Below are 288,358 nucleotides of genomic sequence, written 5' to 3' on the forward strand. Positions count from 1 at the left end.
GGCACTGAGCTGAGTGGAGAAGGGCTGAGAATGAATGCGGAGATGGGGGACAATTAGAGACGGTCTAGCACAGACGGTGAAATGTGGAACCAGAATTGGGAATGACTGTAGCATCCAGCTCTTCCCAGTGAACGTAAAAACGCAGAGCACGTGGTGTGAAGATGTGAGCCCCAACAGGACTTCAGACCCAGCAGACTCAGGCAGTCCAGGAGAACATTTTCAAGTAAAGCAGAAACCATCTATTGTCCTGCCCTTACCATCACCCACCCAGACGCGGAGAGATATGGCTGTAATCCAGAGAGCCCCATCCATCCACCGCCAAATAGCCTAGGAGAACAAATGAATGAAAATCTGGGAATCGGTTCTGTAGCAACATCCTGACACCACGCAGATCCAACTTCAGCACCTACAGCCCCGCAGTACACGGCCTGGAGAACCTGACATAACAAGTATTTCATTTTGCAAACACCTTTTCATCTTCTCTGTGGATGCCTCTTGCTTTCTGACGCTATGCTATAAAAGTCAATGAATTCAGTGCTCTGCATACAGACAAGACAGTACATTCAGCAGAGATGAGAGACTTGACTCAGCAACTGGGGCGGGGGGGCGCGGGGAGGGCACCTGGAAGGTGCGGCGCAGCGTGGGAAGAGGGCAGGAAAGAGACTCGGAAGCAGGAACAATCCCAGAGAGACAGCCCCTGAAGATTCCCAACGTTTCCGACAGAGCAAAAAGAACTCCGGATAAGAATAACCATCTCAGCTTCGCTCAGTTATGATCCCTAGATTTCAGACGGCTCGTTACCACCAAAAGACAAAAAAAAAAAAAAAAAAAAAAAACCCTGACTATTCCATTAGAGTCAGAGCAGTCGGTTTCATTTTGAGTGAAGAAAGGCAACTTCAAGAATGACAGTACATTCTCCATTCAAAGAAACGGAGCCTCGGCGGTGCCTGCAGACATTTTGTCCTCTCCCCGCCTCTGCTTGGGGCTCCGCCTAGCGTCCCCCAGCCTGTACTACACTCTCCATCCCCCTCCTTAGAGAAGACTTCTCTTGTAAAGAGCTGGTTTTATAGAAAATCATGAGACTTGATAGGGAAAAAAAATTGGCCTCTATGACAGACGTTTTTCAAAAGTGTTGAGCAATAAAGACTTCCCATTTATTGGATTTCACACATGATTTTGCTTGAGCCAAACCAAAGACTCATGACTTTTAAAAATAATGAACAGGCGGAGTCCAGAGAGGGCAACTTTCTCACGGCTGGCTGTTTTCAGGAAAGATGTCTCTGTGCGTATAAAAAGCTGACTGAGATGCATATGGAACAGCAGTGCGCATTTTGGAGGGTAGGGCATCATACAGCTGAAGGTTTTTGAGCCCCCATTATGGGCTGAATTGTGTCCCCCTTCCCCCCCATTCAGATGTTAAATCCTAACGCCCAGTACCTCAGAATGTAACCATATTTGGAGTTAAGGTAATTAAGTCGAAACGAGGCCTTTAAGGTGGGCCCTAATCCGGTCTGGCCGCTGTCCTTATAAGCAGAGGAGATTTAGCCCCAGACTGTGCAGGCCCAGACGGGAGACCATGTGAGGACACGGCGGGAGGACCGCCATCTGCGAGCCAAGGGCAGAGGCCTCGGGAGAAACCAACCCCGCAGACACCTTGATCTGGAACTTGCAGCCTCCACCCTGGAGGAAAATAAATTTCTCTGTTGAAGCCGCCCAGTCTGTGGTATGTTGTTATGGCGGCCCTAGCAGACTAGCACAGCCCCTGAGCTTTTTTTTTCCCCCCACAAGCCGGGCAAATGTTAGCACACTGGAGGAAACGCTGGTCACATTGGTGGTTAGAGCGCCTGACGCAACCCCTGCATTTGTACACAACGACTCCTGAGCCCCGGAGCGTGGGCAGCAGCGTCGGGAACCCCCTTCTGCCAGCTCCTCACTCCTGTCAGCAGGAGAGCGAGGCACAGTGAAGCTACCCGGGACTGGGTTCCTGGGCGGGGGCGGGGGGCGTCAGGACCCTCCCTCAGTGGGGGAGCTGGGTGACGGATCTGGCTTGGACCAACGACTAGATGTGTAAGCTTGAAGGTTCCCGCACCTCTGGGCGTCCTGATTTTGTCCTCTGTAAACTGAGGGTGACCGCGTTGCTAGGAAAATGAAAAGTGCTCATTTCCTATGAGGCTTCACAGCATCTGGCCGGTTACTGCTCAGTACACGGCCACCAGGCCCTCCGCGGCGGGGACGTGAACATCACACTCCCCAAGCCTCCCGCGGCGAAAGTGTGCAGAGCCCCGAGCTCGGCCCTGGTCTTCCAGGGGCTGGGGAGAGGAGCTGCTTACGGCGCTGCAGACCTTTACAGACGGCGTCCCGGATAAAAGCTGCCTTTAGAAAATTGCTTCCAATGACCTTTGATTTCAAGAACCCCAGTGAAAGACAGATCTCCTACTGAGGATAGGGGCCTTTGGCTAGAAATTTGAAAACATAATTTTTTAAGGCATAGAAGCGCGAGGCCGCAGCGGAGGGCCAGGGAGAGGGCATCTGCTGCGAGGAGCCAGACTCCTCGGAACCGCAGCGCCGACTCAGCCATTTCCAAGATAAATCAATCCTCCGGCAGGGCCATTTCCTCCCGGGCGGGCCGGGGAGGGGGGGCCGGCCCTGCGGCCGCGGGGGCCATTAGTGACTCTGTGACCCGTTCACAGGGCGCGTCACCCCCCGAGCGCGCACTGCCCGGCGCCGCGCCATCCATCACCGGCCGGCACGGGCCTCGGAGCCCGAGCTGGACCCAGCCGTGTCGCCTGTCGCCTGGCTCTGCTGCAGGCCCGGGGCCTCTGGCTGCATTCCTGCGCTAGGGCTGCAGAGCCGAGACGGGACAGCCCACCTCGTCCTTGCAAGCCTGAGTCCCCTCGAAGCGCGTTAAATGCACACGGTGCGTCCCCGCGCGGCTGTCGCATCCAGGCGCTGACGCCCCCCAGCCCTCCCCGGGCGCCGTCCCCCAGACAGAACCCACGGCGCCCTCTGGCGGACACCAGCTTCCTTAAGCTTCATCCTCTGTGGTCTGGGGCTTTTTTTCAGCTGAAAGAAAAACCATAAATAAAAAAACAGTTGAGGGATTTTCCCATTGGGTGCCTCAGATGTCTCGGTGGGCAAGATTCACACAGACTAAGGAGTAAAAGAACGGAAATGCAATAAAAACGAAAAATGAGTAAGGCCAGACAAATGCGAAGAATACTCTGCAACTGAATGCTCTGAACCGAAAAGCAACAGAATCCTCAGGACGCAGTCCGCACTTAGGGGCGGGGCAAGAGAGCAGCGTTACTCGGAGTCGCTCATACTCGGCAAGCGATGGAGGCGTTACAGTGCAACTTGTTTTCTTAAATATATTCAAATATATAACACTGGCTCACAAAGGCTTCTGTTTGAAAAAGGAATGCATAAGGTAGGGTCAATGAATAAGAGAGTTAAATTAAAGCACCATAAACTTTAGAAGTTTTTATTTAGTTGGTTTTATGGAAACAAATGATAAGTAAAAAGTCTTTATACAAACATCTAAGAAGGCTTATTAACTCTAAATGGCAACCCTAATCCAGCCTTGTGTTTCATTCTCTTAATAAAATATGCAAATATGGAAAACATCTTGGAATTTCACCCCTCTAAGCCAGGGAGACAGGCCCTGTGTTGTGGACCCTCCCTGGTAATTGGATCTGCAAGTGGGTATCTGTGCTGTCAATTGTGCGAGGTGGAATCTCATGTAAGCAAAGCAGCAGTGGGCATGCAGACGTTTCTGAAAGGTGCCGCTGATGCTGGAAGGAGAAAAAGGAGGAGGAGGAGGCAGGAGAAGAAATACGTATAATTGTTTACTTTGCAAACTGAATTGACAGACATATCCCTTTTGGACCAGATCAACCAGGCTGGGATGTGTCCCCCTGCCCCTGGGGTCCTCAACCTGCAGGAAACCAGAAGGGGCAGAGAAGCTAAGAGGAATGAAGGGTCTCCTGGGAGGCCCAAGGCGAGCCTGCCTGGAAGGAAGTCTCTCTGCCAGCACCTGACAACACAGAGACCATCTCCTGCCATTCCTGAGGACAGCCCACGTGGATTGTCCAGGCTTTCTTTCCATCACTAACGGCCTGTCAGTTGGAGGGCTACACTGTCTGCCTGGAGAGGGCCAGCCCACTCGCCCTGCCATTACCATCTGAATGACAGTCCTGGGTCAGGAGTCAAGAGAGGACCCGGGGCACTGGAGGTTGACAGGGATCCAGGGAGCAGAGACTCTCAGGAGTGGTGGAGGGGAGTGAGTTTCTTAAATCTATGTAATTTGGGTGAAAAATGGTATACGTTATGCTTTAGCTTTTGTGTTAAGCCTTTAATTCAAGTCATCAAGTGCTTATAAATGCTTTTTAATTTGAGAGGACATAGAATAATTGAAAGACAAAGAATTAAGAGAAGGGAAGCTGCTCTCCACATATTGGTGAAAGAATAACTTTTCTTATCTAATTGAGGTGAGTTAACCCCAAGGAGAGAAAGCATCTCTCCATTGTTATATAGTAAATATTAAACACCTGTTATGGCTACGCATTCTTAGAGGAAGCACTGAAAATCCTGACGGCTTTGTTTGTATGAAGATATAATGGGACTATACTTTGCATCAGTGGTTCTCAAAGTGTGGTCCCCAAATCACAGCATCAGCATCGCCTGGGAGCATGTTAGAAATGCAGATTCTCAGGTCTCTCCCTACACCCGCTGAATCAAACTCTGCAGGTGGGGCCGGCAGTCTGTGTTTCACCAGGCCCTCCAGGTGATTCTGACATGCTCTGAAGTTTGAGAACCTCTGCCCTACATCATGTCTTCCTCGTGGTGTCAAGTCTTGGTAACTTTGGTTTGAAAGTCAGAGTAAATCCGTGAGTAATGGATTTAAAACAGAGTTTGGAATATGGGAAATAAAGCCTGAAAATATGAAATCATCACTCCTAACCCCTACCCAGTGCAAGACACTGTCACTAATCAGCAGAGAGACTACGAGAAGAGACAGGTAGGATGAAAAGGGAGGGGGTAGGCCTAACGGAACCTGGAGAGAGGTTTCTGGTGATGTGCCGCAGGGCTCTGCTTTTAGCCAGGCCCACTGAACACCTCGATCACTGATAAAACTATCCAAGGTGAAGAACTAGAAAGACTTACAGCTGGATATACAACTATGTACTGGGGCTTTGGGGAGAGAAAAAAAAAAAAAACTAAAGAAGTGCTTACCAGATTTAAAATGCACAGATTTAAGTTGGCAGAAATCCCAAATATTTGATTGATAGATCTAAGAAGATATCCATACAACTGCAACAATGGTTTCAAGCTAACAGTGGGATAACGTAGTCAGGACCAAGCAGCCAACAGCACTGTGCCAGGCCTGCTACATACATCATCTCTTTTCATCTTTACGGTGGCCCTGACAACAACAGTGATAGCTGGCATTAAATGAGTTAATGCCAGGCAAGTGGAAACCCTTTATGTGCTTTACCTCCCTGAATTCCGACAGTAGCCCTGAGAAATACAGTTTTTATCCACACTTTATAGAAGAGGAAACAAAGTCGAATAGGAAACAAAGTCAAGTGACTTGCTAAAGATCATATTTATTAGGTGGCAGAGCCAAGATATATGACAAAACTAAATAGGTAGTAACTTGAAGAATCACAGACTACGGATGAGAGAGGAACTTTTCAAGTCCTCCCTCATTTTAACTTTTTATCTTCTCTAAATCCGTGTAGAATGCTCTTTTCATTAAATACACTTCAAATGCTAAAAAAAAAAAAAACCCGCAAATTAATTAGGATCTATAAAAGTGTAAAAGTCAATAATAGGATGTGACCACCAGAAAACCTGATGAGATGCTAGGCTTCCTTAAGGAAAGTGTCGTCTTTTAAGGGTGGTATGGTAGACTGGAAAATGCTCCCCCAAAAGATATCCTCATCCTTATCACTGGGACCCGTGAGTGTACCTTATATGGAAGTGGAGGGGCAGGGTCTTCTCAGGGGTGATTAAGTTAAGGATTTTGAGATGGGGAGAGGAGCCTGAATTGTCCAGGTGGGCCCCAAGTGCAATCACATGCATTCTTCTATGGGGGGGACACAGGGAGATTTGACTACACACAAAAGAGAAGGTGATGCGAAGACACAGCAGAAGGATTCGAAGATGCTGACCTTGAAGCTTGACCTTGACCAGCAGCCACCAGAAGCTGGAAGAGGCCAGGGACAGCTTCTCCCACAGAGTCTGTGGAGGGAGCCCAGCCCTGCTGACATCTGGAATTCTGGCATCCAGAACTGTGGGAGAATAAATTTCTGTTGTTTTAAGCTGCCATCTTTGTGGTAATTTGTTACAGCAGCCACAGGAAGCTAACGCAGGGAGAGAGAAGAGGCTCCTGTCCCATTCTTCATTTGGCAGTACTGTGTTTGGTTCTGGGCACCACCCTTTGGGAGATACATTTACCGAAAGAGGCCTTAAGAGCTGTTCTGAAGAGGAAAAGTTAAGACCAATAGTTGTAAGTTACGAGGTGGCAAATTTCAGCTGCAAATAAGGAAGCACTCTCTGGGCCAAGAGGAACTAAACAGGCTCATAAAGTAGTGACTCCACCACGGCTGAAGGTATTCTTGCAGAGACTGAGCAGCACTTGTTTGGAATGTGAATACGGTAAAGGGAGCTCAAGCCCCAGAGGCAGCGTGGATTCGATGCTGTGCACAGTCCCTTTGAACTCAGAGATTCTGAGCCTGGATGATTTTACAGCAGTCCTCTGCTCCCACTGGAGCCGAGGCAGACAGGAAGAAAGCAGGTACAAGAAGGCTGTAAAAGTCGGAGCGTGCAGTGATTGAACCCAGGCTCGGATGTGGCTTCGGAGATGCAGAGGAAGGAATGCATTTTTAAAAAGGTTTTGGAGGCTTAAGTGATCAGTGTTTGGCAGCAGCTCGAATTTGGAAAGAGAAGAGTATTTATTAGGTGCTTACTAAGAGCATTGACCCGGGAGCCGTGGGCAAAGTAAGTACAAGATGGACACCCCAGGGAGAGAGCAGAGCACGCCTGAAATAATTAGGGAATCAGGTTCTGCTAGTGACGTGCCTTTGACATGGGGAACAGTGTAGAGAGGAAGGGCTCCGAGGAGGCTAGACGCGTGGAAGTTTTTGGTTTTGTTTTTGAGCAAGTGGGCTTTGGAAGGAGGCCAGATCTAGTTAAGAGAGGAGGAAAGGGCACTGTGAAAAGAGGAGACAGTGGAGGAGGGGTGGAGAGGGGAGCGAGTATTCTGTGCTGGAGCCATATGACAACAGATACTGGTCAGGCCTGTGTGGAAAACAAGAGAACAGGGCTTGGATCCGGTTGGGTAAGCGGCCCAGACTCCCAGGCTGGGCTTGCAGCAAAGGCTGCAGGTCCGACCGTGACAGAGAGGTTGTGAAGGTGCAAAATACCAGTGTTCAGCTGTTGTCATGTTCAATGTGAATGTGGTTGCGAGGCCTCCAGAGAGGATGTCGGTGGCCTAGAAGTGGAGAAGCTCTTCTCAAACAAAACCTCAAAAGTGCAGAGCATAAGGCTGAATGGGTTTGAATACATCAAAATCAACAGGTTCCATTCAGACAAGGACGAGGCTATCATGCAGAGGACAGACTGAGAGAAGATACTTGCCATGTCAAAACTGACTAGGGACCAGTATCTAGAATATGCAAGAACCCTGCAAATCAACAGAAAGGCTAGAAGCCCCCTCTCCTCAATGAACAAAGGATCAGCAGAGGCAATTCACAGAAGAGGAAACCCTCCTGAATAACAGGCATGTGAAGAGATGGTCAAACTCGTTAGGAATTAGTGAAATACAAATTAGAATAACGATGAGATGTCATTTACACCTATCTGATTGGCAACTATTAGGAAGCTGGGTAACGGCAAGCGGTGGCCAGGATGTGGGAATATTGGAATTCCTGGGCCCCATTGGTGATTCGTAGACAGGGCAGTCATTCCGGACAGTAATACTTTGTCAAATGCAATAGACGTTCATTCTGTGACCCAAAAATGCCATCTGGGCATGTATCCCAGAGCAACCCTCCTACATGTCCTCAGGGGCCATGCATGAAGATGCTGGCTGCAGTCCTGTTTGTGGCAGTAGGTGTCCATCTGTGGCGGATGGATGGGCACAAGTGGAGGAGGCATTCTCTGAAATACTCTGCCAGAGTCAGAAGGAACAGACCAAATGCACATGTGGCACTGTAAATAGAGCTTTTAAAATAGAGTGCATCAAGAAAGCAAGAAACAATGAGCACTATGGGACACTTGTATATGTTTCTTACTACATGCATGTTGAACACCACATATATTTGATAGGGCACATGCTAACAAGAACATCCATAGGTCACATTAGAATGATTGCCTATGAGAGCAAGGGGAAAGGAAGTGGGAAAAGTAATAAATGCATGCACGCATGAATGAATGAATGAATAAGATGGGGCTCTGCAGGAACCAATGTTGAAGTATACAGTGAGGAGTGTGTTAACCCAACCCTCTGCCTCTGAGAGCAAAATAAAAAGGACTCTCCAGCATTGTATCAATTACTCATGCAATTCTAGACCCGAATAGTGAACAGATGACTTATGTGCATTAGTAAAAAAAGTGTCACCATGAGGAACCTATTGTGGGCTAGAAAGTTGAAATCATGACACAGAATTTTTTTAAATGTATAGAGCTACTGAACTAGTAGATCAAGAAATGCCATTGCATTTTTCAGCAAAGCATTGGCAAGATCCCTGTGAGAAGAGTGGGGAAGTGCGGACAGATTAAGAAGTACTGGATGTGTTGTTTGAGCTAGTTAAGCAATGAAATCCAGTAAAGCTTGGTTAATCAATTTAATCCAGGCCAGAGCTGTGATTCTTAAAAGTTTTCAGGTTTGTACTCCTCCAGAATCTTATAAAAGTTTTGACCTTCTTCCAAGAAAAACATACACTGGCATATACAAAAATTATATGTTCAATATCAGGGTGGTGCAGTGTGCGTCCTTGGAGCCGTGGATCTCCGGCTGAGATCCTAGTTCAAGGACCAACTTGGTGACCAAGAACATCTACCACTGAGCCTTGAATGAGAATCTCTAGGGGGGATATTTGTGTTTTCTAAAATGTCCCCTGGTTGTCTTGGCATGTATCTTCCGCTAAAGTCATAGATCAAAACTTGCTGATCATCAGAACCACCTAAGGACCCTATGTAAAAAGACAGATTTCCAGGCCTCATCACCAAGGGGTTCTGTTATAATACAGCCTAGGAATCCATGTATTTTTACTTTTCTCCGCATTGATATGGGGGTGTGACCTAAGCTGGGCCAATCACAGCCCTTCATTGGGATGTTTCTGACTACAAGTAGCGTAGAGGATGCAGTCCACGTGTATAATCATCCCCACTGGTGCCCTGGCCAGATCCTTTTACCAGGAGGTGCACCCATCCCCCTAGTTGTTGCAAGTGATGCTCCTAAGGGCTCACACACTGACCCCAGGAGACTTGGCTGGTGGCAGCCACTGTACCAGAGACTCCTAGGGGGATCCATGCCCCGCCCCTCGGAGGGTGATGACTGGAAGACAGACAACCTGAGTTGGAGCCCTGGATCCATCCCTTACCAGCTCTTTGACCGTGGTGGACTACTTAACTTCTCTGCTTGGACATCCTTCTTTATGAACATGAGATAAAAGCAATTAACTCAGAGGGCGGAATCCAGCAAACCAAATGTTTGTTACAGAGCCTGACACAGAGGAGAAACTCAACAAATGGTGGTGTTATTATGTTCTATCTTATTTTTATCATTATAAAATCATTTAAAGTGATAGAAGGAATCAGAGGTGTTTGGGGTACAAGATACAAGCCTCTGGGCAAAGATAAGAGCCTTCTACAAATGTTTAAAGGGATAGTGAATGAGAGGAATTAGTCACGTTTCGAGACTCACCAAAAAGAAAACTACCTAGACCTAAAGGATGGCGTTACAGAGGCAGAGTCTATGCAAACGCAGCCAGAAATGGAATAGCTCCTCTCAAGAGGTGAGGAGCTCCCAGCCTCTGGAAGTGTTTGAGCAGAGACTGAGCAATCTCTGTCTAGACGATGAGTTACAGAAGTGGACTAGCCTTTGATATCTTTTCTAGCTTAAATAACTTAAGATGCGTTAACCAGCTCTAGAATCCTAGGTTGCTTAGAGTTAACGCTAAATGGGCACTGACATTGCCTTTGTGTTTAGTGTTTATTCAAAACAAATTTTTAAGAAACTCAGCAATTTGGCAAGCATACGAAGAGAGATATTCAAATGTGTAACAATATCTCAGCATGATTTATACTAGGTAATGGGGAACTCCCTAAATATCTGTCAATAGGGGATTAGTTAAATAAATCATGGTATGTTCATGTCACAGAGTAATCTATAGCCATTAAATATGATAAATATTCACAAAGTTCATTTAGATCCAAGGGTGCTGTTGACCATGTTTAGCAACTGGGAGGCCAGAAGTGCTGACCAAGCAGAAGAGACCCAGCCACAGCCAGAAGGCTCTGTCAGAGCGTACCAGCAGAGTGTCAGTCCCGGGTAGTGTCAATCCACTGACACGAAGAACTGTGACATTCGTGTGAAATCATGCACAGATTGTATATGCATAAAGAGGAATCTGAAAGGATGGTCACTAAAAAACAACAGCGGTAATTATCCAGGGGTGTGAGACTTGGGGTGATTTTTTTTAACTTTCTTCTTTACATTTCCCGTGTGGCTTGAATTTTTTAAATGAGAATACTTTGCTCTAATAAAAAAAGTCGCATGTTAGTTTATCGAATGAAGGTGAAATCAATTAGCGGACTTTCGGGAAAGGGTTCTTGGGCTTCCGTGTCGATCTGAAGGACCCTCTTGTAGAGGCTCGTCGGGAGCCCTGCTTCCCGCTCCCGATACCCCGCTTTCCTGACTGCTCTTCTCTTCGGTACCTGCTCGTGTGGGGGGCTGCAGCAGAGTATGCCATGGTCCAGGCTGCAGGAAACAGCGCTGGCGTGCTCACCACCTACCCTGGGGAACCCACTTCATTCTCCGTGCCTGAGTTTCCTCGTCTATAAAGCTGAGGTGATTTAGACTGAATGGCCTTTCAGCTCTAAGATTTATGAAATCTGAATAAAACATCCTTAAACCCTTGATAAGAGTCAGGAAGTACAAGCACAGTTCAAAGAACTTTTCTTGCTCCTGAACTGTTTGAGAATAAGTAGCCATAGTCGACCTGAAGCTCAGCCCGCTGACTGTTTTAATGTGTATTTCTTACAAACAAGGACGTTCACCCACATAGCTGCAGTCCAACCATCAAAATCAGGAAATCAGCATGGATGCATTGGTACCTCAGACCCCGTTCAAGGTTCACAATTGTCCCAATAACGGCCTTTCTAGAAAAAGGATTCAGTTCTGAGTCACGAGCTGTATTTAGCTGTCCTGTCTCCTGTGTCCCCTTCAGTCTGGGACAGTTCCTCAGTCTTTCCTCAACTTTCAGGACCCAGACACTTCTGAAGATGACAGCCAGTTATTTTGTAGAATGTCTGTCAAACTGGGTTTGTCTGAGGTTTCCTCCTGATTAGATGCAGGTTATGCATCTTCGGAAGGAAGGTCAGAAATGCGATGCTGTGTTTTTCTCATCGTGTCCTATAAGACAGCACAAAAGTTTGATTTGCCCCCTTACTGACGATGTTCACTTTGATCACCCGATTAGAGTCATGCCAGCCAGTCTTCTCCTCTGTGACATCACTCATTTCTCCTTTGTTATTAATAACTATTTCATAGGGAGGTACTTTTAAACTATATAAATAACATGTTCCTCGTCAATTTATTCTTCCATTTATTTATATCTAGTTATACTCGTGGTTTCATAGTATCATTTTACATTTTGATGCTCATATTGTCTCTGGTTTGGCCATTGGGAGCCCTTCAAGCTTCTTCTGTTGTTTAGAAACCAAGATCTGGGTGTTAAGTCTGCTCATTTCTATTTGAGCGTCACTGCTCCCAGATTGGCTCAGCGCAAAGAGCTTGGGGAGACATGTATACAGACATAGACATAGATGCGGGTGCAGATACAGCTAGAGATGCAGATGTAGATACATACACACATAGACAGCTATCTTTATTTCTATGTCCGCCTGTCTATTGAAAACTGAGTTCAGATACATACCTCCAATTCTGATCCAAGTAGAAGTCTAGTTTCCCCCTCTCCGTGTTTGTGCCCCCCTTCCCTGACAGTGACAAGCTGCTTCCCATTACCCTTAACATATTCACTTATTTGACCAGTCTCCCTGTACGTGGCCCATCTCCTGTCCCCAATGCCACCCCTTGTTGCCCCACTGGGGCTCCGACACCCCACAATGGCCGCCCTCCCTGGGGGTGTTTGCCCCCTCACCTGTTCACGCCCTGACCTCTCCCTGGGCCCACAGGCTGCCTCTCCACCTCGAGGCTTTAACCTGAGTGATTCGTCTGCTCCTAAGCTAACAAAGAGACCTGGAAACGATAAATAGCTCTAAAAACAATATAGTTTTACTTTACCTCCTACTTTTCCTACTTTAAAACCATAGTTCCTCCCACCCCCGTGGCATAAGATGTGAGGAATTTCCCACCTCTGCACACACACGTGAGGATCAGCACAAAACCTACGCAAGGCAGGTCACTTCGCAATTGCCAACTTTGATCCCCCTCGGAAGCCCAGTTTCATGATCCAGCTGCCCCCTTGATGTCCCCATGTGGCTGCTTCATAAGCACCTTAACTAAACATGGCAAAATAGACCTTTAGTACCCCAGTCTGTCCTTCTACAGTCTCCGTCGTCTCAGTGCATGGAAGCCCCATCCACTCAGTCACTCATTCTGAAAATCCAGAAGTTATTCTTGACTCTTCTCTTTCTCCAGTAACCTCTCCACACCCAACATATTGACTCTACCTCCCAAACGTATTCCCAATCCATCTCTTTCTGTCCACCTTCATACTCACCTTGGCCTAGATGACCACTATGCGCCCTTGAACCACCACAGTCACCTCCTCATGAGTCTCCTGGCGCCAGCCTCTCTGCCTGAGTGGCTTCTATTATTGTTCACAGTTACTACACCTCCCCACCCCATCAACTGCGGCCTTTGTATGTGACTTGCTTTGGCTCATGGATGTCAGTAGAAGCTTGACGTGTGAGTGGAGGGCCTGGCTTGGCTTCTGGCTCCTGGTCTCTGCTGTGAGGGCCTGTGTCCCATCAGGGCCGCCTCCTTCAGCCTGGTCCTGGAGTGAGAAGGAGCTGGAGCAGAGCACTGGCCTCTGGAAACGTGAGCAAGAACTAAATGTTGTCATTGTAACCTTGGGCAATCTGGGGGTCGTATCTTACCATGGCAAAGCTTACTCATGAGTTCCCTGAAATCTATTCTGCTCAACAGTCAAAAGTCTTCTTTCAAAAAATTAGTGAAGTCACTGCCAGTGACTTCACCCAGTCCCAGCACGCTCCAGTGGCACCCCAGAGTACTGTGCACGCGATCCCAGCCCCTGAGGCTGGTTTACAAAGGCCGGGTGATCCGCGCCTCCTTCCCCACCAGCCTCCAACCGTCCACTCTCCTCCACACACTCCCTCTCTGCTCCTGGCGCTCCCCAGGCTCCTTCCAGCCAGTCATCCCGGCCCAGGCTCTTCCCTTTGCCTGAAATAAGGCCCCCTTTCTCCAAGAGATGGGCCCCTCCTCATGATTTAGATCTCACGTTAAACGTGAACTAAAGCACCACCTGTCACCACGCTGTCCTCTTTCAAGGATGCGCACAGCATTTGTCACAGATCCCTGATGTTTCCAGTCTCTTTATATCCTACCTGTTATTGTCTACCTCCTCCTACTAGAAGGAAAGCTGCATGCAGGCAGGGACCTGTCTGCCTTGGTAGTCACAGTTCCCCCATGCAAAGAACAGAACCAGACACATATCCAGAGCTGCATAAATATTCAATGAATAGATGAACAGCACGTGGTCAGGTTTTTTAAACCAAGTAATGTCCTTTCCCCGGGTGAGATATAGTGATAGTCTTTGGAGGGAGAGCTCTCAGGACAAAAGATTGGAGACCAGCTGGAATGAAGAATACCAGCCTCTGGAAAGCGTGGGGCTGCCGTGGAAAGACCCTCCGAGGGGCTGTGGAGACCCATTCTGGTCCCAGCTCTGCCAATACGTGGCGCTAAGAAGTTAGTGTGGCTCCCTCTTCTCTGGGCCCTGACTTTCTTCTCCTGAAAGCGTGGGGGTTTTCTGCAGTGGTTGCTGAAGCCGTCTCCATTCTGGGATGCTCAGTGCATTTCACACCCAGGACAGCCAAATCAGGGTTTGGGGAGGGGGTGGCTGAAGGCCATTACGTGCCCGGTTTACTCTTCCCTCGGAAAGAGAACAAAACCACAAGCCCCCGAAGGGAAGTGGAAGCGCTGAGGGGCCGAAGTCGATCTGACACTTCGAATGACACTGAGTCATTCTGGGGTGTGGAGGAGTCTGCGGAGCTGTGTGCAAAGAACCGACTGTGAAGCGAGCCGCCTGGGCTCCAAGTTCTGCTGGGCGCCCCAAGGAAGTTAGCGCACACTTCTGATATTTCAGTTCCTTTATTTATAAAATAGAGCTGATAGCACCAATCTCACGGGAATTTTGTGAAGATTAAATAACATAAAAATAATAGCTGACATTTACTGAGTGCCTAATATGAGCCAGCCAGGGTGCTAAATTATTTACACATATCATCTCATCTAATTCTTACAGTAATCCTATAAGGTTGGAATTATTGTTACCTCTATTTGATAGATGAGGAAACTGAGGCACAAGTGGCTAGGCCACTTGCCCAGGGCCCCACATGTAGTAAGTTGTTGTCTGTGTGACACCTGTCACTTATCTCCCTCAAGAGGAGTTTCACTTAGGGGACGGTGCAAGACGTGCCAGGCGTGAGCACACGCCCCACAAATATTCCTTTCTCACTTCCTGTCCGCTTTTCAGCCGTGCATTAACTTGGTCCCCTGGAGAAATGCTTTTCTGCCTTCCATAAATTAATGCCGGTAGGCAACTGCTTTGGAGAGAGATTTGCCCTAAGCTCTGGGTTGGGTGCGTGTGTGTTGAACTTCTAACAGTTCTGTGTTGCCAGTTGCTTCCATGCCCCCCAGGTGTTACATAAGGAGGGCGTAGGTTCCCTGTGCAAACACAGCTTGGACAAGGCCTGTGGGATGGATAAGAGGTGCTGGCTGGGTGTGAGTCATTCCAATAGGTTTGGCATGGATGAGTCGGAGCAAAGTGAGGCCACGGGTAGAACAATAAAAACAACTTTTGAAAGCACGCAGAAATGCATCTTGCTCTTGAATCTGTGGGCTCTGTCGTACAGAATGTTCCCAGAGCTCAGGAATTATAAGGATCTGATACATAAAAAAAATTCTAGTTGTATGTTTTAAAAAGTAATTTTGGTAGAATCAAGGATAGGAATAACACATAAATAACTGCTGAAATATATTATTGATTATTCTAAAAATTCATTATCTAAAGTTCTTAATTTTTTTTTTATTTGAAAACTCTTAGGAAGAAATAGGGTTCTTCCATGGTTCTTTTGTTTTTCCCTAGACTCTTACACATAATCACGAGGCCTGTGAGGCTAGAATCATGAGGCTAGAAGGAACTGTAGAAACCATCCACTTCAATTGCTTCCTATGATGGTGAGAGACCCGAGCCGGAGCCGTGAAGACTGGGCCCACAGCACTCAGTGAGTGAAAAGGAACCGATCCTCGCAGTCTTTAATCACAGCCTCTCAGGGTGGAAGGACTTTAAAGACCCAATTAGTCCAACCCCCACCTCCCATTCATGTCTCTTTTACAACCTGACCACCTCTGGGCTTGAATCCCTGCGGCCTGGGATGTTCACCAGCCCTCGGGGGGCCTGTCCGTCTTTAAGGAGTTCTGACTGATAAAACAGTCTTCCTGTTGATCAGAATCTGCTCTCATGTGGCCCCTACCTGTATCAACGTCTCTGCCTTTGCCTGCTGCTGGAACCTGGCGAATTCAGAATCTGGAGTTTCTGTGCGTCCTATCCTACCTCTGGACCAGACACAGGGCCAAGAAGAGGCAATGAAAAACATAACCAGCTTAACTCCGAGCCCTACAGCTGCCTGCACATTTCCCTGCTGACACTGATCTCTGAAAATGGCGTCACCACCTGAGCTTGTCCCTAGGGTTCTGCTCTCAGTGACATTTTCCTAAACCTGGGCAGAGGTACAACACGGAAAGAGACTTCTCTCTTCCTCCTGCCAGCTGCTTTCACAGCAGCTCAGTAGCTCACGGCTCCTGACCTGCTCGGTGAGAGAGCCCCCGAGGATCTCCTCCGGCACGGCCACCAGCTCAGAATCCACCAGCCCGTAAATCGCGGCCAGCGACAGGCTGAAAACACTCCCCCAGAGCTTCTGTGCTGCGCTCAGGCTCAAGATCTCCTCGGCAAGGTCTGGACGGTTATGCTTTCAAAGCCGGATCAGAACCCTACTAGGTGCTGAGGACTTGCTGCTCGTTTCTGGGCAGAGCGCTGGGCAGCCAGAGTTTACACAGGGTCAGAGCCAGTTGTCAGGCACATGCAGAGGCAAAGCCAGGCGGAAGGGCACGGAATCCCGGGGAGGAAGAAGGTCACCATTCAGTAGACCATATCTTAAATAACTCAGTAATGGGTGCCATTTATTAATTATTGGGTGCTAGTCTCTATGCTAAGCATCTTAGGTATGTTATCTCATTAAACTGCAATCAATCTGCACTAGACTGAAGAAGGAAGCTATTGTCATTCTATTTCACTGAGGGGAAACTGAAGCACAAGGAGGTGGACTCATTAGTAAAGGTCGTATCATCAGTAAATGGCTGACACAGAATTCAAAGCTAGATTCTCCAGATGGAGACTCTTTGAACCACTACGTCATTTGGCTCCTTCCTGCGCAACCCTCCTGCCTCCTCCCACCCCCGGGCACACCAGGGCTTGGAAGCCCCCAGGTGGTTAGCACCTGGCCATCTCTCATTCTGGGCCTGAGTGTCAGACGCTGCTGCAGGCTGGGACTCAGTTTATGGAGCAAAACGTCAAGTCAAACAGCAGAGCTCACTCCCTCCCTCCCGCAACACTTAACCCTGCCCGGGGAGCAAGTGGCCAGTCACTGATCAGAAAGAACAAGAGACCTGACTGAGGACTCAAGTCATGTCTGGAACCTCTAGGTGCTGGAAGGGCCCCTGGTACAAATGCTTCTAGAGCCTCCTCCAAGCTAGGAGGGCGAGGACTTATGGCGGGGCCCCAGCAGAAATCCCACTGCAGCTTAGAACCCTCTCCTGAACACGGGTGACCAGAGACTGGGGCCCAAAGTGACGCCAGTCCATCGAGGGCAACTGTGCCGGCCCCACTTGCCTGGGCAAGACTCTGCATTTAGAAGTTAGCCAGTGCCCGTGGCAATCCTGTCACCGCCCTGCCTAAAAGCTTCAGCACAGCTCTTCACTGCCAACAGGGCGCAGTCCGAATGCCGCAGCACAGCACAGTGGCCTTTTTACAAGCGGCTTTACTAGCTTTCTTCACTATCTGACTCACACGCTCTCCTTTCTCTCCTTTCACATGAAACCCTTTACTCTCCAAGACCTGCCAAGTACTTCCACGCCCTGAGACTGAGTACATGCGGCTCCCTCTACCCAGAATGCACTTCTCCCCTTTCTACCTCATGAACTCCTACTTACGCTTCAAGACACAGCTCAGATGTCCCCTGTTCTCCAGAACCTTCCCTGATGCCCAAGTGATATTTCCTCTTATGCATCACATAGTCCATTATTCAAACATCTCTTATACTAATGAATGGCCTGGATTCTTTTTATGTGTTTACGTATGTTTTCCTTATTAGACCCCAAACTTCTCGAGGTAGCAGTTGTAGTAACGACAATAACAACAATAACTGGCTGTATTGGGTGTGGCATTTGGCTTGGTAGAACACCCCCATGATTGGTAGTAAAGCACCACTGTATTTATTCAGGAGGTGTCAGAGTCTCCCCATGGCTCGCTCTGCGAATGCGTGAGTTCCGAGTTTCCCGTCTCAGAGCCTGCGGTCCCCAGTGCTTGTGGATGATCCCCATCGGCGTCTGCAGTTTGACGGATCCTGCAGTATTCACTTTTCTCCTGTCCCGTCTTTCTCCTCTTTTCTGCATGCTATCGGTCTGTCTTCAGCAAGTCGGTCATTTTGCTCTCATGGTCTATTTCCTCTCTCTTCCAATGCTCGACTATCATTTCTACACGTCTCGAACTTCTCAGACACAATTATTGCCTAAAATTTTTAAACCTTTGATTAAATAAAATCTAGAAATGCATACAATTATTCCAAAGAATCACTAATAGTTATTATATTTCCATATCAAATTTTAATCATAACCGATTCGGTCACTAATTCTTGAATGTTGGGGCCAGCCCAGCGGCACAGTGGTTAAGTTGGCAGGCTCGGCTTCAGAGGCTAGGGTTTGCCGGTTGGCATCCCGGGTGCGGGCATGGCACCTCTTTGCAAGCAATGCTGTGGTAGGCATCCCACATATAGAGTAGAGGAAGATGGGCACGGATGTTAGCTCAGGGCCAGTCTTCCTCAGCAAAAAGAGGAGGATTGGCAGCAGATGTTAGCTTAGGGCTAATCTTCCTCAAAACCTCCCCCCTCCACATTCTTGAATGTTGTTGGCTCCTGTGGTCACAGCACCTCACACCCAGCCAGTCCTTGGGGAGACGACCTAGAGACACTGGAGCAGATGTGGGTGTTATCGTTGGTGTCCAGCTCTGCAGAGAGATGTAGATATGGCACAGTGTGGTGATGACACTTAGGCTCCTTGGCACGTGCTGCTAGGCGCCACCTAAGAGCTTTCTATGCACAATCACAGCTGAGCCTGGCAGTAACCTCTGAGGAGCTGTCAGGACAGAAAGGCAGAGAGGCTGTCTGAACTCTCTGTCCCCTCCCTTTACCCCAGAGCCCAGCGTGGTGTTTCTTCAACAGTCCATTTCCTATAAATGCCGGAAGAGTTAATGATTGGGTAGAGTACATGCGTGGACCGCAGCCCCACCCATGTCATCAAGACACGTACTCCTTGGGAACTGATGGAAACACAGCTTCCACTGGGATGTCGGATGGTGGTGACGGTGACGATGGTAGGATGATAGGAATAACGGTGTCTAAGAGTCTGGATAATGTGACCCCTCCCAGACTCTGCAGAGAGTGGCCTCTAAAGTGGGTGCCCACGCAAACCTACTGAGATGTGGGAAGATGAAACTATAAATTCTATTTATAAGAATAAGAACTTGAATTCTTGTTTGATATATGAATATTTAACATGCAGATCGACAGTAGAATATGTGTGCACATATGTGCGTATATATCACAAAATACGGAGCGGCAATTCTGGTCTCCGTGGCGGAGGTGAAAGCCGGGGCAGGAGGAAGGCTCCACGCCGCCTGACATGGGCGCAGAGGCCCCAGAGCAGAGCCGGATAAAAGCATCACTCCAGAAGACGGGAAGTCTCGGGAAACTATGCTACACCCTCCAATCGACAGAAACCCGATCCTCTTGTGCGCAGGCATCTCTGACACACAGAACTGATTGCCAATAATGGTCAGCCATTATTGATGAGATTGCTCGCCATTTACTGCGGTGACCATCGCCTTTTCAAATGCCGCATTGGATTCTCACTACCTGGATTTTACAGAAGTGGACACAGGCTCGGAGGGGCTAAAGAAGTGACCTTAGTCCCAGCGAGTCACCGGCAAAGCCGAGATTCTGACTCCAACGCCCTGAGGACGCCTGTACTTGCCCACCTGAAGGGGGTTCCCTCCCAGAATTGCCTGGATTTCCTCCCAGGCTCGGGTTCCTCTGTTCACAGAAGCGACTTTGCAGAGCCGGCTGAGCTTTCGCACTCGTTCTGGCGCCCTTTGTGGTGTACGTCACTCAACATGATCAGGATAAAAGCCAGACATTAAAATTTTTTTCTTTTAAGATTTTATTTTTTTCCTTTTTCTCCCCAAATCCCCCCGGTACATAGTTGTATATTCTTCGTTGTGGGTCCTTCTAGTTGTGGCATGTGGGACGCTGCCTCAGCGTGGTTTGATGAGCAGTGCCATGTCCGCGCCCAGGATTCGAACCAACGAAACACTGGGCCGCCTGCAGCGGAGCGCGCGAACTTAACCACTCGGCCACGGGGCAAGCCCCCAGACATTAAAATTTTTGATCTGAATTCTGAAACTGGGCATGAGGAATAATTCAAGGTTCCCCAGGGCCTCGAAGCCCTCGGGACTAGGCCAGCCACGTGGACCCGAACCGGCAGAGCAAACTTTTATTCTAAGACTAAAATTTAACCAAATATACCCACAAACAGGAATGCACGTGCCTTCCTGGCAAATACCAGTTATTAGTAAACATGTTCACTTTCGTGTTGGAGAAGAAATATGCCCCCATTGAAGGATGACTGTTTCTGTTACATGGAAATAAACGATCAGTGCTAAAAATTCATACCCAGGTGGTGAATTTGAGTTGAGAGCTTAATAATTATTTTCTATTTCCTCTCCTATAGCTGTTAACCATTTTCTTGTCTTCTGAAATTAAACTGTATCCAACGCACATTATCTTTCCATTGGCACTCACAGCGCCAGTAGTTGGAATTGGCAGGAGTGGGGGAGGTACGGCGCTAGGAAAGAAAATGAGTGCAAGGGACAAGGGGAGAGGAAAATGGCAGCTTCTAAAACCCAAAGAGCTGCCTACCACCTCCCAGGCCAGCTGGTCCCTTTGGGAGGCCCCCGGTTCTCAGCCCGTGCGTGGTATTACCGACTGTGACCGGCAGAGGGCAGCTTCTCCTTGTTTAAGGCAGAAAGCCTCCGCGCCTGGAGCTGCTATTTTCCCGGAGAACGCAAGCTTAAAGGAAGCTCGCCTAGGCAGAGGCCCTCCCAGCACGAATTGTAAATAAATCTCCTCTTAGCCCTTGCCTCTGCTGAAAGGGCAAGAAAGAGCTGGTGAAAGAAATGAACCGCTTGTCAAGGGCCATGGCACACACGTACTTACTCCTCATTCAGCTCTCGCCAGTGCCCACTGGGGTTTGGATGCCCGGCTGGGTGTGAGGAGGGCAAAGATGCATGAGACCGTCCCTGCTCTTCATAAGGAGCTCAGTGTTTGGGTGGGGGTAAGAGGACCACGGACGCAGCCAGGGGAGCCCAGGGATCGGTCCCACAGCCCAGGGAGTCTGGGGGCATTCTCACAGCATGGTGTCCATCCCCTCCTTGGTGAGCCATGCTTAGGGCCAGACCTCAGTGGTCTCCTCCTCCCTGCCCCCTGGAGCAGTCTCTCCACCACCCCTTCCCCCGGATTTCTGCTTCTCCCTGACCATCCCGATGGCCTTGCTGCCACCAGCGCCTGTTCTTTTTTCTCTTTTTCTTCTTTTGAGGAAGATTAGCCCTGAGCTAACTACTGCCAATCCTCCTCTTTTTGCTGACAAAGACCGGCCCTGAGCTAACATCCGTGGCCATCTTCCTCTACTTTACATGTGGGACGCCTACCACAGCATGGTGTGCCAAGTGGTGCCATGTCTGCACCTGGGATCTGAACCAGAGAAGCTGAACATGCGAATTTAACTGCTGCACCACCGGGCGGGCCCCCAGCTCCTGTTCTTAATAGAGCCAATGGAGGAGGTTTCTTGCTTCCCACTCCTTCTCTCCTCCTGTCCTGTAGCTTCCTTCCCCACTGGGAGGGCGTTGGCCGTAATTCCATTGGTCTTTCTTGGCCACCTGAAGCAGGTCGGCATGCTGTGCACCGCTGTCACCAGTCCAGACCACAGCCTGGCGCACTTTTGCTGTTGGACTTACATGTATGCACCACAGCCCACCTCGGTCTCCCTCAAACGCCCACCCCATGTGTCTTTAGTGCCCCTGAGGCCCCCGCCTCTGTGGGCTGCCTGAGCTGAGGGTTTCACTTCTTTTCATTTCAGCACTCTTTGCACAGGTCCCAGTCAGGGCGGATGGCCATGTGGTTCTGGGACCCACGTTAACATCTGAAACAGTAACTGGCCCTCAGCTTCCCTGCAAAGCAGAAAGTCGGAACTCACATGCTCTTGAATGGGGACCGTCTGCACTGCAGCTGTGATGCTCGGGCTGCCGAGCAGGGAAGGCTTTCCTTCCTTCGAGAGTCCGCCCGAGCGGCTGCCTTTCTCCTTCACCCTGTTGACACAGCACAGGACCAGAAAGCACACAGGCCTGAAGCCCACATCCACTGCCCACCCAGGAGGCGTGGCCCCAGTCTGCTGTGCCATGCGCCACTCAAGTCTCTCCAACCCCAAGGGCTGTTCTCCCCTCACAGGGCTGGGGGTCTGTGTCCTGAAAGGGTCCTGGGACAACTGGGCCTGTTGTAACCAAAGAAGTTAAAGAACTTCCGTGGATCACCTGGTTATAAAGGATGTACCCAGGCCTTTTTTTTGGTGAGGAAGATTGTTGCTGAGCTAACATCTGTGCCAGTCTTCGTCTATTTTATGTGGGACAGCCCGGGATCTGAACCTGCGAACCCCAGACCGCCAAAGTGGAGCGTGTGAACTTAACCACTACACTACCATGCTGGCCCCTATCCAGGCCTTTTTTGGTTCCAGAACCTGGGTTCATTTCACCATACTATGCCATCTCTGGTGGGTTATTTATTCAATGTTTTAGTTTGATTTGTTTTCTTTAAAAAAAAAAAGAATGGAAGAAAATAGGAAATACCAGGGTTGTTATGAAGGCAGAAATCTAAAAATAGCTTCTGTAAGGAGCAGCAGACTCAAATGTGTTTTCTCTTTATCTTGAAAAAGCAGTAGCTAATGACCAAAACAGGCTTGCTTTATCCAGCCGGGAACAAGGACACTGGTGGCATAGAGAGCAGGATCACAGAGTCACCTGCTGGCCAGGGAACCTGTCCCAGTGCCTCCTTCAGGTCAGAAGGTGGAGGTGGGGGGCGGGGGCCAGGGTTCCTGCAACGTCCTGGGCTCCTCCAGGGGCCTCAGCTTCCTCAGTGGCATCAGAGAGGGACACAGGCAAAGGGTCAACCAGCAAGGATATTTTAAAGTAGTGACCACAAATACTTCAGATGATCACCCCAGAAAGCCAGCCGCTGCCCCCCCTTCAGATCTTGTAACAATAGCAAAAAATTCCATGACACTTTTAGGTGCCATTTCTTTTGGTAAGTGCTTTACTTGTGTCGCTTTATTGACCATCACAACCGCATAAGATTCCTCATTTTACAGCCAAGGGAACAAGGCTTTGAGGGTAAGTAACCTCTCAGGACGTGCAAGGCTATAATTTGCAGAAGCTGGATTGGAACCCAGATTTACCTGTCTTCCCAGCACCTGCTGTAGTCTTGACCGCCCTGCTAGGCTGCTTCCGCTGTGAAACCAGGATGCGATAAAAACCAATGTGAGTTCGGCCGAGTGGGGAGAACGCCCTGCTCTGAAGGGTCATCAAGCCTCAAAGCAGCTCCTGGAGGAAGACGCCAAACCATCTTCTAAGATGCTGTTTGGTCCCCTGGAAGGAGACGGTCCTGGATAGCGTTTACCCTTTCAGCTGTGAAGCCCCCTGCCCTGTGCACACACGTTTGATTGAGCACCGACTACAGGCCAGGAGCAGCAGTAAAGAAAACCAAGCCCTTACTGTGATGAACTTGTTTCTAGGAGGAGAGGCGCAGATAAGAAGTTAGTGGGTAAACGAGGAGATAAATCCATTTAGTGAGAAATGCTGTGAAAACAGGGTGCCGTGAGAGAGCACACTGGCGGGGGTGGGAGGGTTGACCTTGGTCTGGGTGGAGCAGCTCAGCCTTTCTGGGGAAGTGATTTGGGGCTGACTCTGGATGTATTGTTCCAAATAGCACTCAGGAAGGATCAGCTGTTTACAATCTGGGAGCAGGCCCTTCCTGGCCAGGGGACCGGCAAAGACCCCCAGGTGGGAACAGGCTTGAAGCTGGGGAGCAATGTGGTCCGATTCGTGTTTTTAGGAGGCTGCTCTGGCTGCTGTCTGGGGAACGGGCGGCAGAGAGGTAGGAGAGGCACCCGGAGACCGGTGGTCCAGTCAGTGGACATCAGCAGGCCGGGCAGGAGGGGCCGGAGCTCGGCCTCAGAGGGCAGTACGTGGGAGGAGATGCTCTCCACTGCTCAAGCTCCCACAAGCATGGGGCTTCCACTCCAGACTCCAGGGGTCTGTGCTTGAGGGGAAGACTGGTGAGACAGGGAGGGAGGAACACGGTCCCGCACGGCTTAACCCTCACCATCACCCCCCACCTTCCCGATTTCCCTCTGGGACGCCTCTGTCCTCAGAGAGGGCACATTTGCACAGCTTACCTCCTGCTGGGGCAGGCTCTGCCTCTGCGGTTGGGGCCACATGGCGGACTGTGCCGGAGGGACCGGGGTGTGGGTGAGTGAGCCTGCCTAGCTCAGGAGAGATGCGGGTCCAAGGCCATCCTCCAGCCCAGCCTCAGGGTCCAGCTGATGTTCTGGCCCCTCTGCCTGATGCCTGCACCTAGAGGGAAAGACAGACTGTCATTTGGGGGCCCCTAAACCCTCACCAGAATCGACACATTTGGGAAGGACCTTAAGGAGAGCCAGCCAGGACTCGCTGACTGATTCTGGTCGTGGGGGTGAGGGATGAGGAGTTAAGGATGCCCGCCTGCCAGGGTTCTGGCCTAAACAAGCGCTGCTGGGATGAGCATTTCCTGAGACAGGGTAAACTGGTTTGGAGGAAAATTCAACAGTTTGGTTTATTTAAGTTTCAAAGCTGCCGACCTCCACGTGGAGATGTCAAGTAGGCTGTCAGAGAAGACACTCAAGGAGACTCAGCTAAGGACTTGCTGCTGCCCCCGCAGTGCCCAGAGGCTGTGGGGCGACCCCTCCCCTCCCACTCACCACTGTTGCCCTTTCCACCCTCCACCGTCCCTCCCGCGTGTCAGCAAAGGGTTACACGAGGGCGCAGGGCAGCTCCAAACTGCTTTCTCCCTGAAGCTTAATTAAAAAATAATTAATCTCTTAAAAAGCCACTGACTCAGTTATAGAAGAAGAACCTGATTAGGGAGCCGTCGAGCCCGGAGCCCAGCAAAGGCCAGCCCTGTTGAACTGGGCCTCCTCCCATTGCTCCTCTCTGGGCCCGCACCCTTAATGAAGTCGTCATAAAGCCGGATGACGTCAAGCTGAGCGTTTACAGCGAATCAGGCCCTGCACCAAGTATTTCTCCTGTTTTCTCTCATCTTCTCCTCCCAGCGGGCCTGGGAAGTGGGTAGATACTGGTGTGCCCATTTTTCAGAGGACGTAACTGAGGCTGGGAGATTTTAGTGAGTAACTAACCCAACGTCTCACAGATAATAAGGGACAGAGGTGGGATTCAAACACAAGTCTGTTGACCCCAGTGCACTGTGCTGCCAACCCTATACCCCACAGCATGCCCGTCTTCCTGCTCAGATCTGGGCACCCCAGAGCCCCTGGAGCAGCCCCAGAGAGGACAGCCTGGGAAGAATGAGGCCTTTGCCTCTACGTCTGTCCTCCGTCTGTCCTTAGCTGAGGCAACCCCACAACTACCACCAGCACACAGAGAAGTCAGTTTTCCCACGTTCATGTTTCTAACCCGGACAAGGGAATGTGGCCACATTGGCCGCCCAACTCCCAGGCCATGTGGCCCTTGCTCGTTCTCTTGTCTCCGCCATGTCCATGGTTCCAGGAGGTGGGGAGAAGCTGGGAAGGCAGTGAGTGGAAGCCCAGGAGGGAGAGCAGGGCCTTGGGTGCCACTCCAGCCACACCGCCCAGAGCCCAAGGGGAGATGATGTGAAGACATGGGTGAGGACGGGAAACGGGCTCCCACCAGAATCCATAGTCTGGCTCTAGCTGAAGACCTAAGTCAGATCACATACCCTCTCTGAGCCTCAGGCTTCCCCATCTGTAGAATGGGAACACTCATCTTTGTAGTCTAAGTATGAGATCAATGATAGTGACTGTTGAGACAGTGCCAGGCACATCTCAGGCCCTCAAAATATGGGTTGTGGGGAAGAGAGCGAATTCTGGAGCCAGGTACTTGGATTCTGATTTCAGTAAGTTCTTAATACATTTAAATGTGGTTTGCTCACATGTAGAATGACGATAGCAATGGTACCTACCTCTCAGGGCTGCTGTAAGGATTAAATAACATGATGTATGTGAGCAGCTCAGCATGGAGCCTGGCAGTAAACTTGACCTGCGATCATCATAATCACTTTTAAAAATTACTGAGAAGCCTGGAAACAATGACATCTCAATAGCAATAAACACACTAGCACCCATGTTTTGTTTTCTAAAAACTATTCCCTACTAAAATATGCCAGAGCGCCTCAGAGAAATAGCCAATTCCAGGTTGGGGGCAAGAAAAGAACCAGGTGAGCCTAGAATAGTACCCTGTTCCAGAAAGCAAAGAAGTGCTTGACTAAGTGGATATGTCAAAGGTACACAGGAGCCAGCGTGAAGCTCTCACTGACTAGATTTGGGACAACAAGGCCATCAAAAACCGCAATGATGGTAATAGATTATAACAATAACACACTGGATTAAAAAATCCATAAACCCATAATGATGCCCAAACCAAAACAAAGGGATTGAATTCTGCAACCCATCAGTGTAATGATTGATTGACTCAGGCAAGGGTGTCAATGGATGCTACACCCTTGATGAGGCTGTTGAGGAAGAGAATATTCACATAATCTTAAGGTAACACTCCACAAGTTTCTCATTAACTACAAAATGTAAAAGATGCCTTTTCCGTGGAAACACTTGGCTGTCATTACTTGTTAGCGAAGTTAGCATTACCAATAATGGGGTTAGGTGTCTCTCTGTACCCCCTGGGGTGTTTCTCTGAGAGGGAGAGAGAGAGAGAGAGAGAGAGAGAGCAAATGTGGCAAAATGTTAATTGGTGAATCCAGGAGAAGGATATAGTCATTGTACCAGTCTCTCAACTTTTTTGTAGGTTTAAAATTTTTCCAACTAAAAAGCGTGTGTGAGTTTGTAGTGGACGTGAGGAGGAGCATTGGAGTGGGCTGAGATCTGGGGCTGTGTTGGCCTTGACTCTCCCTGACCTTTGTCCCAAGCACAGGGCTCAGCCCCAGGCTGGCGTGAAGGTGGGCGCTCTAAAAGAGGCAAGAAGTTCAAGCATCACATCTTAGTTCTTAGGAGGGTGTGTATCTTTCACAGCATTCCCCGAGTCCGGTTCCCATGGAGAAATAGGAGCAGAAGGAGAGCTCTCAGGGGAAAGGAAGAGGGGTAGGTGATGGGAGAGGCAAGAGGCCCAGCAGACGAGCGCCATGGTGTAGGATGAGCGCCGGCAGTATAGGACGAGCTGGTGCAGAAGATCCAGCCTTTGTTCAGCCTTCTGATTTGATGGCACCTAAGCTGTAGGCCTTCACATACTGAAAGAGGAGTCAACACCCCCCCTTTCCTTCCTCTTCTCAGAGTCTCTCTTCCCCCCACCACAGCATTAAATTGTCTCCAGCCGTCACTCAACTCCACGGCTTTTGCCGAATCCTTTCTCTCCTGAAACTACCTCTTAGGTTTCTCGTGACTACTTTTCCCTCCTTCTTCTAGGCTGCGCCTTCCTGATCTCCTCTGCTCACTGCGCTTATTCAAACTGCTCCCCAAATCGTGACATTTTCCAAGGGTCAGATCTGGGGCACCTTCATCTCACTCCACACACTCTCCTCGGGCGATTCATCTTTACGCAGCCCCCCATGTGCTGTCTACTCCCAAATCTGTGTCTTCGGTCCCCGTCGGTGTCCCAGCGTCCAGCAGTGTGTTCTCAGCTCTCTGTTGCACGCCTCCATTCACACACTGTCCAGTCACCTTAAACTCAACAACCCCCAATTAATGAGGCTTGTTGTCCATTCCCATACTCTAAACCTGCTACTCTGCTCTATGTCTTTCCCAGCTTCATGGTTACTGTATCCAGCTGGTCTTCCCAAGTCTAGGATTCGTCCTGACTCCTCCACCTCACCCATTCGCTAAATCCCATCAGCCACCCAAAACCTGTTGATTTCACCTCCTAAGTACATCTGACAGCCATCCCTCCTTTCCGTGCCCACTGCCTTAGTTGGGCAGACTCTTACCAGTGTCCATGGGGGTTACCGAAACAGTTTGCAATCAGGTCTCCATAGTTTCAGTCCTACTTCCTCCAAAATAGCTCCCATGCTGCCCACACAACGGTCTTAGATTACAAACCTGACCCTGTCACCTCTCTACTTAGCCTCAGCTTCCGGTATTTCCCTCTTTCTGGACACAAGGGACTATTCGCAGAATCCCAATGTGATGTTGTGATTTATAATAAGAAATATATATTTGCTCTTGTCTCCATTCCTGGCAGAGTTCTTAAACCCTTGGAATTTCCTAAGTGATGAGAGTGATAAAGGTGTCTTTTGTTATGTTAATGAGGTGGCTTTTAGAAAGACCCTAGGTCACCTAAGGATGGGGGCTGATCGCCAGAGGAGCCAACCCTGTGATCAGAGGGTGGGAAATTTCAGTCCCACTCCTGGACCTCCGTGGACGGGCAGGGGCTCGAGTTGGAATCAGTTACCGAAGGCCAATGATTTAATCAATCGTGCCTGTGTAATGAAGCCTCCATAAAGACCCAAAGGGCTGGTGTTCAGAGAGCTTCCAGGTTGGTGAGCCAGACGCGTCCACGTGTTGCCATGCCAGGCCCCGGACTCCATGGGAACAGAGCTCCTTTCTTGGGGACCTCACTCTATGTGTCTCGTCATCTGGCTGTTGATTCATATCCTTTAGTATCCTTTGCAATAAACCAGTAATCTAGTGAGTAAAAGGGTTTCCTGAGTTCTGTGAGCCACTTTAGCAAATTATTCGAACCCAAGGAGGCCATGGGAACGTCTGCTTTATAGTCAGTCGGTCAGAAGCCCAGGTAACCATCTGGTCTAGGGATTCGCCTCTGAAGTGCGGGCAGGCCGTTAACCTGTGGAAGCTGATGATATCAGGGGAGATAGTGTCAGGATTGAGTTGAATTGAAGGACCCCCAGTTGGTGTCAGAGACCTGCTTGGTGTGGGGAAAAACCCCCACACATCCTAATCTTACCCAAATGCTCCTCACTCTTTCCCACCTCCCGACTCTGCCTACAGTGCTCACAACCGCAAGGATGACTGACCGTCCTTCCAGATACAGCATGCACATCCTGCCTTGCCCTCATCAGACTCCACTGGAGCCCTCTTTGCTGCGCTCCCATAGCAGTGTGGCTGGGATTCTAGCACATCTAGCACTGGGCTGGATTTGCAGAATTTACCTCTAGGTCTGTCTCCCCCACTGGGCTCACTGGAAGCAGGGACAGCATCTTACTCACTGTGTGTCTGCAGTGCCTATCGTTGTGCATGACTTTGTAAATATTTGATTGTTTCGAGATGCCCATCTTAAAAAATCTGGGAGTCATAAAACACTTAAAACTGAAAGGGAACCCACAGAACACCTAGTCAAACACCCTCATTTTCACCTGAAGAAACTGCGCCCCTGAGAGGTAGGTAGCTGGCCTGAAGTGAAATAGTTACTGTTGCTTCAACAGAGATTATCTTTTCCCTTTAGTCTGTGTAAAATCAGGCGTGTAGATAAATAAAAGAACACGTGCGTGTGGAGGTGAGGGGAACTCCAGGTGTGTGCACACCATACACAGCAGCACCTCGCAGTTGGGGAGATACCTGGAGATAGGGAAATAGTGCAGGCGGTACCCGAGCTTCCTCTCTTTATTGCCATCCTGATGTGCACCAGTCTGACTTCCAGCCCGGCCCTATTCCTCTCTCACCTTCGCTTCTAGCATGTGGCTGGTTAGCGTGTGTGATGGCACGTCTGCTCACATGTGCAACCTTCTGCCCGGCTGGCAGAGGTGGGGAATCTCGAGGGCCGAGGTTCCTTTTGATCATCGTTTCATGCTCCCTCGGCCTCATCAGGATTATTAAGCCATTTGGTATCCCAGGCAAACCGAAAGCAGCTCCCAGACATTTTAACCCAAAAAAGACAGTTCCGAGGGAAGGAAAGAGCAATCCTCACTAGGTGCCACTGTCACAAGCTCAGAAAGCCAGTGAATAGCCTTTCAAGGGACTGCTTTGCAAGAGACTGGGTGACCTCTGTGTACGACTCAGGCTTTTTCAAGTGGAAGGGAAGGACTAAGGATGAGAATACCAGGTATGTAAGACAGATCCTTTTTTCTAGCTACAAAAATAAATTTCTGGAGTCTGAAACCCCAGCTGAGTGTTTCTGCAGGAGAATCCACAAGTCTCTCCATTAGCCCCAATGCAGTTAATCCTGAAATCACTCAGGAGCCATGGGGTCCAGTCAGTGGTTTCCTGAAATGTTCAGGGAATCCCCCCACCCCTTCTCCAGAGGGCCACATCCGGGCCCACTGCCCGACACAGAGCCACCAAAGTGTTGGCAAGCCAGCCTGCTTGCAAAGCCCCAGTTGCAACGACCTCTTTCTGCAGCTTCCTTTGAAAGCTCGCCCTTGAATTCAGCTTCAGAATTCCTGTAAGTCCCCAGACAGAGAACATCAGCTGTTATGATTTTTTAGGACCTCCATTCATAAAACATTGGGCCATTTCCACGTGGGTGCCTTGTCCTTCACACGAAAAGAAACAAAGGAAGCTGCCAAGCATGTGTCTGCATGAGTCATTGGGCTCTACTGTCCACCGAGGGATGTCCTCTCGAGAGGAAAAGGACGTTCTGAGCCTCCAGGGCAAGCAGAGCCTTTGATAAACAGACATGTTTTTCAGGCCAGAGAGTGGCCTGGGAACTATTGGCTGTTTTTACATATGTTGTCTGCAGAGGTGCGGGGCTGCACGGCTGTCCCACACAGCACGACGGCAGGTACAGAGCTCTGCGTTACGCGCCCTGTGCAGGTGGCTCCCAGACGTGGTGTGGCAAATCCCGCTGTTCAGCAGGTCCCCTGCAAGGTTTCTCATGTAGCCCCCAACCCCCCAGCCACATCCTTGGGGCTCTGGGATTTCCCTTGCCCTGGTTCCACCCACTGTTTTGCAGAACCTGGAACACTTTACCTGTGGTGTCTCCAAGGCCATATGACACATGCTCACCACGAGCCCTTGGGCAGCCTGGGGTCTACCTCCCCACACCTGGCTCCCGCTCAGTTGCTGTGGTTTCAGATGCTCCTGGTACTGTCGTCCTGAGGCCACCAGCGAGTGTCCAGGGCACAGGAGCCCTAATAGGACTGCAGAGGACACTGACCTCCATTGGCGTGGGACCCTGCTGATGCATCAAAGCTTCACCACGTCCTGAGCCAGCACTGGAAGGCTCTTTCACCCTCCTCTTTCCTTCTGCCTTGTCCTTATTTAGGCCTCCACCGCCCAGGGCTCTGACTCTGCCCTAAGGCGCATAAAGGTCAGGGGCAGAGTAGAAGGGTGGCCAGGGGACCCTATGGCAGCATCCACTCATCTTCACTGAGATGTTAAGGAGGACTCCATTCTTTTCTCCTTTAAGTGAAGTTATCGCCCGAAGGAACCTAGACCCCCCCTGGCAGGGCATTCCTCCTGAGGGGGCTACGTCTTAGGCTGAATGCTGCTTAATCCTAAATTGTGACCCTGTATTAGTGAATACCAGCCTCAACCACAAGTAACTGAAAACCCCCAAAATAACAGTGGCTTAAACAAGACAGACGTTTGTGCCTCTCTTCCCTCCCCCCAAGGCTGTAGTTGGTGAGCCCCAAGCAGCTATGAGGGACCCAGGCTACTTCCATCGTGCAGCTTTGCAATGTGTGTTTCCATTCTCAGGGTCTCCTTGGGTGCCTGTGCCCCTATTTCCGAAAGCAGGAAAGAGAAAGGGCCCAGAGGCCAGAGCCACTCTTTTTAAGGGCACCTCCTGGAAGCTGTAGCCACAACTTCTGGTAACATTCCATTGGCCAGAGTTGGGTCACATGGCCATACCTAGCTGAAAGGAACACTGGGAAATGTAGTCTTTATTCCAAGTTGACTGTGCCCAGCAAACAATTGGGGTAAGTTCTAAAAGAAGGGATATAGAAGTCTCTGCCACAAAACTCCACTCCTCATATACACAAGTATTAATGCCCCAGGGAAACTTTAAGACCCTAAGTGGATACCCACTTTGGGAATCTTTAATTATCATGGTGGGTCCTTCACAGTCTTATTTTGCTGAGGACCCCACCACCCTGCCCCACCAGGCAGTGTTTCTCCCAGTGCTGTCTGCCCTTCACCTGCCTCAGAACCCCTTGCACTGCTCATTAGAAATGCAGATTCTTGAGCCTAACACCAGGCTCATTAGATTCAAATCTCTGGGGGTGAGCCCTAGGAACCTGCAGTGTATACACACTTTCTAGGTCATCCTATGCACATTAAAATTTCATGTCCACTATTTAGGCCATCTCAGAGAAATTACAAGAAAACTTCGGAGACTGATAAACATAAGAACACTAGAACTAGCACAAGCTAACGAGTGGTGGCGGGGAGGTGGGTAGGAGATTATGGGTTGTGACATCTGGTAGTGTCACTAGCAAATCATCTGACCCTGCCCCAAGGAACTGGTCCAAGATCTTCAAGGGTAGGCTCGCTGTTTTCTGGTCACCAAATAGAAGTCAGTAGTCACTGGAGGGACAACAGCCTTCTCACAGCAGCGAGGGTGGGGAGCAGTCTCAGAGGGGAGGCAGAGGATGAGAGGTGAGGGGACAAATGCTAGGTAAGTGTTGATGACCCCCATGGGAGCCAGAGGGCTGTCAGGACCCTCTGGGAAATAAAGAAGAGAAAGGAGCAATAAAGGAGAAATGAAGGTTCAGGCACCAGGACCTTCACAGGGCTGAGATTTAGGAAACAAAGACTTGATACTCAGGGGAGCAGATTCCCAAGGGAGACAGAGCTACCATTTGCGGGAGCGGGGGAATTTTTAGTGGTCACAATGACGGGGGAAGGTTACTACTGGCATTTAGAGACCAGCGATGCCAGACATCCTCATCCTGAAACATGAGGGACAGTCCCACACATTGAAGAGTGTTCTCAAGTCCCTTGGGATATTGATATTTATAATTATCTAAGCTTAGAAATGAACTCCATTTTATATCATTTACGAAAAAAACACATAGTATTTTTGGAACTATTTAAATATATACTGAAGTTTTCGGGCACGCAACTATCAATTTTTTCAGAACTCTACCATGGGTTGTTCACAATTTCAGAAACACGTATCAACCACGGCCTCCATTCATATGTCTGACTTGTCATTGGAGAAATTCCGTCTGCATTTGTTGTCACATTCCTAGTGATTTCAGGGATACGCGCAAGCGTCAGAGTCCCTTCTTAGGTATCCTAGGGTAGACTCGATTGAGCGCCTACATTTTTTTTAAGTGTAATATTTTGTTAAAAGTTATGTATCCTTTCGTTTTTCTTTAGGGTAATATACGGATTTTTTTTTTAATTCTATGAATTTAATTTCAGGAGAATAAACGAGAGTTACAAAATATTTGTCATAGAAGGTGCTGCTGGGTGTGGCGGGGAGCCCTCTCCCGATGCTGGCCTGGGCGTGTCCTGGCGGAGGGAAGGCTGATCGCAGTCAGTCAGGCTGCTACAGCTCAGCTCGTGGACAAGGACTGGTGCCAACCAGCTGGCTGCTTTCTTTGACTATGTAGGTCCTTGGCACAGACCCAACTCTGGAAACATTCTCCCAATCTGCATAGACAGTGTGATGTCCCTTGTTGTGGGTACAGACTCTCTGAGGAAGGTTCTTGATGATTTGACACAGTCATTTTGTTACCAGGGACATTCCCACGCACTTGCTTTACTCTTGTTTTTCCCCGAAGACATTTTGATATAGACAGAAACCATCAGGCTTGCAACTCTTTTGTTACCAGATGACAAATGGAGGAGACCTCTGCACCTTTGCCTGGGCCTGACCCACATCTCACACAAGCCAACGCCCCACCCTCCCAGACACAGGGTACTTACAGCTCAGGGACTGAAGGGCAGGAAGGTTCATTGTGCCAATTTCTTGGTAATAAAAGTCTGTTTTTACATCTTGTCCTGGGTCTTTCTGCATAGAGTAGCTACTCAAAATGGCCTCATCAAAATGACTCTCTCAGAACTCCCTGTTTCACCCCAACACGAGAGGAAATAGGACTAAGCAATGGAGCACGCCAAGAAGCACCATCTCGGCTGACCCCAGATGAACAGAAGCACCCAGAAAGCTCTGCAAAGGTGAAGCAATGGGCTTTCCTACCCCGCCCGTCTTTGACTCTTTTAGACAGTGGTGAAGGCCAAGGGACCCTGGATAAGACGATACAGCTCAGTGGTCCTCAAGCCGGGCTGCACGTTGGAATCATCTAGATTGCTTTAGAAAAGTGTGGATGCCTGAGTCCTACCCCAAAGATTCTGATTTCATTGGTCTGGGGTGCAGGCTGGGAACTGGTGTCTTTTCTATCTCCCTAGGTGATCGGACTGTGCAGGCTCAGCCAGGAGCCTCCCTATGGCTGTTCCCAACAACTCTTTCCGACAGGCCTTTATTTTGGCATCCTGAATTTCTTCTAGCTCCCGGGAGAAGGCTTTGGTGATTAATTGCCAAGCAAAACCATTCATTACTCCTTAATAAGATGAATTTGTGTCACCAACAATAAGTCATCCTGTCTCCGCCCCTCTTCTGCTCCTGACAAATCTCCATGTGTCATCCCTTTCTTCTCTTCAAACTAATATTCTGTAAGCTCCCCTTTTTTGACTGGCACTCTGATCATCATAGGGGGTTTTTTGGGGGGCAGGGGGCGCTGTTGGGGAGAGAGCTAATAGCCAATGCACCAATTTGACCCAAGCAGATTGTGCAGGACTGGAAGGTTCGAGGCACCTCTGGAGGTCCCTGGTCCAGGTCCCGGCTCTGGGCAGGACAGCCCTCGAGGGCCACAGGCAGAGGGCTGGCACTCGTGTGTGTAAGGTCCAAGGAAGGGACAGCTTCTGCTCTTCTAAGAAGTTACCATCCGTGACTGGGCAGCTCACGTGCCTTTTCTTTAGGGTCACGTACATCCGCTCAGTTATAAATCAAAGTTATCTCTCCCTTGATTTATGTTCAATGTAGATTAAAAACAATTATAACACCTGTTACGGAGTGAATTATGTCCCCCAAAATAGATCCATTCAAGTCCTAACCGGCCGTGCTTCCGAATGTGACCTTATTTGGAAACAGGATCGTTACAAATGTAATTAGTTAAATTAAGACATGGTCATACTGGAGAAATCCGATAGGACCCGTGTCCTCATAAGAAGATGGCCTTGTGAAGACAGACACACTCTGGGAAAATGTCACTGGAAGATGGAGGTTGGAGTTACGCAGCTGCAAGCCCAGGAGCGCCAAGGATGGCTGGCAGCACCAGAGGCCGAGAGACGCAGGGACAGGGGCCCCATAGAGCCTTTGAGGGAGCACGGCCCGGCGGACACTGTGACTTTGGTTTTCTAGTCTCCAGAAGTGTGAGAGATTAAACTTCTGTTGTTTTGAGCCACCCAGCTTCCGGGACTTTGTTACAGCAGCCCTGGAAACTAATACAAACCAAGTTCTAATGCCCACTTTTGTTTGTTTACAAGAGGCAGTAATGTGACCGTTGAAAGTGTGGGCTTTGGTGTCAAGCCGACCTAGGTTCCACTCCCTCCTGTGACTAGCTATGTGACTCGAGTAAATAATCTAACAGCTCTGAGCCTCAGTTTTCTCATCTGTAAAATGGGGGTACTAGCACTCTCCTTCATAGAGCTGTTATGAGACTTGAAACAGATGCTGTCTAAGGAGTACTTACCCAGGGCCTGGCACTCGTAGGCCCTCCCTGCGCACAGGGGCGAGGGATGGCCGAGGCCTTGAGCGAGGAGTCAGGGGCATCTATGCCCACCTGTGCAGATGCACTCCGGCTGCACCCAGGCTCCGTGGGGCAGGCTGTCTGTCTGGATAATGGAAGGCAGAGGCCAGGCCAAGTCCCTGCCTCCCTGGGATGCTGTCAGGGTGAAAGAGGTGATGTGTGGAAGCCCTTGGAACGACCTGCCATGTTAGCATCAAATCACCATCATTCTATTTATCACTGATTTTAGAGTTTCAACAAGACAGTTTTCAGCGAGGTGCAGAGCATTATGTGCTGGGCCTCAGTACACATGCCAGGCATCTGGCTTTCATGCAGCAACAGCAAACCCATTCACTTGGGTCTTACTGCTTAATTATTGCAAATTGGCATGGCTTCGGGTATCTTGAGAGCCCTTGGACATGCACCATACGTTTTGGGCAGGAAGGCTCTCCTGGCGCGGGGCGCTGCCTGTCAATTCTGCAGTTCTGCTCTGCTAAGTGGTGGCTCCTCTCCAAACACTCGGCCCCAAATGCACAGGAAGCAGAAGCCTGGCACTCAGAGGTGCCAGTGCCACACTCGCACGGGACCAGCTTGTCAGCCATGCATTTGTCACCAGTGGCAATTTCCGGCTTGGCAATGGAAAGAGGCAGGGGGGTGGGGAGCAGGCAGCCAGTCTCAGGTTTTATGTACAAGCAGGACTCGCACAAAATATTTAGACCCCAATAGTCCTTAACCCCCCTGGCCTGAGTGAAGAGCTATGTCCCTGCTCATCTTGGTTGGCCTTTAACTGTGGGCATAGAGCACAGAGGAGCTCATGACCAACATCACTCATTCGTTCCTTCCTTCAATCAGTCAACCAACGTTTATTGAGCATCTTACTATGTGCCAGGGCTGTGCTCAGCCCTGGTGATAAGAAATAATCAAGAATGGGGCAGGGGGCCTCTAGGAACTCTATCAGGAAAGCGCAAGACCTGGATCTGGGAGGAAGAGTTGGCCACCAAGGTCAGGTGAGGGGCCAGCTTTTCTGAGCCTCCCTGGGCACAAGGAGGAGCCTTTGCTGCAGCATCCTCAGGAGGCTTGGGAGTGAGCTGTCCCAGTTGCAGAGCCTATTCATGACACTCACTTCAACAAGTGTTTATCCAGCCTCTACGAAGGGCTGGGTGCAGTCCTGGGAGCCTGAGTTTCATTGATGAATTTTAAGATCTCAGTCCTCACAGAATGTATATTAAGACCCCAGGAAATCCAAAATCTGCAAACTCAGTATTTTCTCATTCTTCTTGATCTGAGAATACTCCAGTGAAACTGGGCTTCTGTGAACCCCCACTTCTGATGGCCTGAGTCGGCATTTCACATTCTTGTGCTGATATAGCGACAGTGGGGGCACAGTCTGGAGGAAGTGGGGACAAGGCTTTTATCTTTAGGTGTGATCAGAGGAATGTTCCTCCTCCAGGAACAGAAATGGAAGCAGAAGGCAAATGAAATTTTAGAAGCAAATCAGGAACTAAAGACCAAGAACCTAGCTCCAGGTGTCTCAGCATTGCACTGTGGATGTTTGGGGCCAGCTAATAAATTCTTTGTTGAAGGGTTGTCCCATGCATTGTGGAATATTTAGCAGCATCCCTGGCCTCTACCCACTAGATGCCAGTAGCATCCCCCAACGCCAGCTTTGGCAACCAAATGTATCTCCAGATACTGTCAGATGCCTCCTAGGGGCAAAATCACTCCTGGCTGAGAAACGCAGATCCAGCTGTGTCCTGGGGCAATCTTCCCCCACATCTGCTTGGCCAACTCTTAGGATAGCCACCTCTTGCTGGTTAGCCCGGGCCCCTCTGGGTTTTAGTACTGAAACTCCCACATCCCGTCTGGCCCAGGCAAACTGGGACTGTCGCTCAGTCCACCAACACCTTCCCCTTCTTCCACGCAAGGTCTCCCCTGAGCAATCCATGCGTCCTGCAACCCTTACCGCCCTACCCTGGCACTCCCTAGCCCTCTTCTTCTGCCTCCATAGCACTTACCACCTCTAACACACTATTCAATTTAGTGTATTGTTTATAGTCTGCCCCCCGCCCCCCACCATGGCCCCTGTAAGCTACTTCAGGGCCAGGATCTTTGCTTTTTTCACTAACGTCTCCCACGTGCCCATAACAGTGCCTGGCACATGGTAGACACTTAACAAATATTGTTGCATGATGGATCATGACTCTAAAAACATTCGGAGCATCTATGACCTCTGCAATTTCTCCACTGTTAGCTGTTTTCATTTTCCCAGCATGTTGCCCAGCAGTACGTATAGAAAGAAAATCTTTCACATGAACACGGTCTGGGGGTGTGCCCTTGGACACAGCTGAGACTGTGTCTCTTTCTTGCCGGGGGAGGACGGGTGAGGGGAAAGAGTCCCAGGGAGTGAGCAGCCCAGAGTCTGGGGGAAGGGCAGCAGGTGAGCTCTCTGGCTTGCTATCAGGAAGGGGCCATGGGCTTGAAGCCCACATAAGGGAGGCCGATGGCTACACTGATGCTGCCAGAGCCCATGTTCTCGCATCACTGGCAGGATTCGCACTCCAAGGCCTGGCAGTGTGCTTGGCACATAGCAGGATCTCATGAAACATCCCCTGGATTGAGTATTTACAAGGAAATGCTATATAGTGTTGGATGAAGAGCTTGGGCTTTGGAGTCAGGTGGCCTTGGGTTCAGATCCTGGCACTGCCACCATCTATCTGTCTGACCTTGGGCAAATTCCTTCCCCTTTCTAGGCCCTCACGTCCTCGTCTGTTAGAGGGAGATAAGAATGATACTCACCTTGTGAGCATCACTGCCTCACTGTTGCTGAGTCCCTCAGCCTAGCATGACACAAAATAGGTACTCTGTAAAAGAGTTGATATGGATTTCTTCCCAAGAGAGCAACAAGAGATACTATATTTATTATCTAATGCTACATAGCAAGTCATCCTAAATTTAGTGTCTTAAAATCAGCAGTGATAATTTACTTTCATCTCTCACAGTTTCCGTGGGTGAGAAATTCAGGAGTGGCTGGGCTGCGAGGTTCTGGCTCAGGCTCACTCGTGAGGTTGCAATTGTATCTTGGCCAGGGCTGTGGTCTCATCTGAAGGCTCCACTGGGACCGGAGGCTCCTCTTCCAAGGTGGCTCACTCACATGGTTGGTGAGCTGGTGCTGGCTGTTAGCGAGAGGCCTCAGTTCTTCTCAACATGGGCCTCTCCATAGGGCTGCCTGAGAGTCTACAAGACATGTGCTGGCTTTCCCCAGAGTGAGTGATCCAAGAGAGCAACATGGAAGCCTCAACGCCCCTTATGCCTAGCCTTAGAAGTCACATATCATTAGCTCTACTGTCTTCCGTTCATCACAGAGACCAGCCCTGACTCAGTGTGTGAAGAGAGTACACAAGATGTGAATACCAGGCGGCCAGGATTACTGGGGGCCATCTTGGAGGCTGGCTCCCGCAGATATCATGTGACATTTGATCTTGAAATTGAGAGTTTCTTCATCCAGATCTTGACAACCAGGTTGCATTTCTACCTCCATCTGTAAAAATGAAGTACTTCGCTGACTGTTGTCTTACTGGTTGATTTGAGCGTCTTGTTTCCAGGCTAGTTTGTGAGCTCTTGGGAATAGAGCCTACAGCTTCTTCATACCTCCATCCTCACAATGTCTCAGTCAATGTTAGATAAACAGATTGAAAGATTGAATGTTGGCTGGTGAGGAAAGTACAGTTTCTACTTTGTCCCTGAGTTCTAATGAGCCGACGCCCACACAGATCCAGAACCTCAAGGGTCCAACACACAGTGTGACACAGGGCGGCAGCTTGGAGCTGGGTGGGCATGGCCTCGACCCTGCGGGGATCTGCAGCCTAGCGGGAAGGAGCCATGACAGAGCTGTGCCCAGGCTGGCCCTCAGGCCGCCTCTTGACCCACCCTGCCCTGATCACATCCATTGCCAAGCCTGGGTGCACAAGGACGGTGCAATTACAGATCAAATCCTTCCTTACCCGGGATTAGGACTAAATCCAGACATTAGGACTGTGGGTGATTTTGACCTTTCTTTTTGGGCTTTTCGGAATTTCTCAGATTCACCACAATGAACATGCATTTATTCAGTGGTAAGAGAAAAATAGGGAAAAATATAAACCTGACTCAGGTTGTCATTTTCACCATGGCTGGTCCAAACAGGGCCCCAGGTCCTGCTTTTGAGTAAACACACTGAGGTTCACCGGAGAGTCACTGTCCCTGGTCCTCTTGTAGGTTTTTGAGGGTCTTGATGAGTAATCTGTGAAATGGGGCGTTAACTTTTACTTCCCGTTTTCCACAGTTGTTTGCAAGGACTAGTGAGCCGTCCTGGACAGCTGGTTGAGATCTGGGAAGGGAAGAAAGGCACCCTAAGGCCAGATGGCCAATGACAAAGGGACAGAGAAGGAGCTCCTTATCAGGATAACACTGACCACTCCCCCAGATTGAGCTGTTTCCTATCCTGCCTGAATAATTACACCATTCTCTCTAATAGATTATGCCAGAGGGGACCTGACTTCGAGGCTCACATTTAATTATTATTATCATTACTACTGTAATTAGTAATAGCTAATGGATTCTGGACTTCACGCTCTGCCACTATATAACAGCAGAGCTCCCCACAGCTAGCTGGTAGAGGACAGAAATTCCAATTTTTCCTGAGAGACCGATGTACAATGCATTAGCACCATTGAAATCCTGAGATTCACTAGGCCTGACTTTAACAAGCACTTTTTTCCCTGTTTCTTTTCCCGCTCCCTCTCCAGAAACAGCTTCTCAGCGAAAATTGTCATGACAACCTGGAGCGAGGACACACTGCAGCAAGCCGAGCACGGGGACAGAGGGTCCACGTGTCACGATGAAAGAGCTGTGATGAAGGACCTCGGCCAGTCTGCCTTCACTTTGCAGAGAGCTCAGTGACAGAACATCACAGTGGATTTTGAAGGTCACACTCGGTTTTATAAATGGAAAGCTGGGGTAGGGGTTTCGCCTGCAGCTGCTTCTCAGCCCCTAGTGAGGTCTGGGGGATGAAGAGGCTGGACAGCTTGGAGCCTGCGTGGGGCTGTTATCATTCTGCCAGCTCCCGCCCGCCCTGCCTAGTGGGTTTATAGTTTAATTGTGCTTGACCACCGAGGTAACCTTTGCGCAAAGAGATAGGGGCACTGCTCCTCCTCGATTCTTCCTACCCAAAGCCTTTGGAGAAAGCAGATTGTTTATCACAGAAGAGCTGTCGAGAGCTCTTCAGAAAGACTGGTGGGCTATTTTTGGGTATCCAGTTTCTGCATGGCCTGGAACAGAGAGTGCCTGCGCGGGGCAGCGAGATGGAGCACCAGCCCGACGTCTCCGCTCTGGCTGTGTGGGCAAACCACTTAACCTCCAGATTCTCTGTCACTGTCTGTAAAATGGAGATGCTCCTGCTGGAAGGCAGATGGCCCATCAGGCGCTCTCCCCTGGTCCCACTGGCCAGAAGATCCGTGATCCCAGGAAATTGGCTTGTGCAGTGGAAAGAACAGGGAGGGCCTCTGTTGTCACGACGACTTGGATCTGAATCCCAGCTCTGCCACCTACACCGTGTGTGACCCTGGGCAAGTTACAGAATCTTCCCCAAGATGCAATCTCCTCACATTCCCAGTTTCCAAGGCCATAGACCTGGGGGTCAGTTTCCTCCCCAGACCAAATCCATCAGCAGGTCCCCCAGTTCTTCCCCCAAACCCCTCTCCAGTCTGCCCACTTCCCTGCCACTCCCCCGTTACCACCCGGCCGGGGACCATCGCCCTCACCTGGAGGTCTACACCAGCTGCCCAGCGGCCTCCCGGCTTCCACTGTCACCCTGTCACCCTGCATTCTCCACACAACTGAAGGAGCCTTGAAGGCACACAGCTGACCGCACTGCCTGTCTGCTTTAGATTCTTCTGTGAGCAGGGTTATGCGTCCAACTCAGCAGGCGCTGTTCTAAATGGTTCACCTACATTAACTGGTATAATCCCCACAGCATCCCTACGAGGTAAGATATCTGTTGTCATAGCATCCCCATTTTACAGATGAGGAAACTGGGGGGTTCTTGCCCCAAATCACAGACTCGCGAGGGACAGAGCCTGGATTTGGACCTAGGCAGATTGACTCTGAGTCCCTATACTTAGCCCCACACTGGATTGTTCAGGACCCTACACCATCTCCTCCAGGATCCTCATCAACCTCCGCTCTCACCACGCTCCCCCTTGTCCTTGTGCTCCACTCATCCAGGCCTTCCTAAAACAGGCTGAGCACATGCTGACCTCAGGGCCTTTGTGCATGCTGTCCGCCTACCCAGGCCTTCCTCCTACTTGCTGCCTGGTTGAATCCTCCCCTCTCTGCCTAAACATCACCTCTTCATAGGCGACGCCCTGACCACCTAATCTAGAGGATGGCACAATTGTAAGAAGAGAGGAGTGTGTTTGTTTCCCTGGTTGTCGTCGGTCTCCCCAGTTAGTCTATAAGATCTGTGAGGACGTGCCCAGGTCTGATACCTTCATTGTTCACGCTGGCACAGCACGATGCCACATGGAGGTGTTCGTATATATGGGATGGACAGAAGATGGATGAACATGGATGCAGAGTTAGCAGGAGTTCAGTATACGGCCCAGATGAGCTTGATGACCCATCTCTACCCGAGATGGGGGTGCCTGTCAGTGTGGAGAGGGGAAGTGTGCTGGCAAGAGATGACGGCCCCTGAAATAAAGCAGTGCAGGGGTGGAGCAAAGGGAGCAGACTCAGGAAGCTTGATAAGGGCGTGATTGATTGAAAGTGGGGAGTGAGGAAGACTGATGTGTCCTAGATGATGTCCGGGTTTCAGGCTGGTGCACAGGGATGGAGATGAAGAGAAACACATCCTGCTCCAGAGAGGGTGACGTCTGGTAAAAGAAGAACAGTCAAACCTAAACCTAAAGTACCCAGTACTTTATAGCGAATGTCTTTAAAGGAAAAAAAGGGAGGAGGGCAAAAATACTATTAGGATCCACAAGAGGCTGAGATCGTCTCTCCTTGAGATGACCACAACAGCGTCACACACGAACTGGCCACCTGAGCGGTTCTCTCTCTTCTCGCTAAAGTGGTTTGATTTCTTTACCCACGCTGATTTCATTAATCCCAAAGTAAAATTGGTGATATTTTGCTGAGAGTCACTGGTGAGTTCAGGGGAGGGCTCTCAGGGGTGACGTGGGAACTAAAGAGGCTGTGCTGTACCAGTGGCTGCCTGCCAGCTGGGAGTGGCTCAGGTACGGGAAGAGCAAAGATGGAGGCTGAGAAACACGTGGGCCGTCCTGCCTGGAGCAGTGGCAGCCTGACTTGAACCTCACCACCTCCTCCCCACAAAGGGCGGGAGGACGTTATGGATCAGAGTTTGTCGGCATTTTGCTATGGGGCCAACTAGTGCAGAGGAAGGGATTTCCTAGACTTTCATCTCTGCCCACTGTTAAAACGGACTTGTAATGAACGGGTCCACACCTGCCTAGGGGGCCTCATTGTCGCCCATCTCTGTCAGGTATGGGGACAATCCATTCCATCCTCTGGGCTCAGTGTCAGCCTGTACTGTCCAGTTATAATACTGCCTTTGTGGGACCTGGCATGGCACAGGGGAGACACATCAGCCCAGCCGTCGAGAAAGCAGATTTGTGGCTCTCCCACTACCTCCGTGACCTTGGACTTGTCATTTGCCCTCTCCAGGCAGGAGAATTTTCCTCTTTCAAGTAAGAAGGTTAGATTAGAAAGGCAGTCTTTCAACATTTTCTTTTTTAACAATGGGACCCTTCTTTTAAATTAAAAAGAAAAAATGAACCAATATTTTAAAAAATAAATCTTATGTGGAACTTCAATATCAAGAGCAGACAACAGTAAAACACCTTTGCTGAAATAGGGATGGGCAGGCCCAAGCCCACCTATTCACTTTCCCCCAACCCCCTCATCCTCATAGCTCCAAAGAACTTCCAGGTCCCCAGGAGCCCAATTTGAAAACCCCTGATGGATGTGCTCACTAGGAACATCCTACAGCTCCCTGTGACTTCCCTCGTGCAGCTCTGTCTGTCTGTCTGTCTCTCTCTGTCTGTGTCTCTCTCTCTTTCTCTCGCGGCTCCAGGTTTTCACCTGGACTCCCTGGAGACATGCTTGAACAGCTGACACAGCCGGAGGCCTGAGACAGGGCAAGACTCCACACCCCCAGGAGACATCCAGGGTCCCTAAGGGCGTGGTGGCATTGCCTTCACTTTCCATGCAGTCGTCCCAGGAGGCCACGGAGTTCATTCCATGTTCGGCAGCTGTCACCAAGCATTAACAGCTGTCTAAGAGTTGACACTTTAGAGTCCCAACCAAATGGTGTGATGAGTTGCCTCTGCAGAGATAGTGTGCTCTGTGCTGCTTAAACACAGGAGCTGTCGGCCTACGTGTGGGGCTTGATAAATGAGTGTTTGCTTTGGCAAGTCTTAAGCGAGGCACTGATGCTAAATCATAGATCAAGCATCCGCCTTGAGCAGTCACCCCACAAACGTTCATGAATAAGACCACCTCGGGGGAAGCAGTACCACTCTGTGGTTCGAGACCAGGCTATGCAGTCAGATAGACTTAGGTCAAATCCACCCACCCACTTTCTTGTCTGCAAAACAGGGAAAATAATAATATCGGCACCCCAGGGTTATTGTTTGGAGGAAACAAGACAGTGTATGTACAGCTCAAACTGTGCTCAGCTACCATTATTTTTAACATCACTTGGGTCTGTTCCCAAGCAGCCGCCCTCCTAAGGAAGCCTCACACACACATAGCTACAGAAAACACTGGAACAGCACCCTGGCTGTTTCTTAGACTGGATTTTAGACCTTTCTGTCTGCCTGTTTTGAATGCTAGATCTGAGCATAAAATTATAGCTATAATCTGAGGTTCTAGATGCTGTTATCTGCCTGCCTCGGGATAGGATTTACTTTTGCTTTTGGTAAGCACTTGGGCCAGGGGCAGATCATCCCAATCCAGCCTGGGTGAGCTGATTCAAAGCAGGTGTCCGTCCTCATGAAGGCTGGTCCACTTTGGATTCACCCTTACGCCTGAGAATAATTCCTCAGTTGTGCCAACCAAAGGCTAGGAGTGTTTACTAAGCGCCCTCCTCCTTGGCAGGCCCTGAACACAAATGTTTGTTTTCCCAGCGCTGTGGGACTGCTGAAAGTTCTGCTCAGTTTCTCAGCCTGTCAACTGGCACTTAGAAACAGGCAAATGCTTAGTAGGGTAAGGGACCTGAAGGCTCCCCTCTCTGTAATTCCCTTCTCTCCTTGATTTTGGCTCCTCAAGTCCTGGCTGCCTCGGTAGCTCTCTGATACCTTCAAACAGGGTTTTAAAACATATTTTATCCAGTTTTTCGAGCTGTTCTCAAGGTAGGGGTTGATCTGATACTGGAAGTGAAAATCTCTATTGGATTTTAATGCTTATTTCGATATTTTTTTTGAATTGTTCTGTTTTCCTATGCTTCGTTAATTTAAAAATGTCTTTGGTTTCTTCAGAGATGGTTGGGGAAAGTGGGAATCCATGTTTTTCATGCCAGTCTAGGATCAGTTTCTTTGGGAGGCTGAAAGGTAGAATGTGAGGAAGGTGGATTCAAGGGGTCATGTTGTCATAAACCAAAGGGGCACCGTCTAAGAAGTCACGTCATCTGGAGGTTTCCTCAGCCGCTGAATTCTTGAAGGCATTTTTCCTCAGCAAGTCCACAAGCTAATTTGATTAATGATAACTTCTCTTCCAAATAATACAGTTTAGAAATGAGGTAAGAGAGCCATCTCCTGGTAAGAAACATGAGCCTAGTAGAGATTCTCAAACTGTGTGGAAGGCTATGGGTCCCAGGGAAGTTGAGTTTGGGAAGGTGTTCAGAGTGAGTGGACTCCTGTCACCTCACCTTCAATGAGTGCAGCTCCTATTTGATCCATTGTATACACCGAGTTCCTGAGAAAGGTTTCCACCATGTGGAGTCTGAGAAATTGTTCCACCATCAAACAAGTTTGGAAACCCCTCATTGAGTTCAATGGCTTCATCTTATAGACAAACTGAGTTCCCAGGAGATAAAATGACCTTCCAAGGGCTGTAGAAATAATTCCTGGTAAAGCAAGGACAAAACCCAGCTGTTCTGACTCGTTCAGGCACTTTCTACCACCCCATAGTCTGTCCCTTTGAGATTCAGTTTTCTAAAAATTCTTTGCTGTAGAAGATTGTTTCTTTCAAAGAGTGCCATTCTGTGTCTTTTTGTAGAGTTTTACGGGCTTTTCTCACAAACTTCCCCCAGAGAACATGAATGAATAGGACCGTTGTCATTTTACAGGTGAGAAACCAGGCCAGCCAAGCCACCTGGAGGCACAGTGACACTCTGCTTCCAACAGACGTCAGAGACTGGTGCTGGTTCTAGTTCTCTGGACTCACTGTGTGACACTCACAAGTCACACCATCTCTCTGGTCCCAGTCTTCTCCTCCATAAAATGAAAAAACCAGAAGGCTGAAGATCTTCACACCTTGTCGTGGGAAGCCCTTCAGAGAATCCCCCAATGTGGCCTGAGGCACCCTGACAACACCATGCAATGATTCTTTCTTCTCTTAGGAAGTCAATGTTGTCAACAAACCCAGATTTCTGGTCTGTTCCAAGAGAGGAGCTACATCTCTGCGTCAAGGGAAGAGAATACATAATATCAGCATTATGGCCTGAAGTACGTCTCCTCCTCCAAATTCATATATTGAAGTCCCAACCCCCAATACCTAAGAATGAGACTGTACTTTGAGATGGGGCCTTAAAGAGGTTAATTAAGGGAATGAGATCACTAGGGTGGGTCCAATCCAGTATGACTGGCGCCCTTATAAGAAGAGGACAGCCACCTACAAGCCAAAAAAGGAAGCCTCAGGAGAAACCAAACCTGCTCACACTTTGCTCTTAGACTTCCAGCCTCCAGAGCTGTGAGAAAATAGATGTCTGTTGTTTAAGCCCCCCAGTGTCTTATGGCAGTCCGAGCAGACGAAAACAATCACCAAAGTCCCTGCATAACGACCTCCACTCCCTCTTTAGGAATCATGCATGTTTGCTCTCTTGGCAAGGTCTCTGCCAATGAATTGGACAGAAACTCACCCATTAGAATGAGTAAGACGAATATCATGATGAGACGTTACTAGGGACCTACAATTTCTGCCCTGGGGAAAGGTCACAGCACACTCTCTTTGCTAGAACAGGCATGGCTGTCCTTGCAAGGACTGGGCTGAGATGTGCCAGCAAACCCTGTGTCTGCCCTCATCACTAAGGGATCAGCGCCAGCTCTGGGGTCCAGGACTGCTTGGATCATTGAAGAATCCTACTCTCAGCAGAGGGCTGGAGCCTTACAGGTATGACTGGGTGGTACCTGGCGTTACATTTAGTAGGAAAAAATGGAACGTGAAATCTATAGCTGGCTTCTGTCTTTTGGTGTCCCACAATTCCCATCTCATTGGAATAAAATGAACCCAAGGACCATCTGGTACAGGAAGGTGAAGTTGCTCACATCAGTGAGACCCAAAAGTACGCCTAACTGGGCTGACTGACTCAGGGTTGGATAGATGGATGCTTCATCAGCTGAGGAAGAAACAAAACGATGGCTCCCAATACAGAGATATGTGTAAAAAGTTATAAATAAAGTCCTCTGCTTAGCCAAGAAATTGTTTGTCAATCTAGGATTAATAAGCAATGGCCGTGCAATAGCTGGCGTGACTGGTCCTCTGCTCTTGTCAGCACACAAAGGTCACACATCCTCCTGAGTTCCAAGGCTGTGGCAAGTATCAGCTTTGGAGCCAAGCCTGGGTTCAGATCCTGGCTCTTTCACCAATAACTGTGTAACTCAGTCTCCCTGATCCTCAGCTTCCTGATCTGCAGAATGGAGATAATAACGCCTTTCTTGGGGACTGAAGAGTAAATGAAACAATGGTGTTAAGTGTCGAGTGCTCAGAGTGTAGGCAACCTGTTATTTTCAGTGTTAGAGTCAGCGCCTTCCACTTGTCTCATCGCTGAACCCGCGACGGGGTCTGCACACACAAAGGCACTCACCTGGCACTACTGACTACTTGAAAATTTGATCAGGTTTGTGAAGGCTGAATGGAGCTCGAAAGAGTAGAGTTACTATTTTTGTTTGACTTAGAAGCACCAGAGGGACCGTTTCATACAGGATGTCAAAATGCCTAAGGCTCCCTCCCATGATGAGGTGTGTAAGTTTGATGAGTGTATTGAGAGCCCCTTAACACGCCAAAGCCCCATTGGTAACTCTGCCCTAGAAGCTGAAGTCTGTTGTCAAATAAACCTAAAGAAGGAGTCCTTGGTCAGCGAGCGAGGTTCACTGAGATCATATTCGAGAGCACTCACAACTCCAAATCCCTAATTAAGCAGGAAGAGAGGGCCAGCACAGAAGATATACTCTTCTTCTAGAACAAAACTCCCTCCTCCATTCTAATTAAGAAACAAATCATGTCTGTTTTTATGCGAGTTGGTGGTCTTTACAACATAGCCCAAGGTGAGGGCCGCAGAGTCTAATATCCCATAATTAGTCTCCCACTGTTTGGGGGACTAAAACCAGACAAAACTCAACATGCCTAGACATGAGCCACAAGAGACGGCTGCTTGCACGACATGATCTGAGAGACCCCCCTAAGCTGGCCTACCCTCAAATATCTCTTCCACATTTGCGTTAAGCACAGTTCCCAAGAGACCTGTGTCAGAACGTACATACATCACCAGAGAGGGATGTTGGTCCGTGATCACTAAGTACCACCTTCGGACTGCCAGCCCCCCTTCATTAGAAGAGAGCTATGCCAGGGGAATACAACAAAGACACTGTTTGATAGCAGTAGGAGAGTCAAGGAAAGATGCTAGAAAATGGGGCATTGCCGGGGATCACCAGGTCTCTGGGGGGTGCTGGAGGAAGCCTACTCTCCCTAGTCAGACCGCTGTGGGTTCAAATCCAGCTCCTCCAGTCACCTACTAGCTCCGTGATATACAGAAAATTACTTAACTTCTCTAAGTAACAACATCTGTGAAACACAGATATTTTCTCCTTTGCAGTGTTGTGAGGATTAGAGGAGCTCATGCAGAGGAAGTACTAAAACCGTGCCTGGCACATAACAGACGCTCATAACTCTCACTTTCCCTTCCTCTGTGGGCAGCACTAGAGGCGTTCTCTTTCTCATAGTCTTTCAACCTCTTCAACATGGTAACTTCTCCCAGAGCTCCCCAGTCTTGTCTTTGCTCTTCTTTCAATGACAGTTGAGGCAGCACCTAAGAGTCAGCGTACCTGCAGCAACCCTGGGCTGAAGTTGAGGCTGGATGCCACCTTACCAATAGCCCTATGCCGCACACTGGGACACTAAAGAAGGTAAAGGTGATGACTTTTATGCCTGTCTTCCCCAAGGACTATCTAGAAGGGCAACTAGGAAGGCTATTAATTTCCTAATTGTGTTAGAATCACATCTACTTTTATGCTGAATTGCAAGACTTGAATTCTTAACCTCTAAAAGCAATGGCAAGTTATTAATTTTCTATTTCACCATGCGATGATGTGAAAACTTATAATACCAACAATCTATGAAGCCTTGTTGTTCCCCAGCACCATGCTTGGCACTAGGAAAACAGATTTTAGACTAACCCTTGCCCTCTTGGAGTTTGCAGCCTAGGTGAGAAAACATTATTTATAAGAATGAAAAGTGTATCGAAGAGAAAATTGTCAGGTGGTAAATGGAAAGGGCAGGTGGTGAGCCTGATAGGAGACTGACATGTGCCCTCAAGGACTTAAAACTAGAAGAAATCCGATTGCTGAGGTAAACTATAAATCTACACAGGATGGGTCAGGATGTAGGGAAGGTCTCGTTAAAGAGGGAGAATGGCTCCAAGGCAAGGGGACTTGACTGTAGTCTGATGAAGGCATTCATACGTAAGGAATGAATGTGTCAATCTGGAGCGCAGGTGGGTTCCCAGAGGGAGCCTCAAAAAAATAAGAATCAGAGAGAGAGACATGGTAACCACAAAGGTAGTGGTTCCCCAAAACAAGGTGTCTACATCCCAGGGGATACCAAAATCATCTGTTGGGAAATGGGACAAAAAATAGAACTTGTATTTATATTCTCTTTATCCCTTAAAATTTCTATATATGAGTATGCTTTATAATGTGCAAAATATGTTAGTCCAGTAGACCATGATTTATAAATAATTAAATAGATTAATCGGGTTTTCATGCTCAAAATATTTTTTCTGGTGGTGGATGTGATAAAAATTAATCTGGAGACCACTGTAAAAATCATTGTTATGGGCTGAATTGTGTTCCCCCAAAATTCATATGTTGAAGTCCTAACCCCCAGAACCTCAGAATGTGACTATATCTGGAGACAAGGCCTTTAAAGTAGTAATTAAGTTAAAATGAGGTCATTAGGGTGGCCCCTAATCCAACATGACCAATGTATTTGTAAGAGGAAATTTAGACACAAACAGACAAAAGACCATGTGAAGACACAGGGAGAAGATGGCCGTCTGCAAGCCAAGGAGAGAGGCCTCAGAGGAAACCAACCCTGCTGACATCGCGATCTTGGACTTGTAGCCTCCAGACCTGTGAGAGAATACATTCCTACTGTTGAAGCCCCCCCCCCAGTCTGTGGAACTTTGTTGTGGCCACCCCAGCAAATGATTACAATAATCCTCCTACTGACCCCTGCTGGAAGGACAAGGGAATTCTCTCCCATCTGAATCAAATTCTTCCTTCTGCATGGTCCTGGGGGCTCCCCAACTCCAGCCTCAGTATTCCCAGTGTACCTCACGGTGGAGTCCTTTGTAAGCAGCAAAGACATTATCAGCAAATGCCTCTCCCGCCTGGTCCCAAACTGCCCTACCCAACCTTCTGCTCGCTCCCCTCTTCTCGTATACCTGGCTTTGGAGACCCTTGCTCTAGCCCCTACCAGGACTGAGGCCATCACTGGATCAGTGGATCCAGTGTCACTAAGTGAGTGGTGACTAAGTCAAGAATGGTGTCAAAATCCATTTCTAATTACTCAATTTATAACCTTAGCAAGCATGCGTTCCCAATGTCTGCCAAATGACTTTAAAACTTTTTTGAATAACTTCCCCTCTCCTAGAATAAGTATCCACTAGTAGCCTGAAAAAAACTAAGATTTAAGTGAAATTACTAGTTGCCAGTGTGAATGTCTTTCTTTCACCTGAGCCCTCTTGACTGGAGTTAATTTGTCATGCCACTCTAGCCCGGATCTTATAATTACCTGGTTGTTACACATTCAAAAACTTTCAAGTGGTACAAAATGTCTGCTCAAAATTAGAATTACAGTTTTGAACAATAAACAATTTAAAAGAAATTCTAAGTCTAGCCATTCTATATAAGCCTTTTTCTCTTAGTGTAAATTGGTCGCATGCATCTGTACCGTATTTCTTTAGTAGTTGACACACACTGTATTAAAATATTTGGCAAAAATGAAGCATGAGATATTTTGATTCAGATTGTGAGTCCTGTGCAAAATGTACAAGCTTGGAAAACAAGAAATTCTTCCTGGGTGGTGATATTGATCTCCTGAGGGGCAGCAGACACTGTCGTGAACATCGCTCACTCGCTGGGCCTGTGTGTGGCCTTAGGCTAGAGATTTAAGTTCTTTGGCCTCTGTCACCTCGTCAATAAAACAGGATTAAAACAGTGGCGTAAGCATTGTGTGTGTAGCTAAAGCTCAGGAATAGTAAAAAACTAACTTTTGAAGGAAATTTAAAGTTGCATGACATATAGGCGTAAACATACCATCTACTTCATTAACATCCTGTGACAAAGTGAGGTGCAAAGATATAAAGAAAGATACAATAGCAGCTGATTTTTCATTGAGATGGGAAAAGTGGCTTCTTTTTCCATCACAGAACTATGGGTTGGTCAGAGGAAACAATGGGGACAATTTCAGCAAATAATAACCCAAATGTCTGAATAAAATTTGCAAAAACAATTGATTTTCTTCCAGAGAACTGGAAGTGGCATGGGCAGTTGGGCAATAAAGGAGCAGCAGTAATTTTCTGCTCCATTTTTACAACTGCAACAAAAACATGATGGTGGAAAACAACGCCAAGTGACAGTCTTTATTTCTTTCCTCGGGGATAGAAAAACACATCCGTTTATTAAGTCTTTAAAAACTGTAACCACAGATTGCAGCAACAAGACACTACCAAGAAAAGATTGGTTGGGTTGAGCCAACCGTATGTGGCAAACAAACGAAAAGATGGTTCCGTATGGAAGAGCAGCGGGCCAGTCCCCAGGAAGAGCAAGATGAACAAAGAGCTCTCATTTACATTGGAAACGCTGACATGAAGTGTGTTTTCCTCAGCAGATTGGCAAACTCCCTAGAAAGGGAAGATTAATACAAGTAGGGAATAATCAACTCTCCCTAACAAAATATGCCCATTTTCTGCCTGAGGACAGCTCTGAGTAGCGGATGGCCGTTGACCCTGGATTAGGAGGACTTGAATGAGTTCTGACCCAGTTCCTGTCCCTGCTTCCCACCTCTTCCCACCTTGACTTAACATGCAGCAAGGTCTCATTTGTCCAACACCCCTGGGCAAGAGCTAGTCCACCTGGACTCATTTTACCAAAGCCTGAGCCTTGCCCATCTAAATTTCAAAGGTTTATTATGTCAAATTTAACCATTTTTTGTAGAAATCTTTTAAAAATTAATGTCAGACCTCCCTGCCCTCTCTGTGTACACTGAACTTTACTGAGATGGCACATGAGCGAGTACAGAGCACAGAGCTGGCAGATAATGGGCATTAAGCAGGGTCCCATGCTTGTGGCTTTATTAATTTATCTCTTTTTATAGTTCAAGGTCATCAATGTGAATACTACTGATGGAGGGATGCCTCTGTAGAAGGAGACCAGGTGGGAGATAAAGTTGGAGACACACCAAAGACTATGCTTTTTGAGTATTTCCATCTGTGATTTCTATCCCCATCCCTCTTTCATCGTTGGGCTATTGATGGTCATCTCTTGGTCCTCTTCTCCACACTACTTTGCTCACCCAGGTTCATGCTGTCCCTAAACAACAGACTTGTTCATAAAACTGTCTACTGGGAAGCTCCACGAGGATATTGAATGGGTAACTCAACTCAACACTCCCAGACACAGCATCTGCTCTAATTCCCCAAACCTCTTCCTCTCCGTCTTCTCCATCTCAGCAAAGGAAACTCCATCCTTCCAGCTGCTGAAGCCCCAAAACTTAGAGTCATCCTTGAAAACTTCTTTTCCTCACTCCCCACCTCCAGGCCATTAGCAAGTCCTGTAAGCCCCATCTTCAAAATATATACAGAGGCTGATCTCTTCTCACTTCCTCCACTACCACCTTGGTCCAAACCACCACCTTCTCTCTCCTAGATTAGTGCAAAGCTTCCTACTGGCCTCCTGATTTCTGGCCTTGTCTCTTTGGGCTCAAAACATAAGCCAGAGTAATTCCTTTAGTCATGTTACTCCTCAAAGTCAAACTCCTTTCAGTGGCCTGTAGGGCCCATGCATCCTGGATCCCCATTACCTCCCTGACCTTGTCTCCTTATATTCTTCCTCCTCATTCACTTAGCTTCACCCACCACACTGACCCCTTGCTGTTCTTCATACAAGCCAGACACATTCCTGCCTCAGAGCCTTTGCACTTGCCATTTCTTCTGTCTAGAATGCTATTCACCTAGATATGCACATGATTCTTCTTTCAGCTTCAGATCCCTACTCAAATATTACTTTCTAGCAAGGCCCTTTTCCTTTCTCTCCTTACTCTGCTTTGTTTTAACACTTAATCACTACCCAGCATAAGATATAGTTTGCTTATATATCTTGTTTATTGTTTGTCTCCGCCAACTACAATGTAAGCTCCATGAGAACAGGGTTGTTTTTTTTCTGTTTTGTTCACTACTATATCCCTAACCCCTAAAACAATACCTGGCACATAGCTGGCCATCAATAAATATTTGTTAAATGAAGATTTTTTTTTCCACTGTAGTCATTGAGCCTACTTCTAGAAATATTGGGTAGTGAGTATGAGCATAGATTTTAAAGTGAGACTAATGATGATTCAAGAAGCTGCTCTAACCACATTTTAGCTGTGTGACCTTGGGCAAGGTGTTGAACTTCTCTAAATGTAGTTTTATCATCTTTAAAATAGATATGATGATATAGAAAAAAGTATGTAAAGTACTGAGCACAGAACCTAGCAAACTAATCATTCTATACATATGAGTTGTTGTGAGTATTACCCCCATGGCAACACCTCAGAGCAGATCTCCATCATCTGTTGCCTAATGATCACAAAACTCCCAACTCATCTCCCTGACTCCAGTCTTCCACAAACCCCAGGGTCTTCCATACACTAGGACCAGAGTGATCTTCCAAAACATAAACCTGACTGGCAATAAGGACTTCCAAAAATTCCTTCCGCCAAAAAGGTAATAAGAAAACTGGCAATAAATTATCAAAATCAACTTTGTCAGAACTCTGGAAATTAACCAAAGGCTTGCAGTAATCTGGGAAGCTTTTATTCAACATAAATGACTCGATCTTGGTGGAAACAGTGACCTTTCTGGTGTTTTAACTTGCTCTCTTCCAGTCTCCTCATCTCCAGCTTCATGGTTGCCTTGAAAACCAATCATAGTAAAACCAGCAGCCTGGCAGCCATTAGACAGATGAAAATGTGGTTGGAGCTCCTTTAAAGCCTCATTCCTGGGGAACTGTGATTATTCGACCTCTCTGGAAGTTCCTGGCAGACCCCACTTTCAAGGTCATCTTTATTTGACCTGACTTGGAGCTCACTCCATGAAAAAAGCCTTTTCTCCAGGGGTGTTTATCAAAAAAAATTAGAGGCAATTGTTTGACTTTTTGGCCGGGTGCTTTGTGGCTGCCTAAGGCAGTGGATAATAGTTGGGGCAAACAATTAGTTAACCAAAAAGTTTAAAAGGAAAAGCTGAGGAATGAATCTCCAACGAGGCTTTGAAAAGCTTCAGCATATTCCTGGGAATCTAGAAGGACATATGCCTACACAGGGCTGTGTGTACCTAGGGCTGTGTGTATGCCCTTAGCTTAGGACCTAAGAAGACCCTAAGCTCTCACCACTGGCTGACCTTGAGGCTCTGCATAACTGGGAAGTGAAGGCTAAGGCATAGCTGTCAACTGCCTGGCTTAATATTGAAGTCGTGCGCCATTATGCACACAGAGCTCCTCAGCAAAAACTAGGAGATTTGTCAGTTATAATAATCTAAGGAAATCTCTGTCCATCATTAACTGACCACAGAGCTAACTGAGCCGAGTTCAAACGCTAACCACAACAAAGATTGTAGACTTTACAGAAATAGTTCAGAAAGTTATTAAACAACAATAACAACAACAAACTCTGGAAACAAGGCAGAAACTGATTCCAGAGTTCTCATATTATATTATTGAAAATATCCAATTTTCAACAAAAAATTATGTGATATGCAAAGAAAAAAAGAAAGTATAGGTCACACACAGGGGATAAAAAAACAGTCAACAGAAAATTTCCCTGAGGAAATTCAGACATTGAACTTACTAGATAAAGATTTTAACTCAGTTATTTAAGTATGTTCAAAGATATAAAGAAAACTATGTCTAAAGAACTAAAGGAAAGTATGATAATGATGTTTTACCAAATAGAGACTATCAATAAAGAGATAGAGATCATAAAAAGAATCAAATAGCAATTCTGGAGTTGAAAAGTATTATAACTGAAACGAAAATTTCACTAGATGGATTCAACATCAGATTTGAGCAGGCAGAAGAAAGAATCAGCAAACTTGAAGATAGGTCAATTAAGATTACCCAGTGTGAGGAACAGAAAGAAAAAAAGGAAGAAAAAAATGAACAAAGCATCAGAGACCTGTTGGGTAACATCAAAAGTTCCAATATGTGCTTAATGGGCATCTCAGAATGGGAAGAGAGAAAGAGGCAATTTTGAAGAAATTATGGCAAAAAATACCTTTCCAATTTTGATGAAAAACAGTAATCTACACATTCAAGAAAGTCAATGAACTCTGCATAAGATAAACTCAAAGATATCCACACTTAGATACATCATAATCAAAGTGTCTATAGCCAAAGACAAGGAGAGAACATTTAAAGCATCAAGAGAGAAGTGACTCATCACATACTAGGGATCCTCAGTGAGGTTAACAGCTGATTTCTCATAAAAAATGAGGAAGCCCAGAAGGCAGTAGGACGACATATTCAAAATGCTAGAAAAAAGACCATCAACCAAGAATTCTATACCCAGCAAGAAAGACTATTCTTCAAAAAGTGAAGGCAAAATTAAGACTTTCACAGCTTAAAACAAAACCAAAAATGGGCTGGCTCTGTGGCCGAGTGGTTAAGTTTGCGTGCTCCACTGCAGGCAGCCCAGTGTTTCGTTGGTTCGAATCCTGGGTGCGGACATGGCACTGCTCATCAAACCACGCTGAGGCAGCATCCCACATGCCACAACTAGAAGGACCCACAATGAAGAATATACAACCATGTGCTGGGGGGCTTTGGGGAGAAAAAGGAAAAAATAAAATCTTAAAAAAAAAAAAAGGCTGAGAGAATTTGTTGCTAGAGGACTGGCCTTACAAGAAAAACTAAACAGAGTCCTTCAGACTTAAATAAAAGAACATTCCATATCAATTTGAATCCACATGAAAAAATAAAGAGCATCAGTAAAGGTAACTGCTCAGGTAAATATAAAAGACAGTATAAATGTATTTTTTGTTAGTAACTCCTTTTGTCTCCAATTTGATTTAAAAGACATCTGCCTACAGCAATAATTACAAACCTATGTTGGTGAACACAGAACATGTAAAGGTATAATTTGTATGACAATAACACAACATAAGACGGGGAAGTGAATGGAGCTATTTAGTAGCAAAGTTTTTGTATACTACTGAAGTTAATATATTAATCCAAACTAGACTGTTATAAGTGAAGAGTTCATTGTAACTGCCAGGGCAACCACTAAGAAATTAATTTAAATATATATATAGTAAAAGAAATAACAAGGGAATTTAAATGGGACACTAGAAAATACCTATTTAATAAAAAAGAAGACAGTAATGGAGGAATAGAGAAATGAAAAAGACATAAGATACATATAGAAAACAAATAACAAGATGACAGACATAAATCCTATTTTGTCAGTAATTATGTTAAGTATAAATGAATTAAACACTCCAATTAAAAGGAAGAGATTGGTAGATTAAAAAATGATCCAACAATATGCTATCTACAAGAAGTATACTTTAGATTTAAAGACACGAATAGGTTGAAAGCAAAAAAGGTGGGAAAAAATATATACCATGCAAACAGTAACCAAAAGAAAGCTGGGGTGGCTATACTACTATCAGACAAAATACACTTTAAAACAAAAATTGTTACTAGACACAAAGATGGTAATTTTTTAATGATAAAAGGGTCAATCCATCAAGAAGATATAGCAATCATAAAGATATATGCACCTAATGACAGAGTCCCAACATACATGATAAAAACTGACAGATTAGAGGGAATAGACAGTTCAACATAACAGCTTTTCTTTCAATAATGGATAGAACAACTAGGCAAATGATCAACAAGGAAATAGAAGCCTTAAACAACACTATAAACCAACCAGACCAAGCAGGCGTCTATAGAATGCTCCACTCAACAATAACAGAACTCATTTATTTCTCAAGTGCACATGAAATATTTTCCAGAGTAGACCATATATTAAGGCATAAAACAAGCTGCAATGTATTAAAAGGGATTGAAATCATACAAAGTATGTTCTCCAACTGCAATGTAATGATTAGAAATCAATAACAGAAGGAAGGTTTGGAAATTCACAAATATGCAAAAATTAAACAACATACACCTAAATAATCAGTTGATCAAAGGAGAAATCACAAGGGAAGTTAGAAAACACTTTGAAATTAATGAAAATAAAAACACAACGTAATAAAACTTACAGGGTGAAGCTACTGCAGAGCCTAGGGGGAAATGTGCAGCTGTGAACACCTGTATTAAAACCAAGAAAGATCTCAAATCAATAACCTAACATTTCACCTTAAAAAACTAGGAAAAAAAAAAGCAAAGTAAACCCCCCAAAAAAGCAGAAGGAAAGAAATAATAAGGATTAGAGGTAAAATAATGAAAAGTAGAACAGAAAAACAAGAGAAAGTCAAAGAAACCAAAAGTTTATTCTTTGAAAAGATCAAGAAAATTGTAAAACATTTAACTGGACTGACAACAAAAAAAAAACAGAGAAGACTCAAACTACTAAAATCAGTAATAAAAAAGGGTTATTACTACTGACCTTACAGAAATAAAAAGAATTATAAGAAAATACCATGGACATTTATATGCCAACAAATTAGATAACCTAGATGAAATGAATATGTAAAAACACACGAACTATGATACTGATCAAGAAGAAAGAAAAATCTGAATAGACCTATAACAAATAAAGATATTGAATTAGTAATTTTTAAACTTTCCACACACACACAAAAACCATGACCAGAGGGCTTCACTGATGAATGCTACCAAATATTTAAAGAAGTAACAAAAAAAGAGAAGAGGAGGGAACACTTCCTAACTCATTCTGTCTCAGAGGCTGCCTGCCCCAACACCCTCAGGATAGAGTCCAAATTCCTTAACATGGCGTAAAACACTTTGCATAATCTGACCCCTGCCAATCTCTTCACTTTGATTTTATAGCTTGTACCATCTGCCCCAACCCTCATCCAGTACCTCTCAACTTACTGCATCATTTTGAGTTATAAACACATCCTGTTCTCTCACCTCCTGGTCTTGATACACACTGTCCCTCCTGCCTCATACGGCCTCTCCACTTCCTCTTTTCTTAACTAATGCCAATTCATCTTTCTGACCTCAATTTAAATAGCCCATCCTCAGGAAATTTCCCTGGACCTCTCCTGACTGTGTTAAGTGCCATGTATGAGGGCACGAACAGTACCCTGTGCTTAGGCTCCTGTAGCACTTCCAACTCTAAGGGTAAAAGTGCTCATTTATTTATCTGCCTCTCTGCCAGTCTTGGAAGACAGGAATTGTGATTCCAATGACTTGCATGGTACCTCTTAATAGCAGGGACATAGCAACATCTGCTGAATAAATGACCTCAGGATAAGACAAGGCATTCCTAAATTAGCACTATTTGCAGAGCTAATTTTGATCATTTTATCCCAGCCCCTTATGCAGACGGTATTAATAACAAAGTGAATCTTTCTTGAGACACACACACAAAAAAGTTTCATTTTCAGACCCGCTGACAGAGTAAAATGGGCATGGCCAGTCCATTCCTGTCTTGTACATGAACTGTATTCTGTCTCTTCAAGTCCCCTCATCACCTCTCAGGATGTACCTCACCTCCAGCAGCCTTGCCTGAAGGGCACAGTGTTGTGTTGGTGCAGAAGATGCTGAGAAGCAGGCGACATGGGCACTTGTCCATGGGGAGCTCAAGCATCCAGTGAGGAGAAATGGGGTGGGAAAATAGAAAAGGGCAATGTCACTTCCAGGAAACCTCAAATTGGAGTCAATGACGTGGGGATCCGGGGTGCAGGGGCTGTGCCCAAGGTGACAGAGGAACTCCTTAGAGGATAGAACTTTCACCTAAAGGAGATCATGAAAAGGTGGTGAGAACTTCTCCCTGCAGGAGAAATGGGAAAAGGCTTGGAGGTGAGAACAAATACAATGTGTTGGAGAATCACGAGGAGAGGAGTGGGAGAGGCAGGTTAGGCCCATTTGGGGGGGTTTTAAACATCATGCCAACAAGTTTGATTTTTTTTCTGGTAGTCAATTGGGAACCACCGAACATTTTTGAGCCAAGGAGAAAGTGATGTGCATGCCAAATGGTGGTTTATGAAGATTAACCCGGCACGGGTACATAGAGTGGTTAAACGAGCAGATGGGTGACCACAGTCCAGACACAAGGCAGCATGGTCCTATAAAGAAAGATGCCAGCAGGGGGAGAAAGTGAGGCACAGGAGAGAAGTGCAGGGTGTAGAGGGGGAGCTTACTATGTGCAAGAACTGTGCAGAATGCTGTACGCCAACCAAGTCATCCAACCCTCACTCACACCTGCTAAGGTATTAATCTTATTTCACAGATTTTTAAAAACAAGTCTTAGGTTAAGAAACTAGCTGTAGTCATACAGCCAGGAAATGGCAAGGAAGGCAGGACATGGCCCTAGGGAATCCGACTCTAGCATCTTCACTCCTAACTAGTAGGCAACTCTACATAGGAACCGCCTGTATGTGCCTTTAAAATACTTGCGAGCTGTTTCAAGTATTCATTAGCTAAATAAATGCTCTTTCAGCAAGGGATAATAACTATATTAATTATAATAATAATAAAGGTCATCATGCATTTTGTGCTCCATAGGACGTGTTACATTAGTCACTTATAAATACTGAAGGAGCAGAATTGGTCTCTATCTTTTTACACATCCCACAGTTGTTTAACTTGGTCTTCCAGCCATGCTGACCCTTCCTAGGTGATTATGGAACTGGAAATTCCTGTGGCTGCTTGAAAAGTCACCAGAGAGCAGTTGTCAGAGTCCGTGCGCGTTCACGCATCATTTCAATAGGTTCCATCAGGAGGCAGCGTGACATGTGTATTACCCTCGGTTCTCTTTCACTGACAGGCGACGGGTGGTTTTAAATAGACCTGGTTAATGCCAAACACGTGGGTGGGGCCCAAGTGGCCATCTAAAAGAATGGCTCAACCGCGAGTTGGCAAAGTTTTGCTTGTGTTCAATAACTTTTAGAAACTCAGATATGTTGTATGAACATATCCCTGTAGTCGTAGAGGTTGAAAGACTCTAAAGGTCCCTGCCTTACAACTAAGAAGTAGCATACTAGTAGAATCCACTGCGTTTTGTAACCTGAGGAGACATTCTGACCCGACTTTGGAATAAACAGACTTAAAACAGTATTGCTCAAGAAAAAACAATTCTATTACATCCTAAATTTTAAGAGCTTTCAACTTTGTCTTTTTTTTCCTCTTGTAATTAATAGTGTAGTTTGAGCATGGAAATAAACTGGGGGGAAGAATAGCATCCTTTGTTTGCTAATGTTTTTTCCTTTTACTCACTGTTGTGAAATGTAATTCTTTAATAGATGATCTTTAATGTTCTACGTTAACCTCTCTTAAGGCTCTATTGAGCATGAAAAATGTGTGGACTATTCTTAGTTTTCATTGAGAAGATAAAACATTAATATATTAAATTTGTATTTTAATCAAGTTTTTCTACATGAGCCCTTAAATTTTAGTGTTGTTGTTGACAAATACAAGTTTCACATTTTCCAACCAATGCTGCCCTTTCCCTTTGAGATGTCATCGATGCTGGGTGTAGTCTAGCTTCTCAGAAGCATTCTCCATTTGGTTTCCCAGGTGGTAGAGTCTGTGTCCAATGCAGTCACATCGTGTGCTCCCAACTAACTTTGAGCAGTTGGGTGTCCTTCACAACTCAGGGGAGTACGGCGTGCTGCTTTTGAATCAGATGCCCCCCTCTAGAATGAACTCCTTAGGACACATCAAGGATTGCAAATTTATGTCCTGCCTCAGCAACATGTCATGGAAAGTTTTGAGCTCTGAAACAGCATGTCCTTTGATCTTCAAAGCTAGACAGCTCTTGGGTCTAAGAAGGAAATAGCTTATTTGGGTTGAAAAAGACAATTAGATTTTAGGATGGCTAAACACAAGGTTACCAAAAAATTAAAGCCAAACAAGTTTTAGCCTAATAAGAAACCTACTTGTTTATAAATCATTAATACCACCTAAAAACCAGGCATCCTCCTGCTGGAAACTACAACACTGAGGTGCATAATGGGTGAGATGAGAAGAAGCCTTATTAGGGATTACGATAAAACAGGTTAGGAAGACATATTTTGGAATAGGATTATGAACCATGAGACAGTAACAACATAGTCCAAAGTTATCTTACTTGCATACATACACGTGTGTGCATGCACACTCACATACAGTCCATGAACCTATCAGAGTTTGCAAAGGTTACTTGCCTCCTAAGCCAACAGGCTTTCACTAATAACCATGGTCTGGAAGGATTCTGACAGATTACGTTTGACCATAGAGATTTAAAATATTATTATTATTAGGCTAATTAAACTACTAACTGTGTGACCTTAGGCAAGGTGCTCAACCTTTCTGACCCTCAGTTTCTTAATCTATGAGGTAGATTAAGTAACTCCTTTTATGCATTGTTGTTGATGAGGATTAGCAATAACATAGGTGAAGCGTCTAATACAGACCTGGAACACAGTGAGTGCCCAATACACAGTACTAATTGCTATGACTTTTGTTCTTATTTATAATCAGGGCATGAAGATAAGGAATTTGAGAGAAATGAATGTCAATGATCTTTTTAAAAGGAATGTCCCAGGACTAAAGTAGTTTTCCTTTAAAATTTTGCCCACAGTATCCCATCTTTTCACGTTTTTAAGACTGCAGCTGTGTGTGTGTGTGCATAAATAGCTATTTCAAGATCTTTTAAAATGTGTTAAAATTGCATGTTTAAAGAAAGGATAGGACTTCTGGTTTCCAGTTCCACATGTAAGGAACTTGGAAGTCGCCACTCCATCCTAACAAGTAAAATGCTGAACAGACTGAAAAACCAACAACTCCTCTTGGATCCAATAAGAGAGGGGAGGACACAAGGCAAACCACTGCCCCCAAGACTGGAGAGACAGCAAGTGAACACAGGGAGCTGTGGCTGACCAGAGCAGAGACTCCAGTGGAAACCTCCATGGGAAGCAGCACAAGGATAGGAAAGCCTGAATTGTGATTGAGGTAGAGGCTCAGTGTAGACAGGTCTGAGAGTAAAAAACTTCATGGGGACCCAGTCATGGGGGACCCCTACAATACTGTGAGATTTACCTCCAGGAGCTCAACCAGATTTCCACAGTAAATATCAGAGAAAAATCCCCTCATGCTTCCAGCAGGGGGAGGGGAAAAGGAACCATTTTGAGTAGGCCAGAGCACTCTGTTCCTAACAAGGCCTGCCCCCAGGGGAAACTAGTTAACCAGAACCCAACCTGCTGGGGTGTTATCAGAGCGTAAGTGAACTAGGGAAGGGAAATACCCAACTCCAGTTCACTCTAGCCATCTTGCTCCACCTAAAAGAGGAGAAAAATACTGAGAAACATGTGAAGCTCACAGTCCAGAGGCATAGCCTCACTAAAATACTGAGACCTAATCATAGGACTATAGAATGCTTCCCCTCCCCTCATGTCTCACCACCACATTACTAAAGGCCTATTCACAGCAGTTCCTTTTACCTGGTACATCATGTCTAGCTATCAAGAAAAATTACAAGGTTACCAAAATGGAAAAATCACAATTGAAGAGATAGAGCAAGCATCAGAACCAGACATGGCAGAGATCTTGAAATTATCAGACCAGGAATTTACAAAGACTATTATTAATATGCTAAGGGTTCTAATGGATAAAGTAGAAAGTATGCAAGAACAGATGGACAATGTAAGCAGAGAGATGGAAATCCTAAGAAAGAACCAAAAAGAAATGCTAGAGATAAAAAAACACTGTAACAGAAATGAAGAATGCCTTTGATGGACTTATGAGAAGGCTGGACATAATTGAGGAAAGACTCTCTGAGCTAGAGGATATTGCAATAGAATCCTTTAAAAAACTGAAAAGCAAAGAAAACAAAGGCTGAAAAACAATAGAACAGGATATCCAAGGACTTGGGGACAATTACAAAATGTGGAACATATGGGAATACCAGAAAGAGAAAGGGGCAGAAGAAATATTTGGAACAATAATGACTGATAATTTCCCTCAAATTAATGTCAGACACCAAACCACAGATCCAAGAAGCTCAGGAAACACAAAGCAGGATAAATATCAAAAAATCTACACCTTGGATCCTCAAAAAATTAGGGATAGATCTACCATATGATCCAGCTATCCCACTGCTGGGTATTTACCCAAAGAACTTGAAAACACAAAGGCATAAAGATACTTGCACCCCTATGTTCATTGCAGCATTGTACACAATAGCCAAGACTTGGAAGCAACCTAGGTGCCCAAGAAGGGACGAATGGATAAAGAAGATGTGGTATTTATACGTAATGGACTACTACTCAGCCATAAGAAATGATGAAATCTGGCCATTTGTGACAACATGGATGGACCTTGAGGGTATTATGCTGAGTGAAATAAGTGAGAGGGAGAAAGTCAAATACCATATGATCTCACTCATAAATAGAAGATGAAAACAACAACAAACAAACACACAGCAATGGAGAATGGTTACCACAGGGGAAGCGAGGAGGAGGGAGGGCAAAAGGAATGATTAAGCTCACATGTGAGGGGATGGACTATAATTAGTTTTCGGGTGGTGAACATGATGTATTCTGTGTAGATGTAATCTACACAGAATTCAAAATATATTATGATGTACATCCAAAAATAAACAAATAAATGAAAAAAATAATAAAAATTAAAAATAAAATCTTTCGATATTTTTGAAAAAAATAAACAAACGAAAAAATCTACACCTTGGTATATCATTATCCAATTACAGAAAATCAAAAATAAAGAAAAAAATTGTGAAAGAATCCAGAGAGAACAATAACCTTATCTATAGAGCAAGAAAGATTCTAATTACATCCACCTTCTCCTCAGAAACTATGCAAGCAAGATGAGAGTGGAGTGAATATTTAAAGTGTTGAGAGAAAATACCCACCAACCTAGAATTCTGTACTTTGTGAAATTAACCTACAAAAGTGAAGGAAAAATAAAGATTTTCTCAGACAAACAAACATTCAAGGAATTTGTTGCCAGTAGACCTGCCTTGCAGGAAATGTTAAAAGAAGTTTTTTAGAGAGAATGAAAATAATATGGGTCAGAAAGCTGAATCTACAAAGAGAAAGGAAGAGCGTAAAAGAAGGAATAAGAGAAGGTAAAACAAAAACTTTTATTTTTCTTATTTTTAATTGATCTAACAGTAACACTTTGTTCCAAATAATAATATTGAGAAATGCACAGATCCAGCTGGCAGAAAATCAGTTAGGACATAGTTAATTCAACAACACCATCAACAACTGGACGTAATTGACACCTATAAACTACTTCATCTTAAAACAGTAGAATATATATTTTTCTCAAGCTCACATGGAACATTTACTAATATAAACCACGTTCTGTACCATAAAACACACCTTAACAAATTTAAAAGAACATAAATCATACAATGTCTGCTCTCAGAACATGATGGGATTAAACTAGAAATCAATAACAGAGAAATAACTGAAAAATCCAAAAACAAATAGGAATTAAAAGACACACTTCTAAATAACATATGGATCAAAGAAGGAATCTCAAAAGAAATTTTAAAATACTTTGAACTAAATGAGAATGAAAACACAACTTATCAAAATTTGTAGGATGCTGCAAAAGCAGTGCTTAGAGGGAAATTTATAGCATTGGATGCATATATTAGAAAAGAAGAAAGATTTAAAATCAATAATCTAAGTTTTCTGCTTAGGAAAGTAGAAAAAGAAGAGCAAATTAAATCCAAAGAAAGTTGAAGAAAAGAAATAATAACAATTAAAGCAGAAATCAATGAAACAGAAAACAAGAAATCAATAAAGAAAATCAACTAAACCAAAAGCTAGCTCTTTGAAAAGATTAATAAAATTGATAAGCCTTTAGCCAGACTAAGAAAAAGAGAGAGAGGACACAAATTACTAATAACTGAAATGAAAGAGGGGACATCACTACAGATCCCATGGAAATGAAAGGATAATAAAAAAATACTATGAACTACTCTCTGTCCACAATTTGATAACTTAGGTGAAATACACCAATGCCTTGAAAAACACAATCTGCCAAGACACACAAGAAGAAACACACAATCTGAATCGGCCTCTATCTATTAAAGAAATTGAATCAATAATTAATAACTTTCTAAAACAGGAATCTCTAGGCCTATATGGGTTCACTGGTGATTCTACAAACATTTAAGAAATTATATTAATTCTCTATGGTCTCTTTCCACAGATGGAATACTTCCTAAGTCATTCTATGAGACCAGCATTACCCTAATACCAAAACCAGACAAAGACATAACAAAAAACTACAGACAATTATCTTTCATGAACATAGTTGCAAAAATCCTCAGAAAAATATTAGCAAATTGAATCCAAACAGGTATAAAATGAGTTATATACCACAACCAAGTGGGATCTAACCCAGGTGTGCAAGGCTGGTTCGACATTCAAAAATCAATTAGTTCATGACATCAATAGACTAAAAAGGAAAAATCACATGATCATAACAATAGATGCAGAAAAAACATTTGACAAAATCCAACACCCATTTATGACAAAACTCTCAGTAAATTAGGATTAGAGGAGAACTTTCTCAACTTGATAAAGACTATCTACAAAAAACCTACAGCTAACATCATAGTTAATGGTGAGAATCTCGAAGCTCTCCCTCTAAGATCAGATACAAGACAAGGATGTCCACTCCCACCACTTCTTTACAACATACTGGAAGTCCTTGCTAATGCAATAAGGCAAGAAAAGAACAAAAATGGTATGCGGACTAGGGAGAAAGATAAAACTGTCTTTGTTTGCAGATGACATGATCATCTATGTAGAAAATCTTAAAGAATCAACAAAAGAACTCCTGGAACGAATAAGCAATTATACTAAGATTTCAGGATACAAGGTTAATATACAAATGGTGCTGGAATAACTGGACATCCACATGCAAAAAACTGAATCTAGGCACAGACTTAGGCCCTTCACAAAAATTAACTCAAAATGGATCATAGACCTAAATGTAAAACATAAACTATAGAACTCCTAGAAGATAACATAGGAGAAAGCTTATATGACCTTAAGTATAGTGATACGTTTTTAGATACAACACTAAAGACAGAATCTGTGAAGAAATAATTGATAATCTGGACATCATTAAAATTAAAAACTTCTGCTCTGCAAAAGACAATATCAAGAGATTGAGAAGACAAGCCCAGACTTGGAGAAAATATTTACAAAAGACACATCTGATAAAGAACCGTTATCCAAAATATACAAAGAACTCTTAAAACTCGATAATAAAAAAACAAAAAACCTCACTAAAAAAATGGTCAAAAGACCTTAGCAGACACCTCACCAAAGAAGATATACAGATGACAAATAAGCATATGAAAAAATGCTCCACACCATACGTCACCAGGGAAGTGCAAATTGAAACAATGATGAGATACCACTACATACCTATTAGAATGGCCAAAATCCAGAATACTGACAACATCAAATGCTGATGAGTGTCTGGAGCAACAGGAACTCCTATCTATTGCCAGTGGGAATGCAAAATGGTACGGCCACTTAGGAAGACAATTTGGTGATTTCTTACAAAACTAAACATATTCTCACCATACAATCCAGCAATTGTGCTCGTTAGTATTTACTCAAAGGAGTTGAAAACTTCTGTCCACACAAAATCCTGCACATGGATGTTTATAGCAGCTTTAGTCATGGCTGCCAAAACTTGGAAGCAACCAAGATGTCCCTTAGTAGGTGAAGGAATAGATAAACTGTGGTACGTCCAGACAATGGAATATTATGCAGTGCTAAAAAGAAATGCACTAGCAAGTCATGAAAAGACATGGGGGAACCTTAAATGCATATTACTAAGTGAAAGAAGGCAATCTGAAAGGCTGCAAACTGTATGATTCCAAATGTATAACATTCTGGAAAAGGCAAAACTATGGAGAAAATAAAAGGATCAGTGGTTGCCAGTGGTTGTAGGGAAAGGAGGGGAAGGATGAATGGGCAAAGCACAGAGAATTTTTAGGGCATTGAAAATGTTCCACACGATAATATATGTTCTTATATGATGGATATATGTTATTATACATTTGCCGAAACCCATAGAATGTACAACACCAAGAGTAAATCGTAAGGTAAACTATGGACTAGAGGTAATTAAGATGTGTCAGTGCAGGTTCATCCTTGGTAAAAAAATGTACCATTCTGGTGCGTGATGTCGATAATGGGGGAGCCTGTGCGTGTGTGGGGACCAGGAGTATATGGGAAATCTCTGGATTTCCTCTCAATTCTATTGTAAACCTAAAACTGCCCCGAAAAGTTGTCTTTAAAACAAAAATTAATTTTTAAAAAAGGAAAATTTATGTTTAGATAAGACTTTATAATAGAAGCCACTGTGTGGAATTATTTCTGAAAGAACTGTTAATATGATATGCCACCTATTTCCAAAAAGACATAGACAGTGAAAACGAATAGTCAAAAATACGTAAGAATTCCTTTTAAAAGTTTTGTTTTATTTTGTTTTTAAAGACCAACTACAAAGCAGTAAAGACTGGGAGAGAGTTTGGTCCAAAACCCTAGACCAATATAAGGCTTTATGACTGAGCATAAGACTTCGCTAAGAACTAAGGCAAAATGAGAAACACACATAAGCTGCACAGCTTTCATTTTTTAACAAAAGGAAGCCCATCAATGCATAGGGATAGAAACTTTGAAAGGAACCAGTCATATACAGGTCTTTATATAATAGTGATTTGATATGATTGTTTCTTACATGGACCGTCTTTAAAAGTCAAGGGCACAATGGATTTGTAGTTCTTTGATGGGATTTCTGTGTGGCGCTATTACAATGTAGCCTGGATATACCAACTTTCTGGTGATCAAGTTGACATGCCATGTTAGACATCTATAAATAAGGATGACCAAATCAGAAGAATGTAAAGTGAGTACAGATGCCTTAGTAGTGTCTATTGAGTGCCAACGATCACCCACTGCATGTGCTCACTGGCGCCAGTCACAGCTCCCTCCTTGGTGTCTGGCTTTGGCAACTTCCTTGATGCCCCTTCCTGTGAACTTCTGTTACCATCTTTCTTGACACTTTCTAATACAGCTTCTTGGATGGCGAGTCACACTGGCCTTCTATTCCTGTATTACTTGGTACTAATGTGGTCCAAAGTGGAAAGAAGTTTCCAACATTATCCACCTGTTGCTTGGGCTCAGCCTGCAGGAGTAGAGTGTAATTAGAGAGTTTAGTACTCTCTCTCATAATCCTTTAAACCTGTGCCCTCTTTTGATAAACACGCATGTCTCACTCCACTTGTGAGGGGTGGATGAGAGAGGAGCACAGCCCTTCGCTTACCCCCATCCACCAGAGCTTCACATTCTATAGTCTTTATTAAGAAAGGGATAGGTCATTTTTCATTTTTGCAAAAATAAAACTATATTATAAATTTGAATATTCTTTCTCAGACCACTCCTCCCTCAGACTCCAATCTGGGGAAGGGATATGCACCCTCACCTCCAAAACCACTTAGGAGGAAGGGGAGGTTAGCAGGCCCTTAGGCTCTTTCTTAAAACTCATGTTCACTCGCTTGTTTATGCAATCAGCGTGGGCTGTAGAAAAAGTAAGATAACAACAGGTGAATTGCCTGACATGCAGGTATTCTGAACAGTTGATTAAAAGAAAGGCCAAAGCTTTGCTGGCAGTGATGCAGGAAGCAAATCTGCGAATTTCCTATGAAAATTTAAAAGCCAATTACATACACTTGCCTGGATGGAAGGTCATCTCATCTCCACCGAGAACAGATTAGAAGAGAACTGGAAAGCAGGCCCCAGACTTGTCTCAGAAAATAGCTTCTTGGACATGTCCAAATGCTGAAGTGCACAGTTGAAACCCCAGGCTTTAACCTTCCAGAGAAGAGAAAAGGCCTAGAAAAGTTTTAACATGCTTCTGTAAAAGGTTTTGTTTTGAATGGCCACATCCTGTCACACACCACGCTGAGTTGGTCATCAAACACATTCCAGAGAGTTAACCTGTTTACTAGAGTTTATTCACCAGGACAGTCCATCTGGATGGTGAAGATAATTGCCAGAATGAATAGCATTTGGCAAAATGGACGTTGGACGTGAATATTGAGCTGCTCTTTGATTACAACTGGACAGCAGACTCAGGTGCTTCCTGAGGACGTTCCTGGCACATCAGAGGAGGACCATGCCATCAAAACTCATTTACCCTGGCAGAACTTACGCTCCTCTGACAATGACATCACATTTTAAAGATGTTATCAAATCAGAAGGTTGAAAGGAGAGGGCTATAACATTGTGCTATGCCGTTTGGAGTGGAGATTTGCCCTCTCAGGAACCCGTTTTCACCATTTTGTGCCTTGAGGTGATTCTTTTATAAATTCTCAAAAGGAGCACTACACACCCTTATATAGGTTATTCCTGAGGGAGCTTCTATTTATGGAATCAAAGATAGGAGGTCGACCACGTTATGTGCCATGCCAAAACCATTTAGCCTAAATCTGGTCATGAAGAAACAGGTCCCTACTCAGGGCCACTCTACAAGACAACAGATCTAGGCTGCTGTAGACTAACGAGATGTGATAACTAAACTTAATCAGTGCTCTCTGATTGGATTCTAGAGGGAAATTTCGCTGTAAAGGACACTATCTGAGAGGACTTTGATATTTTATTGTCTTAATGGTAAATTTCTTGGGTGTGACAGTGATATGGTGGTTGTGCAGAAGAAGGTCCCTGTTTTTAGGAGACACCTGCCAAAGGATTTAGGGGTAAGAGCCGTGATGTTTGCAGCTTACTTTCAGAACGTTCCGAGAAAAAAGTATATGTGTACAGACGTATCTGTGTGTGCACATGCACATGCATAGAAGATTAGTAGACACCAAATGTCTTAAGGATGTTTTGGTCAGGACCAAATGTCCTGCAAGGGCATAGAGAGAGACACACAGACACACACACAAAAACCAAATGTTGCAAAACATAAACCACTGGTGAATCTAGGTAAACGAGTTCACTGTATTTTTCCAACTTTTCTGTGGGTTTGAAAGTTTTCATAACACAACAGGTGGAGTGGGGACGTAAGTTCTCTCCACAAGAAGCTGGTCACATCAGTTTCCTGCAGGTAACGGGGCGGCTGTGGGGCAGCAGAAGGAGGGAAATTTTTCACTATGGCATATACCTTTCTGTACCTTTGAAATTTTGAACCAAATAAACGTAGTATTGTCTATACCAAAAATAAATAAAATTTATATTTAAAAACTTAAAGGGGGCCGGCCCCGTGGCCTACTGGTTGAAGTTCAGCATGCTTCCCTTTGGTGCCCAGGTTTGGTTGCCAGATGCGGACCTACACCACTTGTCAGTGGCCATGCTGCAGCAGCAACCCACATACACAATAGAGGAAGACTGGTATAGATGTTAGCTCAGGGTGAATCTTCCTCAGCAAAAAAAAATACTTCATAAAAAGATAGGTAGTTGATCAATAAGTTTCAAAAATTACAGTGTTGCAAAAAAGCCTTAAATTATTCTTAAATTTTCTCAAATAAGTGAAACTGAGTGTAGCAATAGTTAATTCTAGAATAATTAGGCCTTAGAATATCTGCTTTTTTGTAATATATTAAATCGCGAGGCTCGGGCCCGTGGTTCATGGAGAAGATTATTAACACCATTGACAAGAGCGTGAACATTTCCCCAGTCACTTCTGGAGAAACTGCAGATGTGTGAGGGAAGTGCACGCGGACGTAAAGCACTAAGAAGAAGCCGTGAGAAAATCCTGGAGAAACTGAAGGTTGTTACTCCCAGCAGGGGTGGGGGTCGTCGGGCGGGGCCGGCAGCATGGTGCTGCAGGCTGAGACAGGAGCAGGAGAAGAGCTGGAAGTTCTGGAAGTTCAGCTCCTGCCATTCTCCCACACTGCCTTGGGACTACCAGAGCTCGTCCATCGTCACAGAAATAGTCAGCAACGGGCCAGGTCTTGAGAGTACCAGCTCCCCAACCCTGCTGAGCAGAGAGGATGATGAAAGCAAGGCTGATCTAGGCCCCAGGCCTGGAGCCTTGCAATCTGGGGACCCCAGCACCTCCCAAGGCTGTGTCTCTCTGGGGCTTTACAGATACAGCTCTGAGCAGGGGCATCAATGATGTGGTAGCTGTGAACAGGGAAAATCAAAGGAGAGGCTGCATGGTTCTGTGGTTCCTGGGACTCCTGCTCTGGGGCTCATTCCCTCCTCTCTCCGTAAACTCACCAGGAGGGACACACACAAGGGCCTGAATTTTGGCTTCCCTGCTAACACACATTAGCAGAGGGGGAAGCTGACACTCTCAGGGAAATATGAGCCCCTAGGCCAAACCACACCTCTGAGGAAGACAACCGCTCTAAAAGAAAGACAGCCAAACAGCACACACCCCGATGCAGAACTGGTGGAACAAATGGACCAAGAGTTAGGTTGACATAACAAGCTCAGAGAGATATGGGAGTATAAAAGCAGTGTGAACCAGGAAAAAGAAGTTATCAAATAGGAAACAAGTAGCAGTTTTTAGTGCCCGATATACTCAAAGGGGGCAGGGGCGGTTCCAAGACCCAACAAGATTCCCGGTGCAGCAGGGGACTGCCGCCCCTTTTTCTACCTCCCCAGTGTGAGTGAAAGAGGTGATGGGAGCAATGTTAACTCCACCTTTCCTTGTTGTTTTAAGGACGTCCTTTGCAAACCTCAACACTCTGAGCGTAATGAGTTCTCTACCACACGTCTCACAATCAATAGCCACACGCCCGTGAGCTGCAGCTCTGAAGTGGACTACACTGCGCATGGAGGTTATTTCTGCAACACGGCTCCGACTGTGTTATTCCCCTGCCTAAAAACTTTTAGCGGCTTTCTGTCATCAACAGAAGGAATTCAGAATGACATCTAAGGCTCTTTAGATCCTGGTCCCAAACTGCCATCCCAACTTTGTCCCAGCTTCATCACCTGCCGTTCTTCTCTAAGCCCCTTATAATCAATCCAGCGACACAAAAACTGAGTCCCAGATGGCAGAGAGGCTCCTTCTCAAGCACTGATTCCACAGCCCTGTCATAGCTGCCTGGACCCCTCTGGCGAGGCAGCCTGGGGAGAGACTGCTGTGGTTCATTGGCTTGTCGGCGGTGGGCTCAGGCGGTGGGGAATGGCTTGACGTCCTGTGACTTAATGAGCCTCCACTACACGATCCCCATGTGTACCACGGTTTTTCACAACTTCGTATCTTTGAAAATGCTGTTGCAATTATCTTGAAGGTTCTTTCCCACTCTGTGCCCCAATTAAACTCCTACTCATCCTTCAAGACTCGAGCCCCTTGGCCAGTAGAGCTGGTGTCTTCCTTTCTTTGTGACCACAGCTGGGATTACAGACACATGTCACATGGTCCTGGTGGTAGTTGTTCACGGATCCATCTCTCCAGCTGTTAGCCCCTGGAGGGCAGGGACCACATTTCACTCTTCTTTGCATTTGTGCAATGCCTGTCATATAGACTCCATTTAATAAATGCTTGATTAATTAATTAAATATGAATGGCTAACTAGCTAATTAATCACAATGTACCATTATGCATTACTGGAGGATGAGTCCAGGACAGTTCTTTGGAATTCCTGCCTTGAGGGAGGGTAAAATGGGTTGATTCTGGCTTAGCCTAGAGGCTAGTCGGCATGATTTAATTATAGACCCTTGTGATGGCTCCCTCCAAACAGCTGCCTGTTCTCGAGACTGAGGCTTTCCCCTGAAGCGTCCTCCAGCTTCCTGCTCAGCGCAGAGACTGGCTGCTTAGTCCTGCTGGCCAGGGTCAAGCAGTGAATGTGTCAGAGATTAAAGGTTTGCTTTCCAAACCTCCTACACCCAAAGGATGACCTTGTTCTGTGGAGGGAGACTTCATGTTCTTTTACAGGCACAAAAACCTTGGGCCGTTTGCTCAGCCAGGATGAATGATTTTCAGTGTAACGCTAAGTGTACTCTAGGGTCGGGGCTTCATCCAGCGAGAGCCTAGGAGTCCTGGGCACCTTGGTATCTCATCTTTCACTGCACCCCTCCCCCTGCACGTAGTCCCTGTGCTGCCTCATCTTCGGTCGAGGTGTTTCCTCCATCTGGAATTCTCCGTCCCTCTCCCACCCACCCCGCAGTCTACTGATGAATACCCACTCTTCTTGTAAAACTCAGGTCAGGCACCATCTTCCTGAGGAAGCCTCTTTGGATCTCCCATCCCCCACCGCTCCCAGGCCCCAGGAAGCACTGACCCCTCCCTCTCTCATGCCCTTCTATCTGGCACCTGTCACTCCACAGTGTTATTTGTGGGACTGAGTCTGCAGAGGTCCCCGCTGTGAGGCCAGGACAACTAGGAACAAAGAGCCAGGTCCTCCCATCATCACAGGAGACAGCCCCAGACCAAAGCCTGAGACCCCATCCCCAGATGCAGCACGGGTGTGCATGTGGCGCGGCAGGGTTGTGAAGGCGGGTCGTGTGGTCCTGCTGGGTGTGGACTGTCAAAGGCCTACACAAGAGCCAGAGAGTGTGCAGTAGGGCTAGCAGCCAGGATGCAGAGCTCTCCAGGCCATGCAGCCGCTGGCTGTGGCTTTCAGGCCTCGCTAAGGAATTTGTCGGCTCTCAATGGCAACAAGCAGCTTTGAAGCACTTCTTTCTTCCCTCTTCTGATAGAGAGAGAAAACTAACTTAGAGCACAAGAATATTGCAAAATAAATTAAGGTCTTCCTTGCAGGGAACGCAAACATCCTTGGCAGGGTGCAGAGGCCACCTGTGGTTAAGCAAGAGCAATGATAGCTCAACTCAGCGATAAGGAGCCCAGGCACGCCTCAGCGAGCCAGCACGCAGCACAGAAACACCAGCTCAGAAGAGTTTTCGAGCTAAGATCCTGAGTCAGTTCACGAGGAAGATTAAGAATTAGAGAAAATGGTACCGACTTTTCATAGGCATTTCTTCCATGGTTGTTCTTCAGGAGTTAATATTAAGTTCAGCTTTTTCAGGGAAGAGAACTCTTTTCAAAATTACAGACAGAAAAGCATCTGGAATTCCCTTCCCCTCCCTTAAGTCTGGTTTTGATTTTCGCCTTCCTGTTCAGGCTGGGTGGCCAGGCATGCTAAGCACGATGCAATAGCAGCACTCCTAACATTACAGAAACAAGTTCTGAAAAGCTGGCTTAGCTTTTAAAGATTAACTTAGCAAAACAGTAAATACATAGCACTTCTTATGTGCTAGGCCCCGTTCTAAATGCTTCATATGAATTTATTCATTTAATCTTCCCAAGAACCCTGTAAGGTAGCAACTCTTAGGATGTCCATTGTACAGATAAGGAACCTGAGGCTGAGAAAGGGTCACTGACTTGCGCTGGGTCTCACAGCCAGAGAGAGTAAAAGCTGGGATTTGCAGCCAGCCAGCAGCTGGGCGCCAGGATGCACACTTTTAACCACTGTGCTATCCCACGCTCAGCATAAAGGCCACAGACAGCCATGTGCTGCATAACAACATTTTGGTCAACAACAGACAGCATATACCATGGTGGTCCCGCAAGATTACTACCATATCGCCTAGGTGTGTAGTAGGCTATACAATCCAGGTTTGTGTAAGTGCACCCTATGATATTCGCACAGTGAAGAAGTGGCCTAACAACACATTTCTCAGAACATATCCCCACCATTAGACAATGCACGCCTGTAGTGAGGTGTGCAGGACATAAAGGATGGTCACCCCTATCGTAGTGGGGCTATAGAAAGGCTAACTGGATTTGGGGGGTGACTGTTCATGAGTGAGGAAGAATAAGAAACTGGAGCATCCAGCGGGGGCTCTAGTCAGAGAGGCTATTGCCTGGGTGGGCAACGACTGAGAGCAGTCAGGGGGCCAGTATGGATGGGTCCAAGAGAATGTCAAAGGTCAAAACTAGAGAGTTCCATAAGATAAGTGAAAGCCAAGATGAATCCTAAAGTTGAGGATATGGACAAGAGCAGAAGCCAATGAGGGGCCAAGAGACCAACGTGGATGAGGAACAAGGAGATAAGGCTCCATGTGGAGAGGCAGTGGGGTGGCTCAGCCTGAGCCTCCTGGTATGTGGCTGATGCATCCATCTGAAAGCCACCAGGTCAGGCTGGCCATGAGGAGGAGGCCTGGGTTAGGGAATGTCATGGTAAAATGACCACAGACATTTGAGTCTGGCCACCAGCAGTGAAAACATTATCGTAGAAAGATGAACCAGGATGGACCCATCAGGGTCATGTGGTCAGGAAACGTGTTGGCTGGACCTCTGAGTCCTGCTGGACTAGGAGGCCACGATTCCAAGCTTCTCCCCCAAGGACACCAAGGAAAATCTCCCTTCTGCAGCCACAGTCTCGCTTGCTCTGGCCTTACTTGCTGAGGGTGCTGATGACTTAGGGCAAACCTGCCACCACAGCACATCCTATAAGTTCTGGGCACTAAGCAAATCCTAAGCAATAAAACAAGAGCACAGAAATCATTAGCAACGTACCAGTGATCTCATAATGTCACTGTGGAGACTTCCCAAGTAAATAATTTCCTTTCCAACCACCAAGTATTATAATGATACAACCAAGAAAGGTTTCTATTTATTCCTGGCCAGTCTCTCTCAGATTTACGTTCCAATCATGAGATGGGACCTCTCACTGCATTTCAATGCATTACTTAATCAAATGGTATGCTGGTTGACCCCAGTGTGTCTTAAAAGTTGGGATTATTTATGGATATGGTTTCTGTGTAGGGTCATCGTGGGGCCTAATCTGCATATGTCTCTTAGGAGAGCTGGGAAGTTATTTGCATAAGAACCCCTGGCTTCCTGGGAGGGCCTACAAAGAGGACTTTTGAGCAGCTGAAGGGCAGATTTGCCACATTTAGGGCCCAGCTACCCAAGGGGACGCTCTAGCCAAATCCCAAAGGAGAGCACTTTGGAAAAGCAAGCCCTTACCACCACCTCAAGTCACAAGTGAGCCAGTCAACATTTGCTCTGCTTGAGAGGGCACCTCAGTTGGTACAGTCTACCATGGCACTGTGAATAGTCTGCCTCCTCAGCTCCTCTGAGATCCTTCCTAGAGAAGGGGGTGTCCTTGTGAGCCAGAGTGCAGCTGCCATGAACTTCCACTGCATTCAGTCAAAAACATTTCTTAAGTACATCCTGGGCAGGTGAGGTGAGAGAACAAGACCAAAAGCTGTTATGGTCCAGAAAGGAAAAGACAAATGTCATCAAAACCAGAGGGGGTTATCTTTTCTTTTACTGCTTGATGTCTTCCAGGTAGCTTGAGCCTTCTGTCACTATGTAATGTCCCTCTTAGTAATTTCCTTTCCTCTGAAGTCTACTTTATCAGATGTGAATATAGCCATGCCTCCTTTTATTATAACTAACATTCGCATGGCATATCTTTTTCTATCTTTTTAATTTCAACCTACCCTGGTAGTTGTATTTAAAGTGAGTTTCTTGTAAACAACATACGTTGGATCATTTTTTCTATCCACTCAGTCAATGTCTGTCTTTTATTTAGTGTATTTAGACCATTTACATTTAAGCTAATTGTTGATGTGTTAGGACTTAAATCTGCCACTTTTTTGTTTTCTGTTTGTTTCCTCTAATTCCTCCATTTCTCTTTGTTTACCTTCCTCTGGGTTACCTGAGCATTGCTTAAGATTCCATCTTGATATATTGATAATGTTTTTGAGTATGCTGTTTTGTATAGTGTTCTTAGTGGTTGCTATAGGTATTACAATATATACATAACTTATCACAGTCTACTGGTCGCAACATTTACCACTTTCAATGAGGTGTAGAAATCTTATTCCATTTCAGTCCCTTTACCTGTTGCATTTTTAAAATATGTTTTTCTTAAGTATCTCCTCCATCTATACTGAACACTAGATCAGATGGTGTTATAATTTTTGCTTCAACCATCAAATATGTTTTAAGAAACTAATGAGAAGTGGGATACTTTACCCCTATTTTACCCATTCTGATGTTATTTTTCCCTTTTTGAAGTTCCAAGCCTTCTTTTATTATCATTTCCTTTATGTATAGTTTTCTCTAGCCATTCTAAAAGCATAGGCTTTCTAGCAACAAAACCTCTTAGTTTTTCTTAGTCTGAGAATGTCTCACCCTTGAAAGATATTTTCACTGGATATAGAATGTGTGGTTGACAGTTCTGTTCTTTCAATACTTGAAAAGTGTTGTGCCACTTCCCGATGGCCTCCATGGTTTCAGACGAGAAATCTGCTGTCATTCAAATTGGTGTTCCCCTGCTAGTAACACATTGTTTCTCCCTGGCTGCTTTCAAGAATTTGTTTTTTTGTCTTTAGTTTTTAGCAGTTTAATTAAGATATGTCTTGATGTGAGTTTCACACCATTTGTGTTTATCCCATTTGGATTTCACTCTGACACGTGAATCTATAGATTTATGGCTCAAACCCACTGATACCTTCCCAGCAAAAGAGGGGCACCAACTCCCACTGTCCCATTGCCTCCAAGGGTGTGTGTGAGCTCCATTTCCCCCCAGTGCCCCACTGACACCTGGCAGAGGGGAAGTGGAGGGCTGACTCACGCTGCTTTGTTGCTGCAGGGTTGGGGCAGAAGCTCAGCCCCTTGCTGGGCCCTGCTGAAACCAGGGAAGGACATCAGTGAGCCAATTATCCCTTCCTCCCACCTCATTCTGTCTGTTTGATACAGGTGAGTGTGAGGCTCAACCAGCTACTGGACTCCACTAACCCTGGCAGGGAAATTGGAGCACTGCCTGCTTCCACTGAGCAAAGGACGGAAGATCAACTACCCATTCGGTCCACAGACAGCAACCCACAGGGGAATTAGGGCACTTCCTTCTTCCACCAAGTTGGAGACGGAAGATTAGATCTCCTTAGCCCTATGGGTAGGGGAATTGGAGTGCTACCATCTGCTTCCTTGGGGCAGCGGGGTTGTGGTAGAAGATCAACTCCCTGTTTGGCCCTGCTGAAACTCCAGGGGCAAGGAGTGTAGTTTTTCCACTGGTGTTTGGCTGGAGTGGGGTGAGTATGGCCTAAAAGGTTTTCTGTTGTTAGGTCACCCCTTTCTCAGTTTTCTGGCTGTGGGGAACAGGCTTTTCTTTGAGGAAGATTAGCCCTGAGCTAACATCCACTGCCAATCCTCCACTTTTTGCTGAGGAAGATTGGCCCTGAGCTAATACCTGTGCCCCTCTTTCTCTATTTTATATGTGGGATGCCTGCCACAGCACAGCTTGACAAGCAACGTGTAGGTCTGTGCCCAGGATCCGAACCATTGAACCCTGGGCCACCAAAGCGGAGTGCGTGAACTTAACCAGTATGCCACTGGGCTGGCCCCTAAACAGGGTTTTCTTGAAAATTTTTTTGGTCTGTGGCTGTTGGCAATTCCAGGTTGGAGGTTTATGTAGAGCCCCGTTTGGAATAAACAGGAGGCAACAAAGAGACCTGGAGGAGCTCCACTGTACTGTTCCTGAAGTCCTGAGGAGCCTGGGAAGTCTGCCTTCTCCTTTCTGCCTTTTGGAATCTTCTTATGCTTGTATGGTGTATAACGTCTAAGGTCTTTAAGTTGTAAGAGGGAGGGAGGAGCTGGGAGGAATGGGGCTACTTCATCTTGGCTGGAACCGGAAGTCTGACTATATCTGGCAGGTCTTGGAGAGGTCAGATATGTTCCAAGAGACCTATAGTTCCCTTTGGGGTTACAGGCAATCTCAAAGTTCCCTCATGACTCATCCCTCAAGCGGGGGAGAAAAGCTGCAGAGAGAAATTGCCAGTGAGCTTGCCAAAAGGTTGTTATGACATGGAAGGAAAAGTTTTTATTGCTTTAAACATAATCCCTTTCCCACAAATTAAAACTAAGCAATGATCCAGGAACCCAGCACATTGAGCCGGTTTCAAAACATAAACTACAAACTTCACAGAGCACAGCTTACACAGCTCACTTTCCCAGGTTGGAGGGATACATTTGGTTATTATTATTTACCACTCAGTAGGCTACCCAAGGTACTTAAAAAAATTACCATGAGCACCATAAGTAAGCTAACATTTCTAGAACTTAAATTCTACCATTTCTTAGCTGTGGCTTTTTAAGACATTGTCATCAAAGGCCCTTTATAAAGCATAACGTGCACAAGGCACTATGGTTGCACTCAAGCATGCTGGAGCAGCATGCGTGGTTAATTTAAATGGGCTTTCTGGGGAATGTGGTATGAAGAAACCAAATCAATAAGATGCCCATTGAAAAGGAAGACTTTGATATACTGCAAGGAACAGTGACTTTTGTCCCCAATTTCTGACATCTCTTTTAACATGAAGTTTTTAAACATCTGTTTCTGAAGCAGAACAGGAAATCTCTAAGCAGCCATAATTCTTTGGTTGTGTCACATGGCAACTACAGGCTGTCTGCATTTTTTTTTTTAATCCTACCAGGAAATCTTTCTTTTTCCTTTTAAACTAGTTCAAAGCAGAGCATTTTAATGGGCATTATATGTAGGGAGAGTTTGAGAGGCCACTTTTACAAACGGTGTCATGAGATGAGTCATGGCTGAGGATGTGTGATTCTGCTTTCAGCAGGGTCATGAATGGGGCTGCTTTATGAACAAGCCATGGGGCGAGGGGGACCACCTGATTCTGCGTCAGTCTCACGGAAAAGGCAAATTGCAAATGTATTTGTCAGGTACTTCTCTTCTGAGCACCTCTTTGAAGCCCAGAATAACTGTTCTGGCCCTTTGTTTGACTGAATGGCTTTTGGAACTGTGTTTCCAATCTTTGTGACAGAGGCTTACATCGCTTCAGTGGCCATGGATCAGACATAGAGGGTGTGGGGGTATGTGTGTGTGCGTGTGCCTACGCAGTAGGGGGAGGTCAAGGTAGTTTTTTTTCCTTGATGAAATACATGAGGTGCCATATGGTGGAGCAACCTGAGAATACCAGGTGTGCCTGCATCAGAATCTAATGTGCTGTTACCATGGAGACCAGAGCTCCCTCAGCAATGCAGGGCCTCTATTTCCCCACTCTGAGGCACTTACTTGTCTAACAGGAGCAGGTGCTTTGACATACAAAAGAAGTAAACCTTGAAGGCAAGCCTTTAGTAATTTCTAATTTCTTTTTCCTTGGTTCTTCCCGGAGAGTTTTCTCCCTCTCTACTCTGGCTCTTACTTGAGCTAAGGCCTTGGTAAACTAATAATAATAATAATAATAATAATAATGACTTTTATTAGGATGATACTTTGTGTTATCCATACCTTATCTACCCTCTGGAGTGTTTTATCTACGTTTTTCAGATAAGAAAACCAAGGCTTCAAGAAAATAGGATATTTTCCCAAAGTCATAAATCTCACAAACAACTGTCCAAGTTGGAACCTGAACCTAAATCCAACTTCTGCTTGTGCCTTAACTTCCTGCAAAAGGTAATGAATTCATTACATCTGCAGTATGTCTTTTCAAAGGATCATCAAACTTTTCTGTCCCATCTGGGCTTTTCTGAATAAACCCACAATGTAATCCAAGATGGGAATGGACGAAGAACTGAGAGGCCAAAGAAAAAGGATGCGAAGTTCCTGAAGGTTTTAGAACAGCCAAGCAGTGACTTATTAACAAGACATGCCACAACCACATTGAGAATGAATGGCTAAGATTTATTAAGCATCTGTATGTGTCACTCACTCTTTCATCCTGTATGGAGACCCACCTTAGGCCAAGCATTGTTCTCAGCTCCGTGGATGCAGTGGTGAACAAAACAAAGCAGACAAAAAGCCCCGCTTGCAGGCACTTCCTGGACTCCCCAATTTGTGTCTGTGTCAGGCACTTGGCCCTGGGAACTCAGAAAGGGGTAAAACATGGTCCTTACCCTGGAGTTTACAATTAAGGAGCCAAGACAGATACACAAATAACCTAACTGTAAAGGACGTGGTAAGTGCTCGACTCAAGAGAGGTACAAAGTGCTGTGAAGGCTGGGTTACTGGGTGGGCACGGGCTTCCAAGGCTTTCTCACTAGCTTTCCATGACTAGAGACCTCAAGAGATCCCAGATCCACTGACCTGCCTGGAGGTCCTCTGGGACCCTTAGGACAAACTTCTGGGAAGCTGGAACCCCTCAGCTGACACATACTAGCACAATTTTGTCATGCAGTGACTATTGTATCAGGTCTCCCTAACTTGTGTATCAGGCAATTGATAAGTATAGGATTTTACATCTGTTCCTACCTCATTTCACTTCTTTACATTTCACTTTGATCATTCCAGCTCTGCCTTAGACCTACTGAGCTCTTTTTAAATGTTTCAATAATCTTAATCTAATCTGTCCTTCCCAGCTTTGGGTCATCTAGAAATCTGATAATTCATCTTCACCTCCTGTTAAAACACCTGGAGAAGAGGATCAAGTACAAGGCCCAATAGCATGGTATTAATGGAGTAGTCCAGCACAGATCCACTAATTAATACCCTTTGAGGTAGTCATTCGACCAGCCAGGGATCCACGTAACTATCATTCAGTTACATTTCTCTACCTTGTCCATAAAGACATCATTGGAGATGTTGCCAGATGCCTTGGCAAAGATCCTTATTCCACTTTCAAAGACACACACACACACACACACCCCTCTATCTTGATAGAGGGTTGGGGAGACTATAATTGCTTTGAGATTCAAAACGTAAGATGAGAATACCCAACTATCTGGCTGGAGCCTTACTAGCAAGTTCAGGCCCATTGTTTACACTTGGGTTTTGTTGCAATGGTGCCAAACTGTCAGTCAAACACAAATGTAATGTTACCAGACAATCGTCCTACTTTGTTTTATTAATTTTTTAGTATACAGGCATGGTATCAGAGCAACACACAAACACAGTTCAGTGTTAGCATTAAATAAAACTTAGAACAAAGTAAATCTAATACATTTTAATGACGTGCACAGCCATGATTGTGCTGTATGGTAATGAAATTAAGAATGATAAGACATTCACAACAATTGAAATAACTTTCTTACATAACAAAAAACCCCTGGGGTGAGAAATGGGTAAAGAGAGGTTCCAAAAAAAAGGAAGAAAGCATGTGGGGGAGGGAATTAGGACCATCTAATAAGATCAGGCTCAGGGGTGGGTTTTGCCCTTCCTTAAACCAAGCAGTTTCAAGGACTATAGTATTTCTAATCCCTGCTGGTGGCTGAATTTACAAGCTAGGAATTGGGCAGGGAGAATCTAAGAATATTTAATCAGCCTTTCTAAGAGAAAAGAAATTGAAGAATTCTAAAAATAAAAAGTCAACTAAAATCAACTAAAGCTGATTCTAGGAGTATTACTAAGGTACTAAGGTGACAAGCAGCACCTCCCTCTATTACGACAAGCAACAAGAGAACGCAGGCTTTCCTATGCAAGCGTTCTTTCCCAGGGAGGCAAAGAACTACATGATTCCATTCAAATGATCTAGGAAGCTTACTAAAAATTCAGACACCTACAACACTCCAAAGCGTCCAATTAGCAAATCAGGATCTCAAGGGATGGGGTTTAGGCATGTGTATTTCTAAAAGCTCCCTACGTGGTCCTGATAATCACCCTAACTGATTATCTAGAACCCTTATGGATCTAAGTTTTGTACCTCAGGGTAATTAGAAATTGTAGCCACAGAGAAAGGAAAGATTGGGGAAAACAAGCTGAAGAATACGCAAAGTACTGCAATGTCAGTACATACAACAAAATTGAACCAGATTGCTTTCCTAACACCGCCACTCAGGGCAAAGGCACCCTGACTGAGACGGCGGGTGGGGATATTTCCTTGATGCAATATGGAGCAGGCTGAGTGGATGTTAAAGCGTGAGGTTTTAGAAAACCTAAGGGAACTGGGCAGGTTATTTGTAGGGAGATGTTTTAGGAGGCGAGGAAGTGAAAAAACAGAAAGAGGCCTTTTCAAAATTTAGTCGGACTAACCTTACCTCTAGTCTCCAGAGGCCAAAGCAGTTTTCAACCAACTCCTTTTAGGTGTGTCCTTTCCTCCCCTTTCCTCCCCTTTCCACTGCCATAGGGTAAAGGTGGAAACTGTGTCCAGGGAGGGGTGCCCCTTCTACCCTATAGCACTACTCATATGTGCCACTTAACCTCAAGAAATTCCCTACTTTTGTGGCCTACATTGTCTGAGACACTGACAAATGCAATCAAATATTTAAATTATTTTGGTCACAGATGTAAGAGATTTTAGAATGAGAAGCATGATTGTTAACCTAGATTTGTGCAGTCATTCATCAATAGGTTCTTGTCTGTGAGCTTTGCCTCCGAGAAAAGAGATTACACTGTACATTAAAGGCTTAGTGGGGCACTTGAGCAATCATCCCACTCACTTTCCTTTCAAATCTTATTTGTAATCCTCTCACGCAGTAAGCACTTGTGTCTCCCCCATAACCACCCCCTCCCCGAAGTAGTGGCAGCTCCTATTTTGCCTCCTCCTGTTGTCTCCCAACTACAGTCCTCTACATGGGAGCTCTTCCAGTAACTTCTATCCATTTATCACTTTGACATTGGTCATTGACTTCAGAATTTGAAGTCTGTGAAGTGGGGTGCTGGGAACGTCAGTAGCTGAATAAAGATTATCCACATTTCCCGCAGGCAGTGCTGGGTTTTATTTTTTATCAGTTAAGCACCAGGAGAACATTAGAAGCCCATGGAGTATCTAGTGAACAGCTCTCACTCAGTTGAACGTCTCCAGTATGAACTCATCCACAGACTGCTCCCCCACACAAAGGCTCAAAGGAAACATACTGCATACTACATACAGATTTTATTTTAAATCAAATAAGCACAGGGTACAGACTATTTATAAAATAGAGATGCAATTTGCCTTGGCAGGAACTGTGACTTACTGTAGCACTAAACAAATCCTGGTGCTCTGTTGATGCTACATAATAAATTTAAATAAGTTGCCCCTAATACGAATGTGGCTGAGAAAAAAAATTGATAGAAAATTGAGCCAGTTTTCATTCCAAGACTGACCATTCAGGTTCTGTTTTATTCCTCTGTCTCCCAGGAGGGGTATGATTTCAGAAACAAGAGAACCATTTTCCCTTACAATTAGCAAAGCAGCAATTCTTCTCCAACATTTTCCAAGTTGATGTTGTGAAGAGAGCACTGTAGTAAAGTCTTGCTGTGCAATCTTGGGCAAATCACCTCACTAGGCCTCAGTCCCTCTACTAGAAAAATAAAAGCATGAGATGAGATCTCTAAATGTCCATCCAACCCTAAAGCTTTCCACTTCTAAAACTTGCAATTGAGAAAAAATGAAAATTAAAAACAGAAAGCCAAACTGAAGAGCCCAGCCAGCCAGAGTGACGAGCGATGGTGAGGTGCACAGCTCTATGGGTTGCCTGTGGTGGAGTGTATTCTTGTTCCCAATTACTCAACCCCCTGCCTGGAAGAGGATTATACAGTCACGTGCTGCACAACAACATTTGGGTCAACAACAAACCCCATACACGACGGTGGTCCCATAAGATTAGTACCACACAGCCTAGGTGTGTAGCAAGCTGTATCATCTAGGTTTGTGTAAGTGCACTCTAAGATGTTCACACAATGATGAAATTCCCTAACAATGCATTCCTCAGAACATATCCCCATCGTTAAGCGACATATGACTGTACATCTCTATCCACGGCCATGTGACGCCTTGTGGAGAGAATAATATTTCCCAGTTCCACTGACAAAGGGTTTGGTCATACAACTTGTTTTGGCCAGTGGAACACAACAGAAATGATGTATGGGACATCTGAAAAGAAGTTTTAAGGGCCTGAGTGTTTCAGAGCCTTCTTGCTCTTTTCCTTATGTCCTGAAAACAGGGGTAACTGCAGGTACCATGGATCTCAAAATGAGACAATGCAGGGAGCTGAATCACAGCCAAAACAGAGCTGCAGATGATGTGTGAACAAGAAATATACCTTTGTTATTGCAAGCCACAGAAATTTTGGAGTTATTTCATTACCTCAGTCTTACCTAGAGAAAGCTGACTGATCCACCACCCTCCACTGGGCATATGTGATAAATACTCAAAGAATGACAAGGATGGCTTGGCTAATGTGTGACCTAAGAATGAAAGCTCCTGACAGCAGTAACCTTGTAATTCAAACAGTATGATAGACATCAGAAATATACAACTATTCACATCTGTAGCACAAGCTGCCTCCCATAGGAATTTGGGGCTGGCATGACACCACTATTATAGTCATGCCCTCAAAACACCATACATCTCATTGGAGTCCAATGTGGTGAGAGGGACCCTGAACTTACCATCCAGAGGCCCAAGGCAGCTCCCACTTGCTGAATTCCTTTAGGTTTGCAGGAAACCTAGATTCTATCACTGGAGCCAAATCATGTGACCTTGGAAATCTCATGGTTCTCAATTCAGAGAGGTCATCACCATAGGCCAGACTGTGCTTATATGTTTTTTGTAATTGTTCACCTAATGAAAACACAGTATTTAAACATTTCTCAAAGGACAAATAGATTTTGTAGCTCAGTATGAGAAACACTGGATTCAATGATCTGTAAGGTTCCTTTCAGCTCTGAAATAAATCAGTCTTAAAGCATTACCTAATCTGGACATAATTTTCCTCACCATTTCACAGGTGCATATCACATCTATTAGTGGCACACATGAACTTGATGTAGCAAATTAGTGCAGAAAAACAGATGCATCTTCCAAGTGAATTGATAGAATGACTTAGGTATGATGAACATGGTTATAAGGCAAACCTGTCCCTAGTTATCAGTCTTTGTTCAGTGAGTAATGCAGATGTTACTTTAAGAGAAAAAAAAAAAATCAGAGAACTAATCAGATTTACAATCTGTGAACATAGTCAAAATAAAGGGCTCAAATTTTTTTTTTCATTCTTATATGGCCTGAGGGCAATAGCCAAAAGAAATTACTATTAAGTGTGAGTAATGCAAAATAGATTGTGCGAATTTCCATCTGAAATGTGTGAATTTAATATACAACTGCAAATTAAGAAGTGCCTTTTGATTCATAAAGTAGGCCTGGTTCATAAGTGGAAAACATTCTATCCTATAGACAACTCCAAGATGGACTAACAGACTGCATGCGGACCTGGAAAAATGGAGGGCTTTCATAGCACCAAGAAGATATTGTGACTGCAGCACTGTGTCATCATCCACGGCACATAAACATTAAACCACTGAGAGGAAAGCTGCTGTGCCTCTTGAGAAAGCAGGCAAAGCAGTTTATCAACAACTCAATGACCAGTAATCACAATAACGTACCTTTAAGCTACACAAAAATGCAAGGAAGTGAAGTTTTCTGTTTATTTAGACCATGGTCACAGACAAGACATCCAATTTTGCTCTGGGCTTTCTCTTAGAATCTGACTTCAAATCTGAGCTTTGCCATCATCACACAGTGAATACGTTTCTTCATGTCAGTGTTCTTCAGAACAGCCTTGCTTACAGGGTCACGATGAAGAAAAGTGACCTTCTTGTATGGTTACAGATTCTCACTGCCCACTGAGGATATGAACACCTACAATACTCAAAGCCTTGTGGAGGAGGCAATGATGAGAGACTGCTCCCTGTGCTCATAGAGATCACCATCTAGTGAAGAAAAGAACTCGCTCTAATAAAAGGCAACTGTAACTCTAACACAAGTCACCAGGAAGGTGGTGACTGTTTCCTCTGCATGGGTTAGTTTTCCCTCTCTTGCCACCTAGTATACTCTTCTTCATGCTTCAGAACATAGCTGACATCACCTCCTCTGTGAAGCCTTCCTTGTCCTTTTCCTCCTTCACACTTCTCAGTCACATACTCACTGTTATTAATGCACATACCGTCATGCACCACATAATATTTCAGTCAACGACAGACTGCGTACACGATGAGGTCCCATAAGATTAGTGCCACATAGCCTAGGTGTGTAGCAGGCTATGCCATCTAGGTTTCTGGGAGTACACTCTATGACGTTCACACAACGATGAAATCGCCTAACGATGCATTTCTCATAACATATCCCCGTCGTTAGGTGACGTATGACTGTAGCATTCTATGGGGGTTTGTTTCAGGGCTTTCTCGACCAGGACGAGTTCCTTAAGGCACGGGCTGTGCTTAGAATCTGTGGGGCATTCAATAACTTAAACTGACTTTATAAAGGTCTAAATAAATTTACATAAATAATAACATATTTGTCTAAGATTCAAATTCAAATAGATGGAAAAATAAGTCCTGGCTAGATCCTCCAGCCCCCTTTCCTGCATAATTCCCCATGGATTACACAGAAACTTCCTTACACAGAAAACCTTGGAAAGCTCCCCTTTCTGGAACCTGAGACCCTCTGACGTGATGTAATGCTTTTTCTTTCTTGCAAAAAGCAAATGAGTAACAACCTGCAACTCTAGTCTGTGATTCTTAAGCAAGGAACACAAAAACTTGCGCGATCCTCTTGAGAAGATATGTATTTATCTGCAATAAGACAGAGTGGAGTTGGTAAATTCCTTATTTAAAGAGCTGCTTTTTTGGGAAATTATGCTTGTTTTTTTATTTCTACTGTAAATAGGGAAAAATTTGATCCTTAGTGTGCTAAAAGAGACCTCTAACCGGGTGCTACCACCAAACTCCACTTTTTGGTTCAGGGAAGATACTAAAAGAAGTGAGGACAGAACTCCCTTTCCTCCTGCCTCTCCTACCTTTGCTGAAAAACAGCCAAACACCTCTCACAAGCACTTGGCAAAACACGTCCGTGTCCAAGTGTCTGACATGACCACGAGGTAAGCCAGCCCAGTTTGGGGGTTCAGAACCTTTGGGGAGACTGAAGAATCTCACTGTTAGCAAAAGGCTGAAGGCACTGTGGTATTGCCTAGAGGAGCTCAGACTGGATCTGTCAGGGAATGAAACGGCAGTGAAATCCTGTGATCTATTTCTGGCGTCCTAAGATTTCTGTTACACTGCAGTGAAAGCATCAGAGCAAAGTCTAGCTCAGAGAAGAGAGTGGTCTCTAATTCTGGCAGATCCCAAACAGCCATTCACCCCTGGAGACGAAAGTGGCTCACTGCAAATTAAACTGACCCTATTTGCTATGACTGGTGAGGGTTAGGAGTACTATTCATCACCACAACTACTTGTTTCAGAGGGACTGACAAAGAGCCACGCTAGTTATCCAGAGCTGCTCTATTTGCAGAAGAAAAAAAACCCCACAAAATAAAGATAGTAACCAGTGATGTGCCGGTAAACTGGCTCTCCAAGGGAGTTGTGTGAAGGAGGGAGCCTTGACTTGTAGAGAGTGTAAGTACTCTCACCATGGCCAATTTCAGCAGCTGAAAGACTTGCAAGCTTCCTTAATATTCAACAATTGGCTCTGGGAAAGCCTGTTACGTGCCAGCTCTAGCACACCTTGCAGCTAACATATACTGAGGTTTTATCACAATGCTAGAAACTGATAAGCACTTTAAATTCAGTATCTCATTTCATCTTCTCAACAGTCCAATAAGGAATGTACTATTATTATCATATCCATTTTAAGATGAGGTAACAGAGGCTCAGAGAGAATAAGTAAATTTCCCAAAGTCACACAGCTTGGAAGTGGCAGAGCTGGGGCTGGAATCTAGGTTTCTGACTCCAGAGTTGAAGTTCTCATAATTCCATAATGCCTCTCATGATCCAACAGACAGAACCCTCGTTTAAATAGCTAACAGATCTCTAGCCACAGAGCAAGAAAGATTCTTTGACCAGAGTACGCACCATCCAAGTAAGACCAAACATCTATGGTTCATGCCACTCTTCTTCACCCAGTCATAGAATACATGGGGATTTCTTCCCTTGGAAAGCTCAAGGTCCTCCTTCCCTGATTCTTCCTTCCAGTCTGACTCTCATACCTTACCACTTTCCTGTTAGTAACTAAAAGTCTCTCTTCTACTCTTGGTCCTCCCTTTGACAATTCCACTCACATCTAGTTGAACACGAACAAGGAGTCAGCAAGCAACAGCACTGCCTCTGGTAGCTGACAGCCATCTGAATGTCCTGCACCAGAACCTGGGGAGCTGCAACAAGCTGGTGCCTCCCAGGGGAAGTCCCTGACATAAGCTGGAGGGACTGCTGTGGACACTGGCACAGAGACCACTGATAACTGAAGTGGAAGAAATGCACAGTGACACACTCATACTATACCTACAAGTCAGGAATTACTTTAAGACTGAGGAGCATGAAAACTCACAACAGGAATTAAACTTATCCTAAGTCATTTAAGGACTGTCATGTCCAGATGGAGCAGAACCAGGAAAACACTCAGCGGGACTGGCTGAGAACTGGAATTCCTGGGCACATGAGGGTCAGGCAGGCCGAGGGAAGACTCCCTAACCTAGAGCATTTATTTCCATTGTTCCGTGATTTTGTTGCCAAAAACAAAACAGTGAATCTCTCATTAAAAACTCTACAGTGTACAACTTAAACTTGAAACAATTTTCCTATTTGTTTAAAAATCTTCCAAATGAAGAGGTTCAGTGGGTTTTGAAACTACTCATATAAAATGCAAACTTCCAATTAATTTGCAAGAACTGACTGATATCAGGGAAGATGCAAATTTAACAGCCAAAGTTAAATGGAAACTTCTGCATAATTAGTGGGCATGATTAAAAAATGAAGCTCATGACATGTACTTGCAGCCAGTGATTCATTTCTTCCACTTGGATCACACACCATTGTGAAGTAACTTTTTCACCTCCAACAGTCATTAAAATTAAGCACTAAAATAAACTAAATCGCTGTACCTGGTTAGTCCAAGCTTTAAAAAAAACGAAGCATATTTAATCTCATGGCCCTCAATACAAATATTATTCAGTTTTTTTAGGGCATTTTGTACCAATAAAATTATTTTTCAGTGTTTTCATATTTATAGTCTTTAAATTTTCTAATTTTGTATTTTTATAAATTACATACAAATACTACTGTAAATTACAAATATTCTGTAAAGCATCAACATAGTAACAGTATAAAACTCACAAACATTTTATTGATGGAGAGGCATCATCACAGAACTTTTCAGATCACTGACCCAGGTTACAGTGACAATGGGGATCACTGATCAATGATCCCAGGATCATTGTCACAGTGACAATGACCAGAACAATCTTGCCCTGTGAGTCAAATGAAATAAGGTCCAGAGCCACGACCGACTTTTAGGCCAAAGGCTTTTGGGAAGCAGAAGTAAGAGCAGGCATTTACTCAATTTCTATAAATATTGCTTTTTAAAAACTACCTTAATATTTTGTAAGCATATTTCCTTTGTAAAGTAAAATAATTACCATACGGAAAAATACAAAGTAAAACTTAAAAGTCTCCCCTCACGCACGAAGTTTTTCATTTTGGTTTAAACAAAGAAAAATTTAGGTGTTAATTCTTAAAAGGAATTTATCTATTAATTTATTTATCTATATTTCCTAAAATATTAAGAGTTCATTAATAGCACAAACTAACAAAATATGTAAGAAACTGTATGGTTTAAAAAGTACAGAGAAGATGGTTTCATTGTTTAAAAATCCCACACTAAAAAATTCAGGGGAAAAAACGATAGTTTCCATTAAAAATAGGAACTTAAGAGTCTATTTCTTGTGATTAGCACCTATGTATTTCACACAATTCCCTAATGAGAACCCAAGAAAATGCTGCTGTCTTTCTTTTAACGTGAACATTTCTGAATGCAGGTTCTAGCTGCCTTAAGCAAACCCCATTCTTTTGTTGCTATGTTTCTGCAAATCTTTTCCAGAGTTGCTGTGGTGTATGACACTCTGTCCAATTAGCTGTCAGCTTATTTCCTTTTACCTTCACTGCAATGACCTTAATTTTTCTAAGAAGATTTCATACAATCAAGCTGTTCAATTAAAACTACACAAAGAGCTGTTCTCAAAGACCTACTTGCTAGGCAACAGAAACCTGTTGACTAAGTCTCAAGTGAAAGACATTTCTGAAGAGAGATGAGAACAATAAATCACTAATTCATCCAGAATACAGTAATGTCTTGTGAGAATTATAAGTAGAGGTAAAAACAAAAAAGATAGCCTATAAAAATTTAAACATATTTATGAGTGTGTACATGTATATTTGAATATGTACAAATATGTATACATATTCAGCGCACTAAACAGACAATTCAGTTTGACATGTTTGATCAACCCACGTCTGTCACCTGTGCTATGACAGCATAGAATGTCAGGGCACTGTGTTTTCAAAAGAGCACACTGTGATTACAAGCTCTCTGCAGAGACTTGCTTTGAAGAGAGACAAAGCAAGTTCTTACAGTAAAGGCAGAGTAACATTACATTAAATTCAGAACTAGCTTAGATTGTGAAATATGGGCTCTAAATTGTAAAATGAACTGAAACATTTCATGCACATTTATCTTTGGAGAAAAAAGTTTTGATTGGGGAAAAGGCTTTCAAAGGATGATAGAATTCATGAGAAGGGTTCCTAAGGCTTCTTGGAAACCAAATTGTTCTTAAAAAATAACTTAGATGAGTTAAGTGCAAATGAATCAGAAACATATGGATTAAATTTCCCTTAAAATACACAAGGGTTTAAAAATTAGAGGAAATCTGCTTGGTAAAGTATGTTTGAGAAATGTTACAAAATATATTTCAAAATGTTTGAAAAATAGCTTGAGGTATTTTACGAATCCCAAATGAAGTTGATTCACCCATCTCTAATTACACAATAATTACTAACACTATAGTTTAGGATTTATGTTATGGAATACAGTAGTCATATCATGATTAGTTATGTCTTTAAATAAGTTATTTAAGATGTGCTAAGTGAAACCATTTTGAACATTCAGGACTAAACTTAGCTCTGGGGTAGTGCTTCAAACACGGACACTGAACCCTGGGCCAAGTACACTGGGGCTGCTCTCCTAGTAACTGACGGAGACCATGCATACAGCTAATGACTCTGGAGCTGCCATCCGGGGGGCAGACCGCTGTCAGGAAGCTTACTAACAAAAATGACTGACAGCGCTCTAGGTCACTGAAGTTGGTGGTCTAAATGTAATTCATAAAAACTCTTGGAATGATAGGCTCATTTCATAAAGCCTTCCATGAAAAACAAGTAGGTATATATTTACACTCTGATAATAATAAATGGCAGCAATATTCCCAAATTCATTTTAATCTCATAACACAAGAGCCACTATTTTTTCCTGTCATTATAAATGTAAATACTGTAACAGAATATATCACAGCAGTCTGCCTAAAAGTCTGGTTAAAAAAAGCATACAGGAAAGAGAAGGTAAAAGACAGATTAATAACCTCAGAAAAATGGGTGAATGTAACATATTTATTTCAAGAATTGAGTTTGCATTTAACATTGTTGAAAGTAATCTTGGAATATGGCAAAGGAATAGGTTCTACAACTAAACTGACCTAGGTTCCATTCTTTCTTCCATTTCTTAGTAGCCAAATAACTAGAGCAAGTCTTTCTATAAAGCTCAGTTTCCTCTCCTGCAAAAAGAGAATAGCAGTAAATACATTTTAGAACTAGCGTATGAATTCAATAAAACAATAAAAGTATCTAGCACATAGTAAACACTATAAATGTTAGTTCCAATCCTATGGTGTCAATTTATCCTCCATTTCATATTCTTAACATCAACTTGGGTGACTACTCTGTATTGGTATCATGCTTCAGAGGCTTAAAGATCCTTAATAAATGTTTGGTCATCTGGCTTGTCTGCTTTGCACGTTATCTGCAGCCTTCTTCAAGATCAGATATAGATAGAAGTCTTATTTCCCAGTTCAGAATGTGATCTTGAACACGTATGTTAAAATCCCCCTGGGTTCATCCTTCACCTGTAAGATGAGGGGACTGGACCACACCATTTGCTCCCAGTTTCAGGTCTCAAGGCCCTCGGTCACTGCTGAGCCTCTCCAAATTTACAGGGAGGGTCCCAAGAAGACCTTAGAACAATTAAAATTAGAGAAGAGTTGGCCATAAAACTTTTCTGTTCAGAAAGAAGACAGAAAGTAGCCACTGAACATGTGCTCCTCCCCCTCGATCCCTTTTCCCACTGTTCGGGGTAGAAGGAGCAATGGCTGTAAGGACTGGAGGAACCCCAGGTGAATCCCCAGGGGTGTCCGGGACAGATGCAGCTGCCTGTGGCAACATCCAGTCAGGGAGCGAGGAAGGCACATTGGCACCAGCCTCAGGGATCTGAGCCTCAGTGGATGGAATCAGTCAGTGAGACTTGAGCCCACCCTGCCTTTCCGTGTTTCCATTTGAAAGGCAGCAGCTGGCGCTAGCCAGGCAACGCCTTTATCTTCCCGCATAGTTTCCAGCTAAATTCCTGGCTTCTCTGGGCAAACATCCCGACACTCAAGTATGTTCTGCCGTATGAGCCCATCGCCATGTCACATCACTAGGCAGCACTGGGCATATGCACTGGAGAAAGTAGAAAGGATTGAAGGGAGAGAGGGAGGCTCTAGCCGTAAATATTTCCTATTTTTGTCCCACTTACCTCTTTTCCTTTATATCCTTTAATAGATCAAATCCTCATTAATGGTCACAGCAAGAAAAAAGAGTGGAGCCATGGAATTAAACTGTTGCTAGGGGCCTTCTAGCTATAAGTATTATACAACTACACGACAACACAATCAAGCATAAACATCTTCTTCACACTTGTCTACCTGGAACACTTCTGGGAACCAAAGATAGTGCTAAAAAGGCCACAGATGGCCTAGAGAAATGACATAAAGCACTAAAGATCACAGAGGAGACTGCCCCACCACTTCCTTATCCCCAAACGGCTGTACTCCTAATTCACTCATAATTCTAACAAGCCTAACAACTGTTTCGCTAGGTTCACTGAAGACTAGAGGTGGGAAATCGGAAGAGGAATAAAGGTTGACAGCCTGATAACAGACAAGTAAAAAAGGCTATAAAGGCAAAATCAAAACTCACATAGGGACAGGCAGAAAACCACTGCTACCCCACCACTAGCTGCATATCATAAGGATAACTCTGAATCACAAAGAAAGGGTTAAGTTCAAATTCTCTATTTTACAAAGCCAGACAACAAGTATGATACATGCTAGCAAGGTTTCAATAAAAAACAATTTAAAAACAGATAAGCATATGAAAAGATGCTCAACATCATGTCTTTAGAGAACTGGAAATTAGAACAGCAATGAGATACCACTACACATCTATTAGAATGGCAAAATCAGAACAGTGACAACACCAAATGCTGGTGAGGATGTGGAGCAGCAGGAACTCATTCATTCCTGGTGGGAATGCAAAATGGTACAGCCACTTCAGAAGACAATTTGGCAATTTCTTACAAAATTAAACACACTCTCACCATACCTTCCAGCAATCGCACTCCTAGGTATTTACTCAAGTGACGTGAAAACTTACATCCACACAAAAACCTGTACATGAATGTTCATAGCAGTTTTATTCATAATTACCAAAACTTGGAAGGAACCAAGATGTCCTTCAATAGGTGAATCGATAAACAAACTGGCACATCTACGTAATGGAATATTATCCCATGATAAAAAGAAATGAACCACTAAGCCACAAAAAAGACATGGAGGAACCTTAAATGCATACTGCTAAGTGAAAAAGTCAGTCTAAAAAGGCTACATACTGTATGATTTTAACAATGTGACATTCTGGAAAAGGCAAACTACAGAGACAATAAAAAGATTGGTTGTTGGCAGAGGAAAGATGAACAGGCAGGACAGAGGATGTTCAGGGCAGGAAAACTATTCTGTATGATTCTGTAATGGTGGATACATGACATTATGCTTTTGTCAAAACCCACTGAACTGTACAATACAGAGTGAACCTTAATGTAAACTATGAACTTTAGCAATAATAATGTATCAACATGGATTAAATTATAACAAAAATACCACACTAAAGCAAGATATAAAAGGGGAAACTACGGGGAGGAGGTAGGAAGTATATGAGAACTCTCTTTGCTGTTTAATTTTTCTGTAAACCTAAGACTGCTCAAAAAAATAAAGTCTATGAATTAAAAAAATAGCTTTGGAGGATTCATAAAATAAGACACAGTCATCTGGAAAATTCACCATATGGAACATCCATTTTGCAAGGGTGACACACAAATAAGACAAGTATATTTATTAAACCAGTTGGAATTAATTGAAAAGCCACTCATCTTACTTGCATCAACCTTGAACTTATTAGTACAATGCATGGCAAACACAAAATGTCAGGTTTACCACGTGATTTTATAAGAACTAAAACTCTGGGAAAAGTCATTCCTTCCTGGTGAGGGGTTTGTTATTCCCACTGGTGGCAATAAGTGGACCAGTGACTACAGATCAAATATGAACCACAAAGAAAACACTGACAAGCAACACTATAAATTTATTACCAAACTACAACCTATGTACAAACACAACTAAGCTCATGAGACTGGCAAAGTAGCAGCACAAAATGTAGGCAAAAGCACATTTAATAAATACAATTTAGAAACGTCTTTTTCTTTAAATTAGGTTCAAAATACTGGGAGACAGACAATGAAACAAAAAACTTAACGACACCCTTACAAACCATGGTAAGCTGTAGTGATCTCGCTGGACATGTCCACACAATGCTAACTGAAGGAGACGCCCTGCTGCTCTGCCATATGAGCAGACAGGTGTCCGTTTCTGTATGCTGTCAGTAAGTACTCAGGTTCTTAGAGAACGGACACAGGAACTGCTAGGGTCCAAGGCTTTTCATGTTGTCACATTAATTTGTCTTTATGAAGCTATGAGAAAATAGGAGGACGTGTGTTGTGTTTCAAACTCCTCCTTGAAATGAAATACATCCAAATAATGAAGATAGCCATAACAAAGAGAGAAAAAGAATTCAGACATTTCACAGAGGCTTAATTTGGAATATATGGCTTTGCCAGAGGAAGAAAGACAAATGTTTTAAATTAAAATTTCAGGATTAAAAAAAGTTAACTAGAGTAAGGCAAGAGGGGAGAGAAGGAACTGCTTAAACAAACAAACCTGCATAGATGATGAACCGAATTTAAACATGGTTTCAATTCATTCCTACCTAAAACTAAACCTGGTTAACTGAGGTAGACTCTGGAAATAACATGTGCAAAGATTCAGGTTTTCCAAGGGCAAGATTTAGTCATTTCAGAGACAGTAAAACAAAAGTACATTATATAGTTTTGAACATAAAATCAAATGGAAGCCCTTTTATAGGAGGAAAACCTCTATATTAATTCCCTATTTGCTGTGTGAAATTTCCAAAGAGGGGCCGGCCCCGTGGCTGAGTCATTAAGTCTGCGCGCTCCGCTGCGGCGGCCCAGGCTTTCACTGGTTCAGATCCTGGGCGCGGACATGGCACCACCCACATGCCACAACTAGAAGGACCTACAACTAAAATATACAACTATGTACTGTGGGGATTTGGGGACAGAAAGCAGGAAAAAGAAAAAAAAGAAGATTGGCAACAGTTGTTAGCTCAGGTGCCAATCATTAAAAAAAAAAATAATTTCCAAATGTTCAAAAACCTGTACACTCCTGGTGACCAAGCAGTATCCAGGTTATTTATATACATATACAAAATAAGGTCAATCAAGAAATGAGAAAGGTAAAATAAAAAGAATAAATTTTATGACATTACAGTCTTGTGTCACATAATGATGTTGCGGTCAACAAGGGACCACATATACAACGGTGGTCCCATAAGATTAGTACCATATCGCCTAGGTGTGTAGTAGGCTATACCATCTAGGTTTGTGTAAGTACATACTATGATGTTCGCACAAGGACGAAACTGTCTAACACTGTATTTCTCAGAACTTATCCCTGTCTTAGGTGATATATGACTCTACCTTAATATTTTTCCTAGTCACCAGGAAATGTAGAAATACCATTAAAGCCAAAGGCTGTCCAGAGTTAAAAAATATAACAAAAATTCAAAGAATTATTGTTAATTTCTGAATGTGTAAAAACATATTATCTTAGGGATTTTATTTCTAAAATACTCATACAGTTTCCATATTAAGAAACAATACTAAAAGTAAATGTCCTTAAAAAATTAAATAAATAAATATGAAAAGCTTAACTTAGTATAAATAAGTAAACATAGTGTTATAACAGCATTTTTAGTTTTTTCCACAAAAATAATTGGTGGAGTCGAGAATAAAACATTTGGGGTTTAAATATTTTTATCCCCTTAACATGCCCTCCAACTGTAATTCCTACTCTTTTCTATTGTGACAGATTCTTAGAGTCACGTAAATATTACGTGCATCACAAATTAATTGGTATGTAAAAAATATTATACAATCAAAACAGTTAAGGAACAGTAGGTACAAAAAAAGGTTAAAAAAATAATTACTATTGTTTCCTCATACAAGTTAAGGTGGCCCTTTCTTGGAAAAGGCCAACAAATACCCTTAACATTTTATGCCTGTCATATAGGATATGTCCTAAGATGATTTATCATTAATAAGAAGCGTGGGAATCTACCATTATGCAAAAAAGACAATAATCCAGACAATACTGAAGGAGCCAAAGCCCACACCACATGAAACACCTGCCTAAGTCCTTCACTTCTCTCAGGCTGGGGTGGGGGAAAGTGAAATATATCTATGTCAACTAGTTACTGTTTTGTGATTCTCATCATGGATTTGACAGTGTCTATTTCCAAGGAAGGAATTCAACCATCTCAAGCCGTTCAAAACCTAGAGTATCAATAATTTTATGTTCAATAGAGTCAGGCTACAGGGAGCAAAGTGAAAGCGTGACAATTATATTGTAAATTTGGGCTGTATACACATTTTTTTCTGGTGTTTGTTAATAGCAGATTCACCAGATACTTGCTCACTTTTTAGTAATTAGTGATTTCAGCCTATTTTTTGACAGTCAAATATCACATCATAAAAATGGCCATTTCAGGAGCTCAAAGGAAGTCCCTAGTTACACAGCTGGACCACAACATGTTTCCTCTTCCAAGCTGTCTTGGTAGTTTTGGAGGCAGAGTTCCGAGTCCAAACGATGTTTTGGTCATTCTGGAATACCTATGCTGCTACTGACTAGAAGATACAGACTGTGACGCCATCGTCTATTTTCTACTTGGATTACTAGAAGGTTTCAGTCTACGCTAGAGGGCCATTTGTCTGGTACATTTCATCAATATTAATTTCCTTTAAAAAATAAAGGAACTATGAGAGTAAAATGTTTACAATAAACATGTAGCTGGGAAACAGAAATGGTTCATGAAAATAGTTAGACCTATAACAGTTATATTGTTCAAACAAACGGGTATTGGTTCTAATTTTAAAACAGATTTAAAGAGAGAAAAACTTTTATGTATCATCTTTCCAAAGCACACACAGATTACTGTCCCTCTCTGTTTATGATATGAACTCGTTTCATCAGTTGGAGTTAGACGCTGTACACTGTAATTACACAAAGTGCCCAGTCGGAACTGCACTGCCTAGTCCGACTCTGTAAGCCACAGAGCTCCCACGGGAGGGTGGTGCACACAGTAGGCAACCAACGCAAGTCTGCTGAATGAAGGAACCCTCTGATCAAATATCTGCAAGACAGAATGGTACAAAACTTAGTCCTAACATCACTGTGTTGCAGAACCCAAAACACTCATGTTTTCAGATGAATTAAAGGAACCAAATCTTTCTAATTTGATAACACAACATCAAAAAATAAAACAAAGCAAACTACAACAATTCTTTCATTCTGCGTAAGGCAACACACTGTCTCGCAATAAAAACAATGTACATACAACGGACAGTAACAGTTGGACAGAACACCAGAGGGACCTCCTCAAGAGCCTTTAAGGAGTTTAAGATATACAAAGCATTATCTACTGACAGAGCAAAATGAGAAACAACAGAAACAAAATAGCACACTTAACATCGTAAAGATAAGCTTCTAGGAAGCCTGAGTAACTCCAAATACTGCTTAACTGATCATTTTTAAAAATCATAAATACCATGTTATCCATGAAGAATTCAGGAAAAAAAACCCCAAAAGGCATGCCAAAACAAATAACACAAAACCTGGAAAAATGGTCTAACTAATCAACTAAAATACACAAACAAGTTTTAGCAATAAAACACTAATGTTTTAATGATTGCTCCTAAGACTTCAGGAAAAAAACAGGTTACTGGATGGCAATAGTTTGCAAGATTATCTTAGTGGGATTATTTATTTCTTTATTTAAAAAGTTCATGAATAAAAGGAAACTTCAATTTCTAAGATGAATTAATTCAACTGAAATAAAATCACGATGCCTTCTGATTTTAACTCTTATAATCTATGCCTCAGAGGAAAGGGGGGTAATTTACAGCATTAGATAAATAATGAAGTTTAAAGGCAGACTTAAGTTATCTGAAAACTACATAGTTCTTAGTGAAAAAAAATCTCTTAAGCAAGATACTAAGAGTTTTTAAGTATCTAAAAAGTTGTATTATTTTTAGTTTTAAACCAGTAGGATTGGAAATTCAGGATATCATCAATACAAATTTTAAAAAGCTTGACCATTAAAGCACAGGTTGCCCAATTAAAATACGATACATGTAATTTTTAAAAACTAACACCAAACTACAACCATGCATCGCTTAACAATGGGGATACACTCTGAGAAATGTGTCATTAGGCAATTTTGTCGTTGTGCGAACATGATAGAGCGCACTTACACAAACCTAGATGTGTGTAGTCTACTTCACATCTAGGCTGTATGGTACCAATCTTAAGGGACCAACGTTTTATACGCAGTCTGTCGTCGACTGAAACGTCGCTACGTGGCGCATGCCTGTACTCTACTTGCAATTAGACATGTGCCATCTACCTTTTCTGGCCTCTTTCTATTGTGTAATTCTTGCTAAACTGAATGAGCATGTCAGGTTTCTATCCTAATCTTACTGTGTGTACAAGTTCTCAACCTAGGCAAGGAACAATTTTAACATTTTCAAATAAACATCGTCCACTATGTAGGATGTTATTTTCTTAAACAAGCTGTCTGGAAAACTACAAAGATTTTGTTTTGTATGTTTTGCATTAGCCACAAGAGAGTGGACTTGTTTAGAATACCAAAGTATTTATTTAGAATACAAAAGGCAAATTCAGCAAAACTCAAACAATGTTGGAGCTGAGAAAAATAAAGGGTTTATGTGTTTGAACATATTGAAAGAAAAGTGAAAACAAACTTAGAAGTCTAGAATGAAGAAGTGCATCTTCTGCGGTCATAATACACTTCCCACTCTTCTGATATGAAATATAAAAAGTACCGGCAAAAAATAATAAAGAACAGAGAAACAACCTGGCAAAATGATTCAAAAACCACAAAACATGAGGATATTCCCCCATAAAGCTTAATAAGTGATTAAATAGCTAAAAGAAGAAATGGTGGGGAAGAGAGGGTAAAACTCCAGACTACATAGATAGACTCTAATAGTCATAGGTGAATTCTAAAGGTTTAACTAGCAAATTCATTATTTAATCCAAAACTGTCATTCTTAACAACAAATAATGAATTTGACACAAACCCAGTTTTGGTGTTGAAAGTCAGCATGTACAGGTCCCTCATGTTCAGAGCAAAGAATAGAAAAAAACAAAAAACAACAAATGGGAGAGAAATAGAGGTCCTTCTAAATCTTCTGTAAACAAGTTCCTACCACAGCATGCTGATCTCTTTCTGCAGCCCCCCTGACGCCCTGGTCTGGGCGTGCAATACCAATGCATGAGCACGTGGAATACCAGCACAAAGCCAGGGGACGGAGACTATCAGGCTCTCTACGTAAGCTTTTCTTATTTCTCAACTACATTTATATTCTTTGTGGTTTTAGGGGTTTTTTTTTTCCTTTACGTGAAAATCTCTCCAACGAAAAGTTCCAAACCTATTTTTTTTTTAATTGCAGGAATTCTTCACATTTTATAAACAAAAATACCAGAAATGAAAGACCTGTCAGAAATTCAAGCAGATCCAAATTCAACCATCCATTTTTCATACTTCTCCAAGTCTGCGGCAGAGACAGACTTAGCAATTTTCTTAAGAGCCAATTCGAAGTCTCCTCTGGTCACAGGCATCTGAAGCTCCTCTTTAGAAAGCGCACGGATCTCTTCTGGACTTAAGCCATTGATTCGCCGTCTCATTGCCATTAAAGAGGCATCCCTAAAAATACACCAAAATCAGTGAATACTCACTGTGGCAAATATTTTAAACACTTTCAATTGTAACCAAGTTAAAAGAAAACATTCAAAAGATCATTTTATATAATTTTATGATGCTGCTCAGAATTTTCTACTTCAGAGATATCCTGAAAGTTCAGAAAAGGTTAAAACAGCAAGCAAAGGACTTAAACATAAAATGTATTGTTAATGAATCCTAAAAGTCTAGGTTGTGCTCAGATAGTACTGAATTTTCGGTGTAATTTTCAGTACATTCAGATAAATTGAATTTTCTTCCCCAGTGTTGCTTTCAAAGACAGCCAAGAAGCTTAGGAAAATGAAGTAGAATTTTGAAATACTGAATTGCACACTTGAAAATGCGTATATGGCTAATGTTAAGATAATTCAAATCTTATCCTGGTTTGTCTACAATCTAATTAGAGGAAGTAAAGCCAGGAAGCTGTCTCTCTGGAACATGAATATATCTACATATAGGATGTGGAATTCCCTACATGGAGTATTTGTGGGCAACTAAAGAGATAAAATCTGACTTCTCCAGATCCTATTTTCAGTCCCATTCTGATCACTTGCAAATAATTAAGAAGGTTTGGAAGAAATGGACAATTACTGCTCACAAAAAAGCTTATAGGAAGCCAAGCCAACCAAAACTTCAAATTTTTATATACTTTACTATAGTGATAGTGGAAACTTCTGTGAGCTTATTGAGTGCCACCCAACTTAGATGCACACAGAAAAAATACTAGCAGAAAAAGTGAAAAATACAGATGTTATAATTTTAAAGAAAGCCTACTGATGTCAATTTAAGTACACTTAGGGAAGTAACTAGAAGAGGGGCTGGCCCCGTGGCCGAGTGGTTAAGTTCACGCGCTCCGCTGCAGGCGCCCCAGTGTTTCATTGGTTCGAATCCTGGGCGAGGACATGGCACTGCTCATCAAACCACGCTGAGGCAGCATCCCACATGCCACAACTAGAAGGGCCCACAACGAAGAATACACAACTATGTACTGGTGCGCTTTGGGGAGAAAAAGGAAAAAAAAAAAAGAACTAGAAGAAAAAAATCCTCTTCATTGAGTGATGTGAAATGTCTAAAAATTATGATGTCACTAAATTGAAAGAGAAATTTTAATATATATCTTTCACAGCTCAAATTGATCAAGTTTGTTCATCTGCATGTGGGAAAATGCCAACCAAAACTAAATGATGATATTTTATGTTGATGCAGCTAGGCTCCAATTTAGGGCTAAATTAAACTTCAGTTGTCAAAGTCACTAGTACCAAGTTAGATACAATAATTTCTTAAAAATCAAAGGACAGAAAAGGTGACTGTATTCTTACGTAATTATTCAATCAAACAAGGACCAATGAAGTTATGCAAAAAAAAGACAAAGGGGAAATCATTTCAAGGCAACAGGCAGCTGCTTTCATGTCAAGGGCTAATAACTACACTGACTTTAAGACCAGTCCTCCTGCCAAACCTATAACTAACGTGTAAGGTCACAGATCATTAAAAAAATACCTGCAAACATTAGTTATATCAGCACCAGAATAGCCCTCAATCTTCTCTGCTATATCTTCCAGTTGAATATCAGGGTCCACTTCAACCTCACGAAGATTGATCTTCAGAAGCTCAGTTCTTCCTTTTGCTATTAGAAGAGTTTTTTGTTACTGTTAGATGTTTTATTTTACAAGTCATTTTGATGAGAAATCACATATTAACATTCAGGAAAAGAAAGAGAGACTAACGCAAAGAAGAATCAATAACTGTGAGTCCACGAGTTTCATCAATTCATTGCATGACTCATGGAATCATTTAACTTCCTAAGTGCCCTGGCTGCAATAACCAAAAACTGAAACAAAACTCAGAGTTTTCCTTATAGATTGGGAAGATACTTGCTGTGAGAACAAAGGGTCTGAGATCCTTTATGAAAAATAAAAACATTAGCATGCAAGCACCAGAAATGCTTTTAGTAGAAAAATATTTAGCCTAGTTTTATAAAACTAGATTGCATGAAGTGTAACTCTGATGAATTACTATGCTCACCTTTTGGTACGATATAGGAAAAGATTTCCATAACTCTAATCAGTAGTTTAAAAAAAACTCAGTTTTCTTTTTCTGCAAATCAACAATTGGCACAAAACATTTATTAATGTATTTTTTTACTTCGAGAGCCAGCCTACAGACATTTGCTGTTCCAGTATGATTGAAATGTGTATTGAGTAAGCGCAAGCAAACTACAGCATGTTTTAAAAAAACAATCGCACTTGCTGTTTTACTATCAGTTTTAGTGGTACATCTCCTTAACACAGCATACCAAGATAATGCAAAATTAGCATGGATCTGGTTCTCTACTATCCTGACATACAAAATGAAACATAATTTTCCCCAACTTTTATTTCGAAAAAATTTAAAACTACAGGTCAAAAACAAAGAATCAATGAACACCTATTTACCTTTCATGTGGATTCACCAATAGTCAACATTCTGCCATTATCACTCCTTTCGCATCTCCTCTCCTCCCCCCCAACACTTTTTTGAATTGAGAGCTAGCTGTCGGCACCAAAACACTTCACCTTAAATTCTTCAGCATGTATCTCCTAAGAACAAACGTATCCATACAATTATCAAACTTATCAGGAAATTTAACATTGGTACATGAGTATCATCTAATACACAATCCAGACTAAAATGTCCCCATTTGTCCCAGGTCTTCATAACTTTCTTAAAAACTATCACATGATACATTTAGTTATCAGATCTCTTTAGTCTAATCTAAAATAGGCCCCCAGTATTTGTTTGTTTGTTTTGTCTTTCATGACATTGACAGTTCTCCCCCAAATGATCTTACAGAGTCAAGTCATTCCAATAAAGATCCCAATAGGTCTGTTGCAGAACCCAACAAGTAGATACTAAAATGTTTATGAAAATGGAAAGAACCAAGAAGAATCAAGACACTCGGGAAGAACAGGAGCAGGCTAGGAGGAACTGCTCTATCAGATTCCAAGACTTATTACAAAGCAATAGGATTCAAATCAGTGTAATACTCCTGCAGAGATAGACAAACAGATCCGTGATACAGAAAAGGAGCCTAGAAGCAGATCAAAGCATATACTATGGACATCTGACTTATGACACAGTGGGGGAAAGGAGTGTCTTTTCAATAAATGATGCCAGAACAACTGACTATCTACGGGGGGAAAAATGAAATTGGGTCCTACCTCATGCCATACAGTTGTCATGCTGGGGTGGTGGCTCACATAGAAGAACTAGAAGGACTTACAATTAGGGTATACAACCATGCACTGGGGCTTTGGGGAGAAGGAAAAACAAAAAAGAGCAAGATTGGCAACAGATGTTAGCACAGGGCGAATCTTTCCCTGTCAAAAAAAAAAATAGACTACAAAGGAAAAGACTGATAAACTGATCACACTAAAATTACAAACTCCTAGTCATCAAAAGAGACAGTAAATACAGTGAAAACACTAAGTTACAGAGTTTGAAAAGCTGTATTCAACATATATAAGTAACAAAGGACTTATATCCAGAGTATTTAAAGAACTCCTATAAATCATTAAGGAAAAGTCAGACCACTTAATAGAAAACTGGGCAAAAGACTTGAACAGATATATCACAAAACCCAAATGCCCAATAAATAAAGGAGAAGATGTTCAAATTCTTCAATAATAAAAAAACACAAATTAAACCACAATGAGATAGCACTTCACACAAGAGACTGGTATAAATTAAAAAGTCTGGCAATATCAGGTGCTGGGAAAATGTGAAACAAGAAGAACTCTCATACACTGCTGGTAGGAATGTAAATTGGAACAATCACTTTGGAAGACAGATTGGATTTATTTATTGATGTTCCAGCTATACAACAGGACCTGGCAATTCACTCCAGGATGGAAAGCTCCCTCCCAGCCTAAAGAAGCTTAGGGATTTCCACCATTATACATGTGTGAGAATGTTCATAGCAGCATTGTTCATAATAGCCTAAAACTGGAAACAATCAAAATATCCATCAAATAATATGAAAGACAATTATGGTATAATCACATAAGGCATGTTATGGGCTGAATTGTGTTCACTGCTAACTTCTTATGTTTAAGTCCCAACCTCCAATATTTCAGAATGTGACTGTATTTGGAGATAGGGCCTTTAAAGATGGTAATTATGGTAAAATGAGGTCATATGAGTGGGCTCTAATCCAGTATGACTAGCATCTTTAGAAGAACAGGAGATTAGGACATAGACACACACGGGGGAAGACCACATAAAGACACTGGAAGAAAACGGCCATCTACAAGTCAAGGAAAAAGGCCCCAGAATGAAACCAATCCTGCTAACACCTTGATCTTGGACTTCCAGCCTCCAGAACTGTGAGAAAATAAATTTCTGTTGTGTAAGCCCCCCAGCCTGTGGTACTTTGTTATGGCAGCCCTTGTAAACTAATACAACAGAATACCACACAGCAACAAAAAGGAACTGCATCTACATGTCACAATATGGGTGAGTCTTAAAAATGTATTGAGCAAAAAGCAGCAAGATATAAATGAACACAATCAGTGTGATTTCATTTATGTAAAGTTTAAAAGGAGGTAAAACCGTTTGGGGATACATTAGTAGGTAATAAAATTATAAGGAAAAACAATAAATTATTTCCATAAAAGGAATAACAGTGATTACCACTAGGGGGCAGGAAGGGAGCTATGCTAGGGAAGGAACATACTGGAGAGCTTCTGAGGTCTGATAATGCTCCATTTCTTGTCCTAGAAGGTGGTTATATTGTTGTTTGCTTTGCCAATTATTGGATCAATTGAACATTTTAATACATGTTTCTGTATCTGAGTTACATTTCTCTCTCTCTCTCTCTCTCACACACACACACACGCACACACACACGCACACACACACTCCTGAAGTAAGACAAAGCAAAGCAACACAAAGAGCAGCCACAATGGAAAGAGAAGGAAGCAGGCTTTATCTGGCATTGTCAGAAAAAAAGAAAAGGTGTGACTACGAAACCTTTACCTCCAGAAGTCCTTAATCTCAGGAGCTCCCTGTCCTTGACCATCCCCAGCCAATAGGCCCACAGTTCACAGGGGTACACCACAGGTGGTATATGGCCAAAGAAGTGCTCTCAGGTGCTCAGCCAAAGGGGTGTGGAAAGAAAGAGGGAAGGGGAGGAAGATCCTAGGTTTGCTGTTACAGAAGGTGGCTATGCTCCTGATGCCCCAGTAAGAACTCTGAATTTAACATAAGAGCATCCTTTCATAGTGCTCCACACGCAGCAGGTGAACGTTAGTGAAGGAGTATCTCTTTGCTCTTTTAGCCCCAATGTTAGAATACCACTGTATTTGTAAATCAAATGTTTTACTGTGGCCTGCCCTAAGAACTTAAACACCAAGCTTAACATAAGGTACTCTCCCACAGAAACAAAGTTCCAGACAGCCAACTTAAATGAACTTTGGAGCACAGACCTGTTCATTCATGAGGGCCTGGTGATACTGAAGCTGAGTAGAAAGCATCTTCCTTTTCCCTAGTAACCATGATTTGGTGAAAATTAACTTTTAATACTGGTTGTATCAGTGATTTCTTAGAAGAGACTATGTAGGATTTATCAGCTCTATAAAACTAAATTTACAATATTTAATAAGCTTATGAAAGGATTTAACGAGGGGTTAATGTGTTAATAATAGTATAAAGATCTGTGAATGCTACATAACCAAGTTAAGACACATTCTAAATTTAAATAAACATTGTTAGAAGGATCATACACTTCTTGTAATACCAATTCTTCCTGAGCATACTGGGCAGTCAAGGGCAGTGGACAGAGCATGTGCTCTGGGGTCAGACTGTCCAGGCTCACATCCCTGTTATGCCACACTGGGTAGCATACCTAACCTCTCAGTGCCTCAGTTTCCTCGTAAGTGAAGTAAAGATAAGAAGAGAATCTACCTCATAAAGCTGGTGTGAGGGTTAAATGAGTTAATACATGTAAAGTCTGGTCCACGGTCAGCACTCAATACATGTCCATTGTTCTATCACCACCACCATCAGTCAATCAACAAAGAGGATTAGAGGCAAAGAAAACCTAGATCCCTTCTACTACCGAACATCTGGGAGATAGATAAGACAGATGAAACACTCAGGAAAGTAAGTCCACACAAGGGAGACAGGCCAGAGCAAAGAAGACTTCATAGAATCGGTATGCTTTAATGTCAACTTTGAAAAATCACTAACATTGAAACAGGAGGAAAGAGATGGAACAATCTGGGAAATGGGAACACCATAAATAATGACATGGAAGTAGGAAAAAGCAAGTGTATATCAGAGTGAAAAAAAAAAGGTTAAGTGGAAAAGTACAACAGAGCACCAAGAGATGCAAATAGGCACAAATAGGATAGATAAGGTGTGAACTTGCAATTTAAAAAAAGGACTCTGACGATGATGTGATAGGAAATTAAAGTCTAAGAGATTTATGATGCCTTGGTGGTTTAGGGAGTTTAGTCTAAAAGCAAAATACAATTAAGTGAAGGGGCTGGAGAAAGGAGTTCACTAGGCTGAGCAGGTCGTTGCTGCCATAATTTAGATGCATAAAGAAGAGACTTAGTGTAAGGCTAAGCTGCGCCTGTGCCTGTCATTGCCTGTTGTTGAACATGGCAGACTGCATTTACAAGATGGCTGCAAGAGTCTCTCTCATCCCACACGTGCTTCGACAATGTGGCTGTGCCACTCTCCCACCCAGAGCTGGTCTAATTCCCCTCCTCTTGAAAATGGGTGGGCTTGTAAATGCTTCAACCCAGAGTACAGCAGAAGTGACACTACATGACCTCCAAGGCTAGCTTATAAACAGCAATGCACCTTCCATCTTTTCCAGTGGAGCCCTGAGCTACCGTGTAAAAAATGTGACTACCCTGAGACCACCATGCCTGAAGAAGCCCAGGCCACATGGAATGGCCACAGGTAACACAGAGGTACTCAAGAAAGACAACCCAAGCTGAGGCCCCAGGCCTCAACCCCCAGGTATGTGAGCAGACACTCCAGACGATCTCAGGCTCCAGATGCAGAGTCACCCCCAGTCTCTGATTCCCAGTTGAGACCCCAGGCATCACAGAACAGACACAAGCCATCCCTGTGGTACCCTATCTGAATTGCTGATCCACAGAATCTGTGAGCAAAAGAAGATTGTTTGGAGTGGCTTGTTAAACAGCAAGAGTAACTGATACACTGACTTTCTTTGCCATCAAGTTCTAATTGCCTCTCAGTCTTAAGGAAATTTGCATATTTCTTTATGTAAATTACACAATTTATAATATGCCTTTTTGGGTGGCTTTTCCTGTTTTATCTATTTTCATTCTTGCCTTTTCCAACTACAAGTTTCTTTTCATGTTGATTTTGTTCATAAAATGTCCTTCAATTTTTTACTTTAATATAATCCATAATTTTCCATTAATTTTACTCTGGATTTCCAAATCATTCTTTCATGTGTCTCCCATCTTTCCAAATTGTCTTCATTGTTCTGCCTCTTCCAGACCCTTCTATCCTACAGATGCGCGAGCCATGACAGCTATTCATTTTCAAGCAACCAGGCCTTTGTTCTGTCTTTCTCTATGGAAATTCAGTGAAAATGCAACTTCCTCCAGGAAGTCTGCCCTAAGCACGTCAGTCAGAATTTATTATTCCTTATTCTCCATTCCAAATGTAGTCTGGAGAACTCCAGTATCACACGTTCTGTAGTTTTCACTGCAGTTAGGTTAGTGTATGCCCACCTTCTAACCACACAGTGAGTTCTTTAAGGCCAAGGATTGTATGTTATTTACCTTTATATTCCCACAGTACCTAATAAATATCTTTCAGATAGCAAAGAGTCAAAAACCACCTGTTGAATTCATTAATACAGATGAAAGAAAAAGTTAGAAAAAGTGGCATTCTAATTATGATTATTTGTTTGGGAGCCCTCTAAGAGAAAGCAATTTCTCAAGTTCTATGGTCATAAGGTACACACCTTCAGACTAGTAATGAGCAAAGGGACCATCCAAAAACGATTACCTAAAACGGACACAACCTTTTCATAAAGGAAAACAAGTTTAGAAGAAAGTCCTTTAGTCAGCCAAATCTATTTTCTTCTCCAATACTTCAAAGAAAGCTAAATTCCCACCTTTGTACCACAAAGCATGCCTTTCCCTCAACACCTAGGCTTTCCAGCAATTTATAAAATTGCTGTCATTAACTCTTTTTCCAATTGCATTTTTTTCTCCCTATTATAGTGAATTAAAGTTCAAAGTAAAAAAGTTTAAATGACATCAGTTTAAGTAGTAAAACTTTTCTTCCCCCATCAGTATTAATTTTTTATTTATAATCATGGTATATGGTAGTAAAATTAAAATATTTCATATAAATATAGTAGATATCACACACATTTTTTGTTTAGAAAGCAAGGAAAAAGAGAAAAAGGGGAAAAAGAGGAAGGGAAAAAGCTTATTAAATCAGAAGTGATAACAAACCATTCACATCTCAAATCTTCAAGTAGCTAACACAGCAGTGAGCCAGGTACGAAGGAGCTGCTTCTGGAGGTGTAATATTCCAGGACAGCTTATACGTTCTAAATTGAATCACTTCCACTATTGCTTTCAATAAGCTTACTATTTTGTAAGCTCAATCAGTAAATTAAGCACTGTTTTAAGAAAAAGAAAACTGTTCTTTTTAAGTAATGAGATTATTAGAATTAATAAAATACACAGTAGTAGCCAGGAAAGACAATACAAAATGGAATCTGAGAGAAATCTACCAATTAATTATAGTATACAGCCTTGAGATCTAGTCACAAAAGTGAGTAATGAATATGCTACAAAAATTAAGCTTCAAAACTCACAGACGAGGCTTCCACTTCCGGTCATTATGAAAAAATTCGTACCAGACTTGTCCTTCTATGGTAAACAACTTTAAAACAAAACGTAAGAGGCAACTGTCTTCAGGCATTAGCCAAGAGACAGCAAAGACTGTAAGGTGGCTTTTTCTTATGTTCTGCCAATAATCTGTGTGCCTGTCAGAACAAAACTGCACACTCTTTAAAGGAAAACAACATAATCCAGACTCCCTACAATGTAGAACATACAATAAAAATTACTGGACTTGTGAAGAAACAGAAAAATATGACCCATAATCAAGCAACTTAAAAAGTAGCCAATAGAAACAAATGTTCCAGATGTTAGAATTAGCTGACAAAAACTATAAAGCAGTATATTAATTACCTATTTCTGAATAGCAAATTACACTAAAACTTAGTGGTTTAAAACAACCATTTATTATTCTCACAGTTTCTGTGCATCAGGAATTTTGGGAGCAGCTTAGTTAGAAAGTTCTAGCTTAGGGTCTGTGACAGTTAATTTTATGTATCAACCTGGCTGGGCCACAGTGCCCAGATATTTGGTCAAACATTATTCTAGATGTTTCTGTGAGGGTGTTTTGAGATGAGATTAATATTTAAATCAGCAGACTCTGAGTAAAGCAGATTACTCTCTGTAATATGGGTGGGCCTCATCTAATCAGTTGAGGACCTGAACAGAGCAAAACACAGCCCTCCCCAGAGCAAGAGGGAATTCTGCCAGCAGAAAGCCTTTGAACTTGAATTGCCTACCCCGTGGATTTTGGCCTTACCAGTCTCCGTAATCGCATGAGCAAATTCATTAAAATATATATACACACATTCTATTGGTTTCATTTCTCTGGAGAATGCTGACTAATACAGGGTCTCTCATAAGGATGCAGTCAATCTATGGGCCAGGACTACAATCACACAAAGGCAGCTAACTCATGACAGGCAAGCTGGTGCCAGCTGTTGGTGGGAGACTTCAGTTCCTTCCCATGTGAGTTTCTCTACAGGCTGTTTGCCCTTATAGCGTGGTAACTGGATTCCCCAAAAGCAAGTTATCTGAGAGAAGGAGAGCCAGGCAGAAACCATCCTTTTTATGATCTAGCCTCAGAAGTCATATAGCATCATTTCTGCCATATTCTATTCCCCAGAAGCAAATCACTAAGTCCAATCCATTTTCAAGGGGAGGGGAATTAAGCTCCTATTTTTGAAGGGGAAAAGTCTCAAAGAATTAAAGGAAAAAATATACAAAATGAATGTACAGATGAGGAATCCCAGCAAAGCAATGCAAATTATAAAAAATAACCAAATGGAAATGCTAGATTTACAAAATATACCTGAAATAAAAAATTCATTGAACAGGATTAAAAAGAAATTGGCGATGGCAGAAGGAAGTGTCAGTGAACATGAAGATATGTGAATAGAAATTATACAACCTGAAGAATAGAAAGAAAAAAGATTGAAAAAATTTAACAGATCGCCAGTGATCTGTGCAACAATATCAAAGAGTCCAACATATATGCAGGATAAATAAAAAGAAAACCCCACAGAGGTATATCATAGTCAAACTGCTGAAAAACAAAGATAAACAGAATAACTTTAAAACAACCAGAGAGGACAACTACTCAAGAAAATGTCAACCTGTTTTCTAGAGTTAAACATATACTACCACATGGCCTACTTATTTCACTCATAGGCATTTATCCAAGAGAAATAAAAGCACACGACCACACAAAGAACTGCACATGAATGCTGATAGCAGCTTTATTCACAATAGTCTCAAACTGGAAATAATCCAAACATCCATCAAGAAGAGAACAGATAACTAATCTGTGGTATGGTTATATAATGGAATTAATGAATCTCAAAATAATTATGCTGCATAAAAGAAGCCAGTCACAAAATAATACATACTATAGATACTTTTTTATATGAAATTCAAAATAATCTATAGTGACAAAAATCAGATCAGTGGTTGCCTGAGTTGGGCAGTGTTGGGGGGAGAGAAGCATAGGGGCATAAGAAATTTCATGATTAAAGATATGTCCTGTATCTTATTTGTGGGGTGGTTTCATAGCTGTATACAACTGTCAAACCAATCAAATTTTAAATGGATAAAGTTTATTATATATAAATTATTATGCAATAAAGTCAATTTTAAAAAACAATAGCCAGAGGGAAAAAGATACATTATACACAAGATACATTACATACAATGACATGAAGGACAGCTGATGTCACATCAAAACACAATGGAGGCGAGACGATGATAGAATGATATCTCTACAAGTACTGAAAGAAAAAACAAACAGAAAAACCCTCTTCCAACCCAGAATTATTTATCAATGAAAAATATCCTTCAGAAATAAGGGTGAAACAGATACATTTTAGATAACAAAACCTGAATTTGATGTTAGCAGACCTTAACTAGAAGAAATGCAAAAGGAAGCTCTTAAGATAAACTGGAGATGAACCAGAAGTTAAACTTGGACCTTAAAAAAGGAAAACAGTGGGGGCCACCCCAGGGTCAAGTGATTAAGTATGCGTGCTCTGCTTCAGTGGCCCAGGGTTCACCAGTTCAGATCTTGGGCATGGACCTACACACCACTCATCCAGCCATGCTGTGGTGGCATCCCACACAGAAGAACTAGAAGGACTTACAAGTAGGATATACAACTACATGCTGGGGCTTTGGGGAAGGGAACAAAAAAAAAGGAAGATTGCCAGAGATGTCAGCTCAGAGCCAATCTTCCTCACCAAAAACAAGTACTTTAGTCAACTACCAAAAAAAAGGAAAGTAGAGCAGCAGATGGTAAATATGTGGGTAAACAGAAAAGACTACTTTTTTGCGCTCCTCTTAATTTCTTTAAGTTTAAATTGACAATTTAAACTCCATTATATTGTGGGATTTATAATGTATGAAGATGTAAAAGACATAACAAAACAGCACAAAGGCTGGGAGAGGCAAATAGCTCTTACATTTTACATGAAATGGTACAATATCTCTAAGTTGACTGTAATAAGTTACAGATGCGTATTGTAATCCCTAGAGTAACTGCTAAGAAAAGACAATTAGGTATAGCTAAAAATCCAATAAGGGATTTAAAATGGATAATAAAAAATAGTCAATTATCAAAAGAAGTTAGGAAGGAGGTACAGAGAAACAATCTTAAAAAAGGGACAAATAGCAAGATGGCAGACCTAAATAGAGCCATATTAATAATTACATTATACTTAAATGGATGAAATACTCCAATTAAAACACAGAGATAAACTGGACAAATAGCAAGACCCAATTACATGCTACCTACAAGAACTGCACTGCAAACATAAAGACAGAGAGGGTAAAAATCAAAGGAAGAAAGCAGATCCATCATGCAAACAGTAAGCAAAAGAAAGATGGGGAGGCTATATTAATGTCAAATTAAATATCAAATCAAAGGGTATAACCAGAGGTAGAGAGACATTTCATAATGGTAGAATGACCAAGAAGACAATTGTTTATGTACACCTAATGAGAGAACTTCAAAATACATGAAGCAAAAATTGACAGAATTAAAGCAAAAATGACACAAATTCACAATCACAGTTGAAGAGTTTAACAACCCACTCTCAGTAATTGATAGAAAAACCAGAGTAAGAAATCAGTAGAGAATCTAGAAGATTTTAACAATACTATCACATCAACTTGATCTGACACTTATAGAATATTATAATCAACAGGTACAGAATGAAACATTCACCAAGATAGATTATATGCTGAATCATAAAATAAATCTCAACAAAATTCAAAAACTGACATCTTATATAGTAGTTCTTGACTATAATGGAATTAAACTAAAAACCAACAGCAACAAGATACCTAGAAAATCCTCAAATATTTGGATACTAAGTCACACATGTCTAAATAACCCAAGGATCAAGGAAAGAAAGAAAAAGGAAAACTAGAGACTATTTCTAAATGAATAGTAAATACAATATAGCAAAATTTGTGAGATGAAGCCAAAGAAGTACTTAAAGAGAAATTTACAGCTTTAAATGTTTATATTAAAATAAAAAGAAAGGTTTAAAATCAATAGTCTAAGTTTCTAACTTCAGGAAAAGAAGAGAAAATAAAACAACATATAAGGGAAAAATAATAAAAATAAGAGAAAAAATCAATGAAATAGGAAACAGAAAATTAACAAAGCAAAAAGTTAGTTATTTGAAAAGATTAATAAAATTGATAAATCTCCAGCAAGAATGATCAAGAACAATACAGATAAAACACAAATTACCAATTTTAGGAATGAAAATTGAGCCTTTACTATAGATCCTACACACAATAAAAGGAAAATAAGGTGTATGGATTTGTATTATGTTGACTTCAGCAAAGCTGGAATTTCACCTCCCAGAATTCTTTCACTACATGGTTCTGGGTTAGTATGGACCACATGAGTCATTACGGGCGAGATTTGAAAGGCAGAAATGAATTAACTCAGAAAGCTGGTTCAGGGCATGAGGTGTATTTGCAGCCCATGCATACTGTCACTTGTCTGCTGGCTCACTTTGTTAGTGAGGGGCAACACCTGAACTCCAACTCTTTCCAGATCCTGCCAGATTTCCTCTTTGAGCTTTTTTGACTCCTGAGCCAGGTGTATATTTGGTACTTATATTTGTTGGTCACAAACAGTGCTAGCTTCTTCTATAGGACACCCCAACCATCAAAATTGGAAGTCTCAGGGGAAATGAGAGCCCAACATGGGTTCCAGCACATCCCCACAGGTTACAGTTTGTCCTTGTTTCCACCACTTCATCTTTTCTATCTGACTGCTCTCCCTGCTGAGTTCAGGCTCCAGAAGCAGACATGAAATCAACAGCTTCACACAAACCATTTAGTGAGCTTCCACATTTCTATTAGGTCAAATCCCAATAAATTAGACAACTTAAAGGAAATGGATAAATTCTTTGAAAAACACAAGCTATTAAAGCTTACTCAAGAAAAAATAGATAACCTGAGTAGACAGCACTATATCTATTTTTTTTAATAATTAAAAAAAAATTACAACAAAGGTGCCAAAGTAATTTAATGGAAAAACAGAAAACTCCTTTTAACAAGTGGTGCTAAAACAATTCAACATACGTATGAAAAAAATCAAACTCAACCCCTAACTGATACATGTACATAAAATTAATTCAAGATGGATCACAGATCTAACTATAGTTTCTAAAAGAAAATATAGGAGAAAACCTTTGCCCTCTTAGGGTAAGCAAAGATTTCTTAACACATAAAAAACACTATGCATAAAAGGAAAATGACAAGAGGACTTCATCAAAATTTAAATGCCTGCTTATCAAAAGACAACATAAGGAAAGCTGAAAGGCAAACCACAAACTGGAAGAAAAGATTCACAATGCATGTATCTGATAAAGAACATCACAGCATTAGTAAAACAGCAAATAAGCCAATTAAAAACTGAGAAAAAGACTTGGAAAGACACTGCATAAAAGATATACCGATGACCAATGGGCACATGAAAAGGTGCTCCATCATTAGTCATCAGAGAAATGGAAATTAAAACCACAATGAGACAGCATTTCTCACTCACTAGAATGACTAAAATTCAAATACTGACAATACCAAATGTTGGCTAGGATGTGGAAGTATTGGAATTCTCAATCCTTGATGGTAGGAGTAAAAATGGTACAACCACTTAGGAAAACAGTTTGAGCTTATAAAGTTAAACATACACCTACCCTATGACCCACCTATTCTAGTCTTATCTATACTACCCAAAAGAATTGAAAACATTCATCCATAAAAAGATTTATACAAGAATATTTATATGGTTTCATTCATAATAGCCAAAAACTAAAAATAACTCAAAATGTCCCATCAAAAAGAGAATAAACAAATTTTGGTACAATCATATCACAAATAAACTACTGATACATGTAGCCACATGGATGAATCTCAAAAACATTACACTGAGTGAAAGAAGCCAGACACACAAGAGTACATACCTCGTGATTCCATTTATATGAAGTTTAACAATAGGTAAAACTTATCAATGGTGATAAAAATCAGAAAAGTGAATGCCTAGAAGGGGCTTGAATTAACTGGTAGGGAGCACAGAGAAACTTTCTGAGGTGACAGAAATGTCCTACATCTTGATTAGGGTATTGATTAAACAGGAGTATTCATTTGTCAAAACTCACCAAATTATACACTTAAGATCTAACATTTCACTGTATGTAAATTTTATCTCAATACAATAAGAAAAAATTCATTTATGAAAATTTCAACATTCATCAATAGGATGAAATTATATTTTTCAAAGCAGCATATTTTGAAAAAGATCCTAAGAGAACTTTACCTGTAATCACTTAAGGTCTACTGAAGACTCTTCAAGTTTAAAACTAAAAACTTAGATGTCCTACCAGGTCTATTAACACGAATACAGCTCTGAACGTAAGAATTACTCTGAAATGTAAGGAACTTCAACAGAGTCCTGTGACCTGCTGTCTACTACAAACTGCTGGTGTGATGCTACAAACTTCTTTAAGCAGAATACTAATGGAATAAAGACCTAGAGAAATAGAAAAAGGTAACAGAAAGTAAAAGGAAGAGCAAAATACAGCAAAAGGAAGGTATCATACCTGTTGGGAGTGGTATATATATCCTTTTTTCTAATCTCCTTCGCAAAGCTTCATCAATGTCCCATGGGAAATTAGTAGCAGCCAACACCATAACCATTTTGGAAGGATCGTCATTCTCTAAAGCTCCTCCAACTCCTGTACACAGTAAGGGGGAAAAAGATTGTTTTTCTTACAATCTTTTATTCTTTCACTCGACCAACATTTCTAACCATCAGCTGCAGGCTTGGTGGCAGGCTTAGTGACAAAAATAATGCAGTCCTGCCGACCTCTATATGGTGGCAAAACCAGACACATCAACAGGTAACTATAAAACAAAGAGGTAGAAGTCACATAATCTATCGCAGGATTCTAATCCAGTAAGAAAAACCAATTTTTTCTGTAAGAAAATGAATGTATATTTCCTCTGAATAGAAAAAGCAGGAGAGATTACGCTGTTTTATTCCTTTCTTACTTTTTTAAATCATGAAGTTCCTCAAAAATGTTATTTTAGTTGTTAGTCTAATTTACTTGATTTTCTCAAGAAGATAGAACAGAAGAGGATTCACATTTACTTAACATGCGTGCAACCATAAATTTGAAAGACAGGTTACACTGTAAATCCAGGCTGCCATTTAGTTCATTCATTAAGAATTTCCAAAGTATGAATCTACATAAAATTCAAAAAGGCAATACAACAGTTTTGAGACAGTAATAAAATATCAATTACCATCCATCTGAATGAGTAGTTCAGACTTGACTCTGCGACTGGCCTCATGTTCATCAGAGGTTCCTCTTCGACTGCAGATAGAATCTATCTCATCAATGAAGATTGTGGTGGGGGCATAAAATCTAGCCTTTGTGAAAAGATTTTAAAGAAATCATTCAATTCTCTCATAAAATAACCTGAATTTTTAAAACTGCCATTTCTTCCTTCTTAAACAACATTCTCACTGCTTTAATCCCACCAATTGGCTACTGACAGAGGTTAAATCAATCATTCATATCAGAAAAAAAGAAATTTCTAAAAGTAACAGGTAAGTTGTATGTTGAGTGAAGTTGAGTGACAGATACACAGGGATTCATAGTACTATTATTTCTACTTTTGTGTTTGAAAATTTCTGTAATATAATTTTTTTTTCGTGAGGAAGATTCACCCTGAGCTAACATCTGTTGCCAATGCTCCTCTTCTTTTGCTTGAGGAAAATTAGCCCTGAGCTCACATCTGTGCCAGTCTTCCTCTACTTTGTACGTGGGATGCTGTCACAGCCTGGCTGATGAGTGGAGGAGGTCTGCACCCGGGATCCAAACCTATGAACCTGGGACACCAAAGTGGAGCATAGGGAACTTTAACCACTAAGCCACAAGGCCAGCTCCTCAAAAGTTTTTTTTAAGATAAATTATCAACCTCTAGCCTCAAATATGCATTCTTATGTAACTACTGCAAATCCTTTATGAAAAAGAAACAGATTTTAATGACAGGTTAATTCCTAACTAGTTTTTAAAATATACTTCTGTTCAATCAGTTCATTAAAGATCCAGAAATATCGGTCAAACCACACACATTTCCAAAGTCTCTTCCACACTCACTGGACAGGATGCCAAAGGGCCTTCTTTTACCTCAGAGAGGAGGATACATTGAAGACACATCGACTAGTCCACAAAACTCACCACCCCAAATCTTGTTAGTGTGTTAAGAACTATCAAACGAAACTACACTTGCCCTTTTTAAAAAAAATCCTTGGGTGAATGGATCTAGATTATAGGGACATCAGTCGTCTACACAAACAGTACCTTGAAATCTGAATATATCATCACTCACCATTTCAAACAACAGACGGACTAACTTCTCAGATTCACCTCTATATTTAGACGTCAGTGTAGAAGAGGAAACGTTGAAGAACGTTGTGCCACATTCCGTGGCGACAGCTTTAGCTAGCATAGTCTTACCAGTGCCTGGGGGTCCAACCATCAGCACACCCTGAAATTTCAAAAGGTGTATTAAATGATTTATCAGATCAAAATGCCTTCTTAATGTACATGAAAATTTTCCCATCAAAAGACAAACTCAACTGTCGCAGTAAAATCTTGGTGCATTTAGCACAAGTATCACTTTACAGACAGAAAAAAAATGAAGAGTGATTCCATAAAATGTCTCAAACCAGAGGTACTCAGAGATGGGCTAACAAACGGTCTACAGAACAAGGAATCTTCTGATATATTTAGAAAGAATCTAGCCAATTTTCCTGAACCTGGCAGAAGATAACTATGTGGAGTCTTGAACACCACTTAAGAATGACTGCTGTTAAAACACAATGAAAACAAGACAACACCTTCTACCACATGTAGAATTATACATTCCTTGCCCTTCTAAGGGACAAAACTAATCTTCCAAAACACACTTACAATATATAGCTTTTAATCAAAAATAAAGATTCATTCAGTAGCTATTAGTAACTAATACTAGTTATTCTGGGGATTTAAACTTTGAAAACTGTGTGCATCAAAGTTTCATAAAGTCTAAATTCAGAAACTGTCCAAATCCTTTTCTAGCTATAGAGTTTTGGTACCCAGAACAACTAGGGATCACTAGGATTTGAAACATTAGTTTTATAAAAAATTCGTGCTTTGCAAAGAGCCTTTAGCTGTGCATGAGACTGATACTTTGAAAATTGTAAAAACAACTAATGGGATAGGAACAACTGTAGCAAAGTTCATATTTCTCTTTCTGATGTCCCCTTTCAATGCCCTCTCAGTTCCTGTATTGTCATTAAATGGCCCTCCAGTAGGAGTTAATTTCCACCGTTAGCACCTGTACATAGGTACAGCTCATAGATACAATATTTATAAATTTCACCTCCTCATGACATTACTCCTTCTATCATCTCCTCTATTTTCCATCTCCTTCTCTATTGGCTCTTTCTCCTTAGTAGAGAAACATACTTAAATCTGTCCCATTTAAAAAAAATCCTTCACTTGACCCTACAAATCCTTTAGCTACTATCCACCTCTCCTTCCCTTCTCAGCCAAGCTTCCTGAATAAATGGTTTATGTTTACTATTTTTTCTCCACAAGCTACAGTCTGACTTCTGCCTCCACTACCTCACTAAAAGTACCTAATTCACTAAGTCAGTGGTCAATCTTCAATTCATATCTTCTTTCCTTCTCTCTGACCTTTGACACTGTTGATACCTGGTGTTCATTTTCTTCTTCTTGAAGCCCTTTCTCCCCAGGTTGGTTCTGTGGCACTGCTCTTTCCTGATGCCTCTCCTGCTCAAGACAGTGTCTTTCAGGTCTCCTCTTTCCCCTGCCCTTTACATTCCCAAAGCAATTCTGAGTCTTTTGTTCTTTTCCCTTTATAAAACTCCTTGAACAATTTCTATATGTATATTATCAACCACCACTTACATCTTACAATTTTAATTTAAACTCAAATTCTATTTAAGCGCTAGACCTCTATTTCCAATTACTTACTGAGTATTTACCTAAATATATTTTGTTTCTATTTAAACCTTCTCCTCTTCTCAATATCCAATATCAGCTCATTGTACTGGCCTTTTCCCCCAGTTCCTGGGAGGTAGACTCTAAATCCTCAGAATTTCCAAAGTGACAGGATTACCTTTGTTGTTCATGTTGGGCCCTGAATGAGGTGACTCACGATGGGCCCCTATATACTTGATGCTAATGAGATGACTTAGGACAGAGGCTGGCCTCACCAGAAAAGCCAACCACAAGATTAGAGGACTGGGGCTTTAAGCCAGTGCTATCAACTGGACCTCTGGGGAGAGAAGGGGGACTAGAGACTGAGACACATGGGCAATGATTCAATCAATCATGACTTTGTAATGAAACCCCAATAACAACTCTGGACACCGAAGCTTGAGTGAAGCTCCCTGTTGGCAGTACTCTACGTATCGTCACACATCCACGCACAAGGAGGGTACAGCATCCTCATTTCACAGGCAGAAGACAACAGGAGCTCCACCTTCACTATCCTCCCAGATCTCGCCCTGTGCATTTCTTCTTTTGCCTAGTGCTGATTTGATTCCTTTTGCTATAACAAAACTGTAATTGCAAGCATAATGCTTTCCTAAATCCTGTGAGTTATTCTGGGGAATTATTGAACCTGAGCAGGTAGGGAGAATCCCTGAATTTTATAGCCCACTGGTCAGAAGTGAAGGCGACCTGGAGACCCCCAAGTTTGCAGCTAGCATCTGAAATTAGGGCAGTCTTGTGGAAAACTGCCCTCAACTTGTGAAATCTGGCTCAATTTGGGGTAGCTGGTGTCAGAAGTAACTGTATACTCCTTCAGTTCAAACCTGGAATCTAGGAGTCATACAACTGGTCCCTCTCCCTCATCCCTATAAATTATCAGCCATAATGTTATCACTTGTACCTTTTAAACACCTCTCAGAAACACACCCATTTTTCATTAGCCAAATAACAAATGCCTTTGTTCAAGTCTTCATCATCCAGCTAGACTACTGCAACAGATTCCTCATCTACATCCATCTATGCCCATCTCCAACCCATCCTCCATACTGCTGCAATCCATCTTTCTATATTTGCAAATCACTCTCCTGCTAAAAACTTTACAGAGCTCATCATGATGGATAGGTTACACTTATCACTCCAGGTGTTTCACAAGTCCTTTAAATATCTATTTTAAGACCTTAGTCTCTCTTTTAAATATTGCTGTAAAAGTTATAATAAAGGGAAAACGTATGGTAATACGTTCCCCAAAATACCTAAATCTATAACAAACAGTCTATAAAAGTTTTTAAGTTGTGAGAGGCAATCAAAATGCCACAGGTGTTCCAAGCTACTTATGTAAATACACAATTTCTCCTCCTCTCTACTTTTGGGCACCTCGAAAGAGGAGGTTACTGAGAAGACAAAGAGACCTTCCTAGCTAATTCAGAAGTGCAAAGTAAGATCACGCTTTTATTCCCCTCTACCAGCCAGAATAAAGGAAGACTCTGCCTATGGCTAAGACCAAAAGGAGTTCCAGGCAGCAGTCGCTGGAAGGATTTTTAATACGCCAAAATGGAAACACTGGACCTGGGAGGAACTAGTCCCAGGCAGGCTTTAAACTCAAAGCAGAGGGTAAGCTAGAAAGAAGCAAACATTCTGATTATGTCTGCGAATTATACCAAGCCTTGATGAAGTGATCAAAATAATTAATTCGTGAGAAATATGCCAACTTTTAGAAAGATATTTATTTGATAAAACACTTATTCTGTAAGACTATGCATTATTACTATTTAGTTTGCTTGTTAACTTTTTACTTACAGAAACAAACATCTAGGAAGTTCTTAAAACTAATCTCTAGCTCAGTGCCCCTGAGGGAAATGACTTTAAATAAAGACTATAGTTCCAAAACTCCAAGCGCCTCTCCTGCTGTGCAGAGGCAGCCCACCTCAATCACAAATTCAAATCCAGATATCTGGAGGGCACCCAAACCTCCCTAACTTTTACAAACTGTGTCAATAAATACGTTAAGAAACTACAATGCTGTCTTTGATTATAACGCAAGCAGCATTTTTATCCCTATATTATTTTAATAAATTCTCACCTTCCATGGCCTTCTAATCCCTTTGAAGAAGTCAGGCATCCACATCGGAAGAACAACAGCTTCCCTCAGCAACTTCTTAGCTTCTTCCAGATCCGCTATGTCATCCCTTTGCGAGAACAGCAAGTTTCATGTTTATTCAGGGACAACTTTCAGTTATGGTTAATACTGATTCTTTTAAATTTTTTTACTTATGAAATTATTATTATATTAAGAACATTATTCTAATTCTTACAGCATAAAATGATCAGTGAAAACATACTGCAGTTATTAATTAGGACATGTTATTCAATTAACAACCTTTGTCAGTTATGTCAACATCAAATTAACATGTAAAATGTCTTGGTTATATTCTGAAAGATCTGTCCTATCAATTCTACACACTCACGTTATGGATGAAGTCACAGTCAGGAGGTTAATGGATAACAAGAGAAGACTCACATCAAGCCAACCTATAGCTTACTTTCTCCACCGTTTTAATTAAAGAACTTAAAAGACTCTAACCAATGAATGCTAGGATTCCTGGACACGATGTCTCTCTCGAGGGCCTCCACCAAGTCCTTATCATATCCAGCACCATCAAATTTTGGAATTTCACCATCACTTGCACCATCTTGCATATGTTTCCTTCCCTGGGGACAGGTGTAAAAAAAATACTGGTCAATAATTAAATTAACATCGTTAGGCTTTCAAAATATTGTAATGTAATCATTTTTAAAATGACTTTTTATTATTTTCTTATTACCCAATGCCATCCTCCCCTATTTAATTCATCAATAATAGATGAACTAGCCAACTTTATTATACACTTCTTCAAATTTACATTCTTGGGGACAGTTGTAGGTGAGACTAATACTTGCTAGAAACCTCTGAATTTGTGGATGCAGGGGATCTCCACCACCGCCAGAGAATATTTAGAATATTAATGCAGAGGAAGAAAGAAAATTAATTTACTGAGAGCCTACTATACGGCAAGAAATCTCACCTACATTATCTAATTCAATACTCACAACCACCCCACAAGGTAGGCATGATTATCCTTATTTTTAATAAGGACTCAGAAAGGTTACGTAACTTAAGTTCACAATTATTAAATATCTGAGTAGAGATGTTAACTCAGGTCTTCCTGACTCCCCAAACCCGTGCCCCTTCCACAACATCAGACTACCTCACGCCTGGCCGAGTCAGCTTAAAGCTTAAGAGAGGGCTGCGTACGGCAGAACTATCACATCCTCCAAAGCATCCAGGAAAGAGCCTGCGGGTGAGGAAAGAGTTGGGACTCTGAACTGCATCTCACAAAGTCTTTTCCCTGTTACTCTAAGTACAGCATTCAGGGTTTCTTCCTAGTAAGGTCCTTGGACCACATCATAAAGTCACCGTAATGACAATGGTAAAGGAGCTTTTTAAATTGTAGTATTAATACCATCAAAGCAATATACTTTACCCCAAATTCCTTACTTAAAAATATGGTGGCTTTAAAAAAGAATTATATACTATGGTTTCTATGGGGTTCTCCCAAGACTTAGGGAGCTGTGAGGAGTTTTAAATGAAATGTGCTCAGGCGCCAGAGTTGGTTCAGCCACTGGAACTGCTTCAGCAGACAGAGCCAAGTGCCCCCCAGAACGTCAGCCCCACAGCTACTGCTGAAGACAAAAATGAAGGGGGAAACGCTCAAAACATGAGTCCATTTCCTAAGCTTAAATCTGAAGAGAGAGAAGAGGATGAACCCCTCCTACCACACTTCAGCTGAGATAAACTACAGGCTTGACTGTAAGTGCTGAGAGGGGACTAAATAGGTCCCTTTGGGCAAATGAATAATTTACTGTTTCTAGGTAGCATGATGACAATATTAAGCTAAATTTTCAGAAAGATTCTTGTACTTCAGATGACAGATACCAATATTGACACTATTAAAAGGAGTAAATTTCATGGGGCCAGGCTGGTAGCATAGCAGTTAAGTTCACACATTCTGCTTCAGCAGCCCAGGGTTTGCTGGTTCAGATCCCAGGTGCAGACCTGCACATCACTCAACAAGCCATGATGAGGCGGCATCCCACATACAAAATGGAGGAGGACTGGCACAAATGTTAGCACAATGACAATCTCCCTCGAGCAAAAAGAGGAAGATTGGCAACAGGTGTTAGCTCAGGGCCAATCTTCCTCACCAAAAAAAAAAAAAAAAAAGGAGTAAATGTCTGACATACTTACACAACAACAACATAACAACATCAACAAATTTAAAATAAACTCAGCCTAGAATAACATTTTATAATAAGATAGGCCAAGGCTACAAAGTCACATTCAAACAAATCATTGGAACACTCTATAATCATTTTAAAACTCTTCTAGAAATAAATCAACTAAAGAATGCAACAGAAATGATATATCTGGGACTTAAAAAGCCTCGATATGGCATTGCAATTTGAGACTTACCAAAATTTAGTATTAAGAAATATCAGCAGACAGCCATTTTAATATGAATGTCCAAGAGGTCGGGAGGACTTGATAAGCCCTACCAAGGGACAGGAAAAGCTGTACACTTACCTGAAAGTAACAGGAATCATAGGATTTTAAGGACAATAAAGATGTGAGCATCTATGTCTAACACATTTTATTGTGCATTAGGTCTTAGATTAGTGATTGAGAATACACTATCTGCCTTCATGGAGCATCTAGTCTAGTGGGGGAAACAAGTAACAAGTAAACAAACCAAAAACACATTATTACATACTGTGAAGTGCTATGAAAAAGCTGAGTGGTCACTGTGGCTAAAAGGTATTGAGCAAAAGGAATAAATTGGAGAGACGGGCAGAGGCCAGCTCACCCCAGCTCCTATAGGCCATGGGAAGGAGTCTGGATTTTATTCTGAGTGTAGGGATAAATTTTTGAAATGTGTTAAACAGGGGAATGACAGGATCTCACATTTGTAAACGACCCTTCTGGCTGTTGTGTGGAAAAAGGATGAAGCAGAGGGAGCAGCAGAAGCAGAGAAAGAAAAGCCTATGGAGTGGAGCACTCCAGGCCAAGCCTCTGAAGCCACAGAAGAGCAAACGTGGGCACAAGCCAGTCAAATGACGTGCCCTAGAATCCAGTTCCTCTACAGTAGGGATGAGACTCGAATACAAATTAAGTCCTCCAAAGAAGATTCTAGGAACTTTTTCAAATCAAAATGGTGAGGTTATTAAAAAATAGGTGTAGGAAAAGTAAAAATAAATAATTTGGTTACATTGGGAAATAAACAAAATGGGGGACTATTACCTTTCAAAATATGTACTCAAAGAAATTGGAATAAGATATCAAATATAAGTAACTGGTTTCAGGTAACCAGCTAGACTAACTGCAATACCCAAAAGAAACTTCGTTTTTAGGCAATAAAGCTAACTTTACCCAAGACATTATTACCTGTACGGTTTATAATAATACTAGCTGCAGTGCCACTGAAATGATCTTACAATTCTCTGATTAGATTTTCATATTAATTGACTAAGGTCAACATTGGCAAAAATTTGACATTTATCGTGAAATTTGAAACACTTTTTTTCTTGTTAAAGCAAAACATTTTAGCTTCTTTTTACTAATATCCAAATTACCCCTATCAAGAAAGTCTGTTAATGATCTTTCACTAGTATTGGCTAATCATTCTATTTGAGGGAAATGGAGCTAAAATTAGTGACTTATTCAAAGTAATACAGCCAGTCATGACACAGGCTGACCTAAAATGCAGATGGTTTTTGCACTTTACTGTGTGCTTTCTCACGGCGGCAGCTCAAGTGAGACACAGTCAGTTACTAGCTCTCAGTCTTACATCTTAAGAGAAATGCTGACAAGTGAATTACCCAAAGAAGGATGACCAGGGTGATAACAGGTTCAAAAAACAAGTCATACGGAGGAGGATTGAGGGCCCTAGAGACATTTAAGCTGAAGAAGAAAATGCTAAAATAGCAATACAACCAACTGACCTATTTACCTCTATTTACATTACTCCAAAGGAATGAACCAGGACCACGATGAAGTGACAAAGAGGTAAATTTCAGATCAACAAAAGAAATAATTTTCTAACAATGAGTTCTATCCAACAAAGGAGTCATCTCTCTTGTTAGGTAGTGAGCGTCTCACATCAGAATTACTGGCTAATTAGTAATAAAAACCACCGATCCACAGTCACAGGGACGTCTAAGCTGAATGATAGCTGACCTTTGGTTCTTTCTGTAAAGACAGTGTCTCTCACTTGCCCACTTACTCATTTGTTTCCTGAATTCAACAGCCCAAGGCAAGCGCAAAATTTCTTGGAAACCTCATTTTCTCTTTTTTAAGAAAGTGATTTATATTCTGTACCATATCTGTGTTAGTTCCCCACTTTCATGTTACCTTTATAGCTAACACTCACCTACTGCTTACTGTGTGCCAGGCACTGTTCTAAGCACTTGACAGAACCATCTTAAAGGTCCTATGAGGCAGGTACTCTGATTATTTTCATCTCATAGATGACACCTGAAGCTCAGAGAGGTTAAGTAAATTGTCCAAGGACACACAGCTATATCCTTGGCTGTCTGGCTCCAGAATCAGTGCTTCCAACTACTTTGTACACTACGGCACACTGCTGCACACTTGGGGCTACTCTTACCCCGGTGTGGGAAGCAAACACAGGAAAAGTTAGACAAGATCTCTCAACTGCATCTCATTCTAAGTCTTTACTATTTTACAAAGGAAAATAGGTTGATCAATGCAAAACAGAGCTTACTAATTTCAGTGCTATGCCCTGTACTGGGATGTTAATACAAAATACATTTAAGTTGAAATAATGAACCCACAGCTTCTGCATACTTATCAATAAATATGTTCTTTCAACACATTTCTATCTACGAATATTTACTATGTGCCAGGCACTATTCTACCTCCTGGGGAACAGCAATGAGCCAAACAGACAAAATCCCTGCCTTCATGAGGCACACGTTCACATTAGGGGACACAGCTCATAAATAAGTAAAACACACAGTAAAACACTTAGGGACAGAACAGTAACTACTTTACTGTAATCTAATGTAATAAGGTAAAAAGCAAAATAAAAGCAAAAAACACCACTATAAATTAGCTGCCATCAGATGAAGAATCTGTAGAGTGATTGAATATCCAAAGGATAGAGAAGATATTTCTTAAAAACAAGTCATTGATAACACAAGTGGCCAATAAACAGACAAAAGCATTTTCAACCTTGTAAGTTATCAGGTAAATATACAATACACGTTAAATATACTGATAAAATCACAACGAGCTATGATTACACCCACGAGAGACAGACAATATCAAGTGCTGGTGAGGATGGGAACAACCAGAACTTTTATACTCTGAGGTGGGAGTGGAAATTGGTATAATCACTTTGGAAAACTATCTGGTGTTATCTACTAAAGCTTAACACACGCATATCCTACGACCCCCCAATTCCACCCCTAGGTATAAGCTCACTAGAAATGACTGCGCATATATACCAAAGGATAAGTAGAAAACTACCCAAAACAGCACTACTAATAATAGTTCCAAACAAAAAGCAATCCAAATATCCATTAACAGTAAAACAGATTTAACTGCGGTATAGTACTGCGTATGAATGAAAACAAACAAACTTTAGATATATGCAACAGCATGGAGAAATCTCACAAACATATGCTGAGTAAAAAAAGCCAGACAAAAAATAATACTTATTGTACATAAAGTTTCAAAATAGGCATCAGTCATTTACGGTATTAGAGATCAGAACAGTGGTCACCTTTGGGGGGGAAGTGGCGGAACAGTGGTCATTTGGGGGAAGGACATGGCAGGGATCAGGAGGGACTGTGAACATGCCTTCCGAGGCGCTAAATGTTCTGCTCTTGACCTCTGAGTGATAGCTGCGTGGATTATATGGTAGTTACTGGGGTTACATGCAGTGGTATGCTGAAGCTGACTCTTAATGGTTTGCAAGAGCCCATCATTAAATTTTCAGGACATTTGCAAGCCAGCTGTAACACACACCCATTAATAAAAATTAAATTACACAAATTTAAATTATATTAAAAACAAAGGTAAAAAAATACTCAAAACTGCTCACCTTTTCATTATTTACCTATTATCCATGCACTTGGAGTTTATAAGCTCACTGTATCTGTTTAGTGGAAACACTACATAATGGTAGGCTACTACCCACACCTCCTCTCCACTCTGAGTTCGGTTCAGCTTGAAATTGGTCTTAGTGGAAGTATTTATACCATAGAAATTAGCAAATACTACAAATCGGGGCTTGACTTGTTATTTTGTTAATTGTCTAGACTTAAGAAAATAATGGGGAAAATGTTAATAATGCAGATGAAACTTAAAAGTGTGTCATTTCTGTAGCTGCTACATTGTAAATAGCACAAAAATTAAGGAAATATTTTTCGAGTATTTGAAAAGTATTATCTGATTCATCAAAGTTGCTCGAGTGATGGATGAATGAGTGAAGTTCCAGTGTTTTTGTCTCACTTTCATCTTACTAATTAATGGAAACAAAATATCAACCAACATTCACACCAGAACTACATTCCCACTCATCTGTCCACTGCAACCATAGGTTGGCTACAGATACACGAGCTGAGCAAAATACAGCAAAGGTGGTTCTGTGAGAGACCACTGGCTCAATGAAATTTACAATAAAGAGCATTGTATATTTTATTATTTGTAAATTATGTGCTACACATTCTTATAGACAGACACACACACTTTTTTTCAGAAAATTAATTATTAAACACGTACCAGTACACTGCTGGTTAGATGATCATCATTCATCAGTTAGTACCCTTCTAATTTGTGCACACTTCTTCAACAATAATTTTTTTAAGTCACTGTTCATTTGTGCAATCACCAATCAACAGCTCTCAAAAGAATACTCCAACCCAGTTTACAACATTTCTGTACATCAGACATCCCTCGACTTACTCAGTTATGAGAAGGAGTGTATTCAAAAATGGCCATCTGTTATAGGTAATTCAAGGCTGAAGTCAAGTTTAATAACTTTAAGTTAATTTTATGAATATAATTTATCATACTTTAATCTGAATTCTATTTAAAAGTATATACAGCTTTAATCATGAGATCATAATGGAAACACTGCTCATTTCACTAAGAGTTAATTAACCATAAAGTTAGTCTTAAAAATATTTGAAAATCAGAGTTTTATGAATTAAATTTATTTTTTGTTATAATACAAAACATTTCTTCTGCTAACTAATATTTTTAGACTATCTCTTTTAAATAAAAAATGGATTTGTTATTTCTATGCACATTTCTATACTGATTCAAGACAATAAAATAATAATACATCTAATTTTCTCAGGTACATTCAAATAAGACTGAAAAATACAGCTGTAACAGTTAATTTATTCATCTGACTCCCTCTCTTCAATAAGAAAAGATCAATTTGAGGCCAGGAGTTATACTTTATTAAAGTTTGTATTCCTAGTACCTAGACATACGACTGACACAAATACTCACTTAAATGTGCTTCAAGTAAATGGGGTAACAAACTGGCCTTATGATGATTCTGTGACCATCAGGGGAGAAAAAACTGTAAGGCCTGAACAACACATCACCATAGAAAGTGATTCTTACTTACTGAAAAACAGTGTTTTTAAGCTTGGATCTAACTTGAAGCCTGTCAACAGTTTAAACAAAGTTAAAGAAAAGATTTAATCACTCTCAGAAAATGAACTGGTACTCTCATAAGAAACAGGTATTCGTGATACATTAAAATAAGACAGTAAGCATTTTCAAATAAGAGGCTGCACAGTCTAATGATTAAAAGCTCAGGAACTAGAGTTCAAATCCTAGTTCCACCATCTACTTGCAGTTATGACTTTGGTGCCTCAGTTTCTTCTTACGTGGAACAGGAGACATAAAGATGAGTTCACAGGAATTTATAGGAATTAAATAAGCCAAAATAAGTAAAAAGCTTCAAAAAGGGCCTGGTACGGCAGTACAGAATTTCCATCCAATACTATGTTTATTCACTGACCAACCTCCCAGATAAAGTCAATGGACACAGTGAACCCTAATCGAGGGAAATTTTCTCATTAAAGAAAAAAGAAAACCATGTTCTACTCTGAAATTTACAGATAAATCAAAGATTTTTTTTTTATTTTTAGCAGCAGTGAATCACATCCATCATCTTATTCTATGAATGTATACATCTATTTCCTTATAGGTCTTTTCCCCACAATTATGTTTTCATTTATTGTTCATTTCAATTGAGAATATTCATTAAAATATTTTTTAAAGTTTTAAAACTTTATTTTAAATATTTCTACAAAAGACCCATTTTACTAAAGATCGTGTGTGTGTATTTTTTTAATATACCTCTGAGGTTACTGGCATTGTAGAATGGCCTTCGAAATGCAAAGACTGCTTAGGGTTTTGAATCAGACTTTTTCTAATCTCTTCCATGTCAAAATCAGGGTACTCTGAAAAGCCAACACAAATTATAATATGCACCAAAAGTCACAGGCTTCACGTGAGTGAGTTACAAAGAGACGGTCTTGCCTTGTCATCTCTCCCTTTGGCTCTGTAATCCTTGTCCCTACTTGTGGAGGGTTTTTCACTCTTTGATATAGGATGCGCTCGGCCGACAGGTCCCCGGGCTCCTACTCCTGGCATTTCTTTCCTCAGAGGTCTTACTTCTCGATTGGGGCGCCTTATCTGAGGCGGAGCTCTGAGAAGAAAAAATTAAAATTAAAATTAATCAAAGGCAAAAGTATTTCAATACTATCTTAGTCAATAAAACTATTAAATCAAGAAACCCAAAATATCAATTTTTCTCCCTTTTGCCAATTCACATCCATAACTATTAGGTCAGTTTTTAAAAGCTCTTTTCTATAAAATATACTGGTTGATACAATTATTAAATACACATAAATGACATATATAGCAGCAATTATTTTGTAAACAATAACTAATAATCACCAATAGAGGGCAATACAGACTATTCCCATCCAATAATCTTAACAGTGCAACGGAAAGTCAATTACTTTATTCATTACTATCCCAAACCAAGAACAAGTAACTTTAAAGAAAAAAAGCATTAAAAGCTGAAAGGACAAAAATTCAAAATATATCTTTTTGCACAGTTTACTAATTTATTTTTTACAACCAAAGTTATTTTCTCTGCTTCTGTACTGGAAAATCCAACATTTCATTCAACAAATTACAAACAGCAGGGCTTAACAATGAAATCTCCTTATAAACAAAAGTAATTTCTGGGTAAAAATATCATCCATGCTTTGAGGGTGTCAAAAATCACAGGATCATTCCAATTATATAGGCTTCTAAATGGAAATCAAGAATTCTGATAACTATATATGGTGACAGATTTTAACTAAACTTACTGTGATCATTTTGCAATATATACAATATTGAATCATTGTCATACATCTGAAACTAATATAATGTTGTACATCAATTATACCTCAATAAAAAAATAATTTTTATAAATATATAAATGTAACCATGCACACAAAGTGGTATATTTTGTTTCATGTAATAAGAAACATGTCTTCTTCAAAGAGTGTAGCTGTGAGGTTTCTCAGCACAGTATTTGTCTCTCTTTGGGTGCTGGGGGGACTCTAGCACTGTGTGAATCTCTCAGTTCTTCTTTGAACTCTCTCTGCCTCTGTTTTCCTACCTTTTCTCTCTCTACAGCTCTGCCTGTATTTTAGCTCTTCAGATCCCATATGTGTATTCCTTTTTCACCCATATGCCATATCTATTATTATCCTTCTTCCAACTTCATGCTTTTAGTTCATCTAACTCATCATGGAGTTTCTCTCCCTGGTATCAGAAAAAGTGACACAAGTATATAACTCAAGAACCCAGGAAAATAGGAAAACAGATGAAAGGCCAGGAATGTTGTAAACTCAAGTCAAAAAAGGTAAAAAATTGTTAACATATTGTGGGTCTAATATAGCACCTTCAGATTGTTGGAATTAGACCACCACATGACATTGCTAAGGATTTAAGAGACGCTGGTGAAAAGTATCTATCTATTAGGTTACCATACATTGATATCTGAATCCTTGGAGTTCAATGCAGTGAAACAATTTTTTACTGAACACCCATTAGGAGGTATATAGCCTTTACTGTGCCAGGCCCTAGCAGGAGACAAAGAGGAATAAGCAATCTTGTGAAAGAAATCCATAGGAAAGGAACTAGAAAATCGTGTATAGTAAAATGGTTATAAGGTATTTTATAATTTAAAATTTATAAGGTACTATTCAAATTTAAAGGTACTGTTACATTATTAGTTTGAGTACATTATTAGTCTTTTAAGCATTCTGATAAAATAAAAATGTGATGAGACTAGTAAAAAATAAAAAACTAAAAAGGTTACATTGCTCTATTCCCAGTATTTCATCACAATCACTATTTTTTGATTGAATGTTTGTTTTGGTTGACGAAGGGGTGGAAAGGAGTAGAGCAGAACTCTACACTTATTTATACACATTTGTGTATGTATAAATGTCTTTCCTGAATCAGATTCATGCATACGGCCAAAGACAATAAAATGAGAGCAACAATCTCTTCCACACAGAACACACGTCCAGTTTGCCCTTCTGTTAGCAGCTGCGTCTGCTATTTAAATAGCCTGGCATTGTCTGTGGTCTTGCTTTTTCAACGCACAGCCAGCCTGAAGCTTTTGCTCACAAGCAGCAAACCCATCCCTTACAGCTGCATGCCAGGCTGCTCGTCAGCTGCTGGGCTTACCCCAATAGGCCTCGTTGCTTAGGGGTGAATTATAGTGAATCTTGAAACATTTCTTCTGCCTTCTTGGCTTGTGCTTCCCCACCTCAGCTTGCTATTTAACAGGTGCTTAGGAGTCCTGCTGTAGTTCATTTTGCACTCACATCCAGCTCGGCAAAGCGGTTATGAGAAGAATTATTTCAAAGCTTGTACATAGGCTGCATTCCAAGTGTTTGTTGCTGCTGACCTTGTCCTGCCGCTCAATATTCTGATGAGCTCATAAACAGTCTCAATGAAACTGCTCAAGAAGCCAGATGTGCCATTTGTGGCAAGTCCCATGTCTCACAGAAAGCCTGCCTGTGCTTTGCAGGTCTTCAGTCCCACCTCACTGCAGTTTGATATCACATTTGTAACAAACTCTGTCAACTTCCCGAAGGACACCCTTGAGGCTGTTCTGCACTTCTTCCTCCATTAGCGTATCACTGCACAACGTCATACTTCAATTTACGGACTCAGTGACAGCTTCCAGGCCACATGAAAATTAAGTCTCAAGGCTTCTTTTACTAGTCTCTTTTTAAAAAGAGACTTTAGGAGGGTTATACAGCATCATCAATCTCTGCCCTAATGGTCAAATAGAGACTGACACTGTACTAGCTTATAGTATTTCAAATACAGAGAATAACTGGTGGATCTGCAGATAAAATACTAGAATGTCTACACCATGTTCAGTTCTATTTGAGGACATTTTCCTAAAGGAGTGAAAAAATATGCCTTATTCTATCATATGCAATAAACGATTTCCTCCAAAATCCAATACATCCTCTTTCTAAGCTATATTAAATATCACTATGATACGTAAATGTTCTTATCAGCACTGCTTGTAATAGCAAATACATGGAAACAACTCACATGTCCAGTATCAGAACAGATACATTATTATATATTCACATAATGGGATATTACATTCACATGAACATGAATTACGGCTACACGCGGTAACAATACACGAATCTCAAGACCATAGTGTTGAGTAAAAAAGTAAGTTCAATGAATACACACAGTATAATTCCAAGCAAAGTGGAATTACTTTTTGGGAATACAAATGTATGTACCAAAAGTATAAAGAAAGGCAAGGGTATGATAAACCCCAAATTCAGGATAGTGTCTAACTCTGAAAGCGGAGGAAAGGAAATAGGATGCAGAGGAGCTCATAGGGGGACTTCAGAGGTAACAGTAAAGTGCTTTATCTTAAACTCCATGGTAAGTACATAGATGCTATTGTATTGTGATTCCCTATACCTTATACAAATTTTAATTATTCATATTATCTACTCAGTAGTTAACAAAACTTTAATTATGATTATACTTCAACAACACTAATTAAAATATCTGAGCACCTAAAAAGTGGGTTGCTACAAAGTTTTTGGCATGTTCCAGAAACACATGTTCTATTGATGCGGGCTCAGAGTATCCACCTTCAGTTGAATATACAGGATTACTGCCTGGCAAATCTCCATAAGAGATCGGACAACAGAAATGGGACTATCTGTCCCAGAGCACCACTCTTCCATGATTCCAGAAATCAAAGGGAAAGAGACCTCTTCTGAAGATGCCTTCATTCCACATCATATTAAGAAAGAAGGTCTAAGATACTTTCACAATTTTCTCTAGTTGCTATCTAGGCGCATTCTTAAGATTCCCATCTACTAAGTTCTTTCCATTTCTTCTAGCTTTCTGTTTAGCAGTTATTCTGAATTCTTTGGTTATATCTATTTGTTTATACATTGTTAGAATTTGGTATAAGAAAAAGTAATTTGGAACAGGTCCTATACATGCCCAAGAAGATAAGCCAGATTACCTACAGTTAACTTCTGGAAAAGAAAAAAAAATTTTTACTTTGCTAACTCCAGAATTAAACAAACAGGAAAATATCTCTCTCCAGAGCTAATAAAAAGACAAGAAAGTTAAGTTCCAAGTAGTTCATACTGATATTTTTACTATAAGGATTTGGAATCAATACATGAGGCTTCTGAGTCCAAGGGAAATTATTTGGTAAGAAATTAGGAGGCAAAAAACAAGGCTTAAACAGAAATTAGAAGACCTATGATTTGAAATTAAACATTCATGTTTAAGAATTTTAATGTCCACTCTCATCAAATTTATGACTGCTATTTTTTCAAATCAGTAAATTACTGATTGTTTACCTAATAAGTACAGGAACTATGCTGGATGTTATATTGACACAAAAGTGTTAGAAACATAATTCCTACCTTCACAGACAAATAGCATGGTGATTTGAAGTCAGCATTAGATTTAGAATCCTAAAACCTGAGTGCCTTTTTACTCCCAAATCCACCAATTACTGATTAAATGAGTATGTCACTTGACATCTACAAGCCTCATGCTCTTCCTCTATAAATGGAGATGATAATACTTCACAGAAGTTTTTAAATCTATTTTTCATTGAGATATAACATATATACAGTAAAATGTACATATATTAAGTATACTACTCAATAAATTTTGGTACCGTATAACCACCAGTAAATCAAGACAGAAAATTTCCCAATATCCCAGAAAGTTTTTTCATGGCTCCTTTTAGTCAGTATCAGCCCCTAAAGGTAACCACTATTCTGAGCTTACTATCATAGATTAGGTTTGCCTATTCTAATAGTTTCATATAAATGGAATCCTACAGCACATACTCTGTGTCTGGTTTCTTTCTTTCAACATTACTTGTGAAATTCATCCATGTTCCTGCATATAGCATTAGTTTATTTTTCTTCATTGCTGTGTAGTATCCTATTGCATAAATATAATACAATTTATCTATTCTACTGTTGATGGACACGAGTTGTTTTCCATCTGAAGTTGTTATTGCAGCTTCTATGTATATGGGGATCATGTTCTTGGTAAACATAAGCATTCCTTTCTTTCAGGTATGTACCCAGGAGTAGAACTGCTGGATCACAGGGTATATGTAAGATTGGCTTTAGTAAATATAGCCCAACAGTTTTCCAAAGTGGTGATGCCATTTTACACTCCCATGAACAACATATGAGAGTGCCAGTTGCTCCATCCTAGCTATCTTGGTGGAGGTGTAATGGTATCTCATCGTGGTTTTACCTTGCCTTTCCTGAATGACAACGGACGTTGAATACCTTTTCAACAATATGCTTATTGGCCACGTGAGTATCTTCTTTTATAAAGTATCTATTCCAGTCTTTAGCCCATTTTTTTTCAATCAGGCTGTTTGACTTTTTCCTATTCGTTTATTGACTGTCATTCTTTATATATTCTGGATATAATCCTTCTTATAAGTCCTATCTTCTCCTAGTATATGGCTTACCTTTTTACTCTCTTAATGGTGAGTCTCTTGAAGAAGAGAAGTTCATAATTTTAGAATTCTGAGTCATCAATCTTTTATCTTTAATGCTTTAGTGTCCAGTTTAATAAATCTTTGCCACCCGAAGGTCATGATGATATCCCCCCATGTTTTCTTCTGTCAGCTTTATTTTATTACCTTTTACATTTTAGGTAGTTATCTATTTCAAATTAGTTCTTCTACATGGTATAAAGCAGGGGGGTCAAGGTTTTTCCCCCACATGGATATTCAGTTAATCCAGAAGCATTTATTGATAAGATGTACCTTTCCCTATTGAATTGCAGTAGTGCCTTCTTCATAAATCAAGTGACTTCATAGAATTTAACCTTTAATGAGAAGTTCCAGTTCTAAAAAGAAGTTTAAAATTTTAGTTGTTTGCTATCAGAAGACTATAAACAAATATTTTATTATGATATATTCCAGAGTCTGTTCAAAATTATTAATTTTTTCAATATCTGAACTCCTAATGAATCCAAGATGCTACGCCACACAACACAAAAGACGTCATTAGATTAAGTCTTCCTTCGTTGTCTAACAAGCAAATCAGCGACATTCAGAATACATTAAGGACGACAAGCCATGCTGACATGAGTTGTCTCCTATACTCAAGGGTGCTTTTTGTGCAGAAAATATACTCTTCAAAGGCTTATTCTGATTTTTTAAATATTCAACTTATTAAAGTAAAAAAGGCAAAAACTCAGTTATTCCTTGAATTTTTTAGATTCAGCTTACCAATCTTCTTCTATGTACAAGTAGCAGATTTTAGAAGTCACTTTTAGGAGGCTTTTGAATAATGTTTGGTCCCATTTACAAATCTGGTTAATTAAATGCCACCAAAATGTTTTACCTACATTTATAAATTTAATATATTTTATTTCTTTCTTAGTTCTCCAATTGTCTTACTTAATAAAGCATAATGACTTACATATAAATACTTTTATAAACCTAGTAAATTAAATTTATAAATATGGCAAGCCTAAATTTCTCTTAAATGTTCCCCAAGAGGAGTTAACATAAATTTTTATGTAAAAATTCACAGATCTAAATTATTCCATAATACATTTTAAATTGGACTTGCACGCTATCACCCTTATTAGACATATTTTCTTAAATTACAAGTACATAAAAATAATAAAATAAATATGCAAATATGCACATATCCCTTAACAAAAAAATATTATTACTATAGCTTTGATTCTCTTAGACATGTCTATTCTTAATTCTAAGTCTTCCTGCAGTTAAAAGATGGTTACCCACTATAGAAAGCAATTATCATCCAAGTTAACCAAGGTGACATTTAACCAGAAATTTCAGCTGACATGAGATCTAGAGCTACATTACTTCTCACACCAAATATTATACAATCCAATTTGATATCATGGGGGTTGTCTTCTTAGCATTTTGATGTTACCCACAACCAGATATTTCAGCGAGGATAGTGACTGAATTCTTGTCAGTGATTCTGATGGGATACGCTAAGCCTAATTTAAAGTCGCTAAGCCAGTGGTTCTCTCGCTTCAAAGGTGTGGGGAAAGCCGACTAGAACACTACTGATTTAGTCTAATGGTAGAATTCCACCACTCCCCGGCAGGGTAATTACTTGATTGTACCTTGTTCTTCTGTGGCTCTAAAGATAGGCGCTTGTCTTTTCCATTTAACTCTAAAGACCCTTGAACTTGAAAAACTTAAATAAAACATTTAATTTATTTTCTACCTAACCCTAAAGACCTTAAAACTAGATGGACAATGGCATTCTTTCAGACTAGAAGGACTACACAACTTTTACAGATATTAAAATGATACCAGTTTAACTTCAGGTATCTCACAGTCCTTTGTCTAGCTTATAGCCAAGCTCTGAGATGATTCTACTGATTTTCAAAACACGAGGATATGAAAAATATGACATAGTCCCTGTATTCAAGAAGCTTATAATTTAGCTAAAAATATACACATATTTTAAGAATTATACCGGGCATCCCTTTCTGTTCACACATAAATCCTACAACTAAAGCCTTACTGAAGAAGAGTTCCCAACTAAACTATCAAGAAGAGTCCTCAAAAGTAACAAACCGTGTGATAAGACCCCCAAGAACTTATGACAAAAGAAATACAACAGTAATAAATATATGGTAACAACAACAAAAATAAGCTGAAAACCTTCCCACTATAAAACATGTAGGAACTCTGGATAAAATAAAACAAATATCCTTTTACATGATCCTACCAGAGGGTAAGAGAAATACCTAATGACCAAAAAATAAATAAAAGAAGAGAGCTGATGACATGGCAGTCAAGTAGGGTTTCCAGGCCGGAGACACCTAAGGGCTTGAGACCACACAGCGAGACCTGAGACAAGGTCTTAAGTTTGCACAAGTCAGAGAAGTTGAACGGAGACTACCACATGGAGCCAGGACTCTCAAAGGGCTACACCTTCAGTGAAAGGGGTAGAATTAAAACACACACACACACACACAGTTCCAGGCCTATGTTCTGTATCTGGGGAGCGAGGCAAAAGTCTCCCCGAGAAATAGAAACCAAGGGTCTGCTCTCATGTGATCTGGGATTCAGCAAAGAAATTTACCTAAAAGTGGTCCTAGGCAGGTGATATCCTTAAGGCACTCGGCTGAAGCAAACAAAGACCCTCTCAGGAGTGACATCCCTCTAAACAAGCCACACATTAGAATGACTAAAACCTTGAAGAGACATTCTCAAATTTACCACAAACAAGAGTCACCAGAAATAACAAAAAAAGATAACACTCCCAATAACTTCTGATAATAGAACTATCAGATATAGACTATAAAATGAATCTTTAAAATGGTTAAAAGCATTAAAAAAAATCTGAAACAAAAGAAACACAAGTCTTAAGTAGTAAATCCACACTTAGATAATTCATAGCAAAACTGTTTAACACCAAAGACAAAAAATAAAATCATAAAAACAATGAGAGAGAAAAGAGAGGTTATCTACAAATAAACAACAATTAGACTGATAACGTAAGCCAGAAGGCAAAATAATACTATTACTAATGTCACCTTCAAAGCAGAGAATAAATAACTACCAATCTAGTATTCTATATTAAACTATCAATTAAGAGTGACAGGAAAATAAAGATATTTTGAGAAAAAAACCAAGAGACCTTTGTTAAGAACTACTAAAGAATATACCTCAGCAAAGAAGAAACTGAAACTAGAAAGAGTGAAATGCAAGGAATGGTGAACAAAACAGTTGGTAAACACATGGAAAAATCTAAAAAAGCATTTTATTCACTCATTCACTCGATAAGTTTTATTGAATGCCTACACTGTGCAGGCGCTATTCTTGGTGCTGGGGGTGCCGCAGGGAAAGAATCAAAGGCTCTGACTTACAGAGCTCACAACATAGGGGACGACAAACAATAAACACACAATACAAGCAGTAAGTACTAGGAAAAAGAATAAAGCAGAGTAAGGAGACAGAGTGATGACAAGAGAAGGGGGTAAACATTTTAAATAAGGTGGTCAAGGAAAGACTCTCTAGGGGACATCTGAACAAAGACTTCAGTGAGGTGAGGGCACCGGCTATCTGCGTACCGAGTGGGGCAGTGGTGAGGGGGAGGGGAGTGAGTGATGAAGACTGCAAATGTCTCTTGAGCACTTCCTATATCCAGGCTGCTCTTTAGACTTTACTTATATTCAATCATTTAATTCTCAAAATAACCCCATGAGGTAGTGTAATATCGATCACCAATTTATAGAGGAGGAGAATGAAGGAGAGGTTGAATGACTTGTCCTCACACACGCTAAGTGGCAGAGCTAGGATAAGAACCCTCAGTGTTTGGTTAATTACCAATCTCTGGGCAAGGGAAACAGCCTTCCTAGAATCTGAGCACCTGGAGAGCAGGAACCTTCCTCCTCCTCTATGCACCCATAGTGCCTAGTACATAATGGGCTGGATATGTTGAGCTGAACTGAACACAGAAAGAACACAGGCACAGGACTAGGGAACAACAACGAGATAAAAGAGAAGAGGCCACAGCCAGAAAAAAGAAAAGCAGAATAGTCTAACATCACAACAGCTACACGATGAAGAGAGTTCCAAAGAAGAACGATGGTAAACAGTATCGAAAGTTACAAAAGTGAAATAAGTCTTGAGGATAGGTGCTGCATTATCAAATTAGGAAATTATCTTCAAGAATTCCGTCCCGATACCGCAATGAACAGAGATCCAGGATTTCTAGTTATTAAGGAAAAAGGGCAGTGAAGGCAACAGATGTACAGTATACCTTACAGTAGTTTGTAAAAGGAACAAAGAGGGGAAATGACAGTGTCTAAAGTGCAGCAAGGCAAAGATTTTTTTCAATAAAAATTTAAAAGTAACATGTTATGATTTCATTCTGACTTACCACTATCTTGTTCCCATTCCTTAGTTTATCTCTAATGAATTAAAATTTCTATCTTTCAGTTGTCTTTTCTGTAATATAAAAAAAAATTATAGGGGCTGGCCCCGTGGCCGAGTGGTTAAGTTCGCACGCTCCGCTGCAGGCGGCCCAGTGTTTCGTTGGTTCAAATCCTGGGCACGGACATGGCACTGCTCATCAAACCACGCTGAGGCAGCATCCCACATGCCACAACTAGGAGGACCCACAACAAAGAATATACAACTATGTACTTGGGGGCTTTGGGGAGAAAAAGGAAAAAAAATAAAATCTTTAAAAAAAATTATAGAAATACCAAGTTTTTAGGCAATTACTGTAATAAATACCTAGGTTCCAAAATAAAGATTTCAAATGAGTGACTACTGAGTTCTATAAAATAAGACAAATGCTCCCTAGAGAAAACTTACATAAAAGGAATAAAATAAAACAGTCAAATGGAATGACCTCCCACTTTGGGGATACTTCAGATCAGAATTTAGACCCTGGAAAACATCTGCTCCCTCTGTCCTCAGTCTCAGATGATCTTGCTTGCTGTTCCCTCACTGAAATAATCAGACGAGAACGTTGACAAGCGCTCACCTCCATATCTAGCCACTTCTCTACATCCATATCCTTATAACTAACTGCCTTCACTCCTGTTACCGTGAATCAGCTATCCATGCACCCACTCCGCTTGTACATGAGATTCCATCTCCTCTTAGCTACTCAAGGTCATTGCTCCAGTAGTCATCCACATTCTTCCATGCATCGATTTTCCCCTTTCTACCGTAGCATTCTCATCAGCATACAAACATCTTGTCATTCCTCTCCTCTCTAAAACAACAACAAATCTTGACTCCATGTCTTCCCCAACCATCACTCAATTTTTCTGCTCCCCTTTTCAGCAAGACTCGTTGAAAAAACTATATATACTCATTGTTTTTAATTCCTCTCTTCCCATTCTCTGAACCCACTCCATTATTCTCTACAATTCCACCCAAACTGATCATGATGGTCACCAATGAGCTCCATATTGCTGAATCCAATCCAATTCTCAATCTTTATTTTATTTGACCTACACATAGCATTTGATAAAGATGCTTAGAATCTTTAAACTTTAATTTCTTCTAAAAATAGGGATGATAATAACAGTAGCTATTCCAGACTGTGTTGTAAAGATTAAGAAAAAAACTACATAAGAAGTTTGTTAGCACACTGCCTGGTTCACAGTTAAGAACTCAACACCAGTTACTGCTACCTACATTCTAGCCACAGTCGAAAGTCCATCCCATACCCCAGAAATGGAATGTGGGAAGAGAGGGTAACTCCAGAATGTTGAGAAAATGAGTGTAATCTCAATTTACCAATCATTAGACAAATAACCTACTCCACCATAAAAAGAATGACCTTAAAATTTCTTTCTCAAAATTCCGTACTTGCTGATGATTCCTAAATAACTGCCATTAATCCCAATCTCTTTTAAACTCTGGTTCTCATACGCAATTCCTATTCAACAGCTTGGTCTAGATATTTAATTAGCTGCTCCAATTTTTCTTTCATTCTCTGTATCTCATTAATCACCAAATCCAGTCCATTCTACCTCAGTAAAGGCTCTCACACCCATTTCACAAGACCACATGCTTAACAGGGGAAGGAATGTGTCTGTTTCTGTATCCCACCACATCCCAGCATAGTACCAGCACCTAGCACAGTACTTGGCATATAATAGATGTCAGCATCCTAGCTCAAGTTTTCCAGAATGTCTGGATTATTTTCTCTTGCTTCTTGAGGCCAAGGTCTGTGGGACTTTTTTCACCTTTAAACTTTCCACAGGGCCAAAGACCATGTTTAGTATACGATGAATATTCATAAAACACATTTTGGAGAGATCAATGATAGAGTGTTTTTCTTCCTAAGACTTCAAAACAATTTTACAAAACAATCTCATCACGATATACATTTTATAAAGGGAAAAAATGAGGCACAGAGAAGTGAACTTAACTTGGAGGATGACTCAATCAGCAGTGGAACTGATACAAAAAGTTGCTCTCCTATCCCCTAACCCTAGGAAAATAGCCGAGCTGGAGCCCGGGTGAAACCCCTGTAAGGATGAGATGGAAGTTTACTCTCTACTTGATGTGGCCTTAACTGATCTTTTTCCACTGCAAATTGGGATCTTAAATGCTAGCAGTTACTTAATCTATTTGGGCACCCAAAGAAACATAAAGCAACAACTTTGATACCAAGTCAGTAAGAATTTCCTCTTTGCTGAAATTCTACAAAACAGCACAAATTTGATTAAAAAATCAACCTTATTATCTGTATGTACACAGAAACACATTATGCCTTTTCCCTCGGTTCCAGATGAAATAATGTTAGAGGTTCTACTGGAGTTCTAATTTACCTACAGAGAATAAGCCAACTTTTGGGCTTGTGAATCCTATTCTTACTGCCATCTCTCTCAAAAGACGTAACTTAAAAAGAACACTCTTTTTTTTTTTTAAGTTGAAGAAAGAATAGTTTACTGAATATATGCTATGTCAAACACGCTCCAACACAGAAAATCTTAGTTTCGTGGCTTCAGGTCTCACTGGGAGAGGTCATTTTAAAATGGTCTCCTTAAAAACAATGTACTTAAAACCCGCATATGGAAAATATTATAAAATAATTTAATTGACACCAGATATCATTTAACTTAGGACACTAAGAATGACTTGGAGGCTTCGTTTCTTTGGAGTTTTAATTCTGATATTGACTACCTCCCACTGTAATCCTACTTTTGTAGCTCAACTTCTTCATGTTTAGGATAATGAATCTAACTCATTTTAAAAGATTGTTTTGATTTATCCAAGCAGCTGCTGGTGATTTAAAACAGGATCATGATTAAACTCAGCAGATGCATGACATATAAGGTATAACTTCAAACGATGTGGCAAACCACTGCTGGAAACCACAGCGTACAGATTACCTTGGTGTGCGGCAACAGGGATAGAGGATAAGTTTTGTGTTAAAAGTCTGTGAAGTGAAAAGGACAGAGCCATAAACAAGGCCACCAAATTAGTGGCTAATGTCTGCCATGCATCCCAGAAACATTTTGTACAAAGCAAGGTAAAGTAAATTATATTTTCCTATTGAATTACACCGTAATTTCAGTGTAGTGTTCCCAGAAATAAATTTTTTTAATTACATTTAACATATCAATATTTATTTCATTAAGCATTTTCAGTTTCTTTATTCTCCTACTACCTCTAAAAAGAAGTAAACCAAATGGATAAGAGATCTATATATCATGTGTTAGGATATATAGATGTATATCAAAACATACCCACAGATACCACTGAGAATCATAGGTGGGAAAGTAACACAGCAGAGTGGGTATAAATAAGACTCCTGAAGCTGAGGAGATTTGGGTTCAAATCCTGGCTCTGCCACTTTCTTGTTCAGATGACTTTGGGAAAATAACAAATTCTGTAAGCTTCAATTTCCTGAGCTGTAAACGGGGTTCCTAATAATAAGTTAGCAATAGTAATATGGGTACACAATAACACTAGCTACTTCCTGGGATCACTGGAGGTTTAAAATAAGATAATCAATGCTAGTGAAACCTACAGTAAGTGACCAATAATTAGTTATCATCCTTTTCCTGAAAATGATCATCAACTTCATGAGACTTGGACATTTAAAAAACCACATCCTCTCTGCCAGAATTATTCAAAATGTTTCAGAAAACTACAGATTTCTGGCCATTATTTTTAAATTCTGTTATTCTCTTACCATTTTTCTGAAAGAACACTGTAGTACGTTCAGAATTCACATGCATTTTAATTATTTATTACAAATCAGTTACTCTGAGACATTAAATTCTCTTAATTAACTCCATGAGGTAGAAATCTCCATTTCACAGATAGTGAAACTAATGTTTAGAGAGGCTTAATAACTTGCTCAAGGTCATAAAGCAAGTAGGTGTCAGAAGCAGAATTCAAACTCAGATCTCATGGACTCAAATCAAGTGTCTTCCCGTTAAACCAAGAGTATCTAAGGACTATATTCACTATTCACTATCTCTAGCTGAAAATTTTATGATGTTTGTTTTCCACGACCTGTGAAAAAACCAAAATTGTAAAAGCAGAAAAATATTGTACAACTCTAACCTCCCATAACTTTCAACCCTAAACTTATAATCTTAATATTTCCTTATTTTATCAGCCTATGCACACATTCTGTGCTACAAACCTGTGTAACATTTATTTCATTAACATCTGCCTTACATATATGTCACTACGATGCTATCACTTGATGAAGGAACTGTGGCTTTGCTTATTTAAAGATTTTATTCATAAAGGTTAAAACTCCTAATCCCATGCTATCACCTAAGATAGTAAACAGAATTCCTTCACTAGCAGAACCATGTGGAGTTGTTGGAGGTTTTTCTAGTGTTGTGATGACATATGTGGGAATGGGAATCTTTTTTTTCCTCAGGCAATATACAGTCTTATATTTTCTTTTATTAAGGCTTTCTCATCTACAGAGGAAAAAAATACACAGAATAGCTATATACAAGGTAAACTTTAATTTAGTATGAAGAAAGGAGGTTTGGAGAAATATATTCTAGTCCACTCACCTTTTGCTTTCATTAAATATAAGGATTAAGGGCTGGCCTGGTGGCAAGTGGTTAAGTTCACATGCTCTGCTTCAGTGGCCCAAGGCTAGCCGGTTCAGATCTTGGGCTTGGACCTACATACCGCTCATCAAGCCATGCTGTGGTGGCATCCCACATAAAACAAGAAGATTGGCACAGGTGTTACCCCAGGGACAATCTTCCTCAAGCAAAAAGAGGAAGATTGGCAACAGATGTTAGTTCAGGGCCAATCTTCCTCACCAAAAAAAATAAATAAGGAGTAAAACACAAGTATAAAAACAAATAAGATTTGTGTAATGGGCAGTTAAGGGAGGACAAAGAGAAGGAAATAACTGGGCTGGTGTCTCTCTGATGAGATGTTTTCAGGTAAGAGTTCATCAATGGGAAAATTCCAGCCACACTTTTTATTCAGCTTGAGCCACTGTTAGAGTTATTATGTGTGGCTACTGCTTTTTGAAATACATCATGGTGCTTTATCAATTTAGAACAAGTATTTCCTATATTGAAAGTGATTCCCAGGACCAGATGGCTTTACTAGTGAATTCTACCAAACATTTAAAGAACTAATGTCAATCCTTCTCAAACTCTTCTAAAAAACTGAATGAATCCTTCCAAACTCATTTCATGAGGCCAGCATTACCCTGATACCAAAGCCAGATAAGAACATCACAAGCAAAGAAAACTATAGACCAATATCCTAATGTATACACAGGCAAAAGTGCTCAACAAAATATTAGCAAACCAAATTCAACAACACATTAAAAGGATTACACAGCATGACCAAGTGGGATTTATCCCTGGGATGTCAGCATGGTTCAACATACATGAATCAATAAACATGATACACTACCTTAACAGAATGAAAGATAAAAATCATATGATCACCTCAATAGATGCAGAAAAAGTATTTGACAAAATACGACATCACTTCATGATAAAAACCCTCAACAACCTGGGTATAGAAGGAACATATCTCAACATAATAAAGGCCATACATGACAGGCCCACAGCTCACATCACACGCAACAGTGGGAAACTGAAAGCCTCTCCTCTAAGACCAGGAACAAGACAGGGATGCCTGCTCTCACCACTTTTATTCAACACTGTACCAGAGGTTCTAGCGAGAGCAATCAGGCAAGACAAAGAAATCAAAGGCATCCAAATCTGAAAAGAAGCAGCAAAACTGTCATTAGTTGCAGATGATATGATCTAATATACAGAAAATCCTAAAGACTCAACCAAAAAACTGTTGGAACTAATCAACAAATTCAGTAAAGTTGCAGGATATAAAATCAACATACAGAAATTAGTTATGTCTCTAGACATTAAAAACAAAGCATCTGAAAAAGAAGTAAAGAAAATTATCCCATTCACAATAGCATCAAAAACAATAAAATACTTGGGAATAAATTTAACCAAGGAAGTGAAAGATCTGTATGATGAAAACTACATTTAGTTTTTAATGAAAGAAATTGAAGAAAACACAAACAAATGGAACAACCTCCCATGTTCATGGATGAGAAGACTAATTTTGTTAATTTTGTTAAAATGTCCATACTACCCAAAGCCATCTACAGATTCGACACAATCTCTATCAAAATGCTAATAGGATTTTTCACAGAAATTCAAAAAAATCCTAAAATTTGTATGGAACCACAAAAGACCCCAAATAGCCAAAGTAATCATGAGAAAGAAGAATAAAGCCAGAGGCATCACATTTCCAGATTTCAAATTACACTACAAAGCTATAGTAATTAAAACAGTATGGTACTGGCATAAAAACAGACACACAGACCAATGGAACAAAATAGAAAGCCCAGAAATAAACCCCTGCGTTTATGATCAAATATTTGACAAGGCAGCCAAGAATACTCAATAGGGAACGGATAGCCTCTTCAACAAATGGTGTTGAGAAAACTGAATAACCACAATCAGAAAAACTGAATTGGACTACCACTCACAAAAATGAACTTGAAATGGATTAAAGAGACTTAATCATAAGAACCAATACCATAAAACTCCTAGAAGAAAACATAGGAAAGAAGGTCCTTGACATGGGTCCTGGCAATGATTTTTTGCATATGATACCAAAAAGCACAAGCAACAAATGCAAAAACCAACAAATGAGACTACATCAAACTAAAAAGCTTCTGCACAGCAAAAGAAACAATCAAAAAAATGAAAAGGCAAGCTACTAAATGGGGGGAAATATTTGCAAACCATATATCAGATATGAAGTTAATATCGAAAATATATAAAGAACTCATATGACTCAACAACAACAACAAAGCAATCTGATTTAAAAATGGGCAAAGGAGGGGCCGGCCCAGTGGCATAGCAATTAAGGTCGCATGCTTCGGTGGCCCAGGGTTTGCCAGCTCAGATCCCAGGCGCAGACCTACACAGTGTTTATCAAGCCACGCTGTGGCAGGCATCCCACTTATAAAGTAGAGGAAGATGGGCACAGATGTTAGCTCAGGGCCAATCTTCCTCAGCAAAAAGAGGAGGATTGATGGCAGATTTTAGCTCAGAGCTAATCTTCCTCAAAAACAAAAAAAAGAAATGGGCAAAGGAACAAAATAGAAATTTTTCCAAAGAAGATATCCAAATGGCCAACAGATAGATGAAAAGATGCTCAACATTACTAACCACCAGGGAAAGACAAATCAAAACCACAATGAAATATCACCTCACACCTGTTAAAATGGCTATCATCAGGAAGACAAGAGATAAGTGTTGGCAAGGATGTGGAAAAAAGAGAACCCTTATGTACTGTTGGTGGAAATGTAAACTGGTTCAGCCACTATGGAAAACAGTATGGAGGTTCCTTAAAAAGTCATAAATAGAACTACCAGATGATCCAGCAATTCCACTCCTGGGTATATATCCAAAGGAAATGAAAACAGGACACTGAAAAGATATATGCACTCCCATATTCACTGCAGCATTATTCACAATAGCCAAGATACTAAAATAACCTGAGAGTTCATCAAAAGATAAATGAATCAAGATGATGTGGTACATATATAAAATGGAATATTATTCAGCCATGAGAAAGAAGGAAAGCCTGCCATTTGCAACAACATGGATGGACTCTGAGGGCATTAGGCCAAGTGAGATAAGTCAGACAAAGACAAATACTGTATTATATCACTTACATGTGGAATCTAAAAAAGCCAAACTCATAAAAACAGATTAGAATGGTGGTTACCAGGGGTTGGGGGATGCAGGAATTGGGGAGATGATGCTTAAGGTACAAACTTGCAATTAGAAAAGAAAGAAGTCCTGGAAATGCACAGCATAATGATTTTACACAATACCGTATTATAAACTTCAAAGTGCTAAGAGACGAGATATTAGTTGTTCCTATCACAAAAAAGGAAATGATAACTATGTGACGTGATAGAAGTGTCAGCTAATGCTATGGTGGTAATCATATTGCAATATATAAATATATCAAATCAACACGTTGTACACACATCTTACACAATGTGATATGTTCATTACATCTAAATAAAAATAGTTATTGTCAGCTTTTAGCTTTAAACTAGAAGTAGGGGCCGGCCCAGTGGCACAGTGGTTAAGTGCGCACGTTCCGCTTTGGTGGCCTGGGGTTCGCCGGTTAAGATCCTGGGTGTGGACATGGCACCGCTTGGCGAGCCATGCTGTGGCAGGCATCCCACATATAAAGTAGAGGAAGATGGGCATGGATGTGAGCTCAGGGCCAGTCTTCCTCAGCAAAAAGAGGAGGATTGGCAGCAGATGTTAGCTCAGGGCTAATCTTCCTCAATAAATAAATAATAAAATTAACAAAAAAATAAAAATAAACAAACGAAGTATATTTCTGAATTAATGACTTTCAGAAAAAAACAAAGTATTTTATTTTATATACATTCACAAAATGTTCAAGTTCTGATAGATTAAAATGCCACTATTTCGTTTTTTCAATATTTACTTTAGAACTTCCATGGTTACAATCCTATGACTTGAAACATTGCCTTTTGAGGGGTTAAGGTTACCTTAATCCAAAACACATGGAGGAAAGCACTATATTGTTGTAGACCTTAGAAAAGAATCATTGTCTAGTGTTTTTATAATATGAATCACAAAATTATCTGTTCAGCGGAAAAAACCCTGAAGGAATAAATTAACCACTTTTCACAGTTCTCCAAATGCTTTTAGGAAATTTTAAGAGATCAACAAGTAAAAGACACGATCACAGCTACTGACCAAGGGGAAAATTATTTTTTATGATGCAACGCTCTGGCCACAATACCACTTCACAATCAAATGGACTGAAAGCCAGAAAGACCTACACTCAGACCCTGGTCTAGCCTATCTTATAGGTCAGGGTCTCTCAGGTCTCAGTGTCCTCACCTACAGAATTAATGGAGCTATTCATTCAATGGGGACTGAATGCTTACTATATGCCAAACCCTGTGTTACCAAGGGAAGTTCATTATTACTCGTTTCTTTTGTTTTGTTTTGTTTTGTTTTGTTTTAAAGATTTTTTATTTTTTTCCTTTTTCTCCCCAAAGCCGCCAAGTACATAGTCATATATTCTTCGTTGTGGGTCCTTCTAGTTGTGGCATGTGGGATGCTGCCTCAGCGTGGTTTGATGAGCAGTGCCATGTACGCGCCCAGGACTTGAACCAACAAAACACTGGGCCGCCTGCAGCGGAGCGCGTGAACTTAACCACTCGGCCACGGGGCCAGCCCCATTATTACTCGTTTTGAGTAAATAAAATCATGGTTCTTTCCCTTACAAAGCTCCTAATCTTGTGAAGAGACAAAGAAATGCAATATGATAACTGCTATGAACAAACCGTTAATGCCTGGGCAAATTGAAAAAGACTACAGAGAGGAAATACAGTGGGGCTAAGACTTGAAGAATGAATACGAGCTGCTTAGATGGGGATTATGGATAGTCCTTGAAGAAGGAACAGACTGCAAAGACAAGATGACAGGAAAGAACAAGAAGAGGGAGGTTTAATGTAGATAATGCATAGGAGATAAACTTAGATCCTTACCTGCCACTCTAGGGAATCTGATCTTTAACCTTTAAAGAATGGTAAGGTTCCTTCTACACTAGGACTCTGGAAACTGGCCGTAGGCTCAACCAGATGAATCCAATTTGTCCACCATTGCATCTAAAGTTGTTAGAGTCTTTTAAAGCAAAAAAGCCATCCAAGTTTTGATGCTGATGTTATAAATCTAAAAGAACTCACTTAACTGATAAATTTTATGACTACAAGATTTCTACTGTTATGATTACAGTAGTAAAACATTCTAAAAGCAAGATATATGACAAGTGATTTACTTCTGTTCCTTATCAAATAAATCTACACGCCCGCCCCCCAACCAAAATACTTTTTAATACTTTGTTCAAATAAAGCTTCACCCTCTTCACTCTGAATATCAATTAATTACAGAAGTACCTAAAGAGAACATAAAGTCCCACCCACCTGTGTTCTGCAGGTACAGGGGGCGGCCAAACAGCGGGATCTCTAAACGGTTCATCTTGAGAAGACACAGGGAAATCTGGGGGCTTGTCAATTTTAAAACTCTCCAAAGTGCTGACAATACTTTTAACTTGTTCATATTCTTCCAATAATTCCTGCCGAACCTTAAAAAAATAACCTTTATGCTAGAAACTGTTTAAAGTTTATATAAACTGCAAATAATAAATTGCCATAGAGTGCAAGTTTTCTTTATGTCACTTAAAGTATGCAAAATGAGTCATTAAAACACAGCCAGAAAACAAAGAACTACTTAAACTAAGATAGGAAGGTGGGAATCGGTTTGAAAAAAGACATAATTACATACCTTTTTGTAGGAAAAGTAGTTATTTATCTTTCATAATGGAACTCTATTTCCACCAAAGAATGTGATAACCATTAATACCATTTAAAAAAAGCAACTAAGTCAGCAAAAAGTTAATCATTCCCAGAAATCTATAATGTTATGCTAAACACTTTTAATATATTTATAAATACCTTCCAAACAATTATCAGCTAAAATTTTCACCAGCATTTTCTACCCCCAATATCACTATGTAATGCCGCCGTGAGTATCTGAAAGCCTGAAGTGGTACAATACTTCAGTTCATTCTACATGAGTTCATTCCACATATTCATACCATGGCAATGGGTATGAATTACCCACCTCCTATTTTTATTTAAATTCTCCTCCACCTAAAATCTGAATTCTTTTGCACTTGTTTAAATTCTTTCAAGTTCTGGGTAAAATTTATTTTGAGCTCAAAGGCAAGATTCTTCCTATATTTACAAAACTTCGCTGAGCACCTACTAGGTGGAAATTCTTGTTTACCCAAACTAGTTTTCAAAGGCAAACAGATAATAGATTGAAAACTACATTTACAAATTCATTTTAACAATTCTGATTTTTTTAACCAGAAAGCAGAGTTTACTGTAAAGCAGAGCATAAGAAACTCTCCCTTAACTTTATCTTGATTAATATATAGAAAGGAACATATAGGAGTTGTAGAACCAAAGAAAAATCTAGGTAAAATTCAACTGTTAATATATGCAATTATATGCTCTACTTGGAGAAACGAAACTTCAGAACCTAATGAAAAGAAATATAGTAGAAATATCTCAATAGAAATGGTCACTAAGACAATTAAGAACATGTCAAAAACATTTCCATGCTACATTAATAAACAACTCTTGCCTCTGGCTAGTACGCAGAATACAAGAATACAACTAAAAATTTCAACTTCAGTTACAGCAAGTATATTCTTCTCACTCAACATAATTTGGTAACACTTAAGTCGGAAAATAAGCCAAATTTACCCTGAAAACTTAGTCAAACATCAATTTCTGACTAACGAAGAAATTAGAAGAAACACTTGAAAGGCATTACTACATAAAATGGAAACTTCAAAGAAATGCCTGACTTTGTACTTTTAATTTTAAAAGGATTTTAAGTTTTAAGAATAAGTGGGGAAATACAATTCAACTTTTTATTAACTGTCCTATTATATAATCAAGTTGTATAGTCAAGAGACATAACAAATACATTAGTGTTTTTTATTAGATTACTGACTTCTTTGTATGTAAGGAGTCTTTCAAAAGAAGAGGAAACTTTCTGAAAAAGAAAAAGGTCAAAATACACGTTAAAATTCTGAAATGGGTCAAAATACATGTAAAAATGAAAGGAGAAAGGGTGAATAGAAATACCTGATTTCAAAAATTTGTAATCACACACAATCAGACAACTGATCATGAAAATTAAAAAAAAACATTAAAAGTAGATTCAACTAGGGGCTGGCCCCGTGGTCGAGTGGTTAAGTTCGCGCGCTCCGCTGCAGGCGGCCCAGTGTTTCGTTGGTTCGAATCCTGGGCGCGGACATGGCACTGCTCATCAGACCACGCTGAGGCAGTGTCCCACATGCCACAACTAGAAGGACCCACAACGAAATATACAACTATGTACCAGGGGGCTTTGGGGAGAAAAAGGAGAAAAATAAAATCTTTAAAAAAAAAAAAGTAGATTCAATTAGAATTAAATATCTTTGAAATATGTCTGATGAAATACATTATCAAAAATATATAAAATATTAACTGGGCAAGACAAAAAATTATTCAGAGGACATTTTAAATATATTTCAGTAATCAGAAAATTAAGAAGTATTTACAAAATCTCAAACTAACTTTCCAACTCTAATCTTTCAAGCGTAATAGACTACCGCCCTCACTCACTGAACACGTCGATGTGGCCTCACCTGCTGCCATTTGCCTTTGACAGCCGGGTCTCTGACTGACTGGCAGTGCCTCTGAATCTGCTGTATCACTCCCTGATAATACACCATTGATGAGTCATAATTTCCAAGAAGTGCATATTCTCTTCCTTTCTTTGCATTGTCACAAATCTCAGCCAAATTCATCTTCTTTCAGAGACCTAAACATAAAACATAAGGACTTGTTATTAAGTTTTCAGCACCGACTTTAAAACATTTTTTATTATTCTTTAAAATATCTGCTTAAAACTACTTTGGAAGTCAAAGTGGTTCTCTCAGTCTTTGAGGTTATCCGAACGCATCTTATAATACTGAACAAAGTTTCTAATTTTGGAAGTGCAAAAGAGATCACAAAAGAACACCCAAGGGGATAAAGGAGAGAAATCACGCAGCTCTGAACTACTGATTTATGTTACAGGTACCTAAATTGGACACTAGTTTTCCAGCCTCATTTATAATTACACAAGCTGCAATAACAGTAATGACGAACTTGCTTTATTTTATTCAATTTATTCTTGACAATCCTGAAATAAATATATGAATAACATATTTTCCACTGATGTCAATTAAAACTGCAGAAATTACTTCTCATTAAAATTTTTTGGCCCCAAGAACAAAAAGAATCTTACTTAAGGAATAGATTTTAAAGGAACAGCCTATAGTTGTCTGTCCATCATTTATATACATTTAATTGTCCCATATAACTTAAATCTAAGCAAATACCTCTGAATTAAACTACCGGAGCCCTTTTGGCTCCTCAACTCGTAATCTTCTACGCTCCTGTTCTTCTCTCTGACTTTTTGTCTGTGCAAATAACTATCATTCATCTTTTCCCTTCTAGAGGTGATAGGAAGGTATCACGAGAACCCCTGGTTTCCACCAAGGCCCTCCAGCCCAGTAATTCTGGCTTTTCTTCCAGGCTTCCCAAAAGTCTCCCAGAATCATCCAAGGCTTCTATGCAAAGACACTTGCCACCCAAGACTACAAAGAGTAGGAAGTCCAGAGATACAGAAGAATGACATCCTAGGAAAGAGTCCAAATTGCCCTACTCATTTCCTGGAACAATAAGCCAATGAATACACTTAGTAGAGAAAATCAAAACATTTCTCCATGCCTTCCTGAGGGAATTAAATTATGGTGTGGGTAGCTTGGCTATTTCTCTCTGCCTCTTATCTATTCTTGAGGGGCAAAAAACTCTTACTCAAAATTAACCACATCTAGTTCTAGGCATTTCAACTGACTCCAGCACATCCTTGAGAGCTGTTTGCTTTTTGTATTTTGGCATATTATTTGCCCCTTCCCCCAGCATAGGTTCCCTGAAGGCAGCATCTATGTTGCTTAAGAATCACACTGCAGCAAATAGTATACTACTTTCACAAAGTAAGATATTTCAGCATAGAGTAGATCTACCCACAGACTACAGGAAGACCACTGAAAGCCTCTTCTTCAAATTAGAACACGAACACAAAGCAGTAAGGTCTTATTACAATGAATAAGCTGCAATTAACAAATCCAGCAGAAACAAAACTGTTCCATATATTATTTTCTTTTAAAATTACTGTGAGACAAAACCCTTAATTCTGCTAATAAGTGCAGGTACACAACTATGCAGAATAAAAATATCTTGATGTAGGGGCTGGCCCCGTGGCCAAGTGGTTAAGTTTGCGCGCTCCGCTGCAGGCGGCCCAGTGTTTTGTTGGTTCGAATCCTGGGCGCGGACATGACACTGCTCATCAAACCACGCTGAGGCGGCATCCCACATACCACAACTAGAAGGACCCACAACGAAGAATATACAACTATGTACCGGGGGGGGCTTTGGGGAGAAAAAGGAAAAAATAAAATCTTTAAAAAAAAAAAAAAAAAATCTTGATGTAAAGCAGGGGTCAGCAAACTTTTTCTGCAAAGGGCCAGACAGTAAATATTTTAGGCTTTGAAGGCCAACAGGCAAAACTGAGGATTTTATGTAAGTACTTATATAACAAGAAAAAAATTTCCACAATTTTTATTGATGAAATTCAAAATATTATAATAATAATAGCTGAGAACAACTTTTTGTAAAAACAGGTCTACTAAAGGGAATGGAACTCTATGAGGGGATAGTATTTCACTTAGTCTTCTCTATCATCCAAACCAATTGCAAACGTTCATATGTTAATGCTGCTTTTTAATAAGATTTTATGTATTTCATGTCTGAAAATGTAATTGTACCCAGACAGGTACTGTAACATATTGCTATCAAATCTCAAGCAAATGATTTCAATTCAGCATATCCATTGTTTGGAGGGCACTTAAGGAATTTATTCTCCTCTTGACATTTGTCTCTGAGCATGTCCTTACACTGCAGATTAATCACTTCCAACTGAAGGCTGGGTGGAAGCGCCTCAACTGCAGAGTTAAATGGAGTTTGTAATATGGAAATTTCCTTTGTACTTGCATCAAAGTCTGAAAAACGCTGCTGAAACTGTAGTTTGAGCTCAGAAAATAAATCTATTGTAAATCTGGGTAGGAATGGAGATCTCGCTTCTTTGCTTTAACTTTTGACAACATGGAAAGCTACACAAAACAGTTCCATATAACTTGTGACTCAAACATTAGTTGGCATCAAAATAACTTTTAGTTTTGCATATAAGCACTGTTTTGTTTTGTAATTTTATGTTGAAGTCATTAAGAAACATTAGCAAGTCTGCGGCAAAAACTGACTGCCAAAGCCATGCAGTGTTCAATAAAACTACCTGAGAGCAGTTCCTCTCATTCAGAAAAATTTCAAATCAGCGCTAAGCTCAAAAGATTGCAATATAACTTTACCACTACAAAGCCACTGAACTGTGGTGTGGTAGAGCAAGTCAGGCTACTCAGCTTCTATTTCTGACAAAAATTCATGGAACTGACGTGGAATGACAATGTCCACAACAGCAACATTCTTGAGTCCTGAGGCACTCCTGGTTCCATATCACATGATAGATTCAAATTCCTCTGCAAAATACCTCCTGAATAACCTGAATATACCAAAATACCTGAATGAATAACCATAGACATTAACCACCCACATTTTCACAGCTTTGTAAATTTGTTCACCTAAGCCTTTTTCTGTTCTAAACACATTTTTACCACCATCAGTTGTAACACATCTTAGCAGATTCTACTTTAGGTTGTAAAGAATTAGTGTTTTCTCAACTTTTTGTAAATATTCTGGTCTGTAATTATTCCACGAACACTTTTCATTAAAACTAATTCTCCAGTAACTTCAAACTCAGCATTGACTTCTCAATTAACAACAAGTGAGTTGCACTGGTAACATTTCTCAATTCATCAAGAGCCCAGCAAAACCACTCAAAATCATTTGCCTTGTTTTTGGATTATTCCATTGATTATTGATGTTCTCAATTCTCCCATCAACTGTTCTTGCCAAAAAGCTAATAGTCTTAACAAGACTATAAGATTATTTTCTCCAGACACATTTCTTTGGCTGCTACAATCAAACAAGATTTAGTAAAGTTACCATCAGTAAATGACTCCTTTGTTTAGCTAACAAATGAGACACTCATAAACGTATTCTGAGTGCAACCTGATTTTCGTTTTTTAATTTTGTGAAGAAATTTTGCTGTGGTAAGACACTCCTTAAGTTTTCTAATTTTTCTGACCATTGTTTTCTTGTGTATAGAGACTACTGTGAGGAACGATTAGTCTGGCAATGTCAGTATATACTGTATTTCTTTAGCACAGCTATGGTGCCATTGCATAATAATCACAATGCTTTGTCACCTAACTCAATAATCCACATTCCACTGTGCCTTAAAAGTATAACATGTCAAGTCCATTTTTCTTATCTGTTCTTGTTTTGACATGATGGGTATGTGCTGATAATAAATAACTAAAGCAAAATCTCTCAGTACAGTGATATGCATGGTGCTTGAAGCACTGTGATTAGAGCCCACCAAGCAGCAGTGCGAAGCACTGAGAACAACACAAGTGTCTGTCACAACCACTCGACTCTGCCACTCTAGCAAAAGACAGCCACAGACAATATGTAAACAAATGAGTGTGGCTGTGTTCCAATAAGACTTTACTTATCCACACTGACATCTGAATTTCATTTAATTTCCACATTTCACAAAACAGTATTCTTCTGACTTTTTTAACCACTAAAAAAATGCAAAACCATTCTCTGTTCGTGGGCCATTCAAAAACAAGTGGCAGGCTGGATTTGGCCCCCAGATTGTAGTTTGCTGACTCCTGCTTTCAGCTTCCAGCTTGAGAATCTAGAAAAATAAAAGCAAACTAAACCCAAAAGAAGAAGAAGGAAGAATACAGTAAAGTTAAATGTGGAAATCATAAAATAGAAACAGAAAAACAAAAGAAAATTTCAATGTAGCCAAAAGATGGTTCTTCGGAAAGATCATTACAATGGATAAACCTGTATTAACATTGACCAGGAGAGGGAGAGAGAAAACACAAATTTCTAAAATCAGAACTGAAGGAGGGGATGGCTATCGCTACAAACTTTAGAAATACTAAAAGGCAAAAGAGGGCTTAATGAAATGGACAAATTCTGTGAAGGTCAAACACACCAAAGCTTACTCAAGAAGAAATAGAGTAATTAATCTGAATAGTCCTATATCAATCAACGAAATTCAATTTGTAATTTAAAATCTTCCCCACATACACAAAAAAACCCTCCAGATCCAAATGACTTCAACTGAATTCTCCCAAGCATTTAAGGGAAAAATAAAACTAATTCTAAACAAATTCTCTAAGAAAAAAGAAAAGTCGGAAAAACTTCCAACTCATATTTTAAGGCCAGCATTACTCTGATACCAAAACCAGACATTTAAAAAAAAGAAATTTACATACCAATATCCCTCAGGAATGCAAAGCCAAAAATCTTTAAATTTTAGCTAATCAAATCCAGGAATATATAAAAAAGATAATGCATTATGACCAAGTGGGGTTAATACGAAAACTTCAACGTAGTTTATACTAAAAAACCAATCAATATGATTTCAAGAAACTAGAAATGAAACATATGATCATCTCAATAGATGCAGAAAAAGCATATGACAAAATTCAACACCATTCACAATAAAAAACTCTTAGCAAACTAAGAAGAGAATTTCCTCAACCTAGTAAAGAGCATCTACGAAACACCTACAGCTGACATCAGATTTACTGTGAAAGACTGAATGCTCTCTCCCAAGATCAAGAAAGAACGAGGCCAGTATACTTGCTCTCACCCCTTCTATTCAATATTAGAACTACAGGTCTTAACTAGTGCAATAAGCCAAGAAAAAAATTAAAAGCACACAGACTGGAAAAGAAGAAGTAAAATTGCTTTTATTCACATACAACATGATTCTTAATGGAAAAAAATCCTAGGAAATCTACTATAGTTACTAAAACTAATAAGTGAGTTTTGTAGGGTCGTAGCATACAAAGCCAATATACAAAAATCAATTGTATTTTTACATACTAACAATAAATAATTGAAAATTAAAATCATTCAAAAATATTAAATACTCAGATAAACTTAACAAAATATGCGCAAGATCTGAACACTAAAAACTACGAAAAACTGCTAAGAAAAATTAAAGATGACCTAAATTAATTGATACAATATATGTGTGTGTGTGCAGCATGTTTATGAATTCAAACACTCAATATGGGTAAGATGTCAACTCTCTTGAAAGTGATCCAGAGTTAATCTGATCCCAATCAAAATCTCAGCATCTTTTCTTGTAAAAATTGACAAGTTGATTCTAACACTTATAGTGAAACACAAAGGACACAGAATGGCCACAACAGTTTCAAAAAAAGAGTAAAGTAGGACAAGTAGGACAACACACAATGGGCCAGTTGACACCTGCAGATGGTATAGGCTGCATTACAGGAGAGGAACCCTAAGTTTAGGAAACCCAAGTCTATTATACTGAACAGTATGCATGCCTACTCTTTGTTCCAAAGGAAGATACTCTCTCTTTCTTCTAGGGCTCTATGCAAGCCTAACCTGTGCTCTGGAGGAAGACACTATTATCTCCCTTCCAAGGCTGTTCAACTTGGTATCTCCTTTCATCCTGGAGAGCCGTGTGCCTCTTCTATGTTGAATCCTTTTTTGTCTATCATGCCTTTCTCTTTCTTGGTTTACTCCTTTACCTTTATGAAGCACATTTTCCCTAGATGGGAGGTAAAATTTTTGAGACTGAATATGTCCAAAAATGCCTTTATTTATCCCTCAAACTTCAGTGATAGTTTGGCTGGCTATTGAATCCTAGTTTGGAAATAATTTTCCTTCAGAATTCTGAAGGCATTGCTCTATTACCTTCTAGGTTTCAATATTAAGAAGACTGAAGTCATTCAAATTCCTGATCCTTTATATGTCATCTTTTTTTTCCCCTTGCTGCAAGCTTGTAGGATCTTCTCTTTTTTTTAAAAGATTGGCACCTGAGCTAACAACTCTTGCCAATTTTCTTTTCTTTTTTTTTTTGCTTTTTATCCCCAAATCCCCACAGAACATAGTAGTATATTTTAGTTGTGGGTCCTTCTAGTCGTGGCATGTGGGATGCCACCTCAGCATGGCCTGATGAGCAGTGCCATATCTGCGACCAGGATCCTAACCACTGAAACCCTGGGCCGCCGAAGCGGAGCGCGTGAACTCAACCACTGGGCCACAGGGCCGGCCCTGGATCTTCTCATTGACAAAAGCTTTCTAAAACTGTTGATGATGTGCTTTGAAATGGGTCTATTTGGGACTCTTTCAATCTAGACATTAATGTCTTTCAATTTTAGGAAAATTTCTGAATTGTTTCATTGATGATTTCTTTCCATTTTTTCTGTTCTCTTTGGAACACCTTTCATTCAGATATTGGACTTCCTAGATTGGTCCTCTAATTTTCTTATCTCTTCTCTCCTATTTTCCATCTCTTTGTCCTTTAGCTCTACTTTCTTTGAGATTTTCTCAACTTTATATTCTAATCCTTCCCTACAGTATTTTTTTCTTTTGTAGTCTATTACTGAATTTATAACTCTATATAGAGTACACAAGTTTTAAGTGTACAGCTCAACGAATTTTAACATTGGGTACACCCAGGTAACACCCACATCAAGATACAGAACATTTCCACACCCTAGAAGGATCCTTCATGTCCCCTCATAGTTACTACTTCTCCTCAAGGGCAATTATTATTCAGACTTCTATTACTATCAATGAGTTTTATCCACTTTTTTTAAATAATCTTTACTGAGGTGTAATTCTTATACAATGAAATTCACTAATTTTAAGTGTACAATTTGATTTCTGTTGAAAAACATATACAACTGCATATTCACCACAATCAACGGATAGAATATCCCCATCACCCCAGAAAATTCCTTCTTGCCACTTTGCAGTCAATCCCTATTCCCACTGCGCATTATTCTGTTCATTAACCACCATGGTTTTGTCTTTTCTAGAATGTGACATAAACAGAATCATACAGTATGCATTCTGGTGTTTGATTTCTTTCATTTAGAATAATGCTTTTGAGATTCCACCATTTTGTTGCATGTATCAGCAATTCAATGATTTTTATTACTGAATAGTATCTCAGTAGCATACTAAAATTTGTTTGATAATTCACCAGTTCTCCACAAGGCACTTCACAGAAACAAACACAAAGGTACAGGATATATCCTTGATCCAGACCTTACAGTATTTCCACTGAGGTTACACCCAAAATTTCAAGATACAAAAAATACATCCACCATGACAGTGAAATGATACAACATATAGCAGAATTAATGCTATTATCTAAAGCACTTGAAAATCTATTTATTACTGTAAAAAAATAAGTATATTTAAAAACATAGGGACATTTACAAAATGAATAGGCAGATATAAAAAAGAATCAAACAGAATTTCTAGCATTAAAAAATATAGTCACTGGGGGCTGGCCCAGTGGCCGAGTGGTTAAGTTCGCGCACTCTGCTGCAGGCGGCCCAGCGTTTCGTCGGTTCGAATCCTGGGCGTGGACATGGCACTGTTCATCAAACCACACTGAGGCAGCATCCCACATGCCACAACTAGAAGGGGCCACAACTAAAAATACACAACTATGTACCAGGGGACTTTGGGAAGAAAAAAGGAAAAAATAAAATCTTAAAAAAAAAAAAAAAAAATATATATATATATATATATATATATAGTCACTGAAATTAAGAATGCAATGGACTGAGGAAATAGCATTGTAGACATAGACGTAAGGAGAATCAACAAACCAGAAGACAGAGCTACAGAAATTGCCCAGAAGGCAGCATATAAAGATAGAATAAGTAAACCAAGAGAAGAAATACAAAATGGAGAGATGGTCCACCCTAAGTCTATTATGAATTCCAGAAGGAAAAAAGGAGAGGCAATATCCAAGCATACAATGGCTAAGAAATTTCCAAAATCTATAGAAGACAATAACTCTGTTTCAAACTAAATAAAAATAAGTTCACACCTAGAAACAACATAGTAAAACTGAAGAACACTAAAAGCAATAGAGAGAAATGATACATTGTCTGCAAAGGAAAGATAATATACTGACAGCTAACTTTTCAAAAGGAGCACTGGAAGCCTGGAGACAGTGGAATATCATCTTCCAAGTGCTAAGGGGGGTTGAGTGGGGAGGGAGATTGCCAACCCAGAATTATATCCCAAACTAAATCATTCACGTGTGAAGGCAATATAAAAACTTCAGAAAGAAAAACGTGGGTATGAATCCAGGCACCACAAATTTCTAGTTGTGACCTCAGGCAGATCATGTAATTTCTCTACGTCTCAGTTCTACGTCTATAAAACAGAGAAAATAATATTTATCATCATAAGCTTATTCCAAAAATTAAATGCGATGTTAGCATCACTCCTAGTATATAATAACAATTGAATCAATGTAAGCTATTATTTTTACTCCACACTCAACATTAATATAGAGGTTTGGAGCAGCTAATTTCTCCTCAATAATCACAAGAAATCAACTGATCCAGTTTTCATTATAAATTCCTAGAAGCTATACCATGATTGTAATTACTTTTAACTACAATCTTGAAATATACAGGTTTTTAAAAAATCCCTTTAATACAAATTAAAAGTTTCTAGGACTTTTAAAAGGTCAGGTTACATCTACAGAAAGCAAGATAGATTTTAGCAATGACTAATACTTGACAATACTTCCCTTGAGTTTATTACATATTCAAAAATGAATTCAGCATCTTCTTGCAATACTTATTACTAAACTAATCCAGTAAGGTCATCTTATACAAAATGATCCAAGTAATATCTTCAAGGAGAGTTCTTAGCTCAGAATTAAAGAAGAGATCAGTTCAAGTTCCTGCTCAGACCAAGAAGGAGGAATACTGGTTCATTTGGTCCTAGATAATTATGACTTGTCTCTTCCATGACTCAGATCTAACTAAACATAACAAATAAAGCCTGGTTCCAACCTCTTTCTCCAGCTACATTTCCAACCACACTCTTCTCTCCTTTAAATTCACCATTCTCCCACACACACATGCACCACAAACACACATGCACGCATACAAACAGCCTTCTCTCCCAACATACTTGGATTTTTATCTCACACCGAGACTAAGATATATATTTGGGAAAACTAGAAACTAGCTTATATCCTGAACCCAAAACTGCTTAGGACGTAACCAAGAATTCTTTTTTAAAAATAATTTTAAAATCATAATATTTATAATTCTTCTGTCTCTACAGCAATGGTTTTTAAATAGGGAAGAAAACATTTTCTCAAACTAATTTTTTATGTGAGTGACATGTATCTACTTTAGTTATAATACATATGGGGCTTAAAAAAATTTCTGCTTTAAACTGTTTTCATTCTCTCACTTCCATATTTCTCTCATATTCCCCCTTTTCCTTCTAGGAGTTGTAAACTCCTGAAAGCAGACGTTCATTTTAGAAACACTGAAGCTCAGGGTAAATCTTCCTTGAGCAAAAAGAGGAAGATTGGCTATAACAATGTGAATAAAGTAATACTAGTTAGTGATAGCATAACAACAAATTAAGTTTGATTTTCAGCATTTTCTAACACACTGATTTCTACCAACATCCAGGCTCTATATATTTAAAAAAATTCTTTATCCAAATCACCAAAGTCCAGTTTATTTCATGCAATGACTGCTATAAACACATGCCATCAGGGGCCAGCGCCATGGCATAGTGGTTAAGCATGCACGCTCCACTTCAGCTGATTGGGGTTTGTGGGTTCAGATCCTGGGTGCAGACCTCTACACCGCCTGTCAACCATGCTGTGGCCGCGTCCACACACAAAAAAGAAGAAGATTGACACAGATGATAGCTCAGGAACAATCTTCTTCAAGCAAAAAAAGAGGAAGATTGGCAACAGATGTTAGCTCAGGGCCAATCTTTCTCACCAAAAAAACGAAGAAAACACACACATAACCACAACTTCTCAAATTATTGCATCTTCAAGTATGTTTTAATAGCAAGAAATTAACCTACTATGTGAGTACCAGTCACCAAAATAGTTAACTCTGAAAGTCACAATACCTCCCATCTCTTTATGTTGGGTTATATTCTCAAGGACTGCAGCTTGCCATCAACAATGAAGAATATATGACTTAATCACAAACCCAGGGATAAGAGAATACCTGTAGCAATGAAGCCTTTTCACTTGTTTCCCCACCTGAGCTCACATCTCAAATACTTGAAAAAGAGAAAAATAACTGTCCATGCAACATAAAAGAATCTAGATAGATAATTCTAAGGTTTACATGTTTCTCAGAAGTAACCATCACAATAATTCCTGCCCACGTACTAGATTCCACAGGTATCTGTTTTTTAAGATTTTGGTTTTTTTCCTTTTTCTCCCCAAAGTCCCCCAGTACAAAGTCGTGTATCTTTAGTTGTGGGTCCTTCTAGTTGTGGCATGTGGGATGCTGCCTCAGCATGGCCTGATGAGCAGTGCCATGTCTGCGCCCAGGATTCGAACTGGCGAAACCCTGGGCCTCCGAAGCAGAGCATGAGAACTTAACCACTCGGCCACAGGGCCGGCCCCTCCACGGCATCTTTAAAACACTACAAAAGACAGAAAATGTTTATCATCTGCCACTCTGTCTCAAGATGGCAACTTAAACTACAAATTTTATCCTAAGTGCATAAATACCCTTTTAGCACAAAAATAATAGTAACAATATTTACCAAATGCTTACTCCACATCAGGCAATGTAATAAAAATGGCTTTCTAGTCATTAGCTTATTTAATCCTCACCATCCTACTAAACAAAAATGGTTAACTCCATTTAATAGAAGAAAAGACTGAGGCTTCAGAGACTTTAAACTTGCCCAGAGGCTGGATTTCCACCCAGATGTGTCTAAATCAGAGCCTGCACTCTTGGCTTCTTATACTCTGCTGCCTCAAACTCCTTTAAAATCCATCTACCCCTTCAAAGTTATACAACTAATCCAAAAATAAAAACAAAATGCTAATTAGTAGAGATGAAACAAAAAATGTATTTTCTTCCAGTTGCCTATGTAACTAAATACCATCATTCCTTAATTTCATGGTGTTTTGAGGATATAACATAAAATCTTTCAAAACCCTGTCTTCTTCGTATTACCTGAACAAGTAGTCTTTAAACAAGTAATTTTACCATATTCACTCACTCATACATTCATCATCCAATCTACACCATTTAGTAAACATCTATCCCATCTAGCAAATACCTATGTATACGTAAGGCCATGTGGAGTTACCAACATAGTCCTTTTTTTTTTGTTTTTGCCAAGGAAGATTCACTCTGAGCTAACATCTGTACCAATCTTCCTCTACTTTGTATGTGGGTCGCTACTACAGCATGGCCACCAGCAAGTGGTATAAGTCCACACCCTGGAACCAAAGCTGGGCCATGACGTGGAGCACACTGAACTTAACCACTAGGCCCCAGAGTCAGCCCCCAACATAATTCTTGACTTCAAAGAATATATAATAAAGCAGAGGAAATAAGAAGAGTATAAAAATATCTACATTCACACCAGGAAGTATGTGTTAAATACCACTTTCATCCATATTCTCCCATAAGTAGATGAGAAAAATAAAACGGAACCTACTGATTCCCTCTTATTCATTTCCTCCTTCTACCTCCTAATTGCCAAGAAAACTGAAAAGAAAGGAAAATCATCAGAAAGGAAAGGATACTGAAGGATAAAGACACTCACGGAGACAGAGGCATAAAAGACAATAAAAGGGCCCAGCCTGGTGACACAGCAGTTAAGTTCGTGCACTCCGCTTCGGCAGCCCAGGGTTCGCTAGTTTTGGCGTCCCACATATAAAGTAAAGGAAGAGGGGCATGGATGTTAGCTCAGGGCCAATGTTTCTTAGCAAAAAGAAGAGGACCGGTGGTAGATGTTACCTCAGGGCTAATCTTCCTCACAAAAGAAAAAAAGAATAAAGAAAGAGGACATCGAAATACAACAAATGAAGTTATATTACTTGTCCCTCAAACATGTGAAAGTTAGAAAGGTTAGAAATAAAATAGATTATGTTCTTTGGAGACTATCTCCTTAAGAACCACAAGAGTGAGTACACCACAATTAAATATCTACTGAGCATTGACTAGACAGCAAGCTCCTCTGAGAGAGGGGCCAGATCTTATTCGTGTGTTGTCAGGTCTGATGCAACATTTGACAAAGAGGCACACAATGTTTCTTGAACTGAAATGCCAGGCACATGTGCTTGATAAAGATCCATGTAATTTTCATTCTAAAGAGTTTAAGAATAGCTTGGGAAGTAAATGCAATTAGTGGTCAGTACCTAAGCACAAAACACAAAACAATACAGACATGCTTATAAACTATAAAAGTGTCTATAAAAAAAACTTCACATCAAAAGAATATTAGAAAGAACAAAAATTTGAAATTAAGCTCACTTTGTAATAGGTTGCTTAATAGGAGTTTTTGATCAACAATTACGAATAGACAGTTACTAATTTAGAATTACAAAGTTAGGAAGAGACTTAAAAGGTCGCTCATGTCATCTCCATACCTTCACAGAGGACCACAATCAAGCCTTCCCTAGCAAAGGGAACATATTCAAAGACATCTAGTGGAGATTAAACAACCGGCTTTGGAAAACGACTCCATTTGTTAACTCCTCTCACAATCTATGCCTTAAACTCACCTAGCAAATGCCTGTATGTACCAGACTTTCACTGGGCATTCTAAGGTACACTTTCACTAGGTCTACCATACATAAGTATAGTTATCTAGGAGAGAAAATGTTTAAAATAATGCTGAGTACATTAAAATATACACATATTTTCACTTATAAACAGATGCTTAAATATTAGTGAAATCATAATATAAATTAGTCTAGAAATGAGATATAGTCAGAGAATAGAAGAATTCTACAGCTACTGGGATCTCAAATCATGTAGTGGAACTTTCTGTGTCTTTGAAGATGAAACCGAGGCAAAGATGTTGTTACTATTAATAGTCCATATAATAACATTTTATAGCATTTGACACCTCATTTAAAAGAATAATTGATGAATCCTTTTACAGATCAAATCATCATTTTGTAATGTAACTACTACCTAATCTACCTGCTTAATATGGTCAGGTAAAGTCACAGAACATGGTCTTCTGTCAAACAGACTGACAATCCTGTCACATTGTCGGTAAGGATGGAGAAGGGGAAGAGAAAGGCCTTCAGTTATTGAGCACTTAGGATTTACCTCCATCAAACTGTCTAATCTTCCCAACAATCCTATAAAATAGATAGCATTAACATCTTTTTGAGTAAGGGTACAGGTTTGTAAACTTGCCCATCATCACATAGAAAATAAGTTGTAGTTCTAGAATTGGACCGCAGATTTATCTGACCCCTTCCACTATATCACATTCAGCAAACGATCTTTGGAGAGATGTTCTCTATAAAAGAATACCACTGTACATGTTGAAAAAATAAAGTATTGATCCAAAATATCTGTAAGGGCCTTTCTAGTTTTACTGTGATATTTACACAAAAGAGACAATAATTATCAGTTAAATGAATAAATTTAAAGTTGTTGAGGAATGGTGTAATCATAAGGTCTTGGCCTGGATCCCCGTCTCTTCAGTAACACCCTAGGCTTTTAGTTTCCTCAATATTTTAAGCTCGTCCTTAGTAAATCAATCGAAATTTAAGGGGGAAAAAAATCTCACAACCTCTTGTTTTACCGTCATTGAAAATTACTGAATTCTAATCTTGGCTCAGTGAAACAATTCTTTCTTGTTCTAGCTCAGTTTCCTTTCTACCACTCTCCTTTCCCAACCCCAATCTCTTCTCTCATGAGTTGACTTTTATTCCTATCTACCTCTTAGAGGCCATAAGCGTTGAACTCTCTCACCTTTTACCACCCAACTTATAAGTGTCTATTCTCACTTCCTTTCTTCCTTTTTCAGTGTTCTCTCTTCACCTATCAACACTAGCACACTGCCTAGGCACACAGCTAGCACTTAGGTGATGCTTATAAAATGTAACAAATTAATTCTAGACTACTTCTTTCACCCTGCTCATCCCATCCTTTCCTACATTTTCAAGGACCTCTGTAAATTCTCTCCTCTCTCTCCATCTCCTACATCTTCAAACAGTTCCTCTTTATTGGCTCTCTCCCTAATAGCTTGTTATCAATCTTAAAAAAAAAAACTAAAAAAAACAAACCTACAAACCTCTTTTCGTTACTGCCTCATCTCTTTATTTTCTTCATAATCAAGCTTCTTTAAATAGAAGTGACTGGAAATTTTATATTAAGGAAGTAGTATCAATTTTTTTCAGTAGCATAATATTACAGTTATATTTTTTAAAAGGATCCTTAACTTTTAAAGATAGATATTGAAGTACAGATATAAAAGATATGATATCTGAGTTTAGATTTAAAACAATCCAGTTGAGGGGCACAAGTTAGAGATGAAACAAAATTGGTCACGTGTTCATTCTTCAAACTAGGTGATGGCTACATGGGGGCTCATTATTCTGTTTTCTTTGGTACATGTATTATTATGGAAAAATGTACACTTTTTTTCAAGTAGCCTATGGTCAGATTCCTCTTCTTCATTTGTGCAGGGTTTAGAAATGATTCACAGCCACCAAATCCACTGGACACTTTTCAACCTTTACCTTACTTGCCCTCTCTGAGGCACCTGACACTCTGGACCACTCCTGTTTCTTACTTTCCCCTCCTTTGTCACTTGTCATGCATGCTCTCTCGGGGTCCTCTCCTTCCTCTCTGCCTCCTAACCTCTGGGTCTCATCTGTGGGCTTTTCTCCCACTTTCTCTCAAACACACCACCCAAACATACACACTCCATAAATGCTGCTTCCCAAGAGTTCCATATTCAAAATTCTTCCTGTTTCATTTCTACACATTCCTCCTATGTGAGCTGGTCCATCCTCTCCTATAACTGCAGCTACTTACCTACAAGCAAACCTCTACCTCCAGTCCTGAACTTTCTCCTGAACTCCAGAAGCCAACGCATCCTTACCTGAATATCCCACAGGAACCATGAACAAATACTCAAAACTGAGCTGATCTATCTCTATCTTTCGCTCCAACAAAAACCTGCTCCTGCTCACCTCAGTCAATGGTTTCACTATCCTGTCAGTGATCCTAGCCAGAAAACTAGGAATCATTTGTCTCAGGGTTCCAAATCTTTCCAGCCCCCAACATTCAAACTCTTATTAAGTCATATCAATTTTACCTCTCAAATATTTTTACAATGCATCTCTTTCTACAACTCCGACTGCTTAGTTCAGACTGTCTCCATTTCTCTACTGGACTTTTTTTTTTTCTAAAACTGGTTTCTCTTAAAACCACTCTAATCTCTCCTCTCCTAGGTCCATTCTCCACACTGGAGCTGGAGTTATCTTTACAAAATACAAACCCAATAACGCCAATACTCCATTTGAAATTCTTCGATGGTAGCCCCATGTTGAAGAAAAATTCTAAACTCTTTATCGTGGTACCAAGTACTTTAAGATCTGGCCTCTCCCACTACACTGCATTTCTGCACTACACTGCAAGTATTCTGGGATTCAGTCATCAGAACGACCTAGGGTTTTCCAAACACAAAACACCTACATCCATCATTTGCTTCTGTTCTGCCAGTTGCCTAGAATGACCTTCCTCATCTTCTCGCCAGTGAAAGCTTACTCAACTTTCTTAGCACAAGTCAAACGTCACATCATACCCGAGACTTCCCCTGATCTCCTTAGACAGTCAGGATCTTTTCACCAAAGGGTACAGTGAATGGCATCAGTGCTTGAGATCATGACTTAGATGAACTGGACCCATCTGGGTTGAAATCCCAGGTTCACGCCTTATCAGCTATGACTCTCTGGCAAGGTCTCGAAGCCTGTTTCCTCCTCTCTAAATAACAGTAGCTGCTTCACAGGATTGTGAGGATCAAACAAGGGGCTGCATGATAAATACGCTGCACAGTGCCTCAAACACGGTAAGGATTCAATAAATGTCACTGTTGTTTATTCCCACTCTGGGCCCCTATAGTAACTTGCACCTCTCTCAATCACACTAGTGCAATGATAGGACTGTTTGTGCATGTCGGACAGACTATATTCTTTCTTCTCTTTATTCCCAACACCTGGCATAATGCCTGGCACATAATAGGTGCTTAACAAATCTTGAATGAATAAACACTTCAAATCCCTGTACTATACAAGGCCTCAAATTTTTTTTTTCTAATGGTCTTACTAAACTACTTCCCATCTCCTGTACAAAATGGCCACATTAGGCAAAATTTACAGAGGCCAGCTTGATTTTGAGGAAAAAGGAGTTCTACAGGGCTTTATGTTGTTTTTTTGTTTAAAAACACACACACACACAAAATAAGCCCACAATACTGTCAACAACTTTCCAATACACCACATAAAATACCAAATTTCAAGAATGGTTATCTGCCTATTGGAAACATTTTATAGGGTAGTCAGGCAGGTTTTCTAAATCTGTGTCAGCTTCCTTATCACCAGGGCCTGAGCCAACTATAGGGACTATGATTGTTTTTTTTTTTAATGCTCTTATTCCAGAGCATTAAAAAAAAAAAACAATTAGAACATAGCGCTTTTTCACTCCGAAAACACGCTCCTGATAAATTCTTTAAAACACTGGAATAATCAAAGAAAATAATTATTACTACCCACTGCTAAAAAAAAAAACAAAAAAGAAAAAAAAGGACAACTCTGTGCTTTAAAAATTACTAGTAATCTAAAGTTGAACTAATCTTCAAAATAGAATCAAAGGATGTACTGGCAATGTTCAAGCTAGTAGGTCGAGGTGGGAGGTACTCATTTTGCAATTCTGATCCTCATTAAATAAAATGCAACACGCAAAACGGTAAGAATACCAAATACTATATAATAGCATGGTATCTTTGTTTTACTTCTACACTTAACCTTTCAACATTAATACCCCTTGAATTAATTAATTATTAATGGGTTTAATATGCAAAACCTCTGAGCTACTTCAGAATAAACATTAAATACCTAGAAATAAATGTATCCGGGAACGGAGAAAAGCCTGTTAAAACAGTTTCTCGGGTCTCCCATCACATGTGTGACATACATACGGTTCTGCACCGAGCGGCAGCAACCTGGGAGGGTGAGAGGCGCCGAAGGCCCGAGGCCCTGCAGCCTGGGCGGCTGCTCATCCCTGAGACTAGGCGGGCGGCGGCCCAGCCGGGGTGGGGCTGAGCGCTGTAGCCCGGGCCGGCCAAATGGCAGGGCGGGAAGCACACGTCTCACCTCCACTTCCCCTTCCCAGCGCACAGAGCCCAATTCCGCGACCACCCAAGAGGCCCCTCACCACAAAGAGAGATTTTCTCTCTCCTGGTCGGCTCAAAGTTTATCGGTCTTTCCCAGCTGTCGGGGCCGCCGGGCTTTGTAGTTCGCCCGTCCAGGCCACCCCGCCAAGGCCGCGAGGCCGAGGAGCCGCTGAACTACAATCCCCATAATGCCCCGCGAGGCTCGCGCGTCCGCTGCTCTCCCCCTCCCGCACGGCGGCCCGCGCCGGAGAACCCGCGCCGCGCCCTGTCCTGCTGTCTCCCGCGGCAGGAGACGGGGTGGGACTGTCAACCGTGGAGGGGGTTGGCCGGCACCCCACCACCTGCTGTCCTGCTCGCGCCCGTCTACCTAGGAGTCTTTACCTAGGTGCTGCAGGTCGGCCGACCGCAGGTGATGCGGGCCAGGTCGGGTGGGGGGTGGGGCACAGGCCGCCGCCGCCGCCCCGGAGTCCGTTAGTTCGCGACGTGCGTGAAGAGGCGGTGGCGGCGGCGGCGGCGGCGTACGGTTGCCATGGCAGCCGTGGGCCGCGCGGTAGGGGGGAGGGCGGGTGCTCCAGTCAGCTGGCGGGAGGAGCCTGGGAATCCCGCCCCGGTGCGGGCTAAGTGGGGCGCGAGGGTGGGTCTGGGAGAGGAGGCAGCCGGTGACATTGAGGAGGGCCGTGACTAATTGAGCGCTGGTTCTGCCTGCCGCGGCGGCGCCTCGTCCCCGTGGCAGGACGCGTGTCAGTCCTCGCGGAGCGCGCTGCTGCCCGCGCTGTTCTCGGAGGATGCTGGTGGCGTCAGAGGAAGGAACAGCAGGGCGTCTCCGCGCCCGGCTCGGTGAAGGGCGTCTGGTCCAGCCCTCCTCCGCGCCCATCCGGGCTTTCTCCTGGGCTCTGCCGCATGGCGCGTTTGGACCCTAAACCACCTCTCTGGAGGCTTCTCATCAGTAAAGTCGAATTTGCAGTCTTTCACCCCTTCTTTCTGCCATTTTCTGAGAAATGGGACAGAAAGGAATCATTTAGCAACACGTAACGCATATGGCCTTTAGGATTTTGAGAACTTGTAAGTGGCATTGATTTAAATTGCATTTTGACCTGTAATCTTCCTTAGGAAATCGTGTGTGGCTCTCTCTGACCCGCCTCAGAGATGCAGTATGGTGTAAACTGGGGTTGAGAGCACGGGCTTCTCACCCGTTGCTCAGGTCACGTCCTGCTGCTACGCTCGTAGCTGATAACCGGGGACAGCTTGCCCGCTCTGATGCTCAGCGTTTTAATCTGCAAAATGAAGATAGTATCTATCTCAACGTGCTTGTGAAAAATAAAAGTATTGATACTGATGAAGCGTTATAAAACAAAGCCTCGCATTTAACAGTAACTTTTAAATAGTGGTTATTTAATCCACTGGGATAAGAGAAGAGAGGAGCCTGGAGTTGAGGGTGGGGTTTGAGGGAAAGGGGTATTTTCTGTCGTGATCTTGCTGAGGGTTTGGTTTACAGAGGTATGTGCTTTTGTCAAAACTCGTGAAATGGTACACTTAAGATTTGTACACTTCACCATGTAAATTTACCTCAAAAAGAACAAAAATATAAGTTATTATTAGAGCTATAGACGCTAATACAGACCATGGAGATGTTCTAGGTCCGGTACCCAGATTTTGCAGATGAGGAAAATGAGGCCTAGAGATTTAAGTAAATCGGGAGTGGGAGGGGTCTGACCCTGTCGTTCTCTAGTAATAAATATCTCTTGAGAAATTATGATTGAAAATAGCAAGCTACTGTGTATGTCATCCAGTTCTCAGTTGGGGTCACCTTGTCCACAGAGATTTTTGTTGAAATTGACTCAAGTCCCCTTTGCACCTCCTGTGGAAAGGCCAGTGTCCTCTCCAAGATTGCACATTCCGTGAGGGCTTACCATCTCAGGGTCACTTTTGGCTCTGAGCTCTTGCTTTCTCTGAACACTTAGATTTCCTCACATCTCACCTCCTGCAACTCTTTTCTCTCTACTCCTACTGACAACTAATGTGGAAATCAAGCCCTTTTCGCTGGTTGTTTGTAAAGCAGACTCTTCTGAAGGTTTGGAGCAGCTGAGGGATTTTAAATGAAGGATGCAAATAAACTAAAATTAGAATTTCCTGTTCTTAAAAATCCTTCAGTATCCCCACAGTATTGGGATTCTCTGACCCCCATCCTCTTTCAGCATAGACTGCAACTTCCCTCTATCCACCATCTCTCTGATCCCCTCCCTCTCCTCCTCTTTTCTCTCTGAATAGTACTTTGAGTTATCTCTGTCTCCTAATCAATACCTTCAGGGCTCCCTTCCCTTCCTAAGCTGTTTCTCTAAGTATTTTCCTACACAAAGAAAGTAAGTTCCCCAGGAGGAACTGTAGTGCCTGTTATTAAAATAATAGTTCTTCGCCCCAGTATATATCTGCATATTCTGTTTGATTCAGCCTACAGTATAGTTATTCAATAAATATTATACAGCTTACACACATGACCTGTCCAGGCTACCTACATAGTGGGTTCAATTACGAAAACTATTTAGTGTAAATGAGGAAGCAGTTGATAGTAGCTGGAATCTGATGTCTGAGAAAGAAAAGAAACCAAAGTCTCCATGATCAGAGTTTATATTGCACGGAAGAAATGACAACATTCAAGCAATAAAATCCAGAACGAAATCTGAGTATTAAGCAATAATGACATCCTTATAGAAGCAACACCTAGATCTGTCACCTCTAGCAATTTGGTCACAACTCTGCATGTATAATGAGCATATAAATAGATTCTCTTTTACTCCTGGAGAAGATGACACTGATATGCTATCAGCTGAACACATGTTTTTGTAGTAGGGAATGAGCGGTTCACCTGATCCATCTATCCCTCATCTGGTTTCCTTGTTACCAGTCGCTTGCATTTGCCGAGCAGCTGGGTTGTAGTGCAGCCTCCAGCCATGAGGAAGTCTCCAAAAGCAAGACCTAATGCATAACCCTCCTTGTTTTTTGAAGTCAGGATCCCATAGCATCCGCTGAGCAGGACAAGCTACTTGAGGAGAATGGATGACAGCAGTGAAAGGAAACAGCTGCTCTGCAGTAAGCTGAAGGAGGGCAGTCATGCGAAGGAAGACTGAGCCACTGAAGCACAGCCTTGAAAACCTAGCATGGCTGTGGACAGCTGGGACACCATGAGGACCGACAATAAACTTTGGTTTATTGTTTTCACTACATACTTTGGACCAGTTCAAGTGATAGTTAAACACACTATGTAAATTCAAAAGATGGAGCTGAAAGTAATAACAGATTAATCTACACCAATGCACAATATGGTTAAGAGCCACTGTCCTGTTAAAGAGACCTAGTGCGTCTGGTTCAAATCCAGAAGTTTTTCCTCGGTTCTCAGTCTTCTTGGCCTCTGTAGCATTGGACTTTGCAGGCCACCCTCCCTAGTGGTCCGTGCCCTTGGTTCTCTTCAAAGCACACGTCATTGTGTTATTCACCAGCTCCTCTACCTACTCCTTAAATGTGGGAGTAGTTCCCAACATTCAGTCAACACACCCTCTCCATTTCGAAGCTTTCGTCTCTCAGTGATGGCGATGCTCAGATTCCCCAGGCTAGTTCTGATCCCCAGGTTCCAGTACTTCCCCAAGCATGCCGTGTGCTCCCTTCCCTTGCTCTATCGCTCCTAATGTTCTCTTCACCTGGAATGCTATCCCCCTGCTGTAAATTCTACCTATTCTACAAAAACTAACTCAGGCCTTTACGTGAAGCCTTTCTGGGTCATTCCTGCTCGCAGTATATCACCCTGCTCTGTGCTCACAATATTTCCTGCATATATCACCTACTTGACGACTAACCATACTGCCTAGTGGCCACTTGTGTATTGTTTACTCATTGGCTTTTGTTTTTTCTTCTCATTAGATTTCAGACTCCTATGATGTACATTTCTGGATACTCCCCAAAATATCTCTGTAATACCTTTTATATAATAATGATACAAGAAATATTTTTGATTGTCCTTGGTAAAACCTCCTCTCTGGTAGCTCTCCCCTTCAAGTACTATACAGGACATTTGCAGCCTCTTATTATAAATATCCCTGAAACCTATGGAAAAGTGTCGGTCCCAATATGTATTCAGTGGCTGGGTATATTGGGAGGCAATTCTTTTAAGCCATTCTTGATATGGAGGGAGTTCAGGAGGTGAGTGATACTGAATTCCAGTGCTCAAAGTCACCACTACCCTTGAAGATGTCCTAGAACAGAGTTTAGTAGGTCGTGAAATCAATTTGATGGGTTCCATCCAGCTGTTTAATGTTTAAAATGTGTTAGGGTAAGGTAGAGTAGGGTAAGGTGAAACAGAATAGAGGCAATAGAAATCTAAATGCAGAGCGCATGCTCATAGTCTGGGGAAGTGTATGGCAGTTATTGCGCTTTCAGCTTCAGCGTACCCTCCATCTACTGCTTTGTGTGCATGGAGCTGGAACAAGCAAACACGTTTCCCCTTTGTCATCTGGCTCCCGGATGCACTAGAGGAAGAGCACAGGCTAAAAGAGGGGAAGCCACTTGCTCACGAGGTTGCTTCCTGTTGGCTTGCTGTGCCTGTCAGCATCACCCCAGCAGTGGCCTTTTTGCCTGGTACCAGCATTTCCTGTCTCCAGCTTCTTACTGCACTTCCAGAATCAGCCTCCTCAAGCCTCTTCTCCTTCGACCCCAGACTTAGCAGCATCAGCCAGGCAGCCCCCTCTTCCGAATCTGGGTCCTGCTCCATGGCACCTCTCCTCTAAGCTGCTGGGTTCTGACAAGCCCGGCCTCTCCTCACTTTGATCTCCAGCCCCCGAGGTGGTAGCTGCTTCTGGCATTATTACTCATGTGTTATTCTATGTTCCTTTCTTAATTTTTTCAGTCCTCCAACATCTGTAAATCAGTTCCCTGTGCTAAATTCTTTCTGTTGAAATACTCTGGTTTCTTTTTTCCTGACTGGGGGACCCTGACAAATATGGATTGTGAAGTAAAATGTATTTCCTGCTGTGACTGTCAGTCCAAAAGGTTTAAGAAACACGACCTTAGAGGAGTGGCAGAGTTCTTAGGTAAGCAGATGTGCTAAGTGCCACAGGGCCAGTCCTGACATGGAGAGGTGCTCCGGATTTCATTTGAAGAGCAAAGAGCCAGTTCCAATACACTGGCTGTTACTGTTGGACCCCAGGCCTGGCCTGGCCTGTCAGGATCCCTGCTGATGAACCTACAGTTGTAGGTTCAGATGAGCCAGAGCGTGGCTGGAACCCCGAGCTCCATCTGGAATCTGACCTCTCTCAGACATGTAGAAACTCAGCTTTTTAACTTGCCACCCTTCTACCTCTTATTAGCAAGCGGGGGAAGCAAAAAGTTAGTGGGAACAAGGAAGTCGTGCCAGAGACCTCATAGAGTGGAACTTGGTGAGGAAGAGAAGGATTAGAGAAACAGATTTTCAGGGTGGCAGTTTTGTCTCTCTGATGCTGCCTTTTCTCACAGGTAATATGAGGAGATAATAGACAAGAGAAGGAAATGAGGAACCTTATACCTGTGTTTCTGCCTTATCCAGCCAAAATGAGGCTTTTGCTGTATTTTATTCATGAACTTACTATGCTTCTGCTTCAGTGCTCCCATTAGAAGTGAGACTGAGACAGTCCTTAAAGACCAGAACTATTAAGCCAGCCGCCCTTAATCACATATTCCTAATGAAAAGAACTGCTCTACATTTTAGGAATTCAAAATATTTCTTATGTATACTAAAATAAACACAAAACCTCTTGGCAGTAGCCCATGGGGATTCTTCTTGCTTATGATTTTGGATTTCTTTATGCTAATTTAGAAATATGAACAGAGAACCCAGGACTCAAGGCTGTTAAGTGGATTTGTAACACTCTGGAGTGTTGTGGGTACGTAACTCTGTGAATGAATATATAGTCCTCTTTGAGAGCCGCAGTCATATAATAGTATTTTCACTGAGCACTGCAGTAGGTCACCGTGTATACAATGCTAATATGCAAGTCTCGCACCTAACGGTTTCAGGACCTTACATTTAGTAGAGGAATACATAACCAAATGTGAATTACTCGGGCAAATGTTGGCAAGAGTTACTTCATTTGTGACATGCAGGAATGTTTTCCAGTGAACTGAGAAGCATGTCACCTTCTGATTTAGCCACTGAAGCATGTCACAACATAGGTGGCATGTCACAGAGGAAAGGCAGCTTGTGCTCAGGTTTTCTATTCATAGAAGGCAGTGTTGTCCCCAGCAACCCCAATCACAAAATATATTAAGTCTGAGTGGAAAAAGGATCAGGACAGCTGGGATCCCATTTCCCCTTCTAAGATACAAGCCACTCCAGGGGGCCCCTCCCATTCTTGGAATCTGTTTTTTCTCCATTTTTCTATGTCCTGTTCTACTTCGGCTGTAAATTCCATTTCCTTTCTTGCCTCTTGTTTTTCTGCTACATTTTAGGTCTTCTTTGTGACTTACGTTCATAAATGAAAAAAATCGTAGATGTTGACTCCATGAATCATTCCTAAATGGTTAACCATTCAAGCAAACTGTTCATCATCCTATTCTCCTCTACACTCTCTCCTTATGTTCGCCAGGCTACCTCGCTGGTTTCTCAAATCTTACCTCAAATTTCACATCTCCAAAACCCCCAGACAGCTGTAAGAAAGAATTCCAACAGCCCTTGTTCAACCTCATCTCTGGCCCTTTTCTCCGCCTCACCGCTTACCTGGTCCTACTATCTGAAAGCGAAGTTAGGAGGAAATAAAGTAAGGACAGCAATTATTTATGTTTTGTAATGTTCCTCCCTCCCTGATCTGTGCCAGGATTTATGCCTTCATGACAGATAAACAATTCAGGATTTTTTTTTAACATTTAAAACATATATGAAAATTCTAGAGAGTTGTATAACAAAAAAAAAAAGCAAAACAATCAGAAAAACACCTGGTACCCACCACATCGTGATTTTAATGTTATTTTTCAGATGCATGTTTTTTACTGTTACTATGTATCTCTATATCGTAAGCATCATATAACATTGCTTTATATGTTTTCAGACTCTATATAAATGTTTTTATACTGTGCTTTCCTGAGATGGCCTTTTTTCTATTCAACATTGTGTCTCTGAGGTTTATCCATGTTTATAAACGTAGTTACTTCATTTTAATTGCTGTAACTGCATAGCACAGTTTATTCATTTCTCATTGATGGATGTTTAGTTTCTTTCCAATTTTCCTGTCTTAGTGCATCTGGGCTGCTATAACAAAAATACCATAGACTGGGAGGCTTATAAACAGCAGTAACTTATTCCTCACACTTCTGGAGCCTGGGAAGTTCAAAATCAAGGTGCCAGCAGCTTCGGTGTCTGGTGAGGGCCTAGTTCATAGACAACCACCTTCCCACTGTCCTCACATGGCAGACGGGGAGAGGGAGCTCTCTGGGGTCTCTTTTATAAGGGTAATAATCCCATTCATGAGGGCTCCACCCTCGTGACTTAATCACCTCCCGAAGGCCTCACCTCCAAATACCCTTACATTGGGGATTAGGATTTCAACATATGAATTTGAGAGGAACACAGATATTCAGTCTGTAGCATTCTACCCTTGGCCCCTGAAAATTCATGTCCTTCTCACATGTTATCAGCTCAAAAGTCTAGAGTTCAAAATCTCATCTAGGGGCCGGCCCCGTGGCCAAGTGGTTAAGTTCCGCAGCCCAGGGTTTCGCCAGTTTGGATGCTGGACGCAGACATGGCACAGCTCATCAGGCCACGCTGAGGTGGCGTCCCACACAGCACAGCCAGAAGGACCACAACTACAATATACAACTATGTACTGGGGGGCTTTGGGGAGGAGAAGAAGGAAAAAAAAGGAGATTGGCAACACATGTTAGCTCAGGTGCCAATCTTTAAAAAAATATATAAACTCATCTAAATCAGACATGGATGAGACTCAAGGTAAGATTCATCCTGGGGCAGATTCCTCTCTAGCTGTGAGCCTGTGAAACCAAACATGCCATGTACTTCCAAAATACAAACGGTGGGAAGGCACAGAACACACAGTCCCACTCTGAAAGGGAGAAATACAAAATAAGAAAGGAGTGACAGGTCCCTTGCAAGTCCAAAACCCACTGAGGCAAACTGCTTCAGTCCTTAAGCCTGGAGAATCATCCTCTTTGGCTTGATGCTCTGCCTCCAGGCCCATGGGGGCAGGGGTCCCACCTTCCAGACACACTGGGGTGGTGGTCCTGCCCTTCCAGCTTTGCTGGGCATAAGTTGGGCCCCCACAACTCCAGACAGCCCTGCTCCCATGGTTTTGGGTGGTCTCATCCCCATGGCTCCCACTGGACATTGCCCCATGCCCTCTGGCTGGGCACCACTCCTTGGTTCCATGGGACATTGGTCCTGTCCTTTGAAATCTAGGTGGAGGCAGCCATGCCTCCTGGGATCGTACACTCTGCAGGCAGTGCAGATGTCACCAAACTTTGCTGCCTACGCCTTCTCGAGGGGAAACTACTGCAGCCCGTGCTGCATTCAGGGGGGCCGGCCAGGGCCTCACCTGGGGCAGCTGAGGAGCACGGTGCAGGAGTGTGGGTTGCAGACAGGTAATGTGGCCAGTTCCTCTGCTATTCCCAAATAAACTCAATTTCGGGTAATTTGAGCTTTCCTCAGTTTACCTCTTTATTTAGGTTGACACTTGCAAGTTCTAACTTCTATAAAACACTAGAACATGAACACAGTTCAGTTCTTTGCTGCTTTATAAAAAGGATGGCCGTTCCTCCATTGTCCAATAAAATGTTCCTCATTTCCATCTAAGACCTCATCAGAATTGCCTTTACCATCCCTATTTCTACCAACATTCTGTTCAGGATTAGTTAAGAAAGTTGAGGCTTTCTCTACAGCTCTCCCCTTTCTGAGCTCCCACCAAAATCGCCCTTAATGGTCTGTTCAGGGCAATGTTGCCTTTTTCACTGGACACTAATGCACCTCAAAGCTCTTCCAGCTTCTACCCGTTACCTAGTTCCAAAGCCACTTCCACATTTTTAAGTGTTTGTTACAGCAGCTCCCCACTCCTAGCACTTCACTAATATTGAGGATTGTACAATGAATACCGTTGGATACTGTTCATATATGTGACAAGTTTTGTAGGGTTTATGCCAAGAAGTAAAAAATGGATAGTGAAGCATGTTCATCTTCAATTTTCCTAGATTTTACCAATTATTTCCTAAACTGGTTGTATCCATTTACACACAATAGCAGTGTAAGAGAATTCCTGCTTCACCATATCTTGGAGTTATCCAACACTTTTATTTTTGCTGAGGTGCTGAGTGTGAAAGTCTGAAGGTGTATTTGGGTTTGAGATGGTATCACTGTATGAGTGCTGTCAAGTCAGGAATATGAAGCTAAAGCCAAGGAAGCAGAGGAAGTAAAATATAAATTAGGCAGTGTAATAGTTGTCTATCGCTGCATGACAAATTTGCAGTCTTACAGGCTCATGACAACACACGTTTATTATCTCACTTTCTGTGGGTCTGGAATCCAGGCACAGTTTAGCTGGGTCCTCTGCCTCAGGGTGTCTACTGAGCTGTAATGAAGGTGTTGATCAGGGCTGGGGTCTCATCTGAAAGCATGACTGGCGAAGGACCCTCTTCCAAGCACACATGGTTGTTGGCAGGATTCAGCTCTTTGCAGATAGTTGGACTGAGAGCCTTCATTCCTTGCTGGCTGTATGCCAGAGGTTGCCTTCAGTTCTTTGCTATCTGAGCCTCTTCATAGGGCAGCTCATAACATGCCAACTTGTGTCATCAAAGCCAGCAAAGGTGAGACTAGTTGGCAAGATGGAAGTCAGAATCTTCAGTAATCTATTCAGGAAATGCCGTCCTTTGCATATTCTATTGGTTAGAAGTAAGTCATAGATCCCACCCATACTCAAGGGGAAGGAATTACCCATAAGTGTGAATACTAGGAGGTGGGGATCATTATGGGCCATCTTAGAGTCTATCTGCCATAGGCAGGTATAATAGTTAAGGATATTTGTTACTTGCCATTACAGACCCAAATAGTAGTGGGCTAAACAAGACTAGAGATTCATTTCTCTCATTTAGAAGACTGGATAGGCAGTGTAGGGCTGGTATGGCAGCCCCACAATCATCAGGGACCCATGCTCCTTCTATTCATTAATCTGCCATTCACAACATGTGGCTCCTACCTCACTGAACAAGATAGCTTCTCCAGCACCTGCAACCACACTGCATCCCAACCACAAAAATCCCTTCTACATACTGTGGCCAGAATAATTGTGCTAAAATGCAAATCTAATCCTGTCACTCCTCCGGGTAAAAACCCTTCAATCGCACTCCCAGCCTACACCAGAGTATCTCAACCATTTTTTACTATTAAGCTCTGTACTCAGTACAGACATACATATATATGTGTAGACACATACACACTCAAACATATATCTATAATTGAAACGTAAGTTTCATGAAACAAAACTATATATCATACATCCTGATATTCCCTATTCCACTTCATTTACATTGGATTCATGAACTACTAATAAATATGGGGAAACACTGGCCTATAGGATACAGTCCAGAGTATATGGTGACCTGGTTGTGCTTGATTGGCTTGCTCTCTATACTCCAGCCCTCTCACGCTCCCAGACCTCAGTGCCTATGCTCTTCCCCCTCCTGCCTATGACCACCTTCCCCGCTGTCCCTCTCACCTTCCTGCTCTTCTCTGCTCTTCATGAGTCAGCTCAGGCATTCCCTCTGGAATCCCTGCCCCTTTCCCCCTTGCTTGTGCCCCATAGAACTCTCTGCCCCCCACCATCATAGCACTTACACTGATTCTACTTATCTGTTCACATCTCTGCTCCCCCGCTGGACAGTCAGCTCCTTGAGAATGAGGACCATGTCTTTACATTGCGTATCCCCAGCCCTTGCATCATGCCCAGCATAAAGTGAAAACAATAAATATTCCTTATGTGAATAAATAAATGAATGAATGTCATAGAGAAAAAGTTCCTGACAATGTTTATTGAAAATCTATTGTATGCAGAACATTGTGCTGGAGGGAATTATGAAAAAAATAGTGGAAGTTGACAGTGACAAATTTAAAAAATAGGTATAAAATGATGTGCTTTTATAGATAAGGAGTGTCTTGATATCTACGACTAAGTACTGTCAGATGTCTCACTGACAGTAGAGTGAATGATGAAAATGGGATTGAAAGAACTCATTCCTTTCATTGCTTCTCTTGATTCCCTATTTTCATCTCTTATGAAAGACCCTCAGACACCCCTCAGACGTTCCCTCCTAACCCAGGTCTGCTCTCCATCAGTGAGACCCAATGTCGAGCAAAGGAACAGAACTGTTCGTGTGATTTTGGACCAAGGACCCCACGTGACTAATTCGGGGCCCTCCAGAATAGGCCCAGAGAGCCAAAATGAGGTAACGTGATGTGCTGCAGATTTTAAGGGTGGCTAAGGACACATACAGCAGCTGCTTCGGATGGCATTATGAGCCAGAAAATTCAGAAATGCAGCAGGAAGGGAAGTGTGAATCCAAAATGGATTCAGGGTCTCACTCAGACCCTCCTTCGACCTTGGGAAGCCCAGTCTGCTCAGGTCAACTCTGCAATCCTGGCTGGTAAATTACTGAATAAACCAGGCCAAGACCATATGCACACTCTATCGGAAAGAACGAAATATTGGAAGGTAACAACTTACACTTTGCAGTTGATTTAAAATCCCAAGTGCGGGAAAACAGCATTGTAAATCACCTGACCTCTCTCAATCACCGCTTTCTCCCGCTAGTAAGTAAGAATAGCAGCAGCTTGTATTTGTACTGAGTTTTAGAGCCTAGAAGAAGCTTTATGTCACTCGATCCCGGAGCAGCCCTGTGAGGGAGGTCCAAGCACTTTCGCAATTTTATAGATGAGGAAACTGAGAGGTTAAACAGCTGCTCATGGGTTCCACAGTGCATGAGTACCTAGAGCTGTATGGGACTCTAGTTTACAATAGTACCAATCTGTTACAAGGAAATAGCAATCGGAAACCTGGATTCTAACACCAATCCTGCTGGCTACTTAGCTGTGTGATCTTGGACATGTCATTCAGCCTTTCTGAGCTTCATGTCCTCACCTGTGAAAAATGTACATAATAATCCCTTCCATGTCTACCTCACAGGGTGCTTAAGAGGACAAAACTGGTGGTATGTGAGAAAATGCTTTATAACTGGGATGGTAATACAGTCACGTGTCGCTTGACAGGGATACATTCTGAGAAATGCATGGTTAGGTGACTTTGTCATTGCGTGAACATCATAGAGTGACTTACACAAACCTTGATGTGATAGCCCGCTACTCACCTAGGCGATATGGTACTAATCTTATGGGACCACCATCTATATGTGGTCGATCGTTGACTGAAACATTATTATGCTGTGCGTGACTCTACACAGACGTCAGCTCATAGCATTCTTTTCTAACAAAATGATAACAGTAATATTTGTTATCATCTTTTTACTTTGACAATAGCTTCCATTGCAGCCATTCAATAATTGCAGCATATTATTGCCTACATAACACCCCTGTTGCTACTGTCTCTAAATGGGCACCAGCAGCTGGCCAGTGAGGGAAGAGGAAGCTCTCTTCTCAGAGTGACTTTAGAGCAGTGGTTCTCAATGTTGTAACATATTAGCATAACCGGGGGAACTGTAAATATACAGGTGTCTAGGCCCCACTGTGAGCAATTAAAATGTTAACCTGCAGGGGGAGGAACTGGACGTCAGTATTCTTTAATTTGATTCTAATTTGCAGCAAAGGTTGGGAGCCATTGCTGTAGAGAATACAAATGCATCCATTTGTTCCAGAGATGGAAGTACGGAAGCAGAGTATGTCTGAGGTCACTTGGGAAAGAGATCCAGGGGTGGGACCTTGGACCGCAAAGATACCAACAAAGATACCGCGAAGATGCTAGTGTCCCACCGCGACAGAGATGGCTGCCGTCCTTTCTGCAGCCGCGTGGGAGGAAAGCACTGGCAATGCGTATGTGGCTGAAAGACGGTGAGCTCAGCGGAGCAGCCTGAGCGTGTTGAACACCCTGTCCTCGTCCCTGTTTCTTCACTAAGATCCGCTTCTCAAAACACATTCTCCAGGGGCCTGCCGGTGGCACTCAGGTAAGTTCGCACTCTCTGCTTGGCAACCCAGGGTTCACCGGTTTGGATCCCGGGTAGGGACCTACCAACCGCCTATCAACCCATGCTGTGGCAGGCGTCCCCCATATAAAGTAGAGGAAGATGGGCACGGATGTTAGCTCAGGGCCAGTCTTCCTCAAAAAAAAAAAAAAAAAACCGCAACCAAGGCGCTCACAACTAGAATATACAACTATGTACTGGTGGGCTTTGGGGAGAAGAAGGAAAAAAAGATTGGCAACAGTTGTTAGCTCAGGCATCAATCTTTAAAAAAATAAGAAGAAACTAATTAATTTAAAAAGAATTTTTAAAAGCATTCTACAGTAACTTTCCTATGTCACAGGGATTTGAAAACTGAATACCTTTATTTTAAAAAAAACTCAGAAGATAAGCACATAATCTACAACTGGCCAATCCTATAATTTTTCCCACTAATAATAAGGAAATAATCATGCACTATTTAATATTAGCTTCTTCCATTTGATCCCGCCGAACTTAGAAATTAACATGTTCTATGTGTTTCCTTTTATGGTTAAGCAAATTAGCATAAATTTACTTTATAAATATGATCTATTTCATATCTATTAAAAGTAGTTTATAGAACAAAGATAGGTTTAGCTGTTTCTCTTAAATTCCTTTAAAAAGCCATTATTGGAAGAAGAGGTCCAGCTAAAATCCAGAGTCTAGCTATAATTAGAACTTGGTGTCTTCATAGGAGACGAAGTAACACTTCCTCAGCTATGCACCTCCGAACTCCCTTCTCATCCCAGAAATGAAGAAACAGAATAAAGGATTTGATTTTTCAGGATCCCCCCCTTAGATCTGGACACTGCTAGAAAAGGACATTCCCTCAAACTTGTCCCACTGGAAATTATCTTCAAGTGAGTCACGTCGTCTCATTTGATCACCTCTCTCACCAAGACTGGAAACAATCTGTTTGGAGTAAACCCCCGTTATAAGACCCGGAGATTTAAATAATGAAGAGGTTTATCTCTCATCTGAGAAGAGAGTATGGTCCACCGATAGCCTGGAGACAAATACTCAGGCCTCTGGAACCCGCAAAGGCAGTAATTCGGCAGTGTTTCGTGGCGATGCCCCGAGTGTGTGCAAGATGGAGCCAAGCTGCTCTCAGGGGCTTAGGAACAAAAGTGGCTTCCTGGACACCCAACAGAAGAAATTCGGTAACCTAAAAATATTTAAAGAGCTTAGGACCCCCTTGGGAGAATGTCCAACTATTGAAATGGAAAAGATTAAGCATCTGCTAAACCCAAAAAGGAGATTTTTAATAAAAAGGCAGCAAAGTGCACAAACTTTGGTAGGGCATCTTAAAAAAAGGTAGTAATTAAGGTCACAGCTATCATATACAGAGTAATCAAACTGAAGACTTTATATTTTCTTTACAATGACATAAGAAAAAGTGTCTAAAAATAGACTCTACAGATAATGAACACTTCTATCTCCAGAGTTCATTAGAACACACCACCTTCATTATACAGAAGCTATGTTCCAGCTCACCACCTCTCAGGCGTAAATCTTGACGTGTCTTCAAGATCTTTTCCTCTGGCCTCTAATTGTAATTCTGCCGCTTATTCCTCAAGACAGTCCACGTTTCATATGCTCCTTATATGAATGAGATGCAGTGTGCACTGTGGTTAAGCCCTGGGGCCCCAGGCCCAGCTGCCTGGCCCAAGCTCTCTGACCCTGGCAATGACTTCACCTCTTTGTGCCTTGGTTTCCCTGGCTGTATAAGGGCGATAACAATAGCACCAGCCTCATTGGGATGTCGGGAGAATTAAAGCAGTTATTCCACAGAAAACACTTGGAAAAGTGCCCGACACACAGTAAGAAAGAACTCAACAAATATTTGCTATTATTATCACCGCATTTGCATTTCCCTTAGTGCCTATAAAAATATTTAATGAACTTTCAACATAAAAAACAAGACATATGGTCTAACAAAGGATTGTTTTCAGATTTGTGGATTTATTTATATGGAAAGTCTCAACAAGCCATTGAGTTACACATTTAGGGTATCATTTCTTATTACATACAATCCTAAATCCAGGAAGTATTCCACAATGTGGCCCCTGATCTCGACCAGTCTATGCTGTATTTGAGAGAGAGTGTACACTTATGAAACATTAATTAAAAATCTAAAGCAGTTCATGATTGTGTATAAAGTGAGCAGTTCAGAGGGGCTGGCCCAGTGGTGCAGCAGTTAAGCTCGCACATTCCCCTTCTCGGCGGCCCGGGGTTCACTGGTTCAGATCCCGGGTGTGGACATGGCATCGCTCAGCAAAAGCCATGCTGTGGTAGGTGTCCCACGAATAAAGTAGAGGAAGATGGGCATGGATGTTAGCTCAGGGCCAGTCTTCCTCAGCAAAAAGAGGAGGATTGGCAGTAGTTAGCTCAGGGCTAATCTTCCTCGAAAAAAAAGAAAATAAGCAGTTCAGACGACAAGAGCTACAAAAATTTGGAAGAGAAGGAATTCTGAGGGAATCAAGTCTTCATTGTGCACATAAAGTCGATGGAGAATTGCATGTGGGCCATGAAGCACAGGTAAGGAAAATGGGAGGATGTTCTAGCAGGAGGGGAGGCCTGACGGTAAGGCAAGCAAATAGAACCGTTCTCCTGGAACAGGTGATTTGTGTTTGAAATTAGGTGAGATAGATTGTCAAAGCTACTCCAGGTATAGACTACATGGTGGAGGGCTTCAAATACCAGACTGAAGAGTTTGATTTTGCCCGGAGAGTCCTCGAAGTTTTGTTAGTTGAGAAGTGGCATAAACTCAGATCTATGCAAGATAGGTTCATGTGCGGAGAGAACAGAAGCAAGAAAACAGAGAAGTTGGATGACTTTTAATAATAGTCTAGGTATGAGGTGATGAGGTCCTGGACCAAGGTGAGGACATTAGGAACAAGAAGGGACAGCCATAAAAGGCATGACTAAGATTTGTCCCCTTCCCTCCAATCTCATAGCCAGAATATTCCCTAGGCTAGACCCTTGTCATCTGAGCACACCAGGCCAACTTCAGGAGGACCAGATGCGTTCCTGAGGTTTCCGAGGATGTCTGGGCTCTGCTGCTTCCTCTCCCCTCTTCTTAGTGATGGAAGACAGAGGCCCCAGAGGCTTCCAGGAAACTCTTCCGGTGTCCCAGTGGACGGTCTCATCCTGATTCCCATTTTCTCCCTCTTGCCTTTCTGTCGCGTGTGTTTCCAATACATTCCAGACAGTAAGATAAAATCATATTTGTGTCTTACTCCCTCTGAAAGTCACGTGGTACTTCCCAATTGTGCAGAGTTTTTAAAACTATTTTTTATTTATATTGGTGAATAACAATTAATAAGCCATTAGTAAATTGATCATGTAAATGGTTAGAATAGTATACACTTTAAATGGATGCAGTTTATTATAGCTAAATTATTCTTAGTAAAGTTGATTAAAAAAACAGGTTTGATGATTGAAGATACAGAGAGGTGACAATGATAGCTTGAAGCTCAAGTGAAAAAGCTTAACTGATCAGTTGTTTTAGTCCCAAGGCATTAGCATCATAGTTTAGAAGGCTGTGTCGTTTGTTATGTGTATGATAATAGGCCTCATATTGTATCATGGGATCACTTCTTATGCAAGATTACAAACTGGATAAGCAGAACAACTATGTCGATGAGTATCAGGACGTGAAACTGCAGGCATCTGCTTTTACTTAACACCTCCTTGGAGCAGCCGTGCTTGGATAGTAGTTGAAAGTGATGATTAGTGTAGATAACCTCTAAAACGCCTTTCAACTCAGCAAGTCAGGTATAGATTAGTGATTTCGGTGCTGAATTTAATGATGGAGACAGTGGCGTGTGGAGCAGCGCTGCTCACAGAGTGGTCTCTGGAGGGGCTGCGTGGCATCACCTGGGGGCCTGTGCTAGCAACGGATTAGAAAGCAGGTGCTTGAGCCCCACCTAACGCCTTCCAAATCAGTGGGGGTGGGGTCCAGGAATCCAGCAATCATATTTTAATCAGGAATGGGGAAGCTTTGTGTGTGTGAAAGCTGTGGTCCACACAGCGGGTGGGAAGCAGAAACACAACAAAGAGCCATGTAGCTAAAAATAAAATAAATTTAGTTGTTTTGTAGTTACATAAAAATATATAGACATATGTTATACTTTTTTTTTTCGGTGAGGAACATTGTCCCTGAGCTAACACCTGTTGCCATCTTCCTGTATTTTGTATGTGGGACACTGCCACAGCATGGCTTGACAAGTGGAGTATGTCTGTGCCCACAATCCAAACCTGTGGACCCAGGCCACTGAAGTGGAGTGTGCTGAACTTAACCACTACACCACCAGGCCGGCCCTAGATATATGTTTTATAATTATATATCTCTATAGAGATAGAATATTCCTCTAATTATTTTTAAATTTTAGAACTTATTATTTCCAATCAAAATCCAACAACACTTATATACCTTAAGTACTGTCTTATGGCCATTTCCAGAAGGGGAAGAAATAAGGGAAAGAGAGTGGGAAGACCTAATTTCATGTATATATTGGTCCAAGCACTGAAAAACAAATATGTTACCCTTTTACTAATATTGTGATCACTTGGGGGAGCACGAGTACCCTTTAGCTTAAACATAGTTTAAACAGACTTTATTGTAAATTGACACTCTTACCAACATTTTTTTTTTAAAGATTGGCACCAGAGCTAACATCTGTTGCCAATCTTTTTTTTTTTCTTCTTCTTCTCCCCAAAGCCCCCAGTACATAGTTGTATATTTTAGTCGTAGATCCTTCTGGTTGTGCTATGTGGGACGCCGCCTCAGCGTGGCCTGGCGAGCAGTGCCATGTCAGCGCCCAGGTGAAAACCTGGGCCACCGAACTGGATCGAGTGAACTTAACCATTCGGCCATAGGGCGGCCCCTTACCTACATTTTTAAAAGCATACATCTTCCTGAAATGCTTTGCTCCCAGGATCTAATCACAGTGCAGGCTCTCCCCTCCCGCCCAGCGCAGGAGTCGTGCAGCCTCTGCTTTGGTGTCTGTGGTTGTCCTGCCCTCTACCTTAGAAGCAGCCATTTTCAACCAAAACCTCCAGCTGCCTCTCAAAGTTCACATCCTATTAAGGAGAGGTCCACCGCCTTCCCCAAGGGTGCCTGGCTGTGACACCGTTCAGTGCCTTTGCACATGCCCTTGCTTCTACCTGAAATTCCCTCCCTCCACTTGTCTACCAGGAAAAACCCCACCCATTCATCGAGCCTCAGCTCAAATGCTCTGTCTTCTGGAAGCTCTTCCAGAATCCCCCAGGCAGATTTAGGGGCTTCTTCTCCTGGACCCCTCACACACACATACGACACACACACACCCCTTTGTACACAAATCAATTATAGCCATTGTATTTTCTCTCATTGCATACGTTTATACTCAAATTCATCTCTCCATTGGACTATGTCCTTTGAGGGCAGGAATGATGTCTTACCTTTGCATTCTCAGTGGCTGGTTTATTGCCCGGTTTGTATTGTTTAAGGAATAGATCGAATGAATGAATGAGTGAATGATATGTAAACAAAGTTCTACAGGAGCATAGAAACAGGAGCTTTAGCCACTGACTGACCACACTGAAGGGGTAACATTTGACCTGGGTATTGAAGGACAAATGTGATTTTACTTGGAAGAAAAAAGAATCATAAACAGAAGAGTAGCAAGAACAAAATCATAAGGGTTGGAATATATACGTCCTTCTCAGAGAGTAACTATGTAATATTTTGGGTTCAGTGGAAGACAGATGTGAAAGAGGAAGTTGGGGCCAAGGCTAGAGCCAGAATAATGTGTTAGGGAGTTTAGGGTTTATTCTGGATATAATGAATGACCATGAAGGAATTTTGAATAGAGGAGAGATGTGATCAGATGTGTGACTTGACTGGAGATTGGTGAGGAGGAAATTGCTGTCGTCCGGGCAATTATAGTAATTCCCGATAGAGCGCAGTGACAGTGGAACAAAGAAAACAAAGGACATTTGAGAAGCATTTTAGAAGTAGGATCAAGAAGACTTGGCAACCAGCTGAATGTGGAAAGTGGGGAACCAGTGCAGGTGAAGATTGACCTGAGCTTTCTGAACTGGTGACTGAGCGACGCTCAGACAGCACCACCCCCGGCGTGTCTTGTCTTCACAAGCAGATTGCCAGCTCGGAGAGAGCAGGATCTCCATGGATTCCCTACATCTGCAGCTCTGAACGCACGACCAGACATTCAGAGGGACTTCATAAACACTTGTTGAGAGAATTAATATTTCTGATACACATTCAATATACAAAAAAGGAAAATATTATAATAATTATAGTGTCTCTTCTTTAGAGACTCTGAGCTTTTCTTAGATTCTCAGCATGATTTTCATCTACAAATGGGTTCACCACTACTTCAACCAAATCATTCAACTGTGCACCCACTAAACTGACACTTGTCATGCAGAAATGGAATCGCCTTTAAGACTGTCTGCTGGGGGACGACAGGCCAGTGGTTGGTATTTCTACCTTTGTGGAGAGAGGGCTATGATAGTTTCAGTACTCTAAAAATGAATCCAAAACAATAAAACAGGCTGAATGTTTTCTCCAGTAGAAGAAAAGAAAGCAAGCCTACCACAGGTAAATTGAAATCTTCAGGTAGACCCATTCCGCATGACTGAGACATTCCCGAGATGACGGCTTTAGTTAGACTGGGGCCACAGAGCTTTACATTTCTTCATTCACCTGACAGGACTAATGAGATTTTATGCCGGGCAAGCTGTTTATCCCTTGGGTGACATTGGCGAGAACAACTATATCTTGATCAATCAAGAGTTTTCTGCACTGCCGCTTTTCTCCCCACAAAAGACTCCCCAGCCTAGATCACAACATCTGCGACATGGAAGCACCTCATTTCTTCACGTAAACACTCCACCCGTCTCCTTCTATCATTTAGATCTAATCATTCTTTCCTAAAATCACATTACTCCATAAAAGGGGCAGGCAGAAGAAATGGATATAAGGAAAAGATAAGAAAACAAAGTTTCAGAAGGGTCCTACAAAGAGATGCAGGGCTGACAGCTCCACATCTAGAATATTATGTGTCCAATAGACCATTAGGAATAGAGCTACACACCAGCTGTTGCCTGCAGTACCAGAACTGCTGCACAGACAGAGGAGGCTCTGCTCATATCAGCAGTGACTGAGAATAAGAGCATGGTGGGGGCCGGCCCGGTGGCACAGCAGTTAAGTGCGCACATTCTGCTTTGGTGGCCCGGGATTCGCTGGTTGGGATCCCAGGTACAGACATGGCACCACTTGGCAAGCAATGCTGTGGCAGCCATCCCACATATAAAAAGTAGAGGAAGATGGGCACAGATGTTAGCTCAGGGCCAGTCTTCCTCAGCAAAAAGAGGAGGATTGGCAGCAGTTAGCTCAGGGCTAATCTTCCTTAAAAAAAAAAAAAGCATAGTGACCACCACTTCTGTCTGGGACAAGGATTTGGCCCCTCCTTGGAGCTTTCATAATAGCCTGCAATCTCCTTTTTTAGCACTTAATTAACACTCACATACACACAAATATATAAACTCAAGTATTTGACAATTGTCATCATAAACTCGTATGATGACATATCCATTCTACCTTTGTAACTAGGAAACTGTTGCCAGTTCTCAGACCAAAGGGATATTGGACAAACGGCTCAGCAAAAGTCAGTGCACAGGCTCTAGTTCTGGGTAAGATGGAGTAAGCACACTCCACTCTGTTTCTCGCACTGAATACAGCTATAACACCTGGACAGAACAGCTATTTGAGGACTCTTTGAAAAGTAAAGAGTAGCAGGTTGATTGAGGAAGAAAACACGAATTCAAAGTACCATCAAACTGGCTGTGGGTTTACCATTTTTCCCCTTGGTAGTCCCTGGTCAGGACTCAAGGCAGCCTGAAACCCAGAAGTGGGCCTCAGTGTGGACAGAGAGAGCTCCAGCAGAACCTTCTAGTTCAGGCTCAAGGTGTGAGAAAGGAGCCTTCTGGCAGTGACAGCAGCAGTGGAAGGCCCACAGCATGGGAAATGTTGAGGAAGGGCAGCCTGCATCTTCAACCAAAGGAGAGGTGGTCCCAAAAGCACACTTTTCCTCTCTCTGTGCTCCCACCACTTGGCCGTGGACATGGGCAGAGTCACAGGAATTGCACAGAAGAGCAGGGTAAAGGAAACCACAACTTTCTGGATGGATGAACAAAAAGGAGAACCCCCAGGAGACTGGAAAATACCAGGGAGATCAGGGGGAGAGGGAGGTTGGGAAAAAAACCCATAAAGTTATTTGCTAACTTTGGGGCTCACTCCCAAGATAGGCATGCTTGGATTTGACCACAAACAGCAAACAGAGACTTTGAGAACTGAACTAACAGATGCCTTGCCATCTGGGCCCCAGCCTTACCATGAGATGGCGGGCAGTCAGGAGAAATCTGCAGAGCACTGCAAAGACTTTGCAAATGGAAGTGACATTGGAACCATAACCCCCAGAAATCTGGACAGAACTTGCCGCCTAAGCCCAATTGTGTCAATTGTCTGCTTTAAAAAAAAAAAAAATCAACAGTCTCTACAGGATTTAAATAAGACCCAGTATTTCATAACATACTACTCAAAATGTCTGTGATATTATCCCAAAATACTCAACATATGAACCGGGAAAATCTCAACTCACATGGGAAAATACAATCAATGGATGTCGATGCCGAGATAATACAGATACAAAAGTTATCTGACAAAGATTTTAAAGCAACTATTATAAAAATGCTCCAAGAAGTAAAAATAGACATTGTAGAAAGCCTCAGTAAAAAAATAGGAGATATAAAAGATGAACCAAATAGTTATTCTAGAACTGAAAATACAATGATAAAAATTAAGTACCCACTGAATGAGTTCAAAAACAGAATGCAGATAACAGAGGAAAAGGCCAAACAACTTGAAGATACAGCAATAGAAAGTATCCAATCTTAACCAGGGTGAATAAAAATGGAAAAATAAATGAACAGTATTTTAGGGTCCTGTGGGACAATTCCAAAAAGTCTAACATTTGTGTCATCAGAGTCCCAGCAGGACAGAAGAAAGGGTATGGTGTAGAAAGATATTTGAAAAACGAAAGACTGAAAACTTCCTAAATTTAGCAAAAGGCATAAACCTATAGATTCAAGAAGTTCAGCAAACCCTAAACAGGATAAACCCAAGAAATCCATGCCCAGACACATCATAATCAAACTACTGAAAACTAGAAACAAACAAACAGAGAATCATGAAAACAATGAGAGAGAAACAACGCATTATGTACGGGGCAACAACAATTAAATGATGGTGGAATTTTCATCTGAAACCTTTGGAGGCGAGCAGCCAGTTGAACAACAACGTGAACGTGCTGAAAGAAAAAAATTCATCTCAGAATTCTACATCCTAAGAAAATATCCTTCGGAAATGAAGGTGAAATAAAAACATTCTCAGATGAATGAAAAGAGAACTTTTTGGCAGCAGACATGCTCTAGAAGAATTACTAAAGAAAGATCTTCAGACAAAATTATTTTGTGTGAAAGAAGCCAGACTCAAAAGGTTATGTGCAGTAATGACTTCATTTCTATGATGCTCTCAGAAGATAAAACCATGGGGATGGAGAACAGATCAGTGGTTTCTAGGGGTCAGGGGTGGGATGAGGGTGTGAGTAAAATGGGATCGCATGAGAGAATTTTGGAGTGATGAAGCTGTCTGTATCCTGATTGTGATGGTGGTTACAGAAATCTCTATACATGTAGTAAAACGCATAGAACTCTACAGACACATACACCAAGTCAATATTGCCACATATTAATTTAAAAAAATAAGTCAACAAAGAGAGATGTTGCTCCCTAAGAACCTTCTAGTCCTTGAATGATACTTGAATCTTCTCCACCTCCCTTAGACACCTGCTTGTGAGGGCAATCAATGAGGCCATGGCCATGGTCAATGCAAGGCTATTTCTGCTGCCTTTGAGTGCAGCTCATAGCTGAATTTACCCACCCCGCCTGCCCCGCTACAAGTTCAAACAAAGAATATCACATGCTTGAACTGAACGAGGACTAAGAAGCCAGGAGTCGTCTTGTGTGATAGCCCTCTGGTTCTACACGGCTATAAGGCTGACCCCCTCACCCCTCCCTCTAAGCAAGAAAAAATCCACTGGACTCATAGATCTGTATGTCACCTCATCACTGGAGCACCAGCTTCTGAGTTTTCTCCTAGCTGCTGCACCCACAAAAGTGCAGCAAACACCTGGCATGCCCTGGAGCCACTGCCTACTCTACCACTCTACCACTTTGCTGACATGTAGAGTATTTCTGTTATAGCAGATACCCTTTTGGTCAAAGTGATAATTCTCCTTTTGTGTCAGGCGGCTGGTATTATTAGTTTTGCCTTTCGCAGACCCATAGGTCCGAGGAAAAGGGAATCCGCCTGTCTGCAGGGGAAGGAATAAGAAAAAAGAAAGACCTTTAGCACCATTCCAATACTACAGTTCTACATTGTTTAAAAGTTGTGTTTATGTGACTCTTGACCCCTTAAGGCAGGAATTGTGCCTTACTCAGTTTTGTGTCTCCAGAGACTTGCACAGAGGCAGACACATAGAGGTACTCACATAAATGTAGGTTGTAAACTAGTGAATGGATGCATATGTGACTGAATAAATGAACCGTATAGGCAGAGTCCTGCAAATACATCAGATGGCCGTTCTCCCCTCCGTCCAACCATGTCTCTTGCCACTGGAGACAATGGGCGGTGGCGATCCAGTAGAGAAAGGAGGGTGCCGACAGAGGGACTCAGTCTGGCAATGGGAAGGCAGGAGAATTAGCCACAGAAGGTGACTCATCATCCTGCCTCATGGATCGGCATGAGTAGTCCATCTCTATGTTGAGCAGAAGGAAGGAAACAAGCAACAGGAAACAGCACAGTGAAATGCACTAAGGTCAATGTGCAAACCAAAACATCCTCTAAAGCATTTTCTGTTCTCCGGATGCTCCTTCAAAGAGTGGTCTGTCTACAAATATGTTTAAGAAACACTCTATACGTTGTCTCCTTCTTAAAGATGTACGATGCATATTTGCTTGACTAACACCTCTGAAAAGTCCCATAGTAAAGAAATATGTTTAAACTTCTTAAAAGATTTAATTGAGGTATAATTAACATATGCACAGACCTTAAGTGTTCAGTTCGATGAGTTTTGAGAGTTGAATACTCAATGTACCACCACCCAAAACAAAATATGGACTATTTCCATCAATCCAGAAAATTTCCCCATTCCAGTCAATCCCCTATCCCTGCCCAGCAACAACCAGTGTCTGACTTCTCATCACCATAATCTGGTTTTGCTACTTCTTAGACTTCACACAGATCCGTTCATGCCACATGGATTTTTAGGGGTGGGGGCTTCTTTTGCTCAACGTGAGATTTTTGAGTTTCATCAATGCTGTTGTATAGCTCAGCAGTTCATTCTTTTTGTTTTTAATTGCTGAGCTGTATTCCATTGTGCGTGCAGGCAAATCTCATGATTTGTGTATCCATTCTCCTTTTGGTGCACATTTGGATTGTTTGCACGTTTTGACTGTTATGAATGAGGCAGGTATGAACATTCTTGCGCAGGTCCTTTTGTGGACATATGTTTTCATTTTTCTTGGGTAAATACTTAAGGGAGGAATTGCTGGGCCACAGGGTAGATACGTTTAACTTTATAAAAACTGCTAAACAGTTCTCCAAAGTGGTTGCACCTGTTTAACTTTTTAAACTTAGTATTTCCTGTATTCATTTGACCGCAGAACCCCAGACATCTGTACAATGAGCAGGTAGGACTAGGTGACTTTCAGACCCCTCCCAGCTTTACCCAATATGAAAATGGCCAAGGTATTCAGAAGTGGAGTTGTTTGGTCTTCTTGTAGGCAAAAGCAAATGAGGTGAAAGGCAAGATGACCAGAAAGAGTTAAAAGGTTTGGCTGTGGGGCCAGCCCCGTGGCCGAATGGTTAAGCTCGTGCGCTCTGCTTCAGGGGCCCGGGGTTTTGCCAGTTCAAATCCTGGGCGCAGACATGGCACCACTCATCAGGCCATGCTGAGGCAGCATCCCACACACCACAACTAGAAGGACCCACAACTAAAAATACACAACTATGTGCCGGCGGGCTTTGGGAGAAAAAGGAAAACTAAAATCTTAAAAAAAAAAAAAAAAGAAAGAAAGAAAGAAGACAGCGCTGAGTCCAATGAGTGGGGAAGAGGTGCTGGCAGGCAGTTGTTTGGACAGAGGCATGAAAAAGTGGTTTTTAAGCTAGAGGGAATCAGAGATACAAAGTTAGAAATAATTAATTCTAAAATCAGGAGCTTTTTAAAAAAACAGGTCCAAGAAATTAAGGATTTCTCAATATGCTGTTAATTTTTAAACCTACGGGCTCTGGGACAAGTATTTTCCTGCACTTTTTAGAAAATTATTTTGCTGGCACCAGCTGGGAAAAGATACTCCCCTCATTCTAGGATCCAACACAATAAAACTTCTGTCTCAGATTCTGTATCACAAAGAAGAAAATCAGGCTCAGCCTCAGCCGCCAAAATCACTAGTGTTGCCCAAGGACAAGGGCCTCTCCTGCTTCTTCAGTTTCGAAGGTTGACTGTCTCACTGCTCCCACGGAAGCCCTGAGGAGGGCTTATTTCCTCTGCAGGTTCTTAAAGTGAGAGGACAAGTGTCCACACTGCAAACAGTTGGAGACCCCTAGACAAATCTCCAGTCAGAAAGCAGACGGTCAGTGGCAGGATGCCCATACACCCAACTTGCCGGGAACAATCCAGGTTTACACCTGTTGCTCCCTGTTTGGACAGTAAATTAGTCATCCTAATCAAAACACTCAGAAAGACTCTTTACCCCTTTAATTCCAACCTCCACAGCCCACATGTCACCTCCTCTTTGTTCCAGTCACTTTTTCATTGAACCCACCTTTTGAAATGACTGAAGTCTTATGAGTGCTCTCCACAAGCGCTACCATCTTCATGTGAATTTTATTCACCTCTAAAATCATGACCTTCCTTCACCCGTTTCTCTGAAGGACCAGCACAGATCAGGGAAGCAATGCCCTTCTCTACTTCGAAACCAGTGTTCCTCTGCTTCGACAGCATTCACTCTCGTCTTCAACCGCTGAACCAGATGATGTCTTGAGATTCCTTCCAGATCTAATATGTATCATTCAATGCTCCCCGTTCACTTATTCACTCCCCTTAAAATACACACATACCTCCCAAACTGACATTGATCCTACACATGTTCCCTTCCCTTCTAATTCAACCTCCTAAAGTAACCAGTTTACAAGTCAATTCACTCCTGGATAATTTCCAAGACATATTTTATCTCTGTATGCCGCAGAGGCAGTGTGCTTAATAAGGTCCCTAAAGATGTCGTCATTTCAAATCTGATGAGCATTCCTTCCCTCCTCCTCATTGTCCCTTATCCAAGGATGTGTATATGTGTGTGAGCGTGTGTGTGCCCACGTGCAGTTTGTTGGTGCTTAACCTTGCTATGCCAAGCAACTCTGAAAATGAAGTATGCTTATTATGTGTTCTACTCTACATAGCATAGTCTACAGAGTATATTGTTCTGCTCTAGCTGCCACAACAAAATACCACCGACTGGGGGGCTTAAACAACAGAAATTTGCTTTCTCACAGTTCTGGAGGCTAGAAATCCAAGATCAAGGTGCCAGCAGGGTCGGGATCTGGTGAGAGCTCTCTTCCTGGCTTGCAGATGGCCGCCTTCTCCCTATGTCCTCCCATGGCCTTCCCTCTGTGTGTGGGAGGAGGAGGGAGCGCAAGAGCTCTGGTGTCTCTTCCCCTTTTGATAAGGACACTTGTCCTATTGGCTCAGGGCCACACCCTTACGACCTCATTTAACCTTACTTGCCTCCTTAAAGGCCCCATCTCCAAGTACAGTCACATTGGGGTTTAGGACGTCAACATAGGAATTGAAGGAGACACAGTGTGGTCCATGACAGTAGGATGCAAAGCATACGTGAGACGTTAGATAATTACAGAGTGACAAGGGCAACAGTAAAGGTCACAGCTAAAGGGGGAATGCTAGCTATTCTCTGTAGAAACAAGGAACAGAGAGCAAATGCAGAGGTTGCTTTATTTAGATTTTAAATAAGCTCTTCTTTCAGCTAACGTGTGTATCTTGTTTACTCACCCTTCGTGGCCACTGATAAATACAACTATTTTAACTTGACAAGCACAGTTACATTTCACAAAAAAGGCAGGCGCAGTCGATATTTTCATACAGTAGCACCTGTGAGAGAGGGGGAAAGTGTGACTTCACATGAAATGCAAAAGGCAGGAAATTTATTAATGGCTCTTTCATCTTTCTGGCATTAGTTGGAGATCTTTGCTTAAGAACGAATCATTTTGAGAGGCTTGACGCCTTTACAATTTAAAGAATTCTCTTTAAGGAAAATCATGAATACAAAATTCTCAGGGCTGGCCCAGTGGTATAGTGATCCAGTTCACATGCTCCACCTTGGAGGCCCAGGGTTCACAGGTTCGGATCCCGGGTGCAGACCTACACACCACTCATCAAGCCATGCAGTGGCAGTGTCCCACATACAAAATGAGGGAAGACTGGCACAGATGTTAGCTTAGAGACAATCTTCCTCTTTTTGCTTGAGGAAGATTGGCAACAGATGTTAGCTCAGGGACAATCTTCCTCACAAAAAAAAAAGAAAAAAATTCTCTGAGAAGGGGCCTGTATAGTGATGGGTTCTGAAGCTTGAGTTTTATCAACTTTGTGGTATATCTACCTCTATCCACCACGAGTTTCGTTTGACCCAATGATTTTTCCTCTTTTAGTCTATTTTTTCTTCTTTTTACTATGAACATTTCTAATAAAGCAAAAATTAGACAGATTAAGACAATGATCTTCTATGCATCTGCCACCCAGCTTCCACAATGATCAGTCCTTGGAGAGTCCTAATTTATCTATAGCCCATCTGCTCTCCTGCATATATACTGCGTTATTTTCAAGCAAATCTCTGATATCATTTTATCTCTAAAACATTTTAGTATGCATCTCTAAAAGATAAAGGCTTTCAAAAACATAACCATGACATCAACACACCTAAAAAGAATAATTCCCTAATCAATTCAGTGTTCAAATTTCTCTGTCTCAAATATTTTTTTACAGTTTGTTTGAATTAGGAACCAAATAAGGTATATATTGCAACGGATTGATATATTGTTTAAGTCTCTTTTAATCTACAGGTTTGCCCTCCAAAGTTTTTATTTTCCTTGCAATTCATTTGTTGGAGAAACCGGGTCATTTTGTCCTACTGGGTTTCCCACAGTCTGGGTCTTGCTAGTTGCATTCCTGTGGTGTCATTTAACATGTTCCCCTATCTCCTTTCTTTCCTGTAGGTTGCTAGTTATATCCAGAAGCTTGATTAGATTCAGGTTTGATTTTTTTGACAAGAATTCTTTCTAGGTGTGTACTCCTATCAGAAGGCACAAGATAAACCGTTTCTTTTTGTCAGCTCAGCAGCCATTGCTGGTCATTGCCGAGACCTTTTGTCCCCAGTGTTTGCGTGGTTTTTATTTAAATGTGAGCGCCTCTAGGCAGGTGTGGTGCACACGGCAGGGGGCTGGCTTATGTTCCCCTGGCTCACCTCACACTCATACGTTTACCTGGCTGGCTCTCAAAGGCACCGACCTATTGGGAGGATTATAAACAAGGTGCGATCCTCACCTAAAGGAGTCTGTAGCTGGTTGTTGTAAACAGATGAAAATAACAATAAAAGAGATGTCATAAAGTGGTTCGAATGACTGTGCAGTGTTCCCTCTGGGAGTCTAGAGGAGAAGGCAGCAATCGGCTGGGACAGTGAGGGAAGGACTGGAACCCAAACACTGACTTTCTCCAATTGAAACAGAATATCATATTGACAACTGCTCTGTAGTCCCAGCTACAAGCTGGTGTCCACCCAGGGCTTCCTGTTGCAAATCGTCCTGTCCGTTCTTCCCCACTGTGTGTGTTGGGCCACAGGTTTCACAGCCAGGTTTCTGGCTCCCTCTTGGTTACATGCCACCTTGTGTTATGATGACCACAAGTTACAACAGGTTTTCCAGCCGTGAAGAAGGGGGAAGTGATCAACCATCATCCCCTGCGGGAAGTGTAGAAGAAGAATATTTGTTGCGTGTCCACCGTGCGCCAGGCCCAGAGCTGGGCACATTCATGTGTGTGATCTCATTCACACTCTCACAGCACTGAGAGGCCAGCGTTTGTGGCAAACACTTCTAGATATCCACATTCGCCTTCTTTCTTTCTGACAGAATCCCAGTTTTGTTCACCGTGGCAAAGCGCCTGCTACACTTGCCGACTCAGACTCCCTCATAGCCAAGAGTGACCAAGTTCTGGCTGGAAGCTGGCTAGCCATCTCTGGGAAAGATTTGGGGGCTTTCCTTTCTTCCTTTCCTTCCTTCGTCTTTGTGCCTGGAACGCAGAGTCCAGTGGGAAGTAGAGCAGCCATCTTGCGACCACGAGGAGACCGCTGTGAAGGCAAAAGCCTCCTCCTGAGGATCATGCAGCAGGAAGAGAGAAGCAACGTTCCTGATGTGACCAACCCTCCCCCAAATGTCTACCTCTGGAATTCTCGAGAAGTGTGAAAACGGAAAGCTTTGCTTGGTTACACCACCATAGTGGGCCATCTGTTACATACAGCCCAAACGGTATGTGTCTGATTGTTGTTGGTATCGTGGTAATTATACTTATGTATTAAGATACTGAAGTCCAGGTAGGTTAAGAAACTCAGCGAAGTTCACACGGCCGGTATTCAACTCTTCTACCCACCCCCTGCCACCTGATTACAAAATAAAGGAAACTTTTGCAATTCTATGAGAACTCCCATGGACAAGCCAGAGGCTCTTTCTCAGCATTTGAAAGCCAGGTAGGACGGCATTTTTCCCTTCTCCTGGCGTCTGCCATTCAGCTCTCTAGTACTGGGCTGTTGTGTTCTCCCAGTCAGAGCTTAGGCTGCTGGCAATGAAGACATTGTCCCTTCCTTTCCAGGCCAGTCTTCCTGAAAATAGACCAGTGCAGTTGCTGGAAATCCCTTCTCCCCTCAAATCCTCCTCTACCTGTTCTTTCTACGGTGCCCAAATTCCACCATTGGGGCATATGCAGAACATCCATGTTAAAACAGAGCTATCTTGGGCCAGCCCAGTGGCGCAGCGGTTAAGTTCACACGTTCCACTTCGGAGGCCCAGGGTTTGTTGGTTTGGATCCTGGATGTGGACCTACGTACCACTTGTCAAGCCATGTTGTGGCAGGCATCCCACTTATAAAGTAGAGGAAGATGGGCATGGAGGTTAGCTCAGGGCCAGTCTTCCTCGGCAAAAAGAGGATTGGCAGCAGATGTTTGCTCAGGGCTAATCTTCCTCAAAAAAAACACAAAAAAACAGAGCTGTCTTGCCCAATGGTTCCCTGCAGGGTTGTTCCACAAAACCCTAGTCTCGAAGGAAGTTATTGTGTATTACTGGATTTAACTAAGACTAAGATGCACAATCTTTCCCTTTCTAATGTCTCTGAAATCCAGATGTTTGTTACAACTGGTGGATCTTATAATCATCATTGACCATTTTTCTCTTTCTTTAGCATCTCTGAAATCATAATGCAACTTATAGGCACTGGCATTTTAGTTTTATTAGAATATGGTGCTTGAAAATAAAAAGGTTCCATGGTCAAATAAGTTTGGAGAACTTATTAGTAATGGAATAAACTAAATCAAACAAAAGTTTTTAACACAGCCCTTCTCAGAGCCGTTAGCATGCTAAAGTGCATCTCAAGAGATATGCTAAAATCATTTGGCCGTGGAATTCTCTGTTTTTGTAGAGCAACTTATAGTACTGGTGTTATATGGAACATACATTTTAAAACACTGCTTTAGGCCATTGTATTTTGGATTAATCGATCAGATTTGCCAACCAACTGTCTTCTGCAACAGAATTCTGAGAAAGTTGGTCAGAAATGTAAACTGTGAAACTGGCAAATCAGAAGTATGGCCCTCTAGGGGGAGGGTCAAAAACCTTGTAGAGGCACCATTCACCTGACTAAGTCACTGGAAAACAGAGCAGACACCGGCAGCGGGAACCTTGGAAAGTGGAGGGTAAAATGATACCAAATTCCATCCTTTGGCTATTTTTACTGGCAGTCAAGCCCACTTGCCTTCCTCCAGTCCAAGAGACAAGAGTATGGCTACAGTCACGCCTCCTTGGTGCCTGGGGACTGTCTGATTCCCAGAACCTCAGGACAACATCAAGAGTCTTAGAGATACCAATAATCCTGATGTGGTCCCTGTCATGCCGAAAAGGAGAGACTTAAAACTTTAGATAATTCTTAGTACTTTTTAAATTCCCCAGGTAATTCCAATATGCAGACAAAATTGAGTGCCATACTTTTAAGGAACTGACTTAATTAAGAGTGTTTAAAGTCTGACAGCTGGTGAGAGGTGTATTTAGCTGTTGTGATAATCTAAGCCCTAGGCGATAAAGCCATAAGGGTGGTGGAAATAGAGAACAGGAGATGGAGGCAAGAACTATTTTAGAGAAAGGATCCCAGGGAAGGGCTTAAAATAACTCAGATTTCGAGAAGGTTGAAAGAATTTTGTACCACTGAAAAACACAGGACAGTGGCGGGACGGGTGGGGGCATCCTGGGTTTTGGAGAGAAGATAATTGTTTGAGTTTACACGTTGAGCCGTAGTTTTTAGAACGATGTCCAAGTGGAAATGCCCAGAAGGCAGTTGGAGATGACGACTGGGTCTTATCTTTGGAGCAGAGTTACAAACTTTGAAGTAATCTGTACCCAGGCAATGTTTGAAGCCTTAGGAGTTTAAAGATGGTCTTTCCCGCAATGCAATACCATTCAGGATACCATACATTTATAACTGCGGGAGTCAGCCAGGAAGACTTGAAGTTCAAGTTCTACTTGTGCCGCCCACCAGCTGTGTGGCATTGCCCAGCATCCCCTACCTTCTGAGCCTCAGGTTCCTTAACTAGAAAACAGGAATAATCACCTCAACCTCTCTGAGCTATTGTGAATATTAAGTGAACAGATCACTGTAAAGCGCCTGGCCTCATGCCTGGTGCAAAGCATGGCCTCGAGCCTTGTTGGGTATCTCTTATTTCCCTTGCCCCACGCAACTGCCAAGCAGGCCATCATACAAGTCCACTTCTCTTCATTGTCAAGAGTGAGTCTAGCAACAGTAAACAATCAGTTTGCACTCACCTCAATGGTATGTGAAGATCAAATCTTGGCAGACCAATTTAATTTTCTTCCATGATAGATAGGCTATGTAGATAAGGAACAGGCAAGAGATGTAATCTCTCTATGCTGGAGTATGACCTTAGATTCCGTCGCCAATGACTTTTCATCAACAAGATAGAAAGAACTAAGAGAGACTCTTTTCTTTCTTAGGCTCAGGCACCAAGAGCTGAATAATATCACCCGAAAGGTGGCTTATCGATGACTCAGCCTCAACCTGGAAACATCCTGCGTGCTCTCACTCATGTCAGAGCTGGAGCCCGTGCCGAACAGCTCTATCTTTACCCCGGTGACGTAACCGAGAACTTCCTAATTAAGATCACAGATGACACAAGTTGTGAGGCATTAGTAAGAAGGTAGGCATAGAAGTGAAAATAGCATTAACCGAGTAAAGAAACTGTTCATAAGGAAGTTCAACAGGAACAAGTGAGACATTTTTTAAAACAACCTATATAGACAAATAGAAGGATCTATGCTGACTAGTTCCCTGAATCGTCAACCAGTTTCACCCAGAATTGTAACCAGGTAAGCATGGCCAAGGTGCCTGGGTGTCCCTGATGGATTTAACACATTACAGAGAAAAAGACAAGAAGACAGATGAAAAGGGAAGGAGAGGCAGCATGAGAAGGGGAAGATGGAGAAATGATAGACAAGTATGATGTTGGAATTGTGAAATATGTTCAAGGTGGAAGGTTCTAGTTAATTGGAATTCAAGTTCACTTATACAGTCAATAAATACTTTATTGAGCATGTAGTGTGTGCCTGGCACTGTATCCAGTACTAAGGATGTAGCATTGAACTAGACATTCAGAATCCCGCCTTCATAGGTTCTTCTTCCTCTGACTTCCACATGTTGAGGGGCCTATGGACCTTAGACATCTCCCTTTCTATCTGTATCAGTCCTTTGGTGATGTCGTCCACTGCCTAGGCTTCCATACCGTCCATCTGCTGATGACTCCCAAATTCAGACTTCCGTCCCACACTCGGGGGCCAGTTGTCTTCTTGTCCTCTCAAAGAACCACAAACTTGGTCCATGCGAAGTGGAATCTTGAATCTTCCCTCTCCTTCCCCAAACCTGTTCCTTCCCCAGTTCTTCCTACCTCCATACACAGCACCAAACACAGCCAAGACAGAGGAGTTGTCCTTGGTTCCTGAGTCCCATGTCCTGTTGGTTCTAATTCTTTAGAATGAGGATTACACCCCACAGCCGAAAACAGCAAGTCCTAATTATCTCACATTCTAAAGATTACTGCAAACAACTAGGACCAGAGCAGACACCTCCATCTTTCCTGCCCCGCGCCACTCCTAGCCAAATATGACCTTGGCTGAACCAGCCCTACCCACGATCAAAAAGAAGACTGGGGAAAGAAAGACAGTCTTTGGGGTATGTTGCCTTGGGAGCAAGGATGGCAGTGTCAGGAGGAGAGGTTACTGCCCCCTCCCTGTGGGGAAAGGGAGGAGATGCATTCCAAAGGGATGGGAAGCTCTAAGACAGAGGTTAGTAAACTTCCTCTGTGACGGGCCAGATGATAAATATGGTAGGATTTGCTGGTCATACAGACTCTACCACAACTACTCAACATGACCATTGTGGCGTGAAAGCAGCCACAGAAGTAACGAATGAGACATACATGAATGAGCAAGGCTATGTTCCAAATAAAACCATTTACAGACACTTAAATTTGAACTTCATATGATTTTTTTTGTGTCATGAAACAGTATTCTTCTTTTGATTTTTTTTCAACCACTTCAAAGGTTAAAAAAAAAAAATCCTTAGGTCACAGGCTGTACAAAAACAGGCAACAAGGCCAGATTTGGCCCTAGCCCATAGTTTGCCAGCCCTTAATCCAGAGAGTCACTTGCAGACAGTGTGGGGGACCTGCCAGAAAGGCACAGTGACACCTCGCTCCCCAGGGGACACCGGAGGAGCTACAGAACTTCAGGCCCACCCTGGTGTGAAGCAACATGTGAGAGGAGCATGGCAGGGTGTTTGTCTTCTGCAGGCTGGGCCCACATGGGAGCGAGAGGCCAGCACTTGCTTCTCAGCTGGGGTTTCTGAAGGCAGGGCCCTTGGTGAAGCACCCCTGCCCCAGGAGGAATAGGATGATTTGTACTTCTAACTCTCTCTCAAAAAGACTATATTTTGGGGGCCGCCCTGGTGGCATAGTGGTTAAGTTCACATGCTCCACTTTGGTGGCCTGGGGTTCACAGGTTCAAATCCCAGGCACAGACCTATACACTACTTGTCAAGCCATGCTGTGGTGGCGTCCCACATACAAAACAGAGGAAGATCACCACAGATGTTAGCTCAGGGACCATCTTCATCAAGAAAAAGAGGAGGAGTGGCAACAGATGTTAGCTCAGGGCCAATCTTCCTCACCAAAAGAAAAAAATACTATACTTTGATAAAGCTGGGTCTTGTAAACTCTGGCCTCCTCTGCAGTAAACTTAAACTGTAGCAACAGAGTCACAGGTGATTTGTTGGAGTGGGGAGCTTTTGCGTGGGTTTGGGGAGGGAGTCACTTTAAAATTTTCACTATTGTTGGTATAATTTTAAAAAATGGGTTATTTGGATGAAAGAAGATTAAGCACTGATACCAGTTAACGGGGAGGCTGCAGAATGTCTATCCTGGGATCTTTAAAACTATCATCACCAACCATCTGTCTTAGAGGTTTTAAGGAGAGCCGGGCCTGCCTCAAGAGGCTTAGTCAGATAACCACTGAGTGCTTCCCGCATCTCCACGATTCCAGGTACGAAAGGAGACCGTGCCCAGAGGGAAGGGTAGATCCTCTTACCTTTTCTCCAGCAACAGAAACAGTAACGATTAACTCCCCAAATCCCTGTGTAACGCTGAATACTCAGCAAAAGAAGTTTCCTTTGAAATTGCATCTACCTGCATGAGAGGTCCACAAAGCTGGCGTTTTAATGCTGAAATAACTCAAGTTATTGCAGCTGCTGTTACTGCAAAAGATTTTTGAAGAGAGAAAAAAAGCTTCTCAATATGACAAGGAATTTGTCGGAAGGGACTCGGTACAAACAAGGTGCTGGCTTTTTTCCCTATAAATTGGGTGGGTATAGTTGAGAAACTGCCCCTGTCTTCTTGGCCAGCAGTCCCTGAGGAGACACAGACAGACTTTTTCAGGTCACAGGGTTCGCTGCATCAGTTGGCAGCAGAATCTCTCTGCTGAGCATCTGTAAGTCAGACCATGTTCTCTCCACCTTCCGGGTTTTCCCTGGAGCTAGAGATTCTGGAAATCCAAATGTAATTGGCAAATTGTGTTGATGTCATGGAGAGCAAAATTCAGTACAGCTTGCTCTTTCTGGGCTGATTTCAAACTACTGCATTAACAGGAGCCAACACTGAGTTTTTACCCCTCCCACACCCCCAATTAGACTGTATAACTAATTTTTTTAAATAACACGGAGATAGACACTATGTAAGATTTTCTGTTTTCCAAAATTCTTGTTCTGGTCATCACCTTTTCATGACCAATTTCACTCCTGCAGGACACAGCAGAAGGCTTGCAGTTTTGTGACACTTTTAATGCTATGTCATTGTCAATCAAGCTGTCCAGATAAATCACTTAGCAGAGAGGCAGGCGGTAGGGATGCTCGGTCACCAGCCAGCTGAGAGAAGTCTTCATTCACTCGCTCTCTTCTGTCCTGGACAGAATTGTGTGGTTTACATCTGCCAGAAATAGATAGGCAAGTATCTGCTCATAGCTGGGTTTCCCTCTCTCTATTGTAGTATCCATAATTATGAAAAGGCGCATACGGAAAAAGAGCAGCATCACTTTTTATAATCCCCACACTCATTTAACACCCACTACGTACCTGCCTCCAAGCACACACTCTCCCCTCCCCCAGCAACTGCTCAAGTAGGCACTTTTCATCCCTTCTCGGAGCTATGTAAACTACACTGTAGGAAGTGAAGTAACTCGTCTGGGCTCATACTTCTGGTATGAAGTGGAGCCTGGCTTCCAGCCCAGCTCTACTCGCCTCCAGCGCCTCGCTCTTTTCGATATTCAGGAACGCCTCCTAAGCAACGTCCTCGGGGCTGACCAAGCATTTTCCATGACTGTCCCTCCAGCACATTCATTTGCCTCTTTATATATGAACCTCTTCCCACCTCTTTCAAAACTGTTACTTTTCCTTCAACCGCACAACGATGACTTCAAAGAAAACTTTCAAACATGGGGCATCACTCTCTTTCACAACTGTTTTTAGTTTTTATATTTCCTTCCAGTCTTCATCTATGTGGCCTTGACTAGTATACCACTTTAAATGCTAAAAATTTTATATCCTTTTTGCACTTAACATTATATCATGAACATGTTTCTACATAATCATTATAATTATTAATTTAACAACTGCATAATATTCTGTCAAGTTGATATACCCCAATTTCTTGAGCCATTTCTCACATGTTGAATTGTTTACAATGTTCCCCTAATATAAGTAACGTTGCAATGCACTTTTTTTCACATATATACCCTTTTTCCTTTCACTGGGATTTTTCTTTAGGCTAAATTCCCAAAAGTATATTTACAGGATCAAAGGGTGTGAATATTTTATATTTGGCTATCTTTCTTACATCCTGAACACATACATCTGAGTTTCAACATCTTTCTCCTCATCTTCTGAGCATAATCTGGGGGAGGAAGAGTCAATTCACAGCTTCGTTTCCCGCACGCTCGACTGGGCACTGGGTGAGAGTGGGGCTTGCTCACACTCCGAGCCGCTGCCAATTTCTGAATGTGAGCTAGATGTCTTCAAAAAGCCTTGTGTTACCCACTCAAATACCAGGCCAGAAAGATAAAAACTAATTACTCAGAGCTGGCAAGGGTGTGAGGAAATAGACACACTAATAACTTTCATTGAGTATAAACTGGTAGAATGTCTCTGGAAAGCAATTTGACAATATATAGGAAAAGCTCTAAAAATGTATATATGCTTTAATCCAACCACTATACTTTAATAATTTTTCCTAGAGGGGGAAAGTCAAAGATAGGTACAAATATTTAGCTACAAGCGTATCCCTCTTTTTTCATTTTGATGAAGTGCCTTTGTTTATTTATTTACTTATTTATTTTTGGTGAGGAAGATTGGCCCTGAAATAACATCTGTGCCAATCTTCCTTTATTTTGTATGTGGGACTCTGCCACAGCGTGGCTTCATAATTGGTATTTGGGTCCACGCCAGGATCCAAACCTGCGAACCCCAGGCTGCCCATGCAGAACATGCAAACTTAACCACTACGCCGCTGGGCCGGCCCTGCTACAAGCATATTCTTTATAGCATCTCTTATAATAACAAAAATGGAAGCAAAATTATGTCTAACAAAAAGAATTGGCTTAAAAAATTATGACACATCTATATAATGGAGTACTATGTAGCCATTTTAAATTGTAATTGTAGATGACATAATATGTTAATGACATAAACATAGGCTCATAATATATTTAATGAAGAAACAAGTCACAAAATAGCACTTAGTATATTATCTCTTTGTGTAAAATATATAAAGAGATAGAAATAGTGGAATTAGGGTGTTTAATGGTTTTGTCTTTTTATTTTTTTACACCACAGATGTTACTGCTTTTGTAAAAAGAAATAAACAATCAAGGTTTACTTTTTTCTTATTTATAAATAAGTGTGCACAAAATGTGCACAAAAATGTTTTCCACACTCTACCCAGCTGGGACCGGGACAAGAAGAAGCCTCTGCATCATCCTGTAGATTCTATGGGAGCTTCACCATCCATACATCCAAATAACAAGGGTATAGCTAAGGGGTGACAAACATATAACAATGAATATAAGGAAAATATCCTTCTATATTTAATTCAAAACACTGGTGCCCCCAAACCAGCAAAGGAAGTAAGGATGCCTCACCTCCTATAATCAGGGCCCTGGACATCTATCTCTGCAGAAGCAATGAGGGCCTCTTCTTGAGAGAGTCAGGGTAGCAGGGAATAAATACTCTCTTCCCTCCCTGTATTAGTTATCTATTGCTGCAGAGCAAATTACCTCCAGACTCAGAAGCTTAAAACAACAAACATGTATGATCCCTCACGGTTTCTGTGGGTCAGGAATCTGGGAGTGACTTTGCCGGGTGGTTCTGACTCAGTTCCTTCATGAGATTGTAGCCAAACAAGGGCTGCAGTCACCTGAAGGCGTGACTGGGGCTGGGGGAACCACACCCAAGCACACTCACATGGCTGCCAGGGGCCTCAGTTCCTCACTGGCTATTAGCTAGCCGCCTCAGTTCTTTGCCTCATGGGCCTCTCCGTAGACTGTCTGTCTGTGTGCCCTGGTGGTGTGACAGCTGGCCTCCTGAACTAGTGACCCAAGAGAGGGTGAGAGAGAAAGTATCTGACACGGAAGCTGCAGTGTCTTTTAAAACCTAATCTTGGAAATGAGCTCCAGTCACTTCTGCTGTATCCTACTGGTCACACAGACCAACTCTGATACAGCGTGGGAGAGGACTATGTAGGGGTGTGAACAGCAGGCAGTAGGGACATGAGGGGCCATCTTGGAGGCTGCCTACCACACTCCGCAAAGTGTTGCATCACTGAAACCCCCTCAGCAAGAGAATTGGGGACTCAGGAACTTAAAGCCATCTGAAAGAAGTAAAGTTGGAGGAACACGGTTGCAAATGAATCTACAAAAGCCCTAATAGGTAATTATTTTACTTTCACTAACATAAAACAACAGACAATACGGTAAATAGAGAGATTATCAGTGACACCTCAAATTAGAAGAAACGAGTACTATACAATTAATTTCCACTTCGTTATGCTTTGCCCACTAGAAACTTTTTCAGATTTCCTTGCCAGCAGTTTTAAAGAGATTCTTATATTTTGCTTGGTTTGATGCAGATACTGTACACCCAGAAAGCTTTTTCTCTGTGCCTGCTCCTACGTGCAATGCGAGTGTCTCTCTCATTGATTTGCTTTGAGTCTTGCTCTGACTATAATCCTAAAGGCACAAGTTTGGCCAAGCAGTTTTCTACCCAGTTTCATGGAGGTGAGGGAATTACAGTCCCTCAAGGCCTGACTTCAGGGTTATAAAGCCTCAATCTCACCCTCACCTACTTTATTCTAAGGCATGTCAGAGCGCAGCAGGCCTCACACTTCCCTTAGCTCCGGGGCTGCCGGCCCCTGCAGGGCAGGCCGTGTCCTTTGCCCTGCTCCCCACACCTGTCCCCAGCCCACGCTACATTCACCTCTGCAGCCATGGCTTCCTCGTCACCTCCTTTTCTCTTCTGAGCTTCCCAACCCATTGTTTAAATTATTGCCAACAAGAATGACTGACAGCCTCCACATACTCTCCCGTAAATTCTGCACAGTAATCAGAGGCGTCAGTGAAGAGTGGAATTGTAGGAAGAAGAATTATGACCCTTTATAGTCTTCTAGTGACTTAAGATTGCTTTATACCCTCGGGGCTTACAGCAGAGTATTTACGAGACTTTTTAATAAATGAATGAATGAATGAAGAGTTGGAGAGAGATAAATTTAACCTCACTAGCCCTGTTTGGCAAAATTAAAAGTTTATAACTCAGGGCCGGCCCCGTAGCTGAGTGGTTAATTCACGTGCTCCGCTGCAGGCGGCCCAGTGTCTCGCCGGTTCCAATCCTGGGCAAGGACATGGCACTGCTCATCAAACCATGCTGAGGCAGCGTCCCACATGCCACAACTAGAAGGACTCACAACAAAGAATATACAACTATGTACAGGGGGGCTTTGGGGAGAAAAAGGAAAAAAATAAAATCTTTAAAAAATGTGTATAACACTATGATGCTCCCCTCTACCCCGTCCCATCAAAAATAAAAATTTTGGCCTGCAGAAATCGTGCAGTCTAGACACTGACGGCCGAGGCCAGCAGTGCCATCGTCTTGTTTGTATTGTTGGTGTCATGGATGTTCTCCTGCCTCCTGAGGTCAGAAGACAAAGTAATGCATGTCATCTCTAAGAGGGCCACGTTATCACGACATATGTATTTGCATTAGGATGCTTGAGCCGAGTACCAAGACATAGAGAAGAATATTATGGGTAAGATACAGAATGTGTTTAGAAGCAGGAGGATTGTATTGTGGGGAAAGTTTACCTGCTTCTAGATTTGACATTGATCGGGGTAAGTCCGAGGGCCCCAATGGTGGGCTCCCCTATCCTGGTAAATATGGTCGTATCTTGCAACAGGAGAGCATGGTGTGTGAACACTGCATTGGTCAGGACTCTCCTAGTGGCTGAGTGACAAAAGCTGAACTCAAGCTAGCTTAGAAGGAGAAGCAGGGACTCGGAGGCAAGGACGTGAATGCCATCAGGATTCTTTCTCCTCACTATTGTCTCTGCTTTCCTTTCTGTGTGTGGATTTCATTCTCTCCTCCTACAGAGCGCTTTCTGCACACAACAGTGGCCATGGGAGCCCACCTCACTGGGCTCACAGTCAAATGACTCTGTGGCCAGAGAAGAAACGGGTCTTCTGCTCGGTCCATCCAGGAAAGTCCTGGGTTAGGATCCTGTTGGGTGCCAGGTCCGTCACCACACCAGTCACTCTAGCTAAGAGGCCAGATCTGTTTACTGAGATTCTCTAAGCTTCCCTTTCCTCGCCTGTAAAACAGGGATAATATTAATACCAACCATAAATTGTTGTTGTGAAGATTAAAATAATTTAATGAGATGATGCATAGAAGCACTAAATTCCATATCTAGCACATAGCAAATGTTCACAAAGTCTGTTGTCTATTTTGGCAATTGTTAATGCTTTGTGATCTGCTCAGCTTGGGGACCAAACCACAGTGTCTGGTCTTCTGTTTGTACCCAAATGGTGCAGCCTTCTGCTCCTGTCAACACTCCCCTATTCCTACAGCCAGACTGGAGTTATGTTGAATAATGTACATAAAATACTGTAAAGTCATGCAAGCAAGAAGGTGTGGGAGGGTCAACAAAGGTCAAAACCAAAATCATACAATTTAGGACTTAAAAGAACTCTTATTTCAGATAATAAAGCCCCACCATCACCTTGCTAGATAGAGGCAGAAAATATAAAGCAGTGCCTAAGATCCTATTGTCGTGAATAGACAGCATACTGGATTTGCAGGCTGACAAGCTGGTCTCAACTATTGTTGATTTGTTTTCAGGCCTCTGTTTCTTCCATCTGTAAAGTGGGGATAATGATATTTCGCTTCCACTCCCACGCTGGGGTGTGGTGAGACTTAATGAGGCACTGCTGGTAAAATGCTTTGTGCTCAGCTAATGAAAGGCTCTGTGCAGGCACTGAACGTTATTACACGGACCTCCATGGTCATGTGTGATTGGAGTAAGAAGTTGGTTGGCACTACTTCATAGAAGCGCCCAGAAACGCAGATACACTAAATGGTCTTCTTAACAACTAAGATTAAATCAGAACAGAAAGGTTGGCCCGGTTACTGCCTCATGTTTTAGCAAGACCTCATGTCCCATCGTGTTGACATCACTTTCCTCTGAGTATAGGTGTGGGTACTAATTACCTACTCATACTGCATGTTATTTTAACTCTTCTGTTTACTCCTCAAATCAAGCATTACCTCATTCCACTGAGGTGTCGTTCTTTCTTCACCACAGTTTGGAGTTACGGTTAGACAGTGTGAATTTTGGGTGGATTACCATTGCATTAACAATATATGGGGTATATGTAAATTATATCAATAAAACTGCGGGGAAACCCCAATATATGAATGGGAAACCTCAATATGTAGAGCAGCAAATGGAAAACAGTCTTTTAATAATAAACTGAGATGACAATTAAATCATTAAAAAGGCATGAACCCAGTTGTATGCTAGGGCCAGCTGATACTGGTTTATGAGAACTGATTGCTAAATTTTTAGGAATTTTTTGAGCCAGTTGTTAAATACAGTTAGTTTGAAAACTAAATTATATAAGCTTATGATTTAAAAAAATTATATTCCAAGCAAAGCTAACACATTCTCAAAACATCACTTCACAATAATTTTACAATTATATATCCTCTGGAGGTTAGTTATGTCCAGTGTTTATGTCTATTGGATCTGTATGGTGTGAAGATTATATAACAATGTCTCACCCTGCATTTCTTCCCATCTGCCTGTTCAGTGACATCCTTTGGGTAGCTGGAAATCAGCCACAGTAAGAGTATTTACACCACGGAAACTGGACTGCTACAAACTAGGGCTCTTCCCTTCCCCCAAGAGCCAGCTGTCATTTACCAGCACACCACTGTCTAGACCCACACGACAAAGAGAACAGGAACGGGGACAACAGCAGACAAGAAATGTCACCTATATTCTGGAAACTAAAAAAACAGATGAATGAGAAGTAATTAATTTAGCAGAAAAGATAAAGCCAAAACCCAGCCCACAGGGAGGGAAGCCTGTAAGCAGCAAATCAGCTACACCACAGAACCTCAGAAAGAAACAGAAATTGGTTCCCTCTGTGCAGAACATGGGTGCAGGTGTGCTGAAAACAAATACGTTGAAAATTGTGCGAGGAGTGATGAGACGCCCCACATTGCTTCCCACACCTGTGCAGCCAGCCCACTGCTCTGCCCAGCCCTGGGAGGAAAGGTTGAAGCTGAGATCATTTGAACTGTGGGCACAACTGAGATATATCCACATGTGACACACTGCAGAAACAGGGCATTAAATGACCATCTGCATTTTGAATTATAAGATCCCACTGTCCTCTTCCCCCTCTTGGCTCCCAGAATGCTGGTAGTGAGGCTTATACCCCACGGGCAGAAGATCAGATGATTCATCTCTAGGAAAGCTGACCAGTCCAAGAGAAAAGACTTACAGAGAATGACCTAGCCGGATCCCCCAGTGAAACATCCAGGTCACAGCAGAATCACTGACAGGAAGCCCACTGATCAACAAGCTTTGCCCATGCACACATCATGTTATTGCCAGTGGTAAATCACCAGACATTGGAAGGGAGCCTCTAACACAAAGAAAAATTATTTCCAAAGTCAATTTCTATATCCAGACAAGCTATCAAGTACAAGAGTAGAATAAAGACATTTACAAAGTCTCCAAACATTTACCTGCCATGAGCCCTTTCTCGGGAAGCTACTGGAGGATGTGCTCCAACAAAACAAAGAATTAACCAAGAAAGAAGATAGGAGCTCCAAGACACAGGAGATCCAACACAGGAGAGAAAAAAAGAGAATTCCCAGGATGATGCTGAAGGGAAGCTCTGAGATGATAACTGCAGTGCACCAAGGAGGAACCTGAGCGTGGAGCAGGAAGACAGCTCCCCGAGGATGTCCCCACAACGCAACTAAGAGATTACCAATGTGATAATCATGTTGAGGACAGTTTGGGGATGAATTACTCACAAATACCAAAAAACTACACAATTAAATAGACAAGGCAGTTAGTAACTCTGGGGGGGGGGGGAGATGTACAAGAGCAGAAATATAATTATAGTCCATTGTGAAACAATATGTACATAGACAGAATGATGTAAATACTGATCGGTGATTTAATCAGAAACTGTGATGTCCCATAATTCATAATATTCTAAAATGTACATATTCTCCACATTTTAACATTTTGAAAATCAGACTGTATCCTGTAGTCAATATGACAAGAAAGTACTGGATCATAGTTTAATTGGGGGCACTTTTGTTCTTTTGTAGTAATTCACAAATAATGGTACATCTTAGAACGGATGGCATCTAAGATAGGAAGAAACATGGGAACTCCGTGGGGAAGTGAGGGAGAAGTATGAATACCTGTGTCCAGGAGGGAGGAGGAAAAAGCTAAACCCTCATCTTCCACAGTAACGAGTCAGCAGATGATTTGAAAAATTAACAAAGTAAGGATACAGCTTTATAAACATATTATTTAGAATGATTGCTGTAAATACCAGGAGTACAGCTAAAATCACAGACCGCGATTGGCTTGTGGGAGCAGTAAGCATGGGTATGGGAGAAGTTTACTGGGTTGTGATTTTTTCATAAGCCTTGTAAACATGTGAATTCTTAAACTACATATATGTATTAGAAGTAAAAGCAGTATATATAGAAATGAAATAAATAAAACGAAGTGCTCCATTTCAAGCCTCCCCAGAACAGAAGTTGTCGACTGTGAAAATAGAAAGGAGTCTTTATGATCTCCTCTTTCAGGGCAAAGCGGCCAACATTGACCTCCATCCTGGGCTGGGGATGAAGCGTGGCTACCGGGCGACATGCATATTGCTTCACATGCCACCTCTTGCCTCCCATCTTAGGAAACTCAGCTGCTTGATTTTTCACTCTCAGGAGATGAGACAGCCGGTCTTGGGGGAAAGTGGAAACCGCAGCACACACGACACATTTTTCAAATGCTTGTGTTACCCAGAGCCCTCGAGAACGAGAAAGGAAGCTGGCGGCTTGGCAGGTGTGGAGGCCCCTTCCCGCAGACATCTGTCAGCGGCTGTGGAAGCCCAGCCCCCTCCTCTTTGCAGAGGAAGAGCCCTGGATTCCTGGCAAGAGCAGGCATCCGTTCCACCGGTATGTTCCAGCTGCTCGTCATCCTGGAAGGAGGGTGGAAAAGCAAGAGAAAGATTCCTCCTGGTAGAGCCAGAGCCGCTTGCTCCTCAGATGTCAGACCTACGCAGGAGTTTCTGCAGGCAGAGGCACCCCGCTGCACCCGGGGCATGCGGGCACTGCCTGCCTCTGCGTGGGGGAGGGCACCATCTGCGATTCGGCCAGGGTCTGGGTGAGCCCGCTGACGGGAGTCGTGATTTGGAATAAGCACTTAGGGGTCGCGCGGTGGTCAGAGAGGCGATCAGGCCCACCAGTTCTTATCCCCTCCCGATCAGGACCGAGGCTCAGCTGCTGTGACATGCTACAGCCCACCACGTGTTCATGTGGAAACACTTCTACACGGTTGGTAAACAGCCACAGCCCCGGCCCCGCCCCTGGGTCTCCCCACCTCCCCGCCACCCTGCAACCAAAGGGGCTACCGATGGCCCAGCAGGGGGCCTCCCCGAGCCGGCTTCGGAGGTCAGGCTCTGATTGGTCAGGCCGGCTCGTTAAATATTTTAAATATCACTGCCTGCCACCAGATCTGTCAGTGAGAGGCCAGAAAGCCGACTTCCTGCAGAAGCCCCTCCACCTTCCTCTCCCGCCTCCTTTCCTCGCTAACCCAGCGTTTGCCAGTTTGAAATGCCAGGGAGCGTCTTTGCTAGTAAAACGTCTTTTTCTGTGTGCAAGAAGGGAAGCTGTGTTCTCATTCCCTGGGGGCCCCTGGTGCTCCAGACTGCAAGGAAATTTTCCTCTGTGACTTGTCCTCTGCTTCCCAGACTTGTTTATCCTGATGAAATTAGGTTAAAATGGCCAGGAAGAGCGTCCTAAAACGGGAAAACAAAGTTGCGAGAGGCGGACGGACGAGCAGCCCGGGGTGAGGGGGTGGGGTGTGCCGGCTGAGAGGAACAGCAAGGGCCCAGGGCCTGTGGCAGCCCGCGGGCTGGAGGCCTCCGGAGGCCCGCACCCTTTCATCCTGCCTGCCACAGGCCCTGTCTCCCTCTGCCTTCCCACCTCTGTCAGCGCCACTCCGGGGTTCCAGCCCCTGCAGGAGGGGGACCCCAGGCCCTGGCCACGGGGCAGGAAGTGTACTGGTCTCTCACCCGGTGGTGGAGGCAGGCCCAGCTCTCGCCAGTGGAGGCAAAGGAGAGGGCGAGCTCGCCGGGCTCAGTGAGGGCCCCAGCCAAGGGCACCCCACAAAAGGCCTCTGGCCCTCCGGGATGTGCGTGATGATCTGGGGACAGTTCAGTCTGTCTCCTCGCTCTCTATAAAAAACATTCTCAATCTCTCAAAAGTATAAGGCTTGGGGCAATTTAGCAAATGGCCTTTTTTGGTTTTGTTTTTGTTTAGCTTATTTGTTTGTTTTTCTGTGAACTCAAAGGCAGGCTGCAGAACAGACAGAGTCCACCCAGTAAAGGCTCAGAAGACCAGAGGAGGTCCTCAATCCCTGGGCCGTCTCTTCCTGAAATGAGGAAAACAGTTGCTGACTGACTGCCTGCAGGGTTGTGGTCAGTAGCAAATTTAACGCAACAGTTTATAAAATGCCTTAAAAAGTGGAAAGTAGCTGTGCAAATGTAAGGGATACTGGTTTTCTCCTTTTTTCTAGCAAACTCGCTACCGTGTGTAAGGAAGGCTCAGGCAGTGAGGTCAGGGCATCGCAGCTTAGCAGAGCTCGCCTGTGCCCACTCAGCCTTCGTTCCCTCCCCATCCACACCCCACTCCAGGCCCTCCCCTCCCCAGATACCCAGGGTCTCCCTGGACAGGGGGGCCTCTGTGAGCCCCTCTCCCACAGTGTGTGGGCTTCGGGGCGTGGAGGGCGCCCATGGTCCTGCTGCAGCCCGGCTGGAGGTTCTGTGCCTGCGGGGGGGGGATGACCAGAAGGCCGGAGGTGGAACCCGTGTAAAGAAAGGGGCCATCAGTTTAACGGTCATGGTTGAAGTCTTCAAATGCACGCTGTTGTAGAAAAAAGTTTAAGGTATTCTCTACAGCTTTAAGAGGTAGAACCAAGTGGGCGCTGTGATAGGAATTAAGAGGTCAAGATTTCCTTTTTTTTAGAACCATCTTCACCATTTTTAAGTGTACACTTCAGTAGTGTTAAGTATATGCACATTGTTGAAAAACAGATCTCTAGAACTTTTTCATCTTGCAAAACTGAAAGTCTACACTCATTAAACACTAATCCCCCCCCCACCCCAGCCCTTGGCAACCATCTTTCTACTTTCTGTCTCTGTGATTTTGACTATGTTAGATACTTCAGGTGAGTGGAATCATACAACATTTGTCCTTTTGTGACTGACATTTCACTCAGCGTAACATCCTTGAGCTTCATCCATATTGTAGCATGTGACAGGATTTCCTTCTTTTTTAAGGCTGCATAATATTTCATTGAATGTATACACCATATTTATCTATTCATCTGTGGATTGACATTTGAGATGCTTCCACTGTTGATCATAGTGAATAATGCAGTGAACATGGATGTGCAACTATCTCTTCAAGATCCTGATTTGAATTCTTTTGGATATATACCCAGAAGAGGGATTGCTGTATCATATGGTAATTTTATTTTTAAACTTTTGAGGGAATCTATATTGTCTTCCATAATGGCTGCACCATTTTACATTGGGTTGCACCTACCAACAGTGCACCAGCACTCCAACTTCTCCCCATCCTCGCCAACACTTGCTATTTTCTGTTCTTTTGATAGTGACCACCCTCCTGGGTGTGAGGTGATAGCTCTTTGCGGTTTTGATTTGAATTGCTATAAAGATGTTGAACATCTTTTCACATGCTTACTGGCCATTTGTATATCTTCTTTGGAGAATTGTCTATTTGTGTTCTTTGCCCATTTTTTAATCGAGTTATTTGTTTTTGTTGTTGATTTGTAGAAGTTCCTTATACATTCGGGATATATGATTTGCAAGACTTTGTCCTATTCCATAGGTTGGCTTTTCAGTCTGCTCATTGTTTCCTTTAACGCACAGAAGACTTTGTTTGATATAGTCCCATTTGTCTATTTTTGTTTTTGTTACCTAGGAGGGCAGATTTTCAAAGACTTTTTTAAGTGATACATGCACAGGGTAAAAAATTTCAAAAAAAAGAAGGGAGACATACATAATACACATTTAAATACACGTATATGTCCACATATACACATTCAATTCTCCCTTCCACCCCGACACCCAGTCTCACAGTTTCCTTCCTCAGAGGCAACCACAGTTACCAGTATCTTTCCAGATAAAACCTAAACATATATTTATGTGTATCCTTCTTTTTGACCATACAAGATGATACGTATTATTGAGCCACTCCCTCTTTCTCACAAATCAACATGAATTAGAGATGGCCGGGGCAGAACTGCTGTAAAGGTTTTTCCCTGTACATCAGTGCATGAGAATGGCTCCATTTTTCACCAGCTGCCCGATAGTCCACAGAACAGACATTCCAGAATTTGTTTTAGTCAGTCCCCCGATGAAACACGGAAACCATGCGGCCCTTTGCTGCAGTGACTATCTTTGCACACGTGTCTCTGAGCTCATGGGGACTCTATCTGTAGGATATAATTGTTAAAAATCGATAGATATAGCCACACAGCAGGTAGATTTTACCCCAAAGTAAAAAATTTTAGTCACCAAAACTGCCCAAAGTGGTGTGGACTACTTTAGGAGGTCCTGGGTGTCTGAAGGAAATTAAGACCAGGTTACAAACTTGTCAAGAATGCCATTGGATATATTCAAGCATTGTAAACCCATTGATCACAAAAGTCCCTTCCAATGCTGATACTCTACTTTCTAATAGTAGGCATAGCCCAAGAGACTCGACATATTTTTGTTGAATGCTGTTCACTGATAAAGCAAGATTCCCACTGGGAGGTGCATGAAGGTTATGTTAATGCCACGCATCCCAAAAGAGGCCCTTGGGTGAAGGAGTACTCTAAATTAGAGACTCTCCCATGGTGTACCTGTACCATGTGGCCCTGGGCAGTTGGTTAGAAAGGACATTTGGAGGAGCCCCTTCTTGTCCTCTCCATCCTCATCACTCACATTGTGCACATCTGGAGCTTCACACACGGGAAAGCGCTCTTCGGCAGATGTGGCCAAACAGGGAGTGCTGTTTCATTGAGAACTGTTAGGTCAGGGTCCTCAACCGCAGGGCCACAACACGGTGTGCTGTAATCCAAAGCGAGGAGTGTGCTTATTGCTCTTGCTAATTAAAGAACTGAGGCTTCCCAGGGATGGAAAGTTCCCTACCTTATGCCAGCTCATTTAATTTCCAGCAGTTGATTTCTTGAAAGATCTTTCCTATAAATACTGAACTGAAATCTGTCCCCCTTTCAAGTCTGTTTATTGGTTTTAGTTCTTCCTTTTAGAGCCACCAAATTGACTATTCTTCTATGTACCAGAGCTTCAGATATCTGAGGACAGCCATTCAATGCCCCCTCAGTCTTCTCTTTTTTGGGTTCGATCTCCTCGATTCTGTTTCAACCATTTCTTATGTGTCATGTTTTCCAGATGTTGACCATCTTAGCTGCCCTTTTTCACACCTTCCCAAGCAAAGGCCTCTGAAAGTGTGCTGCCCAGAACTGGACCTGATCCTGACCAGGGAAGGGTAAGATGGAATTGTTTTCGTGCTCCTTTCTTTTAACAGTGGAGATCTCTTGCTTTGGCCTATCGAACATGCCTTTCCACTGTTTTGGGTGAAAGCACCCTGATTTCCCATTAGGGAATTACTCTTCCCTTATTCTGAGAAGTCTTGAGGGCCCTTCAGTCATGTTTCTCCCTGCCCCCTCCTACTGGGATGGTAGCACACAGAAACCAATTTAGGCCGTTCCGACTCTGGTCTTAGGCCTTTGAGCTTTGGGGAGAATGATATAACAAAAAACAGTGGAGCAGAGACGTTCTGATGGGGTGGGGGACACACAAAGTCTGTCCATTCAATCCTGCTAATGTCCCCTTCCTCTTATTCTTGAGGGTTGGCCCTTCAGCATCCAACAACTATTCCATAGCTTTCTAGCAAAGTTCTTTTCCAAAAGTTTGTCAGAGTCTGTCTCAATTGCTTGCAACTAAAGAACTCTGACACAATCAGATTACCTTGTCCTGGCTCTGTCCCTACAGGGGCTCACTGTGTGCCAGACTCCTAAATCTATTTCACAGGTTATGATCTTCTTCACAACACTTCTGACACCAAATGAGTGGGAGTTTTTCCCCACACCAACAAATTCTCCAAATCTCTGGACACCGACTAGGTGTTCCACAATTTAACTCAGTTCTGACACCAACCCTCCAGAGTTAGCACAGATCCCACAGGTTAGGGCTCAATCCTACAAAACTGCTCCCACTTCAGATGCCACACACGAGTCCCAGAGCCTCCTGTACTTCTGACCAGCCGGCTATCATAGGTTCAATAATTTGCTATAACAACTCACAGAACTCAGGCGAACACGTTACTCACTACTACTAGTTTATTGTGAAGGATATTATAAAAGATACGAATGAACAAATGGAAGAGATACATGGGACAAGGTATTAGGGGAGGGGGAGGGGGGAGCTTCCATGCCCTCCATGGGCAGTCACCCTCCCAGGACCTCAGTGTGTTCACCAACCCAGGAGCTCTCCAAACCCCAGGGTTTAGGGGGTTTTAGGGAGGTTTCATTACATAAGTATGAGTGATTAAATCACCGGCCTTTGGTGATTAGCTCAATCTCTGGTCCCTCTCCCCTCCCTGGAGGTCGGGGGTCGGGCTGAAAGTTCCAACCCTCTAATCACATAGGCTTCCTCTGGCAATGAGCTCCCATCCTGAAGCTCTCAAGGGACCCCCCCACCACCACCACAAGGGTCACTTCATTAGCATAAACTCAAGTATGGTTGAAAGGGGCTTATTATAAATAACAAAGATGCTCCTGTCATCCCTGTCACTCAGGAAATTCCAAGGGTTTTAGAAGATCTGGTACCAGGAACGAGGGATGAAGACAAAATACATATTTCTTATTATATCACAGGATCACACAGGTGCTGCCATTAAATCACATGTCCCCCAGTTCTGTACTTGGAAAGTTGATTTGGGACAAAAACACAGCCTTTGAGACCTTGAGTCTGTTGTTTGTTTCCTTCTATGGGTTAGAAGGTAACTGGTTGCCTGATGACTTGGCAATCTCACCATCAAGGTCCATTCAAGTCACTGGCAAAAATGTTAAGCAGCTAATTATAGCTCATGCGTATCAGCTCTGTGCCATCCTTCAAGGCAAGAAAATCAGTGTTCACAGAGTTTTCCTAATTGGCCAATAAGCGACGGACCTGAGCTTCACACCCATGTCTGTCAGCTCCAAAACCAGGGAGAAATAATGGATTCTCTGACGATTCACAGCCCCGAGTCACTTGGAGCAGAAGTTGTAGCTTCAACTGTTGCTGAAGACCTCGACAAAGGGGGGCGAAGAAGCCTATGGAGCTAGCACCAGGCTGCAAAAGGCCAAGTCTCAGATGCTGTGCGGGCTGACTAATAGAGCAGTACAGCTACAGACTGGAGTCACTGAGGGTTGAGGCGGAGGGTTAAGGCATCAGATTTCCAGTGAGACAAAGGCCTGGGTGGGGAAAGCTCCTCCCACCCAGGTTTTGTTCAGCATCCTGAGCACGGGTATCAACACACTGACACACCCCACGTGCACATGTCGGCATCTCACCGTGGCGCCCTCTTTCCGATTCAGAGGTCACAGGAAAGACACCCGTGCTTTCTCACGGTGCCCCCTCACCCCATCTCGCTGCCTTGCTCCAATAGGAATGGCTCTTAGGGTCGGAAATTAACGACATCAAAGGTCTGACGTGCCCAGAGAAAAGACAAACACTGTGGGGAAATGTAAGTTATATAACATAAATTTAGATGTCGCTTTTACTGAAGTTTTTTTTCTCACCCAGATTTGGTAGTTTAAGATCCTAATTTTATAACCACGGTTGCTGGGAGAACCTCGACTGATTCCGATCACTTTAAACAGCCTTTTATAGTCACAGCCTCCAGAGTATATTTCCTCTTCTTTTTCAACATATCACATTTCTTGGCAGAAATATCTAGCAGAAAGCACCAAAATTTTTATAATGAGGATAAAATCAAAATTTCACACATCAGATTTCTCTTGTAGATTATTTCTTCCTGTTGAATCTTTCCCTATTCTAGCTTTATTTTAGTGACTAAGAATTGAAAATTTGATTTCAGCGTCGTTCATTCATCTTATAGGATTTTGTGGCCAAAGGGCATTTGCTGTCTGCCTTGACTTTAAAGTGTCTGCATTCAAAGACTTGGCCGGTGCCGCCCCTCAGGAGCTGGGGTGCCTTCAGACAGACATCACCTCCCACTTGAATTCCGAGGGCGAACTCCAGAATGGCCTTCCCACTCTCCCTGTCTCAGCTTAACTTGGCTTCTCTCTACGATTTTCCATTTTAAAATGTGTGCTGTGCTCTTGATTCCAATGTAAAGGTTGTTTGTGAGTGCCTTTAGGAGTAAAGATCAAGTTCAAAACCGAAATACCACAAGACGCCCAGCGGGAGCCACGTGGAGAATCTTTCACTTACCTACCAAACCAGGCCAGGAGGCCCAAGAGGCCTTTGCCACTTCCAGCTGAGTCACCACCGGCCCCACACCTTCTGCTTTTTCCCCTGAAAATGCTTTCCCGTCTCTGCTCAGTGACTAACTCCATCACCAATGTGACCCAGTTTGTTTGGCAAGATGTGATTTTTTTTAACTCACGCTGCTTTCACTGGTCACGACTCTCACAGGCATTTAGCGGCTCCCTCTCGGCGTCCGTCTGGCCCTGCTGCCGTGCTGGATTGATGGCTCTCTCCCCAGCTGTTCCTTTCCAGCCTGCTCTCCTCTCCCTGGCAAATCCATATTCCATTTGCTTTTCTGCAGCATTTTGATATCTCCAGAGTCTCCTTAAAATAGACAGATAAACACTAATCTCCAAGGAAGTTGCAAAGCAGAGCCCACAGATTTGTACCAGCTCGGTAATCTGCTCTAGAGGGCAGCTGGCTGGAAAGCATAACAATGGGCGTCACCATGGATGGGCTGCTTATCATTTTCAGAGCATTCTGACTCACGCGGTCTCATTAATGTACGCGATCCCCCACAGCACAGGTACAAGTGGTCCTTCCATTTTATAGGTGGGAAACCAAGGCCAAGGGATGAAGAAGAGGTCTGTACAGTATGTAGCAGAGAGGGCCAGGATTTGAACCTGCCCTTTTTAAGACTGCTGTATAATTTACATTCAGTAAAAAACACACAGATCTTCAGTGTCGTTTGATGAATTTGACAAATGTATACACTTGTGTAACTACCACCAGGAAAGGATATGGAACATTTCCATCACCCAGAAAGTCCCCTCGTGCCCTTTTCCAGTAAACTCCTAACCACTGTCTGACTTCTACACCATAGATTAGTTTGCCTTGAACCTGTCTTCTGACTCCAAACTCCATATTCCACGTCCCGTTCTTCTTCCAATACACCATTACACCTTTGAAATTAACTCAATAGGCACCTTGGGTCCCACCTGGCTGGAATCTATAGACATAGGACTTTAGGAAGCCAGGCCATTGTCTTTCAGCTGAAAAAGTAGGTCAACTGGTGGAGTGGACCTGGAGGCTCACGACTTGGGGAATGTATGGAGAGCAATTCCAAAACCACACAAAGGCCCTGTCTCTAGGTACACTGTGAAGTTGAACGCACTGCTTGCAGGCCTCAGCACTTCCAGGTACTGACGGTTCCTGAAGGAAAACTGTTACAAGGTTTAAAAGAGAGGGGTCAGAATTCAGCTTTGAGATAAAAAAACACCAAACTGCAGTCCCGACCTCTGGGACCTCCCCACCCACCCTGAACTGCCGCCGCAGCATCTGGGGCCACCAGTTCCAGGCAACACCCTGAATTTTCACACCAGACTCCTGTGGACTTTTCATGCCATCAGGCATGTGTAATCTGTAAACGGGGAGTTTTGCGACTGGAGGCCTCCATTTTAGGGAAAGAAAAAAAAGAAAGGAAAGAAAGAATGAAAGCCCATTCTGTTACTTCCAAGGATAGGCGGTAAATGGCACTAACGCTGAGTCCCTTTAGGTGGCATTCCTATCAGGCTTTCCTTAATGAAGGGATACATAATACAGTTAACCTTGTCTGCTTATCTGCCCACAGTTTTACGCTAAACTCTTTGTTCGCTCCGGTAGGTCAACTGGTTCCTCGGATCTTGTTTATACGAAGTGGCAGTGGCGCGCTGGTAAATGTTTAACAGCTGACTCTCCGGGAGGAAAAAAGCCCTGTTTTGTAGCATTTGCCGATCTCCACCTGTCCCTGACAGCGGGTTGGGAGACAGCCCGTGTGCCCCGGCTCAGCACACTTGCACGTTCAATAATACCTTTAAGAGAGCACACCATTTCCCCACAGGCAGCACGGAGAAGCGTGGCGCGGGCGGCACCCCAGTGATCTCCAGGGCACGCGATTTGTGGGCGGCCCTGTCTGTGCCCTCCGCCGGCTCCTCCAGGCTCTCCCAGGGCGGTTTTCTCTCTCCAAAAGATAGGTTGTACAGGTGACAGTTTCCAAGGGCCTCCTCCCCTGAGCTGGAATTTCCAAACAAACCTTCAAAGTCATTTTGAAGCGCAGAATAAACATAAACTAGCCCGAGATGAATTTCCACAAATCTCCAAGCCCGGGAATCTGGATCCCCAGCCTCCACCCTTCTTACCTGGCCTCATTTAACGGCTGGTCTTTTAAGAGTTTTTAGAACATCCCTAAACACCCAGCTTTCTTGCTCTGTTTTGTTTTTCTCTTTAGAAGACTAATTGCAGAAACGCACACGCACGGAGGCACTTCCTGCTCCCGGATGAGCCTCTGGGGCCGCGCGGAGAGAAAGGGACGGCAGGAAGCGCCGCGGCCTCGGCGGGAGCCGGGCGCAAGGTCCCCGGTTGACGCGTACTGGGAGGCCGCCGCTCTGCCATCATGGTCCTCGGCTGTAAAGCCAGGCTAGCAGGAGACAAGAGTCCTGGCGATTTGCAGACTCCTAAGACGATTTGTGTGGTGGGAAGATGGTCTTCCTTTTCTATCAACGTGCTGGAGGTCAGCCGGCGCATGTCCTGCTCCGCGAGGCCCTCTGACCGCGGTGATGGGCGCTCTCATGGTGCGTCTCTGCACCTTCTTCCCCCGAAATTCACCTGCCCCTGCACGACCTTTCCCAATCGCTTCTCCATGTCCTGTCCCAACTTGTCCTTGCTCTTTGCATTCCGCTCTGGGTTTTATTTTCTGCTCTGCACGTTTCTTTCGCAGGAGCGTCGGCATTTCATTTTTAAGCCTTCTGATGACTTTAGGTCTTTCAAATAATGATCTAAGCTTCCTGCTTCTCCTGTTCAGCGGGGTCTCTTTCATGCCATACGTTCGTTCGATTCCTTTGTTGACTGTCGTGGAGGGATTTGAAGATATCCAAGAAGAGCTCCCTGCCCTCAGTAATTTTGTAATCTGGGAGAGGAGCTAAGAGTAATACCTAGGCTGACAGCTTTCTGTATGTCAAGCAGTTTCCTTCCATTACCTTAGGGCTCATAATAATCCTTGAAATAGACACTAATTTTATTCTCATTTTACATATGTGATAACTGAGGCTCAGAGAGGTTAAGTAACTTGCCAAGGTCACACAGCTGGTAAATGAGGAAGGTAAACATGAGTTGGGTTTTTAACCCAAATGATTCTAAAACCTGAGCCCATACCACTGTGTGACATGGTAGGCATCCAAATAACAATAACATAAGGGGGAAAGTGCTGACAGCAGACACGAAGCAGAATTTAAGAGCTGGCGATTTCAGAAGATAGAGATGGAACCAAAGGTGCTTCATGAGAACCTTTTCTCTGGGAAGTAGTGAGCTCCCCGGCCCCTAGGTGCTCAGTGGGACTCTGGGCTAGTGCCTGCGCCTGGAGGCAACCTCTCTAAGTCCTTCAAGCCTTGGTGTGATGACTGTAGCAAGTGGCCTATGAAGTGAGCCTGGAAGGAAGGCTCCGAGTTGGCGTGACTGAGGGAAGAGGTGTTAAGGGTGGAAGAACACAGGGACCAAGTCTCCAGAGCTGGGACACCCAGGGGACGCCCTTCATTTTGGCGGGGGTCCTCATATGCCACAAAACTCACCCATGACTCGGGTCAGGAATATAAACACAGCTGCTGTTGGACAGTTAAAGAAGCAAGAAATGTCATCATTTCAGTCAGTGGTTCTCCAACTGTCCTCCTGAACTGACGCCATGAGCCGCCCTCGGGGATCCTACAGGTCAAATGAAAGAATTGTGTTTATTACCAATTTTCAGGGGTGGTGGAATCGTACAAGTCTCAAAGACACCTCAACCTCGATACAGACAGTCGAAATTTGTCTCTTAAATTTTCCTTAAAGCCTTGGCAACTGCTACCACTTATCTGCCAGTGAACACTGATACAATAGAACAAATAAATGGGCATAGCTAACAAAAACTAGCAGAAAAACACAGAAATAACCAATTAGGCTTGGTCTGACAGGCTGAGTTTTTTTTTCATGGACAGTTGGTGGTAATTTTAGATTGCATACATATGTTACAGAGTCATACTTTCCACCCATAAAATTTTTCTTAAAGCATTTAATAAAAATAAATACATCAATATTTCATGGTGTTCTAGAAAGAGCACCATGGCTTCAGGTGTGCCCTTTGCCTTCCTGGGATGCAGTGTACCTGAGTGAGGATTATATAATTATTTTACTACAACGTGGATAAAAGGGTAGAAATTCGAAATGGTGGGATTGTACCGTTGTTAGGCTGGCGGACGACATTTTGAAGTGCTGTTGGAAAATGGTTCAATTCCAAGGCACAAAATACAAAGAGGGTCCCAAGCCTTCTCTCCCATCAGTCCTGCTTCCCCTACGGTAGGGGTCCCGCACCCAGTGGGGATGGATCAGAATCACCCCAAGAACTTTTTCAGAATGCACCCTTACTGCCACCTCCCCTGAGGACAGTGCCCAAGTGTGTCCAAGCCTATGGAGAATCTGAGAGGCCCGTGGGAGGAGGGCAAGCACAATTTGAAAAGGCCTGACAGGTGACTTCCACCCCTTCACCTGCTTAAGAACCTCTGCCGAGATCCCAGTGACCAAGACCTTTAATGGTGTTTCACCAATGGTTTAAATGTTCCCATTTAAAGATTCCCTTTGGCCAGCGGCGAGCTGGGGCTCATATCTCCTCCCCAAGCCCACCCTTCTCCCCAGCCCTGCAATAGAACCCACACTAGGACACAATGTCCCAAGCCGGGAAGAGGCCCGCTGTGCCTGATGCTCCTGCAAAGCCAGTGTGGGCCGCAGCATCTGGGCCCACTGGAGCCCCGTCTGCACCAGAGGCCTTGTGCTGCTTAGCAACTGATGCTTGAGCGGATGCCACCCCAGCCTCAGGCTGCCAGCACTGCCAAAGTCTCCTTCTTGGAGTACCCATCCGCTCCCGGCTGAGCCCATCTCCTCCGAGGTTTCAGCAATCCTCTAGATGCTGATGACATTAGCAGAGGCCTCTGGAACTGCCTCCTGGACCTTCTACCTGAACATCCGTCAGGCACTTCAAACTCAACATCTTCAAGACTGGCCTCATCATCCCCTGTCCTAACCCAGTTCCTCTCCTATAATTTCAAACTCAGTGGGTAGTACCACCATCTACCCAAGCTAGAAAACTGGGAGCCATCCTTAAATCCTCATTCTCTCTCCCTCAACCCTTCACCCATAACCCTGCAAGCATCAAATCCTGCTTATTTTATTTAGCTGGCTTTCCTACGATCACAGTCCTAGCTCGAGCCCTCATCACGCCATCTGGATTTAATGCAACAGGTCTCTCAGCCTTTTCCCCCACAAATGCCATCTTCCATACTGCTGTCAGAGGGGTCTATTTACAAAGCAGCTCATGTATCTAATGACACAGTCATTGCTGGAAGCCAGTAAAGCCCTACCTCCCCACCTTCATCGGCTGCCTCACCTCGCCTGATATTTTAAGCCCCATCTAGACAGAACTGTTCATCCCTTGCCTCCCTGTTGCCTGTACCTGATCATGCTTCCTCCTCCTTTGCCTGGAAGGCTGCCGCTCAGCAGGTGTCACCAGTCATCTCTGACCCACCGCTCCCCTGCCAGGGCTCGATGCCCTTCCCAAAATTCCCACCATCCCCGCTGCTTACTCCTAGATTACCCTACTGGTTTACAGCATCTGCTTATGTGTTTGTCTCCTCCAATGACTGTGAGCTCCTTGAGGGCAGGGACTGTGTTTTCTACTGTCTTAGAATTGGCAGCCCCTAGAGTAGTCCTTGGCCAGTCATTGAGCAGAGTCACCTAGAGGGTAAAAATCTAAAGCAAGCTTCAGCATAGGCGTGTCGGCGAGTCTAGCCTTCCGTGAGGAAATGCCTAAGTCATGGCCACTCCAAAACCTGTACATGGTGTCTCCTCTGATGGGCATCTCTTTACTATTACAGCATCTCCCGTAGTCTCTAAAAGAGGAGCCTGGCGGAGGGGAGGACTCACATTCAGCCTGGATTATCCTCCTCAGTTTCCCCACGTGAATGTAGCTGAGACGTCAGCCAGGACCCAACAGCCCACCCCAAGCTCTCTTTCTCAGGACTGGAAGTCACCTCGGGTTCTCCGTCACCTCCCTAGACACACACACACAGGTCAAGTGTCTCCTCCCGGCCACAGCCCTGCTCCCACACAACCCCCCAGGTTCCCCCAGGGCCTGAGGAGCCCAGCGCTGGCTTGCCCCAATTCAGCAGCAGCCTGGTGGCATCTTACCATCCCCACGCTGACTGCTGGCTTGACACCCTACCAGACGTCTGGTTGCTGCAACCTCCTGTGGCCATAGAGAAGGAACTGGCCCTTTGAGAACCAGACGATACTATTAGGCCTGTAAAGGGCCACCAAAGCCTCTTAGCACAGAGTCCAGAGAAGAGAAACACAGCTCTGGCATGGCAAAGCTGCTCGGCACCCCCTTCTGATATTTCCTGGGTATTTACCAAGTGCATGGCCCTCACCAGCCATCTTAGAAAGGCAGTTTAATGTCCTGAGTAAGAACATGGGCTCCACAGCCAAGCTTGGGTTCAAATCCCAGGTCTGCCACTTAGTAGTGTGTGACCTTGGGCAAGTTACTGTCTGTACCTTTCTGTGCCTCAGCTTCTCATCTGTAAGATGGGGATGATAGCAGTAGTCCGTCCCTCACTGGACTGGAGTTAATGAAAGACCGGTGCCTGGGATGTTGTGAGGACTGCACAAGTACCAGCTATCGTTATTTACATCTATTATCTCATCAACTCCTCATAAACATCTCATTTTACAAAAGAGAAAACTGAGGCTTGAGATACGAACTAGACACAGGGCCAAGCATCTCCAGCAACCACATCCTCAACCACACAGGCCACACGTGGCCCAAATCCCATGAGCCATGAAGCTAGGCCTCCGTTCCCGAGGGTTAAACTGGGCAAGACGTTCTGCATCCCTGTATAGATAGTGCTTATATTTTTAGTAGGAAACATGCTCTTAGCTAATTCAAAAGTAGGAAACGTCTCATCCTAAAAAAACAGTTCTTTTTTTATAAAAACAAAAGCAAACAAACACCCTTGCCAATTAACACCTGGCCAAGTCGCTCCATTAACAGGAAGAAGATACGGCGGCAGAGCAAGGGTTCAGGGTTCTGAGTTTTGACTCAGTGTTTCTAACAGGCCCCTCCACTGTGCCCTGGGAATATCAGAGAACTGTGCACACACACAGATGTGGCTGCAGATGGGGCACGGGGCCTTCAGCTGCCAAAGGTCGACTGGCAGGAAGCCCGTTGGTACCCTGGCGGTTTCCTGGGCCATGTGACATAACTGCCAGGTTGTACTTCTGCAATTACAGCCCCCAGGGGCCAGCCACGTGGAGCAGACACCGGTTGCTATAATTTAGAAAGGCTGAAGCGGTCGTGCGTCTAGTACAAGGGACAACTTGGGAAGGCAGAGTTTATTGTCGTTCAGCTTTTATGGTGACAAACAGCCTGATAAAGAGGAATGTTGCAGTTGGATGATTCACGAGGTGCAGGAGGCTTTGCGTGTGGCTTTGAAAGATTATAGATACCCTGGGCTGTCAAGCAGAGCCAGTCAGTTACAAACTACGAGTCACCTTTCAGCTGTTGTCCCTTTACACGCCTTGTTTGGAACAGAGGGAGCCAACAGCTTTCAGTCACCACCGGTGGAGCCCCAAGCCCACATGGAGCATGGGGACACCCTCAGCCCAGGCTGCTGTGTGGTGTCAGGTTAACAAGACAGTCAGTTAGGGTTCGACCTAAAACGTTCCTCTCCCTTCCCACCTGCTTGGGTGCGGATCTGAAGGCTCGGTTCTGAGGCTCCGTGTCTGGGGAGAGGTGCGTCATTAATACTCCCTAGCGCCCAGTTTCGCACGGATCCAGAGTCACAGAGAGAAGTGGCTGTGCGGGCCGTTCCTTTAGAATGTGGTGGACATATTTGTGTTTGGAGAGGCTTAATGGCCCACTCCAGAATCCAGCATTAGAAGTTGTTTGCTTTCAGGGAGAGAGCATTACACCAGAAAGATATGTTTGTGGAAAATGACTCTGTGGCAGCAATCCACAGCACGTCAGTGCACTGCAGCAGAACAGCACACCTGGCAACTGGCTTCCTTCAGATTTCAGTCTTTGGTGTGAGATAAACACACACACCCCAACGGTAAAGCATATATGCGCTGCAGCTTAAAATCTCAATGCTCAGTAATGCAAAAGACACCCAAATCATCTGTCTCAGAGTAGGGCCTACTTCTTTCACCATGAATTCCCTTACCTTTTAAAATCTACCACAGTATATTCTTACTTTACCCGGGTTCTTTGTAATTAAACTCTACATTCATCTTAATTGAAAGAAAAATTCTTTTTCAAACTGAGAAAACAGCTTCCCGCCAAGTTTACCCAAACCTGAGAAAAATACAATCAGACTGTTTTTGTTTTCATTTCTTTTCCTTAAACGCATCGGCCAGAACTGTCCCTGTTCCTTAAGCCAGGCCGTTGAGCAATATCTGGTCAGATCACCTTTACAACACTTTTCTCCTCATTGAATTTCTCCCATACAAACACAGTATTACATATTTCCTCATCAATGCGTTTGTGCCAGTAAAGCGGCTGAGGCAGGGCTGTTTGGGGCCCTTGCCCAGCACTCACCCCCGCTCCCTTTTCTTCCCGAGTAGGCTGTGTGAGCGAACAGCAAATCAGTTAGCCTGAATCGCTTCCCACTGGAGGGAGAAAGGCAAAGACTCCCGCCCTCATTCTACTCTTACTCACAGGCCCTGCTAGTCATGGGATGTAAGTATATTAGAAAAGATGGGACAATTAAATAAACTCTGGTACCAAAAGTAACCCAGAGAAATCAGAATTCCTAAGACTAGCCCACGATCTTGTTGTGTTAAAGAAAGTGTGGCCAAAAGCACGACCATCCACCCGGTCACATGAGCCAGAATCCCAGAAGTCACCCATGTCCTCGCCTCTCAGCTTTATCCCTACATCCAGGCAGTCACCTCGTCCTGTTGAGTGTCCCTCTCGCCAGCTCCGGAATCCACCCATGGTCTCCACACCACTGCTCGCCTGGACTGGTGGTCTCCGTGCCTGCAGTCCTGCCTGTCCCCCGTCCCTCCAGCAATGGGGGCTCCAAATGTAATTTCAGCCCTCTCTCTCTCCTAGGGGGCTCCCCATCGCCTACACAATAGAGTCCCAACTCCTCCACTTGGCATGCAACGACCTGCAGGACTGCACTTCGGCCACCCCTCTTCTGGGCTCTCAGCACCACGTGCCCATCCTGCGACCGAACACGTCCCACTGTAGTGTGATTAGATGTGTATGTGTCGGCCTCGCCCCCTTGGCTGTGAGACCCTCCAGGCCAGGTGCTGTCTCTTTCAGATCTGATCTCCAGCACCTGACACGGGAAATGCTTACTCCCTAAATGAATGTATAATATAAAAAATCTTCCTTTTTTTCCTGAGGAAGATTTGCCGTGAGCTAACACCTGTTGCCAATCTACCTCTTTTTTTTTGACTGAGGAAGACTAGCCCTGAGCTAACATCTGTGGCCATCTTCCTCTGTTGTGTATGTGGGTGACCTCCACAGCATGGCTGATGACAACATGGCTGACAAGTGATGTAGGTCTGTGCCCGGGATCCAAACCCACAATCCCAGGCTGCCGAAGTGGAGGGGGGTGAACTTAACCACTAGGCCATGGGGCCAGCCTGCTAAAACATAATTTTTATGCCCTGCCTTATTCCAGATGGGACTTGAGATAGAAAATGAGTAAAGTTTATAAGGATAGTGTCTATCCCACTGACTGAGATGAGTACATGAGTTTATGAGCGTATGCAAATAAGCTGTTAGCCCTGTGACCATCTTCAGTACTCGTCTCTGTAAATATTAATAATCACTGCCATTTGACAATATGTACCAAGCACTTTATATTAAATCCTCAAAGTGTCTAAGGCAGAGTTTTCTCTTTTTACAGGTGGGGAAACTGAGTCAAGGAAAGGTTAGTCAATGTGTCCAGAGTCACATAACCAGTCAATGAAGAGAAAAGATTCAGTCCTGGAGACCTTCTATCTCCAAGTCCTACACTCCTCCCGCTGTGTCATGCCGCCTCTCTGTGTAGAGCTTGGCTTCTGACGCTATGAGCACTGCCAAAATTCTCAAACAGTTTGCTATGTCATAGTCAGCAAAGGCTGAGGGTGACACTGCAGCGTGGCCTTAAAGGAAGAGGCTGGAACTTATGACTAAGGAAGTGTTGCCTGAACTCTCACCACACCCGAACTTTATCCCCAACCCGCACCTCCAGGCTCATACTCAGGAGAGTGGAGCAAGCCTTAGGAGCTGCCTAGAAGACACCTCGACCTGAAGTAGTGGGAGCCACCAGGGAACTCAACTATTTGCATCCATTGCCTAAAGGGTCCTTTGGAAACGACTGTAAGATCTGCAAGCCCCAGGGAGGGAGGGTTACTCCAACCCCCTTCACAAGCCCTCTGTGGGAGGATACCAGGTCTCCTTCTAGGAATGGACTCAGGCTCAGAGACTGTCAAGACTGAGGTGGCACACTGGCTTCCCGTCTCTGGGGATGAGGAGGTGGAGGGAAGGAGATGGGGAGAGACCACTTGGGGCAAGACACAGTGACCTAGATGGCAGGTGAACCAAGTGGGAGTGGGACTGACTCCTGGACAGGAACAGCCTCAGGCAGACTTGTTACTGCAAAATTCGGCTCCCCCTGTACAGCTAGTATGTTCCCTCACTGCCGGGAAAGACAGAGAGAAGACCCCAGCCAGGAATCAGGCAGATTTTACCAGCAGGGCAGACCCTCAGCCAAGACACAGCAGCATGTTGTAGGGAGTGACTGAGGCCAGCAGACAGGGGAAGGGAGAGGGAGAATGGAACTGTTATTCGCTGAGGGCCTACTCTGTGCCACATCCTCAGGGTCAGGCCTGGACCAGGAACCAAGAGGAAAAATACAGTTCACAGCAGATGCTGCTCTTGCCTCACTCAAAACTACTCCACCCTCCTTCTAGCAAGATTTCCTTTGCACTAAAGGCTGGAATGCTAAAGACCTCATTTTCCAATTCCCTTGCCCTGGGGTTTCCACTAGTAACCTTCCAGGTTGATTAATAATAATGGTAACTTACCCCAGGCAGATGCTCTGGTGCATGATGCAGCGTGAGCATTGTTAGGGCCACCACACTGCTCCTTTAGAAGCACAGGGTGGAGGTGCTTTGGACCTTCTCCAGCAGGGGTGACAAAGGCACTAACATCTAGTCAGTCTCTAACCTCGTGGATGCTGAGCAGCATCAGCATCAGCACAGCTTCCCGCGTGGGCAGCGTTCCGGCCCGCCGCAGAGGCAGTGTGGTTTCTGGGTCAGCCGTGGCAGCAGCAGGTGCAGCGCTACCCGGCCAGGCCAGTTTTGCAGGGTGGCTCTGGGACTTGGGCACGGATCCCCCACCTGGAGCCTCCTTCTTCAGCCTTTGCCACCATTCTGTAATTCAGTGGTTCCCAAAGGGTGGTCTCTGGACCAGCAGTATCAGCAGCACCTGAGAACTTGATAGAAATGCAAATTCTTGGGCCCTACATAGACCCACTGAATCAGAAGCTCTGGGGGGTGGGGCCCAGCACTCTGGGCTCTGAGGAGCCTTTCTGCTGATGTTGATGCGTGCCCAAGTTTAAGAACCTCTGCTAGAAGCCAACAGCCTATAATGAATCCATTTCTGCTAAAACTAACTAGAGTCGAGGCTGTTGTCTGCAACTTAACCCTGACGGAATCACAGTCCCTGCCCTCAGGGTGTCCATGCGGGGGACAAGCAACTATGACAAAACAGCACGATGTTCTGGAGAAGAACAAAATAGGGGCCCTTAACCCATCAAGAATGCTGACCTCCCAACTATTTCTATCGTATGTCCTTCTCAAAAATTTTGAATGCGTACCCTCAATGGTTACACTTATTTCTAAATATTATATCTACTCTATTAATATATTGTAAAACACATACAAATAGAACCTTAACCTAAGACACTTTTTAAATGAACATAAATAGAAGTTCTAGTGTTTTCTTCCTGCACCCCCATGGGTGGCACTTTAGTGATCACTGGTCTAGAATGTCAGGAAAACCTTCCAGCAGAAGTTAATAGCAGAATCAAAGAAATTAAAATGATGGTGCAGGATGTTTTGGTGGAACTGCAAGTAGGTAAAGGTTACTAGAAAGAAGGAGGGGGTAATAGGTGATGACGATAACAATGACAGTGATGACAACAATAATAATTATTATTAAGCAGCTAATATGGTCATTTAGCTCTGAAAGCAACCCTGTGAAATAGAATTATTACCCCCACTTTTCAGGTTGGGAAATTGAGGTTCAAATGTCTTCTGTCTAGTAAGTTTGGATTTGAAACCAAAATCTGAGTCTTTCCGCTGCCAGTTTCTGGCTTGGGCTACTGTATGGCTGGCAGAGCCACTGGCTGGCCAGAGAACGCCAGAGGAAGAGCCAGTGTGGAGGGAAGTGGTAAGTTTTGTTTTGATGTTTGAGAGGCCATGAGATATCCAATACACAAGTGAACATATGAATCTGCAGAATCAAAGTCTGGCCGCAGACAAACATTTGAAAAACTTCAACTTCATACAGTAGTTGAGACCCTTGTTTTGGTTTGATCACCTTGATGGAAAGAAGCAAGGAGAGAGGGAAAGTGGAAGAGACAAAGAGAGGAAGGGTAACAAATGGAGCAAGCTTCTTGATGAGCCAGGAGGGGACAGGACGGAGAGCACTGACAGGCTGTGAGCTTGGGACAGGAGGAAGGACAGAAATCAGACAGACCTGGGCTTGACTTCTAGCTCCAACTCCTACCAGCCACACAACCACGGGAAACAGAATGACCCTCGCTGCCTCCGGTCCCTCATCTGTAAAGTGAGAACAATGACAGTATCTCCATCTGACAGATTCTGCAGATTAAATGAGAAATGGTATCTGTGATTGGCCCATAGAAAGAACTCAGTATTTGTTAGCTATGATTATCCGATCATCCTTATAACCTGTTTTGTTCTCCAAGCCAGGAAGGAAGCAGGTAAGGACTAGTGCAAATGTAGATAACCTTACAGCTGGGGGAGAGAAACCACTTAACGGAGTTCTCAGCTGAGGACCTGGACGTGTGGACCAAGCAGGGGGCAAAGTCAAGAACTGACAGTGAGAGGCGTAGAGCAAGGTAGGGGCTTGAGCAGAGGGGCACACGTCTGTAAGAGCCACAGTGGAGATAAAGAGAGGAAATTCACTAAGTCCACCCAAAAGGATCTCTGAGTGGCAACGAAGGCACTGATGATAATGCCATTTACAAAGGACCTTCAGCAGAACAAAGTTGGAGGGCTAACACTTCCTAATTTCAAGATTTACTATAAAGCTACAGCAATCAAGACATTGTGGTATTAACATAAAGACAGACAGAAATATCAATAGAACAGAATTAAAAAGTCCAAAAATAAACCCATACATATAGGGACAACCGATATCTGACAAAGATACAAAGGCAATTCACTGGAGAAAGACTAGTCTTTTCAACAAATAGTGCTGAACAATTGAACATCCATATGCAAAAGAGAAAAAGATGATCTGTGATTCACACCTCATACCAGATATAAAAATTAACTCAAAATGGGCCATAAAGGGGCCGGCCCGGTGGCACAGCAGCTAAGTTCGCACGTTCCACTTCAGCCGCCCGGGGTTCACCGGTTCGGATCCCGGGTGCGGACATGGCACTGCTTGGCATGCCATGCTGTGGTAGGCGTCCCACATATAAAGTAGAGGAAGATGGGCACAGATGTTAGCTCAGGGCCAGTCTTCCTCAGCAAAAAAGAAGAGGATTGGCGGCAGTTAGCTCAGGGCTAATCTTCCTCAAAAAAAAAAAAAAAAAGGGCCATAAACTTAAATGTAAAACTTAAAACTATAACACTTTTTGAAGAAAACATAGGAGAAAATCTTGGAGAGAAGACTAGGCAAAGATTTCTTAGCTATGACACTAAAAGCACAATACATAAAAAAAATTTTGATTAATTGGATTTCATAAAAACAAAAATTCTGCTCTTTGAAAGACACTATTAAGAGAATGAAAACATAAGCCACAGACTGGAGAAAATATTTGTAAAGTATGTATCTGACAAAAGGCCCGTATCCAGAATACATAGTGAACTCTCAAAACTCAATAATAAGAAAACAAACAACTCAATTAAAAATAGGCAAAAGATTTGAGCAGATGTCATTTAAAAAAAACATATATGGATGGCAATGATGCTCAACATCTTTAAGGACATGCAAATTAATATCACAATGATATACTACTGCATACCTATTAGAATGACTGAAATCAAAAAGACCAACTCTATCAGGTATTGGCAAAGGCAGAGAGGAACTGGAACTCTCATGCACGCTGGCGATAATGCAAAATGGTACAGCCATTTGAGAAATGTTTGGCAATTTTTAAAAAGTTAAACACACCTCCCACATGATCCAACCATTCCACTTCTATGTATTTTCCCAAAGGAAAAGAAAGCATATGTCCATACAAAGACTCGAGCAGGAATGTTTACAGCAGCTCTATACAGAATCTCAAAAAATTCTAAGCAAAAGTATTGATTAAACTAGGTGAAAAAAAGGAGATAAAACCATCATGGTCAAAGATAATAAGATGGTATAGCCAAGAATCAATTAAAATCAAGATCATGTTCTTGAAACCCCCATTCTAGGAAACTATTAAGAAATTAAATCCCTTTTGGAAAACAATAGGGACCTTTATTATCAGCAGAAAACCTTTTATAATTATTTTCGTATTTTAAAAATAAAATAACATGGATAAGACAGCAAATAAAGACAATGTGGTACTTACATCTTATATTCCCATTAGTAAATGAAAACTTATTTTTTGTTAGAAAGAAACTGTAAACAAGACTTAATGAGCCCTTTCACAAATAAATGGATAAACTGAGTACCGCCCTGCTGTGAAATACTACGCAGCCATAAAAAAGAATGCCCTCTTGATACACACAGCACCCTGGATGAATGTCCAAATAATTACGCAAAGTGAAAGAAGTTAGACCAAAAAAAGAGTACATACTATATGCTTCCATTTATATAAAACTCTAGAAACGGCAAATTAATCTATAATGACAGAAAGCAGATTCAGTGGTGGCCTGGAAAATGGGGGAAGGAGAAGGAGGGACAGAGAGAGATTACAAAGGAGCTCAAGGAAACTTTTGAAGATGACATATGTTCATTATCTTGATTGTGGTTTCATGAGCCTAGACGTCAAAATTTATCAGATTGTACATTTAAAGTATGTATAGTTTACTGTATGTTAATTATCCCTCAATTATGCTGTTAAAAAGAAAAAACAAAAGTATACTCAATTTACATGGTGATTTTAAAAAACAGGTGTCCAATAACCTTTATGATTGATTGATTAAAATCACAGTGCAGCTATGATTAAACCACATATTGGTCTGCTGGGGCCCCATAACAGACTGGGTGGCTTGACCAACAGACATTTATGGTCTCACAGTTCTGGAGGCTGGGGGTCCAAGATCAAAGTGTCAAGAGGGTTCGCTTCTCCTGAGGCCCCCCTCCTTGCTTTGGACATGGCCGCCTTCTCCCTGTGCCCTCACATGGTCTTTCCTCTGTCCACATGCATGTCTGCATCTTAATCTCGTCTTCTGAGGAGAACACAAACCACATGGGATTAGGGCTGACCCTAAAGATTTCATTTTAACTTAATCCCTGTTTAAAGACCCTGTCTCCAGATACAGTCACATTCTGAGGGACTGAGGGTTAGGACTTCCACATACGAACGGGGGGGAGGGCACAATTCAGCCCATAACAAACCACATTTTCCATTTATATTACCACACACAGCACAGTTAATTTAGACATAGCCTAATTTCTTTTAGGATATTCTAGTTACGTGAATTGTATGCTTCATAGAAGAGACTTTTTTTGAATTAGCAATTCTACTAAACTACTAAAAGCTATACCTGAGCCCCTAAGAAACCCACACACAGACAAGAGATAAACTGGCAGAAGGAAATGTGATCTTTTGGGAGGTGGGGCGAGGGACGGACAGGTTAAAGACATAAAAAAAGGCCTGCAAGTTATTCCTGGCGACAACATGCAAAGGAGTTTTTTCTTTATCCTCAGGTCCTGTCTGCCCATCAGCCTGCTTGGGTGGACCCAAATGAGGTTTTTGTGTAGTCTGGTCTGAGGCCTGTTAGTTCCCGCTGACTGGGGAGACATTCCAACACCAGTCCCCCCAGAATCATGACTTTATGACTTAAATACATGGCCAAGTTTCCAGGCACAGCTCCTTCCACGCTGTGGGACCAAACTAGCACCCGCTGTGTTTGTGAGCCCCCTTTTCTGTCCATGCCAAGGGCAGGAAATTCAAGCGAGAGTGAGGCAGGTGAGGAAGTCAGGTATGGTGTGAAGCAGGATGCGAGTGGACAACCACCTGCTGAGCGAGGCCCCAGCATGGGCCTTTGAAAACGCCGAGGCCCTGGTTCACACAGTGAATTGTGAACGTTTTTGTTCAGATAATCAAATAAAGCTCAATTAGGAATTTACACAGATTCTAAATTCCAAAGCATTCTTACTGTGCCTGTGATGAAAACTTCCCTTTGGGGGCAAGACCCTTGGACTTGAATGTGGAGCTGGGGAGACTGGGAAAGGAGCAAATGTGTCAACCTGGGCTTGAGCGGAGCTGCTTGTAAACTGATGATGGGGCGAGAGATAAGCATCACTGTTTCGGCTGTTAGATATGCACCCTGACCCTGTCCTACACTCAAGAGAATCACAGTCATTTTCCAAAGCTTTCTTTTTCCTAAGGAAGATTCACCTGAGCTAACATCTGTTGCCAGTCTTCTTCTTTTTGTACGTGAGCCCCCACCATAGCACGGCCACTGACAGACGAGCGCTGTAGGTGCACGCCAGGGAACCTAACCTGGGCCGCCGAAGTGGAGCATGCCGAACTTAACCGCTGGGCCACCGGGGCTGGCCCCCAAAGGTTTCTTTAAAAGAAAGGGTAAATTACATGCGTTATTTCAGTGTTTGACAATCTTCCCATATTTTACTAAAACACTGATGTGGAAGCAGGAGGATCCGAGGACCCACCAGCGTGGCCACATTGGGAAAGTCATGTTGCCCTCTCCGGGCCTCTCTTTCTTCACAAGGAACTGCTGCTGGTTCTTTGATTTCTAGCTAAACTCTCACTGAGTAAGTTAAGAGGCAGAAAGACCAATGTGGTATTTCAGCCAGACCTGAGCTCAAGAGGGCAACGAGAAAATTGTGATTATTAAGGATTATTCTTTTATTAATAATTATTACGGTGACCATTTATTAAATATCTATTATGTGCCAAGTCCTGTTCTATATATATATTATACATGTATATATGTGTATATATACATGTGTTATATATATATATTATGTATAGCATACATAATTTAATTCTCACCATGTTAAGATGTAGATAATAATATTCAGTGTTTTACATCAAGCAAATGAGGTTCAGGGAAACTCTTTCCCCAGGGACACCCAAATCTTAAGCAGCAAAGCTGAATTCAGATCCAGATTTATCTGAGTTCAAAACCCATACTCTCCCCACCATCTCTCACTTTTCTGAAAGAAGGCCTGAAAATATATTTGGGGCTGTATTTGCATGCTGTTATTCGGTGAATTATCTTTACATGCCCGTTTAGATTGTAAGCTCCTTAATATGAAAAGATGGAGTCTTTTTCTGGCTTTTGCTTAGCAGAATGCACAAATTTATATGTTAAAAATGTTACTTGAAGGTCTGTATCTGACTCAAGAGCATTGGACCAACGTCAGGCTCCCAGTTCTGACAATGTACTATTGTTATAGAAGATTTTATTGTTGGGAGAAGTTGAGTGAAGGGCACATGGTTCTCTCCGTACTATTTTTACAACTTTTTATGAGTCTTAAAGTAATTCAAATCAAAGCATTTTTTTTAATGTTACTTGATAATGATAACGAGGGGCACTGTGGTGGCAGAGAACAAACAGAACTAGGCAAGTCGGTCCCAGGTGCTAAAGCTGCTCTTCAGTCACTAGCTGTGTGGCTTCATACAAGTCATTCGTCCAAGCGAGGCCTAGCCGAGTCAGACAGTGGAGTTAGGGGAGGCTGGGTGAGAGACATATCAAAATCCTCTGTTGTATTTACTTCTCTGGAAGTCTGAAATTATTGCAAAGTAAAAGGTTTTTTGAAGCACACACTATGTTAAAATGTCATGTCATCTTACATCCTCAGTTGAACTGTCACAGCTAACTTTGACTGTTTATTCAGTAACAACGCGAATTTACAAAAGTAAATTGCACCAGAGCTCAATAAGAATGGTCCATCCTGAGTTGACGCCTGGGCCAGCTGCCTAGCTGATTCTCCTTGCTCATTTTTCTACATCAGCCAGTAGATCCGGCTAGAATTCCAAGGCCTTGGACTTTGCTGGACTACGAAAAGGAAGAGGAAAGGGAAGCGAATAGCCACCAGGATGGAACCTGCTTTCCTGTGCTCTTCTAAGCTGCTTTCAGCTCCAGCTCTGCAGAGTTCAAAGCTCTGAGGAAGCCACTCTTATTGCGTCCAAAAGATTATAGAATGATACAGTAGTCTAGGTTGGAACTATACCATCTGTTTATGCCCTGAGAATTTTAAAAACCATCCCCATGTTTACCAATCTGAGCTCACATGTCACATATGTGGGGAAATAACTAAGTAGCTGCCAGGCAGAAGCAAGACTCTTCTTGTTCAGAAGCTCCGCACAGAATCAGGTTAATTCCTGAAAGCCTTTGTTAAGCGCACTGTTTGTCATCCCCGTTGCCCAGGAGGGGGTGACGCTCGCAGCCCTCAGATTGATTTCTGTCACTTAGGAGTCTTTTAAAATCAAGCATATGCTCCTCCTCTTAGCTGGTGTATATTCTCTCAGGCATAGTTTCTCCCAACAAATTCGTTTTTTTCTATGTTGAAATCACATCGGGAGAGAGAACATCTGCAAATATTGTAAGAATCTCAGCTTCATATCCATCACCCCACTGCACTTTGAACTCAGGCAAATTCAAAGGGGACCTTGTACAGAGGAAACATCCATGGCTTGGGGCAAACATTTCATCACTCTAGCCTCTAAGTCTTCAAACAAACTCCTGGCATGCTCCTGAAGGAGGCTGGCAGACTCTCTGTTGATGCCTCCGAGCCACGACACTTCAGATCCTTTTGCTTTTGTCTATTACTTGTCCTGTCTCTTGCTGATTATTGTTGACTGTAGAGGCAAGCCAGCTTCTATACACGACACAATCACCCTTTGTCAACTAGAATCTTTCCTAACGTTGAATAACTCGGTCCGTAAACAAGGGCAACATTCATTCATTTTCACTGTTTTCCATTTTTTTTTAATTATCTCTTGTTGGTAATTGAATATATCAGTGAATCCTTTCATGGACATGATGGGGTTAAAAACGTTTGCAAAACACCTGAGGCTTAGTATGAGCAGAGCAAGCACCCTGCAGACCATGGTACCTGAGGCCAAGAACCCTGATGGGTCACTGGTGGTGAGCTGAGCTTTCTCTGGAGAGCACAACTTTGATGACGACCATAGAAGTTCTCAGGGAGAGGGCATCTGTACTTCCCAGAAAGAGCTAGAAGGAGATTCTAAAGTGGATGCTTGCTATACTGTTTCCAGAATCATTCGACCAGGCAGGAGGTTGACACAATTACCTGGAGGGTATGGGTAGAAAGAACTCTACTTATCTACATAATAAAAAATAAAAAAATCAAAGATTGGTCCAGAAATTTTTAAAAGTGAGTTACATTGGTTAAGCACTTACTATGTGTCGAGCACAAGCATTATCACACTGAATTTTTAGAACAACTCTTTGGTATAGATATTATCATTCCCTTATTACAAATAAGGAAACCAAGACACAGATAGGTAAAGTAACTTGTCCAAAGTTAAGCTAATTAAGAGCAAAGCTGGGATTCAAACCCAGGTCTCTGACTGCAGAACTCTTAACCACCCAGCTAAACTTTTTGGGTAACGCCCTCAATCTAAGGTTAACTCTGACTGGGGAGAAACGAGTGTTCTTCCACGCTCAAAGGTTTTACCTTTTTCCTTACAACACTCTCACCCAAGAGGGCTGCCACCGTGAGCCCCGTGTCTAACTCAGAACACTCCCACTGTGGGTCACCTCCCTATGAGAGCCCAAAGCCCCTCTGTCTCCTGACCTGCCGCCTTAAGAATCAACACAACTGGAAGCTGAAGTGGCCGTCTGCTGACAGGTCTCATGCAGCAGCTCTTGACCAGGGGTGATTTTGGACAATGTCTGAAGATATTTTTGATTGTCACAATCTGGGGGAGGGATCGAGTCCTGGGTAGCAGAGGGATGCTACCAAATATCCTACAATGCATAGGACAGCTCCCCCACTCCCCACCCCCAGTCCAGTCTCCAGCGCTGGAGAAGTTGAGAAACCCTGAGCTAAAGGAGTCAGTGATGCTCTTGAGTCCCTGTCTGCAGCCTGGCCTGGGATGCTGAATCGCTGCTCCTGCTGTCAGGAGACTGTATCCGATGGGTATCTATCTCCTCTGGCCGGGAGAGGCTGCCGCCTGCACCTGGGCTCTTTCCATCCAGCTAATTAGTACATTTACGCATCGTCTGAACTGACAGCCTCCTTTCCTCCACAAACAGAATGTTGGCAAGCCTTGCCAAATTCAAAATACTGTCCTGACAAGCTAAGCAAGTGACTCAGCAAGGTGGCTCTTTCTGCTGGGCAGCATAAAGACGGGTGGCATGTTCTAGGGGCAATCAATGGGGTGGCACGGGGAGAGCGAAGCATGGCGTCGATAAGATTCAAGGGTACTGGCAGGTGAAGGCAGGAAAGAACATTACCATCAGAGGGGAAGAGGGAAGCTTTAAAGCTGGTCAAGGAATCCTGTTGGCTCCACTCCGTAATTATTTTAGCAGGCAATGAGATCATGCTCCACAAGAAGGGATGTAAAGAAAGCGGAGCCATAACCGGATATGGCTGCAAATAAAGTCGGCTCTGCTCTGGAAACTATAACAAGGCATGTTGCATTCACTTCACGAAAAGCTTAAGGTCAGAGTTCTGCCACGAAGGAACCAGCCTGGGGAGTCAGACAGACTGGGTTTTGAGTGCCAGCTTTGCAACCTCTCCCCACGTGACTGTAGGCAGGAAACAATCTCTCTGCCTCGGTTTCTCAGCTGCAGAGCAGGACTAAGTGTAACAGCCACTTCACAGGGTCGTCCTGAGGAATAAAGAGTGTGACGTGCTGGTAGTGCTGGGCACAAAACACAGGCGGGACAAATGCCGCTTCCCTGCCACGCCCCCCCACCCCCACCCATACACAGGAGGCTGCTTTTCGCTGGGAGCCTGGCGGGAGAGGGGAATGTGCAAGGGGCTGAGTCAGAGGCCAGCAGAGGCCCTTTATCAAGTGGGGTTTACCCTGACAAGTCATTCCATACAAGCTGCCCAGATGAGCAAGCTTGCCTCAAACGCCCATCTTTGATTCCAGGACCTAGAAAATGACTGCTTTTGATGTACTTATTATGCACCCGGGGTCACTAGGCACAGAGTTATCATGAAGCTAATGAAAATGAGACTCCAGCCCTCTCACTTCACAGCCCTCGTTGGAGGCTCACGCAGGAGCCCCAGCAACACATTCGTGGCTATTTGCTTTCGTAAACTTGGCAGCGGTAAGATACCATGACCGTAATTGTTTAAGATCACTGCCTCTTTCTACTCTGACTTCTCTTTGGCCACATTTCCCCTCCTTTCAGGTGACTTTGGAGTGGGCATGGGCATTTTTGGGACCTGGCTAAGAGGAATCTGTGTTACAGATACCTACTTTAGGTAAAGATATTTATAAATTTATAAACTATACAGTTAAGTTACTGTTGGCTGTTCTGGAGCAAGGAAGGTTTCCAGGAATATTCCTAGGGCCACTGTGTTAACTCACCCAGCACGGAGATGTGTAGGCTCAGATCCAGAGGTCACATTACAACACGAGTGTGTCCTGCAGCGTCAGCCCCAGAGATACTGTGGGCTGGGGGAGGAGAGACAAGATGTGGAACAGACAAAGCCAGAACAGACTAGTCAGAAGCTGGTCCGGGGAAAATTTTTCTAATCATTAAATTTGTACAATGGTAGGCACACTTAAAATTGACAGCTGGTCAAGATTAAAGTTCTCTCCTTTCAAGAATATGAGCCCCTCCAAGAACACGCCCTCCAAAATGCAGGATAAAAAGGATTTTAGAGGTGTGTTAAATAATAAGTATTTTTTCTGAATTTTGTGATACTTTAATATCAAATTTTGTATATATAAATTTTACATTCTCTTCAAAAGATCTGGATCCATCCTTTAGGTCACAGACTGTCATCGTTTTGAAGAGGCAGAGCAGGGGAAAGAACAGAGACAAGCAAACTCCCTCACTAGGGAAATTTCCTGAAATACATATATTTCAGTGATACAGTGAACGTAGAACACTGGAAATTCTTTACATATTTATTGTTTCCGAAAACAGTTCAATGAAATAGGATATAAGGCTGCAGACCATCACGGGTGGTTTTTCCTGTAAGGCTGAGGCCATTTTGCACAGTGTTTTTGGAAAGTATTCTTCGTATAATGCGAAACAAAACACACCTAGGTTTTAAAAAAAAAATGCTGTCAGTTTCTGGTAAAGCTTTTTATCTGTAGTTTTTCCACCCCTTCCCTCCATCAAAGATTCTAAACTCTTTATTCACTCGCACTATTGTCCCTTCTACACTAAAGTCAAAGTCAGCTTGATAATTGCAGTTTTTGAAAGCACAAAGTAACGCTACGCAAGTTCGAGAAAGGGAAAGAACTTTTTTCTAAACCCAAACGACTGAACAAGGAAACCTTCAGGTAGGCAGAGTCCTCGCAGTTTCTGTTCCCACCGCAGGAAGCCTTAAAGGAGCCACATTCTGGATGGTGGTGTTCACTTTAATGAAAACTCCGGAAGCGCCCCCAAGCCCACCATGCCTTTCCCTCCCCTCACCCCTACCGGACTCCATCGACCCAGAAGCAGGAATTTCATAAGGGAAAGAAAACGTGGCTTTCCGCTAACTTCAGAAATCCGTCCTCCATTTCCCAGGCGCGAGGGCGCAGCGCCAAACGCGCCCGCCCGCCCCTCCCTCCGCTCCGAGTCCAGGATGCTGCAGCCCGCCGCTCCTGCAGGCCTGGAAACCGGGGCTCCGCGGGGCAACTTTGTCAAGTCCTAGGGGAGAGCAAAACTAGGGAGCACTTGTTGGCTCCTGTCCTTTCCTTACAAAGCACTGAGCAAGACAGAGACATCCCGCCCACCCTGTATACCTTCTATTGCAGTCCTGGCTGTTTTATAAAAATAAGAGTTCGTCTCTTTAAAACCTGCATTCTCTCCCGGGAGTAAGCACTAGTTAATGATCGCCAGCCGGTTTCGGCGTCTGAGCACCATGTGATCAGGACACGTGACCTGGAGCCGGCTGTGGTTGCTCCTTGTATTTGAATAAAAAGATCAAGCTTATTAATGCACTAAGAGCCCGTGGAACTCGGCAGTGCAACGTGATTCCCGGGCCGGTTACACAACACGCCGCGGCGCTCGGCTCGCCGGCTCCCGGCGCCCAGCCTGCTCTCCGCGTGGCGCGCAGAGTTCTTTTCTACGGCACGTAAAGCAAACGTGGTTTTGTGTTTTCGAAAGTGAGAGTCCATTTTTCCTTCGGAAAACGTGTGATGATTCTGGAAAAAGAAGAGACCCAATTTCTCCAAGCCGTGTTAGCCCTCTTGTTAGGACGGGGTTGAGCTACTGCACGGCACACAGAGAAAGAAGGAAACAGTAGATCCAGTCTCCTTTTCAACGGAAGGTTCAGGATTGAGTTTATCTTTGCCTGTATCCCTTTCTCCCACCCTGGAAAGTCTTCAAGATAGGCTCTTTTCTAGTTTAAAAAATGTAAACCAAAAATGACATTTTTAAACTTAAAATTTAAATGGCATGTTCATTTTGTGTTTTTCCCCCTAAGATTTCTAGAACATTAGCAGTTAAGTTTTGATTCAGCACATCCTGGAGAGAATAGAAGGATTAGTCTTTTCATAGGTGGCAAGAGCTAGGCGTCCCTTTGCAGGTTAGGGTGCGTGTATATATGTATGCAAATATATGCGGATTTGCCTCAACAGGGTTCCCCACACACCCAGAAGGCGACATCCTTATTATGCACTTTCTAATACTGCCCCCCACCCCACAAAGCTGAGGGAGCCCTGCACTGTTTTGCTTTCTCCTGTCTCTGAGTCTTCAGTGATGACTCAATTACAGAAGAAAGATGAGAGAGGAGCAATAACACTGATTCTCTCCAGCCCAAGGCCTTCTCTGAGTGGAACTGCAAAGGGCTCTGTCCTCCAGAACAGGAGGCCAGCCCATTCTCCAGCCCGGGCCAGATTTCAGCGGTGGATTCATTCATCCCACAAATACTGACTGAATGCCACCTCTGCCTGGTGCTATTCCAGGTGCTGAGAAAGGAGTGAACAAGGGACATACTCCTGCTGTCACGGAGCCTCACTCCAACGAGAGAAAGTTATCTCCAAGAGGCCAAGCCCAGGACCTAGATGGGGAGCAGCCCATGAGACTCCCTCCCGCTTTACCACCATTGCTCTGCTGGCCACTAAGAACTAATTAATTTGCCAGCTGATGCTTTGGAAACAAGAGTTAAATCTTTGCTGGCAGATACAGCTGTGATCTTGTTTCTTAGAGACCTGCTAGGTCAGAACCAAGGAGTCCTTACTCCCATTTCTGATCCTGCACAGACAAGAGTCTATAGATGTCTCATTGCTGCTGGCAGCGTGACTCAAAATGCAGCAATGCCGCTGGGCAGTGATGGCTCGAGGAGCCGTGACCAAGGCATTGCACAGTTCTAGCCAGAGCACAGCGCCTTCTGCCTCCCTGCCTCTCCACAGTGCTTCCTCAGAGGACACCAGGGCAACTGGGGCAGAAGCTGCCCGGAAGGCCAGCCTGTCCAGAGTGCCAGAGGGGTGAGGTGCGGCCGCAGGCAGCCTTCCAGAGGACAGTATGCCAATTCTGCTTGTATTCCTTGATGAGAGAGAGATGGGGCCCTCCCTACTCTGACAGGCCTGATGTGCATCAGAGAGTGAAAGTGTGTTCTGAAATTAGCAGAGCGTCTGACGTCCTGCGTAAGAGTTGGTCCAGGGTCCGGAAAGGAAAGACTGAGGGAAAGGATGCAGTATCACCTTCTTAATGAAAACTTGATTGGATTTTGATGGATGTTCAGTGAACGCTTTCTCTCTAGAACTATACACCACTCCAAAGGTAAAGGAAGATGGCAAGCTTAAACAAAAGTAGGAAATGCAGGCACAATGTTCTCCTGGCTGAGGATGGTCCTTTATACAAGGACCTCAGAGAAGGTCCTTGATATCCATGTCTGATAAGCAGGACAGATATCAGAACTTAGCCACCCAAACGTGGCCTCCAGCCGTCCCCAGCCCTGACCTGTGCATCAGCAGGAGGGGCGCTCATGCTGGAGGGAGGGAGGGCTCAGGCTCTGGCCCTGAGAACTCAGGATGCTTTCAATCAAACTTCTTCTCCCAGCCTAGCTCAACAGTACTTGCCATAGCTCCTTGCTTTCCTGAGAGGAACAGTAATTGCCATCTTCCTTTCACAGATGGGGAACCTAAGGCAGAAACTTGGTAACACCCCCAGCAAGTCCTTGGAAAATCAAAGAATAAAATTCATGTCTTTTCCAGGCTCACCTCTTGCAAAGACCTGCACTACCAAGAGAGTCAGAATGGTGCAGCCGCTGTGGAAGACAATGTGGCAGTCCCTCAAAACGTTAAACATACAACTACCGTAGGCTCCAGCAATTCCACTTCTGGGTATTTACCCACAAGAATTGAAAGCAGGGACTCAAACAGATACCTGGCCTCCCATTTTCATACCGGCATTATTCACAATAGCCAAGAGGTGGAAGCAACCCAAGTGTCCATGGATAAATGGGGAAACAAAATATGGTATATACATGCAACAGAATATTTTTCAGCTTTAGAAAGGGAGTTTTTTCCTCCCAATACAGGCCTTTTATTGGATCTTTAAAATATCATAAATAGGTCTTAGGAATCATCCAGCATCTTGCTATTTCTGTAGCTAGACAACTGAGATCTTATTCATCCACCCGCTGAACTGTTTCTGTCTCAGAAACATAGATAACATCCAGAAATGTTCTGCTATCCTTGTTTTTAACTGTTGTGGCATGCTCAGTCAAAGCAGCTGAATCTGAAACAAGTTCAATGTCGTTTCCTTCAAGAATTAACTCATCTTTCTAGGCTTGAGATACTGAACAGGCAATCCCAGGCCTCAGCTGAACCCTGCGGATGTATTTTTCACCCAAGAAATTTCGGATCTCAACAAGAGACCCATTCTCCTGAATAACCACGTTGATAGGGAAGTGAGCACACACAGACCTCAGCTTGTAACGGAAGCCCCGTGTAACACCCTTCCTCACGTTCTGTACGTGACTGAAGATAGTGCCCGCATCAGCCAGTTCCTTTCTATTTCCCCAGCATTTATCAGCCCGGAGCCTCCTCTTTTTCTTCCCGAGGAGACTGAGTTCTACATTGATGTGACTGAAGTCCCTCCACAGGGTTCCTTTGGGCCCTTCACAATAACTGTGCGTCCCTTCAGAGAGATGTTGACATATTCTGAAATGTCAACAGTCTGATTGCTGAGAATGGTCTTCATTCTCATGGTAGATGTGGCAGAAAGGGAGGGGAAATTTTGACACGTGCTACAACATGAGTGAACCTTGAGGGCGTTATGCCAACTGAAATAAATTCATCACAAAAGGACAGATACTATCTGATTCCACTTAGATGAGGTAGGTACCTAGAGTCAAATTGATAGAAACAGAAAGTAGAATGGTGGTTGCCAGGGCCTGGTGAGAGCAGAAAATGGCGAGTTAGTGTTTAATGGGTACAGAGTTTCGGTTTGGAAGATTAAAAAAGTTCTGGAGATGGATGGTGTTGATTCCCAATGATGTAAGTGGACTTATTTGCCATTGAACTATACACTTAAAAATGTTAAAATGGTTAATTTTATGTGGTGTATATTTTACCACAATAAAAAAAAAAATTTTTAAAGAGTGTCAGAGGATCACCTGGACATTTTTGGAGTTTCAGGTAATCTCAGACAGTCTTTGCCCTGGAAGTTGCATCCTGTGTATCTGCCAGATCCCAGGGATTACCCACCAATCCTATCCCTTTTGATGTCCAAGGAGACAAAATTAAAAAATGGACATCTGGGCTGTGATGCCATCTCTCTTGTCCTCTAGCCTTGGTTCTGTAATCCCCACAGCCCAGAGAGGTGAGGACTCCCCTCCATCAGGCCATCCTCACCGTCACTCAGCCCCGTCAGCCCTCTCATCTGATTTGCTAGCAAGAGAAATAGTAGCACATAAGGAGGAAGATAAAGGATTAAACTCCAACTGCGCAACCCATTTCCACTGCCATGGGGAAAATGCCCTAGATTTGAGAGAAATTTTTTTGCCCACACAAGTAAGTTTTCTCTCGCTTATTAGTAGACAGATTTTGCAGAAGGTCATGGGAAATACCTGACCGATGTTAGCACAGAGCTGGGCTTCAAAGGATGTGAGGGAAGAAGCCGGGAAGCAGGAGGGGAGAGACTGTAGACAGCAAGGTTGAAATGTTCTCTGTCGGCTTTATGACTTAACGTACAATAGGCTAGTGCGTGCTACCAGAAACCATAAAGAATATTCTGTATTTATATGAAGCTTGTATCTAATAATGCTAAGTAAACAGGGCCCTTTGAGCTGCTAGAAAAGAAGGCTAACCCTCATTTGGAAAAGCCCCAGGCCTCCTTGGAAGAAGTTAAGCTGGCAGGTAGGATGGCCTCCAATTGCGGTCTATATTAACAGTGACAGTGGCATGAGAAAGCCACACACCTGGAAACAGGTCCGGTGTGGAAGACCTTCTGCAGCTCGCCAGCGCACTTGGCCCCTGAGTCCTCCATCGAGTCAGACCTGTTCTGAGGCCACCAGGGAGAACCTCAAGCAGGCTGAAAAGTCGTTAGGAAAAACCACGTGAATGACAAAGCCATAAGTAAAGATCCTTCCTCAGCTCCCTCAGCCACCTGCCTCTTTGCTTGTCATGCTACGTGGAAGAGTCAGCACTCTTGCTCGGCACTGCACAAATATTCTATTAGAATATGGCATTACTATTATCATTGTTATTCTGGATGCTCCACAGACTCAGCAGTCATATTTTCCAAGTCTCAAATTAGGAACTTTTGGTGTAAGATTTGTAGTTTACACAGGCCGAAAGCAAGAGGGAGTATTTCAATCCAAGACTGGAAAATTCCAGGCTATGTGTAGGCCTTCTCATGGGCCCACCATTGACAGCCCACTGCAGCTTAACTGCAAAACTTACCCAAGTTCCCATATCTTTAGGGGTCTATAAGGGTGGTGCTCAGCCAGCTGAGACAAATTCTAGTTGTTGCATTCAATTCAGTTCACACGCACACACTGAACACCTGAATGTAAAATACTGCGTTGAGTGCTGCGAGGGAGAGAGAAATGGAAAGGAGATGGCCTCGTCCCCCAGAAGCTCAAATCAAGTCGTGGGGAGGCTGTGAGGCACAGGTACAGAAATAACTCCAGTTCAAGGCAGACAGCAGCCAGTGACACATGGAGGAGAAAAGAGAAAGTGCACTGGGGTGTGAGAGATGAAATCCCATAGGGACAGGGACCTGAGGGGACGGGAAGGGCTGCCCTCATGCTGAGCACGGGGCACTCGGGGCAGCTCAGGGAGCTCAGATTCACTATTAGTCGCTGATAACACCTGACCAGTGCCTCCAAGGCTTCTGAAGGGTGGTTTAAGGTGCTTACACTTGATTAGGGCACAGCAGGTAATGAGTAACCTCCAGGCAAAACTGGAGGATAAACCGACACAGCTGGAGTCTGGCTGAAAGCCTCTTAGGGCTAGCCTCAGTGAGACAGGCCAAAGCACAGGCGAGAGAAGGTCCACGGTCCAAGCTCAGATTCTCATCCTGCCCAGAGATTTCCATTTTCCCTGCGCTAACAGAGCTTTCAGCAGCCTCCGTATGTGGTCAAAATGGCCCTGTCCTGGAACAACTAGTTAGTGCTCATGTGTTAGGAGAGGTCCATAGATGACAGGTCTACACGCCCCTCAGGGGAGGTGCTTGGATTTGATGGGGGAATTTCAGAAGTGAGCAGGGAGGGCATGGTTCTGAGCAGACGAGCGTTTCCATTTCCCTTGTCTCAGGTGATGGAGGCCATCTCCTTTGCTTGCATGCAGAGCTGCCTCCGAGGGGAAATTTCTCCCCCTAATGGGGGGCTGTGTCCTAGCACAAAAGCATTCCTACACCCCTTCGCAAAGCAGGCCGACAGCATTGTTGGGGCCCAGAGGCAGCCGTGGAGAACCTGACTGGAACACTCCACATAGCCGGTGAAGCCCCACTCATGAGCCCAAGGTGAGAACTAACATAACTTCTTCAACATAAGAGATAGAGCCTTCTTGAGTTGCTTTCTTCATTGCAATCATGGCCAAGTTCAAAACCAAAGACTTGAGCACCCTTTTGATACCACCAGAGCTGACAGAGATGCTCACAGAGTTGAAAAATGGAGCATTTGGAGAATCTGGAACAACCTGGCAGAATAGCAATGGCTATGGGACAGGGTAGCTGGTTCCGACACGGATTTGGGCATTTCTGGCTCAGCTCATTCTATGCCTTCAGTATTCATCAGGTAATCTTCTGACTTGAATTGTCTCCCAATTAGGCTCCCCTGTCATAAAGAAAGATTCATTCATTTATTCAACAACTATATTGATCCCCTACTATCAGCCAGAATCAATGACTATAGTGGTAAAGGCAGGCAAAGCAAAGCGGAGGGCCTCCGTGTGGTGTGGAACCGAGGGCAGCACAGAATGTTATGGTGGCATGGAGGTGGCGTCTGCATCAGAGGGTTGGATTGGGGAAAGCTTCTCACTGGAAGATGATTGGATATCGAAGGAAAAATATAATTCAAAAGATAAAGTGAAGAGAGGAGGGCATCCCAGGATGAGGGATCCACATGGATGAAACGTGCAGAGGCATGAAATGTCTTCTATCTTAAACTGAGACTTTAAATTCCCTCTCTTTCGTGTTTGGGCATCCTGCAACCACATCACTCATCCTAGTCTTGTTTCTAAGTCTCAAAGTTGCAGCCTGGAGGAAGTAGGAAACCAGTCCTTGGAATTCTGAAATGTGGCCTTGACTTGCATTTTACCCCACCTGGAGTAAAGAGGCACAGGCCATCTGGTGTAGCTGTGCGACAGGAAGCGGCAGGTGCTAGAGCTAGAAAGGAGAGTTGGGAACCAATTTCAAAGGGCTTCCTAGGCCATTCCGACAGGTTGCCACATGTCTCATAAGCATAGAATGCTCTGTATGTTAACAACTTGTTCCATTTCAACTTGATGCAGAGTGGCCCTACTTAAGTGAGAATAGACATTGTTGAAAGTGGTGATTTGCGAACCATTTTTATCTTCCCCCACTGTAGGATAGTGAATGGAGAGGCAGTGTGGGGACATACGACTACAAAACGCCGCAGAGATGATAGATGGCTGCACTTTACCTCATCAGCTTTCATCTAAATTAATGGAAAATGGCTTCTTGCCCCCCTTTACTCTTAAAATTTACTGTTGGCTCCCTTACATACCTGAGGCTGGACTCCAAGATGGGCAAGTGATATATCTCAGGCCATGTTCAAGGGAGAAACTCGCTTCTCAAGTCTCAATTCCAAGATAAATATGTCGTTCCTGCCATGCACTTAGCTTCCAAAACGCTGCCATGAGTAAAATGCTTCATGCAATGCAGCGCCAGAGGCGTAACTAAACTGCAAAGAGGACCAACTGCATCATGTTCAGGAAAAGTGTAGGAAAAGAAAAGCGTGACTAAAAGAAAACCTAAAACACCCCACCACCTCAGTTCATCTTGGGGAGAAGGAAAATAAACTAAGTGGTCTCTCGGGCACCAAATTTGCTCAAGTAGGCCTTCTGAAAAGGGAGTGTGTGGGCTTGGGTCTAGCTGTTTCTAAATGGAATCTTTATGAAAAGACACCAGGATTCTAGTTACCATCATGCTTTCTGAGCAAAGGAGGTAATGAAAGTGAAAAGAGCTTGAAACATTTAAAAAACAAACTTTATAATTATCATATGCTAAAATTATTCATGTTTTTTAGATCATGTTTATTGGGAAAAGGTCAAGAGCAAGGGCTCAAGAGATAGATGGCTTGTTTCAAACCCCAGTGGAGTCTTTCTGCTCTGTGACCTTGGGTAATGTACCTGACCTCTCTGAGCCTCAGTTTCCGCAGCTGTAAAATGAAGGCGACAAGTAGCACCTACCTCAAGGAGTGTGGCAAGTCTAAAATGAGTCATTCCACAGGAAAACTTGGGACTCAGATTGGTACATACTAAATAGCCAATAAATATCAACTCTTATGATGGTGGTGATTATTCCCGCCAGGAGCCAGAGCCCAGGCTTTGCCCAGGACATACGAGTTTGCTTTGCAAAGACAGACTCTGCCCCGTGGCTAACATTTCTGCCTCTCACCTCCGCTAGCACCTTCAAAATGCATGTTTCCAAGGTCCTAGGCGAGAGGGAGTGGATGAGTCAGCTAGTAAAAAATCAAATTAAAAGTCTGCGGCATCTTGTCCATACATATGAAAGGCAGCACTTGTACTATGAAATAATATGGACTTTGAAGGAGGAATCGTGCCAGGAGAGTCCATTCCAAACCTACTTAAATGAAAACATGTCAAGCAGAGAAGCAACGTATATTATCATGGAAAATCCCAAAAGTCACACTTTGCCAAAACTCCAGGTTACTAAGGATGAGATTGATACTGTCTTTCTAAAGACAGAAATCCTAGGGAAAATGAGCAAAACTGAAAAAAAAAAAACAGAAAACACTTACAAAGAAAACCCAACTGCTCCTTTTATACTTGTCTGCGGCTGTCCAGGCTTGTTTAACATTAAAATACTATTTTTTTTTTTAAAAAAAAGCCAAATCAGGTTTTACAAACTAATCTGTGTGGCTTATAAAAAGCCAATCGTTTGGTTTGTCAATCAGTTGGCAGCCTGACTTCTGAGTTTTCCCTCCCCGAATGATTATAATCTTTAAATGTAAGGAAGGGAAAGGCAGAGCCTGCCCTGACTTCTTCTGGGCTCTCTGGTTTGCTTGAAACAAGCCTCTGGTTAATACCTTCAGCCTCTGCTCTTGCCTTGAAGCAATAGACAAGTATGTGCCGCTCTGTTCTAAATCTGGGAACAGCGAGTACAAATAGAAGATGGAAGATTTGCTTTGAAGCTCCCGGTTGCCAGTGCAGAGCCTCTCCCAACGCTGGAGGAGGCAGCAGGGCCGTGCAGAGCCAGAGCTCCTCACTTTTAACAGCTAACATATTAGTCCTGGATCGCGTCTGGTTACACCGAAGGTCATGAGTCTGGTTTTGACCTCAGCACTAATGGGAATCCCATGGGAATCCTGAGAGTGGCTGAAAGAGCACTGTAATATTACTAATAATTAATAATGATGACAACATCCCAGGCTTCTTGTTTTAGTGCTGTTTATCCCCCAAAGGTTTCAAATCACTTCACAGACCAATTGTTTCACCCACTGTTGATCTGTAAGCCACTTAGGCATAGAATATTGCCCTGTTGTCAAGAATACAGCCCCACGAAGCCTGTTTAAGCATGAACTGAAGAAAGATATCCACTGAAAATTAAAGTGTAAATTTTAGGTAGGCAGGTTATAATTATCCACTTGAAATCAAGCCAAGAAATGAAGCTTAATACCCTTCTTTTGTGAAAAGCACCCAGGAAACTTTCCTGACCATAAACAGACCTCAGATTTTCATCTCCTCTGACTCAGGGTTTCTCAGCCTCGGCACTACTGACATCTTGGATTGGGTAATTTTCTGTTACGGGGTGGAGGGGCTGTTTTGTGCACTGTAGGATGTTTAACAGCATTCCTGGCCTCTACCCAGTAGACGCCAGCAGCATGCACACACATACACACACACCCGGTTGTAACAACTGGAAACGTCTCCAGACATTGCCAAATGTCTCCTGGGGGGCAAAATCGCCCTCAGATGAGAACCACTGCCCTAACTCAATACATTTGCAAGACAGGTTAGAAGCTATTGAATTAATTACCAGAACCTTTCACTCCTCCAGGTTGCTTGAAGGATTTCCTGTGAAAGAGGAACACTTACCTGCCTGCATAGGGCTTTTAGGATTCAGAGAAACTTCAGTTGTGAAATAGGCCTTCAATCATAACTTCGATTATGAAACTTAGATTATGAAATAGGAACTTGAAATTAGGACCCCGTCCCCCCTCCCCCCAAAAATCAAAGAAATAACACAACCCTAGACTATCAAGTGCTAGCCTTCCCTGGGTAGCAGGGCATCTCTTTCTGGCATGGAGCTTCCCCAGAAGCAGCGGTTGTAGGTTATAACAGCTTCAACATCCACCGTGCCCACTCACCTCTCAGACTTCCTGGGGTCAGAGTTCCTCTCTACCTGGAATCCACAGCCTCTGTCAGACAGCAGAACTGAGGCCTGTATCTAATCACCTGAAGGCACTGTGGGAACCCAGCCCCACTCTGACCACAGCTGCTCACCCTCCCCCACAACACCCACACAACCCCCTAGGACCTCAGCTCCAGGAGCTGTCCCTCACTGCCCGGGCCATGTGCCCCCCACACCCCAGATAGTGTGGCTTTCAAACGTTTTTCACCACAACTCACCCTATTTTGTATCATGAATCCCCCAGTTCACATATACAACAATACATGTTGCTTTTAAACTTTTAATTTTGAACTAGTTTTAGATTTACATTTGCAGGAAAGCTGCAAAGACAGTAGAGAGGATTTCCATATATCCCTCGCTATTGTCTGAATGCTTGTGTCCTCTCCAAATTCCCATGTTAAATCCTATGGCCAATGGGATGGAATGGGGAGGGGGGCCTTGGGAGGTGATGAGGTTATGAGGGTGGAGCTCTCATGAATAGGATTAGTGCCCTTACAAAAGAGAGCTCCCTAGCCCCTGGGACACTGCAAAAAGGCACCATCCGTGAACTAGGAAGTGGGCTCTCACCAAACACACAATCTGCAGGCGCCATGATCTTGGACTTCTAACCTCCAGAACTGTGAGGAATAAATTGCTGCTGTTTATCAGCCCCCCCAGTCTGTGGCATTTTGTTATAGCGGCCCCAGCGGACTAAGACATCCTCCTCCAGCTTCCCCTGGTATTCACGTCTCATATAACCATGGCGCCATTGTCAAAACCAGGAAATTAACATCAGTACAATACTGTCAACCAAACTACAGACCCCAGTTTTCCACTAATGTCCCTTCTCTGCTCCAGGATCCTATCCAGGATCCCACATTGCATTTAGTCATTTCTCCTTCGTCTCCTGAATCTGTGACAGTTCCTCAGTCTTTTTCTTGATTTTGTGACCTTGACACTTTTGAAGAGTATTGATTGGTTATTTGGTCAAATCTCCCTCTTTTTCGGCTTGTCTGATGTTTTTTCATGATTGCACTGAGGTTATACATTTTTTGCAAGAATGCCACAGAAATCACGTTATATCCCCCCACAAAATATATCTTAAACAGAAGTTTCATGACACCGTATCTTTGCTATGAGAGACACACTGACATTTTCTATTATTATTTTAAATGCTGGTTTCACAACTATATTGCTCCACAGCCCTCTAATGGGTTAGAAAGCCCTGTCCAAGGCCGGCTGATGTCTGAGGCCTTCTCTTCCCTCCCACCAGCTCTTTCTTGAATCTCTTTCCTTTCTCTGCCTCAGTGGCACCATGCTGACCAGGTTTTCTTTCTTCCTCTCTGACCAGCTCTTCAAGCTTTTGGACTTCTTGTCCACCCATCGTGTCCTCCCCTCTTCGGTCTGATCATATCTCACTCTACTTATTTCCTCAGTGAGCTGGCCCCCTCCTTTCATTTCAGCTCCATACAGGTGACCCCATCCCTGCTCTCCCACCTGTGTTTCAGGCTCTGCCTTCCAGCTGCCTCGAGGAATTTCTATGCAGATGCCCTGCCATCACACTAAATCAACAGGACTCAAATGACATTTATTTAGTGCTCTCTCCCTCACAAACTGGATCCTCTTCCCACATCCTATACCTGTCAGTGGTACCCCCTTATTCCTCTTTATTTGTACTCACGAAGCCCAGCTTTCACTGCCCTACCCATGGAAAGCCACCCAGCCAGCTCCTCTATTCTCCATTTCCTAATCCAGTGGTTTCAAGCTTTAGAGAACATCAGAATCACCTGGGAGGTTTATTAAAGACTGATGGCTGGAGTCCCCCGAGACTGTCATTAAGTATGTCTAGGGTGAGGCCCCCAGGTGAGGCCCATGCTGCTCTGAAAACCACTGCTCTAACCATCCCACCTACCAGTTCATGCACCCATCACACACTTCCTGGACTGTGGAGAACCAGCGGTGGTTCCCTGTGGGCCACGTTGGCACTATTCCACCTTCCCAACCTAGCCCAAAGCATCTCACCTTAAGCCACTGTTTTCCCAGAATGGAATGCCCCACCCATCCCACCTTCCAAGGACTCCCCCATTCTGAAGGTGTTAGCTCCAGACTAGCAGCCCCAAGAAGACTCTACTTCTTCAGCCTCCAGGGAGTTCTTCTGGTACTTGGTGGCAATGAAAGTCAGCTATTACAATTGCAAGGTTAGTCCTGCCTCTCCAACTAGCCCGTGCTCCCAAGCTCCCTGCTCAGCCTAAGCTGTTCTTCCTCTGTGCTCACTGCACTTTGTTTCTTTCATCGTGACTTCTCCTAAGCCAGTGTTCACCCCGCACACCCTCCCATACACCCAGAGGCCCGGGCAGGTACACACACACACACACAGGTGCAACCACGGCTTGAAGGGCTCTGCCTGAAGCAGAGCCTGGGTAAATGTTTGCCAGAGAGCAATTTGGCTGCCTAAGTGAGCTTAAAAGAAAAATAGCGACGCTCTGCCCTCTCTTTCAAGCGCCGGCTCATCGCGGAGGAACGCTCTTGTGTTCTCTCCGCCCGCTGCAGCTCCGGGAAGAGTAGGTGGGGGCGGCCTTGGTGTCGAAAAGGCCAAGGCAGAGGGACGTTTGGGCTTCTCTCTATGTGAACATATGTCTGTTTTAAAATCTTTCAAAGGACGTCTAAGGAAGAGCTCACGTTGTGTCCGTGGAGGTGGAATCAAGAGCTGGCTTGCAAAGCAGAGCTGCCGGTGCTGCGCGCGCCCTCGCCGCCGCCTCCCCCTCCCCGGCCTCCCGGCCTAGCTGGCGCGTCGAAGGCTCGCGGTGACCCGCACTGCCGCGTCCCACCGGCAGGTGTCTCTTTGCTGGCTTTGGAGCTATTGTGAATTCACCAGATGGAGGCACCGGAGGAGGAGGGAGCAGCGGGGTGCGGGGCGGCGCGCCGCCCGCCGCCCCCGCCACATCTCTCCAGTCCTCACCTTTGAAACACTTGGTGGCTGCGCGGGATCCGGCGGGGAGCGAGGGGAGTTCCCTGGTCACGTGCGGGAGGAAATGTCTCCCTGGCCTCCCAGCCTGCCTGCTCTTGTTTCTGGGGCTCGTCTGGTTGGATGAGGCGGGCCAGGAGCTCCCGGTCACCTCTGCAACTTAAGGCCATCGGTCCGTGCAGGACCATGATCTTGGAAGGTTTTGTCCCGTTTCTCCTCAGCTTCCCAGAGGGCGGTAGGAAAAAGGGCCTGCTGCCCTAACAGCTTTTCCCTTTAGGGAAGTTCCGTTTCCTAACGTGTCTTGTTTTGAAAGAGGCCCCTTTATAGGGTAATGACAGCAGCCGGGTAGGCGCAAGTCGGGCCAGTAGCGATTACTTTACCCTTTTATATCACAAATGTTCAGTGATCATCCACAGGGGGCCAGGCCCCACTGGGAGATTCAGGGGTGACTAAGGACTCACACCCTGCCCTTACTACCCAGATCACCAGAGAACTGAGTTTTCAGTGACAAGTCGTACTTGGGGTGCCCATTACTTGAAGATCCGAGACAGCCTGGAGGAAGAAAACGCCGCCCCCCCCACCCCCCAACCAAAGCATGCGATCTGTGCCTTTGGTTAGAAGAGGGTTAACGCAGGCCTGTGTTCCTTTGGACCTTTGCACTTCATTTAATAGCACAGTTCAAAAACCTTTACTGAGGGCTGACTTTGGGGCTGGGGTTGTGCTCGGTGCTGGTGAACTAGTAGGCTAGGCTACTTTGGTGAACAAGACATGTCCCTGTCCTTAAGGAGCTTGCAGCCCAGTGGAGGCGGTAGGCCAGTAAAGCATGAACAAGATCCATCAGTTGTCCTGATCCCACTGATTGACTCTCTAGGGCACAAGAGGAACCAGGAGAGAGAGAGGCCCCGCCAGCAGCACTGGGTCAGACCCAGAGGCCAGGCCAATGATGTAGAGTCTCGTAGGAAAGCCACCCTCTGGTGCTGATGCCCAGGGAGGAGCATCAGTGGTCCTGTATCCCAGGACAAAGTAAGAGGAGCGTCCTGATTTCTGATCTTGGGACTGCTCCGGCTTCCCTCATCCCATTTCCTGGGAAGTGCCTAGGAACTAGTATCAAACAACCATCTCCTTTCCTTCCCTTCTCGTGAAACTATGTTCTAGAAATGGCTGATGTTGGGAGGGAGAAGGTTCGCTCTTTATAGAGCTTTTATATAGCTCAGTTTTTGTTATTATTATTATTATTGCTGTTGTTTGAATGTGCTGAAATTATGTTTGGGTTTTTTTTGTTTGCTTTTTTGAAACAGGTTTTTAAAATTCAGAATTCCAGGAAAGACTTTCCTTTCTACTTACTAGGTTAACAGAACACTAGCCCGGGGGGTTCCAACCACCAACGTTTCTAGGCAGCCAAAAATCTCATCACACAGCCAGAGAAACAGTCACAAATTCCCATGACACACTGCCAGGCCGTATCTCTGCTCACAGCCTGCTGCAGGACTGTGGGAGTAAGTCAGCGCTAGCGGTATCAGCTCGAAGACTCCTGGACTCCCTCCACACTGATACTTTGTGCCTTTTCCCTGAGTGAGAAACAGAGTCCTCTGCAAGCACTATGTTGTTTTGTTTGTTTTAATTTATAAAAATACACAGACCTCTGTGTTTCATGTTCTCTGAGCTCTGTGTGAAAACTCAGCATTTAGTGCTATTTTCAAAAAAGAAAACTTTTGCCTCATTGAAAAAGCATACCAGAGTCTTGTTTACTCTTTTGTATGTCTGTCCAGACCAGGATAATTCCTGACTACCTACACTGCTCTAGTAGTTACAATAGGATAATTCCTTCCCTTTCTCAGCTGTTGAGTGCTAAAATCATTCTCCTTGGGACAGATGCCATGTCTTATCCAGAAAGATACTCAGAAAGCAACATTTATGATTATTAATAAGGGTGGTAAGCACAGTGGACATGGGAATAAGAAAAATTAGGTACATTTCGATCATTCTTAGGATGCTCTCAGAGAATGACACAAATTTCCCATGAAATCAAGGTCTTTCTCCTCTAAATCTCACATATTCTGTACCATGTTTCAGAAAATGGGCATCGTTTCTACAAATTGAATCCCATTATCACATTCAAAACATTGAAAATGTGTTCACATAGAGAAACGATTTCAGTAGACCAAATTCAGAAATGTCTCAACAAGAAAGAGGGGGCCTGACCCATGACAATCTCACAAAATTCTGGAATACAGAAAAGTCTTAAGTATTATCTAATTCAAATTCCACACAGTATCCCTGACAAGTGGCTCTCCCACATCTGAGGAAACACACCTCGTGGCTGGGATGCTGCGAGCGGCCCCTCCTTTCCTTAGAAGTATTTCTTTGCACGGAGCCTGCAATACCCAGGGCGCCTTTCCTCGAGCGTCCCTCATCATTCAGCCTGGTCAGGTGGGAAGGGGGCCTCGGGGACATAGCTCCTCCCCAGTCTGATGGAGCTTGCTGATGGATCAGTCTGATGTGTGGGTTTGCAGTACGGCCTCGTTTTATTCATTGAGTCCCTCAAAAAGTGCTCACTGAGTCCCTAGGGTGTACCGGGAGCAAGGGATGGAAGGGGGCACCAAAGCCCCAGCCCTCCTGGGACTTACCTTCTAGCAAGGAAGACAGAGAGAAACAGTTGAGTAAATTTATAGTGTCAGGTAATGATAGGACACTGCCAGGAAAGCGAGTTAAGAGACTGGGAAATGGGGTGCTGCTGTAGGTTGGGAGGCCAGGGGGGTCCCAGTGAGGAGGCGATGTATCAGCAAAGCCCTGACCCACTGAGGAGATGAGCCGTGTGACTGCAGGAGAGGGCAACAGCCCTCTGTGAGCAATGCTGGATGTCTGTGGAATATTGGGGAGGCCAGCATGCAGGAGCGGTGACAGGAAGGGGAGAGAGGCAGGAAAGGAGGTGTGAGAGGGAGCCCGGGGTCAAGTGGCCTTGACAGGGCCACAGTCTGCAGGATTGAGAGCAGGGATGTGACATGACTTCAAGACCCTTTCCATCTGAGTTGCTGTATTCTCTCTATATTTTAGCTGGTTACTACCTCTGTATAAGGGAGTAACCCAGAACTGCCTCCAATCTTCCAGGTGAGGCCTAACTTGCAGAGTAGAGCAGGACCATCCCCTCCTTTATTCTGGACATACTGTTTCTATGAATACCATCTGAGGCCTCTCATATTCCATGTTAGGTAACCGGTTATTGTGTTGTTTTCTTTTGCATATTGAACTCTTGAACTACTCTCCCCACCTGAGTTTCTTCCCACCTTGACCCTCCTGTCCCCTGGCTTAATCCCCACTGATGTCATGGAGCTTCAGGAAACGTCCTAGAAGCCAAGTGGTGGCGTACTCAGAACAAGGTCTTTACAGATACATTTTTGACATTTTTGTATTTGCCTCATCCTAGTTTCCTTTAAACGTGCCAGGTTCAACCACCCTGAACTTGTTGGCATGGCTTTTAGGGGCCCAATGGTGGAATACTTCCGTATGAAATTCTACCTTATTAGACTTGGCACACTGATTCACTCTTTAGAAATATTTTTAGACCCCGGTTCTAGCATCTTCGTGCACAAGTTATTGCTCTCATCTTTGTCATCAACAGATTTCTTCAGGATATCACTTGTAACAATATTGTACTGAGTAAGGCTCCAGCTAGAGTCCTGTGGCGAGTCAATAGAGACCTCCATCAAAGTTGAAATGGATCCATTACCAAGACTTTTAGGAAGTGATTGTTCAACCAGCTGCAAATCAGTCTAATTTACCCCACATCTACCCTACGCCTCTACAGGCCACTGTAAAAGATTTTTGCCTAACGTCATACTGAAATTCACACGTGTTGCCTTGACCTTCCAGCCCAACCACATTGTCAAACAAAGAAATGAAGGTCTGCTCACACCTCACAGTTCACATTTTCTTTGGCCCCTCTCTGTTACCAACGCTGGACTTTTCCTGCTGGCCTGAGGCTCCTCTTACATCAGACACCGGCCACCCCTAGAACTTGCTTCCTCATTTTTTGCTGTAACTGACTGTACGACACAGTGTTGGCTCCCTAAACGCATTGGACATACACCTGAAGGGCTGCGCGTCAGTGGCGGTGCTTTGAGTCCTGTTTCAGGTATGCGGTGAACTGCTCGCTTGCTCACTCAGTGAAGTTACTGATTGCTCCCTCCAAAAGTCCAGTTCTGCCAAGACGTAAAACCCTTTTGTAACACAAGTATAATACTTTCGAATGTAGATTTTGTTTACCTGTACTGAATTTTCTCAAAATGAACCATACCTTTAAACACGATAATGACAGGCTAGGGCTGCTGTAACTTGAATCATCAGTGAATACAATACCTGGCACATGGTGTGCTCCTGCCGGGAAATTCTTTAACCTTAACTCTTCAGACTTAGGAAAATAAGTAGTATTTTCTTTAAATTGGTAGTTTATGTGAGGATAAACAAAAGCAGTTTCCATCTGGTTTGACATTGACCCGGGATTATTTTCAAGTCATCCTTGTTCCTCCTTTGCAAACGAAATCACAGTCTCCAGGAGGATGCAGCCAGTTAGTCTCGCCCGTCGCTGTCTTCAGAGTCAGCACGGTACCTGGACTCTGTAGAACACGTGCTCAGTGAACATTTCTTGAACAGATAAATGAGGAATAAATGAATGCATGTGTACAAAAAGCTTACTTCATCTAGTCATAAAATGATTTCAGTTTGCCATGGGATCAAACGTAGACATGACCAATGCCTTCTAGAAAGAAACCTTTGGAGCAAAAATCACCATCTGAGTTGCACAAATAATAGTAATATTTTTGATCAACAGTTCTCAAATGTTTTGTTCTCAGGACTCCTTTATACTCTAAAAAATTGTTGAGAACCCCAAAGAGTTTTTGCTTATATAGGACATATCCATTGATACTTGCAATATTAGAAATTAAAACCAAAATTAAATGTTAATTTGAAATAATAGCAATACTCATAATATACCAACATAATGTTTTGTGAAAATGTATTTTCCAAAATAAAAATAAATTATGAGTGATATTATTTAAAATATTTGAAAATCTCTTGACTGTCTGGCTTAGTAGAAGATAGCTGGATTCTCGTCTCTGCTTCTGCCTTCAATCTATGGTAATATTACCTGTCATGTGGCCTCTAGAAAACTCCACAGTATACTCAAGAGAATGGGATTTTCATTAAAATAGTTGTGATCTGTGGACCCCCTGAAAGGGCTTGGAGAACCCCAGGAGTCCCTGGACTATAATTTGAGAACCTCTGTTCTAAATGTTTACACTTTTAAAATAATAAAGCTATTCAATTCATAACAGTTTCTTCTTTGCCTAGAATATCAGAACCTTCAGGGCGAAGGTCAGCCATCAGCTCAGGTGGGGAATGACAGCCTGTCCATCACCTGTCACGCTACTCAGCTGCTGCCTGATTGCTACTGGGCTTTTCCTTCCTTTTTAGTGTTAATGGTTTTTGGCCGTACTTCTTCTGTGTTTTCATTAGAAGATGCTGCCAGTCCTTTCTGGAAAGAGGTTAAGTGTTTAAAAGTATAGGAATATCTGTCTATCCATCTATCTATCTATCTACACACACATAAAAAGCAACACATACAAGTTTGAAAGTACACTTTCATTTCATTTTCAGTATCTATCTAGCTAACGCACCTCAACAGGATGAAAATATATAATATAGTCACTTGAAAGGTTAAGAAAATCCTCAGGTTGTCTGAATGGGCCTTCTTCACAGAGCCCAGAGAATGGGGTTCAAGTGCAGGGCCTGCTATCTAAACAGCTACAGCTCCATGATAGGCAATTTATCACTCAAGAAATGAGGCAAATCATCAAGGTCTCTAGAGTGTTTGAATTGTTCCTCAGAACTCCCACCTGGACCATCCACTTTTTCTCTGTCAATAACTAATTTGACTGCAGCCTATGAGAGTCGCACTTTTTCAGTGCCAGCCCACTGCACGTCATTTTTCTGTCTGGGAGAACTGCCCTTCAGTCATCCAGGCGGGTGAGCGCCCCGCCTTGCCTGTCTCAGGGCACCCTGTTTGGGGCCACCCTTGACCGGATCAGGTTGTGCACCTGACCCAGGCTGAGCCAACCGCATTCTCTCTCGTGGGAATGTGGCCTCGGATTGAGCACAGCCAGCTACCCGGGACCGACCTCTTCAGTAGGGAGGGTGTAAACCGGGTAGTTGTGAGGGATCCTCTTCCACTCAGCTGCCCAGAGAGAAGAAGGAAGGAGAGTTGATTGCAGAGAGACGTGGAGCAGAGGTGAAGGCTGGAGAAGGCCTGCTTCCTGGCTTCCTCGTAGCCATCTGTCCTTGGGCTTCATGAGATACTGCCTCACCACATATTTCCCTTAATAATTAAGCCAGCTCAAGTTGATTCCTTGCAACCAAAAGCTCTCAATTAAGGCAAAGACAAAGCAAGAAGCATCTGTGAGTTTTTCGCTACAGCCGGGTCCTGTAAAAGATCCTGGAGAGGATTGATTGTAGGTCCTAAATACGCATCATCGACTCACTGAAGGCTTCCATCCGGCCAAAACACGTTTCCATCCAAGGCCAACTAGATTAGGAAATGGCGTTTCCTCCTGCTTTCCATCCCTGGAGGGCAAATGTACAGATGACTGGAGTTAGCAATTGACTCTGTGGGTTAGTATTTGCTGAGGGCACACGCCCAGGGACTTGAATGACAGCAATCCCCAGGTGCCAGGGAGGAGGCTGGCAATTACGCTTCCCATCACTGGCCTATTCACCACTCCTGCAAACCAGCATTCCTCAGAGCACTGACCCTCAATGACTGGCAGGGCGACCCACTTTTAAAAGTGCCAATTTTTAGCAGCTGGAAATAATAAACAGAGGGAAGTGAAGATGCTGGAGGACTGATTTCTCTTCCACTGTTTTCAAAAGTCAAAAGATGCTATAGACTAGTGGACCGGCAAGGATGCCACGGAAAGCTGGTGCAACTCCTGCCGCAGAGCAGCTGTGTGATGATGGGTTAGTCCATACACCTCCCTGGGCCTCAGTTTTTACAGCTGCAGAATGACGAGGTAGAACTAGAAGGTCTTTAATATCCTTTTCATCTCCAACTTTCTACAATCTTTGTGAGCTGGAAAGATTTACATAGAACTTCATCTTGATTTTATTACTTGTAGTTCATCTTCTTGTGACAGAGCCGGCGGCAGCCTGTGCGTGCGGAAGTAAGTGGCTCTCCCTCTGGGATGATTTAAGAGGTGCTGAAAGCCACGAGTCCCTCCCTCACTGTGCTGCCAGGGCGAGGGCCTGGAGCTCCCCTGCCCCAGAGCCAGACCTGGGATCCCAGCCTTGTTTATAGATGGTCTCAGTCAAAAGGCAAACACCTACCTTGCCCATTGTATCTCATAGGGCGTATCAGCCCAGACTTGCCTCTGGATTCCCTGGGAATGAGACTAGGAATGGTATCCAGCAGCGGCACATTTGCCAGGCAAGGTCTGGGGCGCCGGGCATTGCAGTGGCAGCCAGGCCTGGGCAGTCGAGCACGCAGAGGAGTGCAAGGGTAGCAAAGAGCTCCAAGGGCCAGAAGAGGAACCAGATCTGAGTCACCTGCACTTGCTTAGGGCCCAGGTGGGCTGTGGGCTTCAAGCGCCGCACAAGGCTTTGCTTCATTTTGACTCACCTGATTCTCTTCTCCTCCTTAGAGGGCCCTGCAGGGAGGAGGAGATCCTCTGAGCACCCTCCAGGGCTCCCGCCTCAATACAAGGAAAGCCTGAAGTCAGACCCCTGTAGGAGGCAGCATTCCTTAGAGACGGCCTTGGCCTCAGCTTCTACCACCTAGGCTGTCATGACAAAAACACTAGAGAGAGTTGGGCCCCCTGGAGAAAATGGCCCAATTCTCTGGTGGAGCAGCTGCCTGGCACCACTGAGGCCCCTTCCATTGAGGGATTCATGGCTATTCCCACAGCGGGCCCGCGGAACTGTTTTCCTCCTCGGGAGCCACAGGCCTACTCCCGTACCCACCCACCCTAAGAAACAAGGCTTGGGCGTCAGGTTGTAGTAAGCCCCCTTTTGGTGGCTTCAGTTCTTAACCTATAAAAATGGAGAAAGGATAACCAGGAGGATAACTTCCTAGCGCTCCTGTGGGAGATTTATTTATCAATATGGTAGCTGTACAAGGTTTGGAAATAAATGAACCATCAGATAGCGCCCTGAGGTATTATTACACAACACAGCATCTTAAACACCAATTCCCTCCACTCTATCGGAACATGTGTAGAAGATTCTATTTGAGAACCAGCATTCCCGCTGACTTTCTTAGAGGGCTGGGCTTGTCAAATCTTTCTCTCATTTTTGGGCGAGGATTAGGGCGTGTTCTGGTGATTTATGAGTATGTAGATACAAAGTAGTAGTAAAAATAGCAACTGAGGCAAAAAACTTCCTTTGTGGTATCTCGAAACCCTCTGACAAGAGGTTTTCTCAGGGTGTTCACCATAGTCCCACAGAGGTTTCTGGGTGTGTCGCAAGGGTCCCATTAAACTTTCAAGTTTAACCTGCCACGTTGGTCTCCCTCTCCTCGTTATTGTATATTTCCTGTGTAGAAGAATGGGAATTCGGGGGATTTTTAAAAATCCTATTGGATAGTCCAGTAATGTTGCACAAGGATACCAGCCTAGGGCCCAGGGAATTTCCTAATGAGCCACAAGGAGACTTGGGTTAACTAGAGACAACAGCTCTGTAGGAGTTCTGGAGAGGGCCCTGGAGTTCAGATTCCTGCTAATGAAAGGCCTGAGTCACAGCCTAGGGGTGAAGATGCAGTGACTATGTCCATTGTGAAATACAAGTTTGGGAGAGCTCGGAGCACATAGCCACCTGCAAATCTGCCTGTCCTCCAAACCAGGTGTCAGTTCAATCTACGCTCAAGCTAAACCACTTGTCTTACGCCAGCAAATACTGTCATATTCTAACACAGGTTGTGGAGTCAGACAGATGAAGGATGGAATCCTAGGTCTGCCCTAAGAGCTGTGCGAGCACGGCCAAGGCACTTTGCCCATCCATGCCTCGGTGTCCACATGTGTAAAATGGGACGAAGACCCACGCGATTGTTGAAAGAATTAAACGCAACAAATTTGACAAACTTCTTAGCACAATGCCTGACATGTTAGCTGTTACTTTTTGCATCCTATATTTTGTGTGCCTGCTCTTTGCCGGGCCTGTCGCCTGGGAGAGCAGACACTGTGCTCTCTGCACAGGGCCCACAGTCACACCCGATCCAAACGCCCTGGATGTGGCAAGATCTACTGAGTTTGAAGACGGGAAAGGGAGAAATAAGACTACATGGCCATCGTTTCTGGCAGCAGAAATACTACACTTTCCTTCCCTGGGACTCTGCCATCATCTCCGCACCTCCTTCCCCCTGCGCTGGTACCCCAATAAGACAGTGGGCTCTAGAGGCCTTGCGTCCTCCAGGGCACCGGCGCCAACTGGGCCCTCTCTCCCTCTCAGTCCCTCTCTGCGCGCTCGCTTTCCTCTCTAAAGCAAACAGGATCGCCACCCTTTGATCTGTGCTGAGCTCCGAGAGCAGCCTCGTCGTGCAACCGCGAAGGCGCCGCCGGCGGGGAGTGCAAGCCGGCCGCCCGGGGCGGAGGGTGCCCACCAGGGGGATGCCAGCAAACTTTCCTCGGCCAAATTCTTGACCGCGAGCCTTGGAACCGCATTCTGCCGAAATCTGTCACGCCGAAACCACGGAGCCGCCCGCCACCCGGGGGGGCCGGGGGAGGGGAAGGGGGGAGCAGTGGGAGGAGGTAGGGAAAGGAGAAGGTGGGAGGTGGGGAGGAGAAAAGTGGGGGAAGTTGGAGAAGCGGAGGTAGCAGGAGGGGGGTGGGGAAAGGAGGAAGTGGGAGTAGGGGAGAGGAGGGGAGAAGGAGGTGGGGGGGGAGAGGAGGAGGAAGGAGGAGGTGGGAGACGGCGAGGAGGGGTGAAGAAGGGAGGGGGAGGGGCGGAGGGAGGAAGTGGGGGAGGGCGCACAAGGAGGGGGAGGACCCGCTGCTGGCTGCGCGCAGTGGTCTGCGGCCGCGAAGACGCTTTGGAAAATATGGGCGTGACTAGCAAGTTCTTTAGTTTCTCTAAAGCCCAGGAGCCGGCAGGCGGGTCAGCTTAGCACCGCGGAGCCTTCCTGCAACAGCCAAAAATAAAACCCCAACAAACTCAATGCCCCCCGCCCCGCCCCCTCGGCGTTGGCCCGCGGGCCGCTCGGGGCGGGGGCGCGGCTCCGGGCGCTCGGCTCCAGACAGACTTCCGGGACACAGGCGGCTTTTCTTCTCCAAAATCCACAGACTCCCTTGGTGCGCTTTGTTTTTACAGTGGAAAGCTACAATAAAAAAACCTAGCCGTGAACATAAGTGCGATTAGAAGCGGCCGGCTTCACTTCCTGGAAGCTTTTTGTTGGGTGTTGAAACTGGGAAGCTTTGCGGGTCATCCTTGTAAGTGCCTTTTTAATCCGTTCACACTGATGCTCGTGCGTCTATACTGCGTTTAACGTCGTTAGACTGGTGACGTTGTGACATTGTATTAACTTGATTTAATGATGATGTCTGCTTTGGTAGCTTTACGTTGCCTTACTTGAGAACATGAAATAAATGCATACACGTTGCGAAAATAAAGGCACAGAGGGAGAGGTGTCTTTTTAACCCCGTCATAAAATCGATAGGAAAATATCCCGTACAGCGATGCTAGTACTGAGAGTGGAGGATTATTTAAGCCATGGAAATGTTAAAACAACAAGTTATTGGCTGGTTCATAGTCATTCTACATAAATTAACATTATAAAATCATGAAATAATAGCAGGGGCGAAAGCACTATTAGTTGTTTTAAACTTCCTGTGTTAGAAGGCATTATCATTGTATCGTATAAGTAAGTCACACGTCATCAGGTTTCTGTGTGTGAGAGAATTTCTGCTCTGAGGCAAAGCAGCTTTATCGCTTCAGTACCGAGAAGTTCCACTTAAAATCTCCAAATGCAATTAGTGTAAAGCAGATGCAGTGTGGGGTGCTTACTAAAATTGAAAGTTCTTCCCCCAGGGAATGTACCGCTTTTCCTTTAAAAATGAGCTGAAAGGCCAGGGAATCATAAGTTTAAAATTGGCCGATGCCACCTGAAGATCGCTCAGAAAACCAGAATGAGGCGTCCATTCGTACAATGGGCAGGCAGTAGAAAGACCCAATTCAATTCAGGAATCTTTGGCCTCCAGGCCACATTCTGATACACCTGTCAGAAGACCATGCGATGCATCTTTTCTCAAACTAAACAAGCACTAGTGAGAGTCAGGAGATCCCTTCATGGGAGCAGGATGCCTGAACACATGTCTTTGATCTAAACCATTTTCACTAGACAATATCCCAGTTTCTCTGTTTACCTTCACTGCCTCATGTGTGTGTACGCCAAACCAGAGTTTGCAGACTGGAGCTCCATTGGCCTGTCCTAGTTTTCCAGACCTGTTTGGCCTTCAAGGTGTGCTTTAAGCTTTGAGTTATCTATGTTTAAAAATCAGGATCTTTCACGTGGAAAGCTGGACTTTGCCTCCTCTTTGAAGTATGAGAATATCTGGCCCCATGGGCAGGACTGTTGACGGGAGCAGAGCAACAGTGCTCAATGTGACAGCCAGCACCTCCCCTGTCATCCTCCTCTCCCTACCCCGCCTTCGCTCTTAAGGTGCTTGTCTGCCCTGTGCATCTGAGTTTTCTAGTTCTGCCCCAGACAAACTGCTTCACCCACTGCCCGGCCTTTTTCTTAGGATTATTAAAGTCATAGATGATTTAGACACTAGGCCTAGGCTTAATGCATGTAAAATTAAAACGTCAAATCTTGATTTCCAGAAAGTCATCTTGATTGCACTGATCAGAAACTGACTCTCTACGTTTCCTGAAGACAGGTGCTACAGAGTGTCCCGGCTCCCTCTATTCTGCACTTCTGTATATGCAGCAAAACATCGGGACCGGGGCGGGGCCGGGGGGGGGGGGGCACATGGTCTTGCGAGTTAAACAAACCTGCTTTGGATTCCTGCTGGTTACTTGCTGTGCAATGTTAGGCGACTTATCTACTGTCCTTGAGCTTGTTTCCTTAAAAACAGATATAATAAAACTACCTCCTGGGTCATTGAATCACATGTGAAAGCATCTTGAACAGTAGCTAGTCCCCAGTAACCACCTAAAATATTAGTTTCCCTTGCCCTTGGGATTTCAGTTACTAGTGTGGGTACTTGAGAGCATTCTTATTAGATCTTTTTACTTGTCTAAAAATCCTACTTTAGTAGAATCCAGACTTTGGTATGCAGGAGACTTACCTGGATTCTTGCTTAAAATGCTAGTTTCTGGGGCCCTCACCCAGGATTTTGATTCAGGAAGTCCAAAATGGGGCCCTGGGGTTTGACATTTTAGCGTTTAATTCTGGGGCACGAGTTCTCAGACCTCCCCCTGACAGTCCCTGTTCTGGACTGGCCGTGGCCATTCAAGTGAATGAGGCAGAGAAGGAGGAAGGAAGCCTGGGCGATTCCCCGGCTGGTCCTGGCCAGGATGCAGATCCTGCAGCTAGACCGGATGCTGTCTCTGGTTCCCTCATGCCTGCTCATCAATTCACAGACATTTATGGAGCGCCTCCTAGAAGTGCACTGAGCCTGCACTAGGCATGCAAAGGTAGATGAAGTGCTTCCTGTCCTCGGAGCTCAGGGAACTGAATACCAAGCCCAGGGCCTGGCCTTCAGGCTCCAGTTTCTGCCTTTCCTCCCACCCATCATTTAATACCATCCCAAGTGCCTGCTGTCTTCTTCCCAGAGGCTCCGTGTTACCCTCATCACCCCTCCTCCCACCCCGCGCTGTGTGTTCTGTCATCCTGCAGTCTCCTATGACGGTTGCTTCTGCCTTGCACGTGCACGCTTAGCATAGCACGGTACCCGCTAGATATTTGTGGGACTTAATTTCCTCCGACAAATCTGTCTTCTGAAACTTAGTTTATGTTCATTCACTCATCAAATATTTATGAGCCAGGAACTGTTCCAGACGCTGGAGAGATGGCCGTGAACAAAATTAAAATCCCTGCCCACGTGGAACTTCTATTCCAGTTGGGGAAGAGAGGCCATGTCAACAACCTGTTTTGAATTCTTGTGTATTGGATTGTTATCTGTACCGTGACATTTGCTGGAATCTTGTTGCCCTGACTCCTGCCGCAGCTCCCTGCCAGGTGGCCATCATTCCCAACCCTGTGTAAGGGCCCCACAGCCCTTAGGCGGCCGAGATTCTGTCAGTGGTGGGAGAGCTCTCTGGTTATCCTGTTGCATTTTGAATCACAGCGTCTCCCGCTCTTCCAGACTTTAACCCAGATCTACCATTCATTGTCAAATTCCAGAAGCTTCCACGATAGGCTAACTTTTAAAAATGCAACTTGTGCATTCTCTCCTGACAGAATGTTAGACGGAAGGCTTGATAGAAGCCAGGTGACTCTGCCGTCCCATTTGTTTTGTTCTGTTAGAATATTGCTTTCCTTTCCAAGCTTCTTAGTTATTATGCCAAATATAAAAATAACTGACTACTTTGCATTCAGTTTCCATAACTTATTCTAAGTAGTACTTTTAATAATTTATTAGTAAAAGATAATCTTGCCTTTAAATATGTCATTTTGGGGGGTACATTTTGCTGCATTCTTGTTGAGCTCTCTGTATTTTTCTGGGTCTAATGCTTGTTCTAGAGAAATACAAGTTTAATTTTATCATAAAAATTTCAGTATTCCGAATATTCCACAAAGTGAGTTACCTCTGAAAATTCAGGTACAGAAGTATGATTTTACTTTCTTCTTTAAAGAGGCAGCTTTTTGTGACAATGCCCCCAAATGTATTATTTCTGTCTCTTTGCATGGGTATATTTCTATATCTGACATCTATCTGTTATTATCTTTGGCTCTCAGTCGCGTACATTTTATCATTTCCCAAGTCTATATGCCTTCCTGTTAAGAAACATGAACTGGGTTAATGGAAATTCTTTGAGAAACAAAATCAAGCACCACGGATTCACTTTGTGCTGTGAAATGCAGGACAAGCGATTTGATTTGGACGAGGTTATCAGTCTTTAGTTAGGCACCTGGTGAATACATAGGTAGAGTTAAAACGTGTTGGACCGTGGATGGTCACGCTAACGAGTGGACAAGTTGCTGTGCCTAGCACAAGTTCAAGCTGCTCCATCAGAACTTAATTTGAGAGTATGTACATGTGCAACATTGAAAGTGGCCACTAATAGATGGAACCGCCCATCAGAGCAGTTGGATTTTTAAAACCATAAGATTTGGCTACGCTAATGTGATGAGAATTCGGGCATCATGATATTGACCCACAGTCCAACCAGAACCCCGGGTTTACTTAGAGAACCTGAAAGAAAAATTACGTGCTCCATTCCTTTCTATTCCTTTTCCTTTTCGGGGGTGAGGGTTGAGAGGGGATATAGGGTAAGGATGAAAAATTTGAACCTGGGCCTGTGCAAGCCACAATAACAATTGTGAGAAATCCACTTTTGTTTTAACTGAGGTTTCCCCTGACAGTCAGTGATTGAAATACCTGGAATGCACACCGTAGCTTGGGTATCTTTAGGCTAAAAGTGGAGACAGCAGATGGTGTGGTGCAAGGGGCTCAGATGGCGTTGGTAAAGAGAACGAAACAAATGCAAATTTCACAGACGAGAAAAGTAGCTTCTCCAACTCTAGTTTTCGCTGGGCTGCTCTGAGTGCTGCGTCTTTTCTTGCGCCTTGGCTTTCGTTCTCCTGAATGACATGTTCTTGTTCTGCTATGTCCTCTCCAGTAAGATCTTGAACAAGTGTGCTGGGCCCCCTGCACTTCCCTTTGGTAATTGGTGATAAGATTTCTCCTGTACTATAGATGCATAGAGATTTGTTCACTCTCCTGCTTTTATTATTATTATTATTATTTTTTTTTTGGTGAAGAAGACTGGCCCTGAGCTAACATCTCTTGCCAAACTTCCTCTTTTTGCTGGAGGAAGATCGTCCCTGAGTTAACATCTGTGCCCGTCTTCCTTTATTTTGTATGTGGGATGCCTCCACAGCATGGCTTGATGAGTGGTGTGTAGGTCTGCACCCGGGATCCGAACCCACACACCCTGAGCTGCCAAAGCGGAATGCATCAACTTAACTGCTGTGCCACTGGGCTTGCCCCTGTCATTTTTTTATATCTTATGCTAAATCAAGATTTTATTATTTTTTTATTGAAGTAACATTGGTTTATAACATTATATAAATTTCAGGTGCCCATCATTATATTTCTATTTCTGTGTAGACTATATCATGTTCACCACTCAAAGACTAGTTACCATCTAATATGATATTATTTTATAAATTGCACTGTTAAAAGTTGTGTTTGAACACATTTTTGAACAGGAACTTTAATTAAGGGATCAAAAAGCTTAAGCTCATGTTTTTTAATAACTGAAACTGGTATCTGTAATTTTTCCTATCTAAGATCTGTAGAAACTATTATCAGCCTACCTGCTTTTACTTTCAACTTGTAGGAAAGTTTTCCTTCTTTTTAAGTTCCCTTTTTTACATCCAGTAGGACCGGCCCTGTGATTATCATCAGTTCGAGAAAACCCATATGTTTCGGTGAGCAGTTAGATCACCACGTTGCCAAGAATTCTAGAGATTTTCTTCTCTAGTTGTTGTCACAGCCAGTGTCTTCTTGAAAGAGATGGTTTCATTTTATTAACATGTTAGGTGGCTAAGAGTTTTCTGGTCAGTTTATTGAACTTTTGAGTATCTTAGAATTTAATTAGCTCGATAAAGTGGCCGAGAAACCTATCGATGACTACCTGTACTCATAAGTATGAGATAATGGCCACGTGCTGACCGGGGGTGGGGTGGGTGGGGGGGAGCCGCTCCTCTTGTCATCCTGGGGAATGTGTGTGTGTTGCTTTGTCTTTGATTCAGAGGGTGAGGGCCGCTAGTGTGGGTAAATTTCCAAACTACCCAAGAGATTGTAAGGAGAAACTCACAGCAGGCTCAGAGAAGACTTATACTGCTGGCTGGAGAGGGAGCTAGAAAAAGATCAGATCGTTCAAGGAACTAGAATTGTTTCACGTGCGACGGGTAAAGTGGGGACAAGAGAATTGTGTCCCAACAGGAGTGGAAAACCCAAGGAGATTCCAACCCACTTCTAAGATTATTTTATTGATCAGAGAAAATATGAATTTCAACCACAGCTGAACGTAAAAAGGGGAAACTTAATTTAGAACCGATAATTGCCCTGAGTTGATTAATAACATCAATGGGCCTAAAGGTGGTACCCAAACTGCTGGGGTGGAGAAGGGCCTGAAATTGCCTGTTGCTCTCCTCGAATTCTCGAACATTTTGTCTGCAGTGCAAGCATTTAGGTAAAGATGAAAAAGTGGCCACCAGATTTTGGAAAGTCAGCTTTCACCCAAACATAAGAACACTTTAAAAATATTCACTGGGCTTAGATGTTGGTCTTGCCGCTCGGGGCGTTTTTTTCTCTCACAGTGGCACTTTTGGGATGGGGGTGGGAACGGTCGTGAAGGCACCAACCTGCTCCAAGAAATCAACTTCAGAGCCAGCGATGGCTTTCAGCCAGGCTTTTTTGGCTTGCTAATAACCAATGATAGGTTTATCATGAGAGAACTTTTCTGCAAACTCTTTTGAGTATATTTTTATTTTCTCTTGGTTCACTTGGTGTGGTGAGTAAGAACTGATTTTCCCCCTTAATCTAGATGGTGACCATTTAGAAACACAGCCTAAGAGACTTCCTAAATGAATAAATGTCTCCTGCTGTTTAAATAGCCAACCTTCAAACTGATTAAGAAACTGCCCGGGCAGGTCTTCTGAGTCACCGTGTGTTTCTGCTCCTGTCGCTGACCTCTCTCCAGGCTGAAGTGAAGTCAGTGTTTTTCCTCCCACCGACTCACAGTAGGGCCTTGGGGATGAAAAAAATGAATGTGGCAGAGTCCAGCGCAGATTTTTTTAACTGCTATGGGAAAAGTCAGGTGAAAAGCACTTCTCTTTTGTGAAATGTAGCTGCTATGTAAAAGATACACGGCACACAGTCTTCTTGGCTCGGGGACAAAAATATCCATCTTTCTATAATTCAAAACCAAAGGTGGAACGACACCATGGAAGGTTTTAAGAAAGGAAGCAGAGTGTCCTTTTCAGACCTATGAAGCAAGTCCTGTTCTTTACTGATGTCTCTGGAAAAGAAAGCGGTCAACATAAAGATGTTTTATTGCTGATGCTGACATAAAGAGACCTCAGTGTTCAAATTTCAAAAACATGCCTGGAGATGCAATTTCACCTCTCTAAAAGTGAGCAGAGCTGAGCTTTCCTAAAGGAAGCTTTGGTTACTGGCGTAGTTACAGTCATGCGTCGCTTAAGAAGAGGGATACATTCTCAGAAATGCATCATTAGGTGATTTTGTCATTGTGGGAACATCGTAGAGTGACTTACACAAACCTAGATGGTACAGCGTACTACTCACCTAAGCGATATGGTACTAATCTTATGGGACCACCGTCGTATGTGCTGTCTGTCGCTGACTGAAACGTCATTATGTGGTGCATGACTGTGTAGGCTTTGGGAGGATGCCCTGGCTGTGTCTTTTGTCCATTCTCAACTGTTCCTCCTTCCTTAAAAAATACATATTCATGCCCCTGCATGGTCTCCTGCCAGCACTGACACACATATGCTCTGTGCTGGAATGCCTTCCCTGCTAGTGGGCCACATGCACAAAATAGTTTTACAACACATGGTTGTCTGACGAGCCGTCTTTCAAGCAGCATACACTCTGAAGCGTCTTCCATCGCTTAATGGACAAATTTAATCAGAAGTCAGGCTGGCTGAGATTCTAAGGAGAGAGAGGCAAGGCCTTCGTTAAAGAGGAAATTGTCTAAAATGTCAGTAAGCAAACTTAAGTGTTAATTTTTTCTTGATGGGAACACCATACCACACACAACCCCACTAAGGCAAGAAGTTTGGAAGTGGGCTTTGCCAGAGGTACACCCCAAAGAGGGGAGCTGCTGTAGGCAGCTGGTCAGCTGGCCTCGGAAGTGAACAGAAAAGACACAGGCCGCGTTTCTGAATGGCGTAGCATTCTGGAGGAGGTCGTGGGGTGCAGGGGTGCAATCCCAAGTCACCCAGCACAACTCAAGGATGCCTCTTCAGACAGGGGAATATGTTCTGCAGGGGCTACCAGAAGGGGATGGAAAATTTGGAAAGAATGTTTGGTTTTTTGTTTGGCTGGTTGGTTGGTTTTATGTCCCACCAAAGTAGCCACCAGACCATCAAGTTTGGGAGACACAACTTCAGAAAGCCCCAGTGCCTGCCTCCAGATTAAGGCCCTCTTGTACTCCCATGGAGTTTGGAGAACCAGAAGTTTAATTTGCTTTTTTTCATTAATTTGTCCAACAAACTTGACTGAGTACCTACCATGTACCAAACACTGCGCTTAGTACTGGAGATGCAGACACAGAGGAGCCCCAAATCCTGCTTTCGGGCGCCGCCAGCCCGCGTGCTCCATTTTAGGTTCTGCATGTGTGGTTTTAGGCTGGTTTACCCATCTGGACCACCCATTCTGAACATCAGAAGCAGAAACGAGTGTTTTCTTGAACTGTCAACAATAAATTCTCACTAAAAATGCTGTGTCTAGATAAAAGACAGACCTGTGACCTATTTCAAAGGCTTCATTTAAAAATACACTTGGAAGGGACCGGCCCAGCGGCGTGGTGGTGAAGTTCCTGCTCTCTGCTTCGCGCCTGGGGTTCGCTGGTTCTGATCCCGGGCATGGACCTATGCACCCCTTATCAAGCCATGCTGTGCCAGGCGTCTCATACATAAAACAGAGGAAAATGGGCACAAATGTTAGCTTAGGGCTAATCTTCCTCAAAAAAAAAAAACCACTTGGAAAACAAAAGTAAAACAGTCAACTTTTTAATTCTACAATGAAGTGACGTTACTGGGCACCCGTATGTTTTCAGATACCTACAACAGCAGAGCAGAAAAGGTGAGGTGAAGGGGCCTCTTCAGTTCAATTATTTTAGAATCATAATCCCTCTCTCTGTGTTTGAGAGGCTTACAAGGCCGTCACCCACAAGAGGGCAAGGAGGCAAATCCAACCGTAACGCTTCACAGAGATTCAGCATAATCAGATAGACTTGTTTTTTTAGAGGAGAAAAAGCTGCACAGATAATGAGACTGGACAGAGCCTGGATGGGGAGGCGGAAGTCCTGTTTGGAAGGACCCCTCTGCTGGTTCCCGTGTGCTCCGGCTGATACCTTGGCTCTTTGGGCCCAAGTTTCCTCACTTGTGAAATGAAGGCGTTGTTCTAGGTGCCACCTAAAGGCCCTTCTAATTCTGAAATGCCCTTATTCTGTGATAAACGGGTGCTGTGCCCTAGGTTTTGCGATTTTAATTCATTGATTAGATATTTCATCAATGGCCAAAACTGCTTCAATGCTAAGATAAGAATCATTATGGTGAAGCTTCTAAGTTAATAATTAACTAAAATAAATGAGCCACTTCTCACCTCTGCTTGTGCTGTCCTTTCCAGCTCTCCACAGGAGAACAAATAAACAGCCAACAGCAATGGATTAATTCACAAGCAAAGATTATTTTTGGCAATTAGAAAAGTTAGGCACTTCTGTTTACGCATGTCCATTATATACATAAATATGTGTATAAATACATTTATAAATAGGTATATGCATACTGCCATTTGTCGTTAAATGTGAATATTCCCAAATAAGAAAATTACAATAGCTAATATTTCTAATATTTATCCAGCACGTACTATATGCCAGGCACTGTTGAAGACTTTATGTACATTGTCAGTAACTTCTTTTCGTTAATTTCTTCTATTTCCAGTCTTGAGACCCACAAGTGATTTCTCAAAATGTGGAAGTTTATAAAGTTTGTTGCAAACATCTTGTCTGGCAGGGGTAACTGGTAGAGTGTAGAGGACCAATATTCATAAAAAGGACCCTCAATTTGTCTGAACTTTTGGTAAAGACCTCTATGGAAATGCACGCATTTGATCATATTTATTTCTTGGGGGGGGTTCTGCCTCTAAAAACTGTCTTCTTTGGGGGAGAGAGGAAATATCTGGGAGTTTAGGGCGAGTGGGAGACATTTGCATCTTGAGTGAGATCAGAAAAAAAGTCTCAGTGAGGCTCAAGGAAAATTTTCCTGACCATGAGAGTTATATTTGATGTTACTATGATATTTGAATCGCATATTCTGGAAACAGATTATAGAAGAAATTTTCACATAACTGAGACAATTCAAGTGTGGTTCTTCCTGTTTGGAGCTACCAGACTCCATCCCAGTACTGAAGCTTCATAGGCTCACCGACTGCCATGTTCTGTGCTCACGAGCACTCCCAGAGCAGTGAGGAAACATTTAGTAGCATAAGGGATGTGTTTCATATGATGATGATTATAATGCTACATGTTTTCCCAAAATGTACAAATATAAAATGTGCTGTGTTCTACTCACATGCTTACATATGGAAAACAGAAATAAAAATTGTTTACTTTGGCCACAACAAATGTCATTCTCTTGCTTAGTGGCTTTTCATGTCCTTCAGCCAAACCAAACGTGCAGCTTCTTAAGATCCAGAATCTGTGTTTAATACAATAATGAGTCTCTCACTCCCAGCCTCCCTTCCCTCTCTCTCTCTTGCTAATGACTCCATTGTTAAATAAGAAATGGATAGCGTCAACTTTCCCAAAAGCACTAGTAGAATTTGTTGCTTTTTCCTAAGTCATTTAGGAAAGCAACTGAAGCAGAAAGAAGCGAAATTATTTATTCCTGTATTCTCCTCTGCTGGATAGCCCTATAATCTTCGATAGCAATGCCTTCCTTACAAGTGTAAGTTTGGCAAATTGAAGTCAATGGGTTAAATTGATAAACAGTTATGAAAAGTTTTCAGGTGAATAGTTGAGTCTGATTTTATCATCAAACCAAAATAGCTTAATGCACGTTTTATCTAAATATCTAATACATGTTTATGTATTCTTAATTGTTGTAATACCTTCTTTAAGTGATTCTCTTTTAGGGTCATAAGCAGTTCGGTTCACTTCTCCTAAGTCGAGTGTACGCTTGCCAGCCACCAATTTAGTGACTGGTGTGGTATGGGCAAGACGGCCAGGATTGAGCAATGCCCCCCGTCATCAAAGCCAGTTGTCAGGACCCAGCCTAGCCAGAGCTGGTAATTCAGGCAGTTTACAGGTTAACTCAAAAGCCATGATTTGGGGAACCTAGAATTAGTAGAGAAGGGTCGGATGTGGATGTTGTCTGAAAATGTGTGCACTGGGTAGCCGGAGGAAGTCAGAAGAGACACTGGTTCTAACATGTTTCTCCTCAGCCAAACGTGAAAGCGTTTAGGCGGAGATCACTGAGCAGATGAGTGGCAAGAGAAGCACAGGCCGCGCCTGGCCTGGGTCACTTACCCTCTCTACAGGGAGTTCTCTAAAGTCTGCGTAGCCCTGATCTCTCACCTGATCGCCCAGAAAACTGCTTTATTCAGGAGCTTAAAAAGACCTGAAGTTTTTCAAGCTAGAACTTGAAGTCATCTTCATAAATGAGCATCCCCTTTTCCCGATTTTTCTAGAATTAGTGACACTGCCATCCTCCTCCTGATTCCTGTGGAATTCCGTGGGGGACAGGGGGGTGACTGTATTCCTTACTCTCCGTTTCAACTGCCACACTCTGACGCAGCCTCCGAGCTCCGACTGCCCCAGGCAGGAGTAGGACGCCCTGCTTAAAGCGCCCTGTTTGTCACGGCTGATCTCCTGCTTGAGAACATGCAGTGGCTTCTGCTGCTTTAGTAACTGTGTCCTCCTTACGACGCCTCGCTTTCTCCAAAGGCTGAACACGTCTTCTATTCCTGAGCAAATCTATTTATTGTCCCCCTCTGTGCTTGGCTTATTCCTGAGCCTAAGCCTTACCGTTTGCTATTTCTTCCCCAAATTTGCATCCCCCCATACCTCGTGTGTCCTCAAGCCACACCTACTGTCCCTTTTGCATTTGAGGCTATGTTGGTTTGTATTCTGCTCCTCTTTGGGGCATGTCTGTGATGGGGCTTGGGGTCCTGAGCGGCCCCTCCCCGCTGCACCGGGAGGGCGAGTGCTCAGCCAGTGCCCGGGAGTGGACGAAGGCGCGCGCGAGACAAGGGTGGCATGGGCAAGGCTGTTCTTGCGGAACCACAGTATTTGCTTTTTGGTGTAGAAAAATAGAGTAGTATCTTTCCAGCGCACAATGAAGAAAATGCTATGTTGAAGCAAATGGGTATATCCTGAGTTTGTGTAGGGTGCAATAGGAATTACTTTCTAAATGGTGTTTGGAAATAGAAGAAGTGGTTGAAATGACAATGGAGAAATGAATGTGACTTATGTCTCCCAACAGACAAGGCAGGGGATATAAGTTTGTGATGGGAGATATCAGACTTCTGCCTTCACACACCCACACACGATGTGATTTTTGGATAGGATTAGAAAAGTCAAATTTCACAGCCCCAAAATAGTAGGCACGGCTAACAGATCAAGAGGTTAGTCCCAAAGATAAGCTCCCCACTGCCCACTGGCCTTACCCTAATTAGAGTCACTTCCAGAAATAATTCTTCTTCAAAAATGCATTGTCTATGCAAAGGATTCTATATTAATAATCTCCATCAGGGTTTCGCAAACTCTCCAAGGGCCGGGTCCCGCCCACCTCTGGTTTTGGTAACTACAATTTTCTTGGCACACAGCTCAACCCATTCATTTCTGTATTGTCTGTGGCTGCTTCCCACTACAATGACAGAGCTGAGCAGTAGTGACAGAGACCCTGTGACCCACAAAATGAAAAATGGCCCTTCAGGGAAAAAGCTTGCCGATCCTTGACCTGCGTGATCTAAGGATATAGTAATTCCGTCAGAAGTGCCATTAACTTGCTTTCTCCAGTGGGAATGCACTCTGCTCGGACATACTATTTTCTGAAATAAGTGCGGGATCCAGGCCTCCCGTGCGTCCTTCCCACCAGGGGTGGGTCCTTCCCTCCAGCCTGGAATCTGGCTGCTTGGCTAAGGGCACTGTAACCTCTGGTTGCCAGGTACAGTAGCCAACTCGTCCTGGTTTCTGGGGACTGTCATGGTATTAAAACAGAGTCCCACATTCCAGGAAGTCCCTCAGTCCTGAGCAAACCAGGATGGTTGGTCACCCTGACGTGTAATGAGTAGCTCATGGGGTCTGGGGCAGATTGACCTGCTTTCAAATCCATTTTTGTGACTTCACACTGTGCAGCCTTGATCAAGTTACTTAATCTCTCTGAACCTCAATTACCCTGTCTGTGAATTGGGACTGATTCTAGCTTGAGGCGTTGCTGTAAGGATTAAGGAGCTGTAAGATTATGCACAGAAGGAGCCTAGCACATAATAGGCACTTATTAAATACTCATTCCCTTCCTACCCTTTGACCACCATGAGCTAATTGTTACCCAATCTTTAGCTAAAATTCCTTTTTTCATAAAACTATCAGAAGGAAAATTTAAAATACTTTTCTCATGCCCTCCATTTTCTAATGATGTCATTTCTTTGCCCCTCATAAATAAATACCCTAATAAGCAAATGACTTGCTCTGCAGTGGGGAGCAGTAGCCCATACACATAAAATGGCCTCATTTTCAACTTGATAACTGTTTTATGTTTTAAACATAAACACTTGGAGACAAGTGGTTGTTGAATTCTGTTTTGTCCAACTGTGGGGCCATCCCAGAAAGTTTTGCTCTGCCTGGCAAGTCAAAGTGGTTCAGGATGCCCCAGGTCCAAGGCCAGGTGCGGAGCTGCTGGGCAGCGAGGTTCAGGGACTTTTTCTGATAGAGCAGTTCGTGCCTTTAATGGAAAATGTTGACAGGAAGTTGATAGAGGCTCTAAGTGCTGCCTCACCCAGGATGCATCCGATGGATCAGTATGACCAAAGGGCTAAGTGGACCAACACGCTCATTAATTTTTTAAAGAGGTTAATAATACACAGACAGTGGTGTCCGAACCCAGTTGCAACCCACATGCCTTCAGAGGTCCCCAGGAGGACATCAAAGGGATGAGACCACGGTAATCTCATTCCACCCATCAGTGCTTTGATTTAACATCCAGTTAGCAAGTGTGCAGGATGGAATTAAATAATGCGTCCTCCTGTAGTAATTTACATCCCAAATTACACTGAAAATCCTAGCTGGTCCCCAGCAAATTCAATTTCCTTTAGGCTGTAGCTATGGGAGTTTCAGAAATCAAATTTTTACTAAATGAATTGGTCAAATCAATCCAAAACTATCAGCGTTTTTATTTAAATCCAGTTTCTTAGCAAATGTATGGAATGGAATTAAATACTGTGAACTTCTGTGGTAGCGTATCATCTAAAAGTTTCCAGAGACCCACACAGTCGTAGCTGCTTCCCGACAAATTCAGCTTACTTGAGGCTGTGGCCATAGGATTATAGTGAATCAAACGTTTTACTGAATTAATTGGTCCAATCAGTCAAAACTTTTAAATTCAGTGAAAAAATAAGTCAGCTGGATTGGCTGAGGGTTAATGCTGCACCGTGAGTCGAGGCATTAGCTCGGAATACGTGCTGCTTTGATTTGATTTAAACTGCAAACATCTGTTTGCTTTTCGATTAGGACAACCCCAAAAAGCCCTGGTCTCCAAACTTGGCTGTACCCTGGAATCACCCGGGAGCTTTCAAACCTTCCTGAGCCCGGGCCACACCCAAAAGCAATTAAATCCAGATCCTGGGGGTGAGACACAGGCATCAGGACCTCTGTAAGCTCCTGGCGACTGGGCACCGCTAATGTCAAGTTCAAATCCTCAGGAATGAAGCCACTATCCTGTGTTCCACACTGGGGTAGGAGCCCAAGTTGGAGATGGAGAAGAGAATGAGAGTCTGTAATAATACAATAGTAATTATCATAGGCTAGTAATTTATTACATAATTTGTTATTATTATTAAAAAAGTAATAGCTGACTATATATTGAGTTCTAACCCAGTGCCAAGCACCATGGCAGGCACTTTACGTGGATTATTTTTTAAATACTCACACATGCCGGGGAAGCCTTATGAAGTCAGCATGATTATTGTGCCCATTTTACAGATGGGGAAATTGTGGCACAGGAGGTTAAACACTTGCCCGGGGACACCCAACGAGCAAGTGGTTGAGTGAGGGCCGGCACAAAGCAGTGCCGCTCCAAAGCTTGGACTTGAGTTGCTTTTGAAAACCAGTGACTTCCAACTCAGAGCTTCTCTGGGTCTTTGGCCGTTGCTATCTTATCTCTTTGGGGCATTGGTTTATTTCACTTCTCTTTGTTTCTGGATGTCAAGGCCTCTCCAAACAGCGCACAAAAGCGATTTCTGACGCCCCTGGGAGCGAGGCAGGCCTGGCTGTATGGAAATAATAGGCAGAGGAGTTAATATTCTGCATTAAGCTCTCCTCGCCTCTCCGGGGAGTTGCCGGCCGCCTGAAGCACTCATGGCAGCAGAGAGGAAGCCTGAACCAGAACGCCCACCTGGAGGAAGCAGACAGTTGCTACAGCGTGTTTAAAATTTAATTGAAAAAGAGTAAGACTCTAATGGGGCTTCCCAGTCACTGCAAATCTTATTTCAGACAATCTTCCGTGTTGACCTGTCAACCTGTGTGGGTTCGTTTAAAAAGTTTGTTTTTGTTTTGTTTTGTTTTGAGGTAGGCCCCCTAAGTAACATGTATTAAATACCAGCTGAATTCTTAACATTTAAAAAATAAACATGAACATTTTTTGTTGCATAATGAAAAACAAAATAAAACAGAGAGAAGGAAGAAAGATGAAAATACGGTGTAATGTCACGGTCATTTGCAGTCGTTTCCTGTGACAATTACGGTGATGTACACTCATTTCTGAATTGTGTCTTGTCTCCGTTTCACATAAAAGCTGAGAGAGGAGCTAAAACTGCCCTGAGATGCTCCCCCAGGACCAAGGCCGACCGGCAGAGCAGAATCTGGGCCAGGCTCAGCAGCTGCGTTTTTTTGTTCAGCCCACTTAGCTCAGGAGAGCAGTTTTTCTCCTTCTGAGGCGTCAGTCACACCCAGCACAACCACCGGGCGAGAGGCAGGGTGAGGGCTCTGTCCCACTCCCCACCAGGCATCGCCCATCTGAGACCGGACCTACAGCACCCGCCCGGGCCTCCAGCCTTCCTGCCAAGGCGCCTTGGCCTTGAAAGGGACCGGAACTCCAGTCCAGCACCGGGCAGGGCCTTGGAGGTAGCAATCCATGTCTTCGTGGAAGGGTAGAGCCCAGAAGGACCGAGCGTCTGCCTCCTGGCTCAGTGCTGCCAGGGGGACCTCCTGTTGTGGGCCAGAGCTGCACACCTGTGCAAAGAAATGTACACCAACCTTCGAGAAGGGTGAAGCCCCTGGCCACCAACTAGGCTCTGCTTCCCGAACGTCACCTCTCCCACTGTCCTTTGGGAAGATCGACTGGGGCTGTGTGCGACCTAGACTCCCGCCCTGCTCTGACTGTGTGGGGCAGAGGAAGGGGTCTGTTTCAATTTCCTTGTAGATGTTCTTCTTTAAGGTCAAATTTGCCGTGGTGCTTTATAAACCATGCTTACGTTTTTGAGTTTAGGAACGTGGCAAGAGGAGAATGTGAGTGTTGTAACCAGCAGAAGACTCAAGAGGAAAATGTTTTAAGATAATGTAAAAAGATGGAACAAATCTTGAGGAGAAGGCCGTGCACCAAGAACACAGAGGGCTGGATTTGATTCCTGCTTCTTTATTAATCGGCTTTCTTGTATAGTCCTGGCCCCCCTTCACCTTGTACAAGAGAGGTCATCATTGATGCTAACTGACCTCTGAGGCTGTCTTGAAGATCAGTAGAACAGATTTAAGGGCACATCTTTTTTCCTTCTTTGCCTGCCCTTCATCACCACGTGTGCACGAATAAGAAAATAAAAGCCCTAGTTTGCACTAGTGAGTTGGCCTAAATCATCGAGGGTTCTGCTGGGCTGCTCACAAGGGCGTGAGGAGGCCCGTGGCCGGCCTGGCTCCCGTGGTGGCAGCAGCTGGCGCGCTTCCCGGGCAGCTACCTCCGGCTGCAGCTGTCGGTGCTATTTGCAGCTCTCCATGTCCTGAGAGCTGCACGCGGGCCTCTCCTTGGAGGGTGTGAGTGAGACCCACGAGCAGACAGGGAGAGGGGAAAACTGGGAGAAGAGTCAGGGCCTTCCCGGACCAGGGCAACGCCGGGGGAAGTTGGGAATAGTGACTTCTGCTTGGGCTGCCCCAGGGGCTCATTGACCATCAGCCAACCACCATGCCTTGTCCACGCCAGCTGAACTGCTAGTGAAGTTTGAAAAGGAACTAACTTCCTGCTCTCATCTCCTCCGAGAGGGCTTTCCGGACTAAGTTGTCCACCCCCCCTTCCTTCACCCTCTGTCACGTCACCCTGTTTTATTGTCATCATGGCACTTAGCAGCATCTG

General features: G+C 43.1%; 1 protein-coding gene, 2 long non-coding RNA genes and 1 pseudogene across 10 annotated transcripts; 1 reads left to right on the forward strand and 3 right to left on the reverse strand.

Moving 5' to 3' along the window:
- Positions 1-82,461: 82,461 nt before the first annotated feature.
- On the reverse strand, positions 82,462-180,303 carry KATNAL1 (katanin catalytic subunit A1 like 1). Of its 8 annotated transcripts, XR_011506843.1 has the most exons (13): positions 171,633-171,790; positions 153,823-153,998; positions 151,541-151,701; positions 131,463-131,631; positions 123,420-123,547; positions 122,919-123,024; positions 119,166-119,324; positions 118,074-118,200; positions 117,368-117,502; positions 103,369-103,495; positions 101,626-101,835; positions 93,510-93,617; positions 82,462-93,161 (listed from the first exon to the last, which is right to left on the reverse strand). XR_011506843.1 is itself a non-coding variant. In XM_044777345.2 (12 exons), the coding sequence occupies exons 2-11, from the start codon at positions 153,982-153,984 to the stop codon at positions 101,637-101,639; spliced, it is 1,473 nt and encodes a 490-aa protein (XP_044633280.1). In that variant the 5' UTR covers positions 153,985-153,998; positions 171,633-171,790; the 3' UTR covers positions 82,462-93,617; positions 101,626-101,636. The 8 variants fall into 8 exon arrangements, 7 of the variants coding, with proteins under 7 accessions (XP_044633280.1, XP_070376563.1, XP_044633278.1 ...); XM_044777345.2 differs by having other exon boundaries at positions 82,462-93,617; XM_070520462.1 differs by lacking the exons at positions 82,462-93,161; positions 93,510-93,617; positions 171,633-171,790 and adding exons at positions 96,038-99,240; positions 172,034-180,303.
- Positions 171,866-206,949, forward strand: LOC123288871 (uncharacterized). Its single transcript, XR_006532448.2, has 4 exons — positions 171,866-172,061; positions 184,535-184,840; positions 201,198-201,593; positions 204,339-206,949. It is a non-coding gene; the product is annotated as an uncharacterized lncRNA (long non-coding RNA).
- A 34,348-nt stretch (positions 206,950-241,297) lies between these two features.
- On the reverse strand, positions 241,298-247,796 carry LOC106825259 (uncharacterized). Its single transcript, XR_011506844.1, has 3 exons — positions 247,631-247,796; positions 246,257-246,940; positions 241,298-243,999 (listed from the first exon to the last, which is right to left on the reverse strand). It is a non-coding gene; the product is annotated as an uncharacterized lncRNA (long non-coding RNA).
- Positions 247,797-250,096: 2,300 nt separating this feature from the next.
- On the reverse strand, positions 250,097-252,890 carry LOC139046597 (large ribosomal subunit protein uL6-like; annotated as a pseudogene).
- Positions 252,891-288,358: the final 35,468 nt, after the last annotated feature.

This window comes from Equus asinus, chromosome 11 (genome assembly GCF_041296235.1).
Source record: "Equus asinus isolate D_3611 breed Donkey chromosome 11, EquAss-T2T_v2, whole genome shotgun sequence".
Classification (NCBI taxonomy): Eukaryota; Metazoa; Chordata; class Mammalia; order Perissodactyla; family Equidae; genus Equus; species Equus asinus.

Bases quoted from the DNA above. Each gene is read 5' to 3' on its own strand.
- KATNAL1 (XM_044777345.2), bottom strand. From the start codon at position 153,984: ATGAATTTGGCTGAGATTTGTGACAATGCAAAGAAAGGAAGAGAATAT. The intron at 123,548-131,462 runs GCAAGACCGTCT...ACCTGTCCCCAG, and splicing joins CCAAAGGGAGAGATGACAAG to GGAAGGAAACATATGCAAGA. The intron at 103,496-117,367 runs GTATGATACCTT...CTCTTCTAATAG, and splicing joins ATATATACCACTCCCAACAG to CAAAAGGAAGAACTGAGCTT.